The sequence below is a fragment of the Culex quinquefasciatus genome, chromosome 1, assembly GCF_015732765.1.
Source record: "Culex quinquefasciatus strain JHB chromosome 1, VPISU_Cqui_1.0_pri_paternal, whole genome shotgun sequence".
Taxonomy (NCBI): domain Eukaryota; kingdom Metazoa; phylum Arthropoda; class Insecta; order Diptera; family Culicidae; genus Culex; species Culex quinquefasciatus.
This window is the reverse complement of record NC_051861.1, coordinates 34,821,120-35,103,012: the sequence shown is the minus strand read 5'-3', so window position 1 is coordinate 35,103,012 and position 281,893 is coordinate 34,821,120. Positions and strand designations below refer to the sequence as shown.

The 281,893-nt window shown below is 37.8% G+C and overlaps 15 protein-coding genes, 2 long non-coding RNA genes, 10 other non-coding genes and 1 pseudogene across 34 annotated transcripts; 16 read left to right on the top strand and 12 right to left on the bottom strand.

Moving 5' to 3' along the window:
- Nucleotides 1–5,404: 5,404 nt before the first annotated feature.
- Nucleotides 5,405–10,854, bottom strand: LOC6039169 (calreticulin). Its single transcript, XM_001848772.2, is given in 4 exon segments — nt 5,405–6,960; nt 6,963–7,142; nt 10,408–10,512; nt 10,630–10,854. Coding segments are annotated over 4 exon segments (1,227 nt in total). The 5' UTR covers nt 10,718–10,854; the 3' UTR covers nt 5,405–6,106.
- A 10,890-nt stretch (nt 10,855–21,744) lies between these two features.
- LOC6039170 (nucleolin) lies at nt 21,745–23,347 on the bottom strand. The gene is made up of 3 exons (XM_001848773.2): nt 23,193–23,347; nt 22,631–22,740; nt 21,745–22,522 (listed from the first exon to the last, which is right to left on the bottom strand). The coding sequence occupies exons 2-3, from the start codon at nt 22,691–22,693 to the stop codon at nt 22,187–22,189; spliced, it is 399 nt and encodes a 132-aa protein (XP_001848825.1). The 5' UTR covers nt 22,694–22,740; nt 23,193–23,347; the 3' UTR covers nt 21,745–22,186.
- Nucleotides 23,348–42,133: 18,786 nt separating this feature from the next.
- Nucleotides 42,134–48,551, bottom strand: LOC6039171 (transforming acidic coiled-coil-containing protein 2). The gene is made up of 3 exons (XM_001848774.2): nt 48,342–48,551; nt 45,921–46,085; nt 42,134–43,819 (listed from the first exon to the last, which is right to left on the bottom strand). Exons 2-3 carry the CDS (start codon nt 46,071–46,073, stop codon nt 42,251–42,253), a joined length of 1,722 nt encoding a protein of 573 aa, XP_001848826.2. The 5' UTR covers nt 46,074–46,085; nt 48,342–48,551; the 3' UTR covers nt 42,134–42,250.
- Nucleotides 48,552–51,518: 2,967 nt separating this feature from the next.
- LOC119771206 lies at nt 51,519–52,891 on the bottom strand. Of its 2 annotated transcripts, none has more exons than XM_038266890.1 (4): nt 52,873–52,891; nt 52,708–52,788; nt 52,082–52,303; nt 51,519–52,021 (listed from the first exon to the last, which is right to left on the bottom strand). In XM_038266890.1, exons 1-4 carry the CDS (start codon nt 52,874–52,876, stop codon nt 51,648–51,650), a joined length of 681 nt encoding a protein of 226 aa, XP_038122818.1. In that variant the 5' UTR covers nt 52,877–52,891; the 3' UTR covers nt 51,519–51,647. The 2 variants fall into 2 exon arrangements, with proteins under 2 accessions (XP_038122818.1, XP_038122819.1); XM_038266891.1 differs by having other exon boundaries at nt 52,082–52,311; nt 52,716–52,788.
- Nucleotides 52,892–55,101: 2,210 nt separating this feature from the next.
- Nucleotides 55,102–56,608, bottom strand: LOC6039173 (gustatory and odorant receptor 22). Its single transcript, XM_001848776.2, is given in 3 exon segments — nt 55,102–55,291; nt 55,344–56,011; nt 56,014–56,608. Coding segments are annotated over 3 exon segments (1,356 nt in total). The 5' UTR covers nt 56,585–56,608; the 3' UTR covers nt 55,102–55,174.
- A 78-nt stretch (nt 56,609–56,686) lies between these two features.
- LOC6039174 (putative hydroxypyruvate isomerase) lies at nt 56,687–58,384 on the bottom strand. The gene is made up of 4 exons (XM_038248631.1): nt 57,965–58,384; nt 57,796–57,907; nt 57,159–57,334; nt 56,687–57,098 (listed from the first exon to the last, which is right to left on the bottom strand). The coding sequence occupies exons 1-4, from the start codon at nt 58,176–58,178 to the stop codon at nt 56,788–56,790; spliced, it is 813 nt and encodes a 270-aa protein (XP_038104559.1). The 5' UTR covers nt 58,179–58,384; the 3' UTR covers nt 56,687–56,787.
- Nucleotides 57,512–57,582, bottom strand: Trnag-gcc. The gene has a single exon. It is a non-coding gene; the product is annotated as a tRNA-Gly (tRNA).
- Nucleotides 58,385–60,287: 1,903 nt separating the features above from the next.
- Trnai-aau lies at nt 60,288–60,361 on the top strand. Its single transcript has one exon. It is a non-coding gene; the product is annotated as a tRNA-Ile (tRNA).
- A 654-nt stretch (nt 60,362–61,015) lies between these two features.
- On the top strand, nt 61,016–61,089 carry Trnai-aau. The gene has a single exon. It is a non-coding gene; the product is annotated as a tRNA-Ile (tRNA).
- A 2,668-nt stretch (nt 61,090–63,757) lies between these two features.
- Trnai-aau lies at nt 63,758–63,831 on the top strand. The gene has a single exon. It is a non-coding gene; the product is annotated as a tRNA-Ile (tRNA).
- Nucleotides 63,832–65,040: 1,209 nt separating this feature from the next.
- Trnag-gcc lies at nt 65,041–65,111 on the top strand. The gene has a single exon. It is a non-coding gene; the product is annotated as a tRNA-Gly (tRNA).
- Nucleotides 65,112–65,620: 509 nt separating this feature from the next.
- On the top strand, nt 65,621–65,691 carry Trnag-gcc. Its single transcript has one exon. It is a non-coding gene; the product is annotated as a tRNA-Gly (tRNA).
- A 406-nt stretch (nt 65,692–66,097) lies between these two features.
- On the bottom strand, nt 66,098–66,170 carry Trnak-cuu. Its single transcript has one exon. It is a non-coding gene; the product is annotated as a tRNA-Lys (tRNA).
- Nucleotides 66,171–77,984: 11,814 nt separating this feature from the next.
- LOC119765389 lies at nt 77,985–78,599 on the top strand. The gene is made up of 2 exons (XR_005276691.1): nt 77,985–78,223; nt 78,282–78,599. It is a non-coding gene; the product is annotated as an uncharacterized LOC119765389 (long non-coding RNA).
- Nucleotides 78,600–82,651: 4,052 nt separating this feature from the next.
- Nucleotides 82,652–88,237, top strand: LOC6039182 (neprilysin-4). Its single transcript, XM_038267006.1, has 3 exons — nt 82,652–85,156; nt 87,079–87,921; nt 87,977–88,237. The coding sequence occupies exons 1-3, from the start codon at nt 83,411–83,413 to the stop codon at nt 88,151–88,153; spliced, it is 2,766 nt and encodes a 921-aa protein (XP_038122934.1). The 5' UTR covers nt 82,652–83,410; the 3' UTR covers nt 88,154–88,237.
- An 11,903-nt stretch (nt 88,238–100,140) lies between these two features.
- Trnai-aau lies at nt 100,141–100,214 on the bottom strand. Its single transcript has one exon. It is a non-coding gene; the product is annotated as a tRNA-Ile (tRNA).
- A 1,482-nt stretch (nt 100,215–101,696) lies between these two features.
- On the top strand, nt 101,697–102,813 carry LOC6039185 (annotated as a pseudogene).
- A 1,320-nt stretch (nt 102,814–104,133) lies between these two features.
- Nucleotides 104,134–104,949, top strand: LOC6039186 (chymotrypsin-2; the record flags this gene model as incomplete). The annotated part of the gene is made up of 2 exons (XM_001848781.2): nt 104,134–104,544; nt 104,605–104,949. Coding segments are annotated over 2 exons (705 nt in total), but the record flags the coding sequence as incomplete, so codon positions are not given.
- Nucleotides 104,950–113,323: 8,374 nt separating this feature from the next.
- Trnaf-gaa lies at nt 113,324–113,396 on the top strand. The gene has a single exon. It is a non-coding gene; the product is annotated as a tRNA-Phe (tRNA).
- A 9,458-nt stretch (nt 113,397–122,854) lies between these two features.
- On the top strand, nt 122,855–175,074 carry LOC6039195 (fibroblast growth factor receptor homolog 1). Of its 3 annotated transcripts, none has more exons than XM_038266602.1 (11): nt 122,855–123,560; nt 137,943–138,297; nt 155,888–156,014; nt 170,703–171,751; nt 172,168–172,331; nt 172,488–172,868; nt 172,928–173,168; nt 173,226–173,533; nt 173,589–173,782; nt 173,845–173,985; nt 174,048–175,074. In XM_038266602.1, the coding sequence occupies exons 2-11, from the start codon at nt 138,180–138,182 to the stop codon at nt 174,325–174,327; spliced, it is 3,003 nt and encodes a 1,000-aa protein (XP_038122530.1). In that variant the 5' UTR covers nt 122,855–123,560; nt 137,943–138,179; the 3' UTR covers nt 174,328–175,074. The 3 variants fall into 3 exon arrangements, with proteins under 3 accessions (XP_038122530.1, XP_038122528.1, XP_038122529.1); XM_038266600.1 differs by lacking the exon at nt 172,168–172,331 and adding an exon at nt 171,841–172,022; XM_038266601.1 differs by lacking the exons at nt 122,855–123,560; nt 172,168–172,331 and adding exons at nt 134,602–134,739; nt 171,841–172,022.
- Nucleotides 175,075–182,022: 6,948 nt separating this feature from the next.
- Trnaf-gaa lies at nt 182,023–182,095 on the bottom strand. The gene has a single exon. It is a non-coding gene; the product is annotated as a tRNA-Phe (tRNA).
- Nucleotides 182,096–182,592: 497 nt separating this feature from the next.
- LOC6039198 (transcriptional adapter 2B) lies at nt 182,593–188,233 on the top strand. 2 transcript variants are annotated; one of them, XM_038267056.1, is made up of 4 exons: nt 182,593–182,770; nt 183,025–183,885; nt 187,203–187,282; nt 187,349–188,233. In XM_038267056.1, exons 2-4 carry the CDS (start codon nt 183,082–183,084, stop codon nt 187,764–187,766), a joined length of 1,302 nt encoding a protein of 433 aa, XP_038122984.1. In that variant the 5' UTR covers nt 182,593–182,770; nt 183,025–183,081; the 3' UTR covers nt 187,767–188,233. The 2 variants fall into 2 exon arrangements, with proteins under 2 accessions (XP_038122984.1, XP_038122985.1); XM_038267057.1 differs by having other exon boundaries at nt 182,594–182,770; nt 187,139–187,282; nt 187,349–187,602.
- An 876-nt stretch (nt 188,234–189,109) lies between these two features.
- Nucleotides 189,110–189,940, top strand: LOC119765181. Its single transcript, XR_005276548.1, has 2 exons — nt 189,110–189,418; nt 189,487–189,940. It is a non-coding gene; the product is annotated as an uncharacterized LOC119765181 (long non-coding RNA).
- Nucleotides 189,941–194,005: 4,065 nt separating this feature from the next.
- LOC6039199 (oocyte zinc finger protein XlCOF6) lies at nt 194,006–206,289 on the bottom strand. Its single transcript, XM_001848790.2, has 7 exons — nt 206,268–206,289; nt 204,502–205,363; nt 204,309–204,441; nt 204,188–204,245; nt 195,355–195,618; nt 195,128–195,287; nt 194,006–195,044 (listed from the first exon to the last, which is right to left on the bottom strand). The coding sequence occupies exons 2-7, from the start codon at nt 205,344–205,346 to the stop codon at nt 194,180–194,182; spliced, it is 2,325 nt and encodes a 774-aa protein (XP_001848842.2). The 5' UTR covers nt 205,347–205,363; nt 206,268–206,289; the 3' UTR covers nt 194,006–194,179.
- A 3,555-nt stretch (nt 206,290–209,844) lies between these two features.
- LOC6039200 (vesicle transport through interaction with t-SNAREs homolog 1B) lies at nt 209,845–210,556 on the top strand. Of its 2 annotated transcripts, XM_038266832.1 has the most exons (3): nt 209,845–209,949; nt 210,013–210,156; nt 210,220–210,556. In XM_038266832.1, exons 1-3 carry the CDS (start codon nt 209,911–209,913, stop codon nt 210,424–210,426), a joined length of 390 nt encoding a protein of 129 aa, XP_038122760.1. In that variant the 5' UTR covers nt 209,845–209,910; the 3' UTR covers nt 210,427–210,556. The 2 variants fall into 2 exon arrangements, with proteins under 2 accessions (XP_038122760.1, XP_001848843.1); XM_001848791.2 differs by lacking the exon at nt 209,845–209,949 and having other exon boundaries at nt 209,961–210,156.
- Nucleotides 210,557–216,813: 6,257 nt separating this feature from the next.
- On the top strand, nt 216,814–222,154 carry LOC6039201 (TRAF3-interacting protein 1). Its single transcript, XM_038249164.1, is given in 6 exon segments — nt 216,814–217,216; nt 217,399–217,516; nt 217,926–218,759; nt 218,762–219,294; nt 219,360–219,562; nt 221,977–222,154. Coding segments are annotated over 6 exon segments (1,971 nt in total). The 5' UTR covers nt 216,814–217,084; the 3' UTR covers nt 222,128–222,154.
- A 7,970-nt stretch (nt 222,155–230,124) lies between these two features.
- Nucleotides 230,125–242,686, bottom strand: LOC6039202 (lysM and putative peptidoglycan-binding domain-containing protein 2). 2 transcript variants are annotated; one of them, XM_038248718.1, is made up of 3 exons: nt 242,055–242,686; nt 236,400–236,669; nt 230,125–230,812 (listed from the first exon to the last, which is right to left on the bottom strand). In XM_038248718.1, the coding sequence occupies exons 1-3, from the start codon at nt 242,115–242,117 to the stop codon at nt 230,153–230,155; spliced, it is 993 nt and encodes a 330-aa protein (XP_038104646.1). In that variant the 5' UTR covers nt 242,118–242,686; the 3' UTR covers nt 230,125–230,152. The 2 variants fall into 2 exon arrangements, with proteins under 2 accessions (XP_038104646.1, XP_038104647.1); XM_038248719.1 differs by lacking the exon at nt 242,055–242,686 and adding an exon at nt 236,934–237,166.
- A 3,120-nt stretch (nt 242,687–245,806) lies between these two features.
- On the top strand, nt 245,807–246,633 carry LOC6039203 (transcription initiation factor IIA subunit 2). 2 transcript variants are annotated; one of them, XM_038249553.1, is made up of 3 exons: nt 245,807–246,006; nt 246,081–246,315; nt 246,386–246,633. In XM_038249553.1, exons 1-3 carry the CDS (start codon nt 245,935–245,937, stop codon nt 246,424–246,426), a joined length of 348 nt encoding a protein of 115 aa, XP_038105481.1. In that variant the 5' UTR covers nt 245,807–245,934; the 3' UTR covers nt 246,427–246,633. The 2 variants fall into 2 exon arrangements, with proteins under 2 accessions (XP_038105481.1, XP_001848846.1); XM_001848794.2 differs by having other exon boundaries at nt 246,081–246,322.
- The last annotated feature ends 35,260 nt before the right edge of the window (nt 246,634–281,893 follow it).

Genomic DNA, 281,893 nt, shown 5'->3' with positions numbered 1-281,893 from the left:
TTGATAAATTATTGCTGAAATATTCTTATCGGAAAGATCACCAAATTTCTTTCGTGTAAACTGTTGGAGATTGGACAGTGGACAAAACCGAATGTTTAACGCCGCAGGATTATAGCTTTCAAAAGTACAATTTTTAATATTGAAAAAAAAAACACGAAAACCATTGATGACACTCGCATTGGCGACATAAGACGGGAAGTGGGCAAAGTAACAAAACTCAATAATAAAAATACTGTAGATGAGTCTTCCAATTACGAAAATTTTGGTACCTAAACATGTATAGGTCATCGTTGAAAATTTGAAGTTATCGCAGTGTTAGTGAAAATAGTTGTTTTTCCCGTTTTTGGATTTTATTTGGATTTAATTTTTTTTAAATCATATCTCAGAATCCAGTTAATGAACACTGGGGGGAGGTGTCCACGTGCTTCCATCCCGCCAGTTCATATGTAGAGCCTTAGTGTTGTGTTCACTGTATTTGATATTTTGTGAACCACACCGTATGCTGTACTCGACAGATATGGACTGGTTCCCGGCCGGGCTGATGGGTCTCGCAGCTGGCTAGTTGAACGTACCTGTTAGAACATCAAATCATGATGTTTTATCCTTTTGTTTCCTTAGTAACAGTAGCATAGTTAGTTCAGCAAGGGAAGCAATAGTTTGATCCGTTCAGCTGTTGAAGCAATTTCTTTCCATTCAAACTTGTGCTGAACATTGTTGGACTACCTAGACTACTGATCAAAGGAAACAAACACGAGGGTACAAAGGGATAAGCTCCCCCCGGATGGGCCAAATTGTGGAACGCTCCCAGTGAGTTTTACTGAGCTGCTTTGGACATTTTAGGTAATAGTAGTATGAAATAGTTAAAGCTCGGTATTAATTCACTGGGAGGTCGTGTGCAAATTCCCGTGCTTGTGAGGTTCTGTTTCTGTGTCACTGTTGTGTTAGCTTGTAACATGTTCGACATGACATTAATAACCAGCAGTGATTAGTTATGCGGAAATTTCCAAGTACGGGAACACGACGAAAATTAGACGACCCGAAGAAATAGTGAAAGTGACAGTGAAAGCAAAATAAATAAAGTGTCTATAAAGAATCATGAAGTGAAAATATTATTATAATTAAATATTTATATCTAATATGATATTACACTTTACAGCTGAGTTGAAACTCACTATCAGAATCTAATGTTTTCTTGTGTTCTCTTTTGTTCTTTTCGTTTCAAACTGAATGAGCGAGCATCTGACTTGCTAAGCAGCCGCAGGATACAACAAACAGTACACCAGCTGTGATCAATACCACACCGACTGACGAGGATTGCTACCAAGCATGGTGTCCACGGCTATATGTCCAACCGAGAGACCTCCAAGGTCGCAGGGAAGTATTAATTAGTATCCCCTTTTATGTTTGATCCTTTTGTAAATACAAATTCCTTTGCAGATACAAACCACTTTAAAAGTATGCCTCGTGGCCTGCTTTGATCTTTTGCATATTCTATCCGCTTTCTACCCCCAATGTGTCCTGCACGGAGAACCTGGGGTAGCTTATGGTTGACCTGGGGAGCCCGAGGAATTATGCCGTAGGTGGCTCGTATAGTCTTACTCACCTATCCTCGCGGCAAGGTCTTCCGTAGGTCTACACCCGAACATGCGACGTGGGACTGCATGAATCTTCAGCTGCTGCCGGAAGGGTGTATTCCGAAATTACCGAATTACCGAATCTCAGAATCCAGTTAATGAACACCTCCAATTTTTTAGGTATTTTATGAAAAATTGACGTATTTTCAGACATAGACTTTTTTGCAAGACACCGTTCGAAAATTGACGAAATGGCCATTTTTCGAACCACCCTAACATGGCATAGGTTAACCTATTAACCAAACATAAAAATACGGGTCTAATTATTTCGGCCAGAGAACTTTTGTTTTTCCCATGCTGTGTTCGTGGGGAATCATTTTCCAAAACAGATTGCCTACAAAGTAAAAAAAAAAATCTGTGTAAAAATGCATGCAAAAGCATGCACATCACCTTTGTGAGCAAAAGCATGTAATATTGTATGAGGAAACGTGCACACAAAAAGCATGTACAAAAGAAAAAAAAAATAGATTTTTCAAACCCTAAAAATAACATCAATCTGGTGAGAGTCATATTCAAAATAGCAAGTCCGCGCGCCATCCATCTCGGCTATCTCGCCGCTATGAAAGCTGGATCAACACCGATCTATAGGTGTAAGTTCCCCATACATCCCGTACCGTTTATTCAGTATACGACGTTCGGGAAACCTACTGACCAGTAGGGTGACCAGAATATGGGACTTTTCTCAAAACCTTGCTCCACAAGCTGAATATTGTTCCTTGAGCTATTTTAGGACTGATGGACAAATATGAGCAAAATCGGTCAACATTTATCCATTGATACAGTCATCCCACATATTCGGAACACCCACAAATTCGGAACACTTTTGTGATAATTTGTCAATAGCATACCAAATGCATCTTTTCTGTCGACCCTATTATTTTTAGGACCTTTATTTGGACATTCTCTTGCTATTTCACTAGTAAAAGTAGTACTTTTTGAACAAAAACCTTCATTTCAAGACTATTTTATCCCTAGCAGCAAAACACTGCCTCCAAATCGCCTGTTCCATGATTGTGGGATGTTATTGTGCCTCCCACAATTGTGGAACAACTGAATTTAACCGATATTTTCACAAAAAAAGTTATCACGAACGAAGTTGACTTTATAGCTGTCGGCCACCATTGCTAGTACCAACCACTAGTGTCTTCCTTTTATCTACAAGGACTTCGCCGCCCTGGGCTCCTAAAGTGTATGAAAGTATGGCACGGAGCGACGGCGCCGAATACCCATATTTACACAAAGAATTTTAGAGCGCCCGCCGCGGGATTCGAACCGGCGACCTCTGGATTGTGAGTCCAGTGCGCGGTCCGATTGATCCACACGGGCGGGATAAAAAAAAGTTATCACACCATTCATAAAACTTAACTAAGCTTGAATTTCGTTCGTTTCAGTGCGTGAAGTCATTATTTTGTAAAAGTTGTGTACTCATGGGGAGAACCAAAGTTTGTTTACATCCGTAAGAAAAAAGTGTTCCGAATTTGTGGATTTCAAGGGTCAAAGTTTTTCTTCAAAAACTTGATATAAAAGTTAAAATTTGCAGTTGTTAGATACAGCATTCGAAAGATCCCAAGAAAAGCTTTCAAATGAAGGTAACAGCGAATCATTACGTTCAATTATCGATTTGCTATGATTTTTTGAACATTGGCCGATCTGTAAACTGTTCCGAATATGAGGGATGAGTGTACTCGAAGGTGAAGTTTGTATGGGAAAATCGAAAAAATGTATGGAACACACAATTTTCTTACACGGTGCGCTACTTCCATCCAAATATTCCCAAAAGTGAGATTCTCATTGGAAATTTAATGCTCTACAATTTACTTAATATACTCGATCCTGAAAAGTTAGGCTTAAACAGCAAATAAAGTAGTAATCCAGCTGCGTGTAAAAGGACCGGATGTAAAAAAATGCATTATTTTATGAAATTCTATGTAATATTACAATCTGAAATATGTAGCCCATCAGTATGGGAAACCTACTTGACCGAAATGTGAAGCTCACATATACGTTTATCCATTCCATTTTTCATCGGTCTGATGGCCGAGCGGGCTAAGGTGCCAGTCCTTACTGTGCTGGGTTTGAGTCCCGTCGGTTGCAACTTTTTTATTAGTGTTAACAAAAATTGTACATGCATGCTTGTGCATGCGATTCTACCATCGAATTTTTTGCTGTGTAGTGATTTTTCACGCTCGGAAATAGAAAATTTCACGGGGACCTCAATTTCAAATTACCAAATTTCACGCAAATTTCGCGGAACGCTCTCAAAATTTTATTTTTAAACTACAGAAACTACTTTTTATGCTTCATTATAAATTATTCTTCAATAAACAAAAAAATCCACACTCAATTTGAATATAACACAAAAACAAATCTTCTAATTTTCAAAAAAGTTTCCACTTCACGCAGAAAAATAAGGCACATTTGAATAAACAAAACGTTTTGTTAATTTGAAAATCAAGATTTTTGTTGAATCAACGCTAAACGTCAAAGTAACTTTTTCAAAACAACAAAAGATTTTTGTTGAATTGAGAAAATCTAGGTTTGTTTCAACGCGAAATCGGCGTTGATTATATTCAACAAAAAAATTGTTGAATGAAACCTCGTACAGGCTGATTCTACAAAATATTTTTCTGCGTGTTGGTTTACGGATGGGCTCTATTTATATTTTGAAACAAAATTTATGGTAATGTTTTCGCGGATTTGCTTCTGTGTTAGATTACATTTTTTAAAATTTCATATCAAAGCCAGATTCAACAATCTTGTTCAGCCAAAATTAGTAAAATATTTTGAATTTTCTGCGACAATTAGCCTTTTCAAAATATTTTTAAAGGTTGTCATTCAAAATATTTTTCTCTTATCAAAAACTAAATTTAAAATCAATATGCAAAAATAATAAAATTGGTTACGGAATTGAAATTTTTGTACAAAAAAAGAACAGACTTAACTTTCACGGGAATCATCGACCCAAATAACGCTGGTACAAATTTTATTTAAAGTTTTTTCCCAAATCGGAGCACCTCGATACGACCTGTTACACATTGGTGAAAAACTCGCTCTTAAATAACCCAACAAATCGTTTTCTGCTTGTGGAGCAGGGGGTCATTTTTCTGGGCAACCTACTGACTACTGACACATCGGCGTTGAGATGGTTGGGGCGCGGACTTGATAATCTGGATTGTAGATTGGGAAGTGGTGATGCGATGCATCACTTTTTTATTGGGACAAGGGTAAATCGCCACAATATATTCCCGAATAAGTTCTGCTTGAAGTTAGACGTTTTTTTATGTTTGAGGTTTTAGCAATCGTTGTGGTTTTTAGTGTTTTCTTATTTGCCTTAGTAGGTGCCTTTCCCTATAATCAAAGATGCCACTTTGCATACAACTTTCATACAAATTTGTCAGAGAGAAAGAGAACTTCTGATGAATTTGGGGACACATAATATTTCGATTCTTTAGACAAAATTAAGAATTCAAAGACGGTCCCGGGCTAAGTTAAGGTTGAGTTTTTCGGTCAGTCAAACGTCTCCCTGATAAATTTTATAAACTTGCTTCGGTAGAGTCGCTGATCGGCAGTTGGACTCGCAATTAGGTTTAACACCGATTTGTTTTGGAGGTTAGAAAGGACTTAGTACAGTTAAACACGATGCGATTTTGTTCGGGGAATTTTTTTTTTTTTTTTCTTTTTTTTTCGTCTTTCCTCCGGTTTTGCAGAATAAAGTACAGACTTTGCTTTTCAAGGTCAAGACTTTCGGATCCAACACAAAACTCCAGCGATTTATTTTTTAAATTTTCAACCGATTTTATTCAGATTTGTTTTTTTTTCTTCATTATTTTTCTCCTACGCTTCTAAAAAGTAATTCAATTTGAATTAAACAGAGAGAAAAATAAACTTATATACACGCGCACATCATACACATCTAATTCTTGATTCATTCAGTCGCAATCACAAATAGCAAAAAAAAAGTATTGTGTGTGTATTAGGTTCCCTTTTTCATTATTTTCGCAGGTTTGTTAGTGTTTCATTCTGTTCGTCTTCAACCTTTCTTGCTGCTATTGCATCTTACTTGTTTGCGTGCGTGTGTCGTGATTTTTGTTTTGTGGGACTAGCGCGCACACTCACACACTGTGTTAAAACGATTATTCAGACTTATTAAGGGTGTCCCACTTTTTTGTTTGTTTGTTGTTTGTTGACGCAGCGGTTTTTTTTTGTGTGTGTGTTTCTTTTATAAAAGTTGCTGACTTGAAAGCAAAACAGAGTGACTATTTGAACATAGTCGTACTTATTTGATGCGGGGTTTTGCTGCACACATAACCAAAAAAAAAAGGGGGGGAGAGAATAAGAAGGAGATGAAACGATTGTAAGAAGAAAAGAATCTAAAGATCAATAAGTTAAGACGACGGGGGAGTGACGCTAAATGCACATCCTGAGAAAGAGAGAACGACTTCAACGACGTTGGTGCTGTGGGGTCAGGCAGTTTACAGCTCGTCGTGTCCTTCCTCTTCGTCGATTTCGGTCGCCTGGCCAGCATGGCTGTCCTCATCGTCTTCATCGTCCAGATCTTCGTCGTCCTTGGCGTCTTCGGCGGCCTTGGCTTCATCTTCGGCCTTCTTGCGCTCCTCGGCTTCCTGGGCTTCCTTGATCTTCTTCTCGCCTTCCTGGGTTTCCTTGAAGCTGGCAGCGGCCTTGTTGGCGGCTTCAATGTCGTTGGTGATCAGGAAGTTGTCGAAGATGGTACCGGCCTTGACTTGCCACAGATCCAGACCAACGCCGCAGACCTCCTCGCGCAGGTACAGGTCCTTGTCCTCGGTGTACTCCGGGTTGTCAATCTCCGGGTGGACCCAGACGCCCTTATAGCTGGGGTTGTCGATCTGCTTGGGTTTCCATTCGCCCTTGTACTCCGGGTTGTCAATCATCGGTGGCTCCCACTCGCCGTCCATCTCATCGTCCCAATCGTCGGGCTTGGTGGCATCCGGATCCGGAATGTGCTCTGGTTTGTCCCAGTCCTCGGGCTTGGTGTCGTCCGGATCGGCAATGGTGGCACGGTCGTCCCATTCTTCCGGCTTCTTGGCTTCCGGATCCTTGATCTTCTTCGGCGGCAGGAAATCCCAGTCGTCCTCCAGCGAACCGGACTCGACCTTCTCGTTATCGATCAACACCTCGTACGAGTTGTCAGCCTTGACGATCAGCGTGTAGAAATGGGTGTAGACGTCGTCCTTGCAGCGAATGTCCTTGTTGATCAGGTGGTTCTTGCCCTTGTAGCTGAAGATGACGTGCACCTTCTTGGTTCCGGGACCGCAAATGTCCGGGCCAAACATGACCAGGTACGGGTGTCTCCGTGCAGATCCTTCTGGTCAACGCTGCAGTCGAACACCTTCAGGTATCCACCGCCGCAGTCGATGTTCTGCTCGTGCTTGACCGAGAACTGGATCACCAGGTTGTCGTCCTTGTTGGAGAAGGGCTTGAACTTGGTCGACAGAGCGTAGAAGCGGGCATCCTGGGACGTCTGAAGACCTGGAGACAAAAAAAAAACAGTAAATTAAAATCAGTTGCATAACACAAACATTAAGTACACTATCTAATCGCCAGCGATATCGTAATTAGGGCACATTCCAACCGACATTAAAGAATACTAAGTAGCTAACAGAAATCGAAATCGATAACATGGCTTGCATGTCACAGATAAGCCATTACCGGGTACCGGGTAATGCATTCTATTGGTTCCAGCGCGTGGGTAATCATTACTTGAAACCGGCCGATCGCTTCATTTTTTGTGCTTTCTCTCCATTCTGTCCTCTTGTTCAAGGCCTCTGAAATGCCCTGCAGACATTCGAATGTTCAGGAGAGAGAGAAAGACCCCAGACAAGAGACGATAATGGGACGATAACTGGCGACAACGAGGAAAAGACACGTCATGTATGTTTGGGAAATTTGGAAATTTGGAGGGCAGGGTGGCGACACAACAAGATTGTTTCTATTGAATTTGAAGTAAATATACCGGTTTTGTCCTTCGATGTATAACATTTAAACTACCTAAAATTTGATAGAAAAGTTTATTATAAATGGCTCTTAGTTTACACTTCGACACTGGCCCAATTACATTATTTTGCTAGATAATACCAATATTTTAACAATTAAAAATTATCTTTTAAGTGAAAAATCACCAAATCGTTATGATTACATAAAATTTCAAGAAAAAGATTTGACAGCTTTCGTGATTGTATTTTCCTGAAATTTTCCGGAAAACTCATTTGACAAAATCTGAAAATGTCAAAACTGTGTTTTGCAAAGCTTTCCGCTTTTGCATATTAGATTCTGTAGTGTTTCATAAGTCACACATTCTCAAACCCGGCATAGTTCGCCTTTTCATGATGAATTATTTAGTTTAAAATTGTAAAACTCTGAAGTTTTTTTTAAAAAAAAAAGGTCCTACAAACCAAATTTTCAGTTTTTTTTATTTTTGGGTGTTTTTGAAATCGCTTTGAGTCAGTGGTATTAAAAAACACCCAAAATGCAAAAACTGAAAATTTATTAGACCTTTAAAAAAACTCCAGAACTGTGTATTCTATTACAGTCCAGTCTCGATTATCCGAAGCCCTTGGACAAATTTCAATTCAGATAATAGAACAACGAAAAAACAAGTTTTTGCTCTCGTATTTTTGGTTGTTGAGTTTAAGTTTGGCCTCTAAACTACGCTAAAGTAATTTAGAATTTTCAAATTCAAGATTGCGGCCAAAAGTCGATCATTAAAAATTAAAAAAAAAACTGTATTTTTTAATTCAACCAATCAAATTCGACACAAATGAAATCGCAGAACTCGAATTTGATGAAAAAAGTATGAAAATAATAAAAATACAAAAACATATCTTTTTCATGATACGATTATCCGAAGTCCAATACAAACCTTCGGAAAATCGAGGCTGGACTGTATACAGTTCAGACTCTGTTTTTCGAAGTCCGCTGAAAAATTTTAATTCGGATAATCGAATTACGCAAAAAAATATTTGGTTATCTTATTTTGGGTTGTTGAGCTTAAATATGACCCCAAAATAAAGCAAGGTGATGTAGGAATTTCGGAACCATGATGGTGGCCAACTTCTAATCTAAGATGGAATTCTTCAAAATCGTTTCAGAAAATTTAAGTTTAGGTTCCTTTTCCGATTTTTTTATGTTTCAGACAACATCTTACATCTTTAATCAATATCTTTTGTCTATTTTAAGTCGTTGCAAATATTTGTCAAAGTTTATGTCGCCCACCCCTTCAAAAACGGTTCGAATAATCAAGGGGCAAAAAAAAATATTTTCAAAAAAAAAATCAAAATTTTAATGGAAATAGAAGTCTAACCAACTGAAAGAAATTTAAAATGCATTTCCTGCGTTTAAATCATATTTAACATGTCTGGGATTGATCAAAAATATTTTTATTTTTTGTGGAATTCCAATGTACAAGACAGCAAAAAGTTTTTTTTTGTCGAAAAAAAATTCTTCAATAGTTGGATATTTTGAAAACTGATGTTTGCAAATTATCTGGGCAGGTGTAAAATCCATTTTAAAACGCCTTTTTCATTCAAATGTTAATAGGGACGTGGCGTTACATCGTGCTGCCACCTGGTTTTTTTAAGTGCAAAAGTGGAAAAGTGCTGAGTCATCGTCTAAAAATAGACGGCGTCCTATCTCGCCCAGCTAAATGAAGTCGATAAAGTAGTCGGTTTCGACGAGAAAAAGTGGAAAACGTGGTCTAAAAATAGCGACGCCATCCCCCTATACCATGGCTTGTAATTAAAAAATGTGTGGTTTTAAATTTTCATAGAAAAAAGCAAACTTGAAAAAAACCCCTTCCAGGCCTGATGGGTCATATATGACCCAAAAATCAAAATTTCCAGCCTATTATTTTCGTATGGTCATAAGAATCATGGAAATCATCATTAGTCAACGATTACCACTAGGATGGACTTTGAAACGCTCTTTTTCACATTGATGTGACGACAACTTTTCCTAATAAAAAAACAACACACGGTTGACCACTTCCTTTGAAAAACAAACAATATTGTTGACGATTTCAAAACGAAACCAAGTCACCACCATGCTCTACCCCCACGTATGCAATAGATTAGGTAGAGTTCGTGTTGGTCCGGCGATGTTGCAACATTCGAGCAGCACGATGACGAGGTTGCAGACAGAGAGGGTGTGGTAATAATGCTCTTCCCAGTTCACCGTCAGCGCCGGGTAGCAAGAAAAGAAGTGGTAGAATTATGTTTTGGTGTTTGTGCCAGCAAAGTTTGCCAAGTTGGCTTCTGCGATGAGTTCTTCTTTGGCCAGTGCCGGGCTAGGGGTGTTGTTTCTACGTGGCAGCTCGGTCGGTCTGGCACCGACAAGAACGACGCCACAAAGGGGAAATGTTTCTGATTTCTCACCAACACAAGTGAGATTGGAGGAGTAAGAGATTCTCGTTGAGACCGGCGAGAAAGATGATGAAGAGTAAGAAATGCTTAATAACGTTGTATTAATTGATACCGGGGAGACCGGTCTCGTAGCGTTATGCAATTTCTTCTTATCTGGGCAGTAGTGATACCTGCTTGTTGGTACTCTTCTTCTAGCCACGTCGAACTCTGTGTGGCTTAAGCCCACTTAGCATAGTGACAGCACAGGTTGGACGTGACCTAATAACGAGTACCTTCCGCTGCTGGTTGGAAGTGACACGTAGGTGATAACTTGATCCACCGTTACAGCGGGCGATATGTTGGCCAAATATGGCACTACGCCGGGACAGTTCACTCACCTTTATCGGCTTCGGCGTCGTTGAAGAACTTTCCGGCGGTCTGTTCGAACTTGCCGTACTCGACGCCCTTGTGCTCACTCTGCACCCAGGTCTTTTGCCAGGAGTCTGAAAATAGAACCGAGATTCGATCCCAGATTAGTACACTGAGCTACTTCGCCACAAAGTGGCCACGTATACCGAGGACCACCCCAGAACAAACCCACAAAAAAAAACAATACTCACCGTCCTTGAAGCCTTCCTCGAAGTAGATCTCGGCTGCCACCAGGGCGGCCACCGATAGCACGGCCAGTGCCGTTCCGAAGGTGCGCATTTTGGACCAGCAAAAATTAGCACACTATTTTGTGAAGATTCTAGAAGTTTGGAGTCGAGACCCCCCTTTGCTTTGCACAACCGAGAGACCACTGCACCGCTTGACGTTCCGACTACGAATGACCGTTTGGGCAAATCTAGCAGGCCGGTTATGTACGCCCCAGGTCTGCGTCGGCGCGACGTCCCATGTTCGAAAGTCGTCGCGCTGGTGGCGGTCTCGGGCGGCGACGGCTGGAAACGACCCGGCCAGAAGCTAGCACCGACATTTATTTTGTACGGGCGTCTCGCTTTGGCGCGTGGAGAAATGAAATGGAAGTATGCGAGACGTAGCGCGATTACGGGTTTCGGCGGGTAAGAGGGACGGTTTTTGGGGTGAGTTGTATTGTGGGCAGGGTTCTGGAAAAATCGAAAATTAGACAATTTGTTTTGTGATTTGAATTTAATTTTAATAGTACTTCGTATTTGCATATCTACGATGATTCTTAAATTCCTAAATTCTTAAATTCTTAAATTCTTAAATTCTTAAATTCTTAAATTCTTAAATTCTTAAATTCTTAAATTCTTAAATTCTTAAATTCTTAAATTCTTAAATTCTTAAATTCTTAAATTCTTAAATTCTTAAATTCTTAAATTCTTAAATTCTTAAATTCTTAAATTCTTAAATTCTTAAATTCTTAAATTCTTAAATTCTTAAATTCTTAAATTCTTAAATTCTTAAATTCTTAAATTCTTAAATTCTTAAATTCTTAAATTCTTAAATTCCTAAATTCTTAAATTCTTAAATTCTTAAATTCTTAAATTCTTAAATTCTTAAATTCTTAAATTCTTAAATTCTTAAATTCTTAAATTCTTAAATTCTTAAATTCTTAAATTCTTAAATTCTTAAATTCTTAAATTCTTAAATTCTTAAATTCTTAAATTCTTAAATTCTTAAATTCTTAAATTCTTAAATTCTTAAATTCTTAAATTCTTAAATTCTTAAATTCTTAAATTCTTAAATTCTTAAATCTTAAATTCTTAAATTCTTAAATTCTTAAATTCTTAAATTCTTAAATTCTTAAATTCCTAAATTCTTAAATTCTTAAATTCCTAAATTCTTAAATTCTTAAATTCTTATATTCTTCAATTCTTCAATTCTTCAATTCTACAATTCTTCAATTCTTCAATTCTACAATTCTTCAATTCATCAATTCTTAAATTCCTTAATTCTTGAATTCTTAAATTTTCCTATTTAAGTACAAATCTTAAATTTTCTTGATTTCTTTTTATTTTCTTTTATTGAGTCCTAAAATGAAGCTTAGATTGCTGATATTATTGTTAACAGCGATAAAGTTTTTTTTGTGAGTACAATGACCCTTTGTACGACCTCAAAGAGTTTAAAATGGATTTTTTAATCAATATTGAAAATTTAACCTCGCGGTCCTTCTTGACAGAAAAGCTCCTACTTGACAGCTCGTTCCAAGGGGATCCATCGAAAAAATGCTGTCTTGTCAAAAAATTGCATTTAAATGAAGAAAAGGTGATAAGAAATAATTTTTAATCGTGTTTTTTACCGTTGTACATAAAAATTGACATAGGGCTATAGGGGAAATATGCCCATTTTAAGCCTAATAAGCGGTCGTGTTTGAATAATGCTGGATAATCTGGATTGTTCCTTGAAATTCAATAAAACCAAGTACACCAACGAGTAGAGCAACTTTTTGTAAAATTTCTGTTTATTTTCACTTTTATTAAAAGTTATGCTATTCCTTTTACAAGCATTTAAAAAAAATATTTCAAAAATGCATTCTAATCAGTCAAGTGCATTGGGCCTTGCCCATTCTTCTATTTTCAGCTTAGTTCTTTTTTTCTTCCAGCGCTCTTTTGGGTCTGATTCGTGCTGCCAAAATTCATGAAATTTTAAGCGAACACTCACGAAAAGTAGCATTTATAGCGAAAGTTTCCTGGCAGCACTTGCTCACTCCAACAGGCGCTGCATTTGCCTCCATTTGCCTTCGCTCCTCGCTCGGTTTTCTTCAGCCTTCGATTGGAATGGGTAGTCAAAATTAAAACGTCAAAAGACTTAGCGCGTTTGTTTTTTTGATGGTGCTTGCGAATTATTTACATTTTCGGGATTATTTTTCAAGTGAGTGACTAAGTCATGGTCAAAAGAACATGTTGCCGGTAGTTGGAAGCAATTTTATATCTTAAGCGCTTGAAATCGTTAGCGCAAGTGAAAAGATATTGATGGCGACTTTCGTTAAGCAGTTAACCTCTGATCTTGCGTGTGGATGTGTGTGCCAACAAAATGATGAGAAATGTTCTCGCAAAATAGAAATTATGATCAAAATGCTTTAAATTTGATCTTTTTGGCCAGTAAATGGCATAAATTTGCGTGCTTACTCGAGGTGGTGCTGTTGCTGGTAAGATTATAGCCTAATAGTAGTTTATGCAACAAGTTGCAAAAAGAGGATTTTTTCAGCACGAGTCGTACATTTATGCAACGAGGTTCACCAAGTTGGATAAATACGAAGAGTTCCATACAACATTTTTTGCAATTCCAAAAAACACACATGAGTGAAATTTTAAGTCAAATTTTAATGTTTTTTTTCAATAAATCGTTTAAATCAAAAAAATGTTAAAAAGTGTTACTTTTCGAAACAAGTGCTGAAAAGTTCAACTTTTCAGCACCAATTTGAGTGCTGAAAAGTAGAACTTTTCAGCATTTATTTTGAAAAGTGTTGCTATTCGATTCTGTTATTTTTGGTACAGAAAAGTAGGCTATTTCGTCGTTCAAGAATGACGAAGATAGGTGTTTGATTAGAAAGGGTATATTTCCCCTAGTACCCAATTTTCTTGAATTTTATTGAAATTCTTATATATTCTAAATTCTTAAATTTTCTAAATTCTTAGATTCTTATGTCCTTCCGAGCTCCGTACTAGCGGCCAGCCTTCACATCCCACATAAGGGACACATGGGTGAAAGTGGAAGGATGCGTGGACATACTGTACCATCACAGAGTAACCAGTCCGAAGAAAAGTCAATTCATTTTTTGGCTCCATAAGCTTTGCTGGTAGCAGGCGTGCAGTGTCTTACTCTTACTCTGTGATACCATTATGGATATACGTTGTAAAGCAATAACACGTTATAAGCAATAACAATAATCGTTTGAGGAATGTATTCATCTAATAAATATCAATTTAATAAAGTGAAGATAGAAAAAGTATCAGAAAATGCCGCCAACCATTGCACGTTTTACCCGATGACTGTTTACACCCGACAGCTGGCCGGTGCTGATTGGTCCGAGTTGCTCCAATCAGCATCGAACAAGCAGGCGGCGCGCTAGTTTCTGTTCGAATCCGCACCGACGTGTCTGGAGCGCTGCTGTCGGCGAGGGTTCGTCCATAAACTACGTGGATTTTTTTTTGAGGGGTCTCGTCAAAAAAATCATGGTCCATACAGAAAGTTACAATTCGGTATGGTGCCATCCACACATATATACCATTTTCCTAAGATTTTTAACCCTTCAAAAACACCAGAACCTTACTCGCAAAAAACACGATTTTTCAAAACATAAACAAACCAAACGTGACCAAACAATACGTTAAAACCAACACTCTGAATAAAATTACACAGATTCGGCTAAACAGAGGGAACGGGTCTCAAGATGCTGGAGCGGAAATCTGAAGTGGTACACCCCTTACTCAGAATCCTCTCCTTCTCCGCGCTTCGTGGACGCGCAGCGGCTTTCTTCTTGGGCGTCGTATCCGGACAGACAAAGATCTCTTCCGGGGATCGCTGGCCTCGCCCACGGATTGTTTCCGTTGTGGTGGTTGTCGTTAAGGCACACTCGCGGGAACGGTCACTTTTAGTCATTAACAGGCCAATTTGGGTACTAAAGCCCTATGAAACTGTTTATGTACAACGGTAAAAAACACGATTAAAAACCATTTCTGATCACTTTTTTTCATTTAAATGCAAAATTTTTTTTTGACTGGACAACATTTTTTCGATGGATCAACTATGGTCCCCTTGGAACGAGCTGTCAAGTAGGAGCTTTTCTGTCAAGAAGAACCGCTAGGTTAATTTTTCAAAATTGATTTAAAAATCCATTTTAAACTCTTTGTGGTCGTACAAAGGGTCATTGTACTCAGAAAAATAAGCTTTATCGCTGTAAACAATAATATCAGCTATCTAAGCTTCATTTTAGGACCCAATTCTGTCGACCACTTTTGAAAACAAACGTTTTTGTTGACAGTTGTCAAAGTTCTTAAACGTTTGTTTGAGGGCTAGTTACGCACTGAAGTAAATTTATAAATTTATATTTTAGAGTTCAAGTAGTTTATGCACGTTCCCTTGAAGGAAAAGGGAAATTCAATGTTCCGCTTGGCGATGGAGAACGTTGAAGGTCGTTTCTCGATGAGTTAGTAGAAAAATCTGTTACTTTAATTTTTTTGTCGTTTAAACACGTACCCATTTTGTACTGCAATATAGGGTATTTGTACCTATTTTGGGCCTAGTACCTATTTTGGGTCTACCAAACCTAATTCAACGAAATTGAGCATTTCACCAAATCTGGTAGGAATCTGCCACTTGATAATGATACGTGCAGTCATTATCTTCATTTTGGTGGGCGAGAATAATTTACTTTTTCTTCCTAAATTAGAAACAAAGCAATAAAAATAGCACTCTTCATTTTTGCCTTCCTCACCTCACTGAGGCAAGGCTATAAAATCACTCGAAAAATGAACTTCTTAAATACGACTCCTAGATATACCTTCACGTATACCTATCGACTCAGAATCAAATTCTGAACAAATGTCTGTGGGGATGTGTGTAGACATGTTTTTCCACACGATTATCTCAGAACTGGCTGTACCGATTTTGGCCGGATCCGCCTTATTCTGTTCGTTTTGGGGTCCCCTAAGACCCTATTAAATTTTATTCTGTTTAGTGAAGTACTTTTAAAGTTATGCCAAGAAAAAGTTTTTTTGTATAGCTACAAAAAAGGGTGATTTTTGCATAACCTCAAAGGCCGGATCTTTTTGCTTTTTTGACTTTTTGACCTCGCGGGGGATTGGCAGCCACACCCCCTTGCATGCGTATCGCCCGGTTGCCACATCGCTTAAGCAGTGTCTGCGTCTCTTCTGGAAATAATCTGTATTAATTATGTTGCTGCATCATTTTGTCTCGACAAAGATTTACACGAACTTTTTACTGAAATATATAACTCTTGAGACTTTTCACCTTTATTTTGAAGAGTTGGTAAAAAAAAGAATTGAAAATTGCTGTTCAAGAAAAATAAATAATTAAAAAAAAAACAAATGAAAAAAAAATAAAAAATAAAACTCTTAGATTAATTTGTAAATACCACCTAAAATACAACGTGAATGCGAGGAAGGCACCAACCAACCTAAAGGTGGATTAAGTAACGTTTTTTCTTGGCAAATCGCTAGTTGCCCATTAGGTCAAAAAATTTCACCACTTTTGCTTACCGCTTGTTGACACTCAGCGCCACGGTTTTCATCGCTCAGCACACGAATGAGAGCCGTTCCCCGAATCTCAAACCACCGGAAATATGTTTTTATTGGTGGGTGCCACAATTCCACTGCAAAAACAATCACTAAACTGCCACCAAATCAATAAAAAAAACTGATTAAAGTTACTTCGTCCATTTCGGAGAGAATGACTCTATATTCAGTCCATTTGACACTTCTACAAATTGTGACAGTGTGTGTGCGCTTTTCGCAAGTTACAGTCTTTCTTGCATATCACGGGCTTGTTGTTTGGCTACGCAACAAATGTTTAATTATGTTTAAAACTCGTAAAGAATGATATAAATCATGTCCAAGCTAATTATGCACGTAATGCAAGTGATTCTCAATGATCGAGCATGTTTGTCGACCGAATTTGTGCGGCTGTACTGTACAAGCTGGGGCTGAACCGTACGTCAAAAAAGTTCGCCACGTGCTTCGAAATTTCAACCAATCAGAAGGTAGGATGAAAATATGCACAAAGAAGGTCGTATGCTAGAAGCAATATCCCCAAAATAGGGACAAAATATGTTTTAGTTTCTCGGGCTTATACAGAAAAATAAAATATTTTCGTCAAAAATTAGATTAAGTAAGAGCATTAGCATTAGAAAACCAACTTATTCATGTAATACAAGCAAAGCTGCCTATAGCAGCCTTTGAGAATACATCAAATTAAAAGTGCGCTCGGCTTAGTAGGCCCAAAATAGGGACAAATGCTGCTATATGATAAGCTTCGTCATTGAATTCCAACAATCCAAGCATTTTGTTTATTGCAAACCGTTTGAAACCATGGCGGGATTCCCCGCTGGGAAGACAGTGCTATTAAGAAAAAATTTAAATTCATGCTATAAAATGGTGTCATGAAGAACAGATAATGAAATGAAACGTAACAATAATTGTTTTGGTATCAAACATTTTAGGCACAAAAAGCTAGGTACTATGGTCGTTTAAAAGAACTTTAATGATTCAACAAACAATTTTTAAAAAGCAAACACTAAAATTGAAAAATCAATGCCCTAAAAAAATAGTTCATTTGCTCATACCCTATGTGGTATTTAATTGCAGTCGATCGTAATTTCTCGGTCGAAATATTACGGCAGTAATTTATCAACGGTTAAATGGGCTATCAAAAATCATTTAACATAGAATAGTGTAGTTGTTTAGAATAAATAAGTTCTAGAAAAAGTTCGTAACTTAGTGTGGTTATCCGCAATCAACTTAGAAAACTAGCTGGGCTTTGAGCTGGGCTGTTATACCTTGCTATGCAGTTGTTTTTTAACCTTTGATATAGATACTAGAGCGTCCAATTTCACGTCCCGGGAAAAAATTCCCGGGATTTCCCGGAAAATTATGTTTCCCGTTTCCCGGGAAATTTGTAAATTTCCCGGGAATTCCCGAAATCATGCGGAAGTATACATTTGCCTACATTTTTTGGCACCAATGTTTTGAAATTATACAAAAAATAATAATTACAGAACCTGATTTGATTTTATTCACTTCAATCTACTGTTCATATTGAACTAATCAGCTTGTCTGTAAATTTCATATCAAGGTTGAATTCAGATGATATTTATTTTTGAAGCATTCATAAATAGGAATATTGTTTGCTTATATGTTGGGCAACAACAATTTCGCTATTATTTTGACAAGGTTTCATCCATAAATTTTTTGTTATTTCATTTGAAAATAAGATATTTACCTCTTCCGGCCAATATCAAAATTGAAATTTTTTCAGCATTTTTGTTTACCTTGACCAAATTGGATGAAAACTGAATTGATATAATACAATTTTTCAAAAAGGGTTATGATAGAAGAATTTGTTTAAAAAATTTCGAGAAATTACAGTTTGCAGTTATAAATTATTAAAGCACGTGAACTTCCAAGGTCGTTAGAGGGTTAAATATGAAAAAAATGCCACTTAATGTCAACCACTTTTACACTTTATGAAGCCATTTTTCAAAAACTCGCTTCAAATATCTGAAAACTTTGAGTTGTGATTGTTTTTTTTTTCTTTTCAACTCTATGGTCACTGAGACAAATTTAAAAGTTATTTTATGGTTGTGGGGTATAGGTTTTTACTGTCCAAGCACTTTGACTAAAAAAATCTTCTCAACATTTTTTTTTTTGATTTGATACAATTTGAAAGACAGCATCAACAATTATAATTTTTTTATATTTTCTCAAAGTTGCATGATTTTTACAAGCAATCAAGCCATTAATTGATACTCACACTCATTTTGAAAGTTACTGTTCTATACAATTTTGTTGCCTAATATTGATCAGAATAATTTTCGTTAAATTTCAAATTTCCCGAGATTTCCAGGGAAATTTGTTAAAAATTTCCCGTTTCCCGGGAATTCTGTAAAGCAAAGCAATCCACTTTAACGACCCCGGGTCTTTTGTGGGCTCTGTTACAAGTTTCTGCTCATTTCTAGGTTTCCGAAGGTTATGTTTGATGAGTCACTCTAAACCTTTTTTACGCTAATGGACCGACGTTTTACTTCTCCATCCGATAGAAGGCGTGATCAGGCAAATCTATTCTCGAAAAATGCCACCGGGTCCGTCTGGGATTGAACCCAGGCCATACTGGGGTGAGAGGCTACCACGCTAACCACTGCGTCACCGGACCCGGAATTCTGTAACCCTGGAAAATTGGACGCTCTAATAGATACGTCAACTTACCATATTCACTAATTTACTTACTTTTCCATTGTAGAAGATCAGACACTTTCCGTGGATTCAAATTCCTACGCTTACCAACTCACACGAAATCGGGAAAATTTGCCCCGAACCCTCTTCGATTTGCGTGAATCTTTGTCCTAAGGGGTAAGTTTTGTCCCTGATCACGAATCCGAGGTCCGTTTTTTGATATCTCGAAGGGGCAGTACGACCCCTTCCATTTTTGAACATGCGAAAAAGAGGTGTTTTTTCAATAATTTGCAGCCTGAAATGGAAATTTGGTGTCAAAGGGACTTTATGTAGAATTTGACGCCCGATTTGATGGCGTACTAAAAATTCCGAAAAAATGTATTTCTTTATTTAAAAAAAAACTAAAATCGAAACCCTGCCATTTTTTGTTACTTAACTGTAAAAAAGGTACTTTTAGAATCTACATTAACCGAGAAAGTTCATTTTCATCTAGAACACAATTTTCGTGATTGTCCGCTCTCCATGCAAAAAAGATTTGTCCACATGGCTATGGATGGCCAAAAGTTACAAAATTACAAATTTTATAAATTGTGTGTGTTTTTTTCCAATTTTGCCTTTCTAACAAAAGAAAGGTTTAAGGTTTGCTTTTGGAAAAACACTTTTCCCAGAAATCTTAAAAAATTCGTGCACGGTGAGGAGTCGTCCGAGAAAAAAAATCCTATTACTAATTTGAAGGTTTTGATGCGCTCTTTCGATTGAATTTTGGCCCGAAACCCGGAACTCAAAGTCTGATTTTTGAGAGCTCTTTTTCTGAAATACATGGCCGATGTCTGTATCCGCTCTTAAAAATTTGTGTCTTCCATCACTGGAAAACCGCTCGTAAAACCCACAATTTTTATAAGTCAGATCTGTAGCCATGGGGTCGGACACAAACATTTTATTTTTCGATTCACAATTTTCGACCAATAAATGTGGTCAAAGCCATTTTTAGTGGTATTTTTTGGACTATTTTGCAGATAACATTATCAAATTTAAAAAAAAATAAGTTTCAAACAAAAAACCATTCGAAAACATGCGCCATAAACTGCTTGGGCCCAAAATTTTAAGCTTTTCCAAAATGTATTTCCAGAGATATAGCCATATTAGTGTGTTTCGTCTTATTTTTACCCTATTTCTTCCTATTATTTTTTTGGTTTTATACAGAATCATATACTGAACATCAAATTCGAAGTCCCGGCTCATTCGCTCTCGAAAGATCGACAAGTCGTCAAGTCGAAGCATAAACGCCAGCACATTTACGCTTGCGCGTTTTACGCTGCGTGTGAAAGTGTTATTTTTGGCTTCTGATAACAGATCGACAAAGTGCAATAGCGATACATATTTTTTAAGTTAATCATAGACTAACATTAAAGACAGAGTACCCTTTATATTTTTCTAATAATGTCAATCCAATATGATTTTCTTAATTAAATTTTAATACCTTGCGACCCATAATGTATCCCTGCAATTAAAAAAAAATGGTATTTGAGGTTTAGCCTAAAAATATTTGAAGCTTTAGGTCAAATTCTTACTGGGTGGTATCATTTTGTTTCTGAAATATTAATTGCACCAATCTAGGCACCAATATATTTGTCGGAGTTTCATCATTTTGGTGATATTAAATCGGGTGTTTGAATTCAAATACGGGACTATCCATAAACCACGTGGACACTTTTTTGGTAATCTGTTACCCCCCCCCCCCCCCCCCCTCTCCCCCCGAAAGTGTCCACGTGGTTAATGGATGGTCCCTACATAAAAATTCAAGTATTAGAAAATTCAAGCAAATACAAACAATGCAGCAAATTTTATTTTAGGTCTTGTCCCCTCCACCCCTCTCAATAAATTTATCCAAAAATAAGGAGGCTGAAAGCAATTTTTTCTTTAAAAATCGAGTGCAAACCTTGGTGTAAACTATTACCAGTGTATAACGCTTATTTATGCATATTCAATCAATTAATTGCATCTCATTTCTTTTTTAGCATATCTTGAATTTTGAGACGATACATTGCAAAAATACGTAAATCTCTAAGATTCTTTTTTGTCAAATAATGGTAAAACACATCTTTTATGTCAGAAATATTTGTTGTTTTACGTCTGAAAATATGTTATATGTATGTACTTTTTCAGTCTAAATTTTTGGTAAAATTACAATTTGAGTTGTTGAAATTGTTAATTTTACCCTTTATTCGACAGTTTGTTAAAAAATATGAATTCTAAATTCTTCCAGTCAATTCAGAAAATGTGCCACAATTCCCAGATGTTAATTAATTATTTTTTTTAAATTGTGGTTGAGATAATATTGCAGCATGAAATTTTACACCTTCCAGATTTACACAAGTTTTGGCGTCTTCGGCAAAGTTGTACGTATTGTTGAGGAATATTCCGTAAAAATAGGTACACGGATAAATAATTGCCGATTTTTTAACTGACCTTTTTCTAACAATAACTAAAATTCTATTTTCTTTATTTTCCAGATTTTTTTATGTGTGTAAATTTTTTTCGATATTTCGATTACAAATTCAATTTTACATTTAAAATAGTAAAAAAATGAATGAAATTTCGATTTTCGATTCGACTTAGCGGCAGAATTTTACAGCATACAGTCACCCCCTTAGGCGTTCAACTCAGGAGTTTTTTTTTGAAAGGTCCTATAAACCAAATTTTTATTTTTTGCTTTTTGGGTGTTTTTGGGCGGTTGTAAAAAACACCCAAAAAGCAAAAAATTAAAATTTGGTTTATAGGACCTTTTTAAAAAAAACTCCAGAAGTGGTTTATGGATGGTCATAAACCACGTTTTGGTTTTTGCAAACATCAAACAACAATCGCTTTAACTTAGAATTGTTTCTTTATTTCACTACAAATGCCGAAAGAATACCGGGTTTTCCTTAATTTTGTTTTACAATTGTTCAATTCTTCGTTTTTGTAATATTTGTTTTTGTTTGTTTGTGATGACGGCGGTACGCAATTTAATGTGTGTGTGCTTATTTTTATTATTTTCTCTCTCTTTCTCGGACATTGCGTTACTTCCGCGTTTGATATTTTTCGTACAAGTGTATGTTATTTTGAATCAATTTGTTTCATTGTTTGTCTGGTTTGGGTTTTTTTTTCTCTTTTTTGAATGGAGTTGTGTGTGTTTGTGTATGGTTGTGTATGTTATATTAAAATGTTACGTTTTGCTGAATATTACAAGTGTTTTTTTTGTTTTCTTCTTTTTGTGTTGTTTTATTTAATTTAGTAAATTGTTAAAGTTAATTTAAGGTAAGAGTGCTTAAGAGTCGGACTCGTCGTTCTCCTCGCTCTCGTTTTCCTCCTCCTCGCTCTCGTCGTCGTCGTCGTCGTCCTCCTCGCTGGACTCGTTCTTGGCGGGCTTCTTCTTGCCTCGGCCTCCGCCCCCACCGCGTCCTCCCTTTTTCGCTTCCGGTTTCTTGGCTTTTGGCGCCTTTTTCGCAACGGCACCCGCCCCCTTCGGTCTGCCCCGGCCGCGCTTCGCCACCGGTTCCTCGTCCGAGGCCACCGCCTTGTCCTTGTCGGCCTTGTCCTCGGCCGCGGCCTTATCCTTGGGCGAAGCGGCCTCGCGGGCCCGCTTTTTGGGCGCGACGCTGTTCTGTGTGTGGAAAGTGGGAGGAGAAGGGAAAAAGAGGAAGAATTAATTTTTACCGTATTTTGTGCGAGGGGTTGACCAGGAAGGAACGACGAGGGTTGGCGTACGTACCTTTTCGGGGTTGGCAGGGCGGCCTCGACCCTTTTTCGGTTCAACGACCTCTGTGTCCGACATTTTGATTTCCTGAGATGTTCCTAGCTTGTTTCCTCTTCACAGGTGCACTGAAATTTGGGCAAAATTGAACAAAATTTTCTTTAATTAAAACTAGCTCAGAATTTTCTCAGAAAAGCTAGAAAAATGGCCGGCCAGCGCAATCCACCATTATCTAACAAATTTTCCCAAAAGCTTTCCACAGCATCACTTTTCTTTCTTTCCTAGAGCAAACACACACACACACACACACACACACACACACACACACACTTTCGAAGTACGACGACGCCATCATTGCTCCCCCCCACAATCGTCCCCAACCGATCCCCGGGACCAAACTTGAAACGCGCAATTTCCACCTGGAAATTGACCTACCCCGGTCAAAACCCGCAACTTCCGGACAATTATCGCAATCCAAGCCACTTTTCACTCAAGTTCTCCCACTACCGCCAGCCCACCAAAAAGAAAAAAAAAAGAAGGGACTCCGGATTTTCCCGGAACACACACGGCACAAACTTACCTCCTCGTGCTCGTGCCGCTATCGTGTCTGATGCCTGTCTGTGTGGCCAAACGCCGAAAAAGTTCTCGCCGACCGTCCGCGACGCCGGAGAAACAATTCTTGGTGTGGTTTGGCCGATACGCGCGCTCGCTTCCTCTCTCTCTCTCTCTCGCAGACGAGTCCTTTTTTCGTTGATGTGCAATGTACACCTACAACTTTAGGATCTACTGACGCTTTTCTCTCTCTTATATCTGCTCAGGATACGTTTGGGCATGGTGGAAACTCGCTTTTTGGAATTTCAACGAAAATCATTTTCCTGGGAGTTTTCCACGAAAAAAGATATCCTTCAAATATTGTTTTCCTTTCTTTGAATTTAACCATAAAAAAATTCAATTCAAATTCTATTCATCGAACTCCTATCCCTGACACAAACGAAATTAAAGATCGCAACAATTAAGTTACAGAAACGCGCTTAGTTTTAGTCATACGTGGACTTTTTTTGGAAATCTCTTAAGGGGGGGGGGGGACATCGTGGACAATTCCCCCTCCCCTATTGAATGTTTGGCCTTTTTAAAATGTTAGACTTGATTCAAAAATTTTAAAAAATATTGTTTTTGAAAAGATCGTAAAATTTCACGAATGTTTCATATTTTAACATTCAAAATCGGACCATTAGTTGCTGAGATATCGACATTAGAAAATGGTGGGTTATTGTGGGTGGGTCATTTTCTTTAAGCCACTGTGTCTCAACAACCAGAGGTTCAATCTTCAATGCCTCTTAGACAATTTTATAGCAAATTTTCTGAATTAAAAAAAACATATTTTCAGAAATGATCACTCATGGTCACTATTTTTGAAAATCGAAAAACTGCAAATATTTCGATAAAATCAAACTTTTGGTGGATATATCTTGAAAACGGAACCCTTTATCGAAAAATATGTAAAGTAGTTTTCGATTGCAAATTCAATTTTGGATACAAAAATACGGACAAAATTTGTTTTTGTATGAAACTATTTTTTCAAAAATTCATAACTGGGCGGCAGATTTTTCAAACATACTTCTCTATAGCTCCAAAAGCGGGATTTTGTCCCCTAAGGGCATCTCCACCGCAGGGACCTAATTGCGTTGCAAAGCTAATTTGGCACCCGCATCAAGCCCACCGCGGTACTTGTGCGGGAGCTAATTTAGCTTCGAGTTCATCCGTGTTCATCCGAATCTAAACAAAACTCAGGTTTGCCCCGGGATCTAACGGGAGCAAAACATCTGACGGATGTTTTTTTTTTTTTTTTTTCAAGCAAAACAATGTAATTGGGTCAATGTGAGTTTGTAAACGTCAGTAAATGTTTACATTAGTAGAGATGCTTGATTCCTACTCATTCTCAAATGATGCATGAGAATATTGGTCCGCTTCAAATAAAAAATTATCCAAACACTACTTATGAAATGTTGATATTTTTACATTCATGTCAAATAGTCACTCAAATTTCAAAGCAAGATATTGAAAAGTAAATCAGAAAGGACTTAAAATAATAAAGATAAGGTTTGATTTTTTCATGAATTATTAAAATTATTTTTACATATAACATTTTTTTTACATAAAAACAATAGTAAAAAAAACTTGAAATTACGAGCAGTTGATCCAAAGTTTTTGGATTGCATTGAACACATTCTCCAGTCAGTTAACAACCAAACATTTTCAAAACTCATTTACTACGTAACACAAAAAATGATTTTTGGACCCCATTCCTCTCGTAACAAAATTCCTAAACAAGTTTTAAAAAATGGGTATGTCCATGAACGTTTTCAAAAAAAATAAAATCATAGAGCGTTTTGATAAATTGTTATTTAAAAACTGGGGTGAGTTTGATAGTGATTACCGTAAACTGGGGCGACTTTGATAGCCCGGGGTGACATTGATAGAAATTTGATTTGGCCACTAATTTTGATACATAATAAGCTGTCCCTTAATGCTTGCATACTCATAATTCTCAAAAATGTTTAGATATTAATTTGATGGGCATTTTAAAAACCTATCAAAGTCACCCCGGGCTATCAAAGTCACCCCAGTTTACGGTATCGTAAACCGGGGTGACTTTGATAGGATTTCAATTTGTTTTTGAAATATTTTCCAACAGGTAAGGTTTTTCTCAAGATTATTATTTTTAAAACATGTACTAGGGTAGGCCACACAAAGTCCATGCACTATTTTGGAAAAAAAGTTTTTTTAATAGTGTTTAGAAAAATAGTTACGTTAAAAATTCTTGGTTTTAATTCCGGGGTGACTTTGATAGTCATAGTTTTTCTTGTTAAAATCATATTTAAGATGTTCAAACTTTATTTGTACGTTAAATGTACCATCACTAAAGTAGCTGATATAGTTTGTAAGAAAAAAATCAATGCTTATATTAAGTTAACTAAGTTTATAAGCTTTTTAACAAAATACATATAAATTTTAGGTAAAATTGTTAAAAATTCGGAATTTTGCCTGAAATTTGTTTAAAATAGTTTTGTTTATAAAATTATTGATTTATATTGCATTTTAAACTGAATTCGAAGCACGAATCACAAGTTTTTACATTTTACATGAAATTTGTTCAACTGAATTTGCCTATAAATTTGGAGATTTTTTTAAATTGTGCTTCAAAAACACATATTATTTATTATTTACAATCTTATTTAACCTTCTCCTAGTGGAAAATTGCCCAAAGAATCCGAAAATGCATTCCGTTTTCCGATTAAAAATCATGTTCGTTGAGAAAATCATGACACTTTGAGAAGTTTAAAATAATGACTTTCATCAACATTTTCTTAACTATAGTTAACTTACTTTTTAAACTTGTCAAAGTTTTATGAAAAGTTCTTCTTGCGGTACTTTGAACACTTCTCTACCACGGTCAGTATGTTTCCAAATCATTCCTTACGTATTTTAATTGTACTCTTCATTTTGCGGAAAAATCGCAAACCTATCAAAGTCACCCCGGCTATCAAAGTCACCCCGTTTTACGGTACGTAAAATTCACTTTTGGTACGGTTCCTTCGAATGTCTAATTTGAAAAATTAGTATATTGAGAAAAATAAATAAAAATACAAATTTACTGTAAAGCTTTTGATAATGAAAATTCTAATAAATTTGAAGATATTTTTGAATTCTGTTTCAATAACAATTTGACCTATTTCAAGAGTAAAATTGTTCAAAAAATCTGATAATGTTTTCCAATTCGAACTCATTTTCATTGAGAAAAACATGTTTTTTTTTAAGTAATAAAATAATGTTATTTATCTAATTATAGTTTACTAACTATTCAAACTTTTCAAAATTTGTCGAAAACTGCTTCATAAGGTACTTTGAACACTTATCTACCAAAGTCAACATGGTGTTATACCATTTCGTTTGTATTTCATTCGTATTTTTAATTTTACAATGAAATCATAAACTATCATAGTCACCCCGGCTATCAATGTCATCTAGTTTTATGGTCTGTACAACTATTCAAAATATTTTTAAATGAAATGAAAATAAAAATAATATAAAATGATAAAAACGTAGGTATTCGGAATTCGTCTTCACTATTCGCGTTAGCAAGATACCTGTCTTCTCTTTGTATACAATTTAATTTGAACCAATAACAATGTTTCGCTTGATATATATTTGAATTTTAAATCATAATTTAAAAATAACTTAACTTTTATTAAATGTAGGAAGTTAAATAGTTTTTATTTAAAAAATAATACAAAGAAATATTTTTTCCCGCAATTTTTTAATTTAAATTTTAGTCGTTTTGAACCAAACTCCTGATTTCTTTAATATTCACTCAAATTTGATATTAAATGCATCTTCACTAGCATCTGTCATCTCGATGAAAATGTTCAGAAGTTCTTGTGGTGAAAACAGGTCACTGCTGCCTTCATCCGTTGATGCTGGTTGGTTTTCTCTCGGTTGCTGACTGAAGCCAGGAGGTGTTGTATTCTCTGCAACTTTTTGCCGCTGATTCAACGGCAATGGCTGCAGATTTGGAACCACTCGAACAGATCCCGCTCCAGGTGACGCCAAAGCAGGAAAATCCACGTCCGTGAAAGTTGGTGGTGTTTTGCGATGATTTGGTTGGTGCCTCGTCGTCGCTTGCTGCCGAATTTTCACAAACTCAGCACGTTTTGGGCAGCTTCGATTCTTGGTAGAATGGTCGCCGCCGCAATTGAAGCATTTCGCTTCGATGTTCTCGTTGATTGTTTCGCAAGCTTGAGTTTTGTGCTCACCTCCGCAGGTTGCACAACGACTCTTGATGAAACAGTTCCTTCCACCATGTCGAAACTGCAAGCAGTTCGAACACTGTGTCACGTCACGGTGCACTGGACGATAACGTTCCCAAGTCACGATGATGTTGAAAATTGCCCGAACTGCTTTCAGCTCAGACGGCGTTGTCGATCCTCTCTCGAGATGAACCAGGTACAGTTGATCACGATACTTGATGTCCTTGTTGTGTCTCGTCATCTTGAAGACTTCGATCACGTTCAACTTAAGAGTTTTGAGCTCTTCTTTCAGCACACTCACATCCATGTTATACAGGCCTCGGAGGACCTGTCCGGTCAGCCACTTTCGCACCGAATCCGATGACGATGTTTTCACAAAAATGGGTAGCAACTTCTCCCGTCGTTCAAATTCTTCCTTCTCGCTCACGTCCACAGGGAGGGTAGCGAACTGGTTTCCAGGCGAATTTTGAGCGTCCTTGCTCAAACTGCCTGGCTTTGCAGGTAGCGCTTCGGCATTCTTTAGCTTCTTCAAATCTGCCGATCCTGCTGGTGAGGACCGCCTCTTTTTCTTGCCGTGAGGCATTTTTTGCACTTTTTAGCACTTTTTTTGGTTTGTGAGGGACGCACGTCTGACTCGCTTCTCTGCTGATCGCAGACTCCTGGATTTTCTTGTTCAAATGCGCTTTTTTGCAACTATGCCATTTTTAAAGACAAAAACAACAACCAAAACAAATACAAATAATTCGAAAATTCGCTGAAAAAATTTGCCACCCACAGCTCGGGGACTTCTCGAGCACCTATCTTGGCTACTAGACGGATCCCCGATGAACTTTTTCTTCGCTGAATGAACTCGAATGCTAATTAAGCTTTAGGTTTGCTACCCGCGGTGCGAAAGTTGGGGTGCAAACATGTCGGGAGCAAATCGGAAGAACTCTTTTAAAAATGTGAAAATGATATTTTATTGATAAACGCAATTAATTTGGACATATAATGCAATTAGAAACATGTTCTATCATGCTAGAATATAGTTTCATTGATTTTGATCACCAAAATGGCAAGAATTTGACAATTAATAAATTAGATCCCCGCGGTGGGCTTGATTCAGTAGCCAAATTAGCTCCCAGCGGAGCGGAAACGTGCATTAGGTACGGAGCAAAGCTTAAACTGGGGATCCAACCGATAGGTTTGCCACGCAGTTAGATCTCTGCGGTGGAGATGCCCTAACGCATATCAAAAAATCTCCAAAATCAACAGGGTTTTTACGCATGAGGCCGCAGAATCTTGAAACGCCGAAAATTTTTATAGACAAATTTATTTTTGCTAGGATGAAGTAAACTAGAGGGAAAAGCCATAACAATAATTTTGGCAAAAAGAGAAATTCTAAATATGAATTAAAACATTTTGAAATATAAATATGAAAATAAAAAAAAATCAAAAATATATGGAATGAAAATAATCATAAAATTTATAAAGGATTTGAAAATTTAAACACAGTTCGTACTTGATGATTCTCGCCAAAGAATCACTCATAAAAATCGAACCATAAAATTTGTATTATTTTATTAAGAATTTATGAATTTAAGAATTTAAGAATTAAAGAATTTAAGAATTTAAAAATTTAAGAATTTAAGAATTTAAGAATTTAAGAATTTAAGATTTTAAGAATTTGAGCAATTATTATTTTTTGTTCTCTTGGTCGTTTTTAATTTTTAATTATTAGAATTTATCATTTTTGACTCTTTAAATTAAATTTGAATTATTTTGTTTGAATTTTGAATTCCAAATTTTTTCTAGTTTTGAATTTAATTTTTTTAATTATAAATTTATAAAATTTCGTATATTTAAATATATGTATTCTAATTTTTAAGTTTTCTGCAATAAAGACTATACAAATCAAAAATATTTTTAATTTCTGAATCTTTGAGTTTTGAATATTGTAGCTTTCATTTTTGAATGTTTTGGTCTTTTATTTTTTCCCCAAGATATCTAGAAAAAAATCTTTCTATGGGGTGGGTTTTACTACAGTTCAACGGCGAAGAGACAGCATCCGCATTTGAGCACAGTACGGCCACGGAAACAAGCCCCATCAATCATTTTTCTTACATCCTGGTATATAAATTCGAGAAAAGTTTGAAAAAATGATTCACATGATTGAAATCCTTTATAAAATAAACAATAAATAAGGTTAAAAAGAACGAGACTCAAAACTCAAAAGATATTAACAATATCCAAAGCCGGTAAAAATTAGTTGAGTATAGTAATAAATTTGTTTAAAAAATCCTCATCAATACATTTAAAAAATAATCTCTTCATGAAGATTTTTTTGAAGTTTTTTATTAAGAAAATACAAACAAACATTTTCGGAAGAAAACTCAATTTTGTTTCAGTAACAGAAATCGAAGCAAATTGCAGGCCAAGGGTGAAATGATACCTTTTCGGTTGACACCCGGTGAGGAACAACCTGGAAGGAGCGGAACTACACCCGTAGTGCTGTTAGCTGACCTTGGTCAAAACAGCTGCTCTGGTTCCTTGCAAGTTACCCATTTTCTTACCTCCACGTTGGCTTGGTTTCGTCATCATGATGGCAAAACGTGACCTTGCTGGTGGCCTGTGGAAACGAACTCGTAAACCTTTGACCAGCGAGGGTCAGAGTCGAGACGGCCAAAAGAAAGGGATGCGCAATGTGGGAAGGGAAGATTGTAGACGGTATTGTTTTGATTCACAGCATGTTGAGTTAACTGTTGTGGATGTACCTGATACATCGCAATACGGGGTTTCTCTTCTTTCCACTTTCAGCTACTATCTATCTTCTATTTCTGATTTTCTAATTCGACTGATTTTCTAATTCGGATTATGTTTACTATCCACCATTTTATTTTGATTGCATGATCCTTTGTTTCTCTTATTTTCATATACTCTAATGCATCTTTTTGTTTTGTTTTGTTTTTGTTTGTTTCCATTCCATGTCGTGTCTGGACCTACGGTTGGAGAACGATTGCACCACGACAACCACTTCGGAGTGATATTATCACACTGGAGACAACAGCAACAACATTAGAAACCCTGATTTCACTCAGGTTCCCGAAAGTAACTGTATCGGTATTTTATAGTGTTTATATTTTACTAACATCCCTTTCTTTGCAGAGCATGGACTACATCATAAAGCGCCAAAGTGGGAAAGGGAAGTAATTTGTGATTGTAGAAGGTATTGTTTTGATTCACAGCATGTTGAACGAACTGTTGTGGATGTACCTAGAACATCGCAACTAGGAGTATCTCTTCTTATTATTATCCGCGCACCACCAAACCGAAGTGCGCAACACTTCTGTTGCACTGAACAAAAATGTAGTGGTTTGTCGTTAGCGTGTACATCAGCCTGTGGCGCAACAGCTTTGACAGGTTGCGTTCATATTTTGATTTTTGTCTGCTTTCACAATATCTCCAACTACTTTAGTCCTGTTTCACTTATCTGTCAAGACTCTTCTACTCTATTTGCCAGTTTTAACTGCTGTGTTTTCCCTAACATCCCCAATCGGCTCCTAAAGTTGTCATTAATGCTATCTAAGCTTATATGATATTATTTATCATTTATCAAATAGCTTTTTTTCATAAATTATTGCCTATATTTTAAATTTACTTCACTCTGTACTCTTCTTTCCTTCAACATACAATTATTCTTTCAGTATCGAACTTTATCCTTTATTGTCTACAGCTTTCCTTTATTGTCTATTGTTTTAACCTACGCCCTTTTCTTCAAACAAGTAAGGTATGAGTCCTTACTCAATATATTGAATGATCAAAGTCACACACATAACATTATTGTACTTTTGGTAAACTTTTGAATAACATGCTTAGGTTCAAAACATTGTAACAAAACACCGCGACAGAAGAAATAGCAACAGATAAACACGACTCAACACTAGGAAAGATTACAGGAGAAAACAATACACAGTAAAATAACAACTTCTTTTTGAATTCAAACTAAAAATAAAACAGTTTTTGCTTTAATGAATGTTGATATGATAGGCACACTATAAATGGTTAGGCGCTTATACTTACATCAAACCCTACGTAATGTACCACCCCCGGCCGAGTTAAAATGCGTAACCGGAAAAGAAGGTGTGCATGCCTGGCACGAACACTCAAAGCGTGTTCTAGCGTGTTGCTCGTACTGACTCAGAGCAAGGGTAAGATGTAGGTGTAAGGGCAGTGCGTGTTCGTCGGGAACCTGGTGCATAAGATCGGTCAAGGCCCGTTCTTACACTGAAAATTGCGAATTGCGAATTGCGAAGTAACAGAAATCGAAGCAAATTAGGAGATCGAAGTAGCCGTGCGCGAGATCGGATGTGAAAATTTTACGGTGCTAAAAATTGTGACAGCTCTTGCATTTCCCGATTAAACGATTTACTTCCAATCGTGTTAAACTACGACAATTCGGTCCACAGTTGAAAAGCAAGAAGGGCTTTTCGAGACCAAGTTGAAAAGCAAGAACTGGATCGCCAGTTCATCAGTTGGTTGTAATCATGAAGATGCCATCGTTCCTGTCCCAGATGCTCTTCCAGCAGCTAGAATTTACCGTCCGCTGATCAAGTCCAGAAGTCTCAGAATAATTGCGAACCAAGTGGTATTTTTTTGATACAGCTTGAGCTGTAGAATCCTAATTTGCTGAGATCATTCCTTTTCATCAATCATTATTTACCAGATGATTTTTCCCTTATAAATACGATATTATATTCTATTAATCAAATGATTTATCCCTATAACCATTCCCTTCCTCCAAACCCAATTTTCTCCCCCCCCCCCCCCCCCCCCCTCTCGCCCTCACCCCATAAAAATATTATTATGCCAAATTTACCCTAACACACCCAACCACAACTGATCCGGAGCGTATGTCCACGCATCCTTTCCCCCTGTTGATTCTGTGAAATGTGCTCCGTTCACAGAATCTGTCTCTGCGGTTAATGCAACGCAGTAGGCCTGGCCGCTTTAACACCTAAACTCCCAAGCTCGAGAAAAAGGGGGAATTTCCATACGAATTCCCCTTTTTCCTCGAGCTTGGGAGTTTAGGTGTTAATTGTTGCTATACATCTTCGGGGTTACTCAAGTGTACTGCAATAATTAATATTGACAAGAAAGAACTTGGGGCGTAATCTAACCACAAGTTCTTCCAGGATGCTTTCTTCGGACTGGCTGCGCTTGTGTTCGATTAGATTAGATTAGTAACAGAAATCGAAGCAAATTAAAAAAAAATCCCTGATTCCCTGAAAATACTTTTCTTTATTACTTGAAAGTAATTTTATATCTCTCAATTGTTTTTAAATATTAACCAAATTTCACATCCCCGCGAAATCCGCGCCTAAGCAAAATTAACCAGCAAATCCGCGCCAAATTTGCGCGATCCGCGCCGTCCGTAATAACCCTGTGAGATGGGAATCGAACCCAGAACCTTCCGCTTACAAAGCGAACAGCGTAACCATTCAGCCCCTATTAAAATTTGATAAGGCTGGTACAAATATTTTTAAAAGTTTTTGTCACCCCCCCCTTCAAAATTGGCCCGAAAAATCAGGGGGCAAAAAAAATAATTTTACAATAAACTTCAAAATTTCAATGAAAATTCAAGTGCAACCAGCTGAAATCAAATTAAAATACATTCTTCTGCGTTTTAAATCATTTTCAGCATGTTTGGGTTTATTAAAAAATCTTAAGATTTTTTGAAAATTTTCGATGCAAAATCTTTTTTTTCGATTCAATTTTTGTTTTTGTCAGATCTTAGATTTTTTGAAAACTAATGATTGCAAAACAACTGAACAAGTGTAAAATGCATTTTAAAACACATTTTCATTTAAATGTGTAGACTATGGCTTGTTATTTAAATTTTTATATTTTTTTATTTTTTTGCCCCCCCCCTTGACCTCGGCCAGGGCCGAGGAACAACAACTTTTTTAAATATTTGCATCGGCCTAAAATAACAAAAAAAAACAAAACTACCCATTGGCTCCTTCAAGAGCCAACAATAAGGCTTTCTAGGCCCAATGAAAAAAATATAATTTAACTCAAAAATGACGAACTCCTCGTCACAGTGTCCTGATGCAAACAATGATCGAGCTGTAGCTGTCACAGCCCTGCGAAGTATGTTGGCTGACATATCGGGCAGCCAGTCAAAAAAACCAGCTAGAAGTCGCCTGACAAAAAACTTTTGCTAGAAAGAGATAGGAAACCTGATGCAAACAAACGTCCAGCTGTCATGTAAACATACTTTGAATGTGTTGGTAAATTTCTGACTAGAAAGCCTTATTAGAAACCATCGGCAAAACATTTCTGTAGTTGTACTATTAGAATAAATAAATCCAATGATTTGGTTCAGTCACCCTGGTCTATCTTTTCCCGGCGGAAAAATGAGAAAGAAAATGAGTAAAGAGTCCACCACACACAAGTGCGCTCGGAGAGCATATCCTTAAGGATTTTTCCTTACGACAAATCCAGGATTCGGGCCCACACAACCACCAACGAGCTAGGGCAAGATGATGTATTTGGATGCGCGCGTGCGAGTTTTTCCGCGCGGGAGAGAGCATAGTGTCTGTTCTTTTTTGTTGGTCTCCCACGCAGGGAGAGACAAACTGGAAACACAAACACCAACGCAACGCGGAAATGAAGCGTGGATAAGGAGGGGAGAGAAAAAGTGAGAGTAAAAAACGCGCAAAGCATTTTTGTCTCGAAAGCTTTCTCGAGGTGAGGGTGGAAAAGCTTTCGAGCAGGGGATGGCGCACGCATACCATGAAAGGGAACGATTGTGTAGAGATTTAAGTGTAGAAATTGTTCTTTGATGAAATTTCACAGTAATAAAACGACGTTTTGATTGGTTTAAAAATCCATTTATTTACTACTAGAAATTTTGCATTTACCGACAAAAAATTCAAAGGGGCACTTTAACCGTGTTTGCAGTTGTGTGGACGAGGGGCGCAGTTTGGGGGAAGTGGGCGGGGGAAACGTTATCAAAAATGATTAAGTGCATCTCTGTAAAATATTTGCCCCTTTCGCCCGACACAACCAACTGACGCGGAACTTTACTTGTAGAGTTTGTGTTGAGATGGTGTGTTACAGGGTAATATGAAATTAGGCTTAAAAAGGTACACTTCTGGTTGCTTTATTCGACTTTGACCATCATTTCACGATTCAAAGCGGGTTGATTGTTGGCGTTTTTTTTTTTGCATCCGCACATAAAGAGTTCCTCGCTTCTTAACCACTAGTTTAAATGCCATACATTGAGCGAAAAACGCCGTTTGTTTTTATGTTTTTTTCATTTATTAAACCAATTTATTTTCATATTTTTACTTGCTGTCTTTTGAATGTTATCCAACGTCTAGTAAGATTGATGTTTTAAAACAGATAGTTAGGATTACACAAAGAGAAAAGAAAAAAATAGTATTAGCTAGCTACAAATGCGTCCTGTTTGAACCAGAAGAAGTTTGCTTGTTGTGTAGTTAAGGGTTGTTGCTTGCGTCTTTGCCTCTGTATGGGATGTACTTGAACTTTTCTTAGTATTTTTTTTTTTACTTTGCTTACTATAAAACAATAAGCAACGCCTGGGTGTTGTTGTCCTCCATATGCGGGGAACTCCTCCACTCGCCGCCTTATGCCTTCTTCGGGCGTCCTCGGCCACGTCCGGGAACGGAGGGCTTCTTGGGCTTGGCGCCGCCAACCTTCTTTGGCCGTCCGCGGCCACGCTTCGCACCATCGGCCAGCTTCTTGGCACCGGCTTCCTCGGTTTTCTGGAAAGAAGAGGGAAATTAGCTTTTTGTACTAAACTGTCATAAACGATCATGTGCTGATTTTTACGAAATTTTCGACTGTGAAGGTTTTTATGCGACTTAAGAGCGAGTTTTTCACCGATGTGAAACAGGTCGTATCGAGGTGCTCCGATTTGGATGAAACTTTCAGCATTTGTTTGTCTATACATGAGATGAACTCATGCCAAATATGAGCCCTCTACGACAAAGGGAAGTGGGGTAAAACGGGCATTGAAGTTTGAGGTCCAAAAAACATTAAAAATCTTAAAATTGCCCGCATTTCCGTAAAACTTCATCAATTCCAACTCTCTTAGATGCATTCGAAAGGTCTTTTGAAGCCCTTCAAAATGTGCTATAGACATCCAGGATTGGTTTGACTTTTTCTCATAGCTTTTGCAAATTACTGTTTAAAATGGATTTTTTTAAAACCTTAATATCTTTTTGCAACAGCCTCCAACACCCATACTCCCATAGGTCAAAAGATAGGTAATTTCATGGACTATAAGCTTACAGTATTAACTTTTTGGCCAATCGCAGTTTTTCTCATAGTTTTACGATTTTTCTAGAGCAAAAATTTTACAACGTTAGTTTTTGCCCTGTAGGCCAAGAAGACAGCTTTTTTTGGTCTCAATTTTGTCATATTCGGAATCCTCAGAAAATTTTACATTAGATTGAGGTGTTGGAATTAAGAATTTGATAGGAAAAAATGCCATTTAGAATTAATTAAAATATTATTTAGAATTTTGTCGGATTAGGGGTAAAACAAGTTTTCGCCTACTTGATACAGCATTTGACGTATTGATCATAGGGTAAAGAAGATCTATTTCTTTTTTCAAAAATGTTTTATTAAATTATTTTTTTAAATCAAAATTACATTTCCAATACTCCTAACTTAAGTAAAATTGACCGAGGATTCCGAATATGACAAAATTGAGACCAAAAAAAGCTGTCTTCTTGGCCTACAGGGCAAAAACTAACGTTGTAAAATGTTTGTTCTAGAAAAATCGAAAAACTATGAGAAAAACTGCGATTGGCCAAAAAGTTAATACCATAGGCTTATAGTCCATGAAATTCCCTAACTTTTGACCTATGGGAGTATGGGTGTTGGAGGCTGTTGCAAAAGATATTAAGGTTTAAAAAATCCATTTTTAACAGTAATTTGCAAAAGCTATGAGAAAAGTCAAACCAATCCTGGATGTCTATAGCACATTTTGAAGGGCTTCAAAGACCTTTCGAATGCATCTAAGAGAGTTGGAATTGATGAAGTTTTACGGAAATGCGAGCAATTTTAAGATTTTCATGTGTTTTGGACCTCAAACTTCAATGCCCGTTTTACCCCACTTCCCTTTGTCGTAGAGGGCTCATATTTGGCATGAGTTCATCTCATGCATAGACAAACAAACGCTGAAAGTTTCATCCAAATCGGAGCACCTCGATACGACCTCTAGAACAAACCGAGCAGAATCTACAAATACTGCCTCTTAAAGAAAATATCTTAAACTTTACCTGTTACTATTGCAACCCCTTAATAGGGTTCAAAAAGTTGGGAATGCCGTTTTAAACAGGTTTATCTCGGCAGATTTCTAATCGATTCTAGTTGCATTTGATTGGAAAGGATCTCAAGAATATTCTCGAATAAGGTAAAAACAAATGAGTGATAGAAAAATCTATCATTTGATGACTAAGTCGGAAGATTTCTGCACCAAAACATCAGAAGGTATAGCGCAACGATGCCAGATTATTTTATGGAAAATCTGTATTTTTTCAAAAATAAATCTGTATTAAAAAAAATCGAAGCCATAGAAAACATTTTTTAACAGTAGATTTGAGCTTTTTAAACATATTAAAGCATTTTTGTCTTACAAAATTCTTGAAATTTTTGAATATAAGGCTGGTACAAATATTTTTAAAAGTTTTTGTCACCCCCCCTTCAAAATTGGCCCGAAAAATCAGGGGGCAAAAAAAATATTTTTACAATAAACTTCAAAATTTCAATGAAAATTCAAGTGCAACCAGCTGAAATCAAATTAAAATACATTCTTCTGCGTTTAAAATCATTTTTAGAATCTATGACATTTCCCCGAAACCCACATTCCCGAAGAGACATTTCCCCGAATGCCACATCTCCGAAAAGACACTTTCCCGAAATGTCATTTACCCGAAAATCATTTCCCCGAACAATCCATTTCCCCGAACGGCCACATCCCCGAATGGCGACTTCCCCTAAAAACCATTTTCCCGAATGGCCACTTCCCCTAATTTTCCACATCCCTGAAAATCATTTTCCCGAATGACCATATTCCCGAACGGCCATTTCCCCGAACGCCACTTCCCCGAACCCGGTCAGGCGGGTATGGCCGTTGCCCAGAACCGCGCGCGGTTCTGGGCAACGGCCATACCCGCCTGACCGGGTTCGGGGAAGTAGCGATCAATAAAGTATCATGTCCACAATTGAACGTTCACAAAATTCCGAGCTTCACTTTTATTTTGAATATTCAAATTGATGTAAGTGCGACAACTGGCCAAAGGGATTTCAGGTCAGAACGTGTTTGCACACGTTCAGGCCCGACTACCGCAAAAATTTGTAATTGTTACTCGGGACATTGGCAACCAAAATCAGCTGTCGAGCTTAAGTATAGCCCCTAAACTACTTTAAAGTTATTTAGTAATATTGAATCTAAAATGGCGGCTATGAAATATTCAAAAAATGCATTTTGTAATTTATTAATCAACTATTTAGATAAAATTAAAAGGGTTGATTGCAGAACTCGAATTGGACGTAAAAAAAAATTAAAAAAAAATCCAACCAAAATTGATAAAGCAAAATCAGTTCAGTCAAACAAAATCTAGAACAAACAGAATCCTGCGCATCGAGTCGTCGCATAAAGCTATCGTTGCTGTTCTATCTTTACCACGTAGATACCGTTTTGGAAAATTGTCCTTTCTGAAAATGGCCGCTACAAAAAAAAAATCTTTTTTTATGGAACGTGGATGATCTCAATACCCTCTTGAACTGTCCGCGTGGTTTATTAATGGCCTTCTACGGTGATTTGTTTTTTTAGTCTGGGACCGTCTGGGATCGAATCCAAGCCGACTGGGTAAGTGGCAACTAGGCTTACCCCTACACCACGGTCTTGGATCCATTTTATGATAACTATTTAACATTTCTAACAATAGCATAGAACCCTTCATTTTTGGAATCGCCTAAAGTTCAAACTCAAATATCCGAAGGCCTTGGAGTAAGTTTTGTGGAAAAGTTGCCAGTTTTCTCGAAATTTACAGAATCGGGCGCTTCCGAGGTCTTTGGATAATCGTTTTGAATTTTCTTTATTTGTTTCAATCGGTGTCCATCGATTCCTATTGTCCAAGTAAGCCATTTTGCATAATTAGTTTTTGCGAACAAGTCTCCATACAAATTTGGGGGCTGTCCATAGAAAAGTAATGCTAGGAAAACATTCGAAAATCTGTGTCTTGAGAAAACTAGTAGCTCCCTAAAGGCAATCAAACATTAAAATTTTACAAAAATTTTGGTCGCAGAATTCAAATTTGATGTTAAAAGCAAGGAAATAAATAAAATAAATCAATGCGATTTTTTATGATTTGATTATTTAAAGTCCCATATAAATCTTTTTTTTTTTTTTTTTTATTCATGAAATTGTTTATTTAGGTCCCCTTAGCTGTAAGTAAACTGGTTCGGACCGGGTTTTACTTGTAATTTACATTTTAACTTAAGGCTATAGTAAATTAACAGTTTAATCAAAAGAGATAATGGCATTAAGCGCCGAGTTCTCGCTGAGTATCTTGCCGAGTTCTTTGAAGAAGGGGATCAGAGGTTCCAGCAGGGTTCTTGTTGATCCACTCACTGCTGACAACACCGCTTCCAACAAAAGCGAAAACGGAATTCGGTTGTCTTTACCATGGTCTTTCTGAGGCACGACTGCTGCTGGGTTGGTTGGATCTTTTGGCGATGTTTTTATTGAGCTCACCCCCGGGAACGCTTTGATGAACTTTTCCGAACCTGGCTGTGGAAGGGTGCTGCTCCGAGACTTGTCACTGTTGCTCTTTTTCTTTGTTCTTCTCTTCCTTTTGGAGGTTCCGCCTTTTGCGTTTATTATCAGCTCATCTTCAGTTCCATCCTCATGGCCTATCTACAATCACTTAGCTTAGAACATCTAAGTAAAGTAGTTACTTAGGAAAGTACGCAACTTACGGCCGTCATCCACAATCAACTTAGAAATTTTGCTGGGCTGATATACGTTGCTATGCAGTTGTTTGTTTACCTTTGATATTGAAACGTCAACTTACCGTAGATTTTGAAATTTTTCAAACCATACGTCAGTTTCTAATTTGATTACTTTTCCATTGTAGAAGCTCGGCTTCATTTCCATTGATTCAAATTCCTAAGCTAAGTGAAATTTTCTAAGCTAAGTGATTGTAGATAGGCCATCAGGTGAATCATCCTCTTCCTCTGAAAGGACGGAAAAGGGGTTCTCGCTGCCGGCACTCGTCGTGACCGTCTTCAACATATCTGCGAATGAGCGCTTCGACCGCCTCTCCAGTTCGCGTTTCAACTTGTCCTCGCGCGTCTTGTATTTGGGACAAGAACGAACTTCGTGGGGTTGTCCTCCACAGAGCAGGCACTTCTCTACCTCTTTCTGGCACTGCTCGTCCGGATGTTTCTCTCCGCATTTGCCACAGACCGTCTTGTTGCTGCAGAACGCCTTTGTATGTCCCAGCTTTTTGCAGTTAGAGCAACTCATAACGCGCGGGCGGTACATGCGCACCGGAAGGCGGAGCATGTTGTCCACCACCAGGTAGTCTGGTAGAGCTGTCCCCGCAAACGTCACTCGGTACGAGCTCGATGGGACAAAGCGTTTGGACGCGCCCTCACCTTCGGCCGTACCCATCTGTCGAGCCTCGATGACCGGAATTGTTGGTAAGTTCCTCCTCTTGAAGTGGCCTACCGCCGTCAACACCTGCTGCACCGTCAGTCCATTTTCGCTCACCACACCGTCGATCTCCACGGAACGCGCCGGAATCCAGACCCGGTATTCAATGCAGAACCGCGGATCGCAGACGATTGCGTTGGCTTCCTTCGGGTTGTTGACAGTAGCGCGGAGCTTGTTCTGGTGGAGTTTGGTGACATCCGTCACTCCAGGGTAGTGTTTCCACAGTTCCTCCGAAATCCGCATTGTTTGCAGTGGCTTGTGCTTTGGCCGAAAGAAAACCTGCCACCTCTCCCCGGGAGCGTCCTGGTACTTACGCACGCGCGGGGTTGGTGGATCCGGTTTCTCCACCTCCTTGTCCGTCAACGGCTGCTTCTCCTCCTGAAACCCGTCCGGTTTCTTCCACACACTCTCCTGCGTAACTTTGTTCCAGTAAAACGGCTTGCCGTCCTTGGTTTTGTGGACCGTCCAATCGCTATCCGCCTTCGCGGCCGCCGCCATGGCCGTCGGCGAAGGTAAACAAAACACCGTCAGAAACACGCGCTAAAAACTCGAAAGACGACCGCTCACTGCAAGAGCTGACGAGAGAGTCTGTCCCATATAAATCTTCGGATCAGTGCTGAAAATGTCAGGAGTCATGATGCGAATATCGGCGACACTGACACGAATTTTTCATCTCCATTCACCAAATCACAAAACCTTGACGTAAAAAAACCGACTCTGCCGTGAGTGCCCAAGCTCACTGAGCAGCTGTACTGTGTGGCAATAGTCACTCAACCAACGCTCATTCGACGTTGCACGCGCACACATAAAGAAACAAGTTTTTACACAAAAAGTTCGTATTTATGCGTGGAAATGAAATATTGAATAAAAGTTATGGTTGTTTTAAGTGTTTTGCACAGTCTAGAACCATTCAATTGTTTAAAAATAGTCAAAATAGTGTTAAAAGAGGATTTTACGAGTCAGTCATATGACACGAATTGATCATGGTGGACAAACAGCAAGAATAATCCAGATTTTTTTTAAATAAATCTATTTCAAATATTTTTAAGAACTGATCAAAATTTTCTGATTCTTATGAAAACATGAAGGATTTCTAAGAAAGTATCAGAAAATGATTTAGTTTTTGAAAACACGTTAAAGACATTGAATTTCTTTTGCATCCTTATTCCCAACCCCCAACCGCCCTCCGCCCCCCCAAGAATGTCCAAATTTTTGAGTGATTTTATAGCCTTTCCTCAGTAAAACCACGTGGACACTTTTTTGGAAATCCAAACTTCGACTCAAGCTGAACGAATCTTGGTTTTGCAACTTGTTTAATTGCATTAAGTTCATTTTTGTCTCTTTTGTCATGATTAGGCCGTTGCAAATATTTTGTTGCTTGCTTCAAAAATTAAACAATTATTTTAAAAATAGTTCCAATCTAGATACTTTGGTGACGTTATTTTTTGTGTTTTCGAATTTTTAAATATTTTTTATTTCATATAACAGATACATTTTTTCTGTAGTTTTTCGTTTGCAAGTATCCTTCCAAATGTGTTAAAAAAAAGATTGGGCATTCTCAGCATGGTAACAATGGTTCGAAGAAGCATGCATCGACCAGACTCGGCCACAAAATGAGTCATGCAATTTTGCACCCCTTTCCCTTGCATGACGAACCCTCTTTCTGTTGCAACATTAACGGACAGCTTTAATTTCCCCGCTGTTTATCACTTGCTGCAACATGAGTGCAATTATGAGGGTAGATTGAAATTGGCAATCTTTGCCAACGAAACGAAAAAAAAAATTAAATAAAATAAAAAAAAAGTGCATTGATTTATTCCAACAACAAAACAACACAAAAAAATCACATCATCGCACACACAACACCGCATTCGTTCAAGGGCAGCACGAGACCTCCTCTTTCTCCTCCCTAAAAAGGACATTTTCGAAGCGTTCTCGTAATGACGCACAATTGCCCACACAGATGCACTCACACACTGGGGTTGAAAGAGTTTAACACGTGTATTAAGCTTCACTGTTGCTGCTGCTTCAATGTTTTATGGTACATTGTTTAATAGTTTTTCATTAAATAAGTTGTAATCATCTCGTAACTTCCTAGTTGGCGCCCCCGTTGATGAGCTCCTCGCAGATCTTGACCAGCTCCTCGTTCTCGCGCGCCTTCTGACTCAGCTGCTCGTTGACCGAGGCGCGGTAGATTTCCTCCTTCTTGAGGAGGGCCTTCAGCTTGGTCACCTCCTGGGCATGGTTCCGGACGAGCTCGGACAGCTTGTTGTTGGCCGTCTCGAGCTGGGTCATGGCGTGGCCTTTCATGTTTTCGTAGCGCTTCTCCTGCATCCGGAGGCTCTCCTCGAAGCGGTTCCGCTCGTTGACCAGTTCCTCCTCGCGCTCCTTGTACTCGGCGGTGATGATTTTCATGCGCTCGTACTTGGCGTGCAGGTCGGAGAAGGTTTTCTCGAGCGATTCGAGATGCTGAGCGTTGATGTCGCTGTCGGTTTTGAGCGCCTCGCAGGTTTTCTCGTAGTTTTGGGTGGTTTGCTCCTTCTCGGCGATAAGTTCCGCGATGGCCCGCTCGTACGCCTCGACGACGCCGCTCATCTTGGAGATGGTTTTGTCCTTGTCGGTGATCCGCTTCAGCAGCTGCTCCTCGCGCTGTTCCGCCTCGGCCAGCTTCCGCTCCAGCTCTTCGATCTTGAGGGATTCGTTTTTGCTTTTTTTGTCCAGCTCGGGACCGATGCCGCCGCCGCCATTGAAATCCTGGTCCGTCTCGGCGAAGCTCATGTTTCGATCTGTCGTAATATTGTTGGCACCGCTGTCACCGTCACCACCATCTCCACCACCGCCGTAGTCCAGTATCATCGTATTGTCAACGCTCATTTTTTCGTCTTCTGCTTCTTCATCTGCGCAGTGCGGCTGCTGCTGCTGAGCTTTGTACTCCTCTCCGCCCTCGTCCATGGCGTCGACGATGTTCGCAGTCGAGCCCGTCGAGCTGCGATTGGAAGGCGTTGGCGAGACGGCAATAAACCCGCTGGCCTCGAGCGCCGTCAACAGTACGCCTTCGCCCACGTCCTGCTGCTCGTTGTGGTCGTCGTAGACGAGTTGCTGCGGTTGCTGTTGTGGCTGCTGGTTGTGTTCTTCCTCGACGGCGGGAGCAGTTTGGACGAGCGGCTGACAGAGTTCTACGAGACCTCCGCCGAAGCCGCCGAGTTCTTCCTGGGGTTCCTCTTCCTTGGTGGTGCTCAGTCGAGCCACGACCGGAGCCTTCAGCAGCGGGTCGAACCGTAGCAGCAGTGAATCTCGCGGGACTTCGTCCGCCTGGCCAGAGTTGGGAGAGTTGTTGCCTTTCGACAGGAGGAAATCGAAATCGGACGCCGCAAATTGGAAGTTCTGCGAAGGCTGGAACTCGCCGTCTTCGACGGGTTGCGGTGCCTGAGGAAGCTGGAACGGGTCAGGAGGTTGTGCCACTGGGAAGCCTGCCTCCAGTGGAATCGATTGCTGCTGGAAGCACTCCACTGGTAACGGTGCCTTGAACTCAAACTGTTGTGGCTCAGGTTGGCCCTGTTGCTGCTCGAAGCAATCCTCGTCGCTGACGACGATCTGAACCTCCGGTGTGGGCAATCCGACCTCCTCCTCCACCGCGTGCTGCTGAAGCTGCTCCGACTGTTCCTGATGTGTTTACAACGCCAGGAATTCCGAGGAGATCGAACGCAAGACGCGGGCGGGGAAGGGAGAATGGAAACGAAAATCAGAACACACTCTCTACTTTTTTGGGACTTTTGGGGTGTTAAACACGCACAACGCACACGGTGGTCACGACTTGGAGCTTCACGCGGAACCTCGGAACGAAACGGCGCCTGGTTAGCGTAAACAGCTGGCGGAGGATTTCCCTCGGAATTCGAAAATGGCGATTCCCCTTAATTGGAGTAGTTTTATTGCCTCCTCCAGACAGACCTCTCAGTAGGCTATGCGCGAGGGGAGGGCGGTGGAATAGTTTTGCTGCGATGACAACGTCAACGGGGAGAGTTGTCACTGCTGATGGGTGGGTGATGGAAGTGGGTGGGGAGGTGGATTTTTTTATGGCAAACCGCCCCAGTGGAAAAAAGATGCCGCATGAGTTCAACGTTTTACGCTGGACAAGGCTGGAGTATTTGAGCGAGTGTGTTGGTGTGAGTGAGAAGCGTGTGGAAAGGAAAAGTTCCAGCTTGAAAAAGCTTTTGTTGTTGTTACCCACATGAAGGAGAAAGAGAGAGGGAGAAATAGTGTAAAGTTATGCTCAGTTTGCTTTGGTATTGGTGCCATATTGAGCTCTTTTCAAATTAAACTAGGGTGGTCCTTTCAAAATGAGTGAAAATTTCCGTAAAAAGTTATAAGTTTTTTTTTTCTAGAACTAAGAATTTTTAAACAATTGATCTGATTTTGTATACTTTTGCTGATTTTAATTACTTCCAAATAACATTTTCAAGTGAATTTAGAGCTAATTTTCCTTTTTTTAACAAAACCTAGCACATCCAATCTTTCGAACTACTAAATTTAGGAAAAATTTTAGTAGCAACAAACTTATTTTTTCCGTAAAGAAAATTGTATTGTTGAGTTCTAAAGTTTGTTAAAGCTCCCATAAGCAGCTAAGCTGAGTTCGATTTCTGATTAAATATTTGACATTTTGATAAGAAAGAATAAATTCTAGAAGATTTAAACCCCCAATATTGGACTGAACATTTTATTTGAGAAACCATTCCACAGAAACACTTTCTGCATTCATTTTTTTAGATTTTAAGTAAGAAACGAATTTTAACAACTTGTTTAAATTTTTCTACTGTTGTACATTTTGTAGTTTAACAGTTTAATTTCAGTAAAACATTCTTGAGAATTGTTACAAAAGGCAAAATGTAGCAAAAAATAGTTTTTTTTTTCTTATAACAAGTTTCACATCCACAAATGTAAAAATTATTTATGTTGCGAAAGCGGGTTGAAAGAACAAAAATTTAAAATTTCATACAATTTTCAGCAATGCTTTTCTAGGAAATTCTTTTTAGTGTAAATAACTGTCTGGAAAATCATGGCGATAAAAATATGCGTTGGAATGTAAAACCGAGGGATTTTTAACCCAACAAACCTCCCAAAATGCCCTCGTCATTGTTTACAACACACAGGCAATCGTTAGCAGATTAGGAAACACAAACCCACAATTGAGATGCTTTTATTTGGGGTTATTATCAATCCGTTTCAGAGGGAGTAAAAGGATGCATGGGGGCGGAGGAAATGGGTGCTGTTCTCCTTTGCGTGACCGGGGTTCCTCCGGAACTCCAGCAAGTCGTGACCGTGACCGTTTGCGGTTTAAACTATCTCTAGAGCAGTGTGTGTGTTCTGTTTCGAATCCTTCTCGGACGGCATCGGACGGGTAGAATTTTCCTTACCGTTTGCGTACAACAACCGAATCATCACTAATTTTGACAGTTTGACTTGTAATTCATTCGAATTATTGTTATTTTATCTTGACAGAACACGATTAGCTCAATCGTCACTTACCTGCTTTTGTAAATTATGTTTAGTTAAATCAGCATTATGAAACATTTGACAAAATTAGAGGGAAGAAAAACTGAACGATTATTAGTTAAACATTGTTTTCGTTTCAACGCCATGCAAAAAAAAAAAAGGCAGAAATATTAAAAACTCAAAAATCAAGAAAACCAAAAAAAGCCTTCACCGTCGAAACGAAACTGGAACACACGGTGAGCGTAAAAAAAAATCAAAACATACGAAAACATACCTCATCAACCTCCTTCTTGCCGGCCTTCTTGGGGGTGGGCGTCTTGGCGGCTCCCTTCGCCGGTCGGCCGCGCTTTCCCTTGGGGGTCTTCACCTCGGGCTCGTCCTCCTGCTCCTCCTCCTCGGAAGTGATCTTGGACTCATCCTCAGACATGGCTGTGTGTTGCTGCGAGGAAAAGAAAGGAGCGGGACACCTTTTGTTGAGATCCGTTGCGAATGGGCTAATCTTATTAAATTTAGCTCAAATTTGGCACAGATGCTTAAAATATTCCAAAAAAACGTTTCCGCTTGTGGAGCAGGGGGTCATTTTATCTGGGCACCCTATTGGGGCTTCCGGTGACCAAACTGGTCTCAAATTCTAAATGTGTGCTCGATTGCGCCCTTCAGTTATGATTTGGATTGAAAATTTGTTTAATGTCGTTTTTATAGGCACTTTTGTCACTACAGTGCTACAGTCCAGACTCGATTATCCGAAGGTTTGAACGATACTTCGGATAATCGAATCACGAACAAAAAAAAATCCGTGTTTTTTTATTTTCTTACTTTAAACATCAAATTCGAATTCTGCGACCCCATTTTAGTCAAATTTGAATGGTTGATTGCCTGTAAAATGAAAAAAATAAATAAAACATTTTTTTCAACATTTTTGCCACCATCTTGAATTTAAAAACTCTAAAATAAGAAGTGAGCAAGCAAGTTGTTTAAAAAGTGAAAATCAGCAAATTGGATGGAGTTAGGAGCCAGTGTTTAGCCTGCCAAACATACGCGAATTTCCCCTACTAAAGCTCAACTATCAAAAATAAGAAAAAGAAAAAAAATCGTGATTCGATTGTCCGAAGTGAAATTTTGCCAAGGCCTTCGAATAATGGAGTATAAACTGTATTGCAATTAGTTTTTAAGTTTCAGGGCAATATTTGGGAATAATACTTGATATTATTTAATGAAATTGATTAAACAAATAGAAATAATTACAAAAAAAACCGTTGCCAAACTTATGTTGCCATTTTTTCAAATATTTAACCAATGCCACAAAATAAAACAGATTTGTAACTGCAAGCTTTAGTTAACAAAAAAATTTGATTAAAAAAATTGCGGCTCTTCTTGACATAGTTAATCCATCAAAATGCATTAAAATGAAATAAGTGGTCAGAAATGGTTACTAATCATGTTTTTTACCGTTGTACATAAAAAATTACATAGGGCTTTAAACCCCTATTGAAAATATAAAACTAAATAACGTAAAAATAAAAATAAATACTATAAAGCTAAGAATGCTTTCCAAAAGAGTCTTCAACTGACAAAAATTGTTTTTCATTTTTCAGGCAAGCCGCATCATTTGTAGATTGTTGGTTTAAAACTACATAGTTAATAAAAATAGATCGCATAGTTGGTATGAACTTTGAAGATAGTTAATTTTCTGTTATTTTCTATTAAAAAAAACCAATGAATTATTTTTCCTATGATTTTAAATAAGATAAACGCTAACGCTATGAACAAAAACGGCATCTCGCGCCAAAATCATGATTTCCAAGATGGCTACCGTTTGTTTACACGCTTTGGAAAAGCATCGATTTCATTGTACATTCACGAAAGACAACAAAACTAGGAATGCAAAATAAGGTTGAATATTAAATTTGAAAAATATGTAGTACCTTAACAAATTTGGATAATTATTATTCAGCATAATTTCAATTAATTTTCGCTGAAGTAACCACCCTACCGTAATGTTGTTTGTTTCAAGTTCACCTTAGTGTGCGTGTGTAAGCGGGAAGGGTCTTAACCTCGAAAGCTCTCTCACACATACACTCTCACACTTTATGCCGGTTCGTGTGTGAATGACAGAGCAAGCCTACCCCGCCGTAGCTTGGGCAGGAAATTTTGGCGGTTACAAAAATGTTTTTGAATCAAAATACAGGCCGCGCGCGTGATTCGATGCTTTTTATTTATTTTTGGCTTATTTTTATCTTATCAAAGAAGGTGAAAATTGTGATGATTAAACCTTTCGGCGCGAAATAGTGGCAAAATCAATCGATCATAAATTTGACGTAATGAGGAAGGCTTGCTGAAGCCATCATTAAATTTTAATTGAATTCTCCAAGATGCCGGCATTGCGACGCATAAAAAATGTCTTGAAAAATATTTCTCTAATTTACGATTGTAAATTAACAAAATATTTCAAACCAAAAAACCGACGCGCAAAAAGTCCTTCACACAAAAAATACAAAAATAAATTTTCAAACGCGCGCCAAGCAGGCCAATTTCATCGCAGCAAGCCAAAGGCCGAAAAAGCGACGCCATTATATAAAAATGTGGTCCGGCTTTGGGCATTTTTCACGGCGCCGCCGAGCCACTTCCGGCCGCGCGAAAAATCCAACCCTCCGCCCCAGAATCTACTCTAACCTAGCAAAAATATCGCACTTACCTTTTTGCCTTGAGAGCGTCACGAAAAATAAAACTTTTTCACCCTTGCTCACTCGCGCGAGTTCAGCAGTAAAATTCACTAATTTTCTTCTTGGCTTGCTGTAGAAGGAGGGCAAACGCACGCACACAAACACGAGCGAGCTGCGGAGAACTTTTTGTACTGGTTTGGTTGAAGGTTCGCGGTGGAATGAGGCAAGCGAAAGCCGAAGCGCGAGCGAAACATGAAACAACAAGCGCCAAAAAGATGCGGCTTGGCGGTGTGCGTGGCAACCGGGGCGCTGCGGGCGGACGGACGGTAAAGCAGAACATGGCAGAATGTGACAGAACGATGGGTTTATGGTAACCGCCGCCGCCGCGGCAGGGTAAAAATTATGGCAAGCATCAGAACGGAAAGATAATAAAAATGAAAATCTTCAATTTCTAGTCTTATTTTTGAATTCAATTTGCATGCTTTTAAGTTTTTAAGGTCACGGTGTGTTTCGTAGTACAAAGTCAGGCTAAAAAAATCGGAAATCCATTTTTATTTCAATGTACAGTACCGTGGCAAAGTTTTTTTTCGCGAAAAAAAAAATAGCCATTGCTTGGATATTTTAAAAACTAATTATTGCAAAACAACAGGACTAATGGATAATGTAGGGGAAATATTCCCATTTTAAGCCTAATAAGCGGTCGTGTTTGAATGATGCTGGATAATCTGGATTGTTCCTTGAAATTCACTAAAACCAAGTACACCAACGAGTAGAGCAACTTTTTGTAAACATTTCTGTTTATTTTCACTTTTATTAAAAGTTATGCTATTCCTTTTACAAGCATTTAAAAAAAATATTTCAAAAATGCATTCTAATCAGTCGAGTGCATTGGGCCACGCCCATTTTTCTGATTTCAGCTTACACTGAAAACCCAACCATGGTAGTTGCTACCATATTGTAGGGTTAAATTGAGAACACGCACCGACGTATTTTTGCTAAAAACATTCCGTGCTTGGATTGACTGATTAACGCAGTCAGTTTTACTATGTCGAAAGCGGTATGGTAATTTTAACCCTCGATTATGGAGAGAATGATAATGATTTCGTATTTGCTACCATGCAATTTTCTGGAAGCATGGTACATTTTACCATATTTGCGTTTACTTTCACCAAAAAGCCACAGTTAATTTAATAAGCAGCATTTTTAGCAAATTTTCTTAAAACTACCATGGTCGGGCTTTCAGTGTAGTTCTTTTTTTCTTCCAGCGCTCTTTTGGGTCTGCTTAGTGCTGCCAGAATTGATGAAATTTCAAGCGAACACTAACGAAAAGTAGCATTTATAGCGAAAGTTTCCTGGCAGCACTTGCTCACTCCAACAGGTGCTGCACCAGCATGTGGCCACCCTTTGTTCTTTATTTGCCTTCGCTCCTCGCTTGGTTTTCTTCAGCCTTCGATTGGAATGGGTAGTCAAAATTAAAACGTCAAAAGACTTAGCGCGTTTGTTTTTTTTATGGTGCTTGCGAATTATTTACATTTTTCGGGATTATTTTTCAAGTGAGTAATGGTCAAAAGAACATGTTGCCGGTAGTTGGAAGCAAATTTATATCTTAAGCCTAGTCTTAAGCGCTTTGAAATCGTTAGCGCAAGTGAAAAGATATTGATGGCGACTTTCGTTAAGCAGTTAACCTCTGATCTTGCGTGTGGATGTGTGTGCCAAATTATGATCAAAAGTGCATTCAATTTGATCTTTTTGGCCAGTAAGTGGCATATTTAAATTTGCGTGCTTACTCGAGGGGGTGCTGTTGCTGGTAAGTTTATAGCCTGAAAAGTATTTTTGGAGTTTTAATCGAGCATCAAACTCTCCATATGACGAAGATGGGTGTTTGATTAGAAAGGGTATATTTCCCCTATAATCATTGCCTTTGCTTCTTTTTTTTTTGTAAAATCTCTAAAGATACCCCCTGGCTCGCTTTCTATCGTTGAAGTTTATATGGGGAATATCGCGAAAATGTATGGGGGAAAACATCGCTTCAAGATTTTGGCAGCAGGTGGCGCTGGTCTCGCCCTCAATTGCCCAAGTATGAGATTTCCTACAACATTGTCGAAAGAAGATCCGAGATTATCCTGGTGAGTTATTCGCAACGGGGGGAATTTTTTTTCCTTAAATAAAATTATCAAAAATCAGGATCAGGATCGGATTGCGAAAAGTACACTCAAACCCCGTTGGTTTGACACCAACTGTTGTCAAACGAACGGGGTCACTTTTTAGTTTGACACCCCTTTTACACGAAGTTCACACATACTACCAAACGTTTGTTTTGATAGTGTGCGTGAGCGCCGTGTAAAAAGTGGCAGTTCGTCCATTTTTAGTTTGACTTTGACCAACCAACGGGGTACAAACTAAAAAAGTGTCAAACGAAAAAGTGACCAACCACCGAGGGTTGAGTGTAGTAGGGAATTGAATTACAAGAATCTCACACTTGGACAATTTTGGGCGAGACCCGCGCCACCTGGCAGAAACATACTGAAACGATGTTTTTCCACAGATGACTTGCCGTGCCAACCCGAATTCAAGCTAGGCCGCACCTTCTTATTCGCGATTAAAGCTCAAAAATTCCGACAGATGGCGCAAAGCATCGAAGAATGACGATTCAAATTTGCGCTGTTCGGTTATATAGGAATGCAAACTTAAAATTTAATTTACAGCTCTTAGAACAACTTTTGAGAAAAAATTCAAGTCGTACGAGTGTAAACTTTTTGCCCTCTATAAATTAACGCAATAATAAAAAATTAAAAAAATAATTATTTTGAAAAAAATATATTGTTTAAAATGATAAAGCATCAAAAGTTAACAAAGTATCAGCTTGTATTTTTGCTCAAAAGTTGTTTAGAACGCTGGAATTTAACAAAACAGAATTCGCATACACACAAAGAAAACATTCTCTAAATTTAAAAAGATCGTTCGTTGGATTAAAAGTTCGCGTTGGTGAATATTCGTAGAAAGTTCTTACTTTTTAATTTAAAAGTTGGAAAGTTTTTGATAATACCATGCATTTATGGAACAAAATCGTTGTATCGGTAAAAGTGTTTTACTTTTAATTGGAAAAGAAACCTTTTATGGCAAGAATAAACAACATTTAATACTACAGTGATAATTCGAAAAATGTGCTTGAATTTATATTTATTTTTAGAAGTGTTAAACAGTATCCGTAATTGTAATTGTAATTTATTTGGTAACGATATCCTGTTATATATCACTTTGTATCAGGGCAAAAAAAAAACATTTTGTTATTGTATTAACGCTTCTGGCCAACATCCGAGTACAAGCTGTACGGATTCTTACGGTACGCCACCGTTCACTTCCGAAGACTCCAAGCTGGACGGTTCCGGATGGACGTTCCGATGCGCGACAGCAGTGTAGAGAACATGATGGTCACGTTGCCGGCCTTCATCAGGACATTTTTGGAGAAGTTGGCTGTTGATTCGGGAAAAGTGGTCGACGTTTCCCGGCTGGGAAGTGAAGTGCCTGAACGTGGATTTCCCGATCCTGGAAGCGCATCCGGAACTTGGGGTTGATGAGTCCCTCGGAACGGAATTCGATTTCGAGCACTTCATCCTCCTTCGAGAATGACACAGTTTTTCCGGCACACTGCCCAGGTTCATTCGGCTTAAGCTGCGCCGTCGCGAGGTGAACATTTGTGGGAAGGTAATTGCTAAAAGAGATGGAAAGTAATTGAAGTTGGCTAGCCACTGCACACATGCTCATTACTCACCGGTGTTTTTAAACCGCCGGCACCGAGTGCAACATCCGCTCTGACCACCTCCGATAATCCCACTCCTCGTCGTCCTCCTCTTGGTCGGAACCTTCTCCTCACCGTGAAAATAGCTTTCTCGTACTTGTCCAAAAACCGTTTTTATAATCTTCTTTAAGGCAATCTTGTTGTTCACGCAACGCTTCGGCAGTACCATCTCATGGATGATCTCGTCCCAGTTCCGCGGCAATCAGCCGTCCCCAAACATGACAGTTTTCGTGAGTTGCGCGTATCCACCGACAGATGGCGAGTGGGCCTCGTCGGAGTCCACCCAATAAATACGCAACTCAGAATTTGCATGGGAAACTTTTTTTTCGTGACGGCTTTCGCGGCCCGCTCACTTCAACTGTTCTAGACTAATATTTGAACGTGGCGTATCTCTAAACAAGTTTTTTAAGAAAATGATTCTAGACTGCATATTTTGTCGTTTTAAACGGAAACAAGGCAAACATTTTATTCATTTAAACTATTCGCCATTTTCAAAAGTTTGGCTAGATAATATCGAAGGCCGCCATCTTAGGCCCACTGGGCCCACAAAAAGGGGTACGCTCAGTTTGTATGGGAGCTGTCAACATGCTCCCGGGCTGGCGGCAATTGACTATCAACCACCAATCCCGGGGCACCACCACCGAATGCAACCGGTGCAAATTCACATCCCGACCTCCGATCTTGGGAATTGGCATAAACGGCGTTTTACAAAAACAAACAAAATCAATCACAAACCCCACAAAATACCCAAGCTTCTTCCTTACCCATTCCGGAGAATTCTGAGAATGGATTACATTTCACAGAATCTATTGTGAAAGCAGACAAAATTCAAAATACGAGCGCAACCTGTCAAAGCTGTTGCGCCACAGGCTGATGTACACGCTAACGACAAACCACTACATTTTTGTTCGGCGCAACAGATTTTTTCGCGCAACAGAAGTGTTGCGCACTTCGGTTTGGTGGTGCGCGGATAATACAAGGGAGGAAAGGACATACCGTACCAAACGCTTCGATTTATGATTGCATTGGTGTTGTGCAGGGTTGTTACGGACGGCGCGGATCGCGCGGATGGCGCGTTTCGCGCGGATAGCGCGGATCTGGCGCGGATTTGCTGGCTAATTTTGCTCAGGCGCGGATTTCGCGCGGATGGCAATTTTGATAAATAAATTAATTGAGAGAGATAGAATTTCTTTCAAGTTATTAAGAAAAATATTGTCAGGAATTACGATAATTTGTTTTTTCCTTTGAGTGCAAGAATTTCATATTTTTTATTAATTGAATTTTCTTCTGAAAATGTTTGTTTGTATTTTCTTAGTACGAAACGTGGAAAAATGAAGATGAAGATTATGTAGAAATTATTTTTTATATGTTTCTTGTCATTTCTTAACATCTCCGGCTCTGAATATTTCATTTCTTTGAGTTTTGAGTTTTTCAAGTTTTGAGTAATGATTTTGAACCTTATTTATTTTTAATTTTATACTGAATTTATTAAATTTTTAACGTTGTAAATCAAATATTACAAACATTTCCCGAAGATATAGAAATTAGAATGTGTAACAAAAACTATTTTTGGGGCTTGTTCTGGTGGGCGCCAAATATGAGCTTGATTGAACGTAACAGAAGCTGACCTCCACTTTAAAATTTTAGATGGAATTTAATCGTAGAAATATTTTTTTTTCAAGATTTTAACATTCTTGGCGAAAATAAAAAGATCAGAACATTCAAAGCTTCTGAAATTCAAACAATCGAAACTTTTTTTTGTTTTAATACTTTTTAGGCCGTTGCAATTATTTTTTGAAGTTTATGTCCCTCAACTCTGACCAAAGTCGAGGAGGGAGGCAAAAAAAAATGGGAAATTAAAATTGAATTTACGAGCCACGATTTGAACATTTGAATGAAAAAAGTGTTTAAAAATGCATTATACACCTGTCCAGTTGTTTTGCAATCATTAGTTTCCAAAATACCTAAGTATTGACAAACATGCAGAAAATGCGTTTTAGATTGTTTTTAGTTGCTTTGACTTTTATTTTCATTAAAATTTTGAAGTTCTTTCGATTTTAACAAAAAAATCAAAATACATATTAATTTTTGTTCGAAATTTCTAAAATTTCAATTTAAAAATCTGAAATTTCTAAATTCAAAATTTTAGAAATCTGAAACTCAAAATACCAAAAATTTGAAGATTAAAAAATCAAAATTAAAAAGTTGAAATTTAAAACTAAAAATAACAAATTCAAAACAATATAGAAAACAACAAAAACTAATTTTAGTATTCTTAAGCTTTTAATTAAATTCTTAAATTCTTGAATGCCACAATTTTTGAAGTCATTTTTTCTGTTAGAGATTTTGAAATGATGAGAAGACAATATTTTAAATATCGGAAATTAAATTTCTTTCGTAGTGAAATTTTAGCGAGGATTCTGGATTGAAAACTGTATAAAAGTTCGTAGATTTTGAATTTTTAGACTATCGAAATTTAAAATTTTATCTACTTATAATTTTAGATTTGGATTTATTTTTGAGCTTATATTTTTGAAGTTAAATTTTTAAGTTTTTAAATATTGTATTTTCTATTTTGAAGATTTTTTCATGACCTTTGCTTCTACCGTCTCTTTAGGTATTTTTAAAAATGGATTTATTGTTTTCATTCTTTTGGAGCTTTTAAACATAAACCGAGTTTTTTTTTATCAAATACTTTCTGTATTAGTTTTTCCTCATTAAAAATAAAATTTCTTTAATGTTGATCGCGATATTTTTTTATATGGCGCGGATTTCGCGCGGTTTCGGAATTTAGGTCGGCGCGGATTTGGCGCGGATTTTTTTTCGACTCTCCCGTAACAACCCTGGTTGTGTAGGGTGTGTCAAGTGTGCTGCTATATATTTTTTCATGATATAAATTAAATTCAGACAAAATAGTATTGAGTGTACAACCATAGCCCATGATTTTCTTTAGCTCAAAATAAAGTTTTAATTTATTTCTTCCTAGTGGCAAGCGTTGTGCATTCAATTTCGAAACATGTATTTATTGTGCAAAAAAAACAACAACAGCAACATGTGTGAACAAACTTAGTGAGCGTGAGCTTTCTGTAAATTCTCCAGCAAATCGACCGGCATCTGTTGGGAAATGAGCGATAGCTTGAACTGCAGCAGCACCACCAAGTAGATCGCGATCGTCGCGATGCTCTGAAATTATAAAAACTTTTTTTTAAGCGATAGAAAGATTTAATTGACCTACCGAAGTGAGCAGCTCCCGGTTTACTTCGGCGTACCCTTTAAGACTGACGATCGCTGGGTTCATTTCTATGGCTTGGATGAAGAGATCGATCTCCTTTTGAGTCGGGAGGTCCACTTTCAGCAGGTTGATACTGAGAAGGGTATCCTGAACTCCTTGAGCGACCTGCAGGGTGGCGTTGTGCGAGCAGTCGCAAAAGATAAAGAGCAGAGTTGAGCAGTAGACCGTGTCTACGATGAGACCGATCTCCTTAAACGAAAATTGGAACCCGTGGTCGATCACTTCGGAGAGGGCGCCGTAGATGGCGATCGTAATGTTCACGAACATGAATAGGCAGTACGTGGAATACGTCCGGGCGTAAGCGTTTCCGAGAGCTTGCAGCATTTCGCTTAGATTCAACCAGAGAAAGCGGTACTGGGAGATGATCGCGGCGGTACACTCGATCGCGACGTCCTTGCGGAACCGATCGGACAGGCTGGACGAGGCCACTCGGATGCCGCGACAGTTGATGTACCAAAGGGCGCTGCTCATGTTCAGGGTCGTGATGATGTGATAATAGGCTGTTGTGTGCCACAGGAGGAATCCTTCCAGCAGGAAGCTGAGCGATAAAAGGAACACGATCGCGCAAATCAGACAACCAATGGAGAATATAACGATTAGAACTTTCAGGTGGGGAACTGAAGATTCGTTCCGGTGACACGATAGTAGCGTACTTGGAAGGCTCCCCACATGGTTTTGTAGACCGCGACGTGCTTCGCCACACCCCACCCAACGAAAGGGATCCAAAAGTGGGGCACGAGAAAGATCACGAACAGGACGCCGTAGATGTATTCGTCGAATTTCTTCGTTTCCTGCAACACTTTGATTCTTTCATAGCCGACTACAAGCACAACGATCGTACTGAGGAAATAGAAGCAATACGCGTAGATTGATGCCCAGGACCTCCAGTTGAACGTGATTCGTCCTGGTGAAGATCGCAAAATAGGCATGACGGCAAGAGCGCGGAACAACACAAGCAGCAGCTTATGATCCCGGTAGAACTGATCGTGCGTTTCGGCTGTATCTCCGTCCGCAGAGTTCAGCTGGGCACGGATGGCTCGTTCCTTGGAACGCTGAATAAGTTCCGGGTTCATCGTTCCGTTCATCAGCCGCTGGTCCTTTGTTGTGTCCCAAATGGCACCCATGTCACCACGCAGCAACGCATAGTTCAACGACTCGTCAAAGTCACTGTCCTTGATGACCATGGTTCTTCTTCCGGTCTTATAGTGAAACACTTGCACGAAACTGATGTTTCCGCCCTGGTGAAGCTACAATTTAAAGGAACCCTTCTTCATGTATTCGTAATCAACTTTCCTAAAAAAAACTTTTATTCGCATCTATAAATCAATAAAAACAATAACTTTCTATTTGTTCTCGCAACTTCCGCTGACCTTGCCCCCGCGTGCTCTCATCGATTCCAGTAGCCAAAGGTACGTAACCAGCCGAGACCTTCCTCGGTTTTTCCCCTGGGTTTGTACTCGCAACCAACCCAGTCGCCGTAACCGTTCGCCTCGAGCTGGCCCAGCACGTACGCGTAGTTCAGTTCACCCTCGGAGTCCGGCTCCTGCCGGCCGGGGACCTGCGCTAGCTGTATGTGCCCGATGAACGAACCGTACTCGCGGATCCCATTGCTAATGTCACCCCGGATGTGCTGCGCGTGGTAAATGTCGAACATGAGCTTCAGGTTGGGACTGCTGACCTGCTGGAGGACGTTGATCGCTGAAAATATGAAAATTGTGAAATTTTATAAGCAAAAATAAACAAAGAAAAAAAAAAAACCTTTCTCGTAGCATGCAAGATAGTATCCAGGAAGGGCGTACTTGTTGATGGGCTCGATCACGCCCAGGATGTCGTTTTGCTCCAAAAGCGATGCGGCAGTCTTGAGGTTCTGGACGTAGGTTGAATCGTGCTCCGCCGAGGGAGCGCACGCCAGCTTGCCGGCCATGATGTGGATTCTGTGGAAGGAGGAAATGTGGTCTGTGTATCTTGACGTGGCAGGCGCCGCTAAAGGTCAGGATTGACGGATGACTTTTAGCTATCTTTTTAAGATTTAACTAACACTTTTTGGCTCTGTTTTTAAATCTTGAAAAACTTTTGTGAAACTTTGTGCAAAAAGATGCAAAAAACCATTGTGCATCGGCCGGGAATCGAACCCGGGCCGCCCGCGTGGCAGGCGAGCATTCTACCACTGAACCACCGATGCTTGTGTAAGATGACAGACAAATGAACTTCGCAAGTTCCGTACGTCATTCTTACGCACACACTCTTAATACCTGACATAGTCTCTCTCTTCATCCTGATTGTTGATTGATTGTTGTGCAAACTCAACAAAAAGCTCACAAGTTTTCTGAACAAGCTCTCCATGTTTACACTATTATTATCAGCTATCTGATATGGTGCCACTAGTTGCACTTACTTTTTGCAATTGACCGCCTTGGCGTACTTGACTGTCCGCTCCAGATTCGCCCTAAAGTTGGCCTCTTGGCCGGGAATGGCCGCACATCCAAACTGTCCTTCGGGGGCGTCACCTTAAAAAGATCAATCACATTCCATTCCAAATTTTAAAGCCACAATCGCCTCCTCACCCAGCGCAATGTTCATCAACACCTGTTCGAGGCCGGTTTCCTGGCGTACTTTCACCAGCTGCTCCACGCTGACCTGGTCCGGCGGAAAGGGCCCCTCGACGCCGGTGAACCCGGCGGCCTTGGCCAGCGCGTACCGACCCAGCAGGTCGCCACATTCGGTAAACATAAAGTTCAGATTGGCGCAGAACCGTAGCGAGGACGACGGCGACGACATTTTGTGGTTTTTGATAAGCCGAAATTAATTTGGACCTGTCGGCGGAGCTGTTGAGCCGTGAAAACGACGTTGATAAGGCGCGTTTTGGCGGATTGGGGGTCTTTCAATTAACGCGGCTTTAAGTCTGTACAACCTAAGCTGATGACTTTGACAATGGCACTGGCATTCGTAGCGAGTCATTCATTAGAGTCGAGAATTGCGTGTTTTGTGTATGAGAAAACTAGTTTTTATGTTGTTATTCGTTCATTTGTGTGAGTGAGAGAAATTGCCATTTTATTACACCTTTGCACCTTCACTCATTCAAACTCTGAATTCTCTTTCTCCTGCTTTATTCATTTCATTCAAAATCAGTTTTCTCTGTAGTGGTAGAGTGAACGATACACGATCAAAAGCGGAGCTGCTAGTGAACTTTCTTATTCTCTTCTCTCTTTCGTTGGATCTATTTTTAGATACGTACAACAGGTACCGTTCATTTTAGGTTGTCGTAGAGATACCAAAATAGCTTTCTTGTTGGACTGTTGCAGAGGATATCGAAATACTCCGTATCGTTTTTATGATTTTTCGTATACAAAATTACGGCAATTTGTTGAGTGATTTAACGCCACTCCACAACATCAGCTGATTGCCAGCTGCGACGCCCATTTTCGACTGGGAGCGTGGCGCCTCCTGTAACGTGAGCTACTCACGAGTCGGATTACGGACTGGCTTGAGGTTGGGGTCCACTGTGTGCCGGTCAGGTCCATGTTGACGGGACGTCCGCACTAAGCTGACCGTCAATATGGGTGCAATGGGGGAGCCCGATGCATTCAGGTTGGCTAAAGAGAGATGAACCGAGCGAGGGGTGAAAACCAGCAGCTAAAAGTCTCCGCGGTAAGCAGTAGTGGGATCGCGTCCCGGAGTGGACCTCCGGTGCCAGCCCGGCCGATACAGTCACACCGTGATCTTTTTTGCTGCCCAGATTTTTGGTTTACTCCTCCGAAATATACTTGAATATTTTTGTACGCTTGTCATTCCGAACTAGAGCGATTCAGCTGTTCCATGTCACTGGCACGCTATAGCTTCCAGGCACTGTTTCTAACCCGGGATGAGATGGGTTTGCGGTCCACGTACCCAATGGCGCTCGACGTTGATGGTTGCTTCCATACCACTTCAGCAGACCTGCATACGGGCTTATGGTTCCCGCGAATACTAGGTAGCGGCCTCGTGATCTTAGAGTTGCTCCTGATTATACCACTGCGAGCAGCGGTACCGGATCTTGTTGACTTCGGACAGGCGTTGGCGAAGTATTGCCACCACCAGGTAGAGTGGTCCGAGTCGATATTCACGCGACATGGAAGGTTCTGACGGCGATCACGTCCGAGAAGTGCCGACCATCGATGAGAACGTGGTCGATTTGGGTTTCCGTGGCGTTTGGTGTTCTCCAGGTGTATTTGTAGCGTAGGCTGTGGAAGGAAGAAGGTACCGTCAGTTGGGGTTATTAAAACGATACAACTCTCGCAATTTCTAAATAAATGATATCTTTCCCAAAATATGGTGGAATTTGATGAACTCTATTTGCTCCGGGTAAAGGCAGGTGGGAGTAACAAAACGGAGTTCATTTTAATAATAAGTTCTGTAAAAATATCTTATTTTGTGATCAGAAAATCATGTCTATCGAACATGTGAAGAAAAAAACAATAACATCTCCATAATTTAGCCTAAAAATTAAATAAAACGAAATATTTTTTTGTTTTTGATTGTTTCAAGTTTAATATTTTGGTTATTTGCTTACTTGGATAGTTTGCATGGTTTTTGTTAAATTTACATTTTTTCAAGTGTTGAACGAAGTTTGTAACCCTTCAGTCAATTTTTACTAAATACTAATAAAATCATTTGAAAATATGTAATATTAAATGGTACTAAGCAAATATTAAAATTTAACAATAAGCTAATAATTACAATACAATCTCGTTCAGTTTTTTACCATCGCAAAAAGAAAACATATCTAACTAACTAATTGAGTTATCGGGATCATTTTTTTCACTGTTTTCACTCTTAAGTCTGGGCTGTAGTATCATTTCATGTCTATCCGCACTGTTTTCCATGTGCCATTTTTAACAAATTTATATCGGCCCCATAGCTCAGCTGGTTAGAGCGTCGTGCTAATAACGCGAAGGTCGTGAGTTCGATCCTCTCTGGAGCCAGGTTTCTTTTTTATTTTGAGTTAGATTGTTATATAATAAAGTATAAGGTCTAAACGTTTAATGTACCGTTTTGGCTGAACAATGTGGGCATTATTTTCAGCACTAATACTTTTGCATGATGAGACTCTTATGCGATAAAGTATCGATATTTTAATCGATTCACATTTTATGCAAACCGCCCATCTCCAGATCCCCATCGAATCGGATATCGTCGTCAACAGTAAAAATCTTAACAAGAGCCCATAAATCGAGGGTTCTCATCCGGTGACGAAGCAACTTCCCACTCCAACTAGACTCTTTAATTGAAAAGACTCTATTCTTATACGCTGGACGGATTTTCTAAACTGAAAAACTACAAGACCGACATCGACTCACTTGCTGTACAGTTCACCCCAAGCAAAAAAGTACCCACCGTAAAAGGGGTGGCTTCGGTCCAGGGTCAACTACTTTACCCGACGCGAAAGTTATGCGATCGGTGTTGCACAGCAAAGCAGTTTGCTAGGACTGACAGAATTTGTATGAATAGGAAAAGGCTCGTTTCACCTTCTTCGAAGCATGAACGCCTGGTAGCGTACGTTGCAGGCAGCAAACTTAAGGTTAAGGTTGTTTGGGAAAATGTTCTGAGCGGAAATGATTACCAAAGATTTTCAACAAGGCCCCATAGCTCAGTTGGTTAGAGCGTCGTGCTAATAACGCGAAGGTCGTGAGTTCGATCCTCTCTGGAGCCAGATGACTTTTTGCTCTTTGGCATTTAAACCTCACAACGCTTCATGTGCAGTTTAATTTTTATTTTTTGTCGATTTCTGCTACAACGTTTTTTGATGATTCAAAAATAATTTTCAATAAAAATTGCAACATTAAATTTTAAAAAGTTTCTTAGAAAGCATTTCAGCGTCGACAGTTTATGACGAGATCATCAGAATATCATTTTTTGAGTACAGTCCATACTCGATTATCCAGAGACTTTGGCAAAACTTCACTTCGGATTATCGAGGCATCGAAAAATCGATTCTGGATTTACGACCAATCAGAATTTTATAATAAAAATTATATCGGCTGCATCCTTGAAAAAAGCGCCGGCGCCGGTGAACGGAAGCTGTACAGCGAGTGGACCATTTATCGAGAATACAGAATTGCTTGAGGCAGTGCAAGACACCCGAGGAACAGATTGATGTGATCGCACACTTGTTGACACATGGCAAAAACTTTCACGTTAGTGGAAACAAATTAAATTTGACCAACAACAGATCCATAAATCACACAGTTAAAAATAATGTAAATTTGGAATCTGTGATTTTGGATGGTTGAATATTACCTCTTTTATGATTTAATTTTACCTCAATTTAGACTGAAAAAGTGACATTACACCAGAAAAGCGGTAAAATTACACATTTTGCCTTCCTCACTGAGGTAAGGCTATAATCCTGCTCTAAAAATGAACTTCGTATAAAAACGTTGAGACCCACCTTCATGTATACATATCGACTCAGAATCGAAAACTGAACAAATGTCTGTGTGTATGTGTGTGTGTATGTATGTATGTGACCAACAAACTAGCTCATGTTTCTCGGCACTGGCTGAACCGATTTGACCCGAACTTGTTGCATTCGACTTGGTTTAGGGTCCCATAGATCGAGTTTTATACAGATTGAAGTTTCGATAAGTAGTTCAAAAGTTATGTATAAAAATGTGTTTTCACATATATTTGGATCTCACTTAACTGTATGTAAACTATGTCCGGGTCCATCATCCGAACCATCGTTGGTTAGGTTATCAAAAGACCTTTCCAACGAGTCCAAAACATTGAAGATCTGGCAACCCTGTCTCGAGATATGGCCACTTAAGTGACATTTATGTACTTTTCAGAATCCGGATCTCACTTAAATGTATGCAAACTTTGTCCGGATCGATCATCCGACCCATCGTTGGTTAGGTTATCAAAAGACCTTTCCAACGAGTCTAAAACATTGAAGATCTGGCAACCCTGTCTCGAGATATGGCCTCTTAAGTGATATTGATGTACTTTTTTGAAGCCGGATCTCACTTAAATGTATGTAAACTATGTCCGGATCCACCATCCGACTTAGTGTTGGTTAGGTTATCAAAAGACTTTTCCAACGAGTCCAAAACATTGAAGATTTGGCAACCCTGTCTCGAGATATGGCCCCTTAAGTGATATTGATGTACTTTTTTGAAGCCGGATCTCACTTAAATGTATGTAAACTATGTCCGGATCCACCATCCGACCTATTGTTGGTTAGGTTATCAAAAGACCTTTCCAACGAGTCCAAAACATTGAAGATCTGGCAACCCTGTCTCGAGATATGGCCACTTAAGTGACATTTATGTACTTTTCTGAAGCCGGATCTCACTTAAATGTATGTAAACTTTGTCCGGATCGATCATCTGACCCATCGTTGGTTAGCTTATCAAAAAACCTTTCCAACGAGTCCAAAACATTGAAGATCTGGCAACCCTGTCTCGAGATATGGCCACTTAAGTGATATCGATGTACTTTTTGGAAGCCGGATCTAAAAAATAGATGAAACTTGTGTACAGCCATTGTTGTGAGGAAGGCTCCAACCACATAGGTGGATTAAGTTAGTTTTTAGATGTAAAATGACACCGTTTTTCTGACATAAAAGATGTACCCCATGATATTATCATGATTTTTTTTTTTTGTGCATATAATGTGACAAAATCATAAGACAGTTGCCAGATATTTTAATTTGTCTACTTAAAACAATTGAATTTTAAAACTTAACAGGATGTTTATTGCGATATTTATATTTTAAAACCTAGAACAAAAAAAAATAAGTTTTCGGCAAAAAGATCACGGTGTGACTGTATCGGCCGGGCTGGCACCGGAGGTCCACTCCGGGACGCGATCCCACTACTGCTTACCGCGGAGACTTTTAGCTGCTGGTTTTCACCCCTCGCTCGGTTCATCTCTCTTTAGCCAACCTGAATGCATCGGGCTCCCCCATTGCACCCATATTGACGGTCAGCTTAGTGCGGACGTCCCGTCAACATGGACCTGACCGGCACACAGTGGACCCCAACCTCAAGCCAGTCCGTGATCCGACTCGTGAGTAGCTCACGTTACAGGAGATGCCACGCTCCCAGTCGATAACGTTGCTGGAAAATCGTTTTCATATGCACGATGTTCAGTTCATTCATACCTTATAAGTATATACGTATTAGTGAATAAGAGAGAAAACTTACAAGTCAGTACGCGCAAGCGCATGAAGCTTCTCGATTCTCTCTCTCTCAAAATGAACCTAGTTTCATGTTCCACATCTTACGTTCGTGATCGTTTAACTAGCTTCTTGTATCCAACTTTAAATGTAAAGAAAGAATAACATTATGCATTCTTAATCACGTTTTAAACAACATGGCCCCATAGCTCAGTTGGTTAGAGCGTCGTGCTAATAACGCGAAGGTCGTGAGTTCGATCCTCTCTGGAGCCAGATTATATTTTGATTTTTTTGTTTTTTAAATGTCTGAAGTTGAAACTTGTACTTATTATCTGTTTAGTTGTCAGGGAGTTAAACAAATCCAGCCTTTTCATAACACGGTATTCGTAGAACGAAGATACTGACTACTCATCACTCAGGGTTGGCATTACTAGACCGATTCTTAGCGAAGCTACACCAAAATGTCACTTTTTTCAATTTTGTGATGTGATTTTTTATATGAAAAATTTCATTTTAATTATGATCTAATAATTGCAATGCGTTTTCTTATCTGAAATGCCAAAAATATTGACCAAATAAGGTCTGTCATTGAATGGGAGAGGAGTTTTTTTTTTCATAAATCTGCTCCTTTCGTTGTCCCGTCACGAAAAGAAATGGCTGGCAAAAACTTAAATCTCAACCAAATCTTTCAGTTCAAGGAGCAAAAGATTCGTTTTTCAATTTGTGATAATGTGTAGAAGAGCAAAAGTTTTAAAAAATCAATCTGGCAAAACTGTGTCGATTTTTTTTTGTGTGCCTTTTAAAATTCCAGTTTTAGGATGTTGTCCCGTCACGCTACATTTTCATTTCAGGAGAAGCACAGGTATAATATGGTTCATTATGCATGTCATTTCTATGTTGGAAAATCAATTATCTTTTCAAATATGTAATAACATTGGGGGGTTTTTTCTTTAATTGTGCCACTACAGCCAAAACGCTGAAAAAAACTTGGGAATTTTTTGAAAAGGAGCCGAAGAATCGGTCACTAGTGCATGGAATCAACAATTTCTAATAAATATTTTCAGAGAAGATGCATTGGAATGATGTGTACATATGTTTTATAGGAAAGTCTATAAAGAGTGGTTCAAATTGGCTAAATTTCACTTCTACATTACCTTCTAAACCTGAACAAACAGGCTGACGGCAAAAATAAATAGATAGTAAATTGGCCTAGAATCTAAAGTCTAAGCACTGGTTGAGAATTCAAAAATAAAATTCTTATAAAATAAAAATTATAAAAAATACAGTACAAACTCGCTAGTCCGAACCTGTCTAAAGCCTGTTATTCAAAGATCTGCAAAGAAATCTGGTGCAAAGCTGTTGATTTCTAATAAAACACATTAAATTTGAAACTGTATTTTTTGGAGGTAAAGTTTGGCGAAATAAAATAATACTAAAACTCTTAAATTCGGCCGATTTTTTATTTTTGATTAATATTTACAAGCATCGGTGGTTCAGTGGTAGAATGCTCGCCTGCCACGCGGGCGGCCCGGGTTCGATTCCCGGCCGATGCATCTAATTTTTTCTTGGGCATCCACAAATCATGTGGTTTTCTGAACGAGAGGGAGGGGGGTAAGGTCAGACTGAAAACCACTGTTTTATTTTGTTTCAATATGTAATATAGTGTAGGAACGAATTATAGTTATATTTAGTTATATTTTTAGTCAAAATTCACTAATATTTCATTAATAATAATTTGTATCTGTTTTGTTTCAAAAACAACTACGTATTTTCTTGTCCGCAAACGCAAAATCATTTCAAAATAAATTGAAAAACTATAGCCGCCACATTCAGCTTTCAGGATCAAGTGCCTTGTTGTAAAACTGCGCCGTAACATTTTTTTCAACAGGGCTCAAAGGTGTGGATTTTGTTATATCAGCTAACAATATTAATTATCATATTTGTAACCATATAACTGCAGGCACCGGGTCCAGACAGTAACTGAACAAAAGAGATTTGACCTCCATTTCGACTTTATTCTAACAATTTCCACGATTTTTTAAATTTCTAATATTATTCTCAAGCATCGGTGGTTCAGTGGTAGAATGCTCGCCTGCCACGCGGGCGGCCCGGGTTCGATTCCCGGCCGATGCAGCGTAGTTTTTTTTAGTTTACACGTACCCGATAATTATTTTCTCATTTCCCATTGGTACTGTAGGAAAATATGTCCAATAAAAGGCGATATTTGGGGTAGAAAAGTTAACTTACATAGGGGAAAAGCATGTAATTCCATCGAGCACCTGATGTTGGCATATCAGCACATTGACGTTTAATTACAGTTACTACATGGCGTTTTCACCAGATATCGAGGACTACATAGCATAGTTAAAAAAAAGCAAGATGAACAAAAAACCAAATAAATTGTTCAAATAGTGAAAAACTAAGAAAAAATTAAAAGAAAATAAGGCAGGATCCGTAACCTTCCAAACATAAAAGATAACCCTTGTAACGTTTATTAAATTTCCAAAAAAGCGAAAAAAGCACAAGCTAAAAAGATCTCCGCCCAACGTGGGGCTCGAACCCACGACCCTGAGATTAAGAGTCTCATGCTCTACCGACTGAGCTAGCCGGGCTGATGACTACAAAGAATTTAAACGCTATTCGTTTCTACCGTCTTTACAACAGATGTTAATAAATATAAGAATGAATAAAAGCACCTTAAAAGAGGAATGAACAAGCCAAACAAGACACCCAGAGATAGAGAGAGAAAAAGTCCTCCCCTAAAAATAGAAATCGGGAGAACGAGCGCATGAACACGTTGAGAGAAGTAAATGGATGAAAATTAAATAAATCGTTCTTTTGAAAGGGAGCGTGAATCGGGATGATATTTTGGCGGGAAAGATTTTGGTTTGAAATCTTGAGGGGGGGAAAAGTTCTTCAAATTAACTTTTTACGTTTTGACGTTTGCTTAAATTGCAGGAAATTGAAGTGAGTAGGATACACTCTTTGTTTACAAACTCACATTGGCCCAATTACATGGGTTTGCTTAAATTGCTTTGCAAAAAGGACAATTTTCATTGATTTTCGAAAACTTACCGTAATCTCTCTTCTTTCCGGAGTGTCACCACGCTAATAAAACCGGGGAACATTTTTCTTAGCGCAAAGCACTCAAAATATGCTTAGCAAACACTTCTTTTCGACTAAATTGAACAGTTTTCTTCAAAAATTGGCTAGTTCGGACAATTTTGCTGCAACGATCTGCAGCCAGCCTTTTCCACTCCGACAGAAACAAAACTGATGCAAAGTAATGTAAACGTAGGTAACATCGTTGGCAGTTGCATTGGTGGTGGTGGTCGCAAGTTGCAACCTGGGAGGGAGAAGCGAAGAGGACTTCTTATTCTTATTCATTTTCTAGTTGTTGTTTTTGTTTTTTGTGCAAGATAATTTCTCTTCGCATATAAATTTCCAGTCAGTCGTCATCTGCCTTTCTTGACAATTCAAATTTTCTTGCAGCACATTTCAAAACAGTGCTCAAGATCGTGCATGACTCAGGTGATGCAACTTTCTCTGAAATTTTTTTTTTTCATTCATAACATATTTTTTAAGGTCCTCTTCCGTGCTGAGACCAGGTTTGGACCGGGAATCATGAAAGTTACATTTAAAATAATGATAATATTTTTTCAAACAAATGACAGCAACATGAAACCTATCCCTTTTAATTGATCTGAGTGGGTCTTGCTGAGTTTCAACTGGATGCTGAACTCGTTGAAGAACCTCCTCAGCTCAGCCGAACTGTAGAGTACCGCCTTGCCTTGTTCCTTCGTGACTCCACAGGCGTGTGGGGGGGGGGGTTAGTATTTTCTTTGCTGCTTCCTGCTTCTTGAGAGCGATTCTTCTGTTTTTAATCCGGAACCACGCCCGACAGCGGAGGAACTACGTCGGTGTGAACGCCGGTACTGCCGAACTTTGTTTTCCATCTTTTCCATTCTGGTTGCAATAAAATTCAAAACCCGAGCTGTGGAGGAAGTTAAGTGAATTCGCTGTGACGTAATCATTCTTCCAAGATGCCGGTTTTGCAGAGTGATTTTTTGAAAAAACGGTGGCTTACGAAAACGGTTCCGCTTCCTATCTATCCGTGTTAACCTCCAGCTCGCCGTTTTCCCCTCTTTGTTCTCATTTTCGCCCAGAGAATTTGCGTCACTTCCCTCAAAGCTCGGGTTCTACTGAACGATTTATATATTTTAACACATTGACTACTACTACTACCAACTTAATAAGTCTTAGTTTAAGCACATGTATGTATAACATAACATTGTTTGATTTATGGTCATAAGGAAGTATATCTCATGAAAACACATTTTAAACAGAATTTTAATAAAAATTAGCAAAAAATAAATAAACGTTTATTACATATTTTTGGCCTCTTTTGCATTTAATGAACGGTCTCAGTCCAAAAATACATTTACAAATTAAAATACTTTTTCAAATTTATTGTCCATCAAATACAATACTGCTCTAACCAAATAAAAACAGTAACAAAAAATGAAGGCGGCTCTCACTGACAGTTCGCAAGTGGCTGACACTGACAACTAGGTGTATTCTTCTCCGCCCGACTCAGGTTGCAACACGAAAATTGTTACTATGGGAGCGTTCTTTAATTACGTAACGCAAAAGTTGGGATTGTTGACCTCCTTTCGTATTTTTGACATATGAACTGACAGATTTAACAAACAAATTTGATTTTGATGTGCCCTGCGCGCCAGATATGATTTTTCTGAAGAGTGGCGGGCCGGAACTAATGGTTGATAAAAGTTGAAACTACAAACAATTTTTGTTCATAACATTGTTTTCATCGGATCCTTTCAAAATAAACAAATAAACTAACTAGGAACTTTTATCTGGACTATAAAAAAGAAAAACAAAGATGACTTTAAAAAATATGTTTATTTCATTCAATTTTATTTTGGATTGATTTATGTTTTAAATTGTATTGCAATTGTTTTGTCGATTTTAATTAAATACAAATGATTGTAGCAAGCTTTTCAAAGTTTAATATTCTCAACAAAACAAAATATAAAAAAAAAACGTTTCTTAATCCACCTTAAGGTGGTTGGTGACTTCCTCTCATGTCTAGAGTAAATCCCCGTCCCACTCCTTAAGTGTTCACATGGTTCATGGATGGTCCCTAACTTGATCGCAGCACCTAAGAGGTCATAATAAAAATAAGCTATGAATAAAAAATCACTACATAGCTTTTTCTTGGCGATCAGACCCGGCAATTTGAGGTTATGTTGAAAATCACGACTACCTAAATGAAACAGTACAATTTTCAATACCAAGCTGTAGGACCTGAAAGTGAACCGAGTGGACCACATCAAGTGCATATTTTTGATCAACATCTCCACACACGCCCAGACATTTGTTCAGAATTTTATTCTGAGTCGATAAGTGTCTGAGTGAGTGAGTCTAGGAGATCAATAGAGCTTTATGACTTTTAGCGTACACACACTAGCGCACCATTTGATTTTGTTGGCCGCACAAAATTTAACCTCAATCTTTTTCGTATACGTACACGCAATACATGCTCATGTAGATAACTCTATTTCAAACGTTCATTTTCCAGTGATTTTATAGCCCTTCCTCAGTGAGGAAGGCAAAAATCAATGATGCATTATAAAATTATCATTACAATCAAAATACATTTTAGAATTAGGACGTTGCAAATATTTTGCAAAGTTTATAACTGTAAGAAATTCAATATTAGAGTCATTCTGTACAACAATTCAAGTTGTTTGGTTTATTTCACATTTTTACGGAATTGATAATTAAGCTTTTTGCTTCATTTTCCAGTTTAATAATTGATTCTGAAAAAAATCAATATAGAAATGATAAATTCAAACATAAAGAATGTCTGAATTTGAAACAAAAATATTGCTAAAGCAAAACAAAACAACAACTTAATGTTATCTATTAAATGTATTTATCGATTATTTCATTAACCGCTCTAAGGGCCAGTTATAAAACTATTTTGAAATGCCGTCGTGGGTCGGATTAAATGGCTTCACGGGCCGGATCTGACCCGCGGGCCGGACATTGGGCAGGCCTGTACGCTCAAACCCCGATTGTTTGACTACAACTGTTGTCAAACAAACGAGGCCACGTTTTAGTTTGACACCCCTTTTACACGGAGATCACACACACTACCAAACGTTTGTTTTGATAGTGTGCGTGAGCGCCGTGTAAAAAGTGACAGTTCGTCACTTTTTAGTTTGACTTTGACCAACCAACGGGGTACAAACAAAAAAAAGTGTCAAACGAAAAAGTTACTAACTACGGGGGGTTGAGTGTATTAATGATATTTGATTAATTTGATACACTTATTTTTAAGATATTAACTACTGAAGCTCGATTAGTAACTAATAATTGCTCATTATTCATGGGAAAAACCAGAAATAGGCCAACATTTCTTCTAACGGTGGCTCGGAATGCGAGTTTGCTACACAGTAAAAAATTGTGTAAATTTGAAAGGTGTAATTTTGCAAGGTTGAATAAAACCTCTTTTAGGATGTAATTTTACCTCATTTTAGACTGAAAAAGTGACATTACACCAGAAAGTGGTAAAATTACAAATTCCCCTTTCCAGATGTAACACTACCATGTTTTTTTACTGTTTACCAAATAACAGGATGACACATATTTTGTCATTTTTGGAAATTCAAACACACTACCGGCCTCAACTCTGTTTTGCTACCGCCGGCCAGTTAAGTCGCGCGTCCCACTTTAAGAAGTCACTAAATTTAGCATGTTTCTGCGTCCGTTTTGAGACACTCGTGGGCCAACACAGGAAGATTCTTTCCGCGGTTTGAAAATGTAGCAAAGTTTCCTTTCCCCTTCGCGTAAATGTGCCACAATTAATCAGTGGATCTGTCGGATCTAACTTAGTGCAAGCTTAGCGAGCGACAGGGTGTGAACTAAGCGCGGTCACTTAAATCAGTAAACTACGGTAATTTGATACTTTTTGAAATTATGTTGTTCTTTCTTGAATCTCTTCCATAAGCAAAAAGTATCATAAGACTGGGGGTTCACTGTAGTTGAATAGTTTTAATGCAAAATGCGCCAACTGTAACAGTAAAGGAAGTGAGAATTCTTGCACATTTCACTTAGTTGCTAAATCTACTTAAACCTTTGCAGAAGCTGCACCAACTGGTATACGCACTTAATCGCATCAGCCGTAGTAAATTCACATGACTTTAATGCCTTTATGAATGATATTCTCTCCTACACTTCGTGCGGTGCAGGTTGATATTCATGGAATACCATTCCAAAATGTCGAATAATATTTTTCAAACAAGTAGAATAATGGTCTCCTCCCAATATATTATGTAAAACAATATTAATAAGTTTTTTTCATAATATTTTACATTCAATCTTCCAAATTATGCTCATATACATTTTTACATATTACAGTTATGGGGTGAAGTGCAACGTCATTTGCGGTTACGTGAGCATGCCGTTTCCGTAGAATTGTCGTAAATTTTTATTAAATAAAGCGGAAAGGCAGAGAATTTGTCCCGCGCGCGAGCCCCATCAATATTTGTTTGCAATTAAAGAAGACAGCGAAGGGTTGTTGAACCTGCTCGCGTAATTTTATTAATAAAGCAACTACAAAAACTTACAATATAACTGACCTCTCATAGGAATTCGTTGAAAAATCAGGGGGCTTACATTTTTTCCAACAATCTTTGATTGTCTTACTGCAAACATTTTAGCTTAGTATTTATTTAAAATATGAAAAAAATAAGTGAATGGTCAATTACAAAAAAACAAACTTTGAAAAATATAGACACTGGGCATTAACATCAGTTCCGCGAAATCAAGAAAGTTTAAAAAAAGATTCATAAGATGCAACTGTATTTCCCACGGGATCTTGATCAAACACAGAAAACTTTTGATGATCTTGGTGGGCATTGACTTTCAGAAAAGCAACAAAATCCAACACAGGAAGCAGCAAACTCTTTTCAAAATAGAATACTAAACAGTAGGCGTTGACGGCTACTTCCAGCCCGTAACCGCGCATCAAACCTCAACGGGTTAGTTGGATGTTCTGCCCAACACCGTCATCGATTCTTCGCCATCTTTCTCGTTTTGTGACGAACATTTAGCAATATATTCAAAACACATTAATTAAATAAAATGAAGGAAAGTGGCAACGTCCAAGAACAAGAAAACCTTTCGTTTTAATCGCGATCGAAGCTTCCAACTTCTAATGCCCGCACAAAGACTTGAAAGCCGTGGCACTTGAAGCACGTTTTCAAACACTTCCCAAACATTTTCAACTGCTTCGACCACCCTCAGGGTATTAGAGGTAACGCGCCTACTCTTCCTCTTCCTTTTCCTGTTCGGTAATAAATATATTGTTGATTGTTGGACAATGGGTGCGGATTGGACAGCGTATTTCAAACGGCTACTTGGACGGGTTGGAGATTCTAACCCGGAAGTTCGGTACCGTTGAACCTACCTTTTGATTCAATGGTGTGGATAAATTGGTTGGATTTGTAATTAGTACCATTGAACATTGTTTTACTTGCTTCCTTTCTTGGATTAGGCTTTTATTTAACCGAAAATGACGATTTTGAGTGCAGCTAAAAATAGTACCTTTTAATAAACAAGTTTGAGCGTCGATAAAGCTGAGATATTTCTCAGCTGTTCAAGCATCGCCAGCCCCGCCTTCGACTGGGAGCGTGGCGCCTCCTGTAACGTGAGCTACTCACGAGTCGGATTACGGACTGGCTTGAGGTTGGGGTCCACTGTGTGCCGGTCAGGTCCATGTTGACGGGACGTCCGCACTAAGCTGACCGTCAATATGGGTGCAATGGGGGAGCCCGATGCATTCAGGTTGGCTAAAGAGAGATGAACCGAGCGAGGGGTGAAAACCAGCAGCTAAAAGTCTCCGCGGTAAGCAGTAGTGGGATCGCGTCCCGGAGTGGACCTCCGGTGCCAGCCCGGCCGATACAGTCACACCGTGATCTTTTTTTTTTGTTGCCAAACATACGTGTATGTGACAGCACTTTGTTTTCTTTGTTACACTTTGATGAGAAATTAGCATGGTTGAGAAAATCAACACTGGCCTACACGCCAGTGATGTTTTTGGTAAACGCATTGGTGGCCAATATGCCTCAAAAAGTGACATTTTTGAAAAATTCTTTTTTTACGGGTTAAATCCCATTTAAAATTGAAGGGCGGAGCGCCAGCTCCTGTTACTTCCAATCAAGCTCATATTTGGGATTTAGGCTCAGTATGCCCACCTGAACAAACCCCTGAATGCCCGCCAAAAAGTCATTTTTGTTACACTCTAATAGATAACCATATTGGATGTCCTCAAAATTGTAAGATCTTTATCAATATCAATGAATGAGTTCGTTCGGCAATTGACAACTACGCCGATTAAGTCTCCAACCTGTACTGGATCCTCCCCTAGGGCGTAATTTCCCACGCTCTACAACCATTAATCCCGGCAATAATACTGTTTATAATGGCAGTTTATGGCAATTTTACGATTATTTTGCATCCAAACGCCAGGCCGAGAATATCAATTCGAGTGTGTCAGTTGGGTCCGCAGCCAAGGGCACCTCACCCAAGCTGAAGAACACACTCTGGGGACGCGAATTTGAGGAGGGTTCTTCACCCAGGGACCATTTGGTATCGTTTGTAGCAAACTACAACGTCAGAATAGCTCAAACGCATCAGCAGCGAGACTCCCGCACTCTCCATACATCATTAGCATTGATTGCGGGGCGAGAGAATTGTGGCTTAATAAAAATTAATATCACCCTAATGGAGATTTATGACGTGTCAAGAAGCTTAAGGACGGTGCACGGAACGGACACCGAAGCGGTTCGACGATGATCGAATGTCACTTTGTCACACCGGGGCCACGCATCGTGGTCATGGACGTTGATGCACCCTCTGCCCTGCCCTGTGACAACTAACCCATGGTGGAGGGCGTAACACGTAAACATGACGGTTGACAAATCGTGATTTACGCGTGGGAATTCGTGTGTTGCGCCCCTTTTTCTTTTCTTGGAACGTGGTAAGGAGTTTTTCTAGTGTTTTGTTGTAGAAAATCCGTCGTTGTTGTGATTTGTTACAGGATGTGTGCATCTAAAGGGTGAATAGAGTTGCTGACGCCAGTTAAAACAACTGGTTCCGCTTGGGCCACTTAAAGATCATCAAAACTCAATTGACGCTCTACAACCCAACTCAGCCTCTAGGCGGGCTTCGATCCAAAAAATCGTCAAAAATCAATTTGCAACCAAATTTTTGATCTTCAAAAGCATTCAAAAGAAGAATTCTTAAAGTTTTAGAAAATCTTAGGGCTGGAATTTGGACTTGTTTCATGTGACTTTGCTAATTTATTAAAAATCAGGAGTCAACTTGGCTGTGTTTTTTGACAAAGAACTTTGTCCCAAGAGCACTGTCTACGGGTGTAAATCTAAAATTTCGCGAAGCGAAAGGGTAACGAAATTGTGTAGTCCTTTAAATGCTTATAACGTCATGATTCGAAATCCGGACACTTAGTAGCTTATCATTTTTGTTATAGCTGGCAAAAAATCATGTAATAAGTTGGAAATGTAGAAATATCATCAGGATGTAGTATAAACAGTCAATTTCAAGAAAAAGCATGCAAAATATGTATTTTCCATCAATTTTTCATCAGAATTTTAAAATTAAAATGACTTGTTGTGCTTCGAATCCCGGACACTGATGAAAGCTGATTCGAAATCCGGGCACTTTTGCTTCGAATTCCGGACACTCGATTTTACTTATGAATCGCACAAATTTGGACTGAAATGTTAGTGAAAGGCATTATTTAGGTCTCAAATAATCTGTTAACATCAAAGCAATCGATAGTTTATATAAAAATTTGCTAGAATTTAAGAAAATCGAAACCATAAATTTCTGCTTTGCCTTCCCGGTGCTTCGAACGCCTATGAAATATTTCAAGTGAAATGTTTCGCATTTTTGGTAAACTTATAATTTTATTGTATTTAATTATTGTGGCACTAACTACAGCGTTCAAACAAACTTTAAATAAAAGTTGATGTTGGAATTCATCAAATAACACAGTTTTGACTTACATAATGCGAACTTATATCCAAATAATTGATAAAACAAGATGAAGTGTCCGGGTTTCGAAGCGTCCGGGAATTCGAATCATGACGTTATCTTCCATCCCTTTAAAGCAATCGGTATGTTCTACCCACCAAACGAAAGGAGAAGCCTTAAAGTACAAGTAGACTACCTCATAAAGTTGATAAAACTTTGTTAAAGTACTCAAAAGTTTAGATGAAAAAGAAAAAAATCACAGATTGGTTAAGCGCGGGGTTGAGGTTTCCAAAAAAGTGTCCACGTGGTTTATGGATGGTCCCTTACCGTTATCCAGCTTTTGCCTTGGTGGAACCGACAAACTGAAAAGATTTCAGGCAGTAGGGTGGGTAAGATATTGGCCACAGTATATAACGGCCGGTGCCTTCTGGTAGGTTCCCGGGGACATTTACCGAAACATAAATTTTTGGGCAATATATATGGGTATCAAAATTTTGATTTGGTTTTGATACTGGACATAAAAATGGTCATTTCGATGGTAGTGGCCACAACCTGGAGCGGTCAGTGCTCTCTGGGAGGTTCCTCCGGGGACATTCACCGAACCATAAAATTTATATTTCCACAATGGAATCCAATGCCTGAAAAATAAAAATGAAAAAAAAATATTATTAAATCAACAAAACATTATTGATTCAAAAGTAAACATCGAATAAATTTCAAAGAGTTTTGTGCAAAGTTTTTGTCATATTGGTCATGTGTAGGGGAGAGTGGGGAGATTTGATCCCCTTTTTTGTATCGCACATAACTCTGTCAATTTCTCACAAAACTATAAACTTTTGCATGAATTGAAAGCTTAAACATTCATCTATGTTTGCCTAATAAGGGTATTTCATCAGATGAACTCTTCGAATCGTGCCAAGCGTTTTTAAAAAATATTTTAAACCGGCATTTTAAAAATGTTAGGGGTACCTTGATCCCCCATTCAACATTTTGAAGAAATCTTAAGCAAAATGTTTCTTATTCATCCAAACTTTTAATTTTCTATAAGTTACAGCAATTTCACATAAAACCTGTACGTTTGTGTTCAAGATATTACAAGTTTAGTTTGTAAAATATTTAAAAACTTAAAATATTATTTTTTAGACCAAAATCAAGCATGTTTACAAAAGCTATAGAAATTTGTGTTTACAAAACTTTTGAAAAAGGTTCTAACTGCAGTAAGTAATGCACAACTATGTAAAGGAAACTATGTATGAAAACCCAGCCCAAATAATCAAACATGAGGCTGATTCCAGTGACTATAAAATGCAGGGATCAAGTCTCCCTAAGCACACTTTTTTTAACAATGGATTGTAAAAATAGTATGACGATAAATTTTACATCAAATGCGTAAGGGTTTTGGAGTTAATAAGTTTATCAAACAATTCATGTATAAAAATATTTTTTTGAATATTTTTTGAGTGTTTTCTATACATATCAAAACAAAGAAAAAAAGATCTCTTGGAAGTTTTTTGCAGCTCGTTTTAGAAAAATGTGTGTAACTCAATCTAAACATTTTTTTATTTTTTCTCTTTGTTTTCTACAATGAGTTTTACTTAATTTCGCACAACTTTCTAGAACAAAGCTAATTGTTTTACCCACATGCTGACGAGATTCAGGCTTGGGATCAAGTGTCCCCGGGGAGCAAGTCTTCCCACTCTCCCCTAACATAACCATCTGCACCTTTTTACTAACATTTCCTATATTTTATGCAAAAATAGGCATTCAGTAATTTTTGATTGCATTTCTTCACAATTTAAATGTGAAAAAAATGTGAAATTGTGAAAAATAAGCAAATATTTTAAAAAGTGGCTGGTGAGATGAGAGATGGTTGACTAAGCCAAATACTATCATAAACAAACAAAAATAGGTCTTTTAAACATACTCTAGACATGATAAATGCAAATTAAAATACTAAAATTGAAACCAGAGTAGTAAAGTTTTTCGTAGAACAAATGTTTCGTATATCAGGTTCATACTGACAATCCAAACAACCTTACATGAAATCAGTTAATTACGTAACTTTTGTTGAATTTACTAACATTTTAGTTGAATTGGTCTATCTTGAAGTGCTTAAATAACAGACCCTGATTGACAATTTGCTAACCTTAACTGATTGAACAAAGTTCTTTAAAAAAGTAGGTATAGTACCTGGGTGATGAATAGAGAGAATGCGTAACGTGATTTTCGAATGACCCCACTTTGTTTACATCTACAAAGTAGGAGGCTGTTCAAGCACAAGCATAACTTTTTTATTACTGGTAAATGAGCTGTTTTATAATCAATAGTGTTTTCAATTATCGATCGGTTAGAAGATATTTTTCATTTTTACGGACGACGACGAACTGCGGCGAGAGTGTCATTCTGCGTTGTCGCAGATAAATTCCCTGGCTGATTTTGGAATCCTGCAGCTCTTACTGGTCCAGCGAAAAAAAACATTGCTAATTCTAGCAAAGCTGATCCAACAAACAGAGAAGATTTTTCACTAAACCAGTAGGTTTTCAAACGAAATCATACAATTAAGACAACTTCTGGATGGATACAACCGCATCGACTCCATGAACAGATTAAAATTTCTTGACTTCAACTCCAGGTTCTCAAAAGCCACCAATTTGTCAGTATTTGATTTTTATTTTAAATTTTTTTTTTTATCTTTGTATTTTTGTGTATGGATCTTTTAAAACATTTTTACGAGCAAGCCAATTATGTTTATACATATTTTTTTTAATGGTCTGCTCCGGGGTCTGCTCTACAACTTTGTATACAGTCATGCCTCGGTTTTGCACGCCTCGGTTTTGCACTGCCCCGGTTTTGCACCGTTCAGCTGCCTCGGTTAAGCACGGCCCAGTGCTTAACTGAAGCACAGAGCTTCTGGGTTTTTGGCTATATGGGAGACATTGGCTTTAATCGTATGAAAAATCATGCAAACATCAAACAATTATAGTGTTTTGGAATCGGGATGATGTCAGTTATCCATTAAAATTATTATTTCATGAAAGTTTTCACAAAAATACGTGTTTTTCTTGTATTTCTAAAATGCATATTTTTTTCTCTAAAGCAACCATATATTGTTATTGCAATATGGGTATCAAATGATCAGGTTTTTTCATACATTTTGGATGTAATAATAACATTTTTAGAAAATACTCAAAATTTTCACAAAACTACGTATTTTTCGAAAAAATACTCAAAATTTAAATTTTTACAATATGGGTATTAAACGATCGGGATTTTGACATACATTTCGAATGTAATAACAACATTTTTTGAAAATACTCAAAATTTTCACAAAACTACAAGGGGAAAACCACTCTGCTCATTGCCCTCGAGTAGGCTGTGCCCTAAAGTTGCCCAAATGTGCCCGAAGGTGCCCGATAGAGCCCTGAAGCCAAGAAAAAAACAAGACGGTGCATAGCAACCGTGTTACAATATTTGTTTATAGTTTTACAATCCTGTCAGCGTAAACGAGTAAATCAATTTCATGTTTTTTATTCTGGACGTTATAGTTCTAGTGCTGCGGAATTTGTTCATTTCTTTGTTGGTAAGAAGCATTAAATAAACTATAGAATGTTATTTAATAAGGTACTTTGCCCTTTCAGGAAAAAAGATAGAATAAATCTCGTAAAACCAAACACACTTGGAATAAACCGTGGAATAAACTTACTGGAAAAGTTTGTAATTATATTCGAAGCTAGGAAACGAATCCCCCGAAGGAAGTAATTCCGGTCCCGCCCTAGGTTCCTCTTAGGTCCCGATCAGCCAAGCACCCAGCTCATCCTGTTTACAAATAACTCGGCGATGACCCTGGCTGGTTCAAGAGTTGTTCCATGTGGCCAAAAATACGCCCTGTTTATTGGGTATTTCGACGAAATGATCACCTATCGATATTTATCAATTCAATAAAATTTTATGGAAAATAAAAGAAAACTTGTTTTAATAATGGTTTAATGATGAATTCTCTAATTTTCACTAATCCGAAACGGAAATCCGTTCCAATTAACAGGCTTTCGCAACGCAACAGGGTGTAACGAGACATAAACAATTTCTAGACCTCTAACCTCGTTCGTAATCTTTTAATTTTTCCCACAAAAACTACATCAGAAATTTGCCATTAATTTTATTCATGTACAAATAAAAAGTCATATTTCAAAATGAAGCTCTTCCGAAGCCGAGTTCAGAAATATGGAAATTTAGCTTCAATTGATCCTCAGGACCGAGCTGTTTTCCTGCATCTAGAAAAGATATGCGGGTTAAATAATTATAAAGTCATAGTTTAAAATTACTTTCCTTTGAACATACATAAAATTTGTTTCCATAATTGATCTTGAATAAGAATGCCCAGATTAGTAATTCATCTTGAAGATTTGTTGTAAGATTTTCCTCAGCATGGAATAAATATTTTCCATGTTTTCATTACACACACATGATCTAAACAATGTTAACATAATGATTTTACGAAAAAATACAATGGTTTAGAACACAACTCATTTAAATGAACAAATGCGCTTGCACCCAGGAAAAGTACTTCTGAAAACTTAAAATGTTTTGGACAGAATCCTGAAAACTTTGATATTTTGATTTGGATTTTCACATTGAAAGAAATGTGCCCGAACACTTGCCCATATGAGCCCGAAGGTGCCCAAAGGTGCCCGAAAGTGCCCGAGAACGTGCCCGATGGTGCCCAGGGCTCTTTGATGAGAGTGGTTTTCCCCTTGCAAAACTACGTATTTTCGAAAAAAATACTCAAAATTTCCGTTTTTACAATGTGGGTATCAAATGATCGGGATTTTTTCATACATTTCGAATGTAATAACAACATTTTTTGAAAATTTTTAAAATTTTCACAAAACTACGTTTTTTGAAAAAAAAATACTCAAAATTTCCGTTTTTACAATGTGGGTATCAAACGATCGGGATTTTTTCATACATTTCGAATGTAATAATAACATTTTTTGAAAATATTTAAAATTTTCACAAAACTACGTATTTTCGAAAAAAAAATACTCAAAATTTCCGTTTTTACAATGTGGGTATCAAACGATCGGGATTTTTTCATACATTTCGAATGTAATAACAACATTTTTTGAAAATATTTAAAATTTTCACAAAACTACGTATTTTCGAAAAAAATACTCAAAATTTCCGTTTTTTCAATGTGGGTATCAAACGATCGGGATTTTTACGTACATTTCGAATGTAATAACAATATTTTTTGAAAATACTCCAAATTTTCACAAAACTACGTATTATCGAAAAAAATACTGAAAATTTCCGTTTTCACAATATGGGTATCAAACGATCGGGATTTTTTCATACATTTCAAATGTAATAACAACATTTTTTGAAAATACTCCATATTTTCACAAAACTACGTATTTTCGAAAAAAAAACTCAGAATACTCCGATCGTTTGATACCCACATTGTAAAAACGGAAATTTTGAGGATTTTTTCGAAAATACGTAGTTTTGTGCAAATTTTGAGTATTTTCAAAAAATGTTGTTATTACATTCGAAATGTATGAAAAATCCTGATCGTTTGATACCCATATTATAAAAATTGAAATTTTGAGTATTTTTTTCGAAAATACGTAGTTTTGTGCAAATTTTGAGTATTTTCAAAAAATGTTGTTATTACATTCGAAATGTATGAAAAAATCCTGATCGTTTGATACCCATATTATAAAAATTGAAATTTTGAGTATTTTTTTTCGAAAATACGTAGTTTTGTGAAAATTTGGAGAATTTTCTAAAAATGTTGTTATTACATACGAAATGTATGAAAAAATCCCGATCGTTTGATATCCATATTGTAAAAATTGTAATTTTGAGCATTTTTTTTCGAAAATACGTAGTTTTGTGAAAATTTGGAGTATTTTCTAAAAATGTTGTTATTACATTCGAAATGTTTGAAAAAATCCCGATCGTTTGATACCCATATTGTAAAAATTGAAATTTTGAATATTTTTTCGAAAAAAAAACGTAGTTTTGTGAAAATTTTGAGTATTTTCTAAAAATGTTATTATTACATCCAAAATGTATGAAAAAAACCTGATCATTTGATACCCATATTGCAATAACAATATATTGTTGGTTGCTTTAGAGAAAAAAATATGCATTTACGAAATACAGGAAAAATACGTATTTTTGTGAAAACTTTCATGAAATAATAGTTTTAATGGATAACTGACATCATCAAAACACTATAATTGTTTGATGTTTGCATGATTTTTCATACGATTAAAGCCAATGTCTCCCATATAGCCAAAATCCCATAAGCTCTGTGCCTCGGTTATGCACGCCTCGGTTTTGCATCCCCCATATGCGGTGCTAAACCGAGGCACGACTGTAATATTGATACACTCTTAGAAATACCCCGGCAAAATACAAAAAAATAGGAAATTTAAACTTGTGTTTTTTTAATGGTTTCTCAACTTAAACTTTTGTTTTATAATTTTGAGAATTACATGCATATTTGACATGGCTGTGATAGCAGAATTCTTTAAAAAGATTTATCACACAAAAGGATGTAATTTAAAATGAAATTTACTGTTCGTGAGTAATTAATCTAATTAGATTAAATAAAACCTCTGTTCTCATAAATTACAGTAGCTGGTCTAATTCTCAAAAAGGGGTCAAAATACCACCATGAATGGCAATGCGTGTGTTCTAGGCCGAGCATAATAAATTACAATTTTATTCTTGGAGGTAGTTCCCACAGATAAATAGATGTTACACTCAGCTAAACTCAATGTGATCTGTAGAACAGCACGAAAAACGAACTTTAAATTGTCTATGATCCGTTTGAATCCAGCATCACACTCTACTTGCATCTGTTTCGCTGCGTTGACAATCTAAACAGAAACTTCGCTCTCCTTTCCCGCGAGTGCGTGGGCTAAAGAATGGAAAACAGAAGGAGACCGAGCGCGCGCGCGCTCGAGAATGGAATGGAATGGAAATTGAAGAATTTCACGCTGTGCGTTCAAGTCCATAGAGTCTACGTTTGTGTGTGTAGCAGTTTGGTTGAGCTATTTAATCCCATTCATGCTGTGCGAGAGCACCAGCTTAATGACGCCTCATTAATAAAGGAGTTAAGTGTGCCAGTAGCCGCGCACGGTAAATTATAATTAATCGTTGGTTTGTTTTGGGTTCTCTCGTGTGATTTTGGGTGCTTTTTTTTATTTGGCTTGTTGTTTGGGTTTTTTTTCTGTATTTTTCTTCGTCTGTGCTGATTTGTTTGGTGCAATTGAATTATGGGGTGTTGGATTGATAATGTCTAATCATTTAAATGCGCTCATCAGAAGCTGTATATATATTTTAATATGATGAACAAAAACGTTTTTAAATTGAATTACCAAAATAATAGCAGAATTTTTGGTTAGTTTGCAATATCAACTATCATGACGGAACTTACTTACCATTTTCTCTAAAACAAAATGAATCGACATTGTTTTAGAGATGAGAGCATTTTGAAGCATTGTTTTTTCGTATATTGTCTAGAACTGATTGATAAACGGCTTTGTTACAAATGACACTTAGAAACTATTGCAAACTAATCCGAGCTTTAAAAGGTTTATGAAAACGGTTGATCTCCGTAAACATAGACGTTACAAGTTGTAACTTGCTATATTACAAGACTTTTCCAACCCCAACCGTGTGATGTCGATGCGTTCGTCTTTGCTACGCAGAACCAATTCTGCCAACGCAACGCCTGCTACGCGCGCGCTTCTGGCTGATACGTCGTCTCGTACGCACCGCGCCAAAGAACTCCCGCGCGTCGGAGAGTCACGAAAGCGCGCGCCCGGCCACTGAAATTGATTTAAATTAACTTCAATGAGTTCAAACATTTCTGCGCCACATTCATGTGGTCGAAGAAAGAGCTAGAGAGAGAGAACTACAATAACAATCATCAAACACACAAAAAACAGTAACAAAAGCTCCTCCGAGTCTCGCCCGAGGAGTCCGTTAAGTGGTCGCACCGCCGCCGCGCAACAGAGACAAGATTCTGGAAGCTGAGCTGAGAGAGTAGAGCTGCTGTTCATCTTGGCGTGAGTGCGATATCACTTCATCCCGGCGAGACTCGGGCTCGGACTCGTGCTACTTCCAGCTGTGGCTCAGAACTGTGCGCGAAATCTACCCGGGAAGGCACGCGTCCGCGGTTTGCGCAAATGAATTTGATCTGTGCGCCGAATTGACCGGTTATCGATAGGAGGCGGGAGCCAGACGACGTATCTAACAATAGAACCGTGCTACGAAGTGCATTATCTGTCAGTGAAGATCGTGATCATCGGTGAACGATTCCCAAGTGCGAGATAACGGATTACGCACGTACGCAAAGGTATCGCGTAGAACATCAAGTGGGAGCTAACAGGTCAAACGTGTAACCTGAGCGTTTGTGATACGATCGTCGTATCCCAATTTATGACTAATTTGCGTTGCACGACAGCCGCAAATTTCTAATTGAGGCAATTGACGATCTACCGCCGCGCGCGATCAGTCAAGTAGGCGAGCTTTGTGTGAGTGATCGTGAATCGTGGAACGACTGTCTGTGAACGGTGCGGCGATCGCAGCAGGTTGTGTGCAAGTGATAGCGCGCTCGAAAAATACCAAGACCGATAAAGTGTCGGCAAAGATCACCTCTGCTCGCGTGAGTGTAAACAATAACAAGCCGCATAACCTCGCGAGAGATCATGCTGTGAACGCACACATTTGAACACAGGAGGGCCGAGAAATGGAGCTGAGCAGCGCGAATAGTCAACCGATTAAGAAGAACTCGGTGCCGAGCGGTTGTGAGCTGGGCATCAACGAGCGAACCGGTCGTCTTCAGTGGTGTCCCGGCTATCGGTTCGTGAAGGTTCTGTTTGTGATACCGGCCGCCATGTTGCCGGTGGCGTTGCTGTTCCTAGTGTTGACGCGGTTCAACGTGGTCGGTTCGGTCAAGTACCCGGATCGACAAATGAGCTACTACCCGGATCACTCGAATCAGTTGGAAGAGATTCAGGCTCGCTGTAAGCCTGTGCGGAGTACGCTGTCCGAAGTGCTTGATGTGGAAGAACGGGACATTCTGCGTGACTTGCGGACCTCGTTCATACCGAGCAAGCACGTGGTACAGGTACTTCCAGCGGATTGTGCTCAGCCCGAACGGTACGATGATCTGCTGGCGATACCAGACGACCCTAGTCAGTCAGAACTGGTCAACATCTACCGATCAAAGCGAAGCGCTACCAGGCAGAGGCAAACCAGGAAGTCCGTGCCGCAAGCCAGCACGTGGAGCAACAAAGGCAGCTCGGAGAGCATCCGGGCGACACAGGTCGATATCATGAAGAAGTACATGGACCTGTCGGCGGATCCGTGTAACGACTTTTATCAGTATGCTTGCGGTAACTGGGAACGCGTGAATCCCATCCCGAAAGATAAAGCCGGTTTGGATACATTTGAGATTTTGCGAGAAAGTCTGGATATCGTGCTGAAGAACCTCCTGCTGGAAACCAGAGATGGCAGTTTGGTTGACATTGAAAACACTCTCGCTACCACGTTGAAACCAATCGAAACGGAGCACATCCGACGTGTGCGGAAGCGGATCATCAGGAAGCGAGCCGTGCTGAACAAGCTGGTCCTCAAAGCGCAAATCAAGAAGATGAAACGAGAGCTTTCGACGCACGCTGCGCTGGACAGCGAAGAGAACAATGCGGAGACGAAGGCGCGCCATCTGTTCATCTCGTGCATGAACTACAGCTTGATCGAGAAGCGAGGACTCCAACCACTGTTTGATTTGCTGCAGTCGCTCGGTGGATGGCCCGTCCTGAATCCCAACTGGCAGTCGGACAACTTTGACTGGCTGAATTTGACGGCGCACATTAGGAAATTCAACAACGACATCCTGATCGTTGAGTGGGTTGGTCCGGATATCAAGAACTCGGATGAGAACATCATTCAGTTTGACCAAACTTCGCTGGGTCTGCCGACAAGGGATTACTTCCTGCAAGCGTCGAACAAAAAGTATCTGGACGGATACAAACAGTTTATGATCGATGTAATTGTACTGCTGGGTGTTCAGCCGGAAGTTGCTAAGCAAACCGCTGAAGAAATGATTGATTTTGAGGTGCAGCTTGCGAATATAACGAGTTCGGTGGAGGAACGTAACAACGTATCGGTTTTGTACAGGAAGATAATACTGGAAAATCTACACGAAGAAATTCCGGAGATCGACTGGACTCGCTACCTCTCGATCATCATGGAACGTCCGATCAACAGTTCCGAGTTTGTGGTTATGTTCGCGCTGAACTACATGAAGGACCTGGTACTGTTGATTGACCAAACCGAGCCCCGTACGGTGGCCAACTACATCCTGTGGCGATTTGTCCGACATCGGATTAACAATCTGGACGATCGTTTCCTCCAGGCGAAGCAAAAATTCTCCAACGTGCTTTTCGGAAGGGAGAAGAGCCCGCCCCGCTGGAAGAACTGCGTAAATCAGGTAAAAGCCGTTTGGTCTCTCATTCTCGTTTTCTTTGTTTAACTCGAACTGGTTAACGCCAATAGAGTTATCTACGTGCGCATGTATTTCTTGTACGTACACGAAAAAGATTGAGGTTAAATTTTGTACCCACCAGCAAAACAAATGGTGCGCTAGTGTGTGTGAGGTCGGGCTTAGATAACTCAATTGCCGTTCAAGAGCCAAACGACATGCGACACCTAGTGTTGAGTAGCAGAACAGAGCGAAGAATGTCGATTGAAATTTCCGCCCTTTGAGGTTATGTATGCGAATTCTGTTTTGTTAAATTCCAGCGTTCAAAACAACTTTTGAGCAAAAATTCGAGCTGATACTTTGTTAACTTTTGATGCTATATCATTTTAAACAATATTATTTTTTCAAAATTATTTTTTTCCAAATTTTTTTTATTGCGTTAATTTATAGAGGGCAAACAGTTTACACTCGTACTACTTGAATTTTTTCTCAAAAGTTGTTCTAAGAGCTGTAAATTCAATTTTAAGTTTGCATTCCTATGTAACCGAACAGCGAAAATTTGAATCGTCATTCTTCGATGCTTTGCGCCATCTGTCGGATTTTTTGAGCTTTTAATCGCGATTTTTTGTTAAATTGTTAGAGGGCAACCTTTTGTTTTGTTTTTAATTTCTAATGGTCATCTCTTATTATTTTATTTATGTTTATTAGCACAACGCCAGTATCTGTTTTTTGTTAAATTTAATAGGTCAATAAGGCCGTTGCAAATATTTTTCAAAGTTTATGCCCCCCCCCCCCCCCAATTCAAAAAAATCAAAAAAACTTCAAAATTTTAAGGAAGTCTAACTAACTGAAAACAATAAGAAAAGCTTTTTCTTGCGTTTTAAATCATATTTACCATATCTGGAATCGATAGAAATATTTTATTTTTTTTTGTGGAATTCCAATGTACAGGACCGCAAAAAGTTTTTTTTCGTCGAAAAAAAATTTCTTCAATTCTTGGATTTTTTAAAACTAATGATTGCAAAACAACTGGGAGGTGTAAAATCCACTTTAAAACACTTTTTTCGTTCGAATGTTGAAACCATGGCTTGTTATTTCAATTTTTATTTTTTATTACTTTTATGCCACCCCTCTCGACCCCGATCATATTCAAGAGGGGCATAACCCCTCTCGACCCCGATCAGAGTCAAGAGGGGCATAAACTTCAAAAAATATTTGCAACGGCCTATGTCAACTACAATATCTCTGTTTGTTTTATTCTTCTTATTGTCTGCACTAATAACTCTTGTGTTTACTCTAATAGGCCAACGTCAACATCTTTTTTTTTACTTCTAAGAGATGATGCAAATATCCTTTTTTGAAAAACTTTACAGACCAATATTTTTTTTGCTAAACTGTAATAAATCAACGGGTAATATCTCTTTTTTGTTATAATCTATTTTTTGTTATGTTTAAAAGCCCAACGCCAATATTTCTTTTTCTAATAGGTCAACTAAAAAATTAAAAATGTTGAATCTAATAGGTCAAATCGAATATCATTTTTCCCAGTTTTAGCAGGATTCTAGAAGAGTTCTTACAAAGGTGGATATTCTTACAGCATTCTAGCAGAAATGTTCAACGTTCTACCGTTTCAGCAGGATTCTGGCAAAACCAGCTCTGTTAGAATATTTCTTGACTGGGTTTGTTTAACTTTAATATGTCATCACCAATATCTCTTTTTATATACTTAAATAGATCAACTTTTGTCAAACTCTAACAGGTCATCAACAATATCTTTTTTATATATTTATTATCTCTTGTATGTAAAACTGTAATGTGACAACTGCAAAATCTCTTTTATATGATTTCTAATAGGTTAACCATAAATTCCTTTTTTTTATGAATTCTAATAGGTTAACTCCAATTTCTCTTTTTTTGTTAAACTCTAATAGGTCAACGCAAACATGGGAATGGCCGTTGGAGCGATGTTCGTCAGGAAATACTTCGACGAAAATAGCAAGAGAGATACGCTAGCGATGACACATGAGCTCCAGCAATCCTTTAGAGAGATCCTGAACGAAACGGATTGGCTCGACACGCCGACGAAGCGGCTTGCGGAGATGAAGGTCAATGCGATGTCGTTGAGGATCGGGTATCCGGACTTTATTTTGTCACACAAGGAGTTGAACGACAAGTACGCTGATCTGGAGATCGCACCGGACAAGTACTTTGAGAACACTCTGCGAATACTGAGTCACATACGGCGAACGGATCAGAACAAAATTGGCCAAACGGTGAACAAGACGGCTTGGCATACGGCTCCGGCCGTTGTCAACGCCTACTATAGTAGGAACAAAAATCAGATTATGTTTCCAGCTGGGATCCTGCAGCCTCCCTTCTACCACCGGTACTTCCCCAAATCGATGAATTACGGTGGAATCGGAGTGGTGATCGGACACGAGCTGACGCACGGGTTCGACGACAAGGGACGGTTGTTTGACCGGGACGGAAATCTGTACCGCTGGTGGAGCGATCACGCGATCGAAGCGTTCCACCAGCGCGCTTCCTGTCTGGTTCGACAGTACGGCAAGTACACGATCGACGAGGTGAACGTACAGATCGACGGTGAAAGCACCCAGGGCGAAAACATTGCCGACAACGGCGGCATCAAGCAGGCCTTTCGAGCGTACACCAAGTGGCTGTCGGAGCAGACCGATCCGGATGTGCTGAGCGGCGAGACTCTTCCCGGACTTAACGTCACCAACACGCAGTTGTTCTTCCTGAATTTCGCTCAGGTATTTGGTCCTTTTCACTGAAATTACAGAGATATAAGAACTCTCCTACTGACAGGTTTGGTGCGGCGCGATGCGACCGGAAGCAACGCGGAACAAGCTGAAAACGGCCGTCCATAGTCCGGGCAAGTTCCGGGTCATCGGGACGCTGTCCAACTCGGAGGATTTTGCGAGGGAGTTCAGCTGTCCGGTGGGCACGGCCATGAATCCGGGCGACAAGTGTAGCGTGTGGTGAGGTGGACGGATCTAAGCTGCAGAGTCATTCCCAGCGTTGTGTATAGAGCGTGAGCAATAAATCGATATTACTGAATAGCTTTAACCGCAGGGCTTGCAATCGGATCTCGGCCGGAAGCACGTGTGAGGTTATGCCGACGGTTATGATGAAAGAAAGCCATGCAATTACGATAGATTGCACGTTTAAGTTGCTATAGGGTGAAGACTAAACTAGGAAAAATGCCCAACCCAAATAAAATTTACAAATTTCCTCCAATTCATCAATCTGTCGTCACATTGCTCGACATGACTTAGAATAGAACCGTGTCTTAAAGTTCTCATCCACTAAAGCGGTATCTAACAAATGATCCTCGTCTCGTTCACCTGTGCGCAACATTGCAATGTTTCGGGTGGTGACGACAGCCGACCAACTGCAGGTCACGATTTATGGCCGTAGCGAAGCTCAAAATAACACCCAAACGAGCCATGTCCAATAAAAACAAACCGCGCGAGAACACAGGCAGTAGTAGGCGATGCATTTCGACTTAAACGCTTCAGATGGCTAATCTTGGGCCGTTAAGATAAAGCGTCATTTTTTCTGACGTTTGAGAGTCGCGTGAACGGAGAAGGTGTGGCTAACGTGACAATCGAGCGCGAAATATGAGCTTGTAATGAGAAGTTAACGGCTGATGAGCCGTTGAGACTGTTGAGCAAAGTTCTCAAAATAATAATAAAATTTGCTTCTAGGCTTATTAACCTTTCCAAAGAGTCAGCTAACCCTTCAAAGAACCGAGTAAAACTCGTGCTAAAATAAATGACCAAGCAACAAGTGATAAATGCCATTTTTATTCAAGAAGCTTGTTGCCGATGCAGTTTTCGCGATGCAACACGCGACACGCCGATCGCAGTAGTCGCGGTTTCTAGTAGCTAGTCCAGCGTTAATCCTACCTGCCTGCCAGCGCGGTTGACGGGTTGAGTAGGCGTCATTTCACTTTTTAATCGCACCTTTGTCATACAAAACAAGCATATGCATGCCCAGCCTGCTACGACAACGCGTTGGTGATCGATTGTTTAAACTTACGGACGATTCCGTGTAAGTTTGCGTTGTTTTGTTCTTTTTTCTTTACTTCTGAGGGAGGTTGAAGAACTCGCCGTTGGTATGCAAAACGTGTGGTTTTGTGGTTGCGGTCAACTTGCAGGGTTCCGCAAAAGTTGCACACTTTCGTTACGTAATTTATGGTTCGGACATGCGGTTTTTTGATTGCCATCTAATGTGGTAATAAATAACCTAATTTGATTTGCTAATTTGGTTAGAAGAAAAACCCTCTATTGCCCAATCTACCAATGTTTGAAAACTGACAATATTGACCCTGTTCTGGACTAAAATCTTTGAAACTGTAAGTCAAAAAAGATCGCAGAAATGATTGTTGTGTTCAAAACTATGTTTTTAGCAATTCGTTGCATCTTCAAAGTAGTATCAGTTTCTGGGAGGGTAGAGGGTTCAAAGTTAAGACATTCATCTGTTTATGCTCATCTGAGCTCGATGAGTAACCTGCTGTGTGAACATTGTATTGTTTTCACTGTAAGTTGCTGAGGAATCAGCTCAAGTCCATGTTACGGCAGCTTATTGAAAATTTCCGTTTTGTTAGCCAGATCACTATGGTCTTTGAAATTACTCATGCACTAAGATCGAAACGTATTGATTTAGCTCTTGAAAGTTGATCGCAAAAGTTACCTCATGGAAAGAACGTGCTTTTTAATTCAAAATGGCTTAAAAGTTTCTTGATGGATTTTGTTTGGATTCTAGTAAACTAAAATTAAACAATAGCATTGATATGTTAGAATATTTGGAAAGAGATTCACCCATTCAAATCACTAATACCGATTTTACCGAACATCTTACAGCAGCAATAATAGTCCGATTCACCATTCCAAACACGTACTTTGCGATGTTTTAGTTGCGTCGGTGGCCAATAACACATTTTAGCAATCACGTGTTCACTTCCCGCGCATCCTAGTAGGTTGTGGCGCTTTTAAAGTTTTTAAATTTTGATCGCGTCGCAATGGGCGATCTAATTGTTTTCTAAACGCCGAGGTCTCTCTCCTATGCGCAAACAATAGGGGAGAGTGGGGAGACTTGATCCCCTTTTTTTGTATCGCACATAACTCTGTCAATTTCTCACAAAACTATAAACTTTTTGCATGAATTGAAAGCTTAAACATTCATCTATGTTTGGCTTATAAGGATATTTCATCAGATGAACTCTTCGAATCATGCCAAGCGTTTTAAAAAAATATTTTAAACCGGCATTTTAAAAATGTTAGGGGTAACTTGATCCCCCTTTCAACATTTTGAAGAAATCTTAAGCAAAATGTTTCTTATTCATCCAAACTTTTAATTTTCTATAAGTCACAGCAATTTCACATAAAACCTGTACGTTTGTGTTCAAAATATAACAAGTTTAGTATGTTAAATATTTAAAAACTTAAAATATTATTTTTTAGCCCAAAATTAAGCATGTTTACAAAAGCTGGAAATTTTTGTTTACAAAACTTTTGATAAAAGGTTCAAACTGCAGTAAGTTATGTACAACTATACTAAAGGAAACTATGTATGAAAACCCAGCTCAATTAATTAATCTTGAAGCTGATTCCAGTGACTGTAAAAATGCAGGGATCAAGTCTCCTAAACGCACTTTTTAAACAATTGATTGTAAAAATAGTTTGACGATAAATTTAATATCAAATGCGTAAGGGTTTTGGAGTTGATAAGTTTATCAAACAATTCATGCATAAAAAATATTTGTTTGAATAATTTTTGAGTGTTTTCTATACATATCAATACAAAGAAAAAAAGATCTCTTGGATGTTTTTTGTAGCTCGTTTTAGAAAAATGTGTGTAATTGAATCTAAACATTTTTTAATTTTTTTTCTTTGTTTTCTACAATGAGTTTTAGTTAATTTCGCACAACTTTCTAGAACAAAGCTAATTGTTTTACCCACATGCTGACGAGATACAGGCTTGGGATCAAGTGTCCCCGGGGATCAAGTCTCCCCACTCTCCCCTACGCCTTTCCGTTTGCGCGAAAACTATATTTTATGATTTGAATAGGGCTTTCTATACGTGGATTAACATTCCAAGCACACGCGTTGTGTAGGAGTTTGTTTTCAGACGAACTGAATGGACTTTGGATGCCATTTGAAATTAATTATAAATATCGGGTTATGAAAGCACAAACTTCGCAGATACGTAACAAAATATGCAAAATTTAAAAACAATCTAGATCAGGTGATGAAATAAATAATATCTAAAAAAATCTTCTTCACGCTAAAGAAAACTACCCCCGAACTTTTCGAAATAAATCAATCAGCTGAAGATTTTGTTTGTGAATCTCATTGTTAACACCACTTTAATTTGAGATCATTTTTTGACGTAAGACGTAACACCTGCAAGCCTAGAGGTTTTTTTCAAAAGGTTCTATAAATATATGAAAGGAAAAAGCTTATAGATCCTTTTCAAAAGGAAACTTTTTTTCTTGTTTTTAAACCTTTGCATGGCAATATCTCAGCAACTTAGGGTCGTATCAATAAAATCCGAATAAGCAAAATATAGAGAATGTTCTCAGCTTTTCAAAAATATGTTTTTTCAAAGGTGGGCAAACCTGTGCACTATTTAAAAAAAAATAATAACTGCGACTATTTTGAAAAAAAAATACATAAAAATGGCTATAACTTGAAAACGGTGCACTTTGTCAAAATTTCACTAGAGTACTTTTTGGTTGCAAATTCAATTTTACATCGAAAAATGAAATTGAAAAAAAAATTGCGACCAATATTTCGATTTTTTAAATAAATTGTATTGATTCAAAAAATTATAACTCGGTCAAAGATTTTTTACCCATTCTGGAAATTTCTGAAAAGTTGTCCTCTAAAACATATAAAATAATAAAAAAATACTGTTTTTTTTGCAAATCAAGTTTTAGTGACAAAAAGTGAAATTAAAAATCACCATTTTTTACCGTGTATCATTTTTTTCAGTGTAGTCCATATCTATACCTACAACTTTGCCGAAGATACCAAATCGATCAAAAAATTCCTTCAAAAGATACAGATTTTTGAATTTTCATACATCATTTTTGTATAGACAGCTGCCAAATTTGTATGGAAATTATATGGACAAACTGATAATGCCATTTTGTTCTTTGGGCATACCGGAGGCACAAAAAAGTTTCAGTCGGATTAAAAAATACAAAAAAACTAACTTAATCCACCTATGTGGTTGGAGCCTTCCTCACTTATTACCAACTATGGCTGATATGATGGAATTGTACACAAATTTCATCTATTTTTTAGATCTGGAATAAAAAAGTACATCAATATCACTTAAGTGGCCATACCTCAAGACAGGGTTGCCAGATCATTAATGTTTTGAACTCGTTGGAAAGGGTTTTTGATAACCTAACCAACGATGGGTCGGATGGTGGATCTGGACATAGTTTACATACATTTAAATGAGATCCAGCTTCAAAAAAGTACATAAATGTCACTTGAGTGACCATATCTCGAGACAGGGTTGCCAGATCTTCAATGTTTTGATTTCATTGAAAAGGATTTTTGATAACCTAACCAACGATGGGTCGGATGGTGGATCCGGAAATAGTTTACATACATTTAAGTGAGATCCGGCTTCCAAAAAGTACATCAATGTAACTTAAGTGTCCATATCTCGAGACAGGGTTGCCAGTTCTTCAATGTTTTGAACTCGTTGGAAAGGTCTTTTGATAACCTAAGCAACGATGGGTCGGATGGTGGATCCGGACATAGTTTACATACATTTAAGTGAGATCCGGCATCCAAAAAGTACATCAAAGTCACTTAAGTGTCCATATCTCGAGACAGGGTTGCCAGATCTTCAATGTTTTAGTCTCGTTGGAAAGGTCTTTTATTAACCTAACCAATGATAGGTCGACCCGGACATAGTTTACAAACATTTAAGTGAGATCCGGATATATGTAAAAACACATTTTTATACATAACTTTTGAACTACTTATCGAAACTTCAATCTGTTTAAACTCGATCTATGGGACCCTAAACCAAGTCGAATGCAACAGGTTCGGGTCAAATCGGTTCAGCCAGTGCCGAGAAACATGAGCTAGTTTGTTGGTCACATACATACATACACACACACATACACACACACATACACACACACATAAACACACACATACTCACACACTCCTTAAATTTAATAAGATACAGAGCATTTTAGAGTGATGATTAAATTTCTTCGAAAATGATCAACGGCTTCACCTTAAGGTTATGAAAAATTACAGTATCTCTCTTATGTTTTTATTTTTCCCTTAACTGAGCTGAAAATATTTAAAAAAATATTAGTTTTAAAATAATTATTTTAAAATTAATAAATTAAGTTTTCACAACTCACCAAATGCATGTACCAGTAGCGTGAAAAAAACTTAATTTTGGAAAAAAAATATGTTTCTCAGCTCAACTAAACTGCATAAAATGACATATTCTAGGAAAATTCAACATGACCATCATATGGTTAATATGGTATTACCCGGACAGGTGGGAATAACAGGGAGAATACCATTTCTATAACAAATCGGCAATTATTCCAAATCCTGTTATTGAATTTTCTTATGGAATCGATAGTTTGATCTTCTTGTCCCGTCTATTTAGTAGTAATTGATTGTTTATTTGTGCCTGTTAGTTTACAACTTTTTATCAAGTTAAGGAGGTAAAAATTGTGTTATCATAACAAAGTTTGTGATTGATTGAAATTTTTGAATGATATCTAACACCATTTTATGTTATTTCGGTCAAGTTTTGTTGTTCGCTTATTTGATTTTTTTTGTTATTGGTTTGTTATTGCAAGAAAAAAAATAACAATGTCAGTTATTTTCAGCACGATTTCTATGTTATTATCTGAGTTATTTTAACAGCTTGTCTGGGTATTTCAATAACTTGTTGAGATCTTGGATTAACAGGTTTTGATCCTCCCGTGTTAGTGTGAATTATTAAATCGTATCAAAACTTGATATTCTTGAGTCATTTCCATCTGCTGGGGTATGTTTAAAAAAAAACTTAAAAAATAAGACAAGTGCTGGGATATGCTGCTCACCAAAGCAACATGGAGAAATCGTCTTACACAGTTTTGCCTTCCTCACCTCACTGAGGCAAGGCTATAAAATCACTCAAAAATTGAACTTTTTAAATAAGCCTCCCAGATATACCTTTACGTATACATATCGACTCAGAATCAAATTCTGAGCAAATGTCTGTGCGTGTGGATGGACGTAGAATTTTTTTTCTCACTCACTTTTCTCGGAACTGGTTCGACCGATTTTGTCCGGATCTATGTTTTTGGATTTGCCTTCAGGTTCTTTAAGACTTTTTTAAATTTCATCCGGCTTGGTGCAGTACTTTAAAAGATATGTTCGAAAAACTGTTTTGGTTGATACTAAAAAGGGTCATTATTTACATAATTTGAAAGCTCCGGCGGATAGCTGTCGGAACTTTACGCTCAGTGCACGCACACAAACACTGCAGTGCTTTCAAATGGTTCATTAAATTTATCATACCTAGATGGCAGCACTCAGATGTATAGTGTCTTTACTAAATAAGCGTTAGCCAAAGCTTTCGTAGTGTGTGGTTGCAAGGCTTTTAGGAGGAAGGCAGCAACCACCTTCCGGTGGATTAAGTAACGTTTTTTAATGTAAATTTGGAAGCTGTAATTTTGGAAGGTTGAATATTACCTCTTTTATGATGTAATTTTACCTCAATTTAGACTGAAAAAGTGGCATTACACCAGAAAAGTGGTAAAATTACACATTTCCAGAGGTAAAATTACACCTTTTTTCTGACATAAAAGATGTATTGCTCATTGCGAGATAAAATCACGTTTCTCTATCGCTGGGAATGACAGGAGATTATTGCCGCCTAACTACCGCAGTGTAAAAATCAGCAAGTTGAACTGAAATTCTGTATTGATTTGGCTGTCAACTTGGTTTGTTTTAAATATTTTCCAAAAAGTCAGCTGAAAACTCAAGGCAACCTTTGACAACTGCCAGAAATTTGTTCTGCGGTTGTCATGCGGCTGTCATGCGACCATTATCTTGCGGTCATACCACCGCGCGTGAACTCTAATTATTAACGCCCGCAATAATACCCCTTCCCAGATGTAATATTACCATGATTTTTTTTTCTGTGTAGTTAAAAACGTTTTTCATCAGAATTTTGACAATATGGCCTCACCATATACTCATAAACTTGAAGTAAATATATACTTTTTGTTGTTAGTAAACGATTGACAATTAAAATCATGTAGGAAAGATCTTAGAAAATATATTTTTTTGAGGACGAAGATGAAGTTCGTGGTCTTTGGAATTGAGGAATTCTTAAGATATAAAAATTAAATAGCTAAAATATGCTATTACGAGCAAACATTTATATTTTTTTTATCAATTTTTCAATTTGTTTAAGGAGATTAAAAACGCAAAATGTATTTATGAGCAAATTTTACAAATAATCATGACATTGTTGTTTTTAGGACGGTTAGATATAAATATAAAAATAACTCAGAAAAAAGTCTACAAATTACATCAAAGTGACAATACCACACTCATTCACCGGAAGTGGCAGGTACCTTTCTATTGATACGTGATCACCCCCATACAACCGTCGGAGAAAGTGCAACCGGAATAATAACTTCCTTGTTTGTAAACATCATCATCATCGTCTCCATCACTCTCATCTCAAATGCCGTGAAAAAATGATCCTCTGTTCCGTCCCGTTGTCCCTTCCAAACTCCAAATTTCCATTTTAATTTCTTCACACACCAGCGAGACATTCGACCTTCCGAGAGACGATTGAAGAATCGTTCTACCAGCCAAGATTACCAAATTGAGCATCAGTTCTCGTTTTTTTGACAAAACAGACACGACGGCGAGCTGATGATGATCACTCTGCTCAGTCTCACAACTTGTTTGTGGAAGCAAATAAATTAAAAATAAAACACCTTCTTTCTCTCGCTTGAGCATCCTCCTCGGGTCATCAAAACCCCGCGGGAACAAAGAGGAATCGAAGCTCAGTCAATAATATGAGCATGTGTGTCACGCTGTCTTTTTCGTAGAGAACTGTTACATGGGGTAGAATCGGAACTTAGTTTGCTTTAATAAAATTTGTCAAGAAGTTAAATGATTATTCAATTATTAACCACAAAATTGCAAGTATCCCTTGGTTTGGAGCAAGACAGTAAGCAAGAGAAAAATTCTCTTTGTTCCAGATTCTTTTAATTGCTTTTGTTTTGCTCCCGTTTGCTTCACAGCCAGAGTAAACTAGAGTAAACCTTTTTTTTCAAAATTATTCCTCACTACAGTTCTTTTCGTTGCAACGGCGACAAACCTCGGCATAAACGTTGAAAATTGTCTATCCCCGTCAGAGGAAGTGGCCTCGCAGCTTTTCTCTGCGTGCCGTTTCCTCCCCCACGTGTCGTTGCGAGGTGAAATTCGACGACTTTTTGTGGGCTGCTCACGTGATTAAACTGTCATGTTTTACAACTATTTGTCTTCGGCGCTAGATTGTCACATTTCTTCGTTGCACACAGGAAGCGAGAAGCGCACTCAATTCGATACTTTTTTGGGGGCGACCCAGAAAAAAAAAATCTTATTCATTTTCGAAAATTTGTGACGAAGTGATGCTGGCTGTCACGTGTTTGGTGCAATATCCGAGTGCGCGCCAAACGAGCTCGCATGGCGCGGCCCGGTAAGTATGCCGACTGCTTCCGGAGCGGGCTTGGCTAGACCGTGTCTGACAGGAAAAGGAACGATATTTAGACGCACGTTGCTCATATGGCTGATGATCATCGTCCCAGAGCGATGATGGTGCTGATGCGAAGAACATTTTTGTCTATTTTTCATAAAATATTTTTGACTTTGTTTGTTCAACATGACGAGGTGCAATGACGGCACTGATTCTCGATTGATGTAGCTTAAACCGGTTTAAGCGGAAGCGGAAGTTGCAGTATCGTATGTATATGTGTTGTTATATCAAAGAGAACATATTACTGATTTTATAGGAAAGCAAGTGTCTCAGTTAGAACGTTTAAGTTGATGAAAATAATCTTTTTAAGGATCAACTTGGATGAAATCAGAAGAGCGGTAAATTTCACATTAGAATCTAACTGTTGGCAAATTTTCTAAAAATGCTTCAATTTTGCCTAAGGAATTAAGCCAGGGGTGTCTTCTGCAGAGCATTAAGCTCGCAAAATCTAGGCTGGTGCCGACAAAGAAAATAAATGCGGCAGGGATGTGCCGATTGAAACATTTGCTTCCCTCTCATTATTTTGATCGACTCCAGTAAACTTTATGTTCAAACATTTTAAAGTTAGTTGAGAAATTTGCTGAAAAGTTCAAGGATAATCATGGCTTGTACAGTAGTTGTTCGGTAACTGGGCTGCTTTTTAACTGGGCGCTCAAACAAACGTCAAAAAACCAAAACAAACCAAAATGACCGAGGGGTTAATTTATACAATAATCATATTCAATAAATAAAAAAAAAACTTTTTTCAAACTTTTGTTTAATTTCAAGTTACAATTAAAAAAAATATGAAAAGAAAGCATTGTACATAAATTTGAGTAACTTTTATTTTTATTCTTCATCTGGAAAATATTATGCATCGGTGGTCCCCTTGTTATTTTCCGGCCAGCCCAGTTAACGAGCAACATTCGGTGACTGGGCTACGTTCTCAGCCCAGTTACCAAACAACTACTGTATTGGGAAAAATAACAGTTTTAAAATAGCTGAGCTGATGGCTTTTGGTTATAACTCGAAAACAGTGATCATCATCTGCATTTCACAAAAGAACTATTTGATTGCATTTAACATTTTACAGTAAAAAAGGATTTCTGGAGAAATTTTCGAGTATTTTTACAAACATTCCAAAAATCACATTTTTATTAAAAAAAAAAAAAAAAAAACAGAGTTCCCAAATGAACCGGTTAGGCTAGGTTCACCTATAAACTTGGTTTGGCTTAAACCTCTCTTTGTGGTTCAATTCTGGTTCAGTGAACCATGAACCATGGCTTAAGCCAGGCTAACCAGGCTAACCAGGCTAATGAAAACCATAGCAATAATGCTACTGTGTAACAAATATTATTGTGTAACAATGTTACAATGTAACATTCATTACACCGTAACATTGCTACACCACAACATTCGTTACACCGTTACATTCGTTACACCGTAACATTGCTACATCGTAACATTGTTACACCGTAACATTGTTACACCGTAACATTGTTACACCGCAACATTCGTTACACTGCAAAATTCGTTACACCGTAGTGTGATTACACCGTGACATGCGTTACACCGTAATACTGTTACGGTGTAAGACTATTACGGTGTAAGACTATAACGGTGTAATGAATGTTGTGGTGTAACAATGTTACGGTCTAATCATACTACGATGTAACGAATGGTATGGTGTAACAATGTTACGGTGTAATCATACTACGATGTAACGAATGTTACGGTGTAACAATGTTACGGTGTAACTATATAACGGTGTAACAATGTTACGGTGTAGATTTAGGGTTAAACAGTGTCACGGTGTAACAAAGCTTGCCGTTTAGCCTAACATTCTTTGATCAGGTTCAAGCCAGGTTCAAGCCTGGTTCAAGCCAAAGGTTCATTTTGGCTAGCCTCGCCTGGTTTGAACCAAGTGAACCATGGCTCACGGCACTCGGTGAGCCTGAGCCGACGATGCTTGCCGAGGTGTGGTGTGAACCTGAACCAGAAAAATGAACCTAGCCTAGCCGACGGCTTAGGCTCGAGGGAACACTGTAAAAAAATATAACTTGTCCTGAACAAAAACGTCCGTCATGCACCACAGCTCAAAAGTTGGTGATTTTAGTCCACTGAGACGTAAAAAATATCCAGCAGATTTTTTACGTCTCAGTGGATTTTCCAGATCCTATTGCTGATTCTAACGAAACCAGATAGCCGGTCCGGCTTTCAATCCAGCGAAAATAAAATAATGGTATTCCAAGTAATTTTTCTGCAACCATTTTTCAATCGAACTAAAATCTGGCCTATTTTTGATGCATAGAATAATTTTTCTTGGTCTGAATTTTCGCGGGAATTGAGAGGTTCAAAAATGGTCGTTTTCTTGGGAATTTTCGCTCATCAACTTCTAAGCTATTAAAAAATAAAAATAAACAATATCGAGCTTCATTTAGGTTTAGCATGAAAACAATTTTTTTATAATATTTCAAGCAAAGCAGTTTGTTTTATTTAATTTTTTTTTGAACCGTCAGTGGGGGTGACATTGGGTCTGGGGGGTGAGATTGGGTCAAAGTGATTTTTTACGGATTTTACCATTTCTCAGATTCTTTTCAATGAAACTGAATTCTGTTAAAAGGGTTGTGTAGGGGACATCTTAAGATGACTTCGCTGAAAAAAAATCGTTCCTAGAACATATCCTGTTATTTTGGCAGATGTCTAAAGTTGGGGTACGTTTTTGGCCAAAATGACCTCTCGAAAAATCATTTTTCTAATATTTTTGTTAGAATTGCTCGAAAACTACCCAAGTGTTTGAAAATCTCCACTTCAAACATTGTAGCGTGTCAATACGATTCCCTCGAACAAGAAACGCTGTTGGATGACTTGTTTTTACCATATCTTTGTATTTCAGCATCATTTTAGTTTCATTTGACCCAATGTCACCCCCTCTAAGGGGTGAGATTGGGTCAATTTTCAAACAATTGGCATTTAAGGTAGTGTTCATCAAAATCGACCATATTTTGGGAAAATGTAAGTAAACTATCTAAGAACAAATCTACGTTAAAAGATTTTCGATGTTATTTAAATTGTTTTTGTTATTAAGAAATTTCGAGAGGTGTTTCGTTTTTTGACCCATAGTCACCCCCACTGACGGAACACATAATGAGAATCCTTTTTTAAAAGTCCAAAGCAAAAAAAGTCTCTGGCTCCAGAGAGGATCGAACTCACGACCTTCGCGTTATTAGCACGACGCTCTAACCAACTGAGCTATGGGGCCGTGTTGAGAGCTGCCGGTGTACAGTTTCGTCCAAAAGGTCTCCCTGTTGAAATCGTAGCAGCTCAGCGAAAGTGTACACCGTACGCTACCAGGCTGGCAGGATTGCGGGCAGGGGAGCTGAGTTATTGTTAGCATTACCAAAGGGTAGTGTGTAGGGGTATGTAGCGAAATTAAAAATAAAGCTTGTTCGAAGTTTTAGATTGAAATGAAGTTGGGTTGGTTTCAATTAAGTTGTAGAGGCATCTTGGCAGCTTTTTTTAATTTTTGTATCATTCCACCTCAACCTTAGATACTAATCTCATTGAACTGAGAGTAAATGAATTCATAATAAGATTGTATAGTGATATAAAACAGGTTTAGTTTCAACTGACTAAATTTGCTTGTGCTTATGGTAAAAAAAGTCATCAGTTTTATTATTATTTCTTTCCTCCATAAAAAAAAAACTTTCATCATCTTTCACTGGTGTGAAAGTCCTTATCAATTCCACTCTATCTCTGGGTAGCTCAATTCAAACAACATTTCGCACCCTGTTTATTTTTGCTCATGTTTGAACACTCTTGGCCTCAAACTTACCTTTGGATCTTTTACACCTACGCTGCTTCACATATTATGTATTTAAACTTTCGTTATCAACAGTTAAAATAATCAATTTCAGCAAATATTTGAACAAATTTGCTCGATTCCTTCTCTTCCAACCTGATTTCCCTATGGACATCAGCTTCTCACATTCTCGTGTCGACCAGATAATTAACTTGTCTACCCTGCAGGGCTGTCATCGTGGGACATTCAAGAACCTTCCCCGTGCAGTGGAAATTATACACACGTTTAACATTACGATCGCGCACGACGACAAGCTCTGTTTATTACCATTACTTCCTCGTCGTAACTGAACTCTTTATGCTGCGCAGGAACAAGAGTGTTGAGGTGTTCGAGGTGTATTATTAAACACCATATTTCATGATTAAATTGTTGTCAACACCCTACCGGGACTTGTTTGGGCTTTGTCTTTGTCGATCGTTTATGATTTAAAGGTTGTTTATGAAATCGCGCCGATTTATGCGTTTTCGATCGTTGATCCTTCAGAACAGCAAGCGACCTTTAACGACAATGGTCTGGGAACCCTGATCTTCCACAAATGTTGAAGAACTGGAAACTCCGTCATGAGTTATCGTCATTTGGGGAGTCGAACTTTCTCAGCTATCAGTGCGGAAGTTGCAACCGACTCAGATAAGGAGTTTAATTTTGAAACCGGCTGTACAATTACGAAATACACCTGCCCATAACGACAATCTAGCTGCTCGTAAACGTATTTGGGACCCATTCATTGCCCGATAAGCTTAATCTTTGACTCTACGACAAATTCGGCAAACAAATTGGGACACGCATATTGATCCCAAACGTTATCAGCGGAGGATCTAATCTAATCAATGTTATAGTCAGGTAGTGCAGGTGTTCAACGGCACCGTATAAAAACCTACCCACGCGGAAGTCCACACCTCAGTAGAAAGGAGTCGCCTTCCCGGTAGTTCAGAATGTTCAAGTACGCCGCAGTGTTTGTGTTGGCCGTGGCCACCGTGTCGGCCGCAACGCTGAAGAATCCCGTCAGCAGCGAGAACCGTCAAGGTCGTATCGCCGGAGGCGAGGTAGCGAACCCGAATCAATTCCCGTACCACGCGGCGTTGCAGACCGCGGATGGACTGACCTTCTGCGGAGCGGCGATCGTGAACCAGCGATGGGTCATTACGGCGGGATCTTGTGCTCAGGGAAAGGCCACTACGGACGTTTTGGTGATCGTCGGAACCAACCGCGTTGATGCGCTGGCCGTGCCAAGGCACACCGTGGACCGGATTGTGATTCATCCGAACTTTGACGTCAACGTGTACGCCAACGACGTGGCCGTACTCCGGGTGCTGCGACCGTTCATCTTCAGCGAGTCGATTCAGCCGATTACGTTGGGAAGTGACAACGTGGAAGCTGAGTCTAACGCCGTTGCCACCGGTTTTGGACGTACTGCGGTAAGTTGATTGTAGACCTGTTGAGCGTCACAGTTACTAATTTGATGATCCTTTCGGTAGATCTCCGACAGCACTCCGGCTTCGTACCTGCGGTACGTTAACGTGGACGTGATCACCAACGAGGAGTGCCAGGAGGCGTTCGACGATAGCTACCAGGAGCGTCTGCACGGCAACACGGTGTGCACTCGCAGCGCGGAAGGTTCCGGAATCTGCTTGGGCGATGCCGGCGGTCCGCTGGTCATCGACGACACCCTGGTCGGTGTAATCTCGTGGGAATCCCGTGCGGCATGGGAATGCCCGATGTGTACGCCCGGGTGTCCGCGCACAGGGCCTGGGTGTTGGTGCACACCATGATCTAAGTTATTGTAGGATTCTAGTTCTAAGTAAATGTTTTGAATACAAGTTAAATCCAACGAAGCGACATCTTAAATTGCTTTGTACTGGAGCAACTCAATAGGTAACACAACTGATTCTCTTCAATAAAACACAAGATACACCGCAGTTCATGTATCTTGTCCAGCTTCTCAGGAGACAGCCAGGGCAGAGCGACTTTGCGATGTTTTAGAAGCAAAGGGTCAACTTAATCAGTTTCAATTGTTTGTTTACTTGATTTGAGCAAATGGAGTCGAGTCGAATCGAACGAGGAGCGTGCAGCATAACTCGTCGTTGAGTGCCTTCCTAGTTTCTTGATTGCAACTAGCCCCAAGACTTATGCGCAAAGACATCGTTCGAGTAAATCAGCTCGTTTTACGCTCCCAATTGGTGGTAATTGATTTGATGGTCAAGATGAGCTGAAATTTGATCTAACGATGCGTTAACGAGCGCGCTCGGTGGTTCTGCCGTTAATCCAGCTAAACTGGTACTATTATGCGAGGCGATGTAAATCATCCAAGGATCGTTGGATCAATAAAATAACCCAAATTTGGATATTCCAGTACTAAAGAGCCGCAATTCGAATTGATTAATGGTTCTTTTTAACGGTTCTGTTACGCGTGCAACACATGTCTTGCGAGATTGCCACCGGCTTTAGAGCCAGATCGAAATCGTAGAACTTGATTGCTGTTTTATTAGTTCCCCACCGTTGCGGTTCACACAGAATTATTGTCACTCGTGGACTGTGTGTGATCATCGCCTTTGAATTACAAAGTCCCAAATTTTACGAGGGTTCAAGAAACGTGATTCATCTATCAACAGGAACGATTTACGATTTGCGGACGGAGTTTTGTAATCCGAGACAATTTGAGCTGTTCGTGTGAAGAAATTTCATTGTAATACAGTCCAGACTTGATTATCCGTAGGCTTTGAAAAAAATCAATTCTACCAAGCGAATCACCTTTCCTTGTTGTCTTATTTTCGATAGTCGAGATTAATTCCAATTTTGTCGATGACCCAAATCCAATACCTTGACGAAACCGAAGCGTTTACTGACATCATCTTAAAAAATGTTGAGTTGTGTTGTCCGAAGTCCCATTCAAACTTTCGGACAATCGAACCTTGGATAATCGCAACTTCGAATAAACGAAGCCTCGGATAATCGAAAGTTCTTCTCTTTGAATAAGGATTCCTGAAATTAATATTTCCCATTGACATTTTTGGAATGTACAAATTAAACATGATTGTAAACTTGTGGGAATCATTCATCTCTTGATATGTCTAATCTATTGAACAATAAAGTCTGCAAACAATTGAGGTACGTTTTTGAATCCAAAACATTATCGAGAAATATAATGTAATCAAAATTGCAGTTCGTAGTGCAGGTGTTCAATGGAAAAGGTATAAAATCGCCCTACGAAGTTCCTTTCGTCTCAGTATAGAAAGAAATCGTCATCCAGTTCGCTCGAGATGTTCAGGTACGCCCTAGTGTTCATGCTGGTCGCGGCCACCGTGTCATCTGCAACGCTTAAGAATCCCACCGGAGAAGGTCACATCGCCGGAGGCGATATAGCTGCACCAAATCAGTTCCTTACCACGCAGCCCTGCAAACCCCGGATGGATTGACCTTCTGCGGAGCGGCGATCGTGAACCAGCGATGGGTCATTACGGCGGCGTCTTGTGCCCAGGGGAAGACCACTTCGGACGTTGTGGTGGTCGTCGGAACTAGCCGGATTGACCTGTTGGGAGTGCCGCGATACCAGGTAGACCGAATTGTGGTCCACCCAAACTATGACGTTAACGTGGACGCCAACGACGTGGCCGTTCTTCGCGTGAGGCGTCCGTTTATCTTCAACGAGTCGGTTCAGCCGATAACCTTGGGAAGTGAAGAAAATGTGGAGGCTGGAACCAACGCCATTGCTACCGGCTTTGGGCGAACCTCGGTGAGTTATTGAAGATCTCTTGAGTCTCCCAGCAACCTTATCTGCGAAATCTTCCGCTAGATCTCGGACAGCACCCCGGCTTCGTACCTGCGGTACGTCAACGTGGACGTGATCACCAACGAGGAGTGCCAGGAGGCTTTCAACGACTACCACCAGGATCGTTTGCACGGCAACACGGTGTGCACTCGCAGCGCGGAAGGTTCCGGAATCTGCCTGGGAGATGCCGGCGGTCCTCTGGTCACCAACGGCACTCTTGTCGGTGTAATCTCGTGGGAATCCCGTGCGGCATGGGAATGCCCGATGTGTACGCCCGGGTGTCCGCACACAGGGCCTGGGTGTTGGTGCACACCATGATCTAAGTTATTGTAGGATTCTAGTTTTAACCTGAAATCATAAGTTTTATGATTAAAAACTGTCGATCATAAAAAAATAAATAAAAAAACCATCCACATTAACGACCACCAGGTCTTTTAAGGTCTTCTATTGCAAGATTCTGCTCGAACCTAGGAGTCCAAATGATTGAATGGGGAGAGCACTCAAACCTATTTTTACTCCAAGGAACCTTCCACTCCAGGGTTCGAACTGCCGACTTTTGGATTGGAATAAAATGGATCGTTTAGATAAGCAAAAAATGTATTTTAAATCTTAGCAAAAATTATAAAAAAATCTATTGCCGTAAAAATGTTAAGTTACTCATTGACATAAACATCTGTAAAACAAACCGATCATCAGCTCGCGACAATTGGCCCAATCAACGCATCAATGGATTGATACCGTTTGCGATACGTAATTGAATCAGGTGTTACGAGTGTAAATCGAGAAGCTGGCATTTATAGATAGGGAATAATTGGAGCTATTATCAAATTTTGCCATAGTGTAACGTTGATATTGACTCACTGCAGCTGAAAATATGCTTCGGTTGACCTATTGGGCAATCTGGAGATTAAATTGACTCAATATTGAGATATGGGAGATCTGTTTTTTTTTTTACTTTTGATGACCCATTCCAATCGAAGGCTAAAAAAACCGAGCGAGAAGCGAAGGCAAATAAAGAACAATGCGCCTGCTGGAGTGAACGAGTGATGCCAGGAAATTTTCTCTATAAATGCTACTTTTCGTGAGTGTTCGCTTAAATTTAATCAATTTTGGCAGCACTAAGCAGACCCAAAAGAGAGCTGGAAGAAAAAAAAAAGAACTAAGCTGAAAATAGGAAAATGGGCGTGGCCCAATGCATTCTCGTCTGTTTGGAATACATTTCTGAAATATATTTTTTAAATGCTTGTAAAAGGAATACAATAACTTTCAGTAAAAGTAAAAATAAACAGAAATGTTCACAAAAAGTTGCTCTACTCGTTGGTGTATTTGGTTTAAGTAAATTTCAAGGAACACTCCAGATTATTTAGCATCATTCAAACACGACCGCTTTTTAGGCTTCAAATGGCTATATTTCCCCTAATATGTAACTTTATTTCTGATGAATGTAAAGGAGCTTAAGGGTGCACAGCAACCAAGGAAGTTGTTGTCTTCTTATACCAAAATTGTCAAACCTACGGACCCAAACCTGTAAAAATCTGATTGTAAAAATAGGCAAACGTTGTTGTAAATTATTTGGTAGACTGTAATTTATGGGATGAATCTGAAATTATAACGATAGTTCCCGTAGTTTTGAAGATACTCAAATGTCTGTAACAAAAATCTTGGTGTAAAAGCTCTGGTTGATGTGCACCGTTAAAGAAACTGATTACAAATGTAAAGTGATCACAATGAAAGCTTGACATTTGTACAATCTCCAAGAACAATGCACCGTGTCGAATCTTCCCACGAGCTCAACCTCCGATGCACTTTCTCACAGTTAAAAAAAACAGCCCCACCGAATCCTAAACGCCCATTCTAATCCGTCACCCAACTAAACACGCCATCAATAAGAAACAATTTATATTCGTTGCATAAACCATCCGAAAAAAAAGTACAACGTTGATTTGTGTGTGTCTCCCACAACGTCCCCAAACAATCGGAAAAAAACATGAATAATTTATCAACGACTTTTTCCGTTTCCCGTGTCGACGGACTTAGGCTAAGTCGTTGTCGTCGCCGAAGATGCACCTCCTCGAACAGGTTGTATTGTTGCATCAAAGTGGAGGTTTGAATATTTTAGAATGTTAATAACTCTGCAATATCCAATCGATGCAAATTACGAACGAAAATCATAGCTGGCCTTGGAAGCGTTTAGTGACCGTCAGAGGTGGATTTCGGCGTTTTTTTTTGGCGATTTCAGTTGGCTGTGAGTTTTGATGGTGTTTAATTTTGAATTATCCAACGTCTCGTTATCTGCTTCAAATTACATATTAATGTGACTTTAACCGTTTCTTCCATACTGCAGCCATTATGCCACATATGTTACAAACTAAGGATTCGCTTGCAGACTTGTAGCATACAACTAGTGTCTGATGGTGGTGGCACGTGCTCATTGCGCATCTAAACCATCATTCCCATGTTTATTTTGCTTCTATCAACCGTGGGATGGGCGTAGACAGGGAAAAATGCAACGGAAGTCTCCCTTTCTGGATGGGAGTCACACGTGTGCGGTTTTCTAATGCAAAGACGATCTCAGTTGCACGGAACGGATGCGTGACACCAATTCCGGAAAATCTGGGCTGCATCTCTGGATCCGGCAACATGTGTGCAGCTGAAGCAGGTGCACTCCCTGAGCTGGAATATTCCGCTGATCTTAGCTGCTGCCACCCCTCTCAGGGAAATAGAGCATTGTTTGGAATAAGAAAATTGTTTCAAGGCTAGTTCACTTGAGTAAATTTAATACGGTAAGTGGAGGTTGGAGACCTGGGTCGAGTGGACAGTAGACACAGCGACACAGCAGTGATTGCTAACCTGATGGGAGCACCAAAATAGAAGCAAATTTAGTCAATTACTTTGTGTATCATCAAATATAATGATGGTTAGGTAATTGAGATGATGAGATGTTTGAAAATAAAGTTTGAATGAAAAATTGAAAACGTTTTTATTTGCTTATACTAGGAATTTAATATTTAATCACAATTACTTCACCTAAAATTGTTATTGAATACCAAAATAAGCAAAAAACAAATATGCTTCAAACAAAATTAAAGTTATGCTATGCTATATTTTCAAAAAACCTACAAAATCATTGAAAAATTTGCTTTGATTTTTTATTATTATTTTGAAACTTCCTTCTTGGGGGAGCAGCCGTGGCTGACTGGTTACGGTGTTCGCTTTGTAAGCGAATGGTTCTGGATTCGATTCCCAGGATGCCCTCGAAAGACTGGCTGCGCTAGGGTTAGATTAGATTAGATTAGAATGGTTCTGGATTCGATTTCCATCTGCTCCCAACAAGAAAGTTAAGAACATAGAAATTTGATAAATATGAACGAAAAATCAAAGTTCGAACCCCCATCCTTTGGATTGGTAAGCAAAAATGCTATTCACTAGGCCTCACGACTTGGTTAGCTTGGCCTGGAATTAGGAATACTGTTACATATACGATACGACTTTACGCAGTAGGCTTGGCCGCTTTAACGCTTGTGATGTTTCAATGAATCCTAATGCAATGGCGAACTACAAATATTAATAAATGACAAGAAGAGTGCTAGGCGTAATCCAACCTAAGGCACTCTCCAGGATCCCTTTGAAAGATTGGCTGCGCTAGGGTCTGATTAGATTATTTTGAAGCATCCTTCTTGATACTCAGACTAAATTGTTTATAAGTCTCAATTATCGGAAGTTTCGATTATCCAAAGATCTTCATTAAAACTTTGGAAAATCGAGTCACAAAAACTATTATTAATCAATACTTTATTTTTCAATTCTTATTCTGCTTAATTACATAAAATTTAATCTAATAAAATTCATGGCCCCTGATCGCATAAATGTCCCATATGCATTTTCATCACTTTTGTGTTAATGATGTGGTTTGGTTCAAAATAATGTTCTCTTTCAGGAAAGCCTAAAACATCCAGTACTTTATTCTTGAAATCAGAAGGAAATCCAGTTTTTTCGCGAAACTTAACGCGTAGCCTTATATGTGTATTGTCCCTCGATCAGCAGCTATAACAGTGCAACCAGCTTGCCCTATTAGTGTAGCCAGATCGTTACAATGAACGGTGAAGCATTATAGGCTTCGGCCAAATTAGTCTTAGTATTAGACAACGCGTGTTTCAATTACTTGAATTCCGTTTTTCTCAGCTTACTGTTTTATGCGAACATGGGCAGTACAATTGGCTGAAATGACTCAATACTACACCACCACCATCTTGGATTACATTTCCCGGATTACTTTAGAACATTCAGTTAAGAAACGTTTTGCTTATGGTTTGTCAATGAAGTAATATTTTTTGGCATAGTTGGGGTCATACTCATGATTTAGAATGTTGTAATCCAAAAAGGCGTCCAAAATGGCGGTGGTGAAATATTGAGAATAACGCATTTGGAGTGCTAGCAGGCAATCAACCACTAAAATTTAATAGAAATGAGTTCAAAGAGTTCAAGAGGCCGTACAATTTAATAGAAATGAGTTCAAAAAACTCGAGTTGTTCGTGATTCGAGTTCTGCAACCCCATTTTAGTCAAGTTTGAATGCCTATTAAAATAAAAAAAAATGCACTTTTTTCAAGATTTTACATCGCCATTTAAAAATTCTAAATCCCTTTACAGCAGTTTAGGGGTCATATTAAAGTTCAACAATAATAAATTAGACAGCGTTTTTGTTTGTGATTCGATTATCCGAAGTGAAATTATTACAATGCCTTTGGATAATAGAGTCTAGACTGTAGTGAAACCAATCTTGCACAGTTTTTATCATTTCTGTCATGCCTTGCTAACATTGATTTTTTTTCTTTTTTTTTCTTTTTTTTTCTTTTGTGTCGCTGTTTGTGTGCATGGGTGCGTGGTTATTATAATTAAATAATGGCATCATTGGAGTGCATAATTGACAAAGGGAGCACGTGGTCGTAAAAAATATTCGGAATGAAAAGTGATTTCTTTTGTGATTTTCAAAGCCCTTCCTATATCATCGTTGATCGGAAGGCACGGCGTCGGTCGGATTGTGTTTAAATTTTTCGAATTAGGTTTTATTTTTTTGTGGTGAAAAAGCCATTTCTGTATAATGAACGAAAGACGCACTGACAATTTGGATCGTTGAGTTAATAGTGGAGCAAAATAACTGTGTGTGAGTGACTTTGTGTGTTAACCAGAAAGACCTTCCCATAGCCTCGTTGCTCGGAAGGCTCGCCGACGGTTCTGTTATGAAAGTCCTCCCCATAGCGTCGTAGCTCGGGAGGCATCGAAAAGCCAATACCTTATCCTACTAACCCAAAAAAAAAATAATCACGTGATGCTTGAAGCGGTATCAACAAGTATATAGCAAAAAAAACTATGTGCTCTAACATTCCTAACATTCCTCCCTTTCGTTGAACTGCAGGCTTCTTGGGAGGGCGCCGGTATTGACTAATAAAGTAGGGATCTTCAGAGGTTAAACAGTGAACGGATGGTTGGCTCCCACTGATCATTTTTGATTCATTGTTTAACTTCAGCTGATCTGTCAATAACGGAGTAGCAGCTCATTGGCAGTCAACCATGCTCATGCTCATGCTCATGCTCGGTCATGCCTTGCTAACTTTTTTCGACTTTTTCTTTATTCATTTTTACCTGGGAAAATAATGTTCATATTCTAATATTGACAACAAAAAAATTATGTACCGTCAACTGGGACGAATCGGGACTACAGTCTGAATAGGGTCAGCCGTATTGAAAGCATTTAAAGGCATCAAATTAGGAAATCGATGCACTAATTTAGTTGATCTGTGTTTGTTCTAACGAAATCAATTAAAAATATCAAAACATAGTGCAAGAATTCACCCAAGTGCCCCGATTCGCCACAGATGACGGTTCTGTATATTTTCATCTAGAACTTTGTTTGAAATTTAAGCTGATTTTAATGAAACAAAAAACATATATTTCAAAAATGTCGCAATTAATTTTAAACTTGCAATCTTGCCATGTTCTGTTCCAAGCAACTGAAAACGAGCATAATTTATAATTATTTAGCTGTTTCAGATGTTTTTCCACCGTACTTTCCTTCCAGCTGCAGGAAAGGCTTAGCATAATCTGAAACCAATTGTGTAAAATTTCGTCCTGTTCGTTCCCGTCTCTTCTCCTTGAGGTATGATTTATTGCAGGCGCTAAAGAAGGATCAATAAAGTAGGAGGTGAAGGAGGAGGAGACCTTAAAATTTACTGCTACTCTGTTCAGCTGAAACGCTGTTTTCACCCCTGGAGATTCTTATCTGGGGTTCTCTCAACGTGTGTAAAGCCACCGAGGTAGCTCGAGGTATCGGGTTGACAGGATCGGCTGCCTTCAGCATAATTGAGCGAGGAAATATTTATGGAGTTCCCTCGAAATTGATGGTGTGAAACGATAGCAAAATGGATAAATCGAAAAACTTGCGCAAATTGTATCCCTTCCTATCGTGATTAATGGTTAAACAGCTCAGTGAATGTCGACCTAACCTCAATCAGAGCAAGCGGGTGAAAAACTGGCGGCCCGCTTTAATGCTGCGACCAGATGGCTCGTCTTTGAGTGTGACTACCGTGTGATAGATGTCGCCTTGCGGGTCGACCTTTTGCGGCGGTACGGTACAAATTTGGAATCGCTTTCACCGCGACATAATCCAGCAGCAGCGCTCATAAGTAATTATTTATTCAGGTGAGTGACTTTATCCGACAGCGAAATCAAACAAATACACTCGATCGAGGTTACCGTGATCCCGCAAAGCACAGGCCTTGTCCGGAGGTGGATTAACATAAGAAAGCATAGCCTACTCGATGTCTCAAGCTGCGGAATGCGATTCATAGTTGGATAGTTCATCAAACATCAACTTCAAAGCGTTGCTACCTTTTATGCTGGTAGCAGTAGAAGGAAGTGGAACTTCTGCACCGTGGTGCGTTGCAGTCGTGCTAGCCAACTTGGAACCGGTTGACAGACGTCTCTCGTGACAGCGGTGCGGTACGCGGTTTTGAATTGACAGACGACTTCAGCAGTGGTCACTTTGATGGTCGCGTGACCTACTGCGTGTGTGTGTGTGTTTGTGTAGGCAAACATTGCTTTCTCCGTTTAGCTTCTGTTGATGATGGAGCAGATCACAGCGAATTTTGCACATGACAAGCGCAGATGGCGATCGTCCCCCACCAAGTTGGGACGGTCTCTGATGAATGTTTTCATAATTATTATGTAAAAACAAATGGCGTGTGCCACGCTGGAAAACAGAGCTTCCCCAGTTTGGAGTCTCCTCCGGCGGCGGCAAGATCTGCTTTGATTGCTCCGGCGATCGTAAAAGATCAAAGACTCGGCTGGAAAATCTCGCACCTCGATCATCATCAGCTGCTCATCGCGATCGTCATCGGCGTTAGGTCCAAAATAGGTACACGATAGTGTGTAACCTCTGTTCGTCTGTGATCATTCGAGGTGCTCGTATGGACTGAAGACAGACAGCAGACGAAGGGCTCGTGTCAATTTCAAATATATACTTGACGTTACGGCTGGCGAGAAGTAATTTAAAAATTATTTAAGTGTATAAACAGACGTTTGAAACGTTGCTAGTGCGGTGTGTTTAACCGGGGGATTCCTCTGATCATGCAATGAAAAGTGTGAGTCCGGTTAGAGGTGGCATTCCAAGAAGTAGCGGATGTTTTTTGTGAGGTTAGTTCCGAATTTAGAAAAATATTTTTTCAAGGTATCTGTATTTCTCTTCCTCTTCGTGCACAGCTCAAACCGATTAATACCCATTTGTCGACCTTGATGCCCTCAAGACTACACTAACGAGTTCAGTCTCTGACCTGTCAGCTAGTCGTTCCATTATAAATTAGCAGAGATTAACAACTTGTGCGATCACGAGCTGCCGCATGCGTTCTTCCCCCTTTCCCTGAAAAGTTTCGATCCAAATCCAAGTAGACACTGGCCTGACTGTGGTTGCTCGCCCGATCCGACGTACAATATCGCAGCGCTCTCTTTGATCAATAAATTACGTTAACCCTCACGCTGCAAAAGTCACCGCGCACTGCGATCTTCCCCGTGTTGCAGTCAGTTCCTGACGTCGCCGAGGAACACTTCAAGGGAGACCGCCCAGGTAGTTTAGTAGCGGATTTCGTACTCCATTAAACAGGCTCTCGCAGCACACAGAACTCTGCGCGTTTGGTCTGGACGTGGATGATTACCCGTACAATCAGCCCGTAATCTTTTCATTCAACTCATATTTTGCCTACCCTTGGCGCGACACTGTGAATGTTCAGCTTGATAATTTCACCTGTATTGACTAAGGATGCTTAGTGCTGAGGGATGAATACTTTAAAGAAGAGCCGTTAACGGCGTACAAGCTCACATGGTCCATGTTTTTCTGATTATGGATATTACCTCTCCCCGTGAAGATCATCGACAAATATAAATTTATTATAAACCGCTTCCCCTAATCTGCGATTGCGATAAGTGTTGTCTCAAACGACGGGAACGCCTTGGAATATTCGAAGGTTTATCTGCCGAAACGACATTGTAAACAAATTTTTCTTTTTCTTTCCTCGACATGCTTTGCATTCCTTCGTATACCTGATTGTTTGCTTGCCATCCGATGCGTTTTACTACCATATAAGCTAATTATGACGAAAATACCAAGAGGCAACTTTGCAGGTACAGTGACAGCTTATCATAGCAAAAACCATGCGACTCCGATTGCTTTGATTTAAACATCAGATATATCAGCCGAAATAGCTCAGTTGGGAGAGCGTTAGACTGAAGATCTAAATGTCCCCGGTTCAATCCCGGGTTTCGGCAATCGTGACATTTTTTCTAGGCACGTTTTTGCGTTACAAAATGTTCATGTACCGCTCGTGCCAGCACCACCTTCGACTGGGAGCGTGGCGCCTCCTGTAACGTGAGCTACTCACGAGTCGGATCACTGGACTGGCTTGAGGTTGGGGTCCACTGTGTGCCGGTCAGGTCCATGTTGACGGGACGTCCGCACTAAGCTGACCGTCAATATGGGTGCAATGGGGGAGCCCGATGCATTCAGGTTGGCTAAAGAGAGATGAACCGAGCGAGGGGTGAAAACCAGCAGCTAAAAGTCTCCGCGGTAAGCAGTAGTGGGATCGCGTCCCGGAGTGGACCTCCGGTGCCAGCCCGGCCGATATAGTCACACCGTGATCTTTTTGCTAATTATTTCATTCTATGCCCTTTTTTTGATAATAAATGTCAGATAATGATTCTACCTTTTAAACCAGGAGAGGCCCAACTTTTGGCTTTCTGGACAAATTTTTTGTTCCTACGGATATTTTTCATTACAATTGTTTATATGTTTAATGATTCTGGAACAAATGTCATTGAAACATTTTTAAAATTCTTTATAAGTTTATTTAATCGCCACATATTAAATTAACATAAAATCGTTATAAGGAAGAGAAAATAGGGCTGGTTCAAATATTTTTAACTTTAAAATTTCATTCGAACGAAAATAAACTGTTTATGTGTAACATTGAAAAAATTTAACTAAGTACATTTCAAGCTCTAAGTACTTTTCCTTCATTTCATTTTAAATTGTGGACAAATCTTTTCGCACTCAGTTCCTTGGAACACGGACTATAATCTCATAAGGTTTTTGAAAAATGCAAAAATCTTTAAGGGGCTCAAAATTGGCAAAAACCAAAATGCAGCGATTTTATGGGTTAAATATCATTTTAATTTCAAAATCAAAGCGCCAGATCTTGACGCAACCAATCAAGCTCATATTTGGGACTCGGGCTCAGTACATTCTTCTTCTGCTGGTTTCTGGAGACAATGCGCTGGTCTAGTGGTTTTTTTCCCTGGTCCAGCGGTTTCTGGCACTGAATCATCGTTTTGTTTCGCTGACGTCTGTTTTTTTCCGACGGCAGTAGCTCCTGTCAAAATAAACCAGAAGATTGTTCTGCTGGTTTTGGAAGAAACTGTTTGCACTGGACTAACGTTTTTTGCCGATTTCGTAACGTAAACAATACAAATTAACAGTACTGTGGCAAACGAAAACACAACAAATATTTGGAGAGTCGGATAGTTCTACAAGTTATAGTAATATTTCTCAATTCGTGAAATTTCGTTGAAAAAGTTTTCAAAACATAATTCCGTTTGTATTGACATGTTTGCAAATAAATTCCCCCTTCACATCTTGATTTTTGTTTACTTACGCGTTGGATTTGTTGATTTGATAAACCGGCATTGTGTGAATGTTAAATTTGAATTGAGTGGTCGATTTCACTGCATTCTACCACTTTACTACACAAATTTTGCTTTTTATTTTCACTTAGTTTTAAATGCTTGTTGAGTCCCATCAATCAAATCTGAGATGAGAATGACAACTGTCATTTCTGCAGCTACCCCTTACAGTAGAATTTATGTCAGAGTAGTAGAGAACTACGCTGTAAACAGCGAAAAGTTTTGCTAGATTTTTTGCTGTCAATGGAGTACCCGATTCGAGTAGTAGAAATGACAGTCAGGCATGCCGCAAATGAGTTTACCTTGATGGCAAAATAATATTTTCAAAATCTGTGTTTGGCAAAAGAAGCAAAACATTTGTTATCTTTTTGATATCAGCAAAATCAAACCAGGAAAATTTTTCCGTTAAGATACAGAGTTAGAATATTTTGAATAAAATAAATAAATTATTGAAAGAATTAAAATCCTTTGGTCATCACTTCACATGAATCACAGTGGTTATGTCAAACAATATTAACAAAAATTCATAAAGTTTTACTGTTAATTTTAAGTCAAAATATTTCAATTTTGAATGTAGCTCAGGGAAACAGTTTAAGTTCGATGTATCAAACATCCATCACCAAAAATTGCTACCACCTACAACATTTCCATGTCGTATTTCCAAAAATTCGTGTCCACAACATTTGCATCTCGTTCCGCCTCGAAGAAACGCACATTTCGCCTGCACACTGTTTCTCATTAAGACCAGGCCTCAGGCAAGGTACAGCCAGCCATTCAGCCAGCGTGTTCTGTCCCAAATCGCATCCAACCGAAGCAGATCTTGAATACAACATCTGGAAGTTGGATTTCCTTTTTCCTTCACAACGCGACCGGCACGGCGATGTTCTACGGTAGCATGTGCGACAAGCTCCTCGTGGCCTGTCCAACCAGCCTCCTTGGATTTGGACTTCTTTGCCCCACGCGCGCGAACATTTTGTGTGTTTAATGAATGAACGAGAGTGCGAGTGAATGAATGTCGCGTCTGTGTCTCTTTCTGAATGATGCTGATGTTTTCAATATTTGAACGTTTCTAGCGAGATGCGCAAGGTGCAAGATTCAAAGATTGCGGACAAACATCGCCGGGAATCCGGGAAGAAGCACTGGATGTGGAGATTTGCATCCAGCAGCATCCAAACCGTTAGCGAGTTGCACCAGCAACAGTCCGTCTTTGGTAGACGAATTTGGGTCGGGTGCACGGAAACTTAGTGGCTAATAATAGCTTAGAAGTGTTGGTAAAAGGAAGCTCTAATAATAATATGCATCAGCGTCGTTTGTGGAGAGCCCTGCTTGGCAAGCAAACGTCGCTGAATGTGCGAAAATAGCCCCTAATTGGAGGTAATCAAGATGTTTTCTAGGAAATGTTTCTCTTTTTTTTTGCAGCAATCGTGTTCGCGTTCCAATTATGGCCAGACACTGGAGGAGCACATTCAGGCCAAAGTGTTGGTTGCATCTAATTTCAGCTAAATATATGATTGCTGTTTCGTACATCTGGATCTGGAATCGATTTTCTGCTCAAAAGAACCAAATAAAAAAATCACCAAAAAAGATCACGGTGTGACTGTATCGGCCGGGCTGGCACCGGAGGTCCACTCCGGGACGCGATCCCACTACTGCTTACCGCGGAGACTTTTAGCTGCTGGTTTTCACCCCTCGCTCGGTTCATCTCTCTTTAGCCAACCTGAATGCATCGGGCTCCCCCATTGCACCCATATTGACGGTCAGCTTAGTGCGGACGTCCCGTCAACATGGACCTGACCGGCACACAGTGGACCCCAACCTCAAGCCAGTCCAGTGATCCGACTCGTGAGTAGCTCACGTTACAGGAGGCGCCACGTTCCCAGTCGAAGGCGGGGCTGACAACAGCGTTACTTGAACAGATGGTACGGTTCAATTTGATAATGCTGTGCTATCAAAAAGCGTGTTCACGGTTGGCTGCGATTCGAGTTATTTTTAGCAGAGTATGAAACCTAAATTTGTAGCTATTATGTGTTGGTATTCGTTTGTGTTTTATATAATAATGGTTTACAACTCCAAAATATGCATCAATTTAGATCCGTGCTAATACTGATGATATTGAAAAGAGTAGATTGAAAAATCGGCCAAACAAATTTTCTTTGCACCATTTTTTTCTGAATAGTCTCATCAATACCTAAAACTTTGACCAAGACACCAAACCGATCAGTAAATTCTTTCAAAAGATACAGATTTTCCGAATATTTACGCAATAAAAATCGAAATTTCAATATCCATGCCCAAATTTCAATATTTATAAGCGAAAAGTAATCAGCATTTGAAAATATTTAATATTTAAGGGGTAACATACATGTATATCAGCAAAAAAGTCTTAGGGTAGTATAGGCACACACTTCATTTAAAAAAATATATTTTTTCGGGCCACTAAAATATACATTTTCACCTACTAACAAAACAAATTTGAAGATATTTGGTTGCATCATTGCCGAGATCATTGCCAAAAAACACGTGCCACGATATCTCAACACTGTCTTGACCAAATCGGCACAAAATTTTGGTGAAAACTCGTTAAACCGATTCCGTGTGCATGACGAAGGCCGATTTTCAAAAAAATTATTCAAAAAAAGATAAAAATATTTCTGTGTGTTTTTTTTTTTAATAAAAAACAGTTAGTTTTTGATTTATGTATTTTTTAAAAAGCTAATTTTAAAAATTGGGCTTTGTCATACACACACGCAGAAAAAAATTTTGTAGAATCAGCCTGTACGAGGTTTGAATCAACAAAATTTGTGTTGAATATAATCAACGCCGATTTTGCGTTGAAACAAAACTTGATTTTCTCGATTCCACAAAAGTCTTTTGTTGTTTTGAAAATGCTGCTTTGACGTTTAGCGTTGATTCAACAAAAATCATGATTTTCAAATCAACAAAACGTTTTGTTGATTCAAATATGCCTTATTTTTCTGCGTGCACGGAATACATCTTGAGATTCTTCAAAAAACGCCAACAAACACTTTGCGCATGGCAAAATTTAGAGCTTAAATCGTCTCTTACTCAGTTTAATCATGAAATATCTTCATGAAACATTCAGGAGTGAAACATTCATCTTTTGAGTGCAATTAACAAATATTCTTTAACTCCAAATCTCTTTAATATAAAATTGTGTGATCTCTACATGCACGTAACCCCTTAATTGGAACCAAGCAAATTTTAAAAATGTATTATACGCGATACGATAATACTCAAATAATTAGAAAACAATACACAAAAAGTGTCAAACGAAAAAGTGACCAACCACCGGGGGTTGAGCGTATCATAATCATTTACCTTTTTACCATTTCAAAAACATATCTAAAAAAAAAACAAATCAGGAGTTTTTTTTTTTTGAAAAGGTCCAAAAAAACAAATTTCCAGTTTTTGCTTTTTGGATGTTTTTGAAACCGCCTTGAGTCAGGGGGTTTAAAAATCACCCAAAAAGCAAAAACTGAAATTTTTGTTAATTGGACCTTTTCAAAACAACTCCAGAAATTGAGTTATCGGGAACTTTTTTTCTCTGTTTTCGAATTTTCTTCTTGTAATAAATTTTGATTTGAGTTTTTTTACGAACAAATCTCTGTTATTATTTTGTGTTATTAAAACAGCTAATCTGATAACTAATTCTTACCTCCTCTGACAATAACAGAACTGGAACTTTTCCAGTTATTTACACCTTTTCGGGTTAGTAATAAAAATTGGAGATGATAAGTGAGTTTATGTAGAATATGTTCTTGTTTGATTACTTCTAATTTGATGACAATTGAAGCTAAATTGACCAAAATTTCAAATCGATCAAAAATCTAAAAAAATCAATGTTGTGAAAAAGTGATGACAAATTTTGTTTTATATTTAATATTGTCCGTATTTTTTTTTGGTTTTGAAGAGATGATATTTATTTACCTCTTCTTGAAAATTTCTCAAAGAATTTCTAGAAATCAAAAAAAAAAAATAATCTAAAAAACGAAGATAGAACATAGACAACATGACACAACTACGAGCATCAAGTATCAATCAACTGCAATTTGTATTTTTAAAGTTCTTTTTTCAAATCATTCAGGAGAAACCCCGATCGATCTACTTATACAAACAAAGGTTTATGATCCCGGGCAGACGGTAATAACAAAATTCATGCCGTTTCAATAACAAATACTTTTAAAATAACAGAAAATGTTATGTAATCTTTTTGAAAAATCCATTCATGAATAAGAGTTTAATAACAGTTTATGTTATCGTATCAAAATTAGTTATTGGTCTGATGTTGGTTCAAAGTCAAAACAACTTGGGAATATTTTTTTTTTGTTATGGAAGAATAACTCCAACTGTTATCAGGATGATAGGATAAACTGTTAAAATATCAAAAAATAATAACAAAGTTTTGTTCGAAGAATTACTAAAAATTTTACTTGTCTGTTATTACAATAACAATCCAATAACAAAAAATCATAACGACGGATAACAAATCTTGTTATAAATAATAAAAAAAAATTTATTCCCAAGTTATTCCGTCTGGTCGGGACAAAGGAATTTTCTGAAAAATTTACTAAAACTGTACTCACAACAGCGTCTCCTTGTCTCTGATTCCCCAAAACCATAAAGGTCAATAAACATAAATCGCGGTAGCGCGGAAAGTGCACACGAGTGCAAGGAACGCACGCACGCACGATGATGAATTGCTGTACGCGTAGCACGACTGTCGTGATTTTGAGGTTTAATTTACAGCGACATGTGGCACAACGTCAAACTCCGAAGTGCAGCACAAGAAACATCAACATCACCATCACCCCAAAACATAAGTCATGTCTCGAAGCAGAGAGCAGAGCAATTTGGAGATTCTCCATCGCTCCTGACTCCAGATTAACGCGTTATTATTATTATTATTAGTTGTGGCTATGTTTTGTGAAGACTCTTTCCCCCTTTTTGTTTTGGTTGTGTTTGTATGGGATTTTAGAGAAAAGCGCATTAGATGTTGGAAGGGTTTAAATTGGATAAACAACACAAAAGGGAAAACAAATTTATAGAAAGCGAAAGGATTAGAATAATGTGCTGTTTGTATTTGGGAAAACACAGTAGGCTAAGTAAATTTTAAATAAATTTCGAATGATGACAACATAAGCATACAGGAAAGCTTTAGTCAACATCACAGTCAAGATACCGGGGTTTTACTGTAATATTAAAAATATTTTAACAGAAGGTTCGTCGCTTGATTAAATGTAGAGTTTGTGAATTTGAATAATTAGAGTTGAAATTTTAAATTAATTATGAAAAAGCATCAGTAACTGTTTTTTTTCTGAAATAAAAAAAAAACACCGTAAAGCTGCAGACAGAGTGGCGCGACACTTCAATTTTTGATAAGTTTCATATGGGTCGTCTGACGATCGACGCACAACGCACACTGCGTCGCCTTAAAACAAGGTGACACTAGACGGCTTTATGTGCATCATCGCGGTTGAAGGGGACGAAGCCTCCTAGATCCAGTACCCGTCCACACACATGAGGGCACATTCAGAATGCATTTTTGTCTAGGAGGTCGTGCGCTGCACCGCGAAGCTGCTGGTTGGGACGAAATCCCAGAAAAAAATCTCGTCCACCCCGCCCGGCCACCGTTGGAGTATTGTTTTCCGTTTAAATTTAATTATGTTTTTATTTCTGACACTTTATGATATGGGAGTGAGTTCCCCCTTAACGTTTTTTTTTTTCGTTGGTTTCACCCAAAATAGAGATTGGCCTAGAACAGAGAAGTCCCCACACTCTATTTTGTGACAGATTTAATTATAGAGGACACAGTTTTCAATTTGTCAAACGATTGTCTTTCCGGTAGGTCTCGATTACTCAGCAACGAGAACTTCCGGTTTTTGGCTGTGTCAACTCAGGAGAGTCGATCTTATTACGTGCTAACCTTGCCTGCGGGGACGGGGTGCCAACTGCTGTTTGTTGTTGGAACTGAGACGTGTCAAACATGGGTTTTGGACCGTTATTGAGATATCGTTGAGATGGAGCCATCTCGATGCACGGTTAGCGGGGATGTGACGACAGTCATCCGGTCAAATTTGAGAATCTGAACTGGAGGTGAAAAAAAAAACTATTTTTGTATATTGCAGCTTACGGGGATAGATTTTCCCGCGCAAAATATGGTAATTTAAACGTCAAGAAACAATTCCAGGAAACTAGATACAATCCACAAGTTAGATTCAATTAACACTTGTAGCACCAACGGGGTTAAAACTTACGCAAAGCACCAAGTTGGTCAAAAAAGTTGGAAATGCAACCTCAACCGGCATTTGTCTCGGCGAAAACTCAACCGATTTGGATGATTATTGTTGCATTCGATCCGGAAGAATGTCAAGAATCACCTCCAATAAGGTAGATATTAAAAAGATGCGCCTACCTTAAGTTATAATAAAAAAGGGCATTTCCAACTTTTTTTTCCAAGGGTTGTATGAGCCGGCGGAGCTGCATTTCCAACTTTTTTGACCCCGTTGGGGCTGCAAGTGTTATTAAATTGAAGAAAACAAATCAACTGACAGCCATGTTTATGAGTTGATTTGTTCTTTGCAGTGATACACAGTAGCAGTGTGACAAGTCCTATTTTTTTATCAGCTTACCTGTCACAAAATAACACACAAGCGTAGGCATATTATAAAATATTCATTGTGACAACTCAAAATCAAATTAAAAAAAAACTTTTCGCACCAATGATTGCTTATTTGACATACTATTTTTTCTAAATCGTCAGCTGTGTGCTATCTTGTGACATAGACCATTTTGGTCGAAAATGAGTTAATGATGACGTTTTGCTATACTCAACAAACACTACAAGATGCTTTAACCCGATTTTGGAAACTCGCTTCCGTTTCCCGGGTATCGCAATACACACTTGTGACATAGAACAATTTATCATCAAAATGATCGTGTACACTTGTGACACGTCAATACATGGTGTTGGAAAATGTGGAAAAATTTTCTTGTTTTTCACAAATTTATGTATACACATACTTTCTAAAGGCAATGCAATCTTTTGTTTTTGAAAATATACTGATTAAGTCGATTAAACCATTGATTTAAGCTTATTTTAGTTTGTATGGGAATTCTGTGCACACTTGTGACACGTTGTACAATTTTACTTTCGACACACACTTGTGACACGTGCTTTTCAGATTTTTGTTTACATTATTTACTGTATCTTTTAACTGGTGTAACCAAATTAGTTGAAACTTGGAGTGTTTGTAAGCGATAGTATACGAACCGATTGCTTCAAAAAGTTTGGCTTTATCATTCATAGTTTTGAAATTATTTACCAACAAACTTTAAAAATCGATTTTCTCGAAAAGTACTAAATGGTCGTTGTCACAAGATAGCACACAACTGACGATTTCTAGAGTTTTTTTAAAAGGTCATATAAACATTAGAAAGACAATAGCTTATAGGACCTTTTCAAAAAAAAACTCTGGATTTAATTTAAAATGCATAATAGTTGAGTCGTAAAGGTAGTCGATCTTTTCAGAATTATTAAATCACTAATTTTGTGATACATTACAGGATCTTGAATGAGCAAAACTTTCCGAAGACTATTTCTAATTCATGAACACCCTGTACTCATTCAAACTAAATCCACCCGAACAGCACTGTCCGTTGGCCGAACTCCGATCACTTCTCTCTGCTCTGGTCAAAAAGCTGAATGAGCAACAGGATTATGCTCTGTTTACGTTTCTCTTTCGCTGCTTTTGATCACCACGAGAGAGAGAGAGAGAGTAAACAGCTCTCTCTGAAAAGGGAACCACCAACATCCGCTTGCCACAACGGGAAAACCATGTGCCGAATTTTCCTTCACATTCTAATCCTCAGAGAGCGTGTGAGAAAATCTCAACGCTTGCCGCCCAGAGCGAATCGTCTTCGGTTGCTCTTCGGGTTTTTTTTTTGTTATGCTGTGCTATGCTGCTTCCCACCGTCGCGCGCCGGCTTAGCGGCCAACTTCGATCCAAGCCGTGGATTATTGCCTGTTGCGCACTGCCAGAGAGAGGCCGCCGATCGCAGTTTCTTTGGGAGAAAGGACTTGGATTTTTCACGCAGACCGGCGATCGCTAGTTCAGTACGCTACCGACTGTCGAAGCTAGCGGACGTGCTCGCGAGCAACTTTTGCGTCGTTTTGTGTGTTGGGAAAGTGAGATTGTGATTGTGAAAAGTTTAGGTGCGTTTGAAATGGAATGAGACAAAATAATTTTGAGGAAAAAAAGTTTGGGAAATAAAAGTGACAAAAAAACAACAAAAGGGAGAATTGTATTGAAATTCAAAGAAGATATCAGTGTCACACAAATCGGAAACGAAACGAAGTAAAACGATTGGAAAATGTAAAAAAAAGCATAAAACAAAATTCAGTGACTGTGATTGACAGTGCAAGACACAGGAATCAAGTGTCATTCGATCTACCGACTGTGTCGATTGTTCATCCAAGTAGGCAGCAAAGCCGCACAGCAGTCACAGCACACTAGATCATCCCGGAGATCTAGAACGAGTCGCCGCCACCGCAACATAACGAATCAATTGTGTCCCAATCTTTGTGCAGCCAACAGAAGAAGACAGAATCACTTGAAAAAAAAAATCGTCGGAATAATTGGATTAAGCTCGACGGATCACACCGAGGGTTAACCTTTTAACCAGGGATTACGTACCGGAGCGGATACAGCGATCGACACCGGACCTTTTCAACAGGTAAGTTCTGCACTTCATTCAATTTAGTTTGAGAATGCCCAGGTTTCAAATTTCCGGCCCTGTCGGCCTGGTGGGAAAAGGTTCCCAGGGTCGCCATAAATTTCCCACCTTGAACCAATAAACAAACCGTGGCCGCTCCGACGGACTAGTGGAGATTTCTTGGAATCGAACCAGATGTAGTGAAACCAACAGCGGGGGAGGGAAATGTGGGGGTACGTTTAGCAAGAGTTTACAAATTGGACCAGTGCCGATTTTCCCTTTCGAAAATAGTATAAATTTTGAGCGCCAAGTGCGCCGACAAGTTGGTAATACAACGAGCTTGGCAATAAGTTGGTGGTTTGGTGGTGGAGTGTTGGACAACATCCTGATCCAGTATTTATCCTCGACTTATGAAAGAGATTAGAGGAATTATATTGATTTTTTTGTAAATGAAATGCTTTTACAATTTAATACTTTCAATAAAAATAACAAACCTTTATTTAAATCTTGACAAAGCAGCATGTATTGTGTATTGAAATCCTTTAAAATACTTAATAATTTAAAATAGGTTTGAGTATGATATTTCAAAACAATTCATAAAAAGTGTTAAACAAGGTTATTCAAATGGGTTAAATGCCTTACACATATTTGTTTTGCTGAAATTCATAATAAACCAATTTTGATTGAATTCTTTGGTTTTCTAAAATAAGAGAAAATTTTGAACATCAAAAATATTAAATACTTTAATGCTTTAGTCAAGTTATTACAAAACACAAACTAAATATTTTAATTTTTTGTTTCTTTTTTTGAAGACCTGAATTTTTTTTAATATCATTAAAATATGTTTGGATTGTTTTTTTTATTTACAATAAACCAATTGTTTGTGTGTGTTTTTGAAGTCGTCTTGAGTCAAAAGTATTCAAAATCATACAAAAAGGCAAAAAATAAAATTTGATTTAAAAAACTCTAGATTTGAGCACAAACTACTCAACAGCAAAAATGATATCAGAATATTCAAAATTCGTGATCCTGAACCGGATTTTTTTTTTAAGTATTGGTGAGAAGAATTCAGGAAGAAATAGTTACACTCTAAAAAAATACCCATTTTTATCAAACGATTTCACACAAAATATGAATAACGCAACATTTTGAACAATGACGATATTGTTAATTCATTTGGACAATTCATTTTTAAATATAATCTTGTTGGCCAAAAATGCAGTTTTGAAGTATTTTAGAAAAAAATATTTTTTGCCCGCGGATTTTTGGGCGGATTCTTAAAGGGGGAAGACGAAAACTTTGAAAAATATTTGCAAAAAACGTATTGAGTCTTAAAAATAATTTTCAATTTCTGATATCTAGGGATTTTTTTGAAAAGGTCCTATAAACTATTGTCTTTCATGTGTTGATAGGACCTAAAAAAACGTTACTTAATGCACCTTTAAGTGGTTGGTGCCTTCCTCGCAATCATAAAGTGAATACACTCATGCAAACAACCTCAAAAAATTGTATAAATAACACTTATTTCTATCAAAATATCTGAGATCCGGCCTCAAAAAAAGTGTATTAAAAGACTAAAGTACTTATAACTTTTGATAGGCCTGTCAGATCTTCAATCTTCTGGGCTTGTTGGAAAGGTCTTTTGATTACCTATCCAACGATGGGTCGCACCCGGACAACTTTTTCATCAACATATTTGAGATCTGGCCTAAAAAGGTGTATAAATAACTCTTAAGTGCGTATAACTTTTGATATGGTCGTCAGATCTCCAATCTTTTGAACGCGTTAGAAAGGTATTTCAAATACCTTTCTAACAATATATAGCATGACGGATTTTCTTACAAAAATCACCCTTTTTACAATCTTCCGAAGTTTAGCTGAAATCGTTTTTTTAGCATAACTTTTGAAGTACGTTTCTAAACTTCATAATATTAACTAGAGTCTTGTGGGACCCCAAGATGGATCGAATGAGACCAGAACGGTCCAAATCGGTTTAGCCAGTACGGAGATAATCGTGTGCATATTTTTCGGTGCACGGACTCACATCCAGACACACGCACAGACATTCGTTCAGAATTTGATTCTGAGTCGATAGGTATACGTAAAGGTGGTTCTACGAGGTCGAATTAAGAAGTTCATTTTTCGAGTGATTTTATCCAGCTTTTTAAGCGAAAATGGCGTTCGAATGGTGAACGCCCGAAATGTCAAAATCACGCAGTGGTACCAACATTGCGAAAAAAGTGTGCCATGGCATGACAGCCACAATGTTGGTGCTACTGCGCGATTTTGACATATCGGACGTTCAACATTCGAACGCCATCTTTGCTTAAAAACCCGGATAGCCTTTCCTCATTATCATTTATCAGCACAATGACCATTCATTGTCAAACCCCGATGATTTGACACCAACTGTTGTCAAATGATCGGGATTTCAAGTAGAACTTTAAATAAATTTTGCAAATTAACTTTTCGGCTTTTCTTGACATACTCTTGCCTGACAGCTCGTTCCAAGGGTACCATAGTTGATCCACCTAAAAATGTTGATCTATCAATTAAATTTTTGAAGAAAATTTGTTATTTTTTTAATTATCATAGGACTTTGGACAATACGACCAAATGAGACAGGTTCTTTAAATTAAAACAAAAAACTAGTTTCCTCATTCTCGATTTAATCGGAAAATCTTGAAAAATGATTTGTTTACAACCAGAAAATTACTACTTAAGGCGCCATCACTTCTATTTCGGCAACCTTGCCCCGGAAATGGCACTATAGAACCACTCCGTCCGTCTCCACCGAATGTAAAGCACCCAAAAGACCTGCCAAGAGTTGACACGATAAATTAGGGGAAAAAACGCTCGTATTTTCCCCAAAAAGCTAGCAAAAAAATCACAGCACTACTCATCGTTTCGTATGTTTGACATCACTTTTATGGCCACCGAGTACGACGTGTGCTGACCCTGCACGACTCGACGCTGTCTGTCTGTCCAATGTATAGTAGTACAGTTTTACGGTGACCAACCCCGGTTCAGAAGGTGCCAAAGAAACCGCGGTGCGGCTGTCACGCCAAGATCGAGTTCGAGAAAAAATCACTCCCAAATCTATAAATATTGATTCCGTCGTCGTGGTCCGCTCTCGTTGTCGTTCACATATACTTCTTTTTTCCAATAAGAAGAGTAATCAACTTGATGGATTTGGTCCATTCCACCGGAAGCGGTCACTTTGCTCGGTTTGGCAAGGTTGCCAGAAAGGCTGGAATCGGCGGTTTCGAAGAATTTCGAGGTTAGGATGTCACACTGGCCAACAATCGATCTGGCACGGTACCCGCAGTTGAGGGCCACCAGACTACATCTAATTAATGATGTGTCGTCCCCGGTTTGGGTGCCAAGTGATGCAGTCCCAGAACGGCACAGATGATCTTCGAGGGGGGTGCGGGAGATCTACTCGAGCATTGTTCGAGTCGAAATCAATCAACGCTCTCGAAAATTTCCAAATCTCAAAAGCGTGTCTAGCGATTTCCACGAAACTATACCTATACACAACCAACAGCTGGGGAGCAACCCTTGAGCTGAAAGAAACAACCCTTCTACCCCAGTCAAACACGCAAAACGGACATTAGGTATAAATTCCTAATTTTTAGGTATAATCGAACCTGACTGCAATAAGTTATTTTATTACTAATCGGCTATTAGTAATAAAATTACTAATAGCGTTTTAGTACGAGAATTCCTATATTTTAGGTATAATTGTAGAACCAAAATACCTAAATTTGAGGTATTTTCTGGAAAAGTGAGGGATCCAAAATTACTGATATTCAGGTATAATCCAAGATGGCGGACCATTATTATTCCTAATTTTTAGGAATAAATACCTAAATTTGAGGTATTTTCAGAAAATGTGAGGGATCCAAAATTACTAATATTTAGGTATAATCCAAGATGGCGGACCATGATTATTCCTTATTTCTAGGTATATATACCTAAATTTGAGTTATTTTCTGGAAAAGTGAGGGATCCAAAATTACTGATATTTAGGTATAATCCAAGATAGCGGACCATTATTATTCCTAATTTCTAGGTATAAATACCTAAATTTGAGGTATTTTCTGGAAAAGTGAGAAATCCAAAATTACTGATATTCAGGTATAATCCAAGATGGCGGACCATTATTATTCCTAATTTTTAGGAATAAATACCTAAATTTGAGGTATTTTCAGAAAAAGTGAGGGATCCAAAATTACTAATATTTAGGTATAATCCAAGATGGCGGACCATGGTTAGTCCTTATTGCTAGGTATAAATACCTAAATTTGAGATATTTTATGGAAAAGTGAGGGATCCAAAATTACTGATATTCAGGTATAATCCAAGATGGCGGACCATTATTATTCCTAATTTTTAGGAATAAATACCTAAATTTGAGGTATTTTCAGAAAAAGTGAGGGATCCAAAATTACTAATATTTAGGTATAATCCAAGATGGCGGACCATGGTTAGTCCTTATTGCTAGGTATTTTATGGAAAAGTGAGGGATCCAAAATTACTGACATTCAGGTGTAATCCAAGATGGCGGACCATGATTATTTCTTATTTCTAGGTATAAATACATAGTCGAGAACAGAACACTGATGAAGTCTGCAAGTAGTAGACGAAATACGTATCTGTCAAGATATTAAAATATATAGCGGAATTAAAAGGAACAACTCGTCTCTTTGTATTCACAGTAATGCATTCTGCTAAAACGCTCAACCAAACCACAATATCTCAATATTTTCTGGAAAAGTGAGGGATCCAAAATTACTGATATTCAGGTATAATCAAAGATGGCGGACCATTATTATTCCTAATTTTTAGGAATAAATACCTAAATTTGAGGTATTTTCTGGAAAAGTGAGGGATCCAAAATTACTGATAATCAGGTATAATCAAAGATGGCGGACCATTTATTCCTTATTTCTAGGCATAAATACCTAAATTTGAGGTTTTTCTATAAACGTGAGGGATCGAAAATTACTTATACTTAAGAATAATCAAAGATCAAATTAGGTATTATCCAAGAGATATGCAGGCAGAAGAAAACAATGGTTTATATGATATTAATATTTTTATTTATATCAAACACAACTATTTCATAAATGTTCTCACCTAAAAATGAATATTAAAATTTAAATTATATTTTATTTTTTCAATGCATCTATATTTTTAATATTGAATTTATCTTTTTCATAAATATTTTGGTTTTTTTATGCTTTAATTTTTTAATTGTTAAATATTTCAGTATTTTAATATTTCAATATTTTAATATTTTAATATTTTAATATTTTAATGTTTTAATATTTTAATATTTTAATATTTTAATATTTTAATATTTTAATATTTTAATATTTTAATATTTTAATATTTTAATATTTTAATATTTTAATATTTTAATATTTTAATATTTTAATATTTTAATATTTTAATATTTTAATATTTTAATATTTTAATATTAATATTTTAATATTTTAATATTTTAATATTTTAATATTTTAATATTTTAATATTTTAATATTTTAATATTTTAATATTTTAATATTTTAATATTTTAATATTTTAATATTTTAATATTTTAATATTTAAATATTTAAATATTTTAATATTTTAATATTTTAATATTTTAATATTTTAATATTTTAATATTTTAATATTTTAATATTTTAATATTTTAATATTTTAATATTTTAATATTTTAATATTTTAATATTTTAATATTTTAATATTTTAATATTTTAATATTTTAATATTTTAATATTTTAATATTTTAATATTTTGATATTTTAATATTTTAATATTTTAATATTTTAATATTTTTATATTTTAATATTTTAATATTTTAATATTTTAATATTTTAATATTTTAATATTTTGATATTTTAATATTTTAATATTTTAATATTTTAATATTTTAATATTTTAATATTTTAATATTTTAATATTTTAATATTTTAATATTTTAATATTTTAATATTTTAATATTTTAATATTTTAATATTTTAATATTTTAATATTTTAATATTTTAATATTTTAATATTTTAATATTTTAATATTTTAATATTTTAATATTTTAATATTTTAATATTTTAATATTTTAATATTGTAATATTTTAATATTTTAATATTTTAATATTTTAATATTTTAATATTTTAATATTTTAATATTTTAATATTTTAATATTTTAATATTTTAATATTTTAATATTTTAATATTTTAATATTTTAATATTTTAATATTTTAATATTTTAATATTTAAGTATTTTAATATTTTAAAATTTTAATATTTTAAAATTTTAATATTTTAATATTTTAATATTTTAATATTTTAATCTTTAAATATTTTAATATTTTAATATTTTAATATTTTAATATTTTAATATTTTAATATTTTAATATTTTAATATTTTAATATTTTAATATTTTAATATTTTAATATTTTAATATTTTAATATTTTAATATTTTAATATTTTAATATTTTAATATTTTAATATTTTAATATTTTAATATTTTAATATTTTAATATTTTAATATTTTAATATTTTAATATTTTTATATCTTAATATTTTAATATTTTAATATTTTAATATTTTAATATTTTAATATTTTAATATTTTAATATTTTAATATTTTAATATTTTAATATTTTAATATTTTAATATTTTAATATTTTAATATTTTAATATTTTAATATTTTAATATTTTAATATTTTAATATTTTAATATTTTAATATTTTAATATTTTAATATTTTAATATTTCAATATTTTAATATTTTTATATTTCAATATTTTAATTTTTAAATTAGGTATTTTCCAAGAGTTAAGCAGGCAGAAGAAAAACAAAATTTTAAATGATATTAATATTTTTATTTCCATAAAACACAACTTTTGCATAAATGTACGTACCTAAAATAAATATTTAATGATTTGAATATTTTAACATTATAATTTTGTATAATATTATATAATATATCTTTAATATTTCAATATTTATTTATTTTAAATATTTTTTATTATTTTAATATTTTAATATTTTTACAACTTCAACATTTTAATCTTTATATATTTGGAATTGTAGAATATAAGATTTTTTGGAGTTTTAAAATGTTTGGAATTAGAGATTTTTAAAATTTTCTCTCTCTCTTCTCTCTTTCTATTTTCTCGCTCTTCCTGTTCCCTGCTATCTCTCTCTTCCTTTCCTCTCAATTCAACTTTTTCTCTTTCTCTCCTACCATCTCTCCCTTTCTTTCTCTCCCATAATTTCTCACCTCTCTCTTTCCCACCTTCTCTCTACCTCTCCTACTCTCTCTCCTTCTCCTACTATCTCTCTCCCTCTCCTACAATCTCTCCCTCTCCTACTATCTCTCCATCTCCTACTCTCTCTCCAACTATATCTCTTATCCCTCTCTTTCTTCATCTTTGTCCCTCTCACTCCCACTTTCTCTCTCTCTTACTTTCTATCTTTCTCTTCCTCTACCCTCACCCTATCTCTTTCCCACATTTTCTTTCGCTCTTCCCCTCCAGCCTTCTCTCACAAACTCCCCCTTTCTCTCCCTTTTCTACTTTCTCTCTCCCTTTCCCATTTTCGCTCTCTTTCATTCCCTCTTCTCTCCCACTTTTTCTCTCCCTCTCCTCTTCTCTCTCCCACTTTCTCTTTCTTTCTCTCTTTCTCTTCATCTACCCCCACCCATTCACTTTCAGTCTCTCATACACACACGAACACACACGAGCACACACACACACACACACACACACACACACACACACACACACATGCGCGCGAACACTTCCACAAACGCATACATACACACACCCGCAACGTCCAACCAAATCACAAAAAGATAAAAATTGGTTCGTCAAACTCAAACTCGATACAACTTTTCATTCACACAATCGCCACGGTCGCACAATCTCCACGGTTGGGGTCCGTTTATACTTCCCTTTCCAGCTCTTCCGCAAATATCCGTCCCGAGATCCGTCCTCCAGAGCACGAGAGGGAAGTGGCGTTTTTAATTCCGCCGGGAGTTGAAGGTTCCGTCCTCCTCCTCCTCCTCTTCCACAAGTACGCGAGCCACACTTCCTCTAACAAGGATGCTCCGGGTTCCGTTCTCCGTGCAGAACCGGAGAGCCACTTTTCTTCCTGCACAAAACTTACCTTGCCAAAGTTCCTTAGTTTTCAGCAGCACTGCGGAACACCAACTCACAGCCACGAAATTATTTTGTTTTGACTTGTCAAAACGTGAATCGCAATTTTAGAACTAAAAATACTAAAATTTAGGAATTTTTAAGAAGTACTTCAGTGTTCTAAAAAAATCCTAAATTTTAGGAAGAAAAAAATACTAATTTTTAGGTATAATTTGACAAGCTAGAACATAAGTTCAAAAAATACTAAAAATTAGGAATTTATACCTAATGTCCGTTTTGCGTGAAAGGGGAGGGGGTCTGGTATTGGAAAACGACCCTGTTTTTCATCGCGTTTGCTCCGCCAATAAAAGCTATTTTTACCCGCGATTTGCGCTTTTCCGACCGATACAATGCTTGGCGGCGGTGGAAAACCTCACCAAGCCACACCATCTGTGTAACACGAGAACGTCTGAGAATGTGCACGGTTCGAGGGTTGTAAGTACAGCGAGAAGTATGGCGATCTTGCAGAGTTACGTAGATTCGGCTTAATGGGAAATTTCTACGAACGAATTTCACTTGGAAACTAAGTTGAGTAGATTTTCAAATTGTTTTAAATCAGAACATGTTCACATCGTAACTCATTGACATCAAAATTTATTTGAACTGATCATAATGCTAATATATCATTTTTAGCTGAATTCTTGAACATCTGAACTCATGAACTTTTGAACTCGTGAACATCTGAATTCGTGAACATCTGAACTCGTATTCATTTGTACTTGTAAACATATTAATTCGTGGACATCTGAACTAGTAACCATCTGAGTTTGTGAACATTTGAACTCGTGAGCATCTGAACTTTTGAACATCTAAGCTCATGAACATCTGCACTCATGAACATTTGAACTCGCGAACATCTGAACTCGTGAATATTTGAATTCGTGAACATCTGAACTCGTTAACATTTTAAAGGACCATCCATAAACCACGTGGCTAGCTTGTAAACATTTGATCTCGCGAACATCTTAACTCGTAACATCTGAGCTCGTGAACTATCAATATTAAATCTCTAGGTTTGTAAAACATAACCCCGATCTCCAACCCTGCTAGACGTCACACTCTTTTTCACGCCACCGATCGACACGTACCGCGCCAAACGTCCTTGAAGTCGTTGCACTCAACGCTACGATCACCTCATTCATCGCAAACCCTGCGCGATACGGCGATGCACCTACTCAATGCTCAACGCAACTCCCTTGCTCTCTCTCTCTCTCAACTGTTCATCGTTCATCATCTGAACCCGCAGCTTCCTCCTGTTCCGGCGAGATTCTTTCTAGACCAAGCGCGTAGGCCAGCCCAATCTGTCCCATAAGTCACCGCTCCGCAGTCTTGTCCCACGCGAGCTGTCAAAACAGTGCCGATCTCCGCGCACATCTCGCTTGTTACGAGCTTCACCTTAAGAACTGTCACCCTTAAGGGTCAACTTTGTACTAAAAATTAAACTTTTCGACGTCTCCCAACTGTTTAAAAGTGCGTGAAAATCGCAGTCGCGACTCAATTCGCGCGTGTTGATAAAACAATTAACCCGAACAAATTTCGGCAACATCAATCTCGAAGGGGGAAGCCCGCGCGGTCGTATCATAAAGCAACGGAGCGGGACACTTTTACGACCATGTTGGACACGTTAGAATGCGAAATTTTAATTTGTGCGAAGTGGTCCGGCCGCCGGCCGTTAGCCACGCGAGACTTTATAAACAAAAATTCGCCGGTCGCAGGGAAAAGATGAAGTGGCCAGATGAAAAACGTGCCACTGGCGGGATCAGACGACACGATTTTTCGTCATTGTTTGTTATGTTAATGGGCGCAAACAGTTTTTGGTAGTTTTTACCGGGGGTTACTGTGAGTGGACCTTAAAAAGAATCACCTTGTTTCGTCTGACAGTTTGTTTTGGTGACCTAATCGTTGATTGACATTGAACTGCGTTGATTCATGGCTAATCAATAATCAGCTAACGTGAACTTGAACAGAAGACAACCCCAAAATCAAAATTTTCTTTTAAGGCCGGACCACCAAGAACACATTACCAAACATAACCTAAACGATCGCACCAGATCGGATTCCACCAACAGTCACCCGGTTTTTATGATCTATACATCCCGTTCAGTTTACGACAACCAAGTTCTTCAAAACTCGCGGGAAAAAGAAACGGGTTAAACATAACCTCATTTTCCTCCCGAAAAAATCCCATTAATCCTGCGCCGACGCGCCGTACTAAAAGGATCACTCATTAAAACATTCCCGAGCATTAGCGCGGCGGGATCATCTCCGCGCCAGGAACACATGTTCCCGCGATCCCTCGATAAAACACGATACGGGGTAATTGGAGCCGGCGCGGACTAGCTCAGCTTACCTCGCCGCGACTTTGTTGTTTTGTTTAGATATCTTGGTTGCGCGCGCTGTCAGTTGCGATCCCAGATTTGTTTAGATATCTTGGCTGCGCGCGCTGTCACAAAAGTGAGGTTATTTGGCGTATTCGCCGACTCCGAAAATCGCGCCGAAATTGCCAAAGTGTCCGGATAGCAACACACATGTGTGTGGCAATTGTCCCGAAATTGACTGCAAAGCAATTTACCATTTATCTTCCGAGAGTGTCCTCCCGCCGCGGGTCGGATCCTTCCCACAGCTGTCGAGGGACATATGGGATGGAAGGCCGATGAATACAATTTCTACCCTTGTTTCGGTGCGGGGGAAGATTTCGTGGCAGACAACAGGGTCTTGGCACCAGTACACGTGGACTGGAAAAGATGAGACTCTCGATTATATTTAAATGAATGAAAAATTATCCCAAAATGAATGGTGCACATGTGTAACTGTTTTTTCTCCATTTTTTCAACAGTTGCGCTTGGAAGAAGGACCGGGACTTACATTTCGGCTTTTAGGGTTAGTTGTTCGATACTGAACCGTGAAAAAGTTGTTGATTAACCTCAAGTTCTGAAAAACTTCTTGAAGAGTATACCAAAACGTCACTCTACACACTGATTCAAGGTAAGCCAAACAGAGGTCAGCTCACCCTACTTTTAAATATTGCTCCTTGGAAAAAAAACTTTGGCATAAATCGCACTTGCAGTGGCCACTTTCTCAAAAAATGAACCCTCTGTTTTCGGTTTTGCTGCTGCTGGCTGTTGTTGCAGCTGGTTGTGGAGAAGCGTTTTTCAGCGACGAGAAAGAAAACAACAACAGTAGGGAATTGTCCTGTCAGTAACTTTTTTTTTCTTCTTGTGAATGTATGCCGCGAAGGAAACGTCAACCATTGGGAATCGAGGGACGCGATCGCGCGACAAAATTGCACGTCGTAAATTATTGCAGCTGCGTCGGAGAGACTGCGGTGACAGAATTTCCTGCAGGATTAACAAAGTAGGCCATTCTTGGACCTTTTTTTGACCAGTTTGATGTTGTTAGTTAGTTGGGCCACTATTGTTCATTTATCGGAAAACTTCACGCCACGTTACGCTTCTTAAAACTACGTATTCAGAGATATATGGAAGAATGTCAACAACAACAAAATATACAATGTGGAATGATTTAACAGAAACAATTAAGGTTTTTATCTTCGAGCTAATGCGACAATGCACGAAGTTATTTACTTCAAAATAACCTCGCTTTTTCGGTAGCTTCAAGGAGATTCGAGTAGTCAAACACGAACTTGCACTTTTTAGTGTTTGACAGTTTGCCAAACTCGCAAACAAATCAAAATATGGCAAGCTGACGTTTCTACAAACAACTGAAGGCAAACTGCGAAAAAGTGCGAGTTTGTTTGTTTGTCATAGTCTAATACCTCCTTCAGCAGCCGCCAAATCATACAATTCAAGAAAAACGGGATAGACTGCTTATCCACAAATCCACATTGACCCATTTACATGGTTTTGCTTCAATATGCTGTTCAACTCCAGCTTTGGATGATTTTGCGACCAAGCTTCTCCAGCTTCTCAAGATAGTCTGGTTTCGACTCCAACTGCTTACAGGTCGTTGAGTTTCGTAATTCCAAAATCACTGAATTGGTCAATTCCGCTCTGGACTTGATTCCCCATCGATAATCCACGTTTTCATCACAGCAACCGTGACATTCCATTACCAGCTGTCCAAAGGCGGACCTCCTTTTACCCGATCAAAGTATGCTGGCGTGGCTCGGCATACACTGCTAATCGAAACCCATAAATCTCGCTACCGATGATACCCACCCGAGCGAACCGTCATCATCGACGCTGGAGATGCAATCGTCTTCGTCGTCGCCGCTGGACATTCCGTCACGTTTTCGTCCAACAATCGGCCAATCGAGAAATTCAAAAGAGAGATGTGAGCCGGTAACATGGAGTTAAACTTTCGCAACTGTCATGGTAAACTTCACAGAAGCTTGACAGAAAGTTTAACTCCATGTTGCACTTTTAATTTCTCGATTGTTTTTCCATGCGGTTCCCCACCGAAAACCGTCGTGCTCCCGATTACTCATTAGCACGCGCCCTCCGCCCGAGATGAATGTCAAAAATTGCTTAACCTCAAAACGCCGAGTCCATTGTCGTCGCAGTTGGCGTTGTTTTCCTCGAACGCGCACGCCGAGATTGGATCCGCTCGATAGCTCAATTTGTTAGCCGGCTGGAATCTACTCTATTAGCGTTATCGCTGCTACCCAATCTCCGAGGTTCTCGTTCTCGAGTGACTTTGATTTTCCTGATCCATCTCGCAGCGCTGCGCTGCGCGGGTACGGTTTAATTCAATTTGTTGTTTGTTTCGATTGAGACACAGCACAGACGTGCGGACAAACCCCTCAGAAGAGATCAGAAACAACGCATCTCGGCACTTGGTGGCCCCTCGGCAGGTCTGGCGTGTATCATCGCGGCGCAGCAACTGCGAGATTAAGCGTAATTTGATTAATAACGTAATTACAAGAGTGATACGAACGGTTAACTTGGGAGATTCTTTCTTCCCGGTTGTCTGAGAAGACGGAGAAGAAAGGGGGGCACCACTTGTGATCTGTGCGCGCAGATGTACAATTGGAGCACCCCTCGAACCCAGAGCTGTTGGTGTACGAGCTCCGGCAATAAGACTCAATTGAGCATTACTTAGGAGGAATTTATCTGCGGTTCAAGTACATACACTCGCCACAATCAGTGATTACTCGACGACGAAACTCACGTGCGATCCAAGAAGGCGATGTCGTGGTGCTTTCAGCGGTCATCGTCGTCGAAGCAGACGGCCGCGTCTGTTTCTAATTCCAGCTCGGTAGCCTCAACGATACCAATCGCTCAAACCTGGTAGCTTAATTAATTCATGAGCAACTCGGCGATGACATTAAAGGAAGCTATAAAACATTTTACGAACCTTCGAGGTTCGAAACGCAACCCCGCATTTACGTATTCAATCGACACGATCATTTCTATTTCCACCGACCGTCCAAGACTCAGGTGTACTCTCGCCTACTGTGCGACAACAATCGAAGGATTGCGCTGAAGAACCTCGGCTGCGAGGATGCCCGAAGTAGGCGCGATCAACGATCCACGTCACGAAACGGCGATCGCGAGCTAAAGTTTTGTAGTTTCTGCTTTCGAGTTCCATTCGGAGTCGAAGTTCGTCGAATTCTCGGAACGCAGTCAAACAGGATGTCAGATGAGAAGCTTGCTGGGGAATTCAATCATTTGAATTTAAAGTGGATGCGACGACGGTTTGACTCTTTGAGCAGACACTTATTCGGGAGTTGCTTCCGTTTGAGCGGTCGAAACAAACTTCTTGAGTTCGTTATTACAGTTCTCAAGTGGTCTTCCTGTGGTTGATCGAAGCAGGCTGAGGTAACTGACATTAAAATGTACCAAATTTGTTAGATATTTCCTCTCAAACATGTTTGTTGTTTTTCAAGGGTCCAAGTGGCCATGGAGTGGATTTCACATGAGTTTTCCACGTGCTCAAAAATTGAACGTTTGTGGTCGCCTTAATGTTGATTGGCCTTGACGTTTCACGACCTTGGGTCTTTTTGTGGTCTCTATTGCAAGTTGCTGCCCGAACCTAGGGGAGAGCACCCAAACCTATTTTTACTCCAAGGAACCTTCCACTCCAGGGTTCGAACTGACGACGTTCGGGTTGCGGACAGCTTAACCATTCGCCCAAGCCTTTTGACAAGCAGCAACTGTCAAATAAAGCATGCCAATTGAGTCCAACATCAACTAACAGTATTTTTCCATCTTATCCGCCGTTTTCAGGTTACTCAACTAAAATGTCTGACTAGGTCACCGATCCCGACGTAATGCCATCGATAGTGCTAATTTAGGTGACAGCTAGTGCCAAAAGTGGATATGGAGGCGTGCAACTGAACGTTAAGTGTACCCGACGACAACAACAACAGCAACAAAGTGCAATGTTTTAACCAATTTGACTCGCTAAAGAGTGTTGTAGCAAAGTTGGCTAGCAAAGAAAAAAAGAAGAAGGAAGAATCCAAAATGGCAAACCAAGTGCTAACCATTGTGACATTTACGACGCTGCTGATCGCGCGGATTGAACCCGTTTCAACGTACAAGATCTCATCAGCCGATCCGGACGTGATACGGATAAATCTCGGTGAGTACATTGTCTTTCCCCTCGGCACTTGTCTTTTTGACATTTGGATACACTGTTACCGCGGCTTGCTAAATTTTGTTTAAATTTAGTACAAGCTGCGTAACAAATGTTGAAATTTCTTTCGCAAATGTGATTTTCTTCCAATAACAGAATGACACAACACCAAAAATCATTCGAACCATCAATCTTACTACTGTTTCACAACCTGATCCTTGTTTTCACAACTGCGACTCGTCTGTCACTGCAAACAGCGCGTTTTTAGTGACATTTTTCTACCTCATTAGGGATCTCACCAGCTCTCTCTCTTTTTAGTTTTTAAACCTGAAAAAACACACCCATTTCCGAAATCCGCCGAAAAAAAGGCACACAACCTAATGACAATGTTTTTATTCCCGTCAAAGTATCCCAACGGGAAAGTAGACGATCGCTCGTTTCCGTTTGACGAGAGAGAGAGAGAGAGCTGCGCCAAAACAGCCGTTTTAAAGGTCCCCTTCGGCCAATTAATGATCCTTCTGGGTTGTTTTCATAGGAAAATCGGTCAGCGGTTGTGAAACACGATCATTTGGTTGGGATTTTGAGGGTTTTTTTGTGTGTTATTCTTGAAACCATGCGAAAATGCAACGCGTTGGCTAGCAAAAGGCACATTTTAAAAAGTCTGAAATTCGATCGCGCCGCTTTGCGGTCAAAGTAGGCGTTGCTTTAAAGTTTTCCCCGCTGCAAAGTGGGGGCAGAAAATCTCCTGGAGTGCCCTATGGGTAGTTGAATTTTCCGGTTTTTAAGTTTTAGCAAACTCAGACAAACAAGTGGCTTCACACAGTAAAAAAAGCAACATTTCAAACATCATCGGCTTTTCCATGAAAGTTCTTTTCATCGTGTAACGAACCGCACGTGTTTCGCTAAAAGCAAATTTAAACGGGCGCGCGTTGGACGTGAAAACAAATCGTAAAGAATATTCGACGACTTGAGATCATAAAAAAGATTATTTTACTTCGGCTCACGCAGGAAAATCCGGCTCGAGGATAAATTTCTGTACGCCCCCAAGTGGTTATTTTGGTGTAAGTTTCCGTTAAAAGCGGTGGAGGGAAAACAATAGCTAAATTTAAATCTAAAACACAATTTATGCATGCCGGATAGACCCTTTTGTCGAAATTTCACATGCAAATTTTGACAGTTAGCAAGTTTACGTGGGTTGCTTCAAGGTAGTTCAATGTCAATCAACGGTGAGGTAAGGTAAACTCTGACTAGCAAACTGTCAGATGAGGCACGCCGGTCTTTAACTTAACTTGAAATACTGGCATCACTGCTGTCAAACTGACAAATCCGGTAATGCTTGTTTGATATTAAACAAATGCGTCTTATTGAGTTACACTACAGTGCTGCCAGTTTTTCACTGAAACAATGCAGCTTCTACATTTGGGACGAAAAAATGTGTTCAAATTCGCGTTAATTAACAATTTCGTAGAAGCAAGGTCCTTCAAAACCCGCCCAGAATAACAATCCCATTGTCTACGCCAAAGCCCGTTGAACCCTCCCATCTGACAGACCGTGAAATTAAATAAATCAAACGCGCCTCATAACGTCGCAATCTTATCCGAGTCGCGGTTGAACAAAATTTGTCAACAAAGAAAAAAAAAAACCAAAACAACCAAACAAACGCCGAATTGACCTACAACAAATCTGGCAAATGAAAACAAATCTCTTCTCGACTGCGCGGCGCGCCGCGCAAGAGGAAGAAGACGATGCCAAATTTCGCCAGTGCTAATTCCAAAGCAAACAAGGAATCATACATGCGTTCAGCAAATAGACGAGCAGGAATGTTTTGACACAAAACAGTGGTTCTCTTTAATGTTTTGGGGGGCGAATGTGTGGCCTTTTGGAGGGACCACCATATGCGCCGTGACGGCGCAACAAGTGTTTTTTTGGGCGAAAAGTTTGCGAATTCGTTGGAATTTCTTCAGTTTGCAAAAAAACGAGAAATCATGGCAATACTGCTGTCAAATGACAGTAAGCTACACGCTGATGGAAGTTTACTCAGTTTCCAGTGAGATTTGTGTTCAGTGAATGTTTAGCATTTAGTCTTTCTTCACAGGAAACAAAATTGACCGTTTATCAACTAAATTTTAACCTTACTTAAACCTTGTGTTGGAAATAGTTTTCGTGAAATTTGAGTTAATTCTTTCAGCTTTTTACTTTTACTTTTTTACACACAAGGAAGATGTTTTATGTCGCGAAATGCACATCCACATCGTTCTATTTCTGTTTGCTCTTGAAAACTTCCCTTTTCGTCGGAAGCACTCTGTCTGATTATGGTTCTGGCAAAAGCGCCCTCAAACAAAAAATAAAACATACAAAAATACAATCTTTTCTTTTGCCGAACCCGACTCCCAGACAGATCCCTGCATAATTGGAGCCATAAATTACGGGCTGGTTCGCGACTGCTTCTACAACCCTGCCCGTTGAACCCGGTCGGCTCGGGTCTCCTGACAGATTTTTTACGATCGCTCGCCTTTAATAAAGACGTCTATTAATATGTGAAACCCCTTCTCGGCTGGTTTTCATCTGTGGAACGTTTTTTTACTAACTGACAGTCACCGACGCCGCCGCCGCGAATTGTGACTCCATTGTTGGAGTCTGAATCATTGACTGATGCATCAACTGGTTTTAACAGCTGGACGCAGCCCGGCGACAAACGCCACCTTTGGGAACGCTTTTGGCAACACTGCAGCAGTCTGACTAGTGCAACGATTTGCTGACCATTGGGGGACCACCCAAGCGATCACGGGAACGGATGTCTGGGAAGATTCTGATGCACACCAGACGAGATGTCGAGAGATCGGCAACAAGAACGAGTTTTTAATCGTCTGTCTATGGGTTGTTTAATGGGTGTAGCGATGGTATATATATAAACCCTTCGGAAACGCAACATTATCCAGATAGCAGTAATTGCGCAATGTGATTGCGATCTATCCTCGTTACTGCATGGTCTGTTGCGCTACAATGTAAATATTTCATTTTACTTCATGAATTTGCGTTCTTTCCTTTTCTTTTCTGCATTTTATCTTCCAACTCATTTCTGAGTTGTTGCATATAAGCGTGTTTGTTGACAGATAAGTACGTCATTGTTTTTTTGCAAGCAGTGGCATAACCAAACTTTTCGGCATCTTCCGCAAACAATAAACCAGCACAAAGGCGATGCCGGATCTTTTTCCGGATCTCTTAAGGAAAGGATCCAGCAAACGTTTGCGGAGAGTGCCGAAAAATGTCAAAAAAATCACATGATGATCACTCCGACTGCAGTGCTGCCAAATCAACTCTTCCATGATGATTCAAATTCTCAAAAAAATGATTCAAAAATAAAGATTGATTGTTTCTGTGTCAACCAAGCTGTCATCAAAAATACCAAAACAAGCAACGCTCACTGCGGTTGCGACCCCTTGTATTATTCTAATCGACAATTTTGCACGTTCATCTCACTTCTCGAAAGAAAAAAAAATAACCACAAAGAATCAACCGCAGCGGGAACGTGATTTACAAACGACCTCTGGTCGGCGATTCTGCAACATTCTTCCAAAAGCCGATTGTTTTGCTTGTTTTTGTTAGATTTATCGCTTCTCTTTCAAATAAGCGTGTAATGGTGACCGACAGACAAATGGCAGCACTCACCTGGGTTTGTGTTTACCGTGTAGGTGGACGTCAAATTTTAATGGACTGAACTGAAAATATTGACGAAAGTTGCAAGTGCGGGACTATTTTTGACGCGGCTTTGTCACGTGGGTTGACATTAGGGGGCTCCACCCTTAATTTCAGGTGTGTTTCACGATAAAAATATTCCGTTATTAATGATGGCCATCGCCTGATGAGGTGGTCAAGGTGCGTTCATGGTTTATTTTATGGTTGTCTCGTGCTGAAACAATAAATTTTCTGCTTAATCGGCGAAATTAAGTGCAAACGGTGATGGATTTGCCAAACAGTGAAACAAGGTGGGTGTGGTTAGATGAAAAAGCGTTACCGGCAGCACTGCTGTCAAAACTTGAGCACGCTTGTTTGAAAAGCATCAACACTGATTTTGTCCAACTCAATTTCCAACGAATGCCACACGGAAGCGTAGATCTTGCCCATCACCTACTTCTTGGCAACGGATCGCGCGTTTGTCCCAGCTTGCGTCAATGCCGGTGTCCTTGGAACCCGCCCATAATCGGTCCCATAAGCGACGCCATTTTGGACCGTACGGCCGTAAAATCAGTCATTTCCAGGCGGCGTGACGTGAATGCTGCTACGCTAGAGAGCTCTCTCGTCCGCGTATACTCCAGAATAGGCCTAGTACCTTTGCTGGGATTCCGCCCTGGGGCCCCCATTTTTGGAGACCGATGCCATAATTGACGCGCTGCCAACGGTTCTCACACCTGCGCGTGCAAACGCATTCCATCAGATTGTGGCTAGAGCGCGCAGAAAAAGCGTCTGACCGTGACTTGAATTAATGCAATGACGTCGAAGCCGCGGTCTGGCAGCACTGGCACTTTGGGCACCTTATTAAACAGATTTGCGCATACGCCTCCACACTTAAACGCTGGTGATCGCCGCCGCGCGGCGAAGAGCTATTGCGAACCTGTTGAAAGATACCATTTGAATTTAATGTTTCAATTTAGTCGGCTGTCTGTTAGGCGATGGGCAGAAGAAGATGCTAAAAAAACATCCTCACAGCAGTGCGCGCGCCACTTGATCATTCCCAGATAAAACCTGACTCATCGCAGATGAGCGTGTAATTGAGTGTGTTTACCCTCGGAAATTGAAACTGATTGGTGTTTGCAGAGAACATTATGTGACCTCAGGGAGGTACTAATTTTAGCCATACTGGCAGCACTGCTGCTATAATGACAGATGACCATTTTCACGCCGCACCGAATCGTCGTAAATCAACTAATGGAACTCCGCGTTGCATTTGGCCACCTGAATGGTGTAATAGTTTCCTTATACACGGGAACGCCCAGGAATGGTAAACGATTATGGAGGTGTACGACAAAAATGACGGCGCTCACTTCCGGCAGCAATGCCAACTGTCAACGATATTCTCCTGCTGTTATTTCAACTTTTTTGAACATCGATTGAAAGGCGATAATTTGCATTGTTTTCGAACGTCGTTCAATTAAAGCTTATTCGCTTCGCTGACAGGAAGCCACTTCCAGAAACAAATTCCAAGAAACGGTTAACTCCCGTACCCGGAAACTGCAGCGTTGTATATGTACTCAAGTGCTGTGTTTGTTCTGCGGAAACGCTTGGAAAACTAAAATTAAGCCATTTGAAATTGAACAGACAGGCTTAACGTTCCAAAACAAAAAAACGACAAAACGACTCGACCTGGTTTGGCAACACTTACCAAACGTCAACGTCGCTTCAAGTGAAAATAAACAAAGCTTTTAGGGTTATGTTAACGCGTGCAACATTGTTCGCGTCTGTTTGTCTGTGCGACCAGGGAATTGCACAAATGCAGCTCTGCTAAGTAGGCGATGGGCGCGCTCTTGAAAGTAAGTGAGCACTTTGGAGAATGAGGGCCCCGTCATAAAAAGATGTGTATTTTCTCCTCAAGTGCTGCCAACTGTCAGAAGGTCGGTCATGCAGTAGGCTGGGGTTTTTTGCAGGGAAATTCATTTTGGAGTGTAGCAATTTTACAAACAAGATTTGGATATTGATAATTTAATAGCTACGTACTGAGTTGAATACTAGATTTCCATGTGAACTGCACTGCACTCTGAATTGTGGATTAGGGATTCCCTTCCAAATTGAATACTGAACATTACACTTCACATGGGTTTGACAACCTCGTATGAGCATTTTGACAGCTATTTTGCAAATTTTGAGTTTCACAAATCTCGAAGTTGAAAACAATAACATTTGTTAAATAGTTACTTGTTTTCTTTGAATTTGCTTAATAATAGTTCAAGCTGTCAATATATTTATGAGGCCATTTTAAGGGCTACATACAAGTAGAAAATCACAAAATTTCATATCACAGAAAATTTATTAAATCCACCTGAATGATGATTTTCATACACTACTCAAAGTTTCATAAAGATATTTCAAGTTTAAACTGAGTAGGAAACAATTTAAGCTCAAAATTTTGCCATGCACAAAGCGAATTGTCAAACTTTGTGAGCGTTTTTCTCTAAACACCGAGTTGATTTACGGGTGCCACGATATCTCGAGATGAGATGGACCAAATTGGCTGAAATTTCGGGTGAAGCCTGTCAAGACATATCCCATGTGCATGACGAAGTCCGATTTTTAATTGTTCCTTAAAAAAAATCCAAAAATCAAAAACTAAAGTTTTTTTTTTATATGAAAAAAATCTTTTTTTTTTTTAAACAAACATTTTGAAAATTGGCCTTCGCCATGCATACGCAACCAGTTTAACGGGTCTTCACAAAAATTTTGAGTGGATTTGGTCAAACCAGTGTTGAGATATCGTGGCATCCGTTTTTTTAAACTGCCAACTTGAAATAGCTATATCTCGGTAAGGATACATCCAAATGTCTTCAAATTTATTTTGTTGATAGATGAAAATGTATACTTTAATGCTCTGAAAACAGATTTAAAAAATGTTTAAGCGTGTGCTCAAACCAACCACTGGTATTTTTGTCGATTTACATGTATGCAACCCCTTAAGTGTTGTTTGCAGATATTACGATATTACAGATATAATGATATTAGCCCCGCCCGTGTGGATCAATCGGACCGCGCACTGGACTCACAATCCAGAGGTTGCTGATTCGAATCCCGCTGCGGGGGCTCTACAATTCTTTGTGAAAATATGGGTATGCGGCGCCGTCGTCAATGATTGCAGGACTGTCAGTTCGTTGTGAACTGCTCATTACAATTCATAGTGAATTTTGTTCATAACCGCACACTGAATTGTGTATTGAATTAGATACTAGATTTCAATCTGAATTACATTAACTAGATTTCGTAGTGAACTACGAAATCGAAACTACGACTACTGATTTGAAAAAAGCTGAAAATTAAAAATCAGCACTTCTGCACTCCACAAGTTTCATTTCATAAACTTTTTTTTTGTCTTTGCTCTTACTCATCGTTCCGTTGCAATCTTTACGATGTTCGGGTTCTTGGAGGTGTCGCGTATCCCTCGAAGTCGTCTGCTTTCAACGCAACGCAGACGCTGCGCAGACTTAAGACAAGCCAGGTCCCCGGCAAAAGTAGGTATTATGCTCCGGCGACAGATGGATGCCACATGGGTGCTGTTTTTCAGTGCATCGATTCTTGTCAATATGGGGACGGAAAGGAAGTTGGTGTGTTTTTGAAGTTCTTGAAAGGAGTCGTTTGAATAACAACAGTTGACTTTATTGGAGTTTTGTGTTTTTTTTAGAACTCTTGACTTCAAATATCTTTCATCTTACCTTTAAAATTGTTCATATTGTTGCTCGAATGTCATCGTTCATCAATGTTTACAATGCTAAAGGTGCGACAAACAACGCAGAGTTGCACTCATTTAGCTCGTTCAACCTCAGTTTAGGTTTCCCAAATTACTGCCAAAACTCAACATAACCTCATTCTCCTGCCACCGGCAAACCATTATCTTGGCGTGTTTCAGCAGTTTTCAAAGCAAATCATGCCAAAATCCGCCGCCACCGAAAAAAAGTGACATTAATTGCGGACATTCCGGCCGGCGCGTATCACGCGAACATCGCGTTTTTTGACGACCACGGGACGTGGTTTCGGATTTCTAAACATGTGTCATTGTGGCGCACACAGGAATTCACGCCAGGCAGCGTGCGGCGGAACTTTTATGCTTTTGGCGCATTCCTGACGTTTGTGCAAGTGTCACCGCCGTGTTGCGAGCCTTTGTTATTGGGTGGGGACGATTTGTTAGGTTTTTTTTTAATTTATTGTTTTTTATTTTGATATTGCAAAAACAGGGTTATTTAGGATGTTTTAACTTTTGGCTCGACTTATTTTGTGTAATTTTTTTTTCAGAATTTCATTGAAAAAAAAACCTTTCTTTTTTAAACCAAACTAATGACAAACCACCCTAAAAATGCATTCTTGTGGCTAGCCAGAGATAATCCGCGATAATTAGGTTTCGAAAAAACGTGTTCACAAAAAGCCACTTGTCACAAACGCGAGGTGTCCGCTTTCAGTCCGCGGTGGTGACGTTTAATCACGATCTGTCACGACGTCGCGTGACAGACACGTCGCAGACTACTAGACGGTGGAAGCACAACAATTGCGCCAAACCAGTGTGCAGACAAAAGGGAACGAAGGGGTTTTGTGCGTGCGATGACGACATTCGCAAAACTGTTGACAGATGGCGGTGATTTACGGCGTGGTTTTACGTCAGGTAAAGGAGTGGTGAAACCGTTTTTTTACAAGATTTTAATGTAATTATGACTTTTGTTGATTTTGTTTTAGTTTTATTTGAATTTTCAAAGAGACTGTCAACAGATACATTCAAATTGCAATTTATGTTTAGTTCACAGCTGAATAAGGATTGCGTTACTTAATGGTGACTGACATTGTGCTACATTTATTCAAAGTCATCAATATTGAGGTGCGGTCAACCTTGACTGTCAAAAAAAAGTTAACGAAACCATTAAGATTCGGAGAAAATCAGTTAAATAAATCTTCGTTTTTCCATCAAACAAGAGAGTAAACATATTTACATCAGGTGACCATAAATTAGCAAATGAAAACAACATTGGGCGTCTGGGTCTTTGTCAACGGGTTCCACGTGCATCGCCACCTTGGATGTTCTTTCCTCAATAAATTTGTATACCACTTTCCGCCATGATTTATCCTATTTTAAACGTGTGCTCCCCTCCTTGGGGCCCTATTAAACTCAAATTATACGAATATTACATGGTGTTTCGCTTGTAAATCGCACACAAAACGTGTCATATTATGATCTACACCGAGCTCGCTTGCGTCCATAAATCATGCGCGGCTGCATCCCACCACGAAGTCAGTCGGGGAAGCTGAGCATCGTGAAGAGTGTAGCTACCCCTGCGACCTAAGACGGCTGTGTGGACAACGGCCGATGCGTCGACGACGACTGATCTGCGTCGCGGATCTTCCCGTCACAGACAAACGGGCGCAAATCTGTTTTGAAAATTTATCAATCAACAATTTAACGGTCAATTTGAACGACCGCTGAAACTCACCACGGCAACTTCGAATCCACCACAGATCGCGTTGCACTCGTTTGACAGTTGAGTGAAGCTGCAGCCCACATAAAATTCTCACTAGATGGCCCTAGTAAGGAGTAATTGATCAAAATTCTATAAAAATGTGCTATGGTTTACGTCTTTTTGTTTGTGTTCCTATCGTTCCTATGGTAGAATTTGGTAGACCCCTAACGGTAGCAAGTGCTACCTTTATTGTTGTGCATTTCGAGTAAATTTTGAATGGAGCATTTCCATTCGAACAGTTTTTGCTTTTTTCTACAATGTATTTCTTATGGAGCGAACTGTCAAAAGCTGCTCTATTGCGGGTACTCCATTACTTCCCAGATTTTGTTATCTGGCAAAGGAGCACCCGCCGTTGAGCAGTTTTTGCTTTTTTCTACTATGTTTATCTTGTGGAGCGAACTGTCAAAAACTGCTCGACGGCGGGTACTCCTTTGAAATTGTTTTAAGCAAAAATCAGATTTGGCCGAAGTACAAACAAAATTAAAAAATATTTAATTCAAGCAAAACAATTTAAATGTGCTAATATGGATTTATAAACAAACATTATTTCACACTTTGACGTAAGCTGCATACCGTTTGTTTATACATCCACATTGGTCCAATTGGGTACTAAAGCCCTATGTAAATTTTAATGTACAACCTTGTGTACAACGGTAAAAAACACGATTAAAACCATTTCTGATCACTTTTTTTCATTTTAAGGCAAACAAAATTTTGACAAGACAACATTTTTTCGATGGATCAACTATGGTCCCCTTGGGACGAGCTGTCAAGTAGGAGCTTTTCTGTCAAGAAGGACCGCAAGGTTAATTTTTCAAAATTGATTTAAAAATCCATCCTAAACTCTTTGTGGTTGTACAAAGGGTCATTGTACTCAGGAAAATAAGCTTTATCGCTGTAAACAATAATATCAGCAATCTAAGCCTCATTTTAGGACCCAATTGCTTAGTTTTGCTTGAATTTGACTTTTTTTCTTTATTTCTGAAGACTTTTTGCTCAGTATCATGCATGGATTACGTTTATTTGAGGTTGGACGAATTTTATTTAAAACTCGATTTACTCAAATTTGAGTTGAATTTGCTCTAAACATTTTCAACTAGCGTCAACAATCTGGAAAAACAATACAAGGAGAGTGACACTTCGCTGAATCAGAACCAACAGATTTTTGAATAATTCTGTTGTGATACATCAGTTGATTTTTGCGTAAAATGCGTTGCCAGTATTCTTTGAATATTAACTTTTCGTGATTTGAAAAAAAATCCTTCAAACTTTGATTTGAAAAATAAGTCAATTCGGCCATGATTTAGAACCTCAACATCCCGCTCAAAATCCCAAAAAGCTCGTGCACATTTTATTAATTACTCCATTGAAAGGTTACTGCACCTGCTCGAAACATATTTCCCTCTTCTGCGTGCAGCACAAGTGTGCACAAATTTCACTCCCCGGCAAACGCTGCAAATATTCATTCATAAAACGACGAGAACTTCTTCCCAGTCTCTAAAGTTGTTGCCCCTCGAGCTGAAGTTTATGTTTGGACTTAAAACGCGGCACCGGAGAAGAGATCGCATCGCAGCATCTTTTAGAGCGATGCTTATGTTTGGATATGTACTCGTACCTACTCTCTGAGATTCGCCGAACGGAAATGACATTCAATTAGTCTTGTAGTCATTACGGGAGTGTGCGTGCTATGCGTCGGGGATAGGGCAGTCGAGGATTAAAGCAGAAATTTGAAAAATAAGTAATTTTCGTTTAAAAATGTTGTTTGTGAAAATCTTTAGTCTGCACAAAATACCCAGGAAACCGTCAACTTGAGCGAATCTGTGAGCAGAGCAAAGTCACGCACAAGCTGGACGCGAGGTCAAGCAGTCTCACTAATACATCTTCACTAACGACGCGTCGTGTCGAAAACACGTTGAACACTAATACAACTTTATTTTTGACAAATCGTACCACAAGCAGACAAATATTTTGATGTTTTATTTCATGTAACCCACAAATGCCCGTTTTACCCCGTTGATCCTAACCTGTCCTAGTTCCCCGCTACGAAAGCAAGAGTTTCACGTCGCAATTTGGCAAAAATTATAATTTATGGCAGTTCTAAATTTGTCACTCTGCGGCTTGCTGGCCGCGCTAAACGCAGCGAAATCCTCCGCAAAAAAGCCGAGGTCGTTCCCTCTATCATTCCTAGACGATTTGGAATCCCAACAATTACGCGGCCAACGCCAACGGGACGGATTATTTCATTCATTCCATGCTTGTGTGGGAAGATTATCCCGCCACCGAGAAATTCAGACGACGACGAGCGCCATATTGAATTTGTTTATCCGGAAGTGCCGGCAAACGTAGAGAAAGAGAGGGAACGGAAGTCGATCCAATCTTCAAAGCGGGTTGCGCGGAAGGCTTTCAATTCCTTATAAAAATAAATTAATATGCAATAATATCTACCCAAAAGGGCCCCCCGTCTTCGGTTTATTGCTGAGTGCGGGAGTTCCTTACTTTATTATCTTTCAATTCACGACGTTCTGGCCAGAACGGTTTCTTCCCGGCTCTGTTGATTGGACGGAATTGCCGCAATAAAAGGAAACTTTGTGTAAACATTATGAATAATATCTGTCAATCTGGGAGGACGGACTTCCGCGGAACTTGGACATTCTGCGATCTTGATTTTTCGAGACAATTCGGAGAATTTCGCTTCTTATAACGATTGCTGTCACAACGCTTAAATACAAAGGTTGGTTGAACTATCCAGCCTTCCGGTTGTCGTCTAGTCCAAGTCCCCGCACGTCGCGGAGTTCAATTAACCTAAATTAACTGCGCTCTGCTGTCTTAATAAACAACCAATCAATTTCAGCATAAGCAGAAGCTCTCTCCAGATCTCGCCACGGGTATTGTGTACCAATTCTGCCCATCATGGTCCACTGACTCACGTGTGTTCTACCCTAGAGAGAATCATCGAAGAGTGCGTAGTAGGCCATGTCAAAGTCCGCGAGTTGGCTGGTGGTCTTTGGCGGGGCCTAAATTTGTTTCTCTCCCGGCCTGCTTTGATTTCGGTGCAAAGCTGGAAAGAGAAATTGGTCCGGAAAGACGGTTGGGTGATGGTTGAACGCACCACCCTGCACGGTTGCTTGGATGCTGGGAAGAGGAAGTGACCAATTTGGAAATGTCTGCTGGAAATTTGCAAAATTATGCGTTGGGTGGTTTTGGAGGTTTGAGGTTATAAATAGACTTTGCGAGGTTTGCAATTAGGTATATTTATCTATCAGGACTTTGTAATGAAAAGTTTCCTGATTAAACAAAACCAAAATATTTATAGTTTACGTGGAAGACCTAGGCTTAAAACGCAATTTTTGTGTTGAATGCTACAGATTCGTTCTTTGCGTATCTTAGAAACATAACCTAAATCCTGATTCTGATTTTAACACTGGAATGCCCAACGTATGTCCAACTTACACGGACGCCCAAGCCTCCCAAAAAAGGTGGAACGATAACTTCAACACGCTGGTTCTCGGGCATTATCAACCAATCGGGACGATTCTTCTTTCCAGTGATTTGTTAGAATGTCTAGATGATTCTAGAACTTTGCAGAACTTAATTTGATCAAATCTGTAATTTCTGCAATCGAAAACATCGTTCCACCTTTTTTTTAAAAACGATTGCCTCCGCGGATTTTTTGGCGAATTTTTTTTTTACACGCGAAAAAAAAAGTTGGAACGATTGGTTGAGTAATGCCCGAGGACCATTGAGTTGAAGTTACCGTTCCAACTTTTTTGGAGCCTTGGGCGTTGGAATGTTAAAGGAATTCAAAAACCTTTAGATGGGGAAAGATACTGAAAAGCAGGCAACACTATTTTATGTTTTGAGCATTTCAGTGACATTACGTATAATGCCAGATACGGTCAACTTTGATAAAAATGTACATAATTGAATAAGTTTTGAAAGAGCATTCCGATTATCTATAAATTCTGGCATAATCTGGCAACACTGTGTAATTCTCTACCAACTCACACGAAATCGGGAAAAGTTGCCCCGACCCCTCTTCGATTTGCGTGAAACTTTGTCGTAAGGGGTAACTTTTGTCCCTGATCACGAATCCGAAGTCCGTTTTTTGATATCTCGTGACGGAGGGGCGGTACGACCCCTTCCATTAGACGCTCAATTAGACGCTCAATTTAATGGCGTACTCAGAATTCCGAAAAACGTATTTTTCATCGAAAAAAACACATTTTTTTTTAAATCTCCCATTTTCCGTTACTCGACTGTAAACATTTTTGGAACATGTCATTTTAAGGGAAATTTAATGTACTTTTCGAATCTAAAATTGACCCAGAAAGGTAATTTTTTCATTTTGAATAAAAATTTTCATTTTAAAATTTCGTCTTTTTCTAACTTTGCAGGGTTATATTTTAGAGTGTAATAATGTTCTACAATGTTGTAGAGCAGACAACTACAAAAATTTTGAAATATAAACATAAGGGGTTTGCTTATAAACATCACGAGTTAACGCGATTTTACAAAAAACAAAATGTTTTCCAATGACCAATTTGGATGACTTGGCAACACTTCATTACTCATTTTTGAATGAAAATAAAAAAAAATAGGAAACTGACCACACTTGAACTCAAATGCTATAAATTTATATGAAAATGATTTCCCGAGCTATCTTTCATTAAATTGCTCTATTTCCATAAACGTTGCAAATCTGGCAACACTGTCATGATATCCAGGTTTTTAAGCGAAGATGGCGTTTGAATGGTGAACGTCCGAAATGACAAAATCACGCAGTGGTACCAATATTCCGAAAAAAGTGTGCCATGGCATGACAGCCACATTTGTTTTCTAATGTTGGTGCTACTGCGCGATTTTGACATTTCGGATGTTCGCCATTTGAACGCCATCTTCGCTTAAAAACCTGGATACAGAAACTTATTTGGAAAGTTAAAAAAAAATTAAAATGTTTTTTTTTCGAATAATGGTGATTGAAGCTTTGGTATCTTCTAAAGAAGTGTTGCGAATGGAAAGGGGTAACATTTGGCTTGGTAAAAAGTTAGGGTGGTTCACGATTAGGTTGATTTTGAAAATCAAACTTTCCAGGAATATTTTTGAGATTTTCTATCTCTTCTAGAATGTTGTTGGGCACGCAAATTCAAGCATCAATTTTTCTGAAAATCAACACTCCACTCAATTTTGCGACCTGGACCGCTATGCAATGTTAAATTCGAATATTGTTATAAAAACTTATTTTAAAATTACAGTTGTACCAACAGCTGCCACAAGCTCCTTCCCCTTTTTTGACGGATTATGACTAACATGCGTAATTAAGTCGCCCCAGAAGGCAAATTGCCACCGCTCCGTATCTCATTAGGTTTGACATTTCGCTATTTTTACACAATTGTTTTTCACCCATCGCAAAAGCCGTGCTTATCGTTGCCATTTGCGATTCTGTCGACACGCACCAGGCAGCCATATCCCATCAAAATTTCCCCCCAAAACACTCTGCACTCTTGTTTTCTCTCTCTCTCTTTCTCTCTCTGGTGGCACAAATTTTCACCCAGAAAACACACCCGTTGACAGCGAGTAGAAAGTGCGTTTCGTCATTTTCGGTGTGTCAGGCCGGGGTTTGGCCAAAAGAGCAACTCGAACCCGTTCGTGGGCCTAGGAAACGGTGTTGAAAATTTATAATTAATCTCAAATTGCACATGTAAGGTACTGACTGGTCTGGCTTTGGTTAGTTGGTGCGGATTCTGGATGGTCGATAATAAGGGTAGCGGATTGGCAGTTGGTCCAGTTTGGAGTAGGTACCATTTATCTGTGAAATTTCACAACTTCGAAGGGAACAAGTGAAATAATTTTCAAGGTGATTTGTTCATCTTTTTTAACAAAAATGTCGATGATTTTATAAACAGGTCGTGAGTTTTTTGTTAGTGGATAAAAATTTAGCAACATCACATGGCGAAATCCAGTCTGCAATCCGCTAAAATCACCGTCTCCTAGCAAAGCGGAGTAAAGTTGATTAAAATTTAGCAATGGTTTTTTGAAATATTTTTCTTTTTTTTTGGAGATTTATAATATTTGGACTATTGAATTGATTTTTTTCGTTCTTTTTTTTTCTTTTTTGTGTTTTTTTTTTTAATTTTAGTATTTTTGCAGAAGTTTCAGGTATTCGATATTTATTTTTTCCTGTTGTTTAATTTATTCATCTATTTTATTCAACATTTTAGTATTTTCATTTTTTTTTTTCGATTAACAATTGGGTCCTAAAATGAAGCTTAGATTGCTGATATTATTGTTTGCAGCGATAAAGCTTCTTTTTCTGAGTACAATAACCCTTTGTACAACCACAAAGAGTTTGAAATGGATTTTTAAATCAATTTTGAAAAATTATCCTCGCGGTCCTTCTTGACAGAAAAGCTCCTACTTGACAGCTCGTTCCAAGGGGACCATAGTTGATCCATCGAAAAAATGGTGTCTTGTCAATATTTTTTTGCATTAAAATGAAAAAAAAGTGATCAGAAATGGTTTCTAATCGTGTTTTTTACCGTTGTAAATAAAAATTGACATAGGGCTTTAGTACCCAATTACAACGATTATTTGACTGAAAGAACCAGTCATTCGAAATGTTGTTGCTGAAATTGGCCAAAAAATATGTCAAAACAAATAAATAATTCAAACCAAAAAACAACAATATCTAAACAAAAAAACCTTGCTAAGTTATGAAAAAAAATCAAATTAAATTATTCGCTCTACAGCATTGCCTTGGCGTTCTCGATTGCGAGATTCCTACTCAAAACTAAGTGTTCGAAGTCTTGATTGTTGAGGCAATTGCAAACCTCTTTTTAAACCTGAACTGCTAAAAAAAAATAATCCATTCAAACAAATATTTTCAGGGATGGTGAAGCACAATAAGTTTATTCTAATGGAGTTTTTGAGTTCATTCCAGTCGTGTGTTACGTCATAAATATTTTTTGGCAATTAGAACCTTAAAATAGTACATAAACAAGAGCAAGCAAGGTAAAGTAAAAGCTTTCTATAGCAACTAAATTTGACAACTAAATTTTCTATTGTAAACGAAATTCAGTTTGTGACTATAAATCTAATGACAAAAAGACAATCTATTTTTTCTAATTTTTTACATAAAACAAACTACAACATTCAACAAAACTAGCCCCTTACCCTAAAAAATCGCATCCAGCAAAGGTGCATCGAACGGGTACGCAACTTAAGGTTCAGCCTGTCACCATCGTGACCGGCTGTCCCGCCACGAAACATGACGTCTGCTGATGATCCCCGCAACACTGCCACTGCACATTGCAATGTTTCGCGATGCGTAATATTTAATTAAATCCAAAAACGATTCCCTCTATGCCCTATAAGAGCGCTTATTCCGGAAAATTTAATCCAAATGTACGAACTCGGCTCGGCTGCGGTTCGTACCGTTTGCATCCATCAAATTTGCACCCGACATCTGTCAAAACAGTCATCGGAGTAGGCTGTGTGTCTCTCTCTTTGATGGACGGGACAGCCGAAAAAGATTAGTTAAGAAGGTTGCCGCAGTGTATCAAATGATAATTTTATGAACTTCATTAGGTTGACTTTTTTTTCTGGGCAATAAAACGTTCGTGGTAGATTTAATATCTGCATCGCTGCACTTTTTCTCATATTTTTAGGGGTTTCGGTTTCACTTTGGTGTTTCCCTTAGAGAGACTACGTTCAAATCCGGAACCCCTCTTCGAGTTTGGATGGTCCACTGAGTCTGTCTCGAGAAAAACTCTTCCCCCAATTTTCCATGAGCGATGTTTTTCGGAAACCAAAACCCTCGCGAGGTCTCGAAACAAAAGGCGTACAATTTCAGATTTGTCTCTTTTTTTTCCTCTATGGTTTCGTTGGAGGTGACAGGGGCCACATGTGTTTCTTCTGACACACTCTGTCAGGGGCCCGATAGTGATATGCTAGCGAAATGGGTTTGTTTTGAGTGTTGTTTGGTGAAGTTCAACGGAAACAAATTTGAACCAAATCCCTACAATGTAATAGGACTTAACCTCTCGGATTTACAGTTCAGAAAGGGGGATTCCCGACGAACAAATCAAACAGGGTGAGATCTCGTTCGTTTGCTCTGTCATATTTATATCAACAGAAGCTTTAGTTGAACAGAATTTCCGGAGCGTTTTCCGACAATCTGTTGTGAGTCACATTTTCTTAGAAAATTGGTTCAATCCCGGTTCGTCGAACCTTGCCAATTCTGTGTCAAACAAATGAGTAACCACTGTAAACATTGGCTCTATGTAATGTATTCATCACTTTTAAGATAAACTAATTAAATTTCACTTTCACGGGTTTGATGGAGCCGCATGGTATTTAAAAAAAACTAATTCAAATTGTTATTTTCTTCATTTTAGGACACAAACGACTCGTAAAGGAAACGGTTCCCCTGCATTCGAAGCTGCTAATCAAGTGCAACTTTGATGCTCCAGCCTGGTTCAAGAATGGAAAACCCATCACGACCGACAACCGGAGAGCGAAATCGTAAGTTTAAGCTTGTTTTTACTAGCAAACTACCAAACTGTCAAAAGAGCGAGTTTGTTTGTGATATAAAAAACTGTCAAAAAGAGCGAGTTTCAAGATATTGAGAGATATTGCACCAATATGAAGCCAATACTGGAGTCCATACGGTACGCAGCCTAGGCATACTACGTGAATATTATGCGCGTATGATATTCACGCTGATATTTGGTACGATATTATGCGCGTATGATACGCCGTATGCGATATACTCGAAGTGACTAACCCCTAGGCGAGTTTGTTTGTCATATAAAAAGAATCATGGTAACATTCGGGGGGATTACAACCCAATTCCGACCAAAGCAGCAACAGTTGTCACGGTTGTCAAATATGAGCCCACAACAAAAGCACTAGCTGTCAAATAGTAGCTCATAACAAATCATTGTTTGGGTTTTTTAACCTCAAATTTTTCGCAATTTTAACGATAAATTCCTGAAAAAGCACGTGAATTGTGTTGCTGATGGCAAATTTTATCATATAAACGGAGAATCCATCCCAAAATTGACTGAAAATTCATATCGAAAAAAGTGATTTTTCTGTTTAACCTTTTTTGCTTTTTTTCTTTTGGTCGATCATGCAGTGCGCCCGTACACTGAGAATCGGCATTACACATTTTTCAGTTTGCTTTTAAACACTTCGTGCTACCATAGTAATCTGTATAATACTGATTGTCAGTGTTTGTTTTTTTTGAACTTTAAAGATGGCGACTTCTTTGCTATCCCCCTGGGTACACTCAACCTCCGGTGGTTGGTCACTTTTTCGTTTGACACTTCTTTAGTTTGTACCCCGTTCGTTGGTCAAAGTCGAACTAAAAAGTGCCGAACTGTCACTTTTTACACGGCGCTCAGGTACACTATCGAAACAAACGTTTGGTAGTGTGTGTGAACTTCGTTTAAAAGAGGTGTCAAACTAAAAAGTGACCCCGTTCGTTTGACAACAGTTAGTGTCAAACCATCGGGGTTCGATTGTAATAACATCAAAATGGGTATAATCATATCCAGCTTACTAAGTCCGCGCCCCAAATCGCACGGCCAGTTTGATGTTATTTTTGGGATAGCAAGTTGCTATGCCAGAAGTAATTTCAAACCTTTTTTCTTACATAAATGATGTAATATTATTATGATTATTTTTACTGTGATAGTCTAATACCTTCTTAACATACAATTTAGGCCTTTATTTTCAAATCATCATTATTGGAAAGGTATTTGAAATATCTTTTTGAAACCATTGAAAACGGTATCTGAGTAGCATTTTACAAAAGGTTGTATGTAGAACTAGAGAAGTTTACCTCTGCATTTAGAACAAATCAGGCACGATGTAAAGTGGGCAATAAAATCAATTCAATTTGATTGCATAGCTAACGATAAACGCATCATCTCCCTTTTTTACAACGGTGAACAATATATCACTCGATGTATAATAAACATTAAACAAAGGCTCCTATAACGGCAAAACAATACAACGGAAGCATACCATTACTCAAACGGCTTCGCTACATTCAACCAATGTGTCAATATTTCCATCAACGGGTGCTTCCCTCAACGAGCGACCTCTCGGGGGTTCCTCACTCCCGGGTCAATTGTTGCCCCTTGCAACAGTACATTTTCCCAGTAATAAATCGCCATTTTATAGTTATAGGATGAATATTTTCCCCTCTGTTTGTGATCTTCATGGCTTGCTCAGATTGAGCTATTCCTTAGGTTCAGAAACCTCTTGAAGCAGCAGTTCCGTTCTCGCTTGTCTTCCTCGGATTAGTTCGGTTAGTACGTTGTGATGATCAGATTATCGAGGGGGCACGTGGCCATTTGTTGCCTCCGCGGCAGTTGTTTATTTTTTCATCATCCCAATAAACTTCGACATCGTCTGTGGTTCAACCTAGCAGGCTGATGGTTTTTCCACCACTCACTGATTTCCCCTGGCAACCAGCCCGGCTTGCTGCGTGAAGATTGGAAGGAAAAGCGCATAATTGAAACGGAGCTGACTCAGCTCGACGACAGTGGATTGAACTGGTCCAAGGACGGAATGCGAAACGCGACAAGACCTGGTTTGACAAAGGTGTCAATTTATTGAAATTGCCTCGCACAGAGTACTCCTCTCGTTCGTTGGTTCGCTCGCAAGAGCAAGCACTTAATTCGGCAGATGTTTTCCTCGCGAGCTTTTCCTCGGACTACTTTGTTGACTTAGTATTTGTAAACATTTCATGGCAGCTCGCAGTAATGCCACCCTTTTTTTTCCTTAGGCTTATTTTTAGTTAGCGCAGTGTACGGTTCGTACCGATGGACTTAACTGAATTATTTTTACTACTTCAACAACTTTTCCAACTCTGTTTTTTCACTACACGAGAGTGAGTGGGGGAGTAATTTCACGGATGTGTTGAAATTGCACGCTGCTGTGAAATGCTTACCCGTGTACTGACAGTTGAGAGCACGCGTGCGTGTGCGATGTACTTAACCTCACTTTTTCGTTTTCTTCCGTTTTGCGCAAAAACTCACAGAACGGAGAAGCAGGTTTAGTGTCGGTCAAATATGCGGACGTGCGTTCCAAATTCATCCACGGTTTGACAGAACGGATTTGGGTGGATTTTACTGTCTTTAGAAGAGGCTTCAGCAATTATACGTTTCAATGCTGATAATCGTTGAATCAACGTCAACGCTGTAAGTTTTCTAGAGTTTAATCAAGAAAGAGTATTTTTATCATAAATTTATTGATTCGGAAACTTCTAAAATAGTTAAAAAACAAAAAAAAAATGGCCGGATTTTAACCGGAATTTGACGAGTTCAGTAAGGGTCTCGAGTTGCTAAATATGGACAGGATTATTTTTGATATGATACAATACTAAATTGATATGGCCTATGCTCCTGAACCCAGACTGTGACTGGCCGACTTTATGACAGAGCGGTGGAGCCTCCTGCTAGTATTCAAAGAGTAAACAACACATTTCTGACCTACTGCGATTGAAACTCTTTGATCACCAACAGTAGGCTACCTTGCTCTGTCTAAGATTTGACATGGATTATGGACAATTTTCTGGGATCTGCATGGCAAATCTCAATCTTATTTCCGGAACATGGCCGTTGACCCTTGTGTGCTCTGGACGAGCTGAAGAAACCCCCTTCCTCCCAATACAGTCCACAATAGTGCTTGAAGGGCTCGATCCGGAACAAGTGGCCAATTTTGTATTGTCCAGATTTGGTAATGACGAACAGGACTGCAAAGACGAGTGGCCATCACACAAATCAAGGAAAAACTTTAATTCTGTCGATATTTAGCTAGTAAAAATCTGATCACAAATTCGGATTGAACTTGAGAAAGAAAGTTGAGATGAAAGTGACCACAAATCAGCTAGCTGCTAGGGCTTAGAATACGTTGAAAATCCGGCCTCTTCTGTCCTCTTGGTCCAAACGGATCCCCAAACAACCATGCTACATCTATTTGAGAGGTTATCCAATCAAAACATTTATGAAAAAAGATTTCTTTCCTCATAAAACTCCAGAAAACTTTAAAAGAACGCCGTTAATCAACGCGTTGATTATCGAAAAAGTGGCAATAATTTAAAAAAAGGAAAATAATAAATTTGAAATTCAGTTACAATTAATACAGTCGACTCTCTGGTTGTCAATATCCAAGGATCCGTCGAGGAAGATAATCATCAGTTTACAGAACGATGTTAAGTGAAGACTCGATTGAAAATATTTTTTTTGATAGGGTATTTTAACCATTAGTGGACCCCCTAGTAGAGCCGAAGCACATTTTTCACAAATTTTCAATATTTTAAGCCCTTTTTTATAACCCTTTGTATAAAACAATGAAATCTGAAGTCTTTTGAACAATTTTGACTATTTGTTTCATCAGTTATTTGTTTTTGAGCAGCAAAATAGCCATTTGAAAAAAGTTTTTTGCCTTGTTATGGACCCCTTTTCCTATAGTAGACCCGGGTCCATAATCCGATTGTGGACCCGGGTCCACTATAGGCAAACTGTTATTTTTATACCAAATTTAACCGATATTTGATGTTTTGATGCATGGTGTAGGTCTAATGATAGATATAATGAATAAAAGATGGATTTTGCTCACTTTTCATTATAAACAAATATGTTTTGTTAACAAATTTGGCTTTAAACAACAAAACACCTAACAGACATTTAAACACATTTATTTCCGAAAAAGATCAGAGAAAACGTTTCAAAAACCACTATAAACATAAAAATAACTAAAAAAAAGTAATCTTGATGCAAATTTTTCCATATTAATTACATAAATGGTTGACCGAAACTATATAATAGATTTGTTTACAGTTGCTGATAAAACCACGCATATTTATTTAAAAAAATGTTTTGTTATTGATTTATTATTATAAAATATTATTTCAAACTGCAATTATGATGCTTCAGTTAAGTACAATTAACTATAGTTTTGATTAATTATAATTTTTTACGGCTTCAGCATTTTTGGTACTTTTAACATGAAAACAGCTCTATTTGTACTCATAATTGAAAAAATATGCGTTTAGGTTGATAACAACAAGCATTTATTGTATGTTTTAGAGAAACTTTTGCTTGAATACACAGTTTTCTTCATTTTTGAAGGTTAAATTAACAGGGGTCCACTTTTGGAAAAGTTTGGATTTCGTTGTCCTATATTGGACCCCTAATTTTTGTTCGAAAATGGCAGTTCTTCGCTTTATTTTAGTAAAATCCTTAAACTTACATTATTTCGACTTGCTGAAGTTAAATAATCAGTCAAAAAATGATTGGATGGTTAATTCAATCATAAAATATAAATGCAGTTTTGTTGTGAAAATGCTAGTGGCCATGGCTGATTTCAGATGTCGAACTCAAAACACTTTTTTGGCTGAAAGGACACGTCAATAACAGCCAACATTGTTTTAAATGATGCTGAACATGCCAAATAAATTATTTCTAGACAACAACACGCTTGAAATTGTGATTTTTATTGTATTTTTCATTAAAAACCCTCCAGAGGGTCCACTATAGGAAAGGGGTCCACTAATGGATAACGTACCCTACCCAGCAAACAAAAACAAACTAATGTCAAACACTCTTCAAAGCTTCGTTTCGCAAAGAAAAGTGCCCATGCAAGCCATGGGAAAGTGAAATTATCGACAACCGGAAGAGATTTTTAAAGCAAACAGAATCCAAGGGACCGTCGAGGAAGGGATCCTTCAAGCAAGAGAAAATATCGAGGAATGAAGAGAATAGAAGTTTGCAGATTTCCTCGATGGATGGAGCAATATTGATATTGAAAAGATCGACAGCCAGAGAGTCGACTGTAAATAATTATTCAATGCAACGTGAATTTTAAAAGTATAAAAGTAAAACAATAAATAAATAAACAATGTTAATTTTAGTAGCCTCATTATTTTGAGGAACTATTTTTTACCTTTGATTTTTATTCTGAATCTTTTAATACAAGATCGTTTATTGAGCTTTTTTGGACTCCAAATTATAGTTTAAAATGTTTACAAATCAACATTTGCACTAAGCGATTTTTCAAAAGTTGCACAAACTTGTTGCATGAATCCGTAACAGATTTTTGTGAAGTAAAAATATAGCTTACACTTAATTGCCTTGCCAATATGATAAATAACGACTCAAAACAATTATTTAAAGCTGCTTGTTCCTTCTTAAGATCAACTGTAAATATTCATTGATGAAATTTTTACAGTTGTCAGAAAAACCCTAATGTTCAGAATTGCCGGACCTTAACTTTACAATGCAAGAGTTTTTTTTTTTTCAAAATATAATTTTATATTAAGGTTGATGCGAAACACAAAATGAATATTTGACACTAAAAGGAAATTACCTTGACACAGCGAAATTAATTTACTTATAATAAAAAAATGAAGTTTGTTATGCTCGAAAGAGGATATGGAAATTGAACATATCTTGAAAAGGCTTTTCCCTCTTAGAAATAATTATAAAAAAATATTCACTGTAGACTATAGTTTTTCGTTTTGTGGGGTGTTACTTTTAAGTTTGATTTAAGATAAATTTTGGGATCAACTTTTCTTTTTTTGTGTTCTCTCAATTCTAATAATTCGAATTTTTGGCAAGCTTAAATTTACATTTTTTGGATAAGAAAATTAGAGAACACAATGATCTGAATAATTAAGAATTTCTCAAATGTTTTGCCTTCCTCACCTCACTGAGGCAAGGCTATAAAATCACTCGAAAAATGAACTTCTTAAATACACCTCCTAGATATACCTTCACGTATTCTGACTCGACTCGACTCAAACTCTGAACATAATTTTTTTTCCACACAATAATCTCAGAACTGGCTGAACCGATTTTAGCCGGATCCGTCTTATTCTGTTCGTTTTGGGGTCTCCTAAGACCCTATTAAATTGTGTTCTGTTTAGTAAAGTATTTAAAAAGTTATGCCAAGAAAAGATTTTTGTAGATACAAAAAGGGTGATTTTTGCATAACCTCAAAAGGCCGGGTCTTTTTGTTTACTCTTTGACTAAAACATTAAAAGTAAGAAAACAAAAAAATAAAAAAAATATTCATGATTCGATTATTAAAAAAAAACCCGCGGATGACATGAAGTTTGTGGTCCTCAGAAACACGTGAATTTTTCAAAAAAAAAAAATAGGCAAGGCCGTATGGTTTTCTCCAACGTTTGTATGAAGAATAAGGGCTGCTCGTCGCTGTTGCATACAAGCAAAAATTGCATGCAATATGTGAGAGTAACGAACAGCAATAATTCTCCATGCAAACTTTGGAGAAAACCATTCGGCCCTGTCTAAATACAAAAAATATAAATAAAGTGCATGTGTTTCCGGGGAAACTCCATGCTTTCCCTTGACAGACATTTTGTTGATCGGTTTAATCGAACTTCGGATTATCGAGTCTGGACTGTATTGAAAATCAGAACCACAAACAACCCTTAAACAAATGGCTTAACTCAAGCTAGTTATTCCAATCACTCTAAACCACTCCCTGAAATGTTACAAATACTCACTCCCATCAACGGCATACTCAAAACAAAACCACCGAAAACCAAAACGTCTACAAAGACACCACACCACATTAACCGCAAATATCGGAACTACGTTCCACTTGAGTATTCTGGAGTTGTTTTGAATTCCGATGACGTCTCTAAACGAGCATCAGTGGACCGTCCTCGTCCCTCACCGTCACCAAAACCCAGCCCCAAAAACAAAACACCACATAATCATGGCATGTAACAATCAAATTAGCTTCTCGTGGGGACCCAAACAAAACCACAATCCGACGCGGTTCATTGGCGGCTCCACGAGGAATTGTTTGACAGCGGCGATTAACCGCCGCGACCACATCTCGTGAAACGATAAATTAGCATGCCACTGGCGTACTCCCGTTTTTCGGGCCATACGAACCGAACCCGACAATTACCGCCGCGCAGCTGAGATTTACAAGTTCAAGTCGTGGGATTTTCAACATGGCCGACGCCGTTAAACGGCAGTTTGACAGTTTGCAACTTTGTAAACAAAGCAGCGCTGGAAGGCGAAGAAGGCTGAGATTCACTGCGCTGTAATTGCTTTTAATGGATTACAAATTGATGGTTACTTGTTTGCCGGTGCATTCTTCGCAAATGGCCAGATTGCTGGCACGGCGGACGACGACGACGGTGTGGCAGCGTGTGTAATTAACCGCGCAACCCGGTAGTTTCGACGGGTTTGGTTCTGTCTCTAATTCACTCGAATTCGAAGGCACTAAAACGTAAATGTTTATTTGGGCATTCGGTGAAATTAAACATTTTTTTTTAATAATTTCACTTCTAAAAAACAACACAATCGAAGCGTACTGCACGACCGGTGTACCAGCCATGTAAACATTAGGGAATCGGACCAGCATCTGGCATCGTTCCGACGCGATTTAGATTCTTTTTTTTATGATTTACGTGGTGCGGGCCAGTTGTTGTGGCCGGTTGGCCCTTTGCTGCACAAGTCATGGGTGCATGTGAGGGACACGTGGTGAAGAACACAGGGAAATTTGGGAGCGTGAAATGCATTACTAAATCGAAGCATGCTTTGACCACGGAGTTGATCCGTTTTTCAGTGAACTTTTATTGACTTGACTGTATTCAGTTGATTCTAGTTCAGCATAACAGTTGAATTACTTCTTCGTTGTTTGCATCGAGATTTATTAGCAACTCCAATTCCTGCACAGCAACTTCAGCAAGTTTTTCAATAAAGCGCAGTAAATAGTAAATTGCTGAAACTTCAGTTTCCTGAATCCAATCAGGAAGACAGATGGTAACTGAATTTTCAGTAAGTTTGAAAATGTCAAAATGACTTAAGAAAAGCTGAACTTTCAGCAATCGAAGATCTGTCAAACTGAACTGAAATTTCAATAAATAAAGACTTGTCAATAAAAACTTTTCAGCAATTGGTAAGCTGTCATAGTGAACTGTATTTTCCAGAGTCTCGGCCCGAAACTTCAAACACGAACAAAAGCAGCGAACCGAAGATTGGCAATGACGTTTTGGAATTTTGACAGTTCGGAACGCATGAATTACCCCATTATCGGTTTCCCGCATAGGTGATATGGAAATTGTTGCACATGGCTGAAGTTGTGAATTTTGCAACTTATTTTAATTTATGCTAAATTTCAAAATTTAAACATTAAACTACAGTGAATCGATGTGAAAACTTAAAATACACTAAAGCCACGATGATTTGATGTGCAATCTTGATCAGAATCGCGATAAAAGAGGTTTAAATTGAAAAATAATAATAAAACAAATTTTGGTCTAGAATTTAACGAAACTTTGTCTGTTTTGTAAGACTTAATGTTATTGCACAATGGCTATAGAATTTTATTCAAAAAAGTAAATTTTTCGGTTCGTCCACAAACAATCTCATGTTTGTAAACAAACGACGCCATATTGCCAATGTTGTTCGGTAGCATTATTTCCGTCATTATATTTAAGTAAAACAAACATAACTTCTTTTGAAATCACCAACGTCTATATCACCCTGCTGTCATTGCAGGGGAAGCTTTGTTATGATTCGTTTTTCTTTGCCGAATGTACATGGCGCCTTTTTGGCGTTTTGTTATGATTCGCTTTTCGTCGGCAAATGTACATGGCATCTTTTTCATGATGCTTTTTTTTCGTCACGAGGTTCATGTAGTCTTTTATTTGACAGGTTGACAGGGCTATATAAACAGGCACTGATGATGCCAGAAATTTTGTTTATGTTACTTTTTTAAAATCATTATTAAATGGACTTCACTGAAGTAGCTTTTGCTAATTTTTGGTGGTGTACTTTCAGAATACGCAATAAGCCAGAAAGTGTCAAAATGTACATGATGCCTTATGAAATGTTGCCGTCGAAATTGTCAATCAATACTAAATTTTCAGTAGTTTTAATCTCGATTTTGCTTTTAATTTTTGAAATTTATTTTTCTGAAAGACTGATTGACAAAAAAAAATGCCTTTATCTGAAGAAAAAAAAAGGGAGATATTTGAGGGCAATTTAAACCCAACAAACATTTTCCTCGCACGGCCATGCAACTTGCCGAAAACAACACAAGACCAGAAGTCCACATCCAACCGACCGGCACCGGTTTTGTCGGCTGCGGAAGAAACTCGACTTGACACGGCTCTAGAAAAAAACTAAAACGGCGATAACCAAATAAATAGACTGGCAGAGCAAACGTCATAAACAGAAATAGACTGGCAGTGTCTTGCGAACCTTCGTGGTGAACGGACACTAGAGCTGCGGTATTTTTTACTACCTAAGCTCAGAGTTATTTCAAAACAAAATTCACAGTCTTTTTAAAGACTACCTGAGTTATTTTCCAAAATTCTAAACAGTCTTTTCAAGACTAACCCCGCCTGAAATTTTGTTGTATTTTACAAACGAAGCCATCTTTTAAGAGAACTTTGCTTGCAAAATGCGTCAAAACAAAGGTAAACGCAAATCTTCTGAAGATTTGGTCGTTACGTCGGTGAAGCGTTTGAACGCTAAACCGGCTAACGGAAACAGAAAAGAAAACAGCCTCTTCTGAGGTCTGATTCTGATTCTGAATGTGAGGTCAATCCTCCAATTCCATTGACAAACAGTTTCGGTGTTTTATCCGAAACTGAAGACATGGAACCTTCTCCTCGTACTGAGCCTTCTGCCGTCGAGAAACGAGTAAAGGCTCCGCCAATTGTTGTGACTTCCGTCTCCGATTTGGCCAGCTTTCGAACGCAACTGAAGAATTGCAAGGAAACTTGCAATTTGAAGGTTTCGTTCCAGCTTGGTCGAAGAGGAGAATGTCGCTTGTTGACGGAATCTTTACAAGATCACCAAACTTTTGTTGGTTATTTGAAAACCACAAACACAATTTCTACACGTATGAGACCAAGAATGCTCGGCCATTCAAGGCGGTCTTGAAAGGTCTCTCCAACGACTTGTCGGTGGATGAGATCAAAAACGAACTTAAGGTGTTGCTTGGCTTTGCCCCATCCCAAGTAATACCAATGAAGAAAAATCAAACGGGAATATTTCTCGCTTTGGTTTGACTTCACAATTTTATCTGATTCATTTCAACAGAAATGAAATCAACAATTTGAAACTTTTGGACAAAGTACAGTTTTTGTTCCATGTACGGGTAAAGTGGGAGCATTTTAAGAAACATGGCGGTAATGGCCAGAATCTGACCCAGTGCCGGCGTTGCCAGGCATTCGGTCACGGTACTGATCATTGCGCCATGGTTCCAAAATGCATGGTTTGCGGGGATTCTTCTCACGACAAGGACAATTGTCCCGTGAAAGAAGTCACCCAATTTAAATGTGCAAATTGTGGTGGAAATCACAAATCAAATTTCTGGGATTGCCCCATCAGAAAAAAGGTTTTGGATTCTCGTGCTAAGCATCAGCCGAAATCCAAACCGAATTTTTCTCAAAGTCAGGTTGTACCTGCATCTTTAAATCAAACGTTCGTGCTGTCTCACTCGAACAATTCTAGAAATACCCCTACCGTGGAAAAGTTAGGTAACAACAATGGCATTTCTTATGCTAACGTCGTTTCGGGTTCATCCACGAATTTTAAATCCTCTACCAATCTTTCTGAAATTGGGCAGGTACCTCAAATCTCATTTGAAAATTTTTCTGCTGGCAACGCTTTGGGATCTTCTGATCTCGGCGATGTTACGTTTGAAAAATGACTTTTTGCAAAACTCACTGTTTGGTTTGATTCAAACAATGAGTAATGCTACATCCATGATGGAAGCAATCCAGATTGGATTAAAATTTGCGAATGATGTTGTTCTTACCCTGAAGTTTAATCATGGATCTAAGTAATTCCATCAATATTATGAATTTTAATGCTCGCTCTTTAAAAGCGAAAGAAAATGAATTTTTCAACTTTTACGAGTTCATAACGTGCATGTTGCTGTTATAACCGAAACATTTTTAAAAACTGGCACTTATTTGAAAAGTGATCCAGATTATAAAGTTATAACTAATAACCGAATGAATCGAAATGGCGGTGGAGTTGCAATAGTTATCCACCGTAGTATGACTTATAGCACGTTACGTGACTTTAAGTTAAAAGTTATTGAAAGTTTGGGCATTGAACTTGAAACTTCTTTTGGGAAAATTATGATTGCAGCTGCATATTTGCCATTCCAATGCACTGGGGAAAATAAAAATTATTTCAAAGGGGATTTGAATAAACTTACTCGGCATAGATCTCGATTTTTGATCATCGGTGATTTTAATGCCAAACACCAATCTTGGAATAATTCAAAAGTAAATTCCAATGGTAAAATTCTGTTCAGAGATTGCACTTCTGGTCTTTATTCGGTTTTATACCCGAATGGGCCAACTTGCTTTTCTTCTGTTAGAAATCCATCAACAATTGATTTGGTGTTGACAAATCAAAGTCAGTATTGTGGTCCTTTAGTGACTCATGCTGATTTTGATTCTGATCATCTTCCAGTAACTTTTTCACTTTCTCATGAAGCAGTTACCAGACCCAATAGTTCTGTGTTTAATTACCACAAAGCTAATTGGGACAGGTATCAGCATCATATTGAGAATAATTTAAATCATGATTTTGTTTTAGAAACCAAAGCTGATATTGATTCAGCCTTGGAATCTTTAACTAATGCAATTTTGGATGCTAGGAATATTGCTATTCCTAAAGTCCAAGTCAAATTTGATTCTCCCATTATTGATGACGATCTTCAGCTTCTGATTCGTCTGAAAATGTTCGCCGAAGACAGTATCAACGTTCTCGTGATCCTGCACTGAAGCGAATTCAAAAGATTTGCAAAAGGTTATTGACCACAGATTCACTCTCCTGCGAAATGAAAAGTTCGCAAGAGATGTCGAACAAATTAAACCTTATTCCAAACCTTTTTGAAACTTTCAAAGGTTCTTAAGAAACCTCAAAACCTATCCCTTCTTTAAAAGATGGTGATAATATTCTATTAACTAATGGGGAAAAGCTCAAAACTTGCTCAGCAGTTTGAGAGTGCTCATAATTTCAACTTGAATGTTTTGAGTCCTATTGAAAATCAAATTTCAATAGAATTTCAGAATATTGTTGAACAAGAATTTTCATCAGATGAAGTTTTTAATACGGATCTGAATGAAATAAAATCTATTATCAAAAAATTTAAAAATATGAAAGCCCCTGGTGAGGATGGCATTTTTTACATTTTAATTAAAAAATTACCAGAAGCAACTTTAAGTTGCTTGGTCAAAATTTTCAACAAATGTTTTGATTTGGCATATTTTCCCAGTAGTTGGAAAAATGCCAAAGTAATTCCGATTTTGAAACCGGATAAAAATCCTGCTGAAGCCTCAAGCTATCGGCCCATTAGTTTGCTTTCATCTATTAGTAAATTATTCGAAAGAATAATTCTTAATAGAATGATGACGCACATTAATGAAAATTCAATTTTCGCTGATGAGCAGTTTGGATTTCGCCTTGGGCATTCAACTACTCATCAGTTGTTGAGAGTTTCAAATTTAATTCGAAGCAACAAATCTGAGGGCTATTCTACTGGCGCTGCTCTTCTAGACATAGAAAAAGCATTTGACAGTGTTTGGCATAAAGGTTTGATTGCGAAATTGAAAAGGTTTAATTTTCCGATTTATATCGTGAAAATTATTCAAAATTATTTGACGGATCGTACTCTGCAGGTATGTTATCAGAATAGCAAATCTGATCAACTACCTGTACGTGCTGGCGTCCCTCAAGGAAGCATTTTGGGTCCAATTTTATACAATATTTTTACTTCTGACTTGCCTGATTTGCCCCCAGGATGTCAGAAATCACTTTTTGCTGATGATACAAGCATCTCCGCCAAAGGTAGAAGCCTTCGTGTCATCACAAGAAGATTACAAAAAAGCTTGGATATTTTCAATTATTATTTGAAAGAATGGAAAATTACTCCAAATGCTGCAAAACTCAACTTATTATTTTCCCTCACAAACCAAGGGCTGATTTTCTTAAACCAAAAAGTCATCACATTATAAAGATGAATGAGGTAAATTTAAAGTGGGAGGATCAAGTGAAATATCTTGGACTTGGTTTTGACAAAAACCTTACTTACAAGGATCACATTGAAAGTATCCAGGTTAAATGTAACAAATATATTAAATGTTTGTATCCACTTATAAACAGGAATTCTAGACTTTGTCTCAAGAATAAACTGTTAATTTATAAACAAATTTTCAGACCTGCCATGCTTTATGCTGTGCCGATCTGGACAAGCTGTTGCTTAACCAGGAAGAAAAACTTCAGAGGATTCAGAACAAAATTCTGAAAATGATTCTGAAACTTCCTCCCTGGTTCAGCACCAGTGAACTTCATCAATTAGCCGAAGTTGACACTTTGGATGTTATGTCCAATAAGATAATTGATGCATTTCGACAAAAATCATTGCAGTCTTCAGCTGCATTGATCCGCTCTTTATATAGTTTATAAGTTAGTTTTAAGGTATCCCTTTTCCTTTTGTACATGTAGGACCTCCTACATTTGAAATCACTGAATAGCGAAAGCTACAATATTTCATGAATAAATGAAAGTTGCTAGTATTTAAAATTGAGGTGAAAAGTCATCGTTTGTGATTGGACACTCAATAATATTTTAACTGAATGAATGTACATGGAAATAAAATTTGAATAAATATAAATTAAAAAAAAAAAAGAAATAGACTGGCAGAAATGTTCCGCCTCGGACTTTTTTTGACAGTTGTGGTCAAATGAGTTGCTACAACGCCACTACTGTCAAGAAGGGTTCCTCGAGAATTTCTAAGGTTTGATAACGCCCAGCATCCTTCTGTCATTTATCAACATTTCGGCGCTGTCGTGCTAACTTGTCGTACGTGCATTTTGGGCCAAATTGAGACAAGTTCTTTAAACGTCAAAAAGCAACGTACGACAAGTTAGCACGTCGGCGTCGATTTGTAGTAAGCCATGGCAATATTTATATAGAAACATCCAAAACGTTAAAGTGGCCAGCCCTACAGCGTAAAGTTAAATGCAAAGATGATTCGTTGGACTGGGTTAAGCTTGAGCAGGCTACTAGGAAGTTTGGGTGATCCGGAACACACTAGTATAGGAAATTGTTCCTTAAATGACACACTTAACTTCCATATTTTAAATAACCTAACGAATCCCCGTTTTCCCCCTCCTTCCAGCCTCAAGTTCAACTCGATCAAAAAGACCGACGCCGGCTACTACTCGTGCGGCTCCGAGTACGCCGAGTGGTCCAACCTGACGCTGTCGGTGTTTAGCCAGCACGAGGCCGCCGACCACTACCAGAGCGACTCGCCCGGCTCGGGCTCCGGCAACGTTGCCAACCTGGAGAAGAAGAGCCTTTCGTCGGCGGCGGTAACGGCACCGCTTCAGCAGAACGAGCTCTCCGAGGACCTGCCGGTGTTTGTGGTCGGAAGTCGCGATCACGTGGCTACGGTTACGAAGCGGGAGGGGGAGTTTTACCGGTTGCGGTGCGAGGTCGCGGGGGAGCCAAAGTTTCGGATCAGCTGGAGCAAGGACGGGGAGGTGTTCAACTCGAAGACCGGGAACCGGTCGAACGTTTCAATGGATAAGCTGACGGTCGCGGATAACGGGGTGTATGTGTGCCGGGTGTGTAACGGGCACGTTTGTGTGAACAGTACGACGAAGGTTGAGGTTCTGGTGGGGGATTCCGAGGAGCCGATCATCAGCTATAACAATATGGAGAAGCACTCGCAGGTGTCGAACAGTGACGAGCCTGTTGGGGTGGACTATGTGGACGATCATAATGGGGAGGATTACGACGAGGAGGAGGAGGGTGGTGAAGAGGAGGTTGAGAATGAGGAAGACGAGGGGGGTGTTGGGGGTCCGTTGAGGGGGTCGGTGCATGAAACCAGTGAGACTACGGAGAATCAACCGGTGGTGGGGGGTTCCGGGGGTGATCTACCTCCTGGGAAGCCGTTCTTTACCAAGCCGGATCAGCTGGTGAGCCTGATGCCGAAGCCTTCGGGGAATATGGTGCGGTTGCGGTGTCCTGCCGCCGGCAACCCGATGCCGAACATCACCTGGACGAAGAACGACACCGCCGTCCAGCGGAACATGGGCTCGGTGAAGTACGCCAAGTGGTCAATCGTGCTGGAGGATCTGGTCGAGGCGGACAGCGGCCAGTACACGTGCAACGTGTGCAACGTCCACGGCTGCATCCACTTTACGACGACGCTGAAGGTTAAAGGTAAGTTGGCGATCATTGGCTAAGTTTTGAGGGGTTGGGTGTCTGATCGAAAGCGATCTTCAAATATCTGATTACGCCCACGTATACAGATCGCTTCCCGGCGAGACCGTACATAAAGGAGGGCTACCTGGTGAACACGACCGTGCTGGTCAACTCGACGGCCCAGCTCGAGTGCCGCACGATCTCCGATCTCGAGCCGCACATCGAGTGGATCAAGTTTAACGTTGACGTGGAGAACCCGGTCATTCCTAGGAACATGACCAAACTCGAGGTACTTGCGGATTTGTTCACGGTGGTGGTGTTGGTTTCTGTGTCTTCTCGGTGTTGGTTTTCAGTTGGGATCTTCTTGTACTTCTTCAATTGGTGATGGTTTCTAGCTTTAGATTGAACGAAATCGATTTCCACTTTCCTTTCAGATCGCGTTAACCACAAACCGATTATTACCAAGTCGTTCACGAACATTACGGCCCTCGTGGGCGGCAACGTGACGCTCAAGTGCGAGGTCCTGAGCGATCTGACCACGCACATCCAGTGGGTGAAGGGGTCCAAGGCGAACTGTCAGGACTGTAAAAATATTAAGGTGATGGTTGTTTCGTAGTTTCAACCTTCTCGTAATTTTGCATGCCCAAATATGACTAACCCCCAACCGTAATATCTAGGTCCTTACTAACCCGCCATGATCACCGGAAAATCGGACGGACTCTGATGAACTCGTTCTTCCCCCCAAACCAAACAGCGCGACGCCGACAACCCTGAGGTGTTGACCCTGTATAACGTGACCCACGAGGACGAGGGCTGGTACACGTGCGTGGCCGCCAACACGCTCGGCTCCTCGCTGGAGAAGGCTTACCTGCGGGTCGTGGACGAACTGCCCGAGGATGACATTCCGACGGCGCACCCCGTGCGGCACCACTCGACGCTGATCACCGTCATGACCATGGTACTTTCGGGCTGTTTCATGGTGCTCGCGATCATCGTGGTGATCGTGTGCAAGAAGCTGAAGCGCGAAAAGATGAAGCACCGCGCCATGGAGCACGTCAACCAGTGGACCAAAAAGGTGATCGTACTGAAGCAGCCGCCGGTCGAGAACAGCATCCCCGGGGTGACGGATGCCATGGTGAGTTGTACCGTGATCAACGGTGTGATCGGTGTGTCTAATTGGTCGTTATTTAACAGCAAATGCCGATCGTGCGAATTGAGAAGCAGCGATCGACGCTGGTTCAGAGTGGCAACTGCGACCCGGCGCTGATCTCGGAGTACGAGTTCCCGATCGACCTGAACTGGGAGTTCCCGAGGAACAAGCTGCTGCTCGGAAAGAGCTTGGGTGAAGGTGCCTTCGGCAAGGTCGTCATGGCGGAAGCTCAGGGCTTGGTGAAGGGACAGGCGTCGACCGTGGTCGCGGTCAAGATGTTGAAGGGTAGGTGATCTTCATTGTCATTGATGAGAACAAGTCTACAATGGTAGTTTCTTACAGAGGGTCACACGGACGCCGACGTCAAGGACCTGGTGTGCGAGATGGAGGTGATGAAGATGATCGGCAAGCACGTCAACATCATCAACCTGCTCGGCTGCTGCTGCAAGGACGGCCCGCTGTACGTGATCGTGGAGTACGCCCCGCACGGCAACCTCAAAGACTTCCTACGGGGTCACCGCTTCGGTACCGCCAACTACGAGGACATGATCAGCGGTGGCGACAAGGAGAAGAAGATCCTCACCCAGAAGGAGCTGATCTCGTTCGCGTATCAGATCGCGCGCGGCATGGAACATCTGGCGTCGCGAAGGGTAAGTCGTGATCGCGCTTGCAATTGCCCAAAATCTTACGCCACGATCTTTGCAGTGCATTCATCGCGATTTGGCAGCGCGGAACGTGCTGGTTAGTGACGGGTACGTGATGAAGATCGCCGATTTCGGGCTGGCGCGCGACATTCACAGCCAGGAGTACTACCGGAAGACGACCACGGGCAAGCTGCCGATCCGCTGGATGGCGCCCGAGTCGCTCGAGGAGAAGTTCTACGACTCGCAGAGCGATGTGTGAGTATTGAAGAGAGGTGATCGCGTAATCGTGTGGATAACTCTAAATTCTTTTTCTTCAGCTGGTCCTTTGGAGTGCTACTCTGGGAGATTATGACCCTCGGGGGCAACCCGTACTCGTCGATCCCGACCTGGGACAACCTGCTGGAGCATCTCAAGAAGGGCAAGCGACTGGAGCAGCCACCGCTCTGCTCGATAGACATGTAAGTTCTTAACCTCAAAACCAAACTCTACACACTTCTAACGATCCTACCCCACCCTTCAGCTACCTGTTCATGCGCGAGTGCTGGCACTACCGGCCCGAGGAGCGGCCCACCTTCAGCGAGATCGTCCAGCATCTGGACCGGCTGGTCAGCATCACCTCGAACGAGGAGTACCTGGATCTGGGGCTGCCACTGCTCGAGACGCCCCCGTCCAGCGACGATGACGAGGAGGACGACGAGGACGCGCTGGACGAGCCGGACGGACGGCAGGCCGAGCGGATGCGGATGTACCCGTTCAGCCATCACCACTTTAGTCATCACACCACCGAGAGTAGTTTTTAGTAACGAACCACAAAGAGCGAATTTAAACCCTGTACTACAAACAATTAGAGACTAGAAAAGCGAGAGTAAGTGAGTGTGTGAGTGCTTTGCCTGAACGAGAGTTGTTATTTGTTAAGAACAAGCACAAGACTGTATTTATTTGGAAAGATGTGTATTATATAGCTGCGTAAGAAAAAATCCAGAGTGGGGGGGGGACACTAGTCAGGAAATCCCGCTGCTGAAATCCATGACGTGAAAACGCAACGGCCATAACAGAGAGAAATCAAAATCACGTGTCCATATTAGAAACTAAGGCAACACGCATTCAGTGTAAATAAACTTGCAATCAACCTTAGAGTATTTTTAAGGCAGCTTAAGTTATGTTAGAAATTATCGACAAACAAACAAAGTATAGAAAAAACCAAAGCGAACCGAATCGATTCGAGCAATACTCAACGCAACCGTAATTTGATGTTTCTAGCGTGTGTGTCAATAAGTCAGAGTTGCAATACTAGCCTGTACTACCTACCTATCGAAAATGAATCCAGTTGCATCTAGAGCCTAAGACTTGATAACTGTACGAAATAATCCAAATACGTGTCGAATTGTGTAAATTATGCATTGTGAGTATTAAGCATCCGAAACTAAAGAAGTTGAACGTTATTGAGCAATAATTCTTCATCAGTGAATGCAAAGAAATCAACTATATCGTATAGATGTACCCGATTGATGTAAAAAAACAAAGCAATAAAACAGTACAAATTAAAACTTTTTTTTTATTTTCTTTTTTTATTAAAGATTACTGAGAGGACATTCCTGGGAAATTAAACATTGAACAATTAGCAGAAAAAAAAAATGTTACATTGTTTTTTTCAGCAATTTTTTTTAGTATTTATGAAAATTCATTCATTCATTTTTAGTTCGCACATTTTGAATGAGTTGCGCGCAAGAAAAAAAAGTATCTTCAATCGAGGCACGCAAATTAGGGAGCGTTCTTTTATTACGTAACGCAAAAAAATGGATTTTTGGACCCCCTCCCCCTCTCGTAACAAAATTTTCAAACAAATTTAAAAAAAAATGTATGGAGCGTAACACGGCCTCCGACCACCCCCCCCCCCTCCCCTCCCCCCCTACAGCGTTATGTAATAAAAGAACGCTCCCTTAACCCTCTAACGCCCAGAGCTGTTTGCTTATCGTAAAAATAGAAAATGGTTAAATTTTGGTACAATTATGTAGGAAATACTTTAATTTGACCGACAAACATCGAATCGGTGCAAAAAGTTATACTTGAAGCACCACCAGAAAGATGAGCAACTTTTTTTTAAATCACAAAAACTCGTTTTTTAAAATCTATTGGTTCAGTTGTTTGAAAATACTTCAAAATGAGTTTAAAACTAATTGTTTGAAATACAAATTCTAAACATCTCTGCATTTTCAAATTTCTTTGATTAATCATTCAAAACTCACAAACAATCAAACAAACACAAATAAGGAAAATAATAAAACCATCGGTCTAACAACAAAGTTTTGCCTTGTTTCTGAACAGTCATGACGTTTATATACGGGTCATTCCATCTGAAGCGGAACAGCATTTGAAAATTACCCTCTCCGATCCTGCTCAAATTTGGCAGGGCTGTTGATACTATCAAAACATGCAAGAATCCCGAATTTCATCCAAATCGGACCACCCCCTCCATTTTTGTACCCTCCCAAAAAATCGACTTTTTGCCGATTTTTGAGCAAAACCCCTATCTTCAAACGGCGATAACTCAGGAACCACAAATCTTAGAGGGTCGGTCTTAGACTCAATTTTGAAGGAAATTGGACGTAGAGTCCATTTCCGTGATCGAAATGTTGATTAATTTATTTGTTTCTACCTGTATTGCGCAATTGAAAACTTTAAACGGCCGTATCTCAAAACACCCCAACTTATTTTTTTGATTTGACCTCACCATCGTGTTCCCCGGCCAATTTTACACAAGAATCACTTATCGACAGAAATGAATATGTTTCGTTCCAGAGATATCGAATTTTAAAGTTTTGTGTTTTCGAGATTACCTTCATCAGCTTCATTCGCCGCATCTGCTAGAAGCACACAGGCGGGCTGATCAATAACTGCTACCTGGTCATTTATTGAAATAATATTTCATCATAAATAATCTTTATCAAATTGGGCAAAAATAACTGTATAACACTGTAGGAAACTGGAGTTTAATCGCGAATGTTTATTTGCTCAACCACAGGACAGAGCAATAACGACACACAGTAAAGGGCAGAATTGGATTCCGACGAAGCGAGCAGGAAAATGCAATTAATCTTGTTAGTAACACTGAACAATAAGTGCACGATACATTATTGAGTAAAAAATATGAATTGAAATGAATAAAATTTGTTGATACGTTGTACTGGAGTAGGAAAAGGATATCTGGAAATTATAAAATTGAAAAATGTAAGAAAATCACAAAGTTTGATCTGCTGCAAAGCGGCAAATTCCCCAACAACAGTTTTTTATTCTTCTTTCATTCTTGGATTCTTGGAACACAATACGGCTGCTGTCCTCACGTGTAAGGATTTTTTTTTTAATTGAATGTACCTTGACCAAAATCATCTTTTAATCAAATGAAGCTGGCTCATAATATAAAAATTGATTTAATATGATCAATCTTTTAATCCATAAATCAGGTTTGCCAAATTATGGTAAAGTGTCAATAATAAACATTAATAATAAAAATAATAATAATAAAGCAGGTTTTGGGGTTTTTGCTGAATGGCACTATTTTGCTACCGCTTATGATAAAGGCCCTAGTCATGGCCTCGGAGGTACTCTAAAACGGTTAGCAACATGTAAAAAACGGTGCATTCAAAATAACCCAATAAATATTCCTTTCACAAAAATAGATTGATCAAGGTAATGGAACAGCATCTAATTCCAGCGTTCCTCTAATGTTGCCATATCAGCACTTTGGCATTCAATTACAGCTGATTAAAAGCGTTTTCGACTGAAATCGAGAGATAAATAGCTCAATAAGAAGTGAACAAGCAAGTTTCTATCAAAAGTTTTGCAAAATTTGTTGTTTGAATAGTGAAAATGAGCAAATTGGACAAAACTAGGAGCGTGGACTTAATCTGCCAAACATACGAGAATTTACCCTATTAGCCATTTGAATAAATATTTGCGTAAAATTATAAAAATATAAATTAAATCAATCATCTCCCAAACACCTGGTAGAAGTTATTGATCAGCCCGCCTGTGATGCGGCGAATGAGGCTGATGTAGGTAATCTCGAAAACACTAAACTTTAAAATTCGATATCTCTGGAACGAAACATATTCATTTCTGTCGATAAGTGATTCTTATGTAAAATTGGCCGGGGAACACGATGGTGAGGTCAAATCAAAAAAATAAGTTGGGGTGTTTTGAGATACGGCCGTTTAAAGTTTTCAATTGCGCAATACAGGTAGAAAAAATAAATTAATCAACATTTTGATCACGGAAATGGACTCTACGTCCAATTTCCTTCAAAATTGAGTCTAAGACCAACCCTCTAAGATTTGTGGTTCCTGAGCTATCGCCGTTTGAAACTAGGATGTTTGGTCAAAAATCGCCAAAAAGTCGATTTTTTGGGGAGGTACAAAAATGGAGGGGGTGGTCCGATTTGGATGAAATTCGGGATTCTGGCATGTTTTGATAGTATCAACAGCTCTGCCAAATTTGAGCAGGATCGGAGAGGGTAATTTTCAAATTTGCACTTTTTCGTGCACAGTTGAGATGGAATGACCCATACTTTTGTTTTGATTAAAATAAGGTTTTCTTGTCATTTAAAAAACAGTGTTTTTAAAATGCTTCTTGCAATTGTACTAAAATAATAGTTAAATGAAACACTGTTTTTAAGAAGTAAAACAAAATCTCGGTTCTGTACAAAAATCCCGGATTTTTCCAGATGAATGCAAATTTGCGGGTTTTCCCGAGGTGGCCACCCTGTGTAAGAGGCAATCCAGATTTTCAAGCGAAGATGGCGTTCGAATGGCGAACGCCCGAAATGTCAAAATCACGCAGTGGTACCAACATTACGAAAAAAGTGTGCCATGGCATGACAGCCATACTTTTTTTCTAATGTTGGTGCTACTGCGCAATTTTGACAATTCGGGCGTTCACAATTCGAACGCAATTTTCGCTTAAAAACCTGGATAAGTGCAATAAACAACCCGAAGGAAGTCGCAAAAATCCATTTTTTTTTAATTTGTGTTTTAGGCCAGGGATGCCCAAAGTTTTGGAATAGCGGGCCAAATTTGAAGCTTACGGGCCATATGTGAAAATTTGATTGTATTTTAAGCAAATAAATTTCGTTATTACAATTTATAAATCTGAAAAAATTCAGATGATTTTTCAATTGTATTTTTACAATTTCATCATTAAAATATAAGAGAATAAACCATTACATTCTTTCAACAGCTTTTTCTTCAAATGATAAATTGAAATGGCCACGAAATTAACATTTACATGAGAAATACACTAATGCACTCGATTTTCAATCGCATGATTAAAAAAACCTAGTTTTGAAGGATTTTTTTTTTTGCGAAGCAGTAACTTAACAAAAAATCAAAATATTTTTCAACCATGTTTCAATCACGCTAAAAAATATAAGCAACGCAGGAAAATGCATTTTAAATTATTTCAGTCAGCCCTCTGTCACGACGGCCATGTTTATGAAACCTAAATGTTCGACGCGAACATGAAGACAACAAAGAAGATGAAAAACGCATTTGCTGTCAAAATTTGAAAATAAACAAACCGCGTGGTAAAAAAGGCATAATTTCATAATGTTGAAATGATTTCCATGAAAAAATAACGACACGGGACGGGTTTCCAAACACAAGTTCCCGAAGGACACTATCCGCCAGAGGCTATGGATAAATGCCCCGCGAAGTGGCGATGAAGACGGTTTTTGCAAGTTCAATGTTCAAATTAAATCAAATCAAATTATTTGTTCGGACCACTTCGCTGTGAACTTCTTGTGAGTCCACAAAAGGTCGGATTCTACACAAGTACGCTATTCCTTCGATTTCCTGTGTAACAGATTTGCACACACAAAAAGTGAATTTTCTTGAAGATTTGGTGTAAACAAACAGACAACACCAATACTGCTACACTCACAGAGCCCACATAGTAGTATTAATGAAGAGCCCACGATAAACAACGTGGGCTCTTCACTAATACTACTACGTGGGCGCTTCGAGGTTTTGGTGACTGTCAAACGTTCTAGCCATTTACAGTGGTGCCAGAGGGTTGATTTCAGTCGATTACTGACCAGTTCTCTCAGATTTCGGTCATTCGATTTTTTTTTGTATTTTTTAATCCGGCTGCAACTTTTTTGGTGCCTTCGGTATGCCCATAGAAGCCATTTTGCATCATTAGTTTGTCCATATAATTTTCCATACAGAATTGGCAGCTGACCATACAAAAATGATAAATGAAAATTCAAAAATCTGTATCTTTTGAAGGAATTTTTGTAGGTTGTAGGTTGTAGGTATAGATATGGACTACACTGAAAAACACGGAAATTTTTTTTTGTGATTTTTTATTTAACTTTTTGTCACTAAAACTTGATTTGCAAAAAAAACACTATTTTTATTTTTTTATTTTTTGATATGTTTTAGAGGGCATCAAATGCCAACTTTTCAGAAATTTCCAGGCTGTGCAAAAAATTTTTGAATGAGCTATGAATTTTTGAATCAGTTCTGATTTTTTTCAAAAAATCGAAAAATTGGTCGCAAAAATTTGTCAACTCTCATTTTTCGATGTAAAATTGAATTTGCAATCAAAAAGTACTTTAGTGAAATTTTGATAAAGTGCACCGTTTTTAAGTTAAATCCATTTTTTTGGTGACTTTTTTGAAAATACACGCCGTTTTTCATTTTTAAAATTAGTGCACATGTTTGCCCACTTTTGAAAAAAATATTTTTGAAAAGCTGAGAAAATTCAGTATATTTTGCACTTTTGAACTATGTTGATACGACCCTTCGTTGCAGAGATATTGCCAAGCAAAGGTTCAAACTAATATTTCAAAAGGGCCAAACATTCAATATCACGCCCTTTTAAAATGTTAGTCTTGGTTTAAAAATTTTGAAAATATTTTTTATGAAAAGATCGGAAAATTTCACGAATGTTTCATATTTTAAAATTGAAAATCGGACCATTATTTGCTGAGATATCGACATTAGAAAATGGTATGTTGTTTGGGTGGGACTTAGAAAACATCAATTTTCCTGTTTTTAAACCTTTGCATTAAAATATCTCAGCAACTAAGGGTCGTATCAACAAAGTTCGAAAGTGCAAAATATAAAGAATTTTCTCAACTTTTCAAAAATATTTTTTTCAAAAGTGAGCAAACATGTGCACTAATTTAAAAAAATGAAAAACTGCGACTACTTTCAAAAAAGTCACCTAAAAATGAATTTAACTTGAAAAAGGTGCACTTTATCAAAATTTCACTAAAGTACTTTTTGATTGCAAATTTGATTTTACATCGAAAAATGAAGTTAAAAAATTTTTGCGACCGATTTTTCGATTTTTTGAAAAAATCTGTATTGATTCAAAAATTTATAACTCGCTCAAAGATTTGTTGCACAACCTGGAAATGTCTGAAAAGTTGGCATTTTATGTCCTCTAAAACATATCAAAAAATAAAAAAAATAAAAATAGTATTTTTTTGCAAATCAAGTTTTAGTGACAAAAAGTTAAATAAAAAATCACCAATTTTTTTACCGTGTATCATTTTTTTTCAGTGTAGTCCTTATCCATACCTACAACTTTGCCGAAGACACCAAATCGATCAAAAAATTCCTTCAAAAGATACAGATTTTTGAATTTTCATACATCATTTTTGTATGGCCAGCTGCCATATTTGTATGGAAAATCACACTTATGATGCAAAATGGCTTCTTTGGGTATACCGAAGGCACCAAAAAAGTTTCAGTCGGATTAAAAAATACAAAAATTAAAATTTAAGAAAAAGACCGATTTCGTAGAGAATTGCTCTACTGCGACTATTCAACAAAACCAAGCTCCTCAACCCTTGTCACCCTCCCTCCAACTGCTCTAGAATAATATTTGAACATGGCGTATCTTTAAACAAGTTTTTCAATAAAATGATTCCAGAATGCTTATTCTGTCGTTTTGCTCAGTTTGTATGGAAGCTTTCAACATGCTCCTGGGCAAATTGCTTCTTCTGGCAAAGGGAAATGAAAAAGAAAATCAGCAAATATTATCAACTAAAAACCAAATTTTAATATAATTTTTATAACAATCAAATAGACAAGATTTTTTTATGAACGGCAAAAAGATCACGGTGTGACTGTATCGGCCGGGCTGGCACCGGAGGTCCACTCCGGGACGCGATCCCACTACTGCTTACCGCGGAGACTTTTAGCTGCTGGTTTTCACCCCTCGCTCGGTTCATCTCTCTTTAGCCAACCTGAATGCATCGGGCTCCCCCATTGCACCCATATTGACGGTCAAGCTTAGTGCGGACGTCCCGTCAACATGGACCTGACCGGCACACAGTGGACCCCAACCTCAAGCCAGTCCAGTGATCCGACTCGTGAGTAGCTCACGTTACAGGAGGCGCCACGCTCCCAGTCGAAGGTGGTGTTGGCACGAGCGGCACTTGAACAGTTTGTAAAGCAAAAACGTGTCTAGAAAAAAAATGTCACGATTGCCGAAACCCGGGATTGAACCGGGGACATTTAGATCTTCAGTCTAACGCTCTCCCAACTGAGCTATTTTGGCTGATGAATATGTTGACCAAAGCAAACCACCGATAGACAAACAGCGATAAGCTGTCACTACCCGTGGACTTACCGTATTTTCGTAAAATTGGATTTGCGCTGATTGCAGCGAACTATCTGGTAAACGCGCCATCAAAATATTTAATACTTATTATTTTTTAAGCGTCAAGATCAGTCAAGTGGTTCTCTTAAATTATATCCTACCTAATTATCCGTTAAGGTTTTTTTTTTTAAACAGACGGATACAACTTGATGCCATCAGTCCTAAAAACTTTTTTGGGGAATTTCTTATTTTTAACTAATTCTTGGGACCACCCGTGCCCCATCAAACCAAATTTTAACGGTTTATGGCATACCAAGCAAAAACGGTTGCCTACCTGCAGGCAGTTTCCACTACCTCCCATCTCTTGCCATAAAATTCATCCAACCGTGAGAGCTCGCCCAAAAAAAGCGAAAAATTGCTTCTCCTGCACATCCAAGATGGCGGGTAAGTGGTCGACAGCGTTCGCGTCGAGCTCGCGACAAAAATCGCGTAAAACGGTGATTAATCTCGTCCGATTTAACCTTTCTCGCCGCAGAACTGTTCGCCAAGTACACCTGCACCAACTGCCAGGAGGACATCCCGGGAATCCGGGTCCACTGCGTCGTTTGCGCCGACTTTGAACTCTGCCTGGCGGTAAGTGTCCCAGCGGGGTTGGGTTGAGAAAAAAATGGCGCTGACCAGTACGACGAGGGCTTGGGTTGAGAGAGTTTTCTAGAAGCGCACTCGCGCGGTGACGTCACAGCTTGTGGTGCAAAATGAACTTTTTGTTGAGCGTCGAATGAATCGAGTTGGGAGCGTGAGTGCCCGTGATAATCAGCTGAGAGTTTGATGCACGGAGAAAAATGCTTTGAGAAATGTTTAAAAGTTTGATGTTTTGATTATTGCAGTGCTTCTCGGCCGGCGCAGAAATCGGCCAGCATCGCAATGATCACGCCTACCAGTTTATGGACTCGGGCATTTTGTCCATCTACCGCGGCAAGGGAGGCTGGTCCGCGCGGGAGGAACTGCACCTGCTGGACGCCATCGAGCAGTACGGCTTCGGCAACTGGGAGGACATAAGCAAACACATCGAAACGCGCACCGCCGAGGAAGCGAAAGATGAGTACGTCACACGGTTCCTGCAGGGAACGGTCGGACGGCACACCTGGGCCCCGGCCATCGACCAGCGGCCCCAGCTGACCGATCACACCTCCGATGACACCGGACCGCTCAGTCAGCTGCTGATCCAGAAGCTCCCGCCAATGGATTGCTCCAACGAGGAAGCGACCGCCCTCGGGTACATGCCCAATCGGGACGACTTTGAGCGCGAGTACGACCCGACGGCGGAACAGCTGGTGTCCACGCTGTCCCTCTCTCCGGACGACGAGGACGTCGACATGCTGCTAAAGCTCGCCCAAGTAGACATTTACACGCGTCGGTTGCGCGAGCGTGCCCGGCGGAAGCGCGTCGTCCGCGACTACCAGCTGGTGGCCAACTTTTTCCGCGGAAACGCCAAACGGGCCCGCATGAGCCGCGATCAGCGCGAGTTCCGCGAGCGGTTGCGGACGTTCTCGCAGTTTTACACGTCGATGGAGTTTGAGCGGTTGATCAACTCGTTGGAGCGCGAGCGTGGACTGCGCATTCGCCTTTCCGAGCTGAACCGGTACCGCTGGAACGGACTGCAGCGGATGGACGAGTGCGTGCACTTTGAGCAGCATGCGGCCGCCGCTCAGCACAGGAACACGGGCCCGTACGGGCATGGCAGGACGGTGAGTTGGAAACTTGGTTTAAATGAGAGAACGGTGATGGTTTTGATTCTATTCCGAGCATTGTATGGTGATGGATTGCAATGTATAATCTGGAAAGTATCAAAACAATTCAGTTCATAGTACGGCAATCTCGAAGAACTTTTACAGGCTTGTAATTACAAATCATCTTCAAAAGAAACAATCTTATGAAAAGTCAAAAATAATCTTATCGTAAGAGTATTTAATTACTGACAAAACTTATAAAACAGCCAGACCAGTTAAACAAACTTAAACATGAAAAATGACTGAAATTGGCACCACTGGGCAAAGCAGTTGTTTTTTACGTTGAGAAATGTAGTTGTAGTTGAGTTGTTTTATTCCCTCATAATCATGGCTAATGTTATCAAGTTATCGGTTCCAGCTCAAGTGCGCAAACAACGGTAGGAAAAGGGCGAAGATAATAACTGGTTTATGTTTGCTCAAATCGACACATAAGAGCTTCTATTGGTCAATAAAAACAACATCTCATTGGAACAATGCATTATTTTTTTTAAACTTTGGTTGAAGAGGTCGGAGGTATTTGAATCGTACGTCCGTGTTAGAGAAGTATTTTTTGTTCAAGCATGTTGTTCCTACAACATATTTGAATATATTTAAGCAAAATCCGTAAATTTAGCCCTAGGTATTGGTATAGCAAGGACTGATGAGAGTTTATTGAATTATAAGATCAGCTTACAGAATTTTACTTCGATTTTGAAGCTAAAAAACGCTTAGAGCAGAAAATTTTGCGAATGATTTATTTTTTCACATTAAAAATCAAACCAATTAGCATTGGTGATAGTGAATTATGACTGGACCGTTTTAGATCATATTGAATATAAATAAATTTTAGTTTTTTGTGGAAAATTGTAAAATAATCCGCTTTTTTGTTAGAAAATATAACTGTAGGGTTGAGTAGTCATCAATGAGACACATGGAACAATGAAAAAATGGCTCTCACAAGGCGTAGTTTCAACCAATCAGGCTTACATTTGGGTGAGAGATGTGTCTACTGGATACCCTTCTGCCATAAGAGTGGCTTCGAATATGGACGCTCCCTTGCAAAGTTATTCATAAATGTTTGTTTCTAGGATGTAAAAGTAATTTAGGGCCAAAAATTGCATTTTCGCTTAAATGCTGCCATTTACACCAAAACTAATATTTCTCAAAATTTCTTTCATCATTTCGTACACACCAAATTTTTTTCACTGAAATTCAGTTCATAGAGCAGAAAATTTTGCGAATTAAAAATCAAACCAATTAGCATTGGTGATACACTAAAACCCCCGATTACGCTCAGGCGTTACGCTTTTTGTTAGGTTGATTTCTCGAAAACAGTGTAATGTTTCTACATTCTTTTGAAATCAATTTGTAGATCTGCACAAGACGTATAAATTGCTTTAAAAAGATTGCAAAAATGTTGCGTCGTTTCAGAGAAATCGACGAAATACAAAGCGTAACGCCTGAGCGTAATCGGGGGTTTTAGTGTAGTGAATTATGGCTGGACCGTTTTAGATCATATTGAATGTACATAAATTTTAGTTTTTTGTGGAAAATTGTAAAATAATCCGCTTTTTTGTTTGAAAATATAACTGTGGGGTTGAGTAGTCATCAATGAGACACTGGAAACAATGAAAAAATGGCTCTCACAAGTCGTAGTTTCAACCAATCAGGCTTATATATGGGGAAAGATGTGTCTACTGGATACCCTTCTGCCATAAAAGTTGCTTCGAATATGGACGCTCCCTTGCAAAGTTATTCTTAAATGTTTGTTTCTAGGATGTAAAAGTAATTTAGGGCCAAAAATTGCATTTTCGCTTAAATGCTGCCATTTACACCAAAACTAATATTTCTCAAAATTTCTTTCATCATTTCGTACACACCAAATTTTTTTCACTGAAATTCAGTAAAGTTTAATTGAATTATCATCTACTGAAGTTTTAGTAAACGATTCAGTAATTTATACTTTACTGAATTCTCAGTTAACTGACATTTATCATTTCGACAGATAGTTTACTAAAATTTCAGCAAACTGGTTGTCAAAAAAACTGAAATTTTTGCAAAAGAAACGTCAAAATATTTTGCTGAAAATTCAGTAATTCTGATAAATTACTGAAGATTCAACAATCGTTGCTGATATTTCAGTTATCAAAATTTGATTTCGTTGGCCATCATTTCAGTTTGACAGATACGCAGTTACTGATTTTTCAGTAATGTTTTTGTTCATTGCCGAATTTCAGCAAAAGTGATGATTACTGAATCGCATTCAGTAATTTATTTTACTGAAATTGCAATCCAAAATTTGCTGTGTAGAGCATGAGTTGGGCTACAATAACTTTTCATTCGATTTTACTAAATTTTAGAATAAACATAGAATCCAGAGCTGTCTGTAGCTGTAACAATGAGACACTTTGATTTTTCTTCTTTAAACTTGTCAATATCCGTGGCAATCTTACAAAACATGACGTGAAAGTGATTTTTAGCACATTTATTGAGTTTTAACATTATTTTATCAAAGTTATTCATTAAAAATATAATGTAGTTATATAATTCAAATACTTATAGTATAAATTTTGTCAATTAATGGTTTAAGTTGGAAAAATAATACAACACAAAAACATGATGTTAAGCTATAATCCTATTGATTTTCGTAGAGTGTCTCATAGTTCCTGCCAAGTGCGTCTGCAATGAGGCAGCTGAATTATAATCTCTTATTTTAGTCAATAATAGAACGATTCAATAGAAAGAAAAAAAAAACAAAAAGCTTATTATAAAATGCTTATGAAAAAATTACTAAAATCATTGCATATTGAAAACCAATAGTGTCGCATTGATGACTTTTCCACCCAAAAAAAAAAAAATAATGAAGCTATGGCCGCCATAGTTATAAAATTCATTTATCTGGCAACACTGTCATCAAATATTACTGCTTTCATAAATAAGATTCATTTAAATTTAAAAGATGCATTGCTATTCGCAAGATTTCTTCAATTATAATAAAAGTTCTTCGAGATTACCGCAAAATATTCTCAATTATACATGAGAGCTATTTTAGCTGCCGTTGGAGGCATAGTATCTTTCCCCCACTAGCAATTAATTGTTTTATTCTCTTTTTTGTGTTCTTCTTCGACCCGACTCGAATCGACCGGTTGAAATATCTTCGATCAAAATACATTGAAAATTATCCTCCTCTTATTTAAAACTTTGAACCAAACTAAATCGAACGAAAAAATAGCTTGCATGTATAATTGGTCCCAACGGTCAATCGATGCCGGGCTGTATAAGACAAATTTTAACAGGACAACCGAAGCAAAGGCGGCTCATGCGAGACAAGCAAGGGATCCTCGGCGTTGTCCAGCTCGCAGATAGCAAGAAGAAGGTGAGACTTGACTTACTCCACTTGGCAATGTTAATTCTAATGACTGTTTTGTTTTTTTCTGTTCAGCGAAAGCGACGCCCGAAGCTCAAGTTCCACCGGCCAAAGGCACACGCACCCCACCGACGACCGGGTCTCCTTCGACGGCTCATTCAGCAGCAGAAACTTCTCGGATAGCTCACGGGGAACGGATGCCGCGAGGCATCCACCGAACCACAACCATCAGCAGCACAGCCAGTCGCATCCGGATCAGGGACATCATCATCATCATCTGCAGCACCAGCAGCAGCCCGGCGGACAGCTGCTCACGTCAAACGAGCTTCAGCTGTGCAGCTCCCTTAATCTGCCCGTGACGCGCTATCTCAGCCTGAAGACGGTGCTGCTGGGGCGGCCGTCGCTGGACCACGGCATCAGTTCCGTGGCGGAAACGATGGTCAAAAAGTATCTGATCCGGTCGGGCTGGCTGCAGACGAGTCCGCAAAATTAAGGGGGTGAAGTGCTGATGCAAGTAAATGATCTCAAATTCTGGTAGATGTGAGGTGTACGGTTTTTTTGATTATTTTTTTTACGAAACTAGCTTTTAAATTACAGAACAAAAAGTAATAATCATTGTCGTCGCTGTAGACTAAGTAACTGCCACTCGGTGTAGCACACTGCAACTGCGCACAGACAACCTTTCCAATCGTTCAATAGCAAGCCATTTGGATATAGAATTATGAATCTTACTCGAGGACTAATCGTTGTAACAATTTAATCAATAGTATCAACAGTTTTAGAAAGGAGCGTTCCCATGCTCTTTACTGGGTAATTTAAAAGAGGAGAAATGTAAGAATTAGCTATCAAATATAAAAAAGGTAGATGTTACTACTGCTACTCAAACATCGTTAGATGTTTAAAACTAGAGGAAAATAGTGTGTAAATAGTCAATTTAATAAATTATTGTCGGAAAGTGAATTAACTCGTGAAATTGATTTATATCACATTCACACCATTAAAGATTGCTTAAGTTTGGCAAAAAAGCGCGTTCTCTACGAATCGAGCAGAAAAAAACGCACTTCCCAAACACCGACGTAACATTCAAGCACCTGCGTTGCACTAAGTACAGGGTAGCATACCCACTCGGCGAACGTCGAACCTCAAATATTCGCGGACCATTTTGGAAATTACAGGATACATTTTCCTTTTTCTTTCCACCAGTGTAGAGGGTCCAGATTTCAGTCTAATTTCGGAACTTGAGAGTATTTGGCAAATTCACCTGTGGTTCCATCTCCGTTTGAACTTTCATCACGTTCCGGATCGTATTCTGCACATCGGGTTCTATCAGTGGTCTCTTATGCCGGGGATCTAAGAAGCACGTAAGTTGTTGTATCGTTGCCTCTTTCGGCTAATTTGGTACCATTTAAAGATTTTTTTTCACAATGATTCGAGATGGCGATTGATCAGATTCTGCAACAGATGATGTGAACAGCTCACGATTTGCAATTGTCGCCGTTATGCCTGATCTTAGCTCAAAAAATTGCTCACCTGGTAGGACAGCGTTGTAACAATTTTTGGTTCAGCAATCCTAGCACTATACTTTCCTCCAACAACCCGGTTGTTCTTATTGCAGAGGGTTTGAATGATTTCACAACGGTCTCCTAATACTTTAAATGATTTTGCGTACTCGTCAAGTCCCCGTTCTTAACAGAAGGACAATATCACAATTGGATTCGAAGTTATTCAACAATATTCTGTTAGAATTTGAACATTGGCAAAATAGTATTTGGATCGAAACAATTGTTTCCAATTGCATACAGAATGATCGTTTCCGTAACACCGGCAGGAAAGTGAAGTACCTGAAAAGCGTTAAATTGATTGATTGATTGTTTGTTTATTTGATCAATTTTCCTTGGACAGGAAAAGCCACTAGAATGCTGGCATAAAAACCTGCTTCTTTTCGGTTAAAAAAAATACAATTATAAAGTAAATAATGAACTGCGGCTGAAGACAGAACTCCATCGGTGGAAACCTTTACAGGAGTTCGGAACTGGCTGTTACGGGCTGGAAAGAAAATAAAAGAAAAAAAGAACCTACGAGATGAATGTGGCAAATGAAAATATAGAATGGACAACTGTATCGGAACAATAAAGGAAACATGAAGTAATAGTTATAAAATATTGTTTAACTTAAAATGTCAATGGATTTAAAAAGTTTCTCAACTATTTCAGGTTGAGCTAGATACAATTTCAAACGATCTTTGAAAATGCTTAGGGATGAACATAAGCCAAATTTATTAAAAAAGAAATTGAAGTAATTAGCACCTTTGAAGGTTATACTACGTTCACCAGACAAAGTGGAAACATTTGGACGTTTAAGCAGATTATGATTTCTTGTACCATGTTGGTGAGAAGAAAGTTCGAATTTTGTATTTGTATGAGTTTGGTTAGATAAACTTTTATATATAAAAGAACAAACTTGAATAATGTAAATTCCTCTGACAGGCATAATGTTTTTCTCTTTAGTATATAGATCAACGGTATGACTTCTAAGTGGAAGGTTGAAAATCGATTTAAGAAATTTGTTTTGTACTATTTGAAGTTTATTTAGAAGATAATCGTAAGTATTCCCCCAGACGGCAGTTAAGTAAGACAGTAAAGAGTTGAATAAAGAATGATAGATCAGAATAAGAACATTTCTTGGAAGCTTATGCTTTATTTTAAAAACAATACCGGTTATTTTATTAAGTTTTAGAATAAACAAGTTAACATGTGAAGACCACCCTGGGCTTTGTCATAATGAGTGTCATAGGTTTGATGCTTGTTTGGCAAAGAGTATGATTTGATTCGATGTGGAATTAAAATCGAAGTGTTCAGTATATTGCTGAAGCTTCCATTTTTACACATGGACACCACTTCATGCTGCGAGAACCCACTTTGGCGTAGTCTCAGGGCTTAATCGATGGCCGGTAAGCTGTCATCGAGACAAGGAGGTTCTCTGATAGTGGAAATATCACATTTGTACAATGAACCGCTACATATGTGATTTTCCCTATCTTAATGTGGGTGTCAGGTTAGGATGCGGGTTTAAAAAATAGTGTTTGTAGAATTTAGGATTTTAACTATAAATATCAACTTTTATTCTTTGCCTTTAGTTATTTAGGGACAAAATTAGTAACAGGAATTTAGTAATTCTATCAGAATCGGTGATTTTCATTCAAGTAGCATAAAAACCATTCTGATTTGTCAAAATTTCCATAGAGTCTCGATCAATCAATAGTGAAATGATATCGGACTAAATTCGTTGATCTGTTGAACTAACGGTTGTCGGATTATGATTGTATCGACCATTGTTGCGAATCGAGGATCTACTGGAATTTTGACGAACAAATGGTCGTCTCTTTTTCAATTCACGACTTGTAAAATATCAACTGTTATTTTTTTTTTGTTTTTTAAAAGAAGCCAGACAGGTTTTAAAAGAAACGTTTTTGGTTAATAATTAAAATGTCGGGGATTTGAGATAAGAGTAGCTTTCGGATAGGTTGCTTTAAATCTTGTATTCAATTCAAGTTAGGTAGTTATCCGCAAATGAATATTTGGACTTATATGAATGATTGAACATTTTGGACTTATGAATAACACGTAACTGTGCATTTATTCTAGAGTCAGATCCATACAGCGTCAGTGTTTATTTGGTCGAAGTGTACTAATTCATTGGCAGATCTGATTCTAGTTGTAATGTACGACAAGACTACTGACGGACGTGACAGGACGAGGGCCCAGTTTAGAGGTTTCGACATCAACGATGTGCGGCTGGATCACCCTCCCAAAAAAAAAAAAAAAAAAAAAAAAAAAAAAAAACGAGTTAACATGTGAAGACCAATTAGGCCTGCTGTCCAAAAGAATACCCAAATATTTAAATTCAGATACAATATCAATATCTGGAAACTCAATTTTAGTTTGAATTAATGGGTTAGGAGTAGGAAGGCTGGAATTTTTGATATTGATGATATTTGTTTTATTAATGTTCAATGTAAGTTTATTTATTCTAAAATATTCAGAAATAATCAAAAGGTCATGTTTCAAATTTAAATCATTTACAGAATTTAGTCTACTGTTATAAAATAAAGAAGAATCGTCGGCAAATAATCTAAGATCCCCTTTAAGAGGTAAACGAGAAAAGTCATTAAGATAAATAATAAAAAACAAAGGACTAAGTACAGAACCTTGAGGGACTCCAACATCAATTAAATTCATTAAACTACTTATTCCATTAAAACAAACAAATTGAGAACGATTTGTAAGATAACTTTTGAATAAGTCTAAAGCAACACCGTGAATACCTGCAAATTTAAGTTTTTCAAACAAAATACGTCTATCTACCGTATCGAACGCTTTGGACAAGTCCAAAAACAGTCCCAACACGTCGTCACGATTATCAAGATCATGTTGAATTTTATTAACAAGATCAACAACAGCATTAAAAGTTGATGATCTTTCCCTAAATCCATATTGCTGATGGCAGAAAAAATTATTACTGTTTAAAAAGGTAGTTAAACGGTTGAATAATAATTTTTCGAAAACTTTGTTTATTGCAGAGAGCACAGAAATAGGTCTATAGTTGTTGAATGAGGAAGTGGAACCAGATTTATGAATTGGGGTCACTTTCGCAACTTTAGTTTGTCAGGGTAAACACCAAGGATAATACATAAATTAAAAATTTCAGCAAGGACAGGAGAAATGATATGATTTATTTTTTTTAATGTAAAAGCATTAATATGATCATTACCGCAAGCAGTGTTATTTTTAAGTGAATTGATAATGTCAAAGATTTCAGTTTGACTAATGGGTGTAAGAAAGAAAGTAGAATTAGGACGTTTTAAAGTTTTGAATTTATTGACATTGTCATTAGGAAAGGAAGGAATTTTTTTTGCCATTTTTTCTCCAATAGAGGAAAAATAATTGTTGAATTCATTAGATATTAATTGAGCATTATTTATTTTTTCATTATTTCCAAAAGCATCAGTAATAAGCATTTCGGTTGGAAGTTTGGAATGAATTTTTCGTCCAAGAATATCATTAATGTTTTTCCAAGTATCTTTCGCATTAGTAGCGTTAGCAAATTTATTAGTGTAATATTGAGTCTGTAATGTTTTTGAGTAAGTGCGAATTTTGTTAGTTAAATCATGAATTTTTGAATCTATTTCGGAAGTACTTTTACCTGCAGCAAAGATTGCAAATTGGTCACCGCAAAAGCGTTTCCCGAACACGGATGTGAACTTCAAGTACCTAAATCCTTTCCGGTTTTTTAATGACCTTTTACGACCACTAATAGGGTAGGTACGGATTTTGAAAAGTTCTCATAATTACACATGATTTTGGTTCTATCTTTCCACAGCCGGCTGTCTAAGATTAAACCATTTCATTTAAAATTTAACAACCGATAAACGGGAAATGTCTCATCCGCAGCATCCGACAGCTTGCCTTGAGAATAATATATTTATACCTTTCAACAAACACTATGATTTTGGGTCGCATCATCATCTTCTATGATGAATCCTGACGAAACACCCTGTCCTACTAACAAATTTTCAAATTTCTGGCTCTTGTCGGGTGTAAGTACAGAGTAAACCAGCTGCCCTAGTAGCAACCTGCGCTCTCCTGCTGCTGCTCTGAACTGGCCGGTCCGACGTCTGAGACGTGAATGATGATCCTGGCACTGGCACGCGTTATTTTGTATGTTTTTTGACCCTCTACTTCCACTCCTTTCGCGACCGACCAGGCTTGCCACAAATACAGATTTTTTTGGCACATACCAAACACTCAATCGAGTATAACTTTAAAGAATAATATTCTTACCAAAAACTGAACATGCCAAAAGATGCTAACAATGTTTATCTTTTTGGCCAATTTAACAAAAACTGCTCAAATTTATTATAACTGTAAAAAAAACTCGTTTGTGTTTCGGGTCTGTGCTGAAAAATCTGTATTTGTGGCAAGCCTGCGACCGACACCAGTCGAGGTGGTTGTGTGATTTCCCCTCAAAATGATATTTGACACTTCCGTCCGTGTTTGGGAAGCGCTCATTTTGCTGGCAAAATCTCTGAGTTTTGAAATGTAGCGAAGCAAGCTTTGCCAAAGTTTAGGTGCGATCGACAGGCCTGTTTCTCCGTCATTCTGTCTCGAACACTCAAGCGATCAAGTCGCAAATAAAGAACCCTTTACTTTAACCCAAGCCCGACTCAAGTTATTTCTTTATGAAAACATTTCAACACATTGAGTTGTTTCGATAGTAAACCTATTGTGACAACATTGGAAATCTGCCGAATAATTTTCGAATCGAAAGGAACCAAATCCGTGCCGATTCGATTTGAGGGAAGGAAGATATAAGTGTTTGAAATCTCACAAGTTATTTTTGGGCCGGCGGCCCGGGTATTTTGGAATGACACTCCAATATCGTCGTGTAAGACGTCCTACGTCAATACTTTTCCAAAGTTCTTCGTCATTTTGGTTATGCCTGTAGCAGTACCACTGCATCTATTTTCTTTAGTTCAGGAATTTTTCTTTCGAGCAAATTATAAACTGTTGTTTCTACAAGATAACTGAATATATTTTAAAAGCAAAACAATCATTAGTGGGGATCTGCACTGTGTTGTGCCATAATAATATTGACAATATACTGAAATTCTATCATTAAACGTGAACGTACACTTTAAAGATTGGACGTCGCCAATAACTTTTAAAATATTGATTCTAGTTTCAAATTAAAATATATTTATGCTTATAATTAGTACAACCAATTCACCAAAATATTTTAAACCTTAACTTGTAAACAAAGGCCACTTGATTTCCGGTGTCCCCGCCTTTGGAAGGATTTAATAATTGCACTTGTGGCGAATCTTCCCTTTCAAAACCCCCCCGACACTTACTTAGTCTTCAGCACGTTCATAATGACCTCGTCGACGGTGTGATTGTTGAGCAGCGTCTTGATGTTGTCGTCGTCCATCGTCAGCGCAAACAGAATCTTGGTGTTTTCCCGCATCCGGGTGGTCACATCGCCGCCCATATCTTCCTCGTCCCGGGCCGGCTTGTGGCCACAGCGAACGATTACGTTGCTGAGCACGTCCTCGACGGGGGCCTTGGGCCATCCAAACTCCTCGAGCATTTCCTCGTCGATGAGGAGACAAAGCAGCTCGGAGATTTTCTGTTTGAGCGAAGCGTCGCTCAGGAAGATGGGCACGGAATCGTCTTGCTTTTCCTTTTTGATTTTGGTCTTGCGGAAGTCACCGCCGTCGGAATCGGCGTTCGGCTTGCGCTTCTTGCGCTCCTTCGGCTCTTTGGCGACGACGAGGGTCCGCGCCGGCAGTACCACCATCGCCGGGACGACCTTCTCCTTAACCGCCGGAGGAGGAGGAAGAGGAAGGACAAACTCATTGGTTTTAATTCTTTTGGGCTTCTTCTCCGCAGGTTCCTTCTTCTTGGCCGGCTTCACCGTCACAACCTTCGATTTGATCTCCTTGGTCGGCGACGGAACAATGTCGACCACCTCGAGCATTTTGGTCTTTTTATTTTCCTCGGTTTTGACGGTGGCTGCTCCGGGAGCGCGTTCGTCGCTCGAGTTGATACGAACGATGTGAACCTCTTCCAGTGGGGTAATTTGGTACACCTCGCCGTCGATCTCGAGCACGTGCGGATCTTCCTCGACCTCGACCGGTGATGCCGCACCTTCGTCCGGAGTTATCTGTTCCGGTTTGGTATCTTCCGCTTCTTCCTTCATGTAGTACTCGTCGCTGCAAGCAAAATCGAAAATTAGTCGCGAACGTTGGCGGTGCGAATCACCCAACAATTGGCGCACTTGACGTGCGCTACCCACCGGTGCTTGCTTCTCATGTGCCGAGTCAGACAGTCCTTGCGCAAAAACTCTTTGTTGCAAATGGTACACTTTGCCGGCTCCTCAACGATGTGCACCTTAAGATGCGTGTTGAGCGCCGTCCGGGACACGAACCGTTTGCTGCACTCGGAGCATTCAAAGTCTGCAATTTGTTTAAAAATAGTCAAAAATAGAATTCTAAACAAATCCTTAAGCCCCCGCAAACTCACTCTTAATTTCGGCGTGCGTGTCCTGGTGGCGCTGCAGATCCTCCTTGCGCACAAACTCCTTCCCGCAGGTGGGGCAGGGCAACATCTGCTCCTGCTTGTGCACGAACTTGACATGCTCGGTAAGGCGCGTTCGGCGGCTAAACGTTGCCCCGCACTGTTCGCAGTCGAAGCCGCCCTCGCCCGTGTGGTTGAACATGTGCGAGCGTAGCTGGGAAGCCTGGATGAAGCCCTTGTGGCAGATTGTGCACTCGTGGGGTTTTTCGCCTGTGGATTATTAAGACATTTGCGATTTGTCTCGAGAAGTCGGGGAAATATGCCCATTTTAGGCCGTGTTTGAATGATGCTGGATAATCTGGATTGTTCCTTGAAATTCACTAAAACCAAGTACACCAACGAGTAGAGCAACTTTTTGTAAACATTTCTGTTTATTTTCACTTTTATTAAAAGTAATGCTATTCCTTTTACAAGCATTTAAAAAAAATATTTCAAAAATGCATTCTAATCAGTCGAGTGCATTGGGCCACGCCCATTTTTCTATTTTCAGCTTAGTTCTTTTTTTCTTCCAGCGCTCTTTTGGGTCTGCTTAGTGCTGCCAAAATTGATGAAATTTTAAGCGAACACTCACGAAAAGTAGCATTTATAGCGAAAGTTTCCTGGCAGCACTTGCTCACTCTAACAGGCGCTGCACCAGCATGTTGGTGGTGTTGGTGGCCACCCTTTGTTCTTTATTTGCCTTCGCTCCTCGCTCGGTTTCCTTCAGCCTTCGATTGGAATGGGTAGTCAAAATTGAAACGTCAAAAGACTTAGCGCGTTTGTTTTTTTGATGGCGCTTGCTAATTATTTACATTTTTCGGGATTATTTTTCAAGTGAGTGACTAAGTAATGGTCAAAAGAACATGTTGCCGGTAGTTGAAAGCAATTTTATATCTTAAGCGCTTTGAAATCGGCGATTTCGTTAAGCAGTTAACCTGTGATCTTGCGTGTGGATGTGTGTGCCACCAAAATGATGAGAAATGGTCTCGCAAAATAGAAATTATGATCAAAAGTGCATTAAATTTGATCTTTTTGGCCAGTAAATGGCATAAATTTGCGTGCTTACTCGAGGCGGTGCTGTTGCTGGTAAGTTTATAGCCTAAATAGTATTTTTGGAGCTTAAATCGAGCATCAAACTCTCCATGTGACGAAGATAGGTGTTTGATTAGAAAGGGTATATTTCCCCTAGAAAAAGGTGCGATAGCACGAGATCTCAAAGTCATTCACAGCTCGTACGGTTGAATTCTACCGAATTTTTGTTATGCAATTCGATACTTTTACCATATTTTAAGACTTTAGGAAAGTAATCCAAATACACTCAAACCCCGATGGTTTGACACCAACTGTTGTCAAACGAACGGAGTCACTTTTTAGTTTGACACCCCTTTTACACGGAGTTCACACACACTGCCAAACGATTGTTGTGATAGTGTGCGTGAGCGCTGTGTAAAAAGTGACAGTTCGTCACTTTTTAGTTTGACTTTGACCAACCAACGGGGTACAAATTAAAAAAGTGTCAAACGAAAAAGTTACCAACCACCGGGGGTTGAGTGTACCCCGTTGGTTGGTCAAAGTCAAACTAAAAAGTGACGAACTGTGAGAGTGACGAACAAATAGGAGAGTCCAGGTACCCCAACGGAACCCGGAATATATCCGGTAAAAATGGACCATGTTTGCCCCCCATCTGACAGTTCAAAATATAGAAAATCTGGATCTTTTGCTACCGGAAGCATCAAAATTGGTCAATTCTACCAAAAGTCATGAGATTTTTAAGAGTTAGAGTGTTAAAAACGTTACTTGATCCACCTTTAGGTGGTTGATGCCTTCCTCATATTTATTTAACATTTTTATAATTGATATTTAGTATTATTTACTTTTGTGGTCCCGTTTACATTGTTATGATTGGATTGAACTAAACGGCACAGCCCTATTTTTTTTATAAAATATTTATTCAGTCATTTGTAAAAGCTAATTACATGATGAATTCTAGATTTCATTTTCCAAGTGAAAATTAAGGGAATCTACATCAATCTGATTATTACATTGATTAATAAAGTTGATGTAATTGATGAAAAGTTTCATCACTTTGTGTTTCACATCTCGTCGTAATCTTCGTAGTTCTGGTTGAGCAAGGCTGTTGAAGCTGGTGGTGCCATTCATCCCCGCCGCTGCAAGGTGGCGTTGGAGCGTTCTCCACGCACCGGCCACTCTGGAACAAGTGCTGAATTTGTGTTGTAGATCTTCTCGTTGCGCACCACAGTGTGCGCAGTTCGGTGTGTTGACGATGTTCATCCGATGGAGCAGCTCCCCGTGAGTGGTTTTCTTGTTCACCAGTAGGAAGTACCAGCTTCTCTCAGCTGATTTTAATTTCTTGGAGTTGATGTTGCGCCATATCAGCTTCCAGTCCAGGGTAGGATCGCTCGACATGACTTTTGGTGTTGCCACTTGCTGAAGGAGGTTCGTGTGAACACCCGTCGCAGTGGCGTTGTTGATCAGCTGTTCAGGCAGGTAGGCAATCTCCTGGCAGACTACCTTGAGACATGGGCAGTCAGTTGGTATCCTGTGCAGGTCCGGAGGGTTCTGGATGCGCTGCATGAAGGTCTTGTAGAACGGTGTGCTGTTGCTCTCCTGTAGGTGTCTGTTGGTCAGCAGTGCTCGACATTTGAAGTAAGGCAAGTGGAGCTTGAGACCGCCTCCCTCGATGGGGAGCGCCAGTTGATGCATTGGCACTCTTGCCTGGTGGCCGTGCCACAGGTAGCTGCCCATAATGGAGGTAATCTTGGCGATGTGAACTTTGTAGGGTGCAAGTACCGAGGAGAGATACCACATCTTCGATGTGATGAAAACGTTCAGTAGCGTGACTTTTTGATGCAGTGTTAAACTGCGCATCCTGTGAAGCCAGATCAGCTGTCCCATTTTTGTGATCAAGGTGTCCCAGTTCTTGTTGATCATCTGGCGTAGAGAGTTCAGGTAGATCACTCCGAGGACCTTAACCGATTCGCTCGATTGTATCCACGGCAGCGCAAGTCTGTTTCGATCGTTTATGTGACCCACATCGATGGCCGTCGTCTTCCGTAGGTTGAGCATCGCACCGGAGCATCCTTCGAAGTCACGAAAGAGACCCTAACCTGCTCAGCTTTGTCAGCGTTGGTGGTGATCATGCTGATGTCGTCGGCGTAGGCGACGACAAGATCGTGAGGTCCGTCACAGATACGCTCCATTCTCGCTAGCAGTGGATGCAGGTAGATAGCAAACAAGTGCATTGCGAGAGGGTCACCCTGTCTAACCGATCTCTGGATAGGAAAGGCAGCAGAGAGGTGTCCGTTGATGAGAATCCGAGAGGTGGAGCGCTCTCCGATCCTCTCTAGCAGATTCACCAAATCGGGGTTGAGACCAAGCGAGTTCATTGTGTGATAGAGGAAACCTCTATCAACACGGTCAAAGGCACTGGAGAGGTCGAACGATACCAACTTCCCAGAGAGTCGTTGGCTGCGTAGTTGTGCGATGCGGTCTTTGAGCGAGAGAGTTGCTTGGTAGATGTTTCTGTCTCCGTTCGAGCATTTCTGGACAGGGCTGATTATGTCGTGTTCGCGCAAAACACGATCGACTCTCGCTTTCAGGATTCTGGCCAGCAACTTGTAGTCGTAGTTGAGCAGCGATATAGGGCGGTATGCAGTGATGGAGTTTCCAGCTTGTTTTTTCTTCACCAGGACGATCACACCGTTCACGAACTCTTCGGGGATGTCACCACGAAGCGCCTCGTTCAGCAGCAGATTCAGCTCTCGGTGAATGATGTCGAATGTGCGTACGTAGAACTCTTTGGGAAGACCGTCGGACCCTGGGGACTTCTTCGATGAGCTGGATTTGATCGCCTCGTAAATTTCCGCTGTTGTGATTTCCTCCATGCAGGCATGATTAGAGATGCTGTCTGGTGGAACCACCCTAGCGCAGTCGAATTCGGGATTTGCTCGCGTCTCTCCTTCTGCGTACAGGTTTCGGTAGTAGTTGACCACGTGCTCTTGGATCTCATCTGAACTCTCCAGAGAGGCGCCAGCGTCGTTCGCCATGCTCTCGATGATCGTGCGTTTCCTCGTTCTCTCTCCAAGCTGGAAGGTTGACAACGGCTCGCCAGCTACGTGAGTATCGTTGATACGCACAAACAGCTGAGTGAACTGCTTCTGTAGTAGAAGCAATTGGGACTTGATGCGGTTGATGGAGGTCAGCATGTCTGGATTGTGCAGGTACGCGCGATACGCCTGGTGAAGCTGCGCGTAGAGATGCTGCTGTTTTCGAGTGAAGTCATCAAACGCCTCCTTAGACTTCCATCTAAAGAAGGACTTCATTTTTGGTTTCGCGAGGCGCAGCCACCACTGCATCCAGGAGTTGTAGCTACGGCGTTGTCGCGTCCAATAGTTCCATTTTTGTTGAAACTCCTCGATCGTTTCGTCTGTCAAGACGTACGGCCGGAGTGACCAGAAACCCATACCATGCGCTCGACCTTGGTTCGGTAAGCACAGGCGGGTTGTCAGCGACATGTGGTTTGTGAATGAGCAGGCACTCAGGTAGGCTGTACGCAGCTGATCCCGCAGGTTCGAGCTCACGTACACACGATCAATGCGAGAGGCCGAGTTGTGTGTTATGTAAGTGTGTTCGACCCGAGTCCCATGTAGTGCTTCCCATACATCCTTCAGTCGAGTCTGTTGGACAGTGTTTTTGAGAGCAAGGCTGTGGTTTCCCTCTCCCGTAGCGTCTCTTGCGTTGATCACCGAGTTAAAGTCCCCGGCTAAGATAGTGTAGTTGGTTTGGTGTCGCAAGAAGTGAGCTAGTGTGGTGTTAAAGAAGGTCTCCCTGTGTGTACGTTGTTGGCTTCCAGAGGGCGCGTACACATTCACCAGTGTAACCGACCCTTGCAGGCGTAGGGCGATTACTCTGGAGTCCACGCTCTTTTCAACGTTCGTGTACTTGATGTGGTGTTTGAGAGCCACTGCTGTGCCCCTCCGATTGTGATCAACATTGCTTATGACTGTGTACCCAGGGATAATAAGCTCGTCGCTGTACACTTCTTGCAGGAAGAGTATGTCGAGATCGTGTGTGCGTGTGAAGTTGTGTAGGGCGTTAATTTTGTTTTGATTGGAGATAGTGTTGATGTTAAGTGTACCAATATTAAAGCTTTGATAATCCATTGTGTTAAGGGAAATTAGGGGTGTGTTGGTGTTTACGTGCTGGTCTTTGGTTTCTTCGGGGGACGGCCTCTCGGACGCTTACCCGATGCAGATGACGTAGAAGATCCATCGGATTCCTCTGCGCCGTCACCGTCTTGTGGAAGTGTGAGTGGTGTCTTGAACACGCATAGTTGGTCGCCGTCGCGGATTATGGTCTCCTGCAGGATCGGTGTCGTCTTCTGGAGCATATCAGCGAGGCCGCTGCCGCCGCCGCTGCTCCCGCCGTCTTGAATGATGATCCCGGGCTTCGCAGCAAAACCGCTGCCTCCGCCACTGCTATCATCCCCTTCGGTGGTCATCTCGAAGTTCTCTGCATCGGTGTGTGTGTTGTCGCCATCACAGTCCATGCCGGTGTTGTCCTCAACGAGAACTGCCGGCACGAAACGGGGTGAAGGTTTGGTCATGAGGGCATCAGCGTAGGACGACTTGCCGGTTGGTTTCTTGGCATCTTTGAGGCGCTCGTTGACGCTCACTTTCTGCAACAACAGCTTCTTGTTCTGCGTACAGGGGATGCCACTGTGACTGTATTCGCCGCAGTGACGACAGGTGGTCTGTTGCCCGATGTAGGTGACGTATGTGTGTTGGCCCTCGATCGAGATGAATGACTTGATTTGGTGCTTCAAGATCATCTTCACCTCGCGAACGCCCGTCTTGAGTCCTGCGAGCTCATATTTCTCCTCCCACACCAGCTCGCGCACGGACAGGATCTCGCCATACGCAGACATGAATTTTTTGACCTGATCGTTGGTGATCTCTTCGGGTAGGTCGTGTAGGCGGACGTCAACGGCCCCATCTTCCATCTGGATTTTGATGGTGTACTTCTTCCCATCAATCTCGAACGCGTGCTTGTTGTTGTGCTGCAGGACAGTTTGCTGGGCTGTGGCGAGGTCCACACACTTCACAAACACACACCAAAAGTAGTGGTTGACTTGGAGACGTTCGATCTTTTCTTTGGGAATGCCCAAGGTCGTCTTGACGAAGTGATGGATTTCTTCAAAACGCGGTTTTTTTCGGAAGACTAGCGAAGTCGATTTTGAACGTGTTTACGCGGCGTATTGTCGAGCTCATCTTGCTAGATGTAGCAGGTCGGTGCTTTTGCAATAAACTTAGCCCGTAGGTACGGGACAGCAAAAACCAAGCCGATTACAGTCTTTTGGAACGCACTTTTTTCTAAAGACTGTAGAATGCGTCTGCTCTCTCTGAGAGGTGAACGCTGACTACCCTATTCGTCGATCATAAACTGTCATTTTCATATATTGTACTGAATCACCCTGTACAATCGAATTTTAAAAACAAATGAAAAAAACCCGATTTAATCCCACCTGGGGTGAGATAGAGCCTTTCTTACTAAAGAATATAACAATAGTAGAACTTCTTCTTTAAATTCATAACAACGACTTTGTTTATTTATAACGTCAGTACAAAAGAAAGTCTAATGATGAAAGCAAAGTATTATAAATGATATGCTTTCCAAAAGAAATAAAAAACGCAATTTTCACCAAAAGAATATTTGTAATCGTTCATATTCTTAATCAAACAAGAGTTTATGACAAACGCGAGCATAGCAAGCTTCTCATGCGTCACTGACAACGCACACCGCGGCATTGAAAACTTTGAAAACGATATAAACGATGAAAAGCTTAGAAAGCTCCTATTAGAATCCAATGAACTCTGTTAAATAAACTTACGAAATCACGACAAAATGAAGCAAAAGGCGATTTTGGGAGCACACGAGAAACAAATTGCTTGTAGCGGGATGAATGTCCTAAGTCACAAAAGTTTTTGTATAAACATTGGACAGTTATAAAAAAACGGACAGGGCAAAAGAAACCGAAAAGCTACGATATCTTACATGTTGTAGGAAACATCGGTAGATAAGCTACTACAAAACGAGTATAAGTCGAGCCACAAAATATATGCGCCAAAATATTTCCGCGCCAGTATTCGAAGCTCAACTTAACAACTTGTAGACTTGGCGACGAGGCGTCGAAAATCGATGCAGTGTGATTTTTTGACGATTTTTCCGATGAAAATTCATGCTGAATCGTAATATTTACGAAGATGAAAATGACGTCCAGCCATAAAGTAAAACCTATACCTTTCTTTAGTAAGAAAGGCAAAACTTATCAGGTTTTACAGCGTGACGTCATTTGACAGCTCGTATGCACTGTTTACATGGTCTTCGTCGATTGTCGACGAATTTCCCCGAACAAAATCGACGACCGCATCGAACTGTGCTAAGTCCATGTAAACAGTGCACTCTTTTCTAACCTCCAAATCGAGTCGGCGTAAAATCTAATAAGGTTTTACGCCGACTCGATTTGGAGTTTAGAAATTTGACAGCTTGGTTGCACTGTTTACATTTTTTTTTGCACGTGTGTTCCATTGAAAATGTGTGTGTGTGTGCGCTCGTGACGTCACGCTGTAAAACCTAATTGGAAGTAGATTGAGGTTATGTCGTCCATCGAATGAGGAAGTAAAATGTCGGTCCCGGCCTTGGTTGTTAGACCGTTAAGTCATTCCAGGTGAAAGAGTCGTCTCCATGCCATAAGTACAAACAACGCACCAAACCAAGCCTACTCCGGTGGAATCGCTGGCGGCGGTTGGACTCGCAATCCAAAGGTCGTCAGTTCAAACACTGGGGTGGAAGGTTCCTTGGAGTAGAAAGAGGTTTGGGTGCTCTCCCCATTCAAGCCTTCGGACTCCTAGGTTCGAGCAGAAACTTGCAACAGAGACCACAAGAGACCCGGGGTCGTTAATGTGGATGGTTAGATTTTTTTGAGGTTATGTCGATTCAGACCATTTTTTTAAACTGCTTGTAATTTTAGATCGGCAAGTCAGATCTGAAATATTCTTAATCCACAAGAAAGGTCATTTCAGAACCTTTCTGAAAATATATAATATGGCAGGTTTTCTCTGCAAAACCACCCTTTTATGCAAATTATGAAAAATTTTATGCAGCAGTTTTTGAAGCATAACTTTTGATGTGCTTGACTAAATCTTATAAATTTCAAAGGGGACTTATGGTACACCAAGTCGAATCAAATGGGGCCAATACGGTCAAAATCAGTTCAGCCAGCGATGAGATACTCCAGTGACATTGATTCGGTACACATGTCTACATACAGCCAAACACACAGACATTTGCTCAGCTGGTGATTCTGAGTCGATATGTTCAAATGAAAATAGGTCTAGGAGGTCTAACTAAAAAGTTATTTTTTCGAGTGATTCGAGTGCCTTCCCTCAGTAAGGCGAGGAAGGCAAAAATGTGAAAAATGCTAACGAAATGTGAATCGAATATTCAAACTCTTCTTTCCCCATACGATACCAAAACATCCTGTCACTTGCACTGTCTTGAATGAAGGCATGACTGGTATTTACTGAATATTGTTTTGTGACTTAGTCTAGCATGTTGCGTTGCAGACCCTTTCCCTAACTGGAACGTAAAATTCAAGTAGGTACCAACAATGCATCATTATCGTTTTTATGGATTGAAATCGCATCAGAAATAGAGCTCTTAGGACCAAGTTCTTTGTCAAAATTCCAAGTTGAGACCCCGATTCCTCCTCGCAACTTACCAGTGTGAGTTTTGCGATGTCTGTTCAGCGTTTCCCGAGCCGCAAACGTAGCCGAGCACTAGAAGAAAGACAATTTAAGAACAATAATGCTACAACTTATCTAGTTCATGTTGCTTCATACCTGATCGCAACGATAGGGACGCTCGCCGGTGTGGCTTCTGCGGTGCTTCCTCAACGCTCCCGTTGACGGGAACGACTTCGTACACAAGTCACACGGAAACGGCTTCTCTCCAGTGTGAGTACGGATGTGGATGCTGAAAAGATTAGTGATATCAGTAAAAAAAAATCTCTGAAACTGATTTCGGGCTACTCACTTCAACAGCGATGACCCGTAGAACGACTTGGGACAGTACGGACACTGGTAGTCGCGCTTCCGGTTGGCCTGGCCCATGTGGAACCGCAAATGCTCCCTCAGATTGTCGAGCCGGGCAAACTCCTTGCCGCACACTTCGCACGGTTGCATATGTTTCGGATTGTCGCCGCAGTTTGAATGGTTCAAGTGGCGCTCCAAGTGGTACTTCCGGGTAAAGTCCTTGCTGCAGCGCAAGCACGAAAACGGCTTGCCCTCGCTGTGGGTCAGCAGATGTTCGTTCAGGACCTTGGCCGACGAGCACTTGGAGTTGCACTGCGGACACGCGAACGTGTCGTCCTCGGCGTGAACCGACGCCAGATGGCGCTCCATGTACTCGTACGCCTTGAACGACTTTGGGCAGAGCTTGCACCGGATGTGGCCAGTGTGGGCGGTGGAAATGTCCTCTCCGCAGCAGTAGCACGGGTTCTCCGGGTTCGGATCGCAGTACTTGAAGAACTCCTCGCCGGGCTTGGCCCGGGTGGCCGCTTTCCGCTCTAAATCCAACACGTCCTCTTCGGGTGGACCGGATTGCGCGTCGCAGACATCCTTCTTGTGCCGAGCCAAGCCGTTGGCCGTGGCGAAGGCCTTCTGGCACACGGTGCACGTGAGGCCCGGCGTCATGTTGATGATCAACCGCCCGTCGTCGGTCTCCACCAGATGGGGTTCGGAGTTTTGCTCGGCCAACGTTTCGCCCTCGAGCGCTCCGCCGTCTCCGTCGCCAGCCTGGGGGATGAACTCCATCTCGACGTCCTCCTCGCCATGTTTGGTCACGCTAAGGCGAAATTTTTCCGACTTCTTTCTGGACATTCTTGGGGGCGGAGAGTCTGCAAGAGGAGACGAAAATTCAAAACTTAAGCTATCACTAACTTGTTCAATTCAATTCATATTTGTGATGGAGTTACTATAATTTAAGATCTACATTTTATTTTATTTTTCGTGCGGTAGAGCCACCGAAATTTGCTGTCTGCTTTTCACCACAGTTGGCGCACTTGACGCGCGCTTTCCTCCCAGCTGCACCTTACGGGGAAGTGGGTCTCGCCGCACTGGAAGCACCGCGGGGTGGGACATTGCTGTTTCTGGAGCCTTTGAATCGTCACGTCACAAATAATCCGTCCACGATCGAAGTACAGGAGGTACAAAGTGTAGGTACTTGTTACCGTTGCGGATCTCAATAGCACCTTTATCTCTCGAGGCTTAACTTTGACGTCCGCCAGATGTCTCTACAGGTCGAAAACCGAACGGTCGCGATATCTCTAAAGCACGATGGTCACTGGGATTTTCTTGACAGGGTAAAATGTGAAGAATTTGAAGTTTCGTAACCCCGAAAACCTTCCCAACTCGTCGCAATTCAGTTGTATCACTTTCACTGTCGATTTGCTTATTTTCAGACTGGGGCTGACCGGAAGTACTTCCGAATACTCAGGACCCATCAAACCAAACTCACCCTCATCATGAGGACATTTACTAAATATCTATAAATTACGTAGCTCTTTGTCATTCCGGTTATGTCTACGGCATAAGTACCTTTTTTCAGGCCCTCGCTATTTTACGCCTCAAGTGCAATCCCGATAAGCTTATCCTCCTTCATCAACAGAATGCATTCAGAATTCTGTCCATCAGAAAAAAAGAAAGCCAGAAACCGCCACACCCCCGGAGCGCCACAACCCGCATTGCGTTCAGCGTGAAGTCTAAACGCCGTAGTAGGCCAGCACGACGACGGCCCCCCACCTTTTTGAAGCAGCAAAAATGGCGATTTCCAACTCAGCCCGAGGCCTCCTCTGATCTACTTGTTGCGTCGTCGTTTTGGGATGGGGTTTCGAAAATAAATGGGGTAAAAATGTAAACAACGCGCCTTTTTCGACTTACTTGCGGTTGAAAATGATAATTTGAAGATAACTAAACACTTAGAACACTTATTTAGGACATTTGACGCCCCAAATAACCGAAGCAACTAAATGTTAAACTAGAAATTAAAATAAAACTTGACTCACTGGGGCAAAATGAGGAAAAGAAACTAATCAGCGAGCGCAACGCGTTCCGTCACTACGATCATGGGGAGCGCAGTGTGGGTGCGAGCGAGATGGAACCACTGCTTCACTGCTTGTTGCCGCGTGACAGGCGTTTTGTTTGATGTTTCGCGATGACAGCTTTTTCGGGAGCAGTGGTGCCAGGTTGATTCAAGTTTGTTTGTAGCGGGGAGTTTTGACGTAGGACTACGTGCTAGAAAACTAATTTAAATTTATTTTACCAAAAAGGTTTTCTTTTTTTACATTCCTATAAACATATGAAAAAATAGCTTTAAAAATCTGGATTTTTACCAACACTGCGTAATTGGGCAAATGTCGAAGTTTAAACAATCCAAAAGTCGTCAGTTCGAATTACGGGGTGGATTGGAAATTAATAAGAATATGATAAAAAAAACAAACAAGCTCACAAACAAACAAACTTTTTGACAGTTTGGCAGTTGCCTGCTTTGTTTGTTTGCCTGCACTGCCCATGTTCGCATAAATGTCCCATATGCATTTTCAGCAAAATAAGAAAACGGGCTTAGAAATTTAAAAAAATGATTCTCATGCTAGGTTAATTGGTTGAAAATTGTGGAAAATAAAAATGTTAAAATGTTCAAATTCAACTGTTGTGAGACTTGCGAACAATTTTAATCAATGAAAACAGTGTACGAGGCCAGGGTTATGGTAATCCATCGAAAATTTAGCGCATTACCTAGGGGACAATCCATAAACCACGTGGACACTTTTTTTGAACTCTCCATTCGTGGACAATTGTCCATACAAAAAAAAGTGTCCACGTGGTTTATGGCTGGTCCCTAGTCAAATTGGTAAGTTCAGAACATAATATTCCTAAGCAGGGATGGAATAATCGTAAAAAAATCACTCCCGAAATTCACCAAGAAAATCAATCTGCTGATGATTTTTTTTGTTAATTTTCATGTCTGTACTTTGTTTACACTCATTGCCCATCTACTCTCAAACCACGATGGTTTGACACCAACTGTTGTCAAACGAACGGGGTCACGTTTGACACCCCTTTTACATAGAGTTCACACACACTATTAAATGTTTGTTTTGATAGTGTGCGTGAACACCGTGTAAAAAGTGACAGTTCGTCACTTTTTAGTTTGACTTTGACCAACCAACGAGGTACTAACTAAAAAAGTGTCAAACGAAAAAGTGACCAACCACAATGTGACAGGCCATTTTTCGACTTGAGACGTTACACTTGCAAGTGTAGTAGGGAAAAAGATATTCCGCCGAATAATGAAGGTGATGATTTTTTTTTCGATTTCTTTTATCGATCTTTCGTGCTCCATCCGGATTTTTTTTCTCTTGATGAACGTTCAAAAAATTTCTTTTGATGATGATTATTCCATCGCTGTTAACAGGTGCGACACATTTGTGAACATTTTCACGATGGGACTCATATTTGAACATATTTCAGCTGGGACAAGCAAACTTGCGGTTAAAAATCAGTTTTTTGGAACAAAGTGGTAAATATTATTAGTGCAGCTTAAAGAAATACACACGGAGGATCGGCATTACACGAAATTCAGTTCAGGTACGATTACATACTTTCTTGTAACAGGGGTCGAACTGGATTTCGTGTAAAATTGAAATTGAAACGTTTCACCCGTTTCACCGGTTGGAAAATTGCATACATGCGGGCGTATTTTCATTTTGTTTCGGATTTTTATTTATTGATTATTAATTTGAAATAAAAACTGGCGCATCAAATATTTTTTTATTATATTCTAAATTGTTTACAATTATTTTAACCATTTCACAATAGATAAATTGATATTTTTGCTGAAATTCTAGTTGACACACTCCGCTCCCAGGTCATGGCGTAATTTTTGTTGCAGGCAGAAGCCACGGCAATGCCCATCCGGATCCACAACCCTGACGGATGTCACGGAAACTCAGCGATACAGGCAACAACTCTTTCCCGTCCAAATTTCTCCAGATTTTCAATCCGGATCGATCGTTTTTTGGAGCACTAAGTCGATGATGTTGATAAGACTTGGAACGGCTTTCGGGTTGACCTTCAGTAGAAAATCCGGTCTTCAGGAACATCGGCCGAGGATCGTGTCAACGAACTATAAGGGCTCTGCTCGCGAAGTCGGACCTTCTTTTCCCCGGATCGGGAACAACGGATTTTCCGAGTTGATTGTTGAAGCATATTAGTTGCCACAACAGGTTGGGGGAGCAAGAGGAAGCCATCAGTTGTTCTTGATGAGGACCCGGAGTTCAACACCTCCGTTGGCTGTTTATTTTGGGAAGGGCGGTCGATGTTTCCTGGCTGGGATAAGAGCGCCACCGCCACCTAGGCGTGCCCGAACCGGGAGTTCCCGATCATGGAAGCGCATCCGGGCCTGGGAGCTAATGAATCCTTGGGACGGGATTCGATTTCGAGCACTTCGTCCTCCTTCGAGAAGGATACGGATTTGGCCGCCTTACCGTCCGAGTTCATGTGGTCAAAGCTGCGCCGTCGCGAGGAGAGCGTCTGTTCGTCACCTGCCCTGACCACCTTGGCAGGGATCTTCTTCACCGGAATGACGTTCTGGATTTGGGAGGAGTCGGCGGGTGGGTTGTTGCTGAAAAAGTTTAAACGTTAGTGAGGCAGCATGATTTTTGACCAAATCATCAACACTTACCGGGGACTTCTTCAGTATCCCGGCGGGCGCTTCGTCACTCTGCTTTCTCTTTTCGGTTGCTCTTCTCGCCCAGCCGCGAAAAGATTGAACAGCCGCCGCCGCCGAAACTGTCACTCTTCTTCCCAAGCGCCTCGATATTCTTGTGACCTTCACTAAGTCCCGATTTGACAGCGGGTGAAATGATTCTGCCGATTCTTCTTAAATTTTCTAAGTCCAAAAGTTACATCTTTTGCAGTTCGGACCCCTGAACTGGAAAAGATGTAACTTTTACACTTTTTGCAGTTCGCATTTTACATCTTTTTCAGTTCGAGGGTTGAAACTAGTCGGTGGTGTAAAATCGAACTGCAAAAAGTGTAATGCTGATTCTCCGTGCAACAAACGAAGACATTTATGCGAATATGGGCAGTCAAACCTGTCAAACCCAAAAAAGTGCGAGTTTGTTTGTTTGTTTGCCATAGTCTAATACCTCCTTTAGGTATCAAAAGAGGTTCGGGTAGGAATCTAGTTTCGAGTAGGAATCTCGTAAAAGAGAACTTTAGAGCGAACAATTTGATTGTTGATAAATTAATAAGATTTTAGAAATTGTGTATACAAAATAAAATTTAATATTTAATTTTAGGCCTTTTGTACAAACATAAAACCTGCAGATTTTTGTCAGATGTCAGTCCTTCTGTCATTTTTTGTTGTTGTTTTTGTTTATTTATGATTCGCCCTTCTCCCGAAGAACCCTTTGTGAACAGCGTAATTAAATTTATTTATTTAACTGAAAATCAAAACTGAATCCATTTGCCAACTTTGTTACAGCAACAACCAAAAATGGGCGATTTCAACTGGGACGACCACAACCGGCAACAGGTTCTGCAGGGCCGCCAAATCCTGGAGCGAACATCGGCCAGTTTGGCCCGCTCGAACCAGATCGCAATCGAAACCGAACAGACTGGCCATGAAGTGAGTGATTGCCCCCAGCGTATTCAAATTCCAAGTTGATTTGAACCCCCTCTATCGCCGTAGGTCATAAGCGAGCTGGAAGTCCAGCGGGAATCGCTGCTCCGGAGCCAGCGGCGGCTGGAAAATGCAAACGACGGACTGTCCAAGTCGAGCTCGATAATGAGGGCGATGCACCGGAACGTGCTGTATAATAAAATGATTCTGATAATGATTATTGTGATGGAGGTTATTATTCTGATTGGCATGATCTATCTCAAGTTTTTGCGCTAGTACGGAGGACGTTCGGGCAACGAGTTGGACGTGCACCATTCCTGGAATTTTTTTTATTCTTCGTTAACCAAAGCTATGATATCTATCTATAAATATATTCGTATATTCGGAATTTTTAATACACTTTGAATTGTTAGTTTTATTTTGATGGTGTTTTGAAAGAATTACTTTCAGAATTGAATAAAACAGTCTTTCTAATCTAATCTTATCTAATCAGACCCTAGCGCAGCCAATATTTCGAAGGGATCCTGGAGAGTGCCTTAGGTTAGATGACGCCTAGCACTCTTCTTGTCATTTATTAACATTTGAGCAACTCTCTACGAAATCGGCCGATTTCGACCATTTTTATTTTTTGTATTTGTTGATTCGACTTTAACTTTGTGGGAGCCTTCCCTATGACCAAATAAGCTATTTTGCGTCATTGGTTCACCCATACAAGTCTCCATACAATTTTGGCTGCTGTCCATACAAAAATGGTATGTAAATATTCAAACAGCTGTAACTTTTGAGTGAATTTTCTGATCAATTTGGTGTCTTCGGCAAAGTTGTAGGTATTGTTGAGGACTTTTGTAAAAAAATAGGTACACGGAAAAAATTGTAGATTTTTTTTATCAATTTTTTTTTACTAAAACTCAATTTCCCAAAATACGTATTTTTTTTTATTTTCGAGATTTTTTGATATGTTTTAGGGGACAAAAATCCGCAACTTTTGAGGCATAGAGAAACATGGTCAAAAAATCTGCCGCCAAGTTATGAATTTTGATAAAAACAGTGATTTTTGGAAAAAATCGAAGTTTCATGCAAAAACAAGTTTGACATTATTTTTGCCTTCCTCACCTTACTGAGGAAAGGCTATAAAATCACTCGAAAACTGAACTTCTCAATTAGACCTCCTAGACCTACCTTCATGTATACCTATCGACTCAGAATCGAATTCTGAGCAAATGTCTGTGTGTGTGTGTGTGTGTAGGGATGTGGGTCTGTGCACCAAAAAATATGCACTCGATTATCTCAGCACTGGCTTAACCGATTTGGACCGTTTTGGTCTCATTCGATTCGTCTTGGGGTCTCATAAGTCCCTATTGAAAATTATGAAGTTTAGTAAAGTACTTCGCAATTCGCAATTTTCAGTGTAAGAACGGGCCTTGACCGATCTTATGCACCAGGTTCCCGACGAACACGCACTGCCCTTACACCTACATCTCACCCTTGCTCTGAGTCAGTACGAGCAGCACGCTAGAACACGCTTTGAGTGTTCGTGCCAGGCATGCACACCTTCTTTTCCGGTTACGCATTTTAACTCGGCCGGGGGTGGTACATTACGTAGGGTTTGATGTAAGTATAAGCGCCTAACCATTCAAAGTGTGCCTATCAATTTTCATTAAAGCAAAAACTGTTTTATTTTTAGTTTGAATTCAAAAACTAGTTGTTATTGTTTTATTTACTGTGTATTGTTTTCTCCTGAAATATTCCCTAATGTTAAGTCGTGTTTATCTGTTGCTATTTCTTTTGTCGCGGTGTTTTGTTACAATTTTGGTCCTAAGCATGTTATAAAAGTTTACCAAAAGTACAATAGTAATGTTTGTGTTAATCCTTTAATCATTCCATAAATTGAGTAAGGGCTCCAACCTTGCTTAAGAAATAGGTGAAGTTTCAAAACAATGGACAGTGAAGAAAATATACTATGTAAAGAATCAAAAGTTAAAGAAAGATAGTAATTTATGAAGTAGATAAAGAAATTAACAATAGTTAATAAATAGAGGTAACAAACAAGCTTAGATTGTATTGAGGGCAATTTACAGGGAAGATGAGAAATTATTCAAATAGATAAATAAAGAAAAGGCACATGATAAACAAAATTGACATCGCTGCCAAATTAAGGGAAAGCAGACAGTTTGTTACAGCAGCATCAATTGGTAACATAGAGTGGAAAAGCGTTGAGAAATAAGAGAATCAAATAAGTAAAATCGAAATCAAACGGAGGATAGTAAGCAGAAGCCGTTTTAGAAAATCAGTGAAACAAAATAAACAGAAGATTGCTGTTAGCTGAAATGGAAAGAAGAGAAACCCCGTTCTGCGATGCTCAGGTACATCCACAGCAGTTGACTCAACATACTGCGAATCAAAACAATACCGTCTACAATCACAAATTACTTCCCTTTCCCACATTCAGGGTTGTTACGGGAGAGTCGAAAAAAAATCCGCGCCAAATCCGCGCCGACCTAAAATCCGAAACCGCGCGAAATCCACGCCATATAAAAAAAAATATCGCGACCAACATTTAAGAAATTTTATTTTTTAATGAAGAAAAACTAATTCAGAAAGTATTTCATTAAAAAAACCCGTTTTATGTTTAAAGGCTCCAAAAGAATGAAAGCAATAAATCCATTAAAAAAAATCCTCAAGAGACGGTCAAGGCAAGGGTCATGAAAAAAATCTTCAAAATAGAAAATACAATATTTAAAAACCTAAAAATTTAAATACAAAAATATAACCTCAATATTAAATTAAAATCTAAAATTATAAAATGATAAAATTTTTAATTTCGGAAGTCTAATTATTCAAAATCTACGAATTTTTATACAGTTTGTAATCCAAAATCCTCGCTAAAATTTCACTCCGAAAGAAATTTAATTTCCGATATTTATAATAATGTCTCCTCATAATTTCAAAATCTCTTACTTTATGTAAGGATTTGCCGGCTAATTTTACTTCAAAAATTGTGGAATTCAAGAATTTAAGAATTTAAGAATTTAAGAATTTAAGAATTTAAGAATTTAAGAATTTAAGAATTTAAGAATTTAAGAATTTAAGAATTTAAGAATTTAAGAATTTAAGAATTTAAGAATTCAAGAATTTAAGAATTTATAAGCTTAAGAATACTAAAATTATTTCAGGTTTGAGAATTTTTTTTTGTTGGGAATTGGATATTTTTAAGTTTTTAAATTTGGACTTTTTAATTTTGTTTTTTTTTAATCTTCAAATTTTCGATTACCAAAATTTTTGGTATTTTGAATTTAAGATTGCTAAAATTTTTAATTTCGAAATTTCAGATTTTTTTAATTACGATTTTAGAAGTTTCGAAAAAATAATAATATGTATTGTTTTTTATTTGTCATAATAAAAACTATTAAATCAATTTTTTTTCGAATTTTTGAATTTCTGTAGCTTTGAATTTGGAATGTTCTGATCTTATTATTTTCGCCAAGAATGTTTAAATTAAGAAAAAAAAAAATTTTCTACCGATTAAATTCCATTCCAAAACTCGAAAGTGGAGGCCAGCTTCTGTTACGTCCAATCAAGCTCATATTTGGCGCCCACCAGAACAAGCCCCAATAATAGTTTTTGTGACACATTCTAATGTCTATATCTTCGGGAAAAGCTTGTAATATTTGATTTAGAAAATAAAAAATTTAATAAATCCAGTATAAAATTAAAAATAAATAAGGTTAAAAATCATCACTCAAAACTCAAAATAAATTAAATATTCAGCCGGTTAAGAAATGACAAGAAACATATAAAAAATATACTCTACACAATCTTCATCTTCATTTTTTGACATTTCGTACTAAAAAAATACAAACAAACATTTTCAGAAGAAAATTCAAGTAATAAAAATTATGAAATTCTTGCACTCAAAGGAAAAAACAAATTATCGTGATTGCTGATAATATTTTTCTTAATAACTTGAAAGTAATTCTATCTCTTTCAATTAATTTATTTATCAAAATTGCCATCCGCGCGAAATCCGCGCCTGAGCAAAATAAGCCAGCAAATCCGCGCCAGATCCGCGCTATCCGCGCGAAACGCGCCATCCGCGCGATCCGCGCGATCCGCGCCGTCCGTAACAACCCTGCACATTGACGCGCCCCTTTCTTCTAGCCGTCTCTACTCTGACCCTCGCTGGTCAAAGGTTTACGAGTCGTTTCCACAGGCCACCAGCTAGGTTACACCTTGTCATCATGATGACTAAACCAAGCCAACGTGGAGGTAAGAAAATAGGACACTTGCAAGGAACCAGAGCCATGCTGTTTTGTCCAAACAGCACTACGGATGTAGTTGGGCTCTTTCCGGGATGTTCCTCGCCTAGGTGTATCAACCGACGAGTATCATCAGTATCATGCACCCTTGGCCTGCATGAAGTTTAGTAAAGTACTTCAAAAGTTATGCTAAAAAAACGATTTTGACTAAAGTCCGGAAGATTGTAAAAAGGGTGGTTTTTGTAAGAAACCCCAGCATGTTATACATTTTTAGAAAGGTATTTAAAAGACCTTTCCAACGCGAATACATTGAAGATCTGACAACCCTATCAAAAGTTATTAGCAATTAAGTTTTATTTATGACTTTTTGGAAGCCGGATCTCAGATATCACGATGAAAACGTTGTCCGAATCTATCATGCAACCCGTCGTTGAACAGGTAATCAAAAGACCTTTCCAACGCGTCCAAAACATTGAAGATCTGACAACCCTATCAAATGTTATAAGCACTTAAGAGTCATTTATACACTTTTTGGAGGCTAGTTCTCAGATATTTAGATGAAAACGTATTCCAAATATATCATGCGACCTATCTTTGGATAGGTAATTTAAAGACCTCCCCACGAGCGTGTCTATTTTGGATAGCATTACCCTTTGAATGAGAGGAAGGCACCAACCACCTAAGGGTGGATTAAGAAACGTTTTTAAATGCAAAATTGAATTTGCAATCAAAAAGTACTTGACAGATTTTTTGATAAAGGGCTCCGTTTTCAAGATATAGCCACCAAATGTTTGATTTTAGCGAAATATTTGCAGTTTTTCAATTTTTAAAAATAGTGACCATTTCTAAAAATATTTTTTTTGAGAAGTTTAGAAAATTTGATATAAAATTGTCTAAGAGACATTGAAGATTGGACCTCGGGTTGCTGAGATAGAGCCGATTTAAGAAAAAGAAACACGAAAATTGAAGTTTTCTTAATCTCACCAAAATAACCCACCATTTTCTAGTGACCATATCTCAGCAACTAATGGTCCGATTTTCAATGTTAATACATGAAACATTCGTGAAATTTTCCGATCCTTTCGAAAAAAATATTTTGAAATTTTTTTAAATCAAGACTACCATTTTAAATGGGCGTAATAAAAAAAAACCCTTAGTCGTAATAAACTCCATAGAGCCTTGATAAACCCCACTTAAAACCCAAAAGGATATTAGAGGTAATCCAAATAATTTGAAAGCTTATTTCTCACAATTGATGGCCCAAATTCAGCTGCGGTTGAAATTTTATTGAAAAATGTAGGGGAGATAGAGCCGAAAAAATCTATAATTTGTTATCATAGTGTTTACTGTTAAAAAATATTTTATTGCAATTCTTTGAAAAAAAAATTCCAAATATTTTTAAACATCTATCGCTTTATTAATTATACCAAAAATTCAGCATAAATGTGTGTTTTCATCAAATTCAAATAAAATTTTTCAGTTTTCTATTTTTTTCAATCAAGATGGCGGTCAATCATATTCAATCAGAGCACGCGTTTAGCACCATATTTATGCACTGCTATTTGGCCACGATAAATGCTCTTTAAGGAGCTTATGGTTTGCCTAATGGCACTTGACAGCTACAACACCCTAGGTTTTGCAAGCATGCGATAAAACCGTTTGGCATAGTATTGCCATCTGGTTTTCAAGCCTCTATTAAAACTTTCATAAAACCTTATTGAAAGCCAGTCGGTTTTTATTTCCACCCGGTTTTATGTCCGAGGCATAAAACCCTGTTAGAACCTTTTAATTAGCTCTTGCTTGTTGGTTGCGATGAATGCCCAAATAAAACTATTAAGCAATCAAGATGATACAATAAAACCTTAATAAAACTTGGTGGTGGCTAGTTGGTTCAAAAATGTTACTTGGGTTGTTCAGTTTTCGATTCTGAGTCGATAGGCATACATGAAGGTGGGTCTACGACGTTTCTGAAAGCAGTTCATTTTCCGAGCAGGATTATAGCCTAACCTCAGGTGAGGAAGGCAACAAAGGTAGAAAACCAGTAAAAACTCGGGAATCCGACTGATATGACAAACCTGTTTTTTTTTAGTTTGGGCTTAGTTAACATTATTTCCTCGTAAATGAAAACTTAAACTACTTAATTGAATAGTTTTGACATAGACAGGTTTGTAGACTTTTAGGCCGTTGCAATATTTTATGAATTTTTGCATTAAAAACAACTTGTAAAATTATAGCGACCTCCCCTCTCGATTTTGACCACAGGCAATGAACATAAACTTTAAAAATATTTGCATCGACCTTAATTTAAAAAAAAAAGTCATTATCATAAATGGTCGTTAAAAACTTCGCGACAATCTGCTGACGCAAAACGCGCGCCACCCCGTGTCACCATGCCGCAACCTCCCCACGCGCTCGATGACCAAGGAAGGGTTACCATGGTATCCGCCCGTCTACAACACGGCCAGTTTATTTTCCTGTCGTCGTTGTCGTCGTGGCCTGCTCGGACTAGGGAAAAAGCCCAAGTATCCTTCGACCGCGGGTTCACGGTGTGGTGTTGAAATTGAAAGTGTTCAAGGCTTACTACGCATCAACGTGGTTTTTCTAGGCGTCGCACGAGCTTGCTTGAAGAAATGGTGTAAAATTGGTGCGAAATTGATTGCGGAAGTCACCTCGCGAAAATGACTGACCCAGATTCTGCCACCATCAAAAAGACCCAGAACTCGCTGGGCAAATACGTGAAAAAGCCGGCCCTCACGGATAAGTTGCTGAAGAAGCCTCCCTTCCGGTTTCTGCACGACGTGATCAATGTGGTAAGTGGCCCTACTAGAATCCTCAAAAGTATCGATTTTAAAAATTAGCGCCCTTCGTCTCACCCCTGACCGACTTCCGGTGACATTTTTTTTTTGCTCTTCATTATCCTGAAAGGATGTCGCTGATGACTAGTGGAATTTTCACCCCCCACGGCTAAATGTGTCACCTTTTTTATTTGTAGGTCATCAAGGACACGAACTTTCTCAAGGGTTTGTACAGCCCGGAAGAGCTCGTCTCGGAAAACATCAAGGACCGGGATGCGAAGGTGGCCTATCTGCAGAAGCTGATTGACGTGACCAGTAAGTTTTGTTGTTTTACGGTGTTTCCCAGGGTTTGGGGTTGAGTTTATTTACTTGGTCATAGCAAGCCGCGGCGTGTGGTGTTTTCGAACAGGGGTTTGGGGTTGTTCGTTGACATGGTGATGGGTAGGGTTGGCGCGCTCCCTGCAGGCCTACTGGGTCGGCACGGTTTGTAATTTGATGCAGTTGATTGCATGTTTCAGATTGATAACTTTAAATCAATTTGAACATGAAGTTACAGAAAAGTTCTAAAGTAGCCAGGCCTACTGCGTAAAGTTAACCGCAGAGATAATTCCTTGAATCGGCTTGAGCTTATACAAAAATGTTCAATGGGCCATACAATCTCAATCTACAGATCAACAATAAACGCGTTCTACACTCAAATTTCTAATTTTTCGTCCTCCCGCAGAATCCGTCACCGGCAAAGACCTCAAGGTTCGCCCCTCTAAAATCGTCGCCGGCCTCGAGCCGGACAAGACGAATGAGCTGCTGCAAGCGATCGGCTATGCGCTGGACAAAAAGCTCGACAGCACCGAGGCGGTGCAGAACTACAACGGAGGCGCAACCTCGAGCAACGGAACGGCAAGCGAAAAGCCAAAGGCGGCTGAAGTTCCCGCGGTGGCGGCAACGCCTGCTGCGGTGGTGAATGGCGTCAAGGCGAAAGAGGAAAAGAAAGATGACAAGCGAAGTAAGGAGAAGGCGAAGGAAAAGACGAAGGAGAAGGAGCGAGTGAAGGACGGCAAGGAGAAGGAGAAGGAAAGATCGAAGGAGAAGACGAAGCGAAGCGGCGAAGACGTTGTCAATGGGAAGAGCAAGGACAAAGCGGAGAAGGTGAGTAAGAGTAAAGACAAGGAGCGAACGTCGAGCAAGACGGAAGGCAAGCCGAGCAGTAAGGTAGATGGAAAGGTGGAGAAGAGTGAGAAGCGAAAGCTGGAGAAGTCAAGATCGAAAGACAAGGAGAAGCCACTGAAACGGTCGGAGTCGATCAAGGAGGAGTCGACGGAAGGGAAGCCTCAGCTGAATCAGGACTCGAGTGTGGATAATGATAGCAAGGATTCGCTGAAGGAGAATCAGGAAGTGCTGGAGGTGAACGGAAAGAAATCGATTGTGATACAGCAACAGGATGACGAGCTGGTGGCGGTGATCGACGAAGAAGCTGAGCTTAGACGGATGGAGCGGAACAACAGTCGGAGGTCGTCACTGAAGAAGCAGGGTAGTTTGACTGCCGTTGAGAATACCGTGCTGGGGATCTGAACCAGTTCAACGGGTTGGAGATACAGGGACCAAGTCGGCAGAACAGCAACCTGATGGGAGAGTCGATAAGCCGGCATGACTCGGATCCGGTGGAGCCGATCGCGAGCGAACGGATCTCGGCCAAGCCGCCAATCCATCGGCAACAGTCGGTGGACAGTGTGATGCGCCCGCGGACCAGTCTGCGTCCACCGAGCGTTCGACCTCCGTCGGCAAGACCCGGTGCACCGCGGAGAAAGGAGAAGAACGTCGAGATTGTGCTGCAACCGAACGAGACGACGAAGCTGGGCGAGATCAACGTCAAGATGGAGGTGTTCAACAACGAGCTGCTGGACGACGACGGGGAGAACTTGATCGTGATCGAGGATCCTACCCAGGTAGACAACTTGTACGGGGGTGGATCGGAGGGGCAGGAGGTTAAGGAAGAGCAGGATCAGGGTCACCTGGTGCAGCAGATTCTGGAGACGCAGAAGGAGTTCTCGAACATTGCTGGAGCGGAAGCGGAGGTGGTCAAAAAGGTTGACATTGTGAGTATGCTGGAAGAAACAACATAGCTTCAACAGAAACTTTGACGACTTTTCATTTTTTTAAGGAGTGGACCAGCAACCAGCGGCAATCGTCGGCAAAGCAGATGGAAACGATGCGGGAGTCGATTCAGAAGCTAACGAGAAGCGTGAACCCGCTGGGGAAGCTGATGGACTTCCTCCAGGAAGATATCGACTCGATGGAGCGCGAGCTGACCAACTGGCAGCAAGTGTACTCGAAGGCGGCGCAGGAACTGGCAAAAGAGAGAAGGTAAGATTTTTGACAACCTGACGCAGTGACGTCATTTGACTTGCGTGCACTGTTTACATTAGGTCTATTCCCGTACTGCAGAATTCGGCAGCAGAGCGTTCCCGTACTTTTCTGCAACAAAAGTAACTTTTCTCTCAGGCAGAACTTATGTCAGTGAACAGTGAAAGAGGTAGAAGTTGCAGCAACACCGTTCCCGTACTTTTCTGCAAGCTCTCTCTTCTCTTTCTTGTTGAAAAGTTACTGCAATTTGGATGGATGTTGACTACACGCTTACATAAAATCTGCAAGTTGGGTGAAATTAAGCATTTTATGATAAGTTGTAATAATACATGATTTTGGGGTAGTTTTTTTTATATCCGGTTATATTGAGAACGATTTTTTTCGATTTATGTTAACGTTATGTTAACGATTTCAGGTTTAGTTCATTTTTGTAAGTGATTTAGCGATTTTTTTTAGTGTTAATATTTTTACCTGATAAAAAAATTGATAACTTAAGCCAGAGTATTACAGCACGGCTAGTACCCCAACAAAAAATGTAACTATAAAAACAAATTGTTTTTAAAAACTTTTAAAAGACACATTTCTTTTGAGTTTAGTAATTTCAAATAAATAGTTGTTTAGGAATAATTTTTGATCTTCAACTGTTTTTGAATATACCTCGGAATACATTAAATATGTGTGTTAAATAACAGGTAAATTTACTTGGCAAATAATAAATTAAACCTTTAACGGCGCTACCAATTTGTATTCTTATATGAACCAAAAAAATATGTTATTTTGTCGAAATTAAAATTCTTAAATTCTCAAATTCTTGAAATTCTTAAATTCTTAAATTCCTACATTCTTAAATTCTTAAGTTCTTAAATTCTTAAATTCATAAATTCTTAAACTCTTAAATGCTTATATTCTTAAATTCTTAAATTCTTAAATTCTTAAATTCTTAAATTCTTAAATTCTTAAATTCTTAAATTCTTAAATTCTTAAATTCTTAAATTCTTAAATTCTTAAATTCTTAAATTCTTAAATTCTTAATTCTTAAATTATTAAATTCTTAAATTCTTAAATTCTTAAATTCTTAAATTCTTAAATTCTTAAATTCTTAAATTCTTAAATTCTTAAATTCTTAAATTCTTAAATTCTTAAATTCTTAAATTCTTAAATTCTTAAATTCTTAAATTCTTAAATTCTTAAATTCTTAAATTCTTAAATTCTTAAATTCTTAAATTCTTAAATTCTTAAATTCTTAAATTCTTAAATTCTTAAATTCTTAAATTCTTAAATTCTTAAATTCTTAAATTCTTAAATTCTTAAATTCTTAAATTCTTAAATTCTTAAATTCTTAAATTCTTAAATTCATAAATTCTTAAATTCTTAAATTCTTATATTCTTATATTCTTAAATTCTTTTAATAAACTTTTAATTTCTACGCCATCTTGAATCATAATGAATATCCATTTTTTGAAGTGATATTTTAGGTTAGAAATTCAAATTTAGAGGATTTAGAGATTGGAAATTTTGACTGTTCCTATTTTATTTATATTTGAGTTTTAAAAGTTTTGATTTACAGATTTTTTTAATTTTACTTGTATTTGAAATTTTGATTTCTTTAAGTTTCTATCTTATTATTTTTTTTCAAATTTCTAACCTCCAAATCGAGTCGGCGTAAAACCTAATGCAATTCGAAGAAGAAGATCAACAAAAACAAAACGCGCAGTGTGAGATTTGACAGCGCGCATTTGCTGTCATTCTAATGGTAGGGAGCGTTCTTTTATTACGTAACGCAGTTGGAGGCCTTGTTACACTCCATACAATTTTTTTAAAGTTTGAATGGAAATTTTGTTACGAGAGGGAGGAGGGGTTCTAAAAAACTCATTTTTTGCGTTACGTAATAAAAGAACGCTCCCTTATGATTTGAGAGTAGCATTCCAAGGTATGTAGTTTAGTAACGGAAGGCGGGTTTTACAGCTGTCAAAATAGTTAGTTAGCACGAAACCCGGATTTTATGTGGAGATTTTCAGAAAAGTTAAATTATGACCATTTTTCGGGCAAATTTTACCATTTAATTTTTTTTGTAGGATTGTTTGTTAAGCATGCCAAATTAAACGCTTTAAAAAAATATTTTTTCAGACAAAAAATCCTTTGAACGCGTTTTTCGGTTTAGTTTTGAGTGCTGAGCAACCCTACAGAAAAAAAAATCCTTTGACATTTGCCGGGAAAATGGTCATAATTTCACATTTCTGGAAATCTCCATATAAAATTCGGGTTTCGTGCTAACTAACTATTTTGACAGCTGTAAACCCCGCCTTACCATACACTGAAATAAAAAAGAGTACCTAAATTCCTAAATTCTGAATTTTGCCTCCTTTAATTAAGTAGAATTTGACGTTTTCTTTTTGTTCCCCTCTTTTTTCAAGTGCAAACGAAAACGCGGTGGAACCGCTCAAGCACCAGCTGGCCCAAATCGAGACCAGCATCCGGGAGTACCACGAGATGATTGACATTACGAGGGCAAACATACTGCAAAACGAGCAAAAAATCGAGCGGCTCTACATGACGGAGATCTAGAGGGGGAGAGGTTGGGTCGTGTTGTTTTTTTTAAACAAATTTTAATAAAACGGTAGATTTCACGGTCACGGAATTTACGGTCACTTTCTTGGGGTGGAGAAATCTGAGAAATTCCAACGGTACCTTCGACGATGTGCTTTCCAAGCACCAATGTTATGGGAAGGACTGCAACAAATGATTTCTTTCGCTCTACTTCCAAGCTGAACTACAATCCATCGATTTAGGTTATGTTATATAGTTTTTATTCATGTGTATACTTCAAGTTTACCACCTACTACGCATATTTACACAAATTTACACATTCATTTTTACACACGGCTTTGATCTGCTCGGTACCCGGGTTCGGTTCAGGACTATGTTTTTGTTTACATTTACAGTTTATCTAGCACATTTTTTTAAATCATTTTTTTGGCTATTCCTTGCTGCACGTGTATTGGTTCAAAATAAGCTATATTTTCATCATGTGTTACTTTCACTTTGTGGCTAAATATATATATATTGATGTAGGATTAACGTATTCTCGTGTGTGTATTTTTGTATAATGATAATTTCATCAAACGAGTAATCAAACCAGATCACATTACTGTATATTTGTTCGATAGCGATTCATTTGTTTTAACTCTTAAAGCTGGATTAATTTGGTTATTTGCTTCTCCTCTCGCTCTCGCTTGTTTTAATAATGCTTCCGTTGCGCACATTTGCGCGTGTGAGAGTGAGTTGTGGTTTTGTGAGGGGTTCCAATATTGTTGTATGTATCTGTGAGCTACCATATAGTATTCGTTTCAGCGCGATGAGGTGTCTGTGTGTGTATTGGTGTGAATTTTTCAATAAATTATTGCAGTGCGCTTGCCTTACCGTCAAACTGCACCATTGTTCTCACCTCTCTCTCTCTATCTTTCAAGCAAATAAAAAATATAACGGAATTGGGCTAGGGACGTAAACTTAAGATGAAGATTCTGGATAAATCATCTTATAAATATCACAATTTGGATTGTTTTTAGCTAGATAATTTTGTTCGAAAGCTTAAATTTAAAATGAGATGAGATTTTTTAACCATTCTAACGATTTCAGACAAAATAAAATTGATATTTTTTCAACAAATCTGGTTCCCTTTCGAGTGCTTCCATCCGCGGACCTGAGCGATAGTACCGATTGGTTAACTGAGTGTAATATGTTTACTTGTTTGCACCAATTTAAGTTCTCTCCCAGAATTGCAAGCTCTCTCTCTCTCCGACAGAATTGCGTTTCCGTGCAATTCGCTCTCTCCCTTCTTTCTCTTCCACTCTCTCTCACACTGAAGGTTGGCTGCGCTCGCGAAAGGTTCACTCGCCGCTCAAACAGTGGAAGAGAAAGTGAGGAAGGGGACCTTAAAAAATATCCTAACTTTCGTTTCGAGTGTCTACATGATTGTGAGAATTGTGAACGACTAATCTGTGTTATAATAGGATTTATTTATAGTTTTTGCTCGTACTGTTCCTAAACTACGGTTTTTTTTTACTCTCTATTTATTTTTGCTAACACTGAAGGCAACAACTTGATTTTTTTCCCCTCCAATTTTGCCGGAGGCTGTTTTAAACAATCATTTTGTTATTTTTTGTGAACTTTTTTTTTCGCATATTTTCTGTGATTTCAGTGATTTTGTTGAAGATGTTCACGGTAAAGGATATGTTTTGTCCAGGGGTGTGTGAGTGTGGATTTCTTTGACTCGCAATGAGGGTTGAACTCTAAACAAAGGGAATATTGCGGAGATGCAGTTTTGGGTGACAACAAGAGCTTTCGATTGCATAGAGATGGGTAGTTTTGAATGAAGATTGAGTTTTTTTTTTTAAGATTCATAGTTGACAATTTCTACGAAAGCCGGAAATTATTTTAATTTAATTTTACAAAATAATGACTGTAAAAGACATTTTATATCATTGGTTCGTCCATACAAGTCTCCATACAACAGCTGCTTATACAAAAATGCTTTGAAAAGTTGGAACATTTGTATTTTTGCGATTTTATGATCGATTTGGTGTCTTCAGCAAAGTTTTTAGTTATGCTGGGGACAACTCAGGAAAAATGTTGCATTAAAATAAAACACAATTTTTAAGTGTTTTTAGCTAAACATGAAATTGCTGTATTTGTTTTTGTTTTGCTATAAAATTAAAAATTTTGAACCACAGTGAAATATAACAGGGATATGACCGACGATATGACTTTTTGAAAAAAAACTAAATATAAAAAAGAGCAAAACAATTTATGCAAGTGAAAAGTACTTCTTTTTAAAAAATATTTTGTGTTTTTTTTTAAATTTCCATAGCTGAGATAATTATTGCCAATTTTCATTTTCAAACATTGAAAATTGTCCAAAAAATTGTAAATCGTCAGAGTAAATGACACTTGTTTTATGCATTGTTTAAGCTGTTTTAACTTATTTCGAAACAAAATCCGGTATACTTTACAGGGTAAATTCATAGGCGAAGCCGACGACAAAGAGCAGATTAAAATCGAAGATAGTAAGCGAGACAGACTCTCTCTCTCAGAGAGTGAGAGAATGATAAGGCTGGGCGACCAGAGAGCGTTACTCTCGCAATTAGGTTGGAGATACATTCTCTGACTTGGGGCTAAGCCACAAGATTTCTTTGGATGAGCCAGATCCGGAAGGTCCCACAACCGAGCGAATTTGGGATTTTTTTTTAAATCTGTGAGCTTATTCGTGAAGATTTGTCTTAGATTTGTCGCAGGAGCACATTCAAATATTTTTTTCCTGAAAGAATAAATGTTATTTCCAAAAGATAGAAAACGAGCAGTGTTGAAAATCTGGCGACTATGATTAATTTTGCGATTAATCGCTGCCTGTTACACCCCACGAATAAGACTGCTGAGAATAATCTCTATTCTCACATTGCCACGACTAGCTGTCATTCGTCAAGAGTGATGTCGATGATTGTAACAACCCATGACTGCTGGCAGTAAAGGGGCAAGATTGGATCTTGATCGCAGCAAGTTGATGACTAAACCCAATCATTCAAATTTTTATTCGTCTCTGCCACACCTAGCGATCAAGTGGCAGTCAGGAAAAACGAGATCAAAGCATACTCAGAGGGCCTTTCTTCAGGCAATCATTATTCGCTCGAAGAGATTTTTTTTCAACCTTGAAAACGAGACAAGATATACAATAATTCGTTCGGTGAATTACCCGCTGATGGGTTAATTGTTGGGTCATACTGAAAAGTACGGATGGTAAAAACTCTGAAACTAAAACACCATAACATAACATTGCTGAAGAAGAGAAAATTCTATTATTAATTAAAAAGCAAAGGATGACGAAATACACATTTTAAGACCACCCGACCAACTTTATAAACCAAAAACTCTCTAAAAAAACTGATAAAGCTTGAAAGAGGGTGGAAAAAATAATCGTAGGGCATATATACCCATTTTAAGCCTAATAAGCGGTCGTGTTTGAATGATAATGATAATCTGGAGTGTTCCATGAAATTTACTAAAACCAAGTACACCAACGAGTGGAGAACTTTTTGTGAACATTTCTGTTTATTTTCACTTTTACTAATAGTTATTCTATTCCTTTTACCAGCATTTGAAAAAAATATTTCCAAAATGTATTCTAATCAAACGAATGCATTGGGCCACGCCCTTCTTTCTATTTTCAGCTCAGTTTTTTTTCTTCCAGCGCTCTTTTGGGTCTGCTTAGTGCTGCCAAAATTGATGCAATTTCAAGCAAACACTCACGAAAAGTAGCATTTATAGATAAAATTTCCTGGGATCACTGGCTCACTCCAACAGGCGCTGCCTGGTGGTGATGATGGTCACCCTTTGTTCTTTATTTGCCTTCGCTTCTCGCTCGTTTTTCTTCAGCCTTCGATTGGAATGGGTCGTCAAAATTTCAAACGTCAAAAAACTTGGCGCGTTTGTTTTTTTGATGGCGCTTGCTAATTATTTACATGTTTCGGGATTATTTTTCAATTGAGTGACCAACTAATGTGCAAAAGAACATGTTGCCGAAAGTTGGGGGCAGTTTTGTATCGAAAGCGCCGTAGAAAGTGATCGAAAGTGAAAAGTTGTTTTTGGCGATATTCGTTAAGCGTTTGAGGGTTTCTCGCGTGTGTCTCTGTGTGTGCCACCAAAATGACGAGAAATGGTCTCGCAAAATAGAAATTATGATCAAAAGTGCATTAAATTTGATTTTTTTTTGGCCAGTAAGTGGCATACATTTGCGTGTTTACTCGTGGCGGTACTGTTACTGGTAAGTTTATATCCTAAATAGTATTTTTGGAGCTTTAATCGAGCAACAAATCCTCCATATGACGAAGATAGGTGTTTGATTCGCGATTAAAAGCTCAAAAATTCCGACAGATGGCGCAAAGCATCGAAGAATGACGATTCAAATTTTCGCTGTTCGGTTACATAGGAATGCAAACTAAAAAATGAATTTACAGTTCTTAGAACAACTTTTGAGAAAAAATTCAAGTAGTACGAGTGTAAACTTTTTGCCCTCTTTAAATTAACGCAATAAAAAAAATTCAAAAAAAAATAATTTTGAAAAAATAATATTGTTTAAAATGATAGAGCATCAAAAGTTAACAAAGTATCAGTTCGAATTTTTGCTCAAAAGTTGTTTTGAACGCTGGAATTTAACAAAACAAAATTCGCATACTTAACCTCAAAGGGCGGAAATTTCAATCGACATTCTTCGCTCTGTTCTGCTACTCAACACTAGGTGTCGCATGTCGTTTGGCTCTTGAACGGCAATTAAGCTGCTTATTTCTTACCTTAAAATGGTACAACGTTTTACAAATGTCAATTTGACGATAAAATAAATCAATTTCAAACTGATTTGCTCTCTATAGGATATAATGTAAACATCACCCCAAGTTTAGTCGCCCTCTAGTGGTGGGTAATTTTGACGTTCGATCGCCGTGACGTCATTTGACAGCTCGTGTGCACTGTTTACATGGTCTTGGTCGATTGTCGACGAATTTCCCTGAACAAAATCGAAGACCGCATCGAACTGTGCTAAGTCCATGTAAACAGTGCACTCTTTCTAACCTCCAAATCGAGTCGGCGTAAAACCTAATTAGGTTTTACAGCGTGACGTCACGAGCGCACATGCACACACATTTTTACTGAGACACACGTGCAAAAAATGTAAATAGTGCAGCCAAGCTGTCAAATTTCTAACCTCAAAACCGAGTCGGCGTAAAACCTAATGGTGTTTTTGGTGCAGAGGCAATCAAATGAAAGCAACACCGATGGAGAGTTGTTTGTTTTGAGAAAGTTTCACCTAAATCCAAACAATGAAACTTTAAAGATCGCGAAAAAATTGCGAAATCGTGGAGAATTACTCATGAGTTACGGGGGATGTTCGGATTAATTGTTAAAATAACAAAGCCCAATAACAAAAAAAGTACTGAGAATAACAGGAAAATATCAAGTTTTGATATTCGCAATTAAAAACAATAAAAAAGTGTCCAACATTCTGACAAAAGAAGTATGAAGAATATTATGAAAAAAAAAAAAACAAATAGAAAGATGGAGGAAAAAAGTTTGATGTTAAGAAACAAGACAAAACTACACCTGTTATCATAATAGTTTAGACGACCTTAATCGCTCAAACCATCTCGAAATATTTTTGGGTTCGTCCATATATTACGTAACACAAAATTCGGCCTTTTCAGATTTTCACATAACAAATTTTCAATACAAATTAAAAAGAAAAACGTTACTTAATCCACCTTTAGGTGATTGGTGCCTCTATCTCATTTATAGAGTGATTACAACCCCCCTTAAGTGTCTACATGGTTTATGGATCGCCCCTAACGTGATCGCAGCACCTAAGAGGTCCTAATACTACAGACTTTTTGTCAAGATTATACAGACACTGCCTTTGAGGAAAATGGCATCCCTTAACACGGTTTTTTCGTGGCGTCAAACCCGACCGTTTGAGGTTATGTAAATTCAGACCATTTTTTAAACTGTTTATAATTTTTGATAGGTAAATCAGATCTTGAAAATTCTTAATCCACAAGAAAGGTCATTTCAGAACCTTTCTAAAGATATATAATATGGCAGGTTTTCATGCAAAAATAACCTTTTTTTGCAAATTGTGAAATTTATATGCAGCAGTTTTTTAAGCATAACTTTTGATGTACTTTACGAAATCTTATAAATTACAATAGGGACTTATGGGACCCCAAGACGAATCGACAATACGGTCAAAATCGGCTCAGTCAGTGAAGAGATATTCCAGTGACATTGATTCGGTACAAATGTCTACATACAGCCAAACACACAGACATTTGCTCAGCTGGTGATTCTGAGTCGATATGTATAAATGACGATAGGTCTACTGCCGCTCTAATCTAGTCCGTCCCATATGTATTTTGGTCATTTTTGAGATTAACATAGAAAAAGTTTTGTTTTTACATGTACTTTGAGCCAATTTAATAAAAAAAGTGATGTTTGTTCTGAAAATTCCAAAATAAAAATCACTTTCGTGCTGTCCCATATGCAAAATAAAGGCAAGTCAGTTTCTTCGAAAAAAAAGGTTCATAACTCGATTGAATGAACGTGGAACCATTTAAATTTCAAGGACTATGAACCCGCAGAACTTAAAAAAAAGATTATAAGTAGTTCATACCAGCAAGAATATTTGTAAATTTTAATGCGTAATATTTGAAACTATTTGTGCTTTTTTCATGCAAGGGGCAACCACGATTAAACAAGAAACTACATACCATTATGAGTAATATTCCATAAAATAAGTTCTATTCAATCTTGAATGAATTACCCTAGTCCTAGTTCTGGAAGAGGTTCTACTTCCGGTAAACGTAGATTGTGGATCACTAAATTTCAACGGTACAGACGTTGAGGCACGCATTCAAATATCTCATGCCTCTGTAGTAGTTTAGTCTCGTTTATGATTACATTTTCATCGTTATGAGCTTTACTATAAATGAATGAATCTGAAATAAACATAAAACAACGTAATTTTATATTTTTTGTGAAAGTTACTTGGAAATTACCTAAACAAACCTTGAAATGACAGTTTAACTTCTGGTGAAAATGTTCAAGCCTACCTTGATTTCATTGACTGACTTGCCTTTATTTATAGAATAATAAAGGCAAGTCAGTTCTTGTATGAAAATAAAACAAATTTATCTCTAAATTTTATGTTTTATGAAACAAATTCATGTTAGAAATATTTGTTGGACTAATATTGAAATAATCGTATAAAAATTCTGCAAAAAAAATTTGATTGGGAATGTGAAAAAAGGTGCAACATTTTTTGGCCTTCTCACGGCGTTATCTCAGCATCCACTTTTTACATATGGGACGGACTAGATTAGAGCGGCAGTCTAGGAGGTCTTATTAAAAAGTTCATTTTTCGAGTGATTTTATACCCTTTCCTCAGTAAGGTGAGGAAGGCAAAAAGGGTGCAACAGGTCGCATATCCCCTCCTCCCTTAAATGTGTTACTCTTGAAAGAAAGCTCTAATTGTCACCTTTATGATGCCACCTGTTCAAATAGGATGAGCGCAGATTTACAACTGAACGTTTAAAGATTAACAGCTTACTTCTTTCGCGTGACTCGTCGATAACAGATAACAAATTGATAACACTTTTACGTTAAGCGGTCTTCGGTAATTTAATCATAATAATAGTATAGTTAATAATTGGTACTTTATACAGCCTTCGCTTCGACGTACAAGCTACCAAGTTCGGGGTGAAAAGCACACACAAAATAACAACAAACGGAAATGACTTGCCTGTCTCATACGACGGTCCCCGCGACCTTCGACGACCCCTCCTCCTCCTGATTGTAACGATAGTAGTGGTGGTGGTACTGCAGCTGTCGCCTTCGCTCCGCTCCACCCCTCACCAGCAGTGCGAGCAGCCCGTTGAGCCGGGTCTTGAACCCGGACCGCAAGCCGGTCGCCAGCTGACGGACGCTGAACAGGTGGTACGTCCGATCGCGACGAGCCATCATCCGCCACTCCTCCTCCTCCTCCTCCGCGCCTTGCTACAACTCAAACAGCTCGTCCTGTTGTTTTTCCAGCTTCTGGAGGGAACTCTGCACCCGCTTGCCCTGCGTCATCACAATCAGCTGGCTCGTGTCGGAAGCCGTACTCCCCGAAGAGCTCTGCCGCTTGTGGTAGTGATGGGCGGCCGTCGAAGACGACGCCGCGGCCGCCGCCGATGGACCGTAATGATACTGCTGGTAGGACGAAATCGACGACGAGGACGAGGCCGTCGAGTACGCGCGCGGTTTCGAGTAGTACCCGCTGCTGTTCATGCTGGCGCCCGAGCTGAAGATGTTGTCGTCGCTCTGGCTGGACACGAACTCACTGTTGCGCTGCGATTCCGCTATGTGCTTCCGCGTTGACGCGATCGACGAATCAATTTTGCCTAGGAATTCCTCCATGTTCTTGCGGCTTTCCTCCTCCGGCGAGATGGCACTCTCCTCGGCAATACCCGGGTCGACCGGGGTGGGCGGTGCCGTGGAGGTTGCGGAGGACGAGGGCGCCCGTGAGTTCAAGCCGCAAAGCGAAGCTGGTCGGATGATGGCTGCGGGGTCGGTGGGATAGTGCGGGGAGTCCTTTTCCACCGGGATCATCAGGAACGGCCGCAGGAAGATGGTGTCCGTGGGCAGGAGGCGGTTGATGCGGCGGATTTGTTCCATCTGGAAGGAAGATGAAAATTGATTTTTTTTTCTTTGATTTTTTAACTCAACTAATCAAGACAATTATTTCTTCCAGTGATTTGTTAAGATGACACGATGATCCTAAATAGAACTTTGCAGAACTCAATTTGATCAAATCTGTAATTTTTGCGACCGAAAACATCGTTCCAACTATTTTTTTCGTGTGTAAAAAAAATCGCCAAATAATCCGAAGAGGCAATCGTTTTTATTAAATTGAGTTCTGCAAAGTTCTAGGATCATCTAGACATCCTTACAAATCACTGGAAACAGGAATCGTCCCGATAGGTTAAATTCTGCCCGAGAACCAGCAAGTTGGACATGCGTTAGCCGTTCCAGTGTTAAGGAATTTTTAAAACTTCAAAATCTATTGTAGACTTTTTGAGTCTTTATACTTAAACCTTTTCAAATCTGTTTGAAAAGGTTTAAGTATCCTTTTTAGCTAACAGGATATCGTTTCAATAAAATTACAATTACAATTACAATTTTAGCGTGTAAGCAATTTTCTCATATTTTGGTCATTCGATTTTTTTTTGTATTTTTTAATCCTGCTGAAACTTTGTTGATGCCTTTGGTATACCCAAAGAAGTAATTTTTCATCATTAGTTTGTCCATATAAATTTCCTTGCAAATTTGGCAGCTTTCCATACAAAAATGATGTATGAAAATTCAAAAATCTGTATCTTTTGAAGGAATTTTTTGATCGATTTGGTGTCTTCGGCAAAGTTTTACGTATGGATACGGACTACAATGGAAAAAAATGATACACGGTAAAAAATTTTGGTGATTTGCAAAAAAACACTATTTTTATTCCTTTTTATTTTTTGATATGTTTTAGAGGACATCAAATGCCAACTTTTCAGAAATTTCCAGGTTGTGCAAAAAGTCTTTGAGCGAGTTGTGAATTTTTGAATCAATACTGATTTTTTCAAAAATCGAAAAAAAATGTACTTAAGTGAAATTTTGATAAAGTGCACCGTTTTCAAGTTAAATCCATTTTTAGGTGACTTTTTAGAAAATATTCGAAGTTTTTCATTTTTTTAAATTAGTGCACTTTTGAAAAAATATGTTTGAAAAGCTGAGAAAATTGCAATTTTGAACTTTGTTGATACGACCCTTAGTTGCTGAGATATTGCCATGCAAAGGCAATATTTAAGGCCAAAAAAATTTAAGTCGAAAATTTAAAACCATAAAATAAATCACCAAATTATAAAATCTAGGTTTTTTGTACTTGATATTTCTCGCCAAAATTTTACTCTGGAAAATCGAAACACGAAATTTTTATTATTTTCTTCTTTAAATTGCTTCAAACTAAAATATGACTCCGAAAATGATCGGAACTATGAAAATGGCAAAAAATAATAATTTAATAATTTAAAAGTTTAATAATTTAATAATTTAATAATATAATAATATAATAATATAATAATTTAATAATTAAATAATTTAATAATTTAAAAATTTAATAATTTAATAATTTAAAAATTTAATAATGTAATAATTTAATAATTTAAAAATTTAATAATTTAATAATTTAATAATTTAATAATTTAATAATTTATTAATTAAATAATTTAAAAATTTAAAAATTTAAAAATTTAATAATTTAATAATTTTATAATTTAATAATTTAATAATTTTATAATTTAATGATTTAATGATTTAATGATTTAATAATTTAATAATTTAATAATATAATAATTTAATAATTAAATAATCTAATAATTTAGTAATTTAATAATTAATATTTAATAATTTAATAATTTATTGATTGAATAATTAATATTTAATAATTTAATAATTTATTAATTGAATAATTTAATAATTTAATAATATAATAATTTAATAATTTAATAACTTATTAATTTAATAATTTAATAATTTAATAATTTAATAATTTAATAATTTAATAATTTAATAATTTAATAATTTAATAATTTAATAATTTAATAATTTAATAATTTAATAATTTAAAAATTTAAAAATTTAATAATTTAAAAATTTAATAATTTAATAATTTAATAATTTAATAATTTAATAATTTAATAATTTAATAATTTAATAATTTAATAATTTAATAATTTAATAATTTAATAATTTAATAATTTAATAATTTAATAATTTAACAATTTAATAATTGAAAGATTTAATAATTTAATAATTTAATAATTTAATAATTTAATAATATAATAATTTAATAATTTAATAATTTTATAATTTAATAATTTAATAATTTATAATTTAATAATTTAATAATTTTATATTTTAATAATTTAATAATTTAATAATTTAATAATTTATTAATTTATTAATTTAATAACTTAATTATTTAATAATTTAATAATTTAATAATTTAATAATTTAATAATTTAATAATTTAATAATTTAATAATTAAATAATTTAATAATTTAATAATTGAATAATTGAATAATTGAATAATTGAATAATTTAATAATTTAATAATTTAATAATTTAATAATTTAATAATTTAATAATTTAATAATTTAATAATTCAATAATTTAATAATTTAATAATTTAATAATTTAATAATTTAATAATTTAATAATTTAATAAGCATAAGCATAAGCATAAGCATAGGTGCCCACCCGCAGTTGCTACTCCGTTATTGACCAGGACCTCCAGAAGTTACATCCACGAGCCGTGGAAGATAAGTGGGAGCTATCTTTCCTCGCTTCGCAACTTCTCAAAGGCCCCTATCATGCTGATCAATACCGGCGCCGGCCACGACCAGTGGTAGGGTCACGGGGAAGTGGATGGGAATGTTAGTCCGATACTTGAGTGATAGAGACCGCCCAATCGACTGCATCTCCGACAAAGTATCACATGAGTTTTGAGGGGTTAGTAGATGGGTATGAGGTCAGGATTCACGAGTGGCAGTGATGTGACCATGAGCATTTTGTTTATCGGTTGAAATTTTAAATCTTAGGCAGTCGGCTGCGGAAAGATAAATAATTGATTATTTAAAAGTTTGTTTTAATCGAACGCGTGCCAACCGAGCGGTAGTGCTATGGGCTGGACTTATCAGTATATTTTTACTGTTGATACAATTAAGATAACGCGAGCAAATGTCAAAAATAGTAGATGAGTTAATACTAAAGCTGCCAGTTGGAATAAATTATTACGATCAACGAATATAAACGAAAAGAAAACAGGACACCATGTAACCGATTGTAATGAAATTAAAACAATAACTTAAACGAACTTAACCGGCGGCGTGCCTTCCTATCAACGATGATAAAAGAAGGACTTATAAATTTAAAATATAAAAAGACTCCAAAAAATACGTTGCATAGTAACCGCGAAGTCCCGCTACTCACAATCGAATTCGAAAGATAGCTATCTAAAATTTTAAATATAGTATTAATTCGACCGCGATCCTCCAGAAATTCTTCGTCGGCGTGCCTTCCGATCAACGGTGATGTAAGAAGGACTTTATTCATTAAAATGATTTTATATCATAAGCCTTAAAACATATTCGTCGGCGTGCCTTCCGATCATCGATGATATAGAAAGGACTTAATCCAGCAATACGACTTGCTTGTCTCAAAAAACAAAAATCGGATCGTTTGTATCGAAAACTATATAAAGAGAACAAAAAAAAACTCATCGGCCAACGAACGCGCGAACAAAAAATAAATGAAAAAAAAGAAGAAGAAATCCAATCACCCCATGTACACAAATAGCGACACAAAAGAGACGGAAAATAACACGAAAAAACAGGACTGCGCGTCCACACAGGCACCGCACTACTCATTAATAATTTAATAATTTAATAATTTAATAATTTAATAATTTAATAATTTAATAATTTAATAATTTAATAATTTAATAATTTAATAATGTAATAATTTAATAATTTAATAATTTAATAATCTAATAATTTAATAATATATTAATTAAATAATTTAATATTTTAATAATTTAATAACTTAAAAATTTTCTTAAAAAAATAAAAATTAAAAAAAAACAATTCTAATATTTTCGTAATTTTTCAATTTAATAATTCGTACTTTTTTACGTTTTTTGAGTCTGTAAGTTTTGACAATTTCAAATTATGAATTCTCTTATTTTTCATTATTTGAACATGTAAATTCTGAAATTTTAAATTGTTGAATTCCAGATTTCTTAGTTTTTTTTAATTTTAACATTACATTTCGTTTTTAGACAGAGATTTTAGCAGGTTGCTAAGTGGATTTCCTCATGTTGTGATAATAGGGAGTAGAATCAATTCTACCTGAATCAGAGTGGCAACAGATTTTTTTTTTAAATTTTTTCAATAAACTAAAAATTTAAAGAAATCTATTTTTATATTAAAAAAACTTAGAAAATCCAAAAAGTTTCATAGCTTTAAATTTTTGGAATTCTGTAATTTTTCGAATTTTGTTACTTTGATTTTAATAAAATTGTTATTAATATGAATTGTTAAGCAGATGATTGAAAAATAATGAACTGTAATGTTATGTTAAATTTATATAACAAATCTCTATATATTAAAAAAAATCGCTCCTTGAAGATTATTTCGAAGTTTCGGATTAAGAAAAAAAACAATCAATAATTTTTAGAAGAAAACTTTCTTCATTAACAACTTTTTAGAAATTGATGTTTTTGCACTTAACGAAAAAGATTGAATTTATTTAATTCCTAATAATATTTTCCTTTGTAATTTGCAAGAAATTCTATCGTTCTCGATTATTTTGTTTATCAAATTTGCTAACCGCGCGAAATCCGCGCTAGAGCAAAATTAGCCAGCAAATCCGCGCCAGATCCGCGCCGTCCGTAACAACCCTATCATTTCACTGTTGATTGATCGAGACTCTATGGAAATTTTGACAAATCAGAATGGTTTTTATGCTATTTGAATGAAAACCACCGATTCTGATAGAGTTTCTTAATTCCTAACTGGACCGCTTACCGGCCATCGATTAAGCCCTGAGACTGCGTCAAAGTGGTTTCTCGTAGCATGAAGTGGTGTCCATGTGTAAAAATGGAAGCTTCAGCCATATACTGAAAACTTCGATTTTAATTCCACATCGAATCAAACCATACTCTTTGCCAAACAAGCATCAAACCTAGGATACTCATTATGACAAAGCCCAGGGAAGAATTTAAGAATTTGAGAATTGAAGAACTTAAGAATTTAATAATTTAAGACATTCTTTTTAAAAAGAAATATCAACATAATATAAGGAACTTGACACATTTCTTGAGTAAGTTTTAGCACATTTTGTAATTTGTAATTTGTAATTTGTTGGTTTATTGGGTACGACAACTTGTTAGTTTACACTGTTAATCAGGTCAAGGAAGACACTTTAGGAAATTTAGAAAAGTTACAAAGGATGATTAGATTGAACAAAAAAATGATGAATTAGAAATGCAATCAGCTAAAAACTGCTAAATAATGTTTATCGAACGGTAGCGAAATCAATTCCAACCATGTCAACAGATCTTCATAAAACATTCCAATGTTATATACTTTTGGGTACATACACGTGTGATAAAAGATAAGATAAACATTAAAAAAAAACAGAGAAAAGTGGTCTACTCACACTGCACCCATACTTGAGGGCGATTCCCTGCAGCGTGTCCGTCCGTTCCACGTCATGCCGGATGAGGGCTTCGGTCGCGAGCAGCGCCGGTGACCGGCTCCCACTCGCCGCCACCCCGCAGCTGTTCCCACTGCTGCTGCCGGATATGCTGCCGTACTTTTTCAACGTCCGGGCCGAGTCCCGGATCGACTGCTTCTCGCCGAAGATCGTTTCGTCCTCCATGGCGGTGGCGCCCGTCGCTGTGCCCCCGTCCGAGACCAGTTTTACGAACTGCCGTGGATTCGTAGCAGGCGACAATTTCGCGCGACACCGAGAAGAAGCAGAACCATTAGCTAGCTCCTGGAGCTCCGTCGTGGCGTTCCGACGACTTGCGGGTCGCGAGCGCGGAACGATTCGAGGGGGTAATTTGAAAGAAAGGGGAGTAACTCTTTTTGCTTCTGCTGTGGTGACGACTTCCTGGTTGCAAGGTTGCACTAATCCACTTGATAGCGTGTGCACTTTAAGTATTCAAGGGGAAATTTTCCTTCTTCTCACCTTTCAGGTGGTTTCTCAAAGTTTCAAGGAACTGTCAACAAATCCGGTCTCAAATCCACCCCCAAAAGCAATTCCTGCACCGATTTTCCGATCCCACGCACTCGCGCGTTCCGTCAGCACCCGTAAAACGCTTAAAAATCGTCAAATTTGGCTTCCAAAACTGCGTAAACTTGGCAAAACTTTCTTCGCGACTTTCCCTTTTCTCCGATTATAAAAGATTGTAAAGATTTTTCGCCAGTGACGTTTCTGTTTCTGAGGGGCCCGTTCTCGGCGAAGAAACAGATGTAAACAGAGAGAGCAAAATCGATGAAGAGAGTGCGCGGAGCGGAAGAGAAAAGTGCGATTGAAAGGGTGGAGTGCGTTCGCGAAATTTTGGGTTGGCCACCTGATGATTTCCAGGGTTGAATCTCTTGGGTTGAAATTTGGGGTAATTTTTATGGGCATTTTATTAAATTCTCATGTTTTATTCTTTTTGCCATTAAAACATTGATTGCAAATTTGTTTCACTACCCGTCGTTGAAGTTTGTATGGGAAAAATTGTCAAAATGAATGGAGAAAAGCAACTTTTTCAGTTTTTTACCTGTAGAGGGCGCGATAGTCGTCCAACCTTTATCTACTCTCAGATGTAGAACATTCATTAAATTTAGAACGACTTTCCCAAGGACACCTTATTTTATGGTACCAAAAGTTGCGACTTTCAATTACAAAAAAAATTGTACCCAGACAATTATAGGTCATCGCCGTAATTTTAAATTTATCGCAGTTTTAGTGAAAAAAGTTGATTTTTTTTCGATTTCGTCATTTTCCCGTTTTTGCGCGTGGTGCGTCGAAAAACTCAGTTTTTATTTTCAAAAAATCATATCTCCGAAACGTACGATTCTACATCGCCAATTTTACGTATAGCATGTGAAATTTTCCGAGGAATCCGATAAAAATATTTTCAGACATAGGCTCTTTGGTCCAGACACGGTCAAAGCGCCATTTTAAGTTTTCATGCGACTTTTTCAAATCTTAAGCTAGATTTTTGAAACTTCTTACTATTTTTCCCAAATAGCCAAACTCATCACCTTTCTTTTGCGTCTAAGACAGCTAAAATCGGATGAAATTGCGCGGAGATATGATTTTTTGTTTTTAAAGAGATTTTTGTGAAAAATGACGAAAATTGCCATTTTTGAACCACCCTAGCACGATGTAGGTCACCCAATGGCCAAACAAAAAAATACGTGTCTTATTATTTTGGCCAAGGAACCCCCAGAAAAAATTAACCCGATCGGAGAACTTTTTTTTCGGTTCAGGCTCTTTTCAAATGGAATTGCTTTATAGTTTTACGATTTTTTACCTAGAATATTATTTTTTACATTTTTTGGCAGTTGAAACATTTTAATACACACTGTAACTGAAAATCGCACCTTGCTGAGTTCGTCTTCGCACCACCCCATACTATTTTTTCAGTTCAACAACGATTAATTTTTTTTTGTGTAATCGCAGTCGAACTGAAAAAATCGTATGACTGGTGCGAAAACGAACTCAGCAAAATGCGAATTTCAGTTACAGTACAGGAAATAATTAATTTGAAATCTTCAGTGATGATAACTCCCTCAAAATTTAGCTGCGCAATTGATTTTTTTCATTGTTAGGTTTAGTCAGAGAGAAGTGGTTTAGGTTTAATTTTTTAAACATCATTTTTTTTATTTTGTACAAACATTTTTTCAAAATTTGTAAAATGCGAAACGATGGCACCCCACCGTTGACAACCTTGCCGTTATTAGAACAACAATTCTAGATTTTTTTTTAAAGAAAAGGTCCTATGAGCTATTATGTTTCATATCTGGAGATTTTTTGGAAAGGTCTAATAAATCAAATTTCCAGTTTTTTGCTTTTTTAGGTGTTTTTGAAACCACCTTGAGTCAGGGGTATTAAAAAACACCCAAAAAGCAAAAACTGAAAATTTGGTTTATTGGACCTTTTAAAAAAACTATCCAGGTTTTTAAGCGAAGATGGCGTTCGAAATGTGAACGCCCGAAATGTCAAAATCGCGCAGTAGCACCAACATTAGAAAAACATTTGGCTGTCATGCCATTGCACACTTTTTCCGTAATGTTGGTACCACTGCGTGATTTTGACATTTCGAGCGTTCACCTTTCGAACGCCATTTTCGCTTAAAAACCTCGATACATATGTTTATAGGACCTATCGAGGGGAACGACACAGCCAAATATCCTGGATTTTTGATGACATTTCTGCATTTTTTCAAATCCGGTTGAAAGTAAGCTAAATTGGATTTTATCGTTTGATGTGAAATCCGATCAAATCCGAATGAATTGTTGAAATCTTATCCATCGATCAAATCCTGATAACAGTACTAACAAAATGGCATGGAATCATTACTATGAGAACTCAATGGATTGCTATCGTTCCGTTTCAGAATTCCGATTGAGCTGACTGGGTCCTCTCGGGACCTATAAAAAAACTCTAGAATTTAATGAGCCTCTCGGCAGTCAAAAAGTGTCAAGTTTCGATAAGGAAACTATTTTTTTGGCAAATTTATGAGTAGAAATGAAAGTTCTACCATAAGAAATAAATTGCAGAAAAAAAGCAAAAATTCTAGAGTTTATAGGACTCCATTTTCGGTTCTCGTCGCCGTCAATAATATAAGTTGTTCATACAATCTCTCACCCGAGTGATATATCTTGGATATATCCATTTTAATGAAGGTAGCTTTGATCATTTTTATGGCATACATGCCGTTTTTGAAATAAATTTGGTCTTGGGCAAATTTGGCAAATTCCTATGATTTTTTAAAAAAACGCTTGGAAAACGTGCTCTTTAAGGAAACAACTACTAATTCATAATTAAGGTTGAGAAATTAAAAAAAAATGATAATTTTTGTTTTTTTATTTGGATGGAACTTTGTGTGCACTTTTTCTTACTTTGGCTCGTTCATACAAACCTCTGTATTTTAAGATGAAAAATTAAAATTTGCAATCGAAAAGTTTTCAAGTTATAGCTTCTAAAATTAATTTTTTGATGATAACGTGACTTTTGCTTACATGTTGAAGCCATGACCAAGCTTGACCATCTCCAAAAAATAAGAACCTGGAGTTCATCAAAATTATAATAAACTTAAGGTTCTCTAGTCGAGTCTCTAGTACCACTGCAGATGCTTTGGTGGATTTTGAACAGTTCGAATGATTTCATGAAAATCCACCGCGATTAACCAAATCAAATTAACAATGCAACTATGATGTCGGTGAAAAGTTTGGCGGTGCTTGACACTTTTTCGCCAAACGTCAGCCACACACGTGCCATTAAATTTGTGCGATGAATTTTTTCCAGAAAATCCACCAGAGTTGTATGTTTAACAATACAACTGAAGAGTAAGAGAGGGACTTTGGGATATAACCGTATGACACGCAGTTATCTTTTTGATTTAATCTTGGTTGCTTAATTTATGATAACAAACGTTGTTTCCAAATGCAGTTCGCAACCTCTTGACTACGTAGCTTCTGTTGATGTTTCGAAATTGTTGGGTTTGTGTTAAAAGAGATAAACAAATCGATTTTCTAAGAAGTAACACATTTAATACATTTCATTGAATAGAATAATATTTTACAAAAAAAAATCTATCAAGTAGTTTTGTTTGCAAACATCAAACATTTCAAACAATCATCTGATCGTCACTTCGGTCATGTGCTTCTGAGAATCTCGCAGGAAGTTTCCGCAACGTATGATTCACACACCGGTAAAAGAGAATTCCCATGTAAACGTCTCAACTTGCCAAGTTCAATGCAAGCGTTTTTTTTTTATCAAAAGAGCTTCACAAACAAAGCCTAAAGAGAATAGACAAATCCAGCGAAAGCTCAACGCTGCTTTTTGATGGTGAGAGATTTGACAGCTCCCATACTAAATGTCTGGATTTTCATACTTTTTGTTAATTTTCTTTTAAAATAAAATACTTAACATATGAAAACTATATATTTTTGGTGCCCAAAATTCCTGCTGAATTGAATGGTGTACTTATCTCGATTGCAAATTTTTCGAACTGTTTTTATTTTAATAATATTCTGGACACATTTTGTGCACCTAATCAATCAATACTTTTATCATAAATAATCATTTTATTGCTTAAAAATTGAGTTTTCCTGAGCTCCCATATTCAAATACATGGAAGCTGTCATTTTTAACACCATTGGCCACCTAGCGGCCATTTCAAACTGGATTCGTCTATGCCTATGGACAAGAGAATCAAAAAACTCTCACACGACAACGGGCGATAGTGCGATCTTTGACTGACGACCAATAAAGAGAGTGGAAGACGAAGAAACCTCATGGCCAAATAATGGCGAAATGCGTTAAGGGTAGGCTGACCTATTGCAGTCAAATAAATTTTGACAGCTCTCTACTTTCCAACGTAACTTAACTAAATGAGGTTCAAACTGTACAGCAAGAACTCGCTAGTTGGAATCAATCATCGATCGGCTAGCTCCAAATTAACATCACTTGGGCACCGATTTGGCTTGAGTTCTCTCTCTCTCTCTCTCTCTCTCTCTCTCTCTCTCTCTCTCTCTCTCTCTTTTGGTTTCCAGTGGAGACGTTCCACAGCTAGGCAGGCATGTTTAATTTTATGTATTAGTTGCCAGTGGCAACCAATACAATGGCACACTTTTTACACATGGCAGACTACAAAAATGTAACAACACTGCCGGCATTCGTCACATCATTGCAAATGTTTTATGCTTACGGGGTAATTTGGAAATTGTAGTTAGTCAAGTCAACCAATACAATTATTTTAGCTGGCATAGAATAAAATCTAAGACTAAACAACTGTCAACGGCAGCCCCCACAGTGACGCAATAAAAGATGCTGAACTATTCTGTAAGCGTTAGCGTTTGCCTAACGCTGACCAAGATGACCAGATTTTTCTACATGATTACCAAGTGTCAAAATTGAACCACTTAGAAAGTCGACAACTTCGTAACTTAACCGATAAGTACAAACGCCAACAGCCAGAAGCAAAAGAGGACTCGGGACGGCGTCGAAGATTCAGTTAGGAGTTCGGCGCTAATAGGGGAAATAAATCGATTGCGCAGACCACTGGGCTGACGGATGTTAATAGCTTACCTTAATATACGACTTCCAATTTTTGTACTTTTGCACCAGATCGTTCATCGTGTCGAGGCTCATCGCGTTGAGGTGTGAGCACGATTTCCAAACAAAAGTTCAACTCTTTAGCAACAACAACAACGGTTGAACAAAGCTCATCAGCAACTGCCCAATTTGCACAGGTCCTCCTTTTTGACTGCTCGCATCAGTAAACAACGGCTCCGTGACGACACATTCTTGGTCAACCAAAACAGGGGGCCGTGTGTTCAACGAACTGCTGCTGGAAACGTCGACGGCTGATAACAGACCACAGCTGAACAATGACCAGGCCTAGACTATAGCCTATCAAGCGCGTTACAATGGTGGTGGTCGTTAGTCGCTATCACTGCACTATCACAACCAGCGACGACGACGATGAGCACTAAAAGGGCTTTAATTAAGCACTAGAACAGCTGTTTCCGCAAGCTCACGCGTTATCAGCGATTTGTGGGCGCACACTTTGTAAAATAGTAATAGGATGATATCGGGGTATAGTTCCTCCAGCTGACAATTACACCATTCTCTTCGCCTTTCTACGTTGACGAGCAACGGAGTCTCTTCTCTCGTGCTCACGGTGCGCGTTTGCGGCTGTACTGACGGGTCAGCTCAAGCAGCTTGAGCTGGGTAGTTTGCTGGACGATCTTTTTTTTCTGTCTGTGGGGAATGTTCGGAGAAGAGAAAGAGAGACTGCGAAGAGCGTGAGCGGCTTTTGCATGCTCATTATGCTCCTTTATACAGGTTTCGTGGTTTAATTTGTTATACATTACATGATTGGGTTGATTGGTTTTGCAATTGTGTGATGTTTCGGGCGAACAGTTTTGGAATTTTCTGCCGTTTCACAAGTTGTGGAATTTTGCGAGATTTTCTCATGTTTTGATTTTGGTTTTCTGTGATACTTTTCCAATATGACAAATAGGTACTTTAAATAATTTTCCAACTATCTATTGCGACTTGTCAGGCTGGCATGGGAAGTTTTGAATTTCCTCAAAAAATGATCAAAGCGAGCCGAGGTTAATCGCTTGTTTTCCACCTGCCACTCGCAATTTTGTAGTGCGAAAGTCCAGTTTGGTGGAAACTGCGACTGGAAATGTAAATAAACAACGAGCGGTTGCCTAGTTTTGTGAATTGGGTCCTAAAATGAAGCTTAGATTGCTGATATTTTTGTTTACAGCGATAAAGCTTATTTTTCTGAGTACAATTACCCTTTGTACGACCACAAAGAGTTTAAAATGGATTTTCAAAACAATTTTAAAAAATTAACCTCGCGGTCCTTCTTGACAGAAGAGCTCCTACTTGACAGCTCGTTCCAAGGGGACCATAGTTGATCCATCGAAAAAATGTTGTTTTGTCAATTTTTTTTTGAGTTAAAATGAAAAAAAAAGATCAGAAATGGTTTTTAATCGTGCTTTTTACCGTTGTACATAAAAATTGACACAGGGCTTTAGTACCCAATTTTTGTTGTCAAAAGTGCGAGAGAAAACTGCGGGCAAAATCTCGGGCAAAATCCAAGTTACAGTGAAAGGATCAATAATATTAAACAATTGAGTCATAAATTAAAACTTAAATTGATGTATTATTGTTCACAACGATAAAGATTTTTTTTCTTAGTATTTACAATGACCCTTTATACGAGCGCAAAAGATTTAAAATGGAGTTTTAATTCATTTTTTTTTAAATTAATTCTCAGTCCTTTTTGACAGAAAGCATCCAACTTGACAGAACGTTCCAAGAGGACCTTAGGTGATTAATGGTAAAAGGTTGGATATTTTATTTTGCATTAAATTAAAAAAAAATTATCAGAAATTGTTTTGAATCGCGTTTTTTTTGCCATTGTGCAAAACAATTAACATGGGGACTTAGGACCCTATTCAACGTGTTTTCGAAAAAAATGTTTTTATTGATGCCTTCAGTTACATACTGTAAACAAGTAAGATTGATAATAATAATAACGAGAGTTGCTCTCTGAGACTTCAGAAATTATTATTTTTGCTTTTTTGACAATTTTGGCATCCACCAATACAAAAAAACTATTAAAATCTAATTCAAATTTCCAAAAATCTGTATCTGTAAAAATGAGAACTGATTTTCCTATCGATTGGGTGTCTTCGCCAAAGTTGTAGGAGCTTGGGCAACTCACAAAAAATAGTGCGCTAAATAACCATTTTTAATATATTATTTTATTTTGGATGTGTTTTAGATGATAAAAAGCCATCTTTTGAGGTCTTAATTAATTTGGCGTTGTCTTAAATAATGTTGAAAAAGTCGAACAAGTTTATTTTTATTTTAAAACTGTCAAATCAAATTTGCAACTGAATAGTACATAACATTTTTTTTGATAACGTGACGTTTTTACCTGTAGAAGTAATGATCAAGCTAGACCATCCCTGAAAATATTGTTTTCGAAGTGATCAGAAAATCTCCTTTTTCTTTCATTAGCTTCATTTTGACATCGAAGATTTTATTAATTGTTGCGTTATGAAGTCTCTAAAAGAAAAGCAGGAAAAATAAGGTTTTCTCTACAACTTAAGAATAGTGTAAAATGTTTAAAAAGACGATACAACCTCATTTTACGCGATGCGTTACGTTTGTCTAATTTGCCGATTTCTCTGGAACGACGCAACATTTTTGTAATCTTTTAACAGCGATTTGTAGGTTTTGTTGAGATCTACAAAACGCACTCTGAAGCTAGCAAAAATATTGTAAATCGAAGAAATAAACAGCGTAAGGCCACCGCGTAAAAGTGGTTTCTATCTGTAATTAAGAGAACATGTTTCAATGGAGCATTTCCATTCAAGGAGTTTTTGCTTTTTTCTACAATGTATTCCTTATGGGAGAACTGTCATTTCTACCACTCGAATTGGGTGCTCCATTGCCATATCTTTAAGTTAAAAATATTTTCAAAATTTACTCATTTTTGAGAGAATTGCTCAAGGCTGAAAACATTGCACTCTTTTAAAATTATTGAAAGCACTTTTCGATTGAAACAATTTCACAAAATAAAAAAGAAAATAGAAAAAAAGAACAGAGTTTCTTCCAAAATCAAGATTAAAAATGAATTGGCATCAGTGCTATAAATGTTTTGAAATTGCTGAAACAGTGGTCAGTTATCTTTTATGTCCTCTTAAACATAGCAAACATATACTCAAAAATTGTAAATTGTCAAAAACTCACATTTAAAAGTCAAATATTATGTCTAGAAGAACAACTTTTTGTTCATTAGGTATATTGTGAACAGTTCCAATAAACCGGGGGGAATCAATCGCTGGACCTCATATTATTTTACTTTTCATCAAAATTAACAAGAAACATTGAGATAGGTTTATCGCAGTTCAAGTTAAATAGCTTTTGAAATTTAAATGATATATTTTTCTAAATTATAAATACTCAGTTTGATCTTTGCTGAAATCTGTGGCTTTCGATTTGTGAACGCACTCCGTCGACTATTCACAGGATGCACGGTCAACAGATATTACGAATTGACCAGAAAGCAAATATTATTTTTGATTTCCCAGATTAGTTTTCATTAAAAAGACCTTCAACCCAAGGTTAAACCTCGAATCGCGGTTTATTTATTTTTTGTTTAAATCAATTTTTCGCTGCAAAAAATAATAATATAAATTTATGTTTGAGCTCTTTTTGAAGAACTCTCTTTCGTCGATTACTTTGGAACTACACATTAACAAAATTCAACAACTTCCCTTTCAGAGTGTACCTTTGTGTTTTTCCTGTTTTGTCATTCTCGCAGTCAGCTTTTGTTTACAAAATTTGCCACCATCGCGATCGGAAGCATCTGTTTTCCCTTGAATTCGTGAATAGTTTTCTCAACTTTACGCTTGACCGCACACTTCCGGCTCGCACCATGTCCTACCAGCTGTACCGCAACACGACTCTCGGCAACACCCTGCAGGAAACGCTGGACGAGCTGATTCAGGTAAGGTTCCGGACACTTCCATATGGTTTCTCCCTCCTCCTCCTCCTTCTTTAAATTAACGATTCTTCAAACAGTACGGTCAAATCACGCCGGCCCTGGCCGTCCGCGTGCTCGTCCAGTTCGACAAATCCATCAACGCAGCCCTCTCGAATCGGGTCAAGTCCCGGGTGACCTTCAAGGCGGCCAAGCTGAACACGTACCGGTTCTGCGACAACGTTTGGACACTGATGCTGAACCAGGTCGAGTTCCGGGAGGTGCACGAATTTGCCAAGGTGGACAAGGTCAAGATCGTGGCGTGTGACGGCAAAAGTGAGTTGTGAGGACCCCCAATCTACCGAGTGCTTTTCAAAGGTTTTTGCTAAATCCGGTGCAATTTCAGACCTCAACGCGAATGACGAGCTCGGGAGGACCGATCGATAGAAATGCGGAGTCTTGTTTTATTTTATTATTTTCTTTCCGACATCTTCATGCGTATTCTTTTATGTGGGTTGTTTTTTTTTAGCTTTAAAGCGTAAGCACATAATGCCCCAACACCCTTGCGTCCCCTTATGGGACACTCCACCCAAAAAGATAGTTTATAACAAATTACATAAATCAGACTAAATAAACGATTCGAAGTGACCAAAAGTTTTTTCATGTTTATTTTCATTGGAATCTGAAATGTTGAACCCTGCGCAGAAAAAAAAAGCAAAGAGGTAAGCTAATGTAATGAATCTGGACCACAATCTGAAGGTTGTTGTGTGTCAGTTCGAAAAATCGAACCAATCGAAAACAACAGAATGTTGTGTAGTAAAAAGGCTAAAACAGCTGCCCTTATTCGTCCCACATGACGGCACCTTGATCATGAGAATAGTGCAACCTTAGGCGATTTCAAACAGTTTTACCAAATTTCAAACTACTTTTTAGAGCAATTTTCAACAATTATGAACAATTTCATGACATTTTGAAATTTTTAATTGTTTTTATCAATTTTAAACAGTTTAACCATTAATTTTATTCAATTCGCACAACTTTAAATAATTTTGAACAATTTTTTACAACTTTAAAGTTTAAAGTTTAAACTGCCCATGTTCACATAAATTTCCCATGTGCAAAAACAGCAATCTGAGAAAAAACGTATTTTACGTTTGTCCAAGGAACAAGAACAAGGAACTGGATGTTGTAGGCTCTTTTGATAGAGCACACGTTTTTGAAATAAAAAAAACTGCATCAATGACTCAAAAGCGAAAAACGCCAAGAAACGGAAAATGTCAAGACGAAGTTTATCGGGTTCAGCTTGTAGTTTATATTTATTGATATGGAACCACTGTTAACAATTTTCAACAATTTTAACCCATTTTAAACAATTTCAAACAATTTTAAGCAATTTTATACAATTTTAAACAGTTTCAAACAGTTTTAAAGAATTTAAAACAATTTAAAACAATTTAAAACAATTTAAAACAATTTAAAACAATTTAAAACAATTTAAAACAATTTAAAACAATTTAAAACAATTTAAAACAATTTAAAACAATTTCAAACAATTTTAAACCAATGATTTAAAAAAATGAATAATTTTAAACAATTTAATGCAAAATTTAACAATTTTTCACAATTTTTCACAATTTTAAACAGTTTTCAAAAAATTTCAGTAATTTTCAACAATTTTGAACAATTTTTAACAATTTTCAACAATTTTGATTTTTTTTTACAACTTTTAATGAATTTTTAGAATGTTTTTACAATTTTTAACAACATTGAAATTTTTTATAACAATTTTTATCAATTTTAAACAATTTTAAACAATTTAAACAATTTTAAACAATTTTAAACAATTTTAAGCAATTTTAAACAATTTTAAACAATTTTAAACAATTTTAAACAATTTTAAACAATTTTAAACAATTTTAAACAATTTTAAACAATTTTAAACAATTTTAAACAATGTTAAACAATGTTAAACAATTTTAAACAATTTTAAACAATTTTAAACAATTTCAAACAATTTGAAATAATTTTTAACAATTTTTAACAATTTTAAACAATTTTAACAATTTTAAACAATTTTAAGCAATTTTAAACAATTTTAAACAATTTTAAACAATTTTAAACAATTTTAAACAATTTTAAACAATTTTAAACAATTTTAAACAATTTTAAACAATTTTAAACAATTTCAAACAATTTTAAACAATTTTAAACAATTTTAAACAATTTTAAACAATGTTAAACAATTTTATACAATTTTAATCAATTTTGAACAATTTTAAACAATTTTAAACAATTTTAAACAATTTTAAACAATTTTAAACAATTTCAAACAATTTTAAACCAATGATTTAAAATAATGAATAATTTTAAACAATTTAATGCAAAATTTAACAATTTTTCACAATTTTTCACAATTTTAAACAGTTTTCAAAAAATTTCAGTAATTTTCAACAATTTTGAACAATTTTTAACAATTTTCAACAATTTTGATTTTTTTTACAACTTTTAATGAATTTTTAGAATGTTTTTACAATTTTTAACAACATTGAAATTTTTATAACAATTTTTATCAATTTTAAACAATTTTAAACAATTTAAACAATTTTAAACAATTTTTAACAATTTTAAGCAATTTTAAACAATTTTAAACAATTTTAAACAATTTTAAACAATTTTAAACAATTTTAAACAATTTTAAACAATTTTAAACAATTTTAAACAATTTTAAACAATTTTAAACAATTTTAAACAATTTTAAACAATTTCAAACAATTTGAAATAATTTTTAACAATTTTTAACAATTTTAAACAATTTTTAACAATTTTAAACAATTTTAAGCAATTTTAAACAATTTTAAACAATTTTAAACAATTTTAAACAATTTTAAACAATTTTAAACAATTTTAAACAATTTTAAACAATTTTAAACAATTTTAAACAATTTCAAACAATTTTAAACAATTTTAAACAATTTTAAACAATTTTAAACAATGTTAAACAATTTTATACAATTTTAATCAATTTTGAACAATTTTAAACAATTTTAAACAATTTTAAACAATTTTTACAATTTTAAACAATTTTAAACAATTTTAAACAATTTTAAACAATTTTAAACAATTTTAAACAATTTTAAACAATTTTAAACAATTTTAAACAATTTTAAACAATTTTAAACAATTTTAAACAATTTTAACCCATTTTCATCAGTTTTAAATAATGTTAAACCATTTCAATCCATTTTAAACAATTTTGAACAATTTTAACAATTTCAATCATTTTTAAATAATTTTAAATAGTTTTATATATTTTTGAGCAATTTTGAAATTGAAATTTGTAAATTTCAATTGTTTGTAATTTGGTCAGACAGACAGACATTAGGTCAAATCTCTTTTTCAAAGTAGAACATTTTAAAATTGTTCTGAATACATAAATATTTAAAGACAATCCCAGATTTTATGGCGACATAAAAAATTATAACATCAATATGAGTTTGTTTTCTTAAGAATGGAAAAGTTTACAAAATAATAATAAAAATATGACGTAAAAACTGCTCCTGTCTGAAAGAGTAAAGAAACTCACAAAATTATTACAACTATTAAGAAAAGGTTTTAAAAATATGGAAAATAGAATGGAAAATCTCTAAAAAAAAATAAAAAAATATTTCTTCTTTTTAAAAGAACTGCTTATGATTGAAAGAATCCCAGTCACGGCGTTCTCACAGGATTCTTACAGAATTCTAGCAGAGCGAAAATATTCCTACTAGAACTGGGTCATCATTCTGCCAGAACTTTGCGAGAATTCTCAAAGAATTCTAGCTCAAATGCAATAACCGGTTCTAGCAGGAGCCGGCGAAATAAACCGGTTCTGTAAGAATCCTGCTAGAATTTTGTTAGAACTATTCTGACAGGTCTCCTGCTAGAATTCTGTAAGAATTTTGCTGGAATTAAATGGCATGGATTTCTGTGAGAATCCTGCTAGAATTTTGTTAGAAGGTGATGTCTAAGATTAGTTAATTAGTTCAAATATTTTTAAATTAAATAAAACCCGTGGTAAAAATTGTTTATATTTCACAACACTTTTTTTTACATCATCACATTATTTGTGCACCACTAACACTAAGCTTTTTTTGATCTGCTCCGTCTCCCCATGAGGTTTCTCATGTCGAGTTTCATTGATGCTCAGCAACTGAAATTCGCTGACTGCTCGGGAAAAACGAGTTGACGTAGATTCTGCGTCCAATTTATCTAGTTCCGTATACTTGGATGTACGGAGTTGCGACAGCAGCTCCCGTGATGTGCTCTCCCAAACACCGTGGCGCTGAGCAGTTTCTGATGATTTCCCAGCTTTAGCCGAGGCTTTAGCATGTTTATTTTCTGTTGAAAAAAGAAAAGGTAAATTATTTTGGTTGGTCCATATTTTTCTATCATTGACTTACCGAAATTTGAGGTGCAGAAAAAGACCTCTTCCTTCTCCAACAAACGAAATTAAAAGAGCAAATTGACAAGTTGTCGATTTTAACATTCGCCACAAAACGGTTAGGCGGAAATGACGTCATTTTCGACAGAATTGACTCTGTCCGAATTTTCTTACAAAATTCTAGCAGCATTCTTACAGATATTATTCTGTTAGAATATTCTAGCAAAATTCTAACAGAAATCTAGCAGGTCTGCTAGAATCATTCTAGCAGGATTCTAGCAGATCCAAGTCTGCCAGAAAATTCCGTGACCGGGATGGAATAACCGAGGGAATAACTCACAATATTATACAAAAAAAAAAATATATATATATATATATATAGAGAATAGGGTCCCAAAATGAAGCTTAAACTGCTGATATTATTGTTTTCAGCGATAAAGCTTATTTTTCTTAGTACAATGACCCTTTGTACGACCACAAAGAGTTTAAAATGGATTTTTTAAATCAATTTTGAAAAATTAACCACGCGGTCCTTCTTCACAGAAAAGCTCCTACTTGACAGCCAGGGGACCATAGTTTATCCATCGAAAACATGTTGTCTTGTCATTTTTTTGCATTAATAGAGGGTGAAGAAAAGCCCCAAGAAAACGCTCCCTCTCCTTTGTTCTGCTGTTCGTAAAGCTGTTTCTTGACCCCTTTCCTTCCGATCTCCATACTAGCCTTTAAAATGAAAAAAAGTGATCAGAAATGGTTTTTAATCGTGTTTTTTTTACCGTTGTACATACAAATTTACATAGGGCTTTAGTACCCAATTAGGTTTTACGCCGACTCGATTTGGAGCAAACTTACCCTGTTCGGCAAGTTTGTAATAGAGATCCTAAATAGGGAGACTGGTCGAAGTGAATTTGACGTACCCAAACAGACACGAGTTTGACGTATCCAAACGAGCATTTGCCTTTACGCCCAGCAAAACTTATCAGTGTTGCCAAGCTCAAAACATACGTTGCCAGATCGATTTAGCCAGCTTAGACCAGTCTCCCTATTTAGGGTCTCTAGTTTGTAAGACTCGATTTGGAGGTTATTTGGAGGTATAAAGGAGTGCACTGTTTACATGGACTTAGCTCAGTTCGATGCGGTCGTCGATTTTATTCGGGGAATTCGTCGACAATCGGCGAAGAACATGTAAACAGTGCACACGAGCTGTCAAATGACGTCACGGTGTAAAATCGAATGGAAAACTCTCCTAAAATATTTTGGAAGTTTCTGTTTATTTATTTGAAACTGCGCATTATTAAAAGTATATAGAAATCAAATTTGTTTGTAAGCAAATCAATTTTGCCAAAATATTTTAGAAATTGGTATGTTCGTATGTTCCATGCATTCATTCAAATAGATGTATTTTATGTTAGAAAATTTACCAAAATGTTATTATTTTGTTAAGATCCGACGTTTTGTTTATTCGACCATTTGTCCACTTTCGACCTTATGTTCTCCGACTTATTATCGCACTTCAGAGTCGAGAACTATTGCAACAAAACTTTAAAAATCTTGATGAAAACTTTAAAAGTGGTAGAGGACTAAAACATGGTATGGTTGGTCCTTAAGCAAATTATAAGAACAGCTTGTAATTCCCTCAGGCACCTTATGTTGGCGTACCTATCAAAACTTTGTCGTTAAAAAATACCGCTTCTAAAAAGCGTTTTAAATTCGAAATCAAGCAAAAAATTGCTCAATTAGGTTTTACGCCGACTCGGTTTTGAGGTTAGAAATTTGACAGCTTGGCTGCTCAGTTTACACTTTTTGCACGTGTGTCTTTAAAAATGTGTATGCGTGTGCGCTCGTGACGTCACGCTGTAAAACCTAATGGGAATTGAGCGAGCAAGATTTTCTCAAAAGTTTTGCAAAATTAGTTGCTTAAATCGGCGAAATGGATCGAACACACGAAGTTTGGTATCAAACCGAAGTTCAAAATCAGTTTTTTCTCAATATTTTCCATCTGCCGCGACAAATGCAAATCAAAAGTTTTTAGAGATTATAGGATTGTAGTCCCATCAAAAATGTAGATCAAGCTCCAAAAATATTCATTTGTCTCCCTCAAGCTTGGAAGCAACCACCATTCAACGTGACGAATACACGCCAAACTTAAATAACGATACAAATTGCACAAATTAAATTTTCTCACTCTCATCCTGCTGCCTTCGTGTAATGAATGTGTGCTTCGACGCCGGAAAGATGCTCAACTTCCTGCGTTGTAGAGCATCAGCTCCCGCGCACGTGTGTGTGTGTACAGCAGATCGGAAATTGAAACGGCAAACTTGTTCTTCAACTCACTCATTACGAGAGCATCTCGGCGTCCGTTGATGTGAAAGTTGATTCGAGGAAGCTGTCAATTAAAAATGGCTTCCGGGTGCTCGAAAAAATAATTTATTTATGAGAAGTAAGGTTTTAAAAAATTCAAAATATTTACATTGAAGAGATCAGAAAAGGTGCAGAGAAGATGTTTTTAAACATTGAAAATCATTGCCGAGATTTTGGCTATTAGGTTTTACAGCGTGACGTCACATGCGCACACGCACACACATTTTAACTGAGACACACGTGCAAAAATGTAAACAGTGCAGCCAAGCTGTCAAATTTCTAACCTTAAAAACGAGTCGGCGTAAAACCTAATTGGAAACTGCGGATAATCCTTAGTTTTTTCAGGAATCCGATAAAGGAAGTAGGAAATATGTTTAAACAAAAAATGTGCAGTGGTAGTGTCACCAATGTCACAAGCAAAACCATACACTGAGCAAAACTCCCACAGCGCATCGAAGTGTTTCGGGCATGATCTGGCCCTGCTGTACAGAGCACTCAAATACCAATCTGCAAAACAGTTGAAATTTCGGTGATAGACCATGAACTTATTTAGTGTCTGTTTTGGGTAGATCTTAAGATCAATGTCAAGTGTTTTCCTCGTCACTTTGAATAGTTCAAGACAGCGGGGCAAATTCATGAGCTTGAAAAGCTTGAGCCACCCGAATGGTAATAACGTGTCAAAAAACTACAATCCATGGTCTATCACCGAAATTTCAAGTGTTTTGCTATTGATATTTGAGTGCTCTGTACAGCAGGGCCAGATCATGTGCGCAACACTTTGATGCGCTGTGGGAGTGGCTCTGACCCCCCTCGAAAAGTACGTCACGTTTTGCTGGACCCCCCCCCCAATCTTGTTTTTTTGCAGTTTTAGCATGATTTACAAAAAAGTATTATTTTAAAATTCAGAGTTTTTCGGTAAAAAAATAATTTTCATGCAAAAACAAATTTTTTAATGTAAAATTGAATTTCCAATCGAAAAGTATTTTACAGATTTTTTTTTAAAAAGGGCTCTGTTTTCAAGATATATAGTATTTCAAGAAACACGAAAATTGAAGTTTTCTTAATCTCACCAAAATAACCCACCATTTTCTAATGCCGATATCTCGACATTAAGAAATATCGATATCTGAAATTTTCCGATCTTTTGGAAAAAAATATTTTGAAATTTTTAAATCAAGACTAACATTTTAAAAGGGCCAATTATTGAATATTACGCCCATTTAAAATGCTTGTCTTGATTTAATTTTTTACAGCTTTTTTAATATTTACGTGTCATTTTTGTAAGGACAGCAGCCAAAATTGTATGGAGACTTGTATGGGTGAACCAATGATAAAAACGTTGCTTAATCCACTTCATAATTTAATTTAATAATAATTCACTACAGAGCCTCAAAAAAGAGTATAAATAAGACTTATTTTTATCAAAATATCTGAGATCCGGCCTAAAAAAGTGTATAAACAACACTTAAGTGGTTATAACTTTTGATAGGGTTGTCAGATCTTCAACGTTTTAGGCTCATTGGAAAGGTCTTTTGATTACCTATACAAAGATAGGTCGCATGGTGGATCCGGACAACGTTTTCATCAAAATATTTATGATCCGGCCTCCAAAAAGGTGCATAAATAACACTTAAGTGCTTATAACTTTTGATAGGATTTTCAGATCTTCAACGTTTCGGGCTCGTTGGAAAGGTCCACCCTTTTTACAATCTTCCGGACTTATTCCGGACTTATATTCGAAATCGTTTTTTAGCATAACATTTGAAGTATTTTACTAAACTTCATAATATTAACTAGGGTCTTGAAGGACCCCAAAACGGATCGAATGAGACCAAAGCCAGTCTGGAGATAATCATATTTTTGCATATTATTCGGTGCACGGACTCACATCCAGCCACACGCACAGGCATTTGTTCAGAACTTGATTCTGAGTCGATAGGTATGCGTGAAGGTGGGTCTACGAGGTCTAATAAAGAAGTTCGTTTTTCGAGTGATTTTATAGCCTTTCCTCATTGAGGTGAGGAAGGCAAAAATAGCTTCTTTGGTCATAGGGAAGGTCCCCACAAAGTTTGAGCCAAATTAAACAATACAAATAAAATCCATTTCCGGTTTTAGTATAGAATTGCCCAGTAATCTCTATATTTAAAAAAAAATCTGATGATTCTGGCATTATAAAACTATAAGGGTAATTCTCTACCAACTCACACGAAATCGGGAAAAGTTGCCCCGACCCCTCTTCGATTTACGTGAAACTTTGTCCTAAGGGGTAACTTTTGTCCCTGATCACGAATCCGAGGTACGTTTTTTGATATCTCGTGATGGAGGGGCGGTACGACCCCTTCTTTTTTTGACCATGCGAAAAAGGAGGTGTTTTTTCAATAATTTGGAGCCTGAAACGGTGATGAGATAGAATTTTGGTGTCAAAGGGACTTTTATGTAAAATTAGACGCCCGATTTGATGGCGTTCTCAGAATTCCATAAAACGTATTTTTCATCGAGGAAACCATTAAAAAAGTTTTAATAACTTTGCCATTTTCCGTTACTCAACTGTAATAAATTTAGGAACATGTCATTTTATGGGAAATTTAATGTACTTTTCGAATCTACATTGACTCAGAAGGGTATTTTTTTCATTGAGAACAAAATTTTTTATTTTAAAATTTCGTGTTTTTTCCAATTTTGCAGGGTTATTTTTAAGAGTGTAAAAAAAAGTTGTAGAGCAGACAATTACAAAAATTTGGATATATCCAGATTTTTAAGCGAAAATGGCGTTTGAATGGTGAACGCCCGAAATGTCAAAATCACGCAGTGGTACCAACATTGCGAAAAAAGTGTGCCATGCCATGACCGCCACATTTTTTTCTAATGTTGGTGCTACCGCGTGATTTTGACAATTCGGACTTTTACCAATCGAACGCCTTCTTCGCTGTGAGTTGGCAGGAAATTACCCATAATCAAAAACTTTTTTAAAAGCCTTGAAGCGTGTTTGATTTATGAGTAAAGATTATCAAATATTAAACTGTTTTTAGCTATGTTTTAAGACTGAATGTTCTGTATTCAAGAAATAGTCTAGCGTCACGAGCTTCTTGTAGCAAAATGTTCGGCATGAAATTCAGAACAAAACGTAGTACTAGGTTTCTATCTAACTGTAAATTGTTTGCATATTTCATCACAAAATGGGCAAAGTGCCCAAGGGGTGTAAATACTTTTTTTACATACTGTAACTTAGTACTTTGATTCATTGGAATTTGATAACTTATTAGGCTAATAACTAAAATTTTAACATTCTGAAACATGTTTTACTGGGGTTTCTATCTAGGTCTATATCAAAGCAATTTATCATTTAGTCTTCCGATAAATCGAATTTGATTTGTCTTTCATTACACCAATGTCCGATGTAGTGAACGCGATGTAATAATCTTACAAATAAGAGTAAAAGTAATTTGGCATTCACATCTATCAAGTTTAGATTCAATTGCCATCCGTAACCAAAAAATACCAACTGGTCCATCTAATTAAACACAACAACCCAAAGCCTTCCTATCTCTTTACATTTCATCTCAGAGCCAGTCCCAAGCCTGATACCCTTTGATTAAGTCATTTCATTTTCCTAATCACTTCACTTAATCAGCTAAAAGTAAACCTTCTCCAAGAGGCGACAGAGGACGGGGAGAGGTTGGATTTGAGCTCAGTCACCCGGACAACCAAACCATTGAACAAGCAGCCTAGATGTCCCGAGAGGTAGGATAAGAAGCCCAAAACTGCTTATTTCAGGCTATTTCCATCCAAATTCATTGTTTGGTTGTTTAGGGTGCGGGGTTTGCTTCACTGTTTATTGAAACGCAGGCAAGCATTAATTTAAGCAAGATTGACGCCGCATTAACTTTTGTCGAAGGTGGCTTCTTCATCGTCTTCCATCCTCTTTTACAGTATAAACCTGTTAGTTGAGCCAAGTCCCCCCGGGAAGGAGTGGGCGATGTCCTTTGACGTTTTCCTCCAAATTCCGAATTCATTGCGTGGAGGGTGGCAGTCGGCTTCATTGATACAACCCAATAAATAAATGTTCGGCTTTTTCGGGAGCTTTTCACTCCATTTTTAGGGAAAGAGAGTCAACAAAAGGATTTTTCTTCCTTGCAAACCTCCACCAGGCTCCAAGACGGGGCGGAAAATTAGACCGCGTTTTTTGCTGCCTTCTGACGCGGAGACGAGGAAATAACCAATCCAATTTGGTGCGCGCCATTCTTCGGGGCCAACCGCGCCGCATGGCCGAAGCTTGGCACAGGCTACCGTACCCCACTCTGTGGAAGGAACGATCGGAGGAACCGTAAAGTCCTTTTAAAGCGTGGGACAACGGGGCAAGTGGTGAAGCTAAGTTTTCTTTTCTTTTGAAACAAATTTTATTTTTTCCTCACATTTTAGGTTTTATTTTCTTTTTTATATTGTGGTTTGAAAATGTCAACATGTTGTTTGTTTCAAGTATTCTAGAATTCTCACTACAGTGCTCATAACTTGATGGATTGGTACAAAATAACTCACTTTTTGGTTTGACACTTTTTTAGTTTGTACCCCGTTGGTTGGTCAAAGTCAAACTTAAAAGTCACTTTTTACACAGCGCTTACGCACACTATCAAAACAAACGTTTGATAGTGTGTGTGAACTCCGTGTAAAAGGGTGTCAAACTAAAAAGTGACCCCGTTCGTTTGACAACAGTCGGTGTCAAACCATCGGGGTTTGAGTGTATCTATTAATTTAAAAGGTGTTTCAAATACCATTCCAAAAGCAAATAACATGATGTAAATTAACTCAGCAAATTCTGGAAGCCGAAGTCGGAGTTAGAAAAATGTCAAGAAGTTTGTAGTTGTAAACATATTTTTTATTTTTTTCTAAAAACAGCGTAGCCCAAAGAAATTTGCCATAAATCCGGAACAATCTGAAATCTAATCTAATCTAATCTAATCTAATCGAACACAAGCGCAGCCAGTCCGAAGAAAGCATCCAGGAAAAACTTGGGGTTAGATTACGCCCCAAGTTCTTTCTTGTCAATATTAATTATTGCAGTACACTTGAGTAACCCCGAAGATGTATTGCATAAATTAAAGCGGCCAGGCCTACTGCGTTGCATTAACCGCAGAGACAGATTCTGTGAACGGAGCACATTTCACAGAATCTACAGGGGAGGAAGGATGCGTGGACATACCGTACCAAACACTCCTGTTTACAGTTTCATATGTGTTTTGTATAATGTGTTAAGTGTAAAATATAGTGTGGTTATATAATCAATTAAATATAATAATGCAATATAACGATCATTTAATAAAATCCCTTCACCTATATATAATAACCACGCACCCAAGCACACAAACAGCGACACAAAAGAAATGAAAATGAGCATGCAAAAACAAGACAGCGCGTCCCCGTGGTCAGCGCACTAATGATCAAATCCGGAACAATCTGAAATCCTGGCCAAACTCAAAGGTAATTCGAAACTGGATCTGACCTAAAATTTTCATTAAAATTGGTTGAAACCAACCGTAAGTATGATTTGTTTAAATTTAAAATTTTAGTTCTTTTGGGCGTAAGTTTAAATTTGTGAAAATGGTTTTTTCTCAGTGTCATCATAATTAGCTTACTTTTCCAATGATTAATGTTTAAAAATGAAAAATTTGAGAAATGTTCTGCTCTTTTCAATAAAAATAATTTGGATTTATAATCGTGAATAACCTCATAAAAGGGCTAAAACACTTATTTTTGACATGTTGGGGTTAATACAATGTTGGGGTAGATTCAAAAACTTTGAAATAATTTCTATTGAGAGGTGTGCAATTTTTTAGTCCTTTAAAACAAATAAAAAAAATGAAAATTAAAAAATACACTATATCGATCAGAATATCCTTTCTCAAGATACAGATTTTCGAACATTCACATGTACATTCCCTGACTGAAAAGTCCGTCGGACGTCCGTCGTTTGTCGCCCGTGCAATCGTACGACGTCGCACGACAATGTCGTGCGACTTTCGCACGAATGTCATACGTTTTTGCACCAAAATGTCGTATTTGTCGTGCGATCGATCATCGAAATTGTTCGACATTGTCGTACGACATTCGACCGACGTCGCACGGTTTTGTTATTTAGGTTGTCGTGCCTTTGTCGTGTGCTGTTTTTATCGGGTTTTTAGGTTATGTTGCAGTAAAAATAAACGTTTTTTTTTTAATTTTTAATTACTATTAGATGTATTTTTTCTGTAAATTAATCTTATTCACTCGATTTCACAAACATTCATTAATTTTACTTATTGTGTGTCGCGATCTTCACGTGGTTTTTGACGTTGTCTTCCGGTTGGCCTTTCAGCTCATCTCGTTGCTTCCGCATCTTGGCCGGACTTTGTCAGCCATCTTTTGGAGTCAACGCCAGCGTGTAGATACGGCACTGGAGCGGCGCTTCCATTCAATTCCCACAGATTGATGGCCTACGGGACAACGTTGGTTTACGCACTTCTGGTGCAGGTGTTTTTGCGATCGTTACAGCTTCCGTTCCGTGGGACAACACGGAAACGCTGGGTTGTCAGCAGGATTCGATTGGAATATTTTTGGTTACCTGAAAAAAGATTACGTCATTCGGCTAAATCATCCAAAAACATAACTAGAAATGTAAAATTTAACCTTCAATGTAAAATAAAAAAATGTAGTCAATTTAAACTTGTAAATTTGTAGAAAAAAAATTGTTTGACACAACAACAAAAATTCAAACATTTTTAATTTCAGATAAAAAATCAACATCAACGCATGTTGATTTTTTATCAATAACTTGTATGGAGAATTTTGTTTTCTTTTTTAATTTAAAGTGCATGTGTTTCTTGGGACTCTGAAGTCCTTGCTTTAAAAAGCAATGAACTTTAAAGTTTTTACACAATTTTGAAATATTTTAATGTTAGAATCGTTAAAATTTAAAATATCTGAATATTTTTAAAATAAAAATAAAGTCTTTGATATTTTGAAAATATCAAGAATTTTAAGAATAATACAATTTAAAAATATAAGAGTTCTAAATTTTACAATTTAGGAAATTTTGACTTTTACCATTTTATAATTTTATAATTTTATAATTTTATAATTTTATAATTTTATAATTTTATAATTTTATAATTTTATAATTTTATAATTTTATAATTTTATAATTTTATAATTTTATAATTTTATAATTTTATAATTTTATAATTTTATAATTTTATAATTTTATAATTTTATAATTTTATAATTTTATAATTTTATAATTTTATAATTTTATAATTTTATAATTTTATAATTTTATAATTTTATAATTTTATAATTTTATAATTTTATAATTTTATTTTCATGTTTTCAAAGTTAAACATGGGGCTCACGCACACTATCAAAACAAATGTTTGGCAGTGTGTGTGAACTTCGTATAAAAGGGGTGTCAAACTAAAAAGTGACCTCGTTCGTTTGACAACAGTTGGTGTCAAACCATCGGGGTTTTAGTGTATTGTTAAAAGATAACCAAGATAACCAAAAAAATAAACAGAATTGAATTGAATAGAAATAATTTTATAATTTTTATATATTTTGAATATTTATCATATTTTTGAACGAAACCATACCTTTTAATTGTATAATTTTATATTTATAAGAATCTTAGAAAATTTTAATTGTGGAATTGAAAAGATTCAGAATTGAAAAAATAGAATATTATTGTTTAGAATTTGTGATGGTTTCAGGTTTTTAATTCTCCAGTCCCCCCCCCCTCCCGCTCCCTTCTCCCCCGCACACTTTCTTCGTCCTCATTTATTTTCCGTCGTCCTAATTGGATGCACACCCCCTCTATCGTTTCAAAAACACAACTCACCGTATAAAAACCACGCCTCGCCACCTCCCAATAAACACCAATCCGCTTCCTCGATCACAGACTGGGTGCTCCCCTTCCCGTCTTCCGGCATGGCCCGCCGGAGCAACGATGTGACCCGTTCTCCTCCACCTCCACCACGAAGGCCGAAATCAGGAAATCTGGAATATAAATATTGCTGTGATAAAGTCGATCGCAAAAAAGCAACGCTACTTACCAATCAACCGGCCAAAATCCACACGAAACTTTTCAACAACGTAAACTGGTTCGATTCGGTTCAAAATTTCTCTGATTTGATCAAGTCCAAACAAGACCAACTGAAGAGAACTGTCAAACTGCGTCGACGAAAATCGTGACGTCAAATTGAAGGAAAATCGATGGAAAAAACAATGTCGGGCATGTCGAGTGTTTGTCGTCCGTTTGTCGTCCTTTCGACCAATCGATATCGAAACGGTAAAATCAAAACCGCGCGACAGCTCGTACGACGTGCGACATTTTTCAAACAGGGTTTTGAATGACATCAACCCTCAAAATTAGGTCTATTCCCGTACTGCAGAATTCTGCAATTCTGCACAAAAACGGCAGCAGAGCGTTCCCGTACTTTTCTGCAATAAAAGTAACTTTTCTCTCAGGCAGAACTTCTGCAGTGAGAGAGGTAGAAGTTGCAGCAAAACCGTTCCCGTACTTTTCTGCAAGCTTTCTCTTCTCTTTCTTGTTGAAAAGTTACTGCAATTTGGTGTGATGGATGTTGACTACACGCTTACATAAAATCTGCAAGTTGTGTGAAATTAAGCATTTTATTATAAGTTGTAATAATAAATGATTTTGGGGTAGTTTTTTTTATGTCTGGTTTTATTGAGAACGATTTTTTATGTTAAAGATTTCAGGCTTAGTTCATTTATGTAAATGATATAGCGATTTTTTTTAGTGTTAATATTTTTACCTGTTAAAAAATGATAACTTAAGCCATAGTATTACAGCACGGCTAGTACCCCAACAAAAAAATGTACTAGAAAAACATTTTAGAACCTAGGTTCAATTTTATGTGTAGCGATTAATTAGTTTTAGATTTGTGTACACTAGATTAAGGAGATCATTGGGGCACAATGGAGCCTGTTGATCCTGACAATAAACCCTAAACGTGACCTCGGAATATATTAAATATGTGTTTTAAATAACAGGTAAATTTAATTGGCAAATAATAAATTATACCTTTAACGGCGCTACCAATTTGTATTCTTATATTAACCAAAAAAAAATGCTATTTTGTCGAAATTAAAATTCTTAAATTCTTAAATCCTTAAATTATTAAATTCTTAAATTCTTAAATCCTTAAATTCTTAAATTCTTTAATTCTTAAATTCTTAAATTCTTAAATTCTTAAATTCTTAAATTCTTAAATTCTTAAATTCTTAAATTCTTAAATTCTTAAATTCTTAAATTCTTAAATTCTTAAATTCTTAAATTCTTAAATTCTTAAATTCTTAAATTCTTAAATTCTTAAATTCTTAAATTCTTAAATTCTTAAATTCTTAAATTCTTAAATTCTTAAATTCTTAAATTCTTAAATTCTTAAATTCTTAAATTCTTAAATTCTTAAATTCTTAAATTCTTAAATTCTTAAATTCTTAAATTCTTAAATTCTTAAATTCCTAAATTCTTAAATTCTTAAATACTTAAATACTTAAATTCTTAAATTCTTGAACTTTTAATTTCTACGCCATCTTGAATCATAATAAATACACATTTCTTGAAGTCATATTTTAGGTTAGAAACTCTAATTAAGAGGATTTAGAGATTGGAAATTTGGACTGTTCCTATTTTATTTATATTTGAGTAAAAAAAAATTGATTTACAGAATTTTTAAATTTTACTTGTATTTGGAATTATAATTTCTGTAAGTTTCTATCTTATTATTTTTAATTGTAGTTTTTGAATTTGTTGTGTTCTCATAAATATTAAAAAACTTTTGTCATTTTATTTCGATTTTTTTTCAACCTTTTTTTTATTTTGAATTTTTTAAATTAGATTTTTTTTAACATTTATCATTTTGAAATATTTAGTTTTTAATCATTTGATTTTTTAAGCTTTGAATTTGTTATTTATTTTCTTCTGATATAATTATTTGCATTTTTAAATTTTTCAAATATCTGAATTAATGTTTTTTTTAAAAGTTTCTTGATGTGGAAATATTAGTTTTTTTTTAATTTTAATTATGGATTTCTTAATTTCCAGATTGCTTAATTTTTGTGTGTCAATTTTTTTGAGTTTGTGATCATTTTTTTATTTGTCAATTTTACTGCTGCACCGTTGTTCTTACATGTGACATCCAGTCATAATTTATTTATGTTATCCTGAATAATCTTTCAAACATTCTGCTATCAAACATGTATTTATGGTCCCTTCTATATAAAACCTTTGTTTGTATCATATTTATTAAGCGTACCTGCCACTCTCATTTGTAAAATTGTTTACCTAAAGTAAAATTTTAAAGTTGTTTCTTATATATGATTTCTACCTAAGCATAATTAATTTCTAGTTATTTAATAAATGATAATCCTTGATTTTTTGAATAAAATGTTTTGCTGCATAAAACAATAATGTCTCAGTTCTAGAGCTAATCTTCTTTCAATTACTTTTTTGTGAACCATTTTTTTAAATATTTTGAAATAATTAAAAAAAATAATACCCAATTTGAGTAAATCCACTCAACTGTGTACAATGTTGCAGAAAAAGTACTGGAACGCGCTACCCAGGCAAATTTTTTTCCGCTTCTCTCCTTGCAGAACTTCTGCAAAAGAGAGAGATGAAGAGAGCGAGCTGAAAAGTACGGGAACGTGCTGCAAAAAAGTGACTTATGCTGGCTGCAGAATTCTGCAGAAGCTGCAGAAATTCTGCAATTCTGCAAGTACGGGAATAGACCTATTGTATGGAGCGTTGTATGGAAAAAGTAGGGCAGCGTAGTCATCAATGAGACACTATTGGTTTTCAACTTTTTAATGAGCATTTTGTTACATTTTCTTTCTATCAAAGTGTTCTAGCTTTGACCAAAATATGAGATCGATCTGATGTCTACAGCCAGAGTTATTCAACTGCCTCATTGTAGACGCACTTGGCAGGAACAATGAGACAGATGGGGAACAATGAGACACTCTATAAAAATCAAAACTTTTCGAGCTTAACATCATGTTTTTGTGTTGTCATTGCTGGCTTGAACATTTTAAAGCAATTTTGCCAACTTGAAACTTTAATTAACAAAATTTATACTTAAAATTACCAAAATTTTGTCAAATCCATATATTTATACCAAATAACATTATATTTTTTATAAAATGAAGTTTAAACTCAATAAATATGCCAAAAATCGCTTTAAATTCATGTTTTGTAGAAAAATCAAAGTGATTCATTGTTACCCATGGGCTGAAATGAGACAGCCCTGGATTCTGGGTATATTCTTAATTTTGGTTAAACCTAATGAAAGGACATTGTAGTCCAACTAATTCCCTATAAAATGTCGAAAGAAATCTGAAAAAATATTAATTTTGCTGTAAATGACAGCCTACGAGCGAAAATGTTTGTTTTGTTCATAATTTGCTTTTACACCCCAGAATCAAACATTAATGAATAACTTTGCAAAAGAGCGCCCATAACCACAGCCACTTTTATGGCAGACGTGTATGCAGCAGACACACCTTTCTCCCAAATATGAGCCTGATTGGTTGAAACTGCGACTTGTGAGAGTCATTTTATCATTGTTCCCCGTGACTCATTGATTACTACTCTACCCTAATGATGCCCAATAGCTTCTTTTGACATGGACAAATTTTCATTCGAATAAAAAAAAATACAAAATTCAAAATCTTGAATTTTTTTTGTAAAATTCTAGAGATTTACAAAGTCTTTAAATTGTTGTGGCTGAAACATTGATACAAAATATCTAATTTGGACGAAGCTTCATCTAAAGTTACAACATGAAAAACCAAAAATACAAAATTTAAAAACCGATCAAAAAAATTGCGAAAATCAATGTCAATGTTAAAAAAATCTGGAATTTTAAGAGTATCGATTTTGTGTCTCCGGCCAAGCTTCACGCAAAAAAAAGCCAACAGATTGCGTTACTTTTTCGAAGTCGACCAGTAACGCTTGGGAATTCAGACGTGTTTTGACGTGCTGGCCAGCTGGTTGGTGGAATTGGTGTGCTATTGATTTTCAGAGAGACTTTTGAGGAAGTTCTCTTTTAAAATAAAATAATTATTTATATGTGATTGAATTTATCAAAAGCCTTATTAGTTTTTCTACAGTTTGGCCTCTGGGGCATGTTCGCGTGGTTAAGGTAAGTTATGTAAGGGGGCAATTATTCGCATAGATAGGAGTATTATGTCAAGAAAAAGTACAGTCCAGACTCGATTTTTCATTATTTTGAGCCAAACTGCTGGGTGACAATGCATGTGGGCATTTATGTGAACAGGGGCAGATCAAGTATTTTCAGTATTTCGGAAATTTCAAGAATTTCAGGTTTTTAATGTTTTTAAAGAAATATCACAGTATTTAATGTTTCCAAAATAGGTAATTCAATTCAAGTGTTTAAAATTCATGTATTTCCAACATATATTTCAAGTATAACAAGTATTTCAATTGTGGTTTGGTTGAGCGTTTTAGTAGAATGTATTTCAAGTGTTTAAAGTATTTCAAGTATTTCAGGCATTTCAAGTATTTCTTGTGATTTATGTTTTAAAAGTTTCTAAGATATTCAATGTATTCAAATTATTCAAAGTATTTGAAGTATTCGAATATTTAATATTTTAATGTATGCAAGTATATTAAAATCAAAGAAGATCAAGTATCTAAATATTTCAATAAATATGAAAGCAGGGTTGCAAAGTCAGGTGAGTTTTGATGAAGTCGGCTTCTAAAATTTTTGCGACTCTGACTCCAACTTCTCGAGTTTGAGCGACTCAAATTCCAACATCAGCTTGCCAACAAGATTTGAATTCACCTACTCAAGCTTTGACTTCATTTGTATTTTTGTATTTTTGTATTTTTGTATTTTTGTATTTTTGTATTTTTGAATTTTTGTATTTTTGTATTTTTGTATTTTTGTATTTTTGTATTTTTGTATTTTTGTATTTTTGTATTTTTGTATTTTTGTATTTTTGTATTTTTGTATTTTTGTATTGTTGTATTTTTGTATTTTTGTATTTTTGTATTTTTGTATTTTTGTATTTTTGTATTTTTGTATTTTTGTATTTTGGTATTTTTGTATTTTTGTATTTTTGTATTTTTGTATTTTTGTATTTTTGTATTTTTGTATTTTTGTATTTTTGTATTTTTGTATTTTTGTATTTTTGTATTTTTGTATTTTTGTATTTTTGATTTTTGTATTTTTGTATTTTTGTATTTTGATACGTCACATGACCCGGTTCCTTGCAAATTCCGAAATGTCCCTAAGTGGCCACCGATGACCGGTGACCCGTTCCGGAGTGGCCAGGTTGAACCAGAGGATATTCGTTTCACTTAAAACGGTCACAGTTTTTAATTTAAAGAATTTTGATACGTCACATGACCCGGTTCCTTGCATTTTCCGCAGTGTCCCCAAGTGGCCACCGGTAACCGGTGACTCATTCCGGAGTGGCCAGGTCGGGCCAGAGGACATTGGTATCACTTAAAACGGTCACAGTTTTTAATTTGAAGAATTTTGATACGTCACATGACCCGGTTCCTTGCAAATTCCGAAGTGTCCCCAAGTGGCCACCGGTGACCGGTGTCCCGTTCCGGAGTGGCCAGATTGGGTCAGAGGACATTGGTATCGCTTAAAATGGTCACAGTCTTTAATTTGATGAATTTTGATACGTCACATGACTCGGTTCCTTGCAAATTCCGAAGTGTCCCCAAGTGGCCACCGGTGACCGGTGTCCCGTTCCGGAGTGGCCAGGTTGGACCAGAGGACATTGGTATCACTTAAAACGGTCACAGTTTTTAATTTGAAGAATTTTGATACGTCACATGACCCGGTTCCTTGCATTTTCCGCAATGTCCCCAAGTGGCCACCGGTAACCGGTGACTCATTCCGGAGTGGCCAGATTGGGCCAGAGGACATGGGTATCGCTTAAAACGGTCACAGTTTTTAATTTGAAGAATTTTGATACGTCACATGACCCGGTTCCTTGCATTTTCCGTAGTGTCCCCAAGTGGCCACCGGTAACCGGTGACTCATTCCGGAGTGGCCAGGTTGGGCCAGAGGACATTGGTATCACTTAAAACGGTCACAGTTTTTAATTTGAAGAATTTTGATACGTCACATGACCCGGTTCCTTGCAAATTCCGAAGTGTCCTCAAATGGGCACCGGTAATCGGTGACCCGTTCCGGAGAGGCCAGGTTGGTTCAGGGTCCGTTGGTTGTCCTCGAATTGGGCAGGTTCCCGGTGTTTGTCATTTGCGGCCAAAAATTCCAAAATCTGTTAAATTATCTAATTTTGCCATCCGAATAACTGACTATAGAAAACTAAATCCGTACACGAGCCAAAATTAAATATTTCGTCACGTAATCAGTGAATGATACCCTACAACTGTCACTTTTCCGTTAAATAATTTCTGAACGTTCTTCGTCTCTGTTTCAAACAGCCCACATGGAAAAATGGGCGGAAAACGGCCAAAAAGCGGGGATGTTTTGCCTGAAAGCGGGCCCGATTTTCAGCACGCTTTTTCCCCTCGTTGTGGCCCATTGCGGGCCAGAATGCAACATTTAGGCGGGCGTTACGCATTTTGGTCGCTGTGTTACGCCCGTCTGTGGCACGCTTTTGGGCCCGTTTTGACCACGATAACGGGCCTATAAACGGGGGACCGACGTGCCGGAAACCGGGGGGTTTCTCCTTCCTGTTTACTTCAAATTTCAAGTTAGGGCGATTAAATAAAATAGGGTGACAAATAAACACGACAGATTTTTTTATTAAAAAAAATTGAACTAACAACAAAACATAAACTATTTACTTAAACTAGCTAAAAAATATAAGATGGGTTAGTATGTTAACAGGACTTGAAATTGATTTTATTGGTAATTTGGTCAAATTTAGTTTATTTCTGTTAGATTTAATTAAATTAAGATAAATTTAGTTAAATTCAGTTAAAATCTGTTATCTTTAATTGAATTTAGTTAGTTATAGTTAAATTAAGTAAAATTTAGTTAAATTTATAAAGATTTAATTATAATTAGCTGAATTTAGTTATATTTAGTTAAAATAAGAAAAATTTAGTTAGATCAAATAAAATTGAATTAGGTTTCGTAAAATTTCGTTTCATTCAATTCAATTTAGTTAACTTTGGCTGAATTAAGTTATATCAAGTTAAAATTCGTTAAATTATGTTAAATTGACTTACACTTAGTTAAAAATAGTTAAATATTGTTATATTCAGTTAAACTAATTGAAATTTAGTAAAATGTAGTTAATTTTAGTTAGATTTAGTAAAATTTATTTTAATTTTGTCAAATTTAGTTAAATTTAGCTAGATTGAATTAAATTTAGTTGAATTTAGTTAAATTTTGCTTAATTTACTTCCACATAGTAAACTTTGGCTAAATTAAGTTATATTCAGTTTAAATTAGTTAAATTAATTTAAATTGACTAAAATTGAGTTGTATTCAGTTAAACTAAGTTAAATTTAGTTGATTTTAGTAAGATTAAATATAGTAACATTTAGTAAAATTTCGTTAGATTTAATTAAATTTAGTTAAATTTATTTACAAAATAAGTAATATTTAGTTATGTTAAGCAAAATTTCATAAAGTGTCGTAAAATTTCGCTTAATTTATTTCAATTTAGTTAACTTTAGCTAAATAAAGTTATATCAAGTTAAAATTAATTAAATTAAGTAAAATTGGCTTAAATTGACTTAAATATAGTTAAATTTACGAAGATTCAATCAAAATTAGTTGAATTTAGTTAAATTTTGTTAAAATAAGTAAAATTTAGTTGGGACCATCCATAAACCACGTGGACACTTCAAGGGGGGGGGGTATGGCGATTGTCCACGATCCATACAAAAAAGATTTTTTTTGTATGGACAATTGTCCACGAAAGGGGGGGGGGGGGGGTAACAGATTCCCGAAAAAGTGTCCACGTGGTTTATGGATGGTCCCGTTAGATTAAGACAAAATTAATTAAGTTTCGTAAAATCTCGCATATTTTTTTTCAATTTAGTTAAATTAAGTTAAATTTAGTTTATCTTCGTTTAATACAGTAAAATTTAGTTAAATTGAATTATATATAATAAAATTAAATTATGTCTAGTTAAATTTAGTTAAAATTAGTTGAATTTAGTTACATTTAGTTAAAATAAGTAAAATTTAGTTAGGTTAGGTAAATATTGATTAAGTTTCGTAATACTTCGCATAATTTATTTCTTTTCATTTCAATTTAGTTAACTTTGGTTATTTTAAGTAATATTGAAATAAAATTAGTTGAATTAATTTAAATTTAGTTAAAACGAGTTATATTTGGATACATTTAGTTAAATTTAGTTGAATTTAGCTAGATTTAAAAAAAATAGTTGAATTTAGTAACATTTAGTGAAATTTAGTACCATTTAGTTAATTTTTGTTGAATTCAGTTGAAAATAATTGAATTTATTAAAATTTAGTAAAAATTGAGTAATTCACTGAAATTTGGCTAAATTTCAATAAAATCAGTTTAAACAAAGTTTAATTAATTTAAATTAAGTCAAACTGAATTCAATTAAGCAAAGTTAGGTTAAATTTAGTAAAATTAATTTAAATTTTATTGAATGAAGTTAAACTTAAAAAAGCTAAATTAAGCAAAATTATGTTTGATTTACCTAAATGTAATTAAATTTAGTTTAATTTAACTAAGTTAAGTTTGGCTATATTTAGTTAAGTTTTGCTAAATTTATGTAAAATTTGCTAAGTTTATTTAAATTTGGTTTAAATGAATTAAGTGAAGTATAATTTAGTTAAATATGGCTGAATTAATTGAAACTACTAAAAATTTGGCTAAATTTAGTTAAATAACGTAAAATGAGGTAAATTTAAAAACTTAAATTTAATGATGTTTAGAAAATCTATGTTTAATTTTGTTTAATTCAGTCAAGTTTAATGATTTTTATTAATCTTTGTTAATTTTAGTAAAAATAAGTCAAATTGAGTAAAATTAAGTTAAATTAAGTTAAATTGCATTAAATTTAGATAAACTATGTAAAAATTGGTAAAATGAAGTAAAATAAAGTCAAATTATGTAATATTTAGTAAAATTGGGTTGAATTTGGAGTAACTTAAGTAAATTAATTTAAATTAAGGTAAATTTAGTTAAACTAAGTTAAATTAAGTTTAAAAATGTAAGGTTTGATGAAATTTCGTTAAATTTAGTTTTATTTTGCTAGAATGAGTTAAGTTCAATTAAGTTGGTTAGATTAAGTCAAATTTATCTATGTTTAATAAAATTTCGCTTTATTTAGTAAAGTTTGACTAAATAAAGTAGTACTAAGCTAAATTAGCTGAATTCACTTGAAATTACTTCAATCCATTGAAATTTACTTAAATATGGCTAAATTTAGATAAAATTAGTAAAAGAGATTTTAATTACTTTCAATTCAGTCAAATTGAATTAAATTTAGTAAAATTATGTAGAATCTAGTTAAATTTACTTAAATTAAGTTAAATTATGTATAATGTAGCTAAATTTTGCCAAAATTTAGTTGAATTTGGCTAATTTTAGTAAAATTTGGCTAAATTAAGTTAAGCTTGGTTAATTTGTGTTTAATCTGTTGAAATTCAGTTAAGTATAATTTTTTTCACTAAACTTCGCAAAATTGATTTAAATTAGGTTTTATAGTTAACTTTAATTAATCAATATAAAGTAAAATTTAAATTATTATTTTTTTCATTATTGTACATGTAAATCTTTGAATTTATGTGTTTTTTTTTGTATTTTTTTGAGGTTTGTCTTTTTACATACAAACATTTTACATACAGCATTTTGTTTTTTTTTGTTTTTTTTTTGTATTATTGCATTTTTGTATTTTTGAATTTTTGCGTTTTTGCATTTTAGTATTTTAGTATTTTAGTATTTTAGTATTTTAGTATTTTAGTATTTTTGCATTTTTGAATTTTTGCATTTTAGTTTTTTAGTATTTTAGTATTTTAGTATTTCATTATTTTAATATTTTAGTATTTTAGTATTTTAGTATTTTAGTATTTTTGTATTTTAGTTTTTTAGTATTTTAGTATTTTAGTATTTTAGTATTTCAGTATTTTAGTATTTTGGTATTTTGGTATTTTAGTATTTTAGTATTTTTGTATTTTTGTATTTTAGTATTTTAGTATTTTTGTATTTTTGTATTTTTGTATTTTTGTATTTTTGTATTTTTGTATTTTTGTATTTTTGTATTTTTGTATTTTTGTATTTTTGTATTTTTGTATTTTTGTTATTTGTATTTTTGGATGTTTGTATTTTTGTTTTTTTATTGTATTTTAGTATTTTAGTATTTTAGTATTTTAGTATTTTAGTATTTTAGTATTTTAGTATTTTAGTATTTTAGTTTTTTAGTTTTTTAGTTTTTTAGTATTTTAGTATTTTAGTATTTTAGTATTTTAGTATTTTAGTATTTTAGTATTTTAGTATTTTGGTATTTTAGTATTTTTGTATTTTAGTATTTTGGTATTTTTGTATTTTTGTATTTTTGTATTTTTGTATTTTTGTATTTTTGTATTTTTGTATTTTTGTATTTTTGTATTTTTGTATTTTTGTATTTTTGTATTTTTGTATTTTTGTATTTTTGTATTTTTGTATTTTTGTATTTTTGTATTTTTGTATTTTTGTATTTTTGTATTTTTGTATTTTTGTATTTTTGTATTTTTGTATTTTTGTATTTTTGTATTTTTGTATTTTTGTATTTTTGTATTTTTGTATTTTTATTTTTTTATTTTTGTATTTTTGTATTTTTGTATTTTTGTATTTTTGTATTTTTGTATTTTTGTATTTTTGTATTTTTGTATTTTTGTATTTTTGTATTTTTGTATTTTTGTATTTTTGTATTTTTGTATTTTTGTATTTTTGTATTTTTGTATATTTGTATATTTGTATTTTTGTATTTTTGTATTTTTGTATTTTTGTATTTTTGTATTTTTTTGTTTATGTATTTTTTTGTTTATGTATTTTTTTATTTTTTATTTTTGTATTTTTGAATTTATGTGTTTTAGTATTTTAGTATTTTAGTATTTTGGTATTTTGGTATTTTAGTATTTTAGTATTTTAGTATTTTGGTATTTTGGTATTTTAGTATTTTAGTATTTTAGTATTTTAGTATTTTAGTATTTTAGTATTTTGGTATTTTTGTAATTTTGTATTTTAGGATTTTAGGATTTTAGTATTTTTGTATTTTTGTTATTTTGTATTTTTGTATTTCTGTATTTTTATATTTTTGTATTTTAATATTTTAGTATTTTTGTAATTTAGTCTTTTAGTATTTTTGTATTTATGTATTATTCTATTTTTGTATTTTAATATTTTTGTATTTTTGTTTTTTTCTTGTATTTTTTTTTGTTTTGTTTTTGTATTTTTGTAATTTTGTATTTTGGTATTTTAGTAATTTTGTATTTTGGTATTTTTGTAATTTTGTATTTTGGTATTTTTAGCCTTATATTTTTGTAATTTTGTTTTATTTGTTGTATTCTAATATTTTAATATTTTTTTATCTTTTTGTATTTTAGTACTCCAATATTTTACTGTTCATGTATTTTTGTATTTAAGGTTTTTGTTTTTTTTTTGTTTCTTTAGGTATTTTTTGCTTTTTTGAAGAAAATATTGAGTAATGATGGAAACTTTAAGCCTTCAAAAATATACTGAGATAACGAAACACAGCAAAAAGAAAAAAATGACAAAAAAAAAAATGAATGTTTTGGGAGAAAATAAATAAGTGAGAACATTGAAAATTGAAGCGCCTTCGACAACGGAAAAAAAGTGTGAGAAGTAATTACACTCTTGGAAAAAGAAGCAATAAAAGCACTTTAGTAAATCAGCGCTGGTCAGTTCAGGTTCAAGGTGACGGAAGCCTTGCCGAAGTGATCCTAGCCTGCATCACATGCGTGACGCCCCCCAGCACGACCGCGGAACATTGAGTTGGCGGTAACTGGTTCGCTAAGGCGGCCGTTTGGCTCAGCACCGGCCACCGGCTGCGCTGGATGTTGGGGCAGACGAGTTCAAACTGCTGAACTTCCGGGTCAGCTACGGACGATTTGACGGCAACAAGATCTTCTGCTGGTCTTGCAGCTTTTTGCGCTGCAGCACGTTCTGCAAGATGCTCTGGGTGTGGAACTGCAGCTTTTGATGGGTCGGAATGCGCCGTTCTTCATAAGCATTAGTTGCTGGTACGGTTTTGAGCCACCATGACGACCAGATGCTTGAACACCATGCTGGACTCTGGTTCTGCTGCTGGGGGGAAGCGAGTGTTGCGAAACCACCTGGCGAAAGTTCGCCCTATCTGCTGGATGTACACATTCGCACCACAGCGGAACCACTTGCTGAAGCGCGATCCGGAGTGAGGGCCACTGTCGCCGGTGCCGCTCTCGGTCTCCAAAATCGGATCAAAGTTCATAAACTTTCGCGTTGACCCCTTCCCGCCTGCCTAACCTCTCCTCTTCCGGCGACCATCCACTCCGGATCCTCCTCGATGACCGTGTCCTGGAGGCGGTAGAATTGGTGGTGTTCGTTGCCGGGGAGGCGCGTGCCCTTGGTAAAGACGACTGCGGAGAGTGCTGCGATGCCACCCATGGTATTGTTCCGAAGTTCATGTGCGGCATGTGTGTTTGGCCAAGGCCACGGAGGCCGATTTGGTTGTTGGGAATGCCAGCGGTGCGCCGCTTAGAAGAGGTTGCGGACGAGGAAGCTGTTGTCGTCCCGTCCCCGGTAGTTGTTCCGCAGGCTGAAGATACTTACGAAATCTGTTGCCGGGAAATGATTTTATGTCTCGAATGGTTAAATAAAGTGGTTACTTACCTTCAATTTTAGAAATTATTTTCAATAATTCCAAAGAACGGACCAACCAATCAATTATTTTGAACATGTTTGACAAAAGCAAACAAACATGTTTGACAGCTTGCGCGTTATGAAAACTGAGGCAGTGTGCGTGCTGGAGAGCGCGTGTGATGTTGGTGTGAGTGTGCAACACAAAAATCGAAATTTTTAAGGTGTGTGTCTTAGCTTAAGAATCTTAACTGGCACTGGCGATGCCCGATAGTCGCCCGCTCCCCCCCCAAAAGTTAGAGTGGGAGGGGGTAGCGAAGAAGCCGCCATCTTGGAAGTTCAGAAAACAAACACTCAGAATCAGTATTATTCATATTATTTTGGTAACACGAATTGTGTTATCCTGGTTAAACTCAAAAGTCCCATGCAAATGTGTAAAACCAAACTGAAAAATGTGTAATGCCGATTCACAGTGTACGGGCGCACTGTTTGATCGACCAAAAGAAAAAAAGCAAAAAAAGGTAAACAGAAAAATCACTTTTTTCGATATGAATTTTCAGCCAATATTGGGATGGAATCTCCAAGGATATGATAGAATTTGCCATCAGCAACACAATTCACGTGTTTTTTCAGGTATTCAGGTATTGCGGGAAAATTGAAAATCAAAAACCCAAACAATGGTTTGTTATGGGCTACCATTTGACAGCTAGTGCTTTTGTTGTGGGCTCTCATTTGACAACCGTGCTAATGTCGACTGTTGTCAGTTTGCTTTGGTCGGAATAGGGTTGCCATCCCCCCGGTTTCAAAGCTGTGGCTACGCCCACAATTTCGTGTTTTTTGTTCGCATGTGCGTGAACAAATGTATGGTTTGTTTCCTAATACCATGAACGAAGTTTATGATTACGGGAACTAGAAAAACGTAACCAGACCAGGCGTTACGGTTTTTCGTGAACAAACGTTCATGGAAATCGATTGCAAACATGTATTTGTTCACGGTGCAAAATCTTATCATAAATTTTGCTTTGTTTCCATTTTCATGGTACGTTGTTCACGTTTACGCGAACGGACTTTTTTGCGTGTTTGCGATCGACTTCTATTCAAAAATTGAGTGAAAAATGTATTGAGACATTTTGCAAAACAATATTATTTTACAATTTTAAAGTTTGGACAAAAACAAAATTTAGATAAACTTTTGTTATAACTCTAAACATGGCAGATTTGTCATATGGAAAAAAATAAACAAATCACAAATTGCATTTTTGCGAAATTTGATGGTATGTTGAAGAGCCAATTCAAAAGGTGGGTAATTTTCATATTGACCCGATTTTCTTGAATTCTACAACATGATCGACGACACCAAAACGACCAGATTTTTTTCTCCTTATGGGAATAGATATTTCAAACATTTACATAGCATATTCAATGATCACTTGCCAAAAATATCTTTTTTGAGTGAAAATTTATCCTAAGAATTCTGAAAATGAAATTCATTTCCTGATTCGAACTTGTTTGAACAAAGAAATTTCCATGAATGTCATAGAACAATTTCTGATCAATTTTGAATAATTTTAATGCAATAGGGGAAATATACCTATTTTAACCTATAATCTGGAGTGATGCTTGAAATTTACTAAAACCAAGTACACCAACGAGTAGAGCAACTTTTTGTGAACATTCCTGTTTATTTTCACTTTTAATAATAGTTATGCTATTCCTATTACAAGCATTTAAAAAAAATATTTCCAAAATACATTCTAATCAGTCGAGTGCATTGGGCCACGCCCATTTTCTTATTTTCAGCTTAGTTCTTTTTCTTCCAGCGCTCTTTTGGGTCTGCTTAGTGCTGCCAAAATTGATGAAATTTTAAGCGAACACTCACGAAAAGTAGCATTTATAGAGAAAATTTCCTGGCATCACTGGTTCACTCTAACAGGCGCTGCACCAGCATGTTGGTGGTGTTGGTGGTCACCCTTTGTTCTTTAATTGTCTTCGCTTCTAGCTCGGTTTTCTTCAGCCTTTGATTGGAATGGGTAGTCAAAATTGAAATGTCAAAAGACTTAACGCGTTTGTTTTTTTGTTGGTGCTTGCTAATTATTTACTTTTTTCGGGATTATTTTTCAAGTGAGTGACTAAGTAATGGTCAACAGAACATGTTGCCGGTAGTTGGAAGCAATTTTATATCTTAAGCGCTTTGAAATCGTTAGCGCAAGTAAAAAGATATTGATGGCGACTTTCGTTAAGCAGTTAACCTCTGATCTTGCGTGTGGATGTGTGTGCCACCAAAATGATGAGAAATGGTCTCGCAAAATAGAAATTATGATCAAAAGTGCATTAAATTTGATCTTTTTGGCCAGTAAATGGGATAAATTTGCGTGCTTACTCGAGGCGGTGCTGTTGGTAAGTTTATAGCCTAAATAGTATTTTTGGAGCTTTAATCGAGCATCAAACTCTTCATATGACGAAGATAGGTGTTTGATTAGAAAGGGTATATTTCCCCTATATCAAAAAATTTAATTATCAGCTATGATTTTTAAAACATTTTCATAATTTTAAAACCACGACTGACAGTTTAAAAAGTCCAAATAAAACGATTATACACGTTACGTTACTGCAACCCTGTCTTGACTTTCTACTTTTGCCATTGCCTTAGCCTCGGAAGCAACAGCCTCGGCGGCCATGGCCTCAGCAACACCGTCACAAACCGAGAGTGACACAATCGGAACCGGGACTTTGATGTTCCGATGCCAAGAGGTACCGCTGTTGGGCTTTTCTTTCCTCTTTGGTCGCACTTCACAATCACTTTTCGTCCCTCCCCCTCCGGAATCAAACGACCAGGTCGCGTCGCGTCCCACGCCGTTTGAAGAATAAATGGAAAATTCAATCAGTTTATTTATTTTCTACTTTTTCAGCCCTTCGTTCAACCTACGAACCATGAAAAAATGATCTCCCTTTGTTACACGTTTAAAAGTACTGAACAAGTTTTTTTTTTAAATATTACAATTTTTAACAACGGTTCAACTTTTCGATTGCACAAAATGTATAAAAAGAATCGAACTAAATTTGTTTAAGCGTGTAGCAGCGACACAAAAGAGGCTGAAAATTCTAAGAAAAGCAAACCCTTACCCCCCCCCCCCCCCACCCTCCGGTGTTTCCTCCCAATACCCAAAACCCACACTGACTTGTATAGATAGACGTATGTGTGCGGGGGCGTGATACAATCGCATTATTTTCCCGGTACTCAATCACATAATCACAATCTGGTGGTGGTCGTCAGAAGGTTTAAATTTAAAATGTGTTGCTTCAACAATGTGTGAAAAAGGGGTTGATTCATTCAGCTAGGGGGGAAAAAAAGCCAGCAAACTGTTGCTTTATCACAGCTGCCATGTGGGTGTTTTGAAGTAAATTTATTGACTTAACATGTGTTCAGAATCAAATTTTAAGCTTAAATGATTGCTGATATTTAGGATGATTGAATTACAACTACACATTTTTGAATAGTTTCGCATCGCTTTTATATCTTATTGTCTGTTCTACAACCTTGTAGATCATTGTTAGAAAAACACGAAATTTTAAAATGAAAAATGTTGTTCTAAATGAAAAAAATACCCTTCTGGGTCAATGTAGATTCGCAAAGTACATTAAATTTCCCATGAAATGGCATGTTCCAAAAATATTTACAGTCAAATAATGGAAAATGGCAGAGCTTTGAAAACTTTTTTGATGTTTTTTTTACGATGAAAAATACGTTTTTTTCGGAATTCTGAGTACGCCATCAAATCGGGCGTCTAATTTTACATAAAGGTCCCTTTGACACCAAAATTCTATCTCATCACCGTTTCAGGCTGCAAATTATTGAAAAACACCTCTTTTTTCGCATGTTCAAAAATGGAAGGGGTCGTACCGCCCCTCCGTCACGAGATATCAAAAAACGGACCTTGGATTCGTGATTAGGGACAAAATTTACCCCTTAGGACAAAGTTTCACGAAAACCGAAGAGGGGTCGGGGCAACTTTTCTCGATTTGTGTGTGAGTTGGTAGAGAATTACCCAATATTTATTTTAGATTTTTGGTAATATTGGCAATTTTTGTATTTTTTTGGTAAATTTTGTCAATTTAAGTCATTTTGTCAGTTTTATATTATTTTTTAAATGTTGGTTGTGACAGTTCAATGTTTTGTAATTTCGGCCATTGTCGATTTTTGTATTTTTTCTAAATATTTTGGTAATATTGACAATTTTTAAAATTTTAGAAATTTTGGCTATTTTGTTTTTTGGTAGTTTTTTTTGTAATTTTGGTAATTCTGGTACCGTAAACCCCTTTGATATGATTTCAATTTGTTTTAGGAATATTTTTCAACAGTAAAGTTTTTTCTTAATATTATTATTTCTAAAACATGTACTGGGGAACGCCACACCAAGTCCATGCACTATTTTGGAAAAAAAGTTTTTCCAATATTGTTTAGAAAAATAGTTACGTTAAAAAGTTTTAGTTTATATTCCGAGGTGGTCATAGTTTTTCTTATTTAAATCATATTTAAGATGTTCAAACTTTATTTGTACGTTAAATGTTCCATCACTAGATTAGCTGATATAGTATTAAGAAAAATAATTCATATTCATATTAAGTTTATGAGGTTAATAAGCTTTTTAACAAAAAACATATACATTTTAGGTAAAATTGCTAAAATGTCGGAATTTTGCCAGAAATTTGTTAAAACTAGTTTTGTTTACAAAGCTATCGATTTAAATTGCATTTCATACTAAATTCGAAGCATGAATCACGAGTTTTCACATTTTACATTAAATTAGTTCAACTGAAATTGCCTATAAATTTGGAGACTTTTTAATTGTGTTTCAAAATCACATATTATTTATTGTTCACAAACTTATCTAACCTTCTCCTAGTGGAAAATTGTCCAAAGAATCCGAAAATGCATTCCGTTTTCCGATTCAAAATCTTGTTCATTGAGAAAATCATGACACTTTGAGAAGTTTAAAATAATGACTTTCATCAACATTTTCTGAACTATGTATAGTCATCTAACTTTTTAAACTTTTCAAAATTTTATGAAAACTTCTTTTTGAGGTACTTTGAACACTTCTCGACCACGGCCAATATGGTTCTAAAACATTCCGTATGTATTTTAATTGTACTCTTAATTCTGCGGAAAAATCGCAAACCTATCAAAGTCACCCCGTTTTACGGTACCTAATGTTGGTAATTTGGCAGTTTTGGTATTTTTTGTAATTTGGTAATTTTGGTAATTTTATTATTTTGGCAATTTTGATAATTTTTGTAATTACAGTAATTTTAGTAATTTTGTTAGTTTTGGGATTTTTGGTAATTTTGGTTATTAGGATAATTTTTGTAATTTTTTAGTGATTTTAGTGATTTTGTAATTTTCATTGTTTTGGCAATTTTGGTTGTTTTAGTAATTTTGAGAATTTTGGTAATTTTAAGAATGTTGTGAATTTTGGTAATGTTAAAAGAAATTAGGTAATTTAGGTAATTTTTGTAATTTTGATAATGTTGCTAGTTTTGGTAATTTCAGTAGGCAATTTTGCTTAGTAAGTAATAAATCGAATTTTATAAATTTTGGTAATTTTAGCAGTTTTGTATTTTTTTTAAATTTTTATATTTTTTGTTATAATCATCAAGATTTTCATTATTTTTGGTAATTTTGGTCATATCTTTAATTTTGTTACTATTGGGGGTCTGGATTTATTTTGGTGTTTTTTTTTTAATTTTGGTAGTTTTTATTTATTTTGTTGTTTTGGGTATTTTAGTATTTTTGTATTTTTTGCAATTTTGGCAATTTTGATTAATTTTGGTAATTTAAGTAATTTTGGTAATTTTGGTCAATTCAGTAATTTTGGTAATTTTGGTAAATTTGATAACTTTGATCACTAGCGTGTACAGGGTGAGGCAACATGGGGCAACTGCCCCACCATTCTCAGAAATTTGTTCTAAATTTGGTCAGGGGGTGTCCACAAATGACGTATTTTTCAAAACGTCCATATTATTGCCCCACCTTCCTCAAAGAGCTGGGACGCTAGTGACTTAGATCATTTTTATTTATTTTGGTATTTTTTTCAATATTCTTTCCAAAGCATTCTTTAATTTTAAATGTTTAGCTCTCCGATGCTTTTAAAAGATTAAAAATTGGTTGAAAATTGATTTTTGACGAATTTTAGACCGAAGATCGCTTAAAGGCAATTGTGTTGTATACGGTAATATAGTTTGATTTCAAATTTCGATTCGAAACTGTTTCTTTTGTTGATTTCTCAGCCCTCCCTTATATGAAATTGGTTCCATCCTATTAGGGATCATCCATAAATAACGTGGACATTTTTTTAAATCTCACCCCCTCCCCCGCCGTACTTCCCGGGTGGAAAATTTCCATGCATAACAAATCTTTTTTGTATGGAGCGTGGACAATCGCAGAACTTATTAATTTTATATTGTTTTTAAATTATTAAGAAGAAATTAAGTTTTATGTAATATTACACCCTGGATTATGTAGCCCATCAGTATGGGCGCCCATATTACAGTATCATCGTTTATCCTTTCCGTTCTCAATCGGTCTGATGGCCGAGTGGGCTAAGGCGCCAGTTCTCACTGTCGGTGGTGGGTTTGAAATCCGTCGTTTGCAATTTTTTGTGTGTTTACAAATAGTGTACATGCGGTATGTAATGTTAATTGTCTCTTTTCACAAAGGAGATGTGCATTAGGATGTAACAAAAATGACTTTTTGGCGGGCATTCAGGGGTTTGTTCCGGTGGGCATACTGAGCCTAAATCCCAAATATGAGCTTGATTGGACGTAACAGGAGCTGGCGCTTCGCCCTTCAATTTTAAATGGGATTTAACCCGTAAAAAAAGATTTTTTCAAAAATGTCACTTTTTGAGGCATTTTGGCCACCAATGCGTTTAACAAAAACATCACTGGCGTGTAGGCCAGATCCTTGCGCATCTTTTGGTATATATAACATTGAAGTTTGGAGCATCCTGGAGCTCGGTACAGACCTTCAAAGTTTGGCATATTTTCGAAAATTCGGTCCCAGCAAAATCAAATGGCGTCTCGGGCGTCGCGAGGTGCGACGCATATCTTTTTTGCCGGGGCCGATTTTTTGAAAAAATGCCAAACTTTGAAGGTCTGTACCGAGCTCCAGGATGCTCCAAACTTCAATGTTATATATACCAAAAGATGCGCAAGGATCTGGCCTACACGCCAGTGATGTTTTTGTTAAACGCATTGGTGGCCAAAATGCCTCAAAAAGTGACATTTTTGAAAAAATCTTTTTTTACGGGTTAAATCCCATTTAAAATTGAAGGGCGAAGCGCCAGCTCCTGTTACGTCCAATCAAGCTCATATTTGGGATTTAGGCTCAGTATGCCCACCGGAACAAACCCCTGAATGCCCGCCAAAAAGTCATTTTTGTTACATCCTAATGTGCATGCTTTTGCATGCGATTTAACCAGAAGATTTTTTGCTGTTTAACAATAATGTTTTTTTTTTATTCTCAGAATAGCAAACGGCTTCAAAAAGTTTCCCCCAAACATCGTAATGTAGTCAACCCTTATTAAATTCCACCAACTATTCAATATTGCTAAATTTATGCAGTTTAAGCCACGGTTGGAGACGAAAAAGGGCAACTATGTCAACATAGACAGGGGGAAAAAAGTTGCTCCATTCACTCACAACGGGTTGGCCAACGTGGGTTACACCATCCGGACGTCGTCGTAGTCGTCGACTTTCATTCAAATTTCCAGCGCTTATCCAAATCTTCTTCTAGCGTGAATATTTACTGGAATATATTCACATCGCGCCCGCTCTCTTCTAACGCCCACACGACAGGCAACAGTATACATCGAGGCGTGAAGGAGGAAGGTAAGGTTGAAGGGTGCCGGCACAAATTTGCATACATTTGGGCGCGGTGTAGCTTTTGATTTTCCATGTGGCGTTGATGAAGATTATGGTGGTGATGATGATGGTGCTAGGAAGAAAAACTACATCCAGTAAGTTGGGGGACAGATGGAGATTCTGGTTGACAACTGTTTAACGAATGTTTTAGCAAGGACACCAACCTACAGGTTCTGATTACATTGCGAAGACATGAACCAAGCAGGAGCTTGTTTATTTTTTGGTCAGATGATTTGCGTCGCTTTGTAACTCTCTTGTCGTTGGCATCGCGCAAGACACGTGGTGGCACGCTCAATGATGATGGCAAGTCAAACTATAGTTATTCTGCACACATTTGCATTTTAGATTTTATAGTGACGAAAAGTTTGGCCATTTTTCGAT

Bases quoted from the DNA above. Each gene is read 5' to 3' on its own strand.
- LOC6039171 (XM_001848774.2), bottom strand. From the start codon at position 46,073: ATGTCTGAGGATGAGTCCAAGATCACTTCCGAGGAGGAGGAGCAGGAG. The intron at 43,820-45,920 runs GTATGTTTTCGT...TAAACACATCAG, and splicing joins GCAAGAAGGAGGTTGATGAG to GAACAGTCGGAGCAGCTTCA.
- LOC6039203 (XM_038249553.1), top strand. From the start codon at position 245,935: ATGTCCTACCAGCTGTACCGCAACACGACTCTCGGCAACACCCTGCAG. The intron at 246,007-246,080 runs GTAAGGTTCCGG...TTCTTCAAACAG, and splicing joins CGCTGGACGAGCTGATTCAG to TACGGTCAAATCACGCCGGC. The intron at 246,316-246,385 runs GTGAGTTGTGAG...GTGCAATTTCAG, and splicing joins CGTGGCGTGTGACGGCAAAA to ACCTCAACGCGAATGACGAG.
- LOC6039202 (XM_038248718.1), bottom strand. From the start codon at position 242,117: ATGAGCCTCGACACGATGAACGATCTGGTGCAAAAGTACAAAAATTGG. The intron at 236,670-242,054 runs GTAAGCTATTAA...AATCCACGGCAG, and splicing joins ATTGGAAGTCGTATATTAAG to TTCGTAAAACTGGTCTCGGA. The intron at 230,813-236,399 runs GTGAGTAGACCA...TCTTCCTTCCAG, and splicing joins CCCTCAAGTATGGGTGCAGT to ATGGAACAAATCCGCCGCAT.
- LOC6039174 (XM_038248631.1), bottom strand. From the start codon at position 58,178: ATGTCGTCGCCGTCGTCCTCGCTACGGTTCTGCGCCAATCTGAACTTT. The intron at 57,908-57,964 runs GTGAGGAGGCGA...GATCTTTTTAAG, and splicing joins GTTGATGAACATTGCGCTGG to GTGACGCCCCCGAAGGACAG. The intron at 57,335-57,795 runs GTAAGTGCAACT...CTCCTTCCACAG, and splicing joins AAGGCGGTCAATTGCAAAAA to AATCCACATCATGGCCGGCA.
- LOC6039200 (XM_038266832.1), top strand. From the start codon at position 209,911: ATGATTCGCCCTTCTCCCGAAGAACCCTTTGTGAACAGC. The intron at 209,950-210,012 runs GTAATTAAATTT...ACTTTGTTACAG, and splicing joins AAGAACCCTTTGTGAACAGC to CAACAACCAAAAATGGGCGA. The intron at 210,157-210,219 runs GTGAGTGATTGC...CTATCGCCGTAG, and splicing joins CCGAACAGACTGGCCATGAA to GTCATAAGCGAGCTGGAAGT.
- LOC6039170 (XM_001848773.2), bottom strand. From the start codon at position 22,693: ATGTCGGACACAGAGGTCGTTGAACCGAAAAAGGGTCGAGGCCGCCCT. The intron at 22,523-22,630 runs GTACGTACGCCA...TTCCACACACAG, and splicing joins GCCCTGCCAACCCCGAAAAG to AACAGCGTCGCGCCCAAAAA.
- LOC6039198 (XM_038267056.1), top strand. From the start codon at position 183,082: ATGGACTCGGGCATTTTGTCCATCTACCGCGGCAAGGGAGGCTGGTCC. The intron at 183,886-187,202 runs GTGAGTTGGAAA...AAATTTTAACAG, and splicing joins CGTACGGGCATGGCAGGACG to GACAACCGAAGCAAAGGCGG. The intron at 187,283-187,348 runs GTGAGACTTGAC...TTTTCTGTTCAG, and splicing joins TCGCAGATAGCAAGAAGAAG to CGAAAGCGACGCCCGAAGCT.
- LOC6039195 (XM_038266600.1), top strand. From the start codon at position 138,180: ATGGCAAACCAAGTGCTAACCATTGTGACATTTACGACGCTGCTGATC. The intron at 138,298-155,887 runs GTGAGTACATTG...TCTTCATTTTAG, and splicing joins CGTGATACGGATAAATCTCG to GACACAAACGACTCGTAAAG. The intron at 173,534-173,588 runs GTAAGTCGTGAT...CGATCTTTGCAG, and splicing joins AACATCTGGCGTCGCGAAGG to TGCATTCATCGCGATTTGGC.
- LOC6039182 (XM_038267006.1), top strand. From the start codon at position 83,411: ATGGAGCTGAGCAGCGCGAATAGTCAACCGATTAAGAAGAACTCGGTG. The intron at 85,157-87,078 runs GTAAAAGCCGTT...AAACTCTAATAG, and splicing joins GGAAGAACTGCGTAAATCAG to GTCAACGCAAACATGGGAAT. The intron at 87,922-87,976 runs GTATTTGGTCCT...TCCTACTGACAG, and splicing joins TCTTCCTGAATTTCGCTCAG to GTTTGGTGCGGCGCGATGCG.
- LOC6039199 (XM_001848790.2), bottom strand. From the start codon at position 205,346: ATGTCCAGAAAGAAGTCGGAAAAATTTCGCCTTAGCGTGACCAAACAT. The intron at 195,619-204,187 runs GTAAGTTGCGAG...AATAATCCACAG, and splicing joins ACATCGCAAAACTCACACTG to GCGAAAAACCCCACGAGTGC. The intron at 195,045-195,127 runs GTGGGTAGCGCA...TTTTGCTTGCAG, and splicing joins CACATGAGAAGCAAGCACCG to CGACGAGTACTACATGAAGG.
- LOC119771206 (XM_038266890.1), bottom strand. The intron at 52,304-52,707 runs CAGCCCGGGAGC...GCTGATTGCCGC, and splicing joins GGTTGATAGTCAATTGCCGC to GGAACTGGGACGAGATCATC. The intron at 52,022-52,081 runs GTGAGTAATGAG...CATCTCTTTTAG, and splicing joins CCGGCGGTTTAAAAACACCG to CAATTACCTTCCCACAAATG.